This window comes from Enhydra lutris, unplaced genomic scaffold (genome assembly GCF_002288905.1).
Source record: "Enhydra lutris kenyoni isolate GAN:26980312 unplaced genomic scaffold, ASM228890v2 scaffoldscaffold80, whole genome shotgun sequence".
NCBI classification, from domain to species: Eukaryota; Metazoa; Chordata; class Mammalia; order Carnivora; family Mustelidae; genus Enhydra; species Enhydra lutris.
This window is the reverse complement of record NW_019154164.1, coordinates 3812947-4043255: the sequence shown is the minus strand read 5'-3', so window position 1 is coordinate 4043255 and position 230309 is coordinate 3812947. Positions and strand designations below refer to the sequence as shown.

The window sequence follows — 230309 nt, the reverse complement described above, 5'->3', positions numbered from 1 at the left end:
CCGCATCGGGCTCCCAGCTCCTTGGGGAGTCTGCTTCTCCCTCTGACCTTCTCCTCTCTCATGCTCTCTCTCACTCATTCTCTCTCAAATAAATAAATAAAATCTTTTAAAAAAATGTGCTAGCTGCTGAGTACATAGCACATATTGGTGATAATAAAGCTATCAGTCTGACTACTCATGATCAGGAGTGAATTACCTGTGTGGCCAGAGAGAAGGCAATCTAAAATCAGCCCTGTTGTCTTCACTGCGAGGCTTCTTAGTCTTACTTTCCGCACACTTAAAGCACTACACAAATGTTCGTTATTTCTTTTACTATAGAGCTAAGGAAATTCTGGTTAGTTTATATGTCTAGAGAAGGGAATTAAGCAAAAGGGAATCTCTAGCAACTAAAAAACAGCAACTAAGGGCCAAAGTGCTTCTAGCTCCTCCAACCACTGGAACCTGTGTTGTGGATTGGAATGTCTGGGTTTGATGGCGCGTGCTCATTTGGAATTAAAGTCAGACATAAACTTCCTGAGCGCCAGAGAAGCAAGCATACTTTGCTAACACTCAGTCAATATTGTTTTGAATGTATTTCAGGAAGAGCTGGGAGCCTTCCCTTCTTTTTCCGTAAACCACTATGGAACAGCAAGGTTTATTGATGGTTTGTTGACACTCCTCCTACTTTGAGGGCAAACCTATGCCTGAGAGGAGGGGGCAGTTGGGACAACTGCAACTAAAATAATTATAGAACAGTAACAGGGTTTCTTTTTAATCATAAAAAAAAATATTGCCTGTCAAAGGATAGACAGCTCTTAAGAATCATTGGTTGTCAGGAATTTAACATAGGAAAATGGGACCTAGCCATAGGAAAGCTGCAAGTCTCATTTAGATTGTAATTCAGAAGCAGACAGCTCAAACTGGTGAGTTACAACCTAGAAGACAGCCAAAGAAGAAATTGATTCCACAGCAAGCTAAAACCTGAGACTCTGGCCAGGCAAAGGGGAGGGAGACAAAGATTAAAAAATGGGGTGACCGGGGCCTACTGTTGGCCAAGACTGATACGCCCTTATCCTAATATCATCTTATCATTCCTCAGTATCCTCAAAGCATGACTGGGGAATAAGCCAAGGATGCATATGCCTTTTGCCCTAATAGGTACCAGACCTTGAACAAATTAGTTAGGTCCCTTGAAATCAAAGTCCCTTCTAAATAGACAAATCATGGAGTATGATGTTTGGCATCTGCCTAGTGAAATGCACATTGACATGCTTGATTCTACGGCCTTTTAAATCTGTGTTTTTGCCAAAGGAAAATTACTTCCCCCAGAAAAATCTGAGTTTTCTTCATAACTAAAGAGCATTTCTGACCTTTTCTAACCTGGCTGCAGCATCATTTTAGAAGACCCTTTGCATTCTGGTAAAAGGATACTCTGAGGTGTCTTACCCAAACCTCTCAGCAGAGAAAGTTTAACTTGACAAAGCCAGTCTTACCTCTGTAGCTGGGAGAAGCAAAGTGCTAACATCATCCCAACCAGCCTGATCTTTTTGGTGCTTCTTACTCCTTCCTCCATTCCTCCCTTTTCTTCCAACCCCTCTTCTTCTTCTTGATCTTCCTCCCCTTCTCCTTCTCCATCCCCTTCTCCTTCTCCTTCCATAAGGAATTGCCTCAGTGCTTAGATGACAAAATTCAGCATCACTTTTCATCCAGGAGTGGCCGATAAATGTGACAGGATGAGACAAAGATCTTTCTGTTCTCTCTACCAGCTGTACACCTTATGTGACTTGAAGAGTGAATCCTATTCCTGGTCTGCCAGTCAGGAGCTCCATGATCTTGTATGGGTTACTTCCTGCTGGACCTCCATCTCCTCAGCACTTCAAACAAGTGGAAGTTGATGAGATTATTGGTCACCAGTGGACTTCACAAGGCCCTAGAATTCTGTGAAGCTCCTTGGGTTTAAAGGGCCCAAGGGGGAGGTCATGTGGCTCTTGATTCCACCAACACAGGTCCTCTTTCATTTGTTTTCCATATCAGGCTTCCACATAAGCATGACTTAAATGAAAGGAGAAATTCATGGGAATCTTAACTCTGCGTTCTTAGGCTGTAGATAAGCTCCAGCCTTCCTTGACTGCCAGAAGAGCTGTGGTTTGAGTGGGTATTGTCTTTAGGAGTGCTTTCAGGGAAGTGATCTCCAGGAAAGAGCTCAGAGATGTTTCATCACCTCCTGAATAAATCTGTGTCCCATAAAGAAGGAAGAGCCCCCTTTTCCTACTAAGCGAAGACACTTGATCAGGATGGGAATGAAATCTACTGTAGAGGAAACCGGGCTGCCCCACTCTGACAGGACCCTTGGGTGAGAACCCTGGAAAAAGCACCATGGTGATAGAAATGCTACAGGGATCCATGATCTACACTATACTCTGGGGTGTGACAGGGGAAGAATCAATCCCATGCTATTGGGTGAAGGGCTGTTCAGCTGGTGAACTGCATATGAAGTAGCAGTTGAAACCAGTTTATGTGAGCAATCTAATGTTTGGCTCACAGATCATGCCACAGTTGGGCCATTTTGATCCTAATACGGTCATTTGGAAAAGCCCCAAAGAAATGGGGAGTTGATCCCTACCAGCTCTCATGTTCTGAAATGAAGTGTGAGCAAATTTATAGTGTTCAGTGGTACCTTAGAACCAGAAATTCAATGTGGGTTGAAGAGAAAATAGGAGGTGGGAAAGTTGGTACAGCAAAACTGTAAACAATGCTTTGAGAAATTTTATCTGGAAAGACCAGAGAAGTGGGGCAATAGCAGCAGAGTGAGGATCAGGTGCCCTGGGCCTCCCCAATTCTTTAGGCTTTGTCTTCATTTCCCTTCCCCAGTGTCCCACCAGCCACCTTCTCTGCCCATTGTCATTTGGCCCCTCTCCTTGCCCTGTGTTCGTCTCCTCCTTCTGCTTCTTGCAGCTTTTCTTCTCCATGTCCAGCTCCATTTTGCTTCACTTCTTGTCTGTGTCTATACTTACCCCCATCCCCATTTCCAGATCCCCTCTGTTTCTCAACCTCGGGTTGCTACTCAGGCTGCCCAGGGTTTCATCCTGAGCACAAATTGCTTGCTCCGTGTTTCTTGACAAGCATTATTAACCCTGAGAGATTAGAATGAGCACACCCATTGTCAGAGTCATCTGGTCTTTATTTTCTGGCCATAGTCGGTCCTTGATGCTTGAAGGGAGAGCTCTAAAGCAAGGCCGACACCTAATCAGTCAGTGTTACCCAATTACTTTTTGCAATCAACCTGTAAGGGAAAAGGTCTGTAATAGGTTCATTTTAAAGGACTTTTTAAGGATTAAACAACAACAAGCCCCACCACCATCACCACCACCACTGTATTTTGGTGACAGATGAGAACTACTATGCAAGACAAGTAGGTAACAAATTATGCCATAATGCTTATTCAGTTATCACACTGGACTGTTGGGATAAATAAGTCAACCCATGGAAGAAAATGTTAGTTATAAAATAGTCACTTCTTTTTGCACATTTGGTCCCATTCACTTTCTTCTTAGAAAGGAGAAAACATAAGGAAGGAAGGAGGGAGTGAGGGAGGAAGGAAGGAAGAGAGAAAGCAAGGAAGGAAGGAAGGAGAGAAGGAAATGGAAGAAAAGAAAGAGAAAGAAGTATCAGGGACTTTCATGAAATCCATAAACACATCAGAGGCAGCAGTATGCTCTGGCCTTTGACCTCTGAAATCCCAGGTCATGAGTAAACTAAGCCATAAGTTGTCAAGTCACTCATTGCTAAATCACTCTCGTAAAACACTCAAAGGTAGTTGGAAATTCTAAAATGAGAAAGGAACCAGGATAACAGGAGGTTATAGGCAACAACAAGAGTACGAGCTGCTTATAAACTCTCAACATGGTTAGAGACTCCAGGGAATATAGTGTGAAACCTTCTAACTGGGGACCTGCCCTTTCTCCCCATTTCCAAACAAGTGGAGAATGATTGACCTCAAGAGGGTCCATTTCCTCTGTAGAGGTAGAGGTGAAGTTGCTGACCATGCCTCATTTCTTGAAGAGCCCTTGTCTGCCTCTGCTAGGAGAATTCCTTCCTCAGAGACTAGGAACAGTGTGAGGTGGTATTTGTAGTGGCCAAAGAGCACAGACTCTGAACTCACATTCCCTGGATTCAAATATTGGCTCCCTCATTGGTAGTTGTGCGATACGGGACAAGTTATAATAATCCCACAGCCCTCAGTCCCTTCATCTGTCTATTAGGAGTCATAATCAAGTCTACCTCAGGGGATTGTTGTGTGGATTAAGTCACCTGATAGGAATCACTGAATAAATGTTACCTTTTAATACTTTAGATGGACATAGTATTTATAGAGATACTGAGACACAGATGAAAAGCCCTCTTGGTCTTATAGTTCAGTTAGATTGTTTTGTTAGATTTTTGTCAGCTAGTCTGGGAGCCTGTTCACCACGCATAACATAATTTCCATGGGAAAATGTGTTTTGGGTCCCAAATGTTGAACTTCGAAAGAAATGTTTGTACCACACCCTATCGTCTTTGTAAATTGAGTCTTTAGATCAGTGCCGGAGACTCTCATGGTTACTAACACATTGCCATGTTAAGTCCTCTGGTTTGTTTTCTAGCATCTTAATCCAAACTTTATGAAGTTTTATAATGAACTTAAGTCACAAACTGAAGCTTTTTAATTAAATGGTTAGTCCTATTGCAAAACTGCCTTAATGAAAATTTATTGGGTACATATGGATTGTTTGGGGGCCTCTTTGGAGAAATGTGGTAACTTCTAAGATGACAGCATTGATCTTTTTTAACTGAGGAGATTGCCAACAAAGTCAATTGAATTATTCCTTCAACTGGGTAGGGTAGTTTTCTCTGAAGACTTAGGTAAATTTTAGTTGCACATTGGGGTCAGTGAAAATTGCGATGTTTGTGTGTGATTGCCAAGAGATTTAGAGTTATTAAGAATTCTAGAACATCAGGGATGCCTGGGTGGCTCAGTTGGTTGAGCGCCTGACTCTTGGTTTAGGGCTCAGGTCATGATCTCAGGATTGTGAGTTCAAGCCCTGTGTCAGGCTCCATGCTCAACGGGGAGTCTGCTGGAGATTTTCCCTCTCCGTCTCCCTCTGCCCCTCCTGTTCATGTGCACATGCTCTTTCTCTTTCTCAAATAAATAGATAAATAAATATCTTTAAAAAAAAATTCCAGAACGTCAGAAACTTACAGATAACGTAGATATCACCATGAAGAAAGTCACCATTTTTGGCCCCAAGGTGGACTTTGTCACATTATTAAAAAAGGTCAGTAGGTCACAGGGCCTGCATTGCCTCACTGAGCGAATCAAGCAGATCTTGTTTAATGATGTAGCAAAAGATTAATCAAGAGCACTATCTCTGTGCAAGATCAGTCAGAGGAGACTTCAGTTCTGAACTATATGTTTCAAGTTCCAGAGACCATAATTCTCTCCCCTTTCTCTCTGGGTTTACCCGCCCCACAGATTACCATGTTGTGGCCATCTTTTTCCAGTTTTCCCTCCCTTTAATGCCATCCCCTTCCATACTCTGCTCCTGGAGCTCTTTTCCTTCTGCCACACTGAGGGGCGGGTCATCAGAAGTTACCACATGCCAGGCCTGTGCGACTCAGAAAAGGTGCCTTTGCTCATTCTCTGTGTATCTTCTTTTTTTGTTTTTTTTTGTTTTTTTTTCCTGTGTGTCTTCTTATATGTTTAATAGTTCCCTTTAGGCTCTGAGCTGTAATACTTTGTGTAGCCAAGTCTGGGACATTCCCAGCTTGGTGAAATTGATTCAAATATTTTGGCTCTCGTTTCGTTCAGCAACAAAAACATTTACTGGGCATCCGTTTGGGGCCAGCAGCCATAAAATCCAGAGATGCCCATGACACAATTCCTTCTTTCATAGTCCAGGAAGGCAGGCCTGAGAACAAGCAACAGGTGTTTACAATACAATGGGAAAATGGATGTCTGAACAGCTATGGTGGCTGAAAGGAGGGAACAAATGGCTAACTCTATCTGCAGGGTTACCCACGCTCCTGGTTTGCTTGGCTTCACTATTAAAGCCCAGAACAGTCCCCAGAAAACCAAGGTTGGTCACCCTCTGGGTCTGGGAGAGATGGAGAAGGCTTTAAAGAGGAAATGCCATGTGAACTAGAGCTTAAAGGGCAAAGAGAAGTTCACCAGGCATTTCGGAGAAATGGGGCCAGTGTCGTAGGCAGATTTAATAGGACAGTGAAATTGCCTTGCATGGTATGTGAGCTTTGGCCAACGTGTGTACCTAGGTGAGGACGAGGAAAGAAGGGCACACACTGAGGACGACAAAGGTGGCAAGGGGCCCAATCATGGAGGACCGCGCATACCACGCCCCAGGATCATTACTATGTCCTGTGGACTGCTGGTTTTCAGACAACAGCAGCAAGCCCTAGGTTCAAATGAAGCCTTGCTTGGAAGCCTAAAGAAATAGAGAAAAAAAGAAAACTGTCTAGATTGAAACAGATATGTGTGGGCACAGACTCTCAGTGTCTTTACAGTGTATCTCCCCGTCCTGCCTCTTTTCCTTCTCAGCTGCCCTCAAGGGGAATTTTGGGGAAGTCGAGTTGGAAAACCACATGTGTGGATCCCAGTTGGAGAGGGGTAGCCAACAAAGAGCTCTTCTAACAGCCAGCTCATTTTCTTTGAGTGTTTTCCCTAACTCAGATAAAACCCAAACGTGATCCCTCAAGCCTCTATCTCTTTTCCCTCAATCTTCCCTTCTGTACGACTTGACTTTGTTAGGAAAAGCCTTTCTGCTGTGACTGTTGTAGTAGCCACAACTGTGTTTGTCTCCCATTAACAAGGCAGCGGGTAGCAATTTTCTTTTTACAAAGATAGTACCCAGCTTACACACAGGCCATGTTCCAAAACTTCATTTTTCAGTTAATCATTTGGAACTCAGAGTTCATTTTCCCATAGAAGCGGCATTATGCGTGGTGAGTATGTTCCCAGGCCATTCCACAAAGGCCAGTTTAGCCCCTAATATAACTGAAAGTGTGGATTTTTTGCAATGGAAATTAGTTGGAAATAATACTGTTGCAATTAAAATGAAAACAATAGCTGGAAAAAAAATCGTCTGGGTTTTTGTTTCCCTCAAGGGGTAGAACTTGATGAAAAGCAGGTTTAATCCTAGGAAGACAAAAAACATAGATGAGGAGTTCTGTGTCAAGTTTGGCTGGCATAGCTTCTTACATTTATTTTTTCAGTAATGTTTTGGAGGGCTTTTTTTTTTTTAATAATAAAAGCTATCACGACCGTTGTAGAAAATTTGGAAAATCAAAAAATATGTTTGGGGGGCGCCTGGGTGGCTCAGTGGGTTAAGGCCTTTGCCTTCGGCTCAGGTCATGATCTCAGGGTCCTGGGATCGAGCCCCGCATGGGGCTCTCTGCTCGGTGGGGAGCCTGCTTCTTCCCCCTCTCTCTGCCTGCCTCTCTGCCTACTTGTGATCTCTCTCTGTCAAATAAATAGGTAAAATATTAAAAAAAATATGTTTGGAACCTAAAGTCACGAGTAATCCTTCCACCCAGAGAGAACCCCTGGGAAAATATCAAGCCCAGCAAACACCAGAGTCATTCTTTTGGTAGAAATTCAGAAGAGGACATGCGTTCTCTGTGAAGCACTATAGAGGTTCATGGCATTGGCTCCATATGCTGATTCCCCTTCAGATCACAGAGCTTTCTGCTCCCGTGCTCCCATGCTCCCGTGTAGCCCCAGCCCTACTCAGGCTACACAACTATGACAAAGGTCATTTGTAAATTCCTAAATGGAATGGAAAGAGGGGCATGCATTTCCTGAGGTAATGAGGCATGAGCTGAAGAAAGGTGAGGAGGACTATGCGTACTCATGAGGAATGAGATTACGTGGAGGAGAATGTATTGAGCCGCAATGCTGAAAGGAAGGTAGGGAAATGAAAGCACGTAAGCATGCAGGCTGACCCAGGGAGCGTGGAGAAGGAGAAAAGAGGGGGATGTGGGTGTGGGTGTGCGTGTGCATGTGCATGTGCATGCTTAGGACTGGGCACAGCTACAGAGCAGAAAAAAAAAGCAAGCAGAGGACAGTGAGCCTGGTGGAATTGTGGCCAGTGGAAATAAGACAGTTTCAGCAGGAGGCAACAAATGTAATATGTACGACAAGCGATTTTCTTTTAATAATAAGGAAACAAAGATGGTTTGTGAGGACAGGTGCTTAGCACGCTAATCGTCCAAGAACAGAAACACCCTGTTTGAACTTAATGTAATATATCTGCTATGATCATGCACCACTTGACTTCAGCCCAATCGATGATTTCCTAAAAGCAGTTTATAAATGCATTCTTATTTCATACTGTTCTGGTTTTGTTTTTGTTTTTGTTTTTTAAAGTCAAGACTAGATGTGCAACTGACTTATATCTTGGCTTGGAAGTCCCAATAGCCACCCTGTACATTTGCTGTACATCAGCAAAGGAATTGAAAAATCAGAAAGGAGGGGTAGAGGGAAAGAAGGTGTTGGTTTGGAGGGGGCTGTATTTACATGTGTTGGGTTTTTTTGTTGTTTTTTTTTAATGTGCTGGGGGAAAAACCAGAAAGTTTTATCGTACTCTATAGAAACCTACGACATTGGAATTTTCAGCCATCACCACATTAGAGAATCTCCCTCTATGAGATTCTGGGGCTCTCGTGTCTGGTGAGCTTACAATGCAGAGATTCTGGGTTAAGTGGGCCCCAAGTCCTGGGCTAGTGGTTCTCAATGTTGGCTGTGAACTGGAATCTCCTGGAGAGCTTAAAAATCACCAATTCCTGCCTTCCATCCTCAAAGGTTTCCACTTCATTGGTTTAGGGTGAGAACCGGGAACATGGATCTTTTAAATTTCCCCAGGTGATTCCTATGTGCAAGCAAGTCTGAGGACCTTTAGTTTGGTCCATTGCTTTAATTACCTAGGTGGATTAAACTGGTTCTCAAAGTGTGGTCCTGGAACCAGCATCTTCCACATTAACAGGGAATTTGTTTGAATACAAATCCTTTGGGCCCCTCTTCAGATTTACAGACTCAGAAATTCTATGGGTGACCTAGGAATCTGTTTTAACAAGCCTTCTAGATGATTCTGATGCATCCTAGAGGTTGACAGCCACTGGACAAAACAGTCCTTCCTAACCTTTTCTAAAGTACACCTGTGGAAATCCGTAGGCAGGAGGAGACATGTCTGTATTAGCTGATGAAAACTGGTCCAGGAAAGGACTTTGATAGAAATACTTATAATAATAATAGTAGGAGCCATTATGGGCAAAGGGGAAAAGGGTTGGGGTAGGGGGCAGAATAATTGGCTACAAAACCCAAGCAAATTCAGGAGGGAGCATGGCTTCATAACAGTTAAGGCACTGGTCATCTAGGCAGACATAACCCTGGTGGCAATACCTGTAGGGAAAACTCTTACTTATTCTTCAAAACCCTGTTCAGATGCCAACCTCCTCTGTGAAGCTTCCTCTGAGCTCTAGGGTAAATGGCTTCCTCCTTGTATTAAACACTTACTCTATCCTTCCATTAGCTCTTGTCTCACTGTATTATAGCTACTTATGTCTCGCTCCCTCACTCAATTGTGTGCTCTTTGAAAGCAGGGCATCCTCTTACTCATCTTTGGGTCTCTACCTTATTTTGGCCATCATGAGCCTTCAAAAGATGGGTTTACCTTTGTGAATTAATCAGGGACCTGGGTCCATCTCTCGCCCTTGAAGGCAAGGACCCTGGATTCCATCAGCACACAGTGAGTCCATCAGTCTCTCAGGGGCCGGCCCTACAGAACAAAAATCTCAGAGATCTATCATCAACTGGTTATTTTTACAGAGGATGCATGCTTGTCAGGTTCCAAGACTCCTAATATCAAACTTTTCTCATGTTTTCTCTTAGTATAGGTAGAACATCATGAGAAATCTACTTCTAATCTATAGGGATACATCCGCCACAGGATGAAAGTACTTGAGTCCTTGGGTCTCACAGGTTACTTTTCATCCAGGCCCTACCATCCTCTCGTTCTTTGTGCTTCTCTAATTCTGTAATGTACTCTGTTCATCCCTGGTCGGCTCACCAACATTCTTCAAACAAGGTAAACACTTAGTAAATTACAATCACTTTCGTCACCATGCCTTCTGGAGGTTATACGCAGGTCAACATGATTGGGTGTACCCATGTTCCCCAAATCTTCAGAGTCACAGATGCACAGGCAATCCCTAGGCTTAATTTCCTAGGTGGTTAATCACTCATTCATTATAAATGGCTTTGTACTGCCTTAACTCTCAAAAGAACAACCTTATAACTTTATTTCCAACATTTTCAGGGTGGGGCCCCTCAATGTCACCTCAGTTACTGCCAAGATGAATGATTTCTAAATGTTATATAGACACTTTGAAATATATGCCAGTGTCATTCTCTAAAATGGAACTTTTAAGACCCAGAGTCTAAACTGGAAGAAACTGGATTTGTACCTTCTGTGCCAACTCACAACCCTAATTTGTGTGTGCTGAATTGATTTTTCTGTTTTTTCTTTTTCCTCTTTTTTTTTTTCCTGTAGGCATTATATCTGATAGCCACTAATGGAACCCCAGAGCTCCAGAATCCCGAGAGACTGTCAGCTGTGTTCCGTGACTTTTTAAATCGTTGTCTTGAGATGGATGTGGACAGGCGAGGATCTGCCAAGGAGCTTTTGCAGGTGAAAATAAAATAGAACAATTACAAAGACAGAGTGATTATATTGAGCTTTTCCATCTCAGCGTGTGACAGTAAGAGAGCTGTGCCAAGAGATGTCTAGTTTGAGTTGGGCTGTACCCATTTGATTTTAGGCCACAGGCACATAAGTAGGGGCATGCGTCTAAGACATGATTGATTGGCATGTTGCCCTTCTTCTGAGAAGCTGGCGGTTTAATCTATAAATCTTTTTTGTTCTTCCTGGAGTCTTATTTTGCGAGGAAAAAAGAAAACTATGAAACCTCTGGTGTTGCTGTTTTGTTCTAAACTTTACTTGTGCCCCTGGATGTTGTGTGCAGGTGTTCTTGGCCGGAGGTAATTCTCTACATAACTATGCAATTATTTCCATGGCATTTGCTACTCTAATGCTTTACTGGTCAAAGCCCCTTTGCTTGTGATGCCAAATGGCAGGCACCTGCTTGCCTGGGTGAGTACCATCCAGTGGTGAGTGCCTCTGTAACCATTTGTCCTTTTCATGGCTCTCAGGGATTCGTCTAGCTGATGATCATGAGTACCAATTGTGTGTCAAATTCCTTACACACATTATCTCCTCGAATTCTGAAAAAAACTCTGTAGGGTAGGTGGGATTATCCAGTGTTACAGATGTAGAAATTGAGGCTTACACAGCCATCGAGTGGCAAAACTGGAATTTGAGCCCCGGATTGTCTAACTCACCCCCGCACAAACACACAAACTGATTTAGAGAAAAAATATATACTTACATGGATAAAATAACACATGCCCAGGATGACACATAGAACTCCAGCGCTGGGGACCGTTTTTCGGAACATGTGTCAAGCCCTGGACCCTCCAAGACTGCATATTCTCTCTGTGACTTTGAACACTTAATCCAGTTAAACACAAGGAGCAACATTTGGTTATCTAGGGTGTTAACCCCAAACTCAGTCTGTTCCAGGCAAAAAAGAGAAAGAAAATCATTCTTATTGCTTCTGAAACCCCTCCAGAGATGGAGAGCCAACCCCCAGGTCAAAAATAACCCATCCCAACCCAAATCACACCTGAGATAAACTGAGTTCCAGGAATCAAAGGGGCTACACCTTTACTTTTCTGCTGTGAGCATTTCACAGGCTGTTCCAGGGGCTTGAATTTCAAATCTGCAATGGCCCTTCATTGATCCTCTCTTTAAGCCAGCTTCAAATCTCAGATGAAAAAACCTGAACTTTAGAGTGCCTCACTCCCACCTCTTCACCGCCCCCACCACCAGAGACACACCCTGGTACACGTTCCAAGGAGAAGTGATGAGACGGGTTCTCTCAATGCAGTTACACAGTTATGTAGATCATTGAGTTGGTTCCTTTCCCAACAGCACTTTGATCTGAAACAGTCAGCTAAGTAACGGGCAAAACTATATTTTGAGTCTACATTGAATAGTTTGTTTGTCACCTCTTTCCATTTACATGTTAACAATAACCTGTGTATTGCCCAAAGTCCATAGAACACTGTTCTCTGACTCCAGCCTATCACTGCCCATTTCAGGGGCTAGAAAACAGAGGAATGCATGACATTCCTCTGCCCTCCCTAGAAGGGCTGAGAAAAGACACAGGTCTTAGAGTGTTCATGTGCCTTTCTGTATGGCCTAAGTCAAGTCTCTGTCCATCAACTGACGTTTTTTGAGCAACTTCAATGAGCAAGGCTCACTGCAATGGACAATACAAACCCTAGAGGCATGATTCCTGCTCTCCGGAAGTTCACAATGTCCTTGGGTATATGAAAAAAACAACACAAGGTTTTTTAAAGACTCATTCAAACCCAGGGGCTATTCCTACAATAAAGACCGTGGTTGATTAGTGAAATACTTCTATAGGTGATGGTGATCAGAAAGTGTCTACCAATGGGGAAGAGTTCTGCTTAGTCTTGAAGGACAGAGCAGCTTTAACTGGTTGAAGTAAACAAGGGAAGGGATTTCAGATGGAAGGATTATAGTGTGACCTAAGGCATAGGTTGAGACAAGGTTGAAGGTAACAGAAAATAAAGTGGACAGCCGAAGCAAAGAGGTACAGTCGGGAGGCTGTAAGAGATAGGGCCTTGGAGGGTCTTGAACACCAGGCTACAGAATCGGAGGGGCTGTAGCCAGTGGGGAAACCCTGAACATATCTGAGGGACAACCTGGCAACAGCTTTGTTTAGGAGGGTGAATCTGGTGGAATACAATAAGAATTAGCAGCAGGACAAAATGGCAGCAGAAAGATCAAGAAGGACTTATGGTTATAGTCGAGGGTTCAATTGATTTGGGCTGACCTAGGGAAGGCAAGAGATAACGGTAGAAAGCATTGAGAAGAAGGTACTCGATAGGTGATTACATGTAGAACCTAAGGGAGAAGAAGACAAAAGTGACTTCAGAATATCAAACCAATGGCAGCATGCAGTAAAAGCAAAAATGATGGAGGATAATACCATGGCTAATATTTCTTAGCCTCTGTGTAGCTTATAAGGAACTGTCACTTACTTACCTCATCTAACCATTGTCATAAGCAGAAGAGAGATTTAAATGTAGGTTCCAAAGCCTCTGTAGCTTACATCACACGAGTACCCTGTTTGGGAGCCGTTTTAACATACCTTTTTAAATGTTGACTTCAAGAGGACAGAAGGACATTTGGGAAGGAGATACCCAGCAGGCAAATGGAGAACTAGGACCAGACTTCAGGAAAGGGATCAGGTCACACCATATTGATTTGGGAGTCATCCCCGTAAAGCTGATGAGAGGTCAAAACCTTGAATGAAAGTGAGCTCTCAGAGGAATTAAGTTAGAAAAAGATCAGGATGAGCACTGAGCTCTGGGAGGTGGGAGAAGGAAGGGAAAGCAGGGAAGAAGCTAGAAAGAAAGGAGTCAGTGAGTGTGCATAGGAAAGAGAACCAAGCTGTAGAATGTCACAGGTTCCCAACGAGGAAAACTTTTCAAAAAAGGAAGGGGTATTCATTTGTATTACATACTACAGAGGGGCCAAAAGAGAAATGGTGGAAGCACAGCTCTGGGTTTTAGCATTTGAGAAGCCATTGGCTTCAGGGTCAAGGGCCCCCAAAGACACTTTTTCAAGCATGAGAGCTGCCCTAGTTAAATGACTCGGTTTGAGACAATCAGCAAATGAGACGGTTGCAAACATAGTGGAATTTTCACAAGACCCCCTACTCTGAGTTTCTGGCTCTGCCAATCAGCTGCCATAGGATTTCATGACCCTGAATGACAAGAACATCTGAAGGTCAAAAGCTGGCACTTTTTTAAATAAAATCATGTTTAATCAGATGCTCAAGGTACATTTATCTGAGTGAAAAAAGGGCTGCTTGAGAATGTAAGGTAATATACTTGTTGGAGGAAAGGATCCCAGTAATTCCTCTTCTTCTTTTTTTTTTCCTTTTGTAGCATCCATTTTTAAAATTAGCCAAGCCTCTCTCCAGCCTGACTCCTCTGATTATCGCTGCAAAAGAAGCAATTAAGAACAGCAGCCGCTAGGACTGCGAGCCTTACCCCACACCATCTCCCTCCTGAGTAAGACTGAACTGAAACTCTGCTGCAGGAAAAGATGGAAGAAAAGACAGTCAACTGGGGTGGGGGGGGCGGGGATCTTTAACTTTCAAATGAATAGAAACTTCTTATAAGCCTTTTTCCTACTCCCTCAGATTATGTAATTTATTTGTAAGCCTGAATTGCAGCCCGACCAGGGCAGCAATGTCGAAGTGGCCGTCAAGTGGTCCCTTCTACCGTGAAGCGAAAGAGCCAGTAGTGAATCCCTTCATTTTGTGCATTCACTTTGAAGAAAAAAAGGGTTTCTCAAAGATGCACACTCCCTCTTCATAGTGTTGTGTTCGTTTTTAAGTTAGAGAGTAGTCCCTCTTGCATTCGAACCTCCTTCAAAACTCCTTACCTAATGTGATGTTTTTCACTCGCATTGTCATTAGATGTTCAGGAAAAAAAGATGTCAAAACTTTTTTTTTTAAAAAGAAAGCAAAAAACAAAAAGCAAAAACAAAACAAAACAAAACAAAAACCACAAAAAACAAAAACAAAATGAAACAAACAAACAAAAAATACCCCAGAGCAAGTACTGTGTGAACATGTGGAAGTCCATGCCCCTAATAGAGTCGCAATTTTTTATTCTTCTTCTATAGTGATGGCTTGGTTTGTGTACCTGTTTTTCTGCATTTGTATTGGAAAAGGTTTCTTTTCAGGCATTTTTCCAAAAGCAGAGAGGAATATGTATGTTCAGGAAGGGCTTTTAAAAACTGTCCACCCAAATAATGCTCAAATGGTGAGATCCTGTCACATTTTCACGATGATGCTTAAGAGATAGTTGACGTATCATTTCTATAAACCAGCTTGTTCATCTTCGTGATGCCTGACAAAGGACACACTGAAACTTATGGCCCTCCTATTGGGTGAGTCCAGTTCCTCAACCTGGGAAACCCTGATAGGAGAAACCATTCTTAAAGCTGGGACTTTCTCTGGGAGCTAAAATGAATGCAAGAGGAGTGTGCAATACTGAGATCTTTGTTGGACAGAAGGAAACAAAAATCAAGAGACCTAATTTAATCCTCTCTTGTGCTTGTGGGACATAGGTATTATCAAATAGGCACATTAGGAAGACATAGACCCATTAGCCAACATTTGCTTATGATCAGAATCATGTGACATGTTATAACATTTTTAAAATGTCTTAAAAGACCTGGAGAACAGAGATATTTTAAGTATTCGGCCCTGTCAGGAATGAGAGGTCTGTGAAAACTACATCCCAGTCAACATTTGGCTCCAAGTACTTGATCCCATTTTCCCTCTGTCTCACTGATTTCTGTTTCAGGATATAGCATGGTCAGCCATCATCCTTTGAGCTTTTGAATTTCAAAAACATGTTCAGACAGATCAGGAAATTCTCCAGTAAAAAAATAATTAGGGTTTGTACTCATAGATCTCAAGAAGTAGCAGTCCAACCATGTATCTACTTATTAAAAATCTAATGGTTGGCACTTCCTGAATCTTCTGAGAGCAGAAAAATATCTGGAGGGTGGCTGCATAGAAAAGGATATGTTTCTCTTTAAATGTATTGTCACTTTTGCATTTTAAATGCAAAGTCCCTCTCTAAGCCTTGGAGAAGCTGACAGTTAATGCGATAGAAGGCTTCTTGATTTGTAACATATGAGAATCTGAATAAGAACATATCTACATTCAGCAAGAGAGAGAAAGAGATCAATGGCCTGGGCCTCTCTTCTTCTCTGCTAAGGTACATCTGTCCATCTAACCATCCATCCATTCCTTAAAATGCAAGCAGTTTCTTTAAAGAGTTTCTGCTAACCATACAGTACACGTGTTTATGTTTAGGAAATGGCACCACTGGTGGATTTCCTATTTTCCTTTTTTTTTTTTTTGATGATAAAAGTTGAGAGGAACTTGACCCCCCCCCCTTCAGAAAACATCCACAGTGAAAGAAAACAGATGGGAAAAAGAAAATTAAATGGCAACATTCATTTGAAGCATGCTGTGTTCTATTTTGCAAAAAGGTAGTTGGGCCTGAAATTTTTAATGCCACACTGTTCTAATGAGAGAGAGAGAGAGAGAGAGAGAGAGAGGCCTTAGTTTTTATTTCATTTAAAGTTGAATATTTTTTTAATGTTTCATTCATAGTGCCAGGGAATTCGATGAAATAATACCTGGGGTGTGAATAGAATTCAGTACACTAACTCCACCTTGCCAGTGGAGATCACCACAAAGCTAGTCAGGAGAACCTAGTTTTTGATTAGTGACCCTTATGTCAAAAAGGCCTTTTTGGTGGGGAGAGACCTGGAGCAGTGTTCCAGAAAAATGGTTGCTCTTCGATGCCTTCAGTTTTGCATATTAACAATGAGGAGCCAGAGACTTCTTCATCATACCCCCATTGTACCAAGATTCTATGGTAATATAGTGCAGTAGGATTTACCCTTACAAATTTGTATCTATGTAATTTTTAAATGAGAACAGCTTCTAAAGCCCCTCCCCCATGTTGGAGAGTTTTGTATATTTCTAATAAGTATTAGTGAGAAGCTGTTTCTCCTGCCAAAATGGTGGTGAAGGATTCATATTGGGTACACTTGAACAACTTGGACTCCAGGTGGTTAATCGTTTATTCCCTTTCTCTGGATTTTTTTTTAAGCTCATCTTGACACAGATGAGTCTCTCCAGATCTTTAAAGTTGCTAGGGTGCCCAGAGATAATGAGGGCACTTTGTGGAATGTTGATTCCAAAATGTCCTGAGATAGGGATAGGGCAGTGGGAAAGTCAGGGAAGGGTGAGAAGCACAGTAGAGATTATTTATTTAAGAAAGAAAAGAACATTCATGTTGTAGCAAGGATCCGGTGCGTTGTCATAATCCCACGAGGATTTTTTGGATGACACAATCCCCTCAAATCAGTCACCATGCTGGGTAATGACTTCGTTCTTGCTGATCTCGTCTATGTGTCATTGTAAATATTTGTGTGTCCATGTTCCGTTTTGGCTACTGGTTGGCCAAGTCATGTGAGAAGATTTAACTCAAGTATTTATTCTTTAATTGTGTTACTCAGATTTCTTCAGGCTTGTGGATTGCACCCCCAATGTTGAGTTTAACCACCTGATCCTCCACATCTATCCCTCCCCTATGAAGCACATTCCATTGCTAAAAGAAAAAGAAATATGAAATTGCTTCCTGTCTTCTGTATACTGTTTTTGATAGTTTGAGATGTTTGTCTATAAAGGTTATTTCTCAGCTTAAAGATCGTGTAAATAACTATATTCCTTTGCTCAGTGGGTTATTTCTAATGAGGCTGTCAGTTCTCAGTATCTATCAGATCACTTTTAAATAACATAAACAGGGATTACAACTTTGTCAAACTAAGTGCGCATAACAGACAAAGACTGGGAACACAGGTTGTTGAAATCAGTTGTGTTAGGGTGGTGGAATTATGCAAAAACATTTTTTTCCTTTTAAAATTTTCTTTAGTGTTGTTATCATATTGCTTTATAATAAATAAACGGCAGAAAGAGGGCTATAGAGACATAGAGAAGACGCCAGAAGCAGATGTCTTCTGGCCAGAGCCCAGAGCATGCAGGGCACAGATATTTGCTAGTTACAATTAATTCCATAGCCCTCATATTTGCCTGGGTGCTGAGGTTGGCACACGCTCAGGTATGGCACATGCTTTCTTAGGGGACTCTTATCTCTAAGTGGAACCTAGGGAGATGTTGCTTTTCGAATTCCCGACACATCCTTCTGCTTTAAAAGTGGCCGCCTTTCACTTGGGCGTGGCAAGGAGGTTTCTGTTTGGGTTACTGTAGATTGGGTGGGATGACATTTTATTCACCCCCTTGAAAACATCTGGTTCGGTCATCCCCTCTCTGGCTCATGTTAGCAGATTTTCAGGTTGAATTTTAGAAGCAGAGAAGGATGAATCCCCTAGCTCCCACAATGTCCTTGTCTTGTATCATTCAGGTAGGGTTCTCCTATTAGTGACTAGTGGGCAAGTCCCTTTGATTTCAATAGAAGTTATGACTTGCAATTAAAAGCTGACTGTGAAAACATGAAGACAAATATTTAGAGCCACCTTTGTCTGTTGGGCTTCAGTTCCTGTTAGCTTTGGCCGGAGATGGCCTCCATGTGCTTTTCATGTCACCTGATTTATAGGTTGTGAGCAGTGACTACTGTCGTTTTTAAAGAGCAAGAGGGAGACCATCTATCCCAAGAGAGGAATTTTTCTCTAACTCATCAAAGTAATTGTAGGTGATGAGTTTTATAATGAGATAGTGGTCTCAGATGTTACTCAGTTTCCCCAAGAGCTGACTTTATACCTGGAGAACCCACTTTTCATTGACCATCCTCAACATAAAAATACTTCCGGGAGTTCTGATCCCTGCCTTCCCCAGTCAAATCTTCATGGTCCTTTTCTGAGCTACTTGCAGTTGATATTCAGGTATACACAGGCATGGCCAGTGATGCAAGCTTCTCCCAGTCTCTGAGTAAGAGCAAGAGGACTGAAACTCAGCATTTGTAAATGGACGATCTAATAGGCCTGGGATTTCAAGTGAACTTAACACGCAATTCTGAACATATATTTGCATGTGGCTTGGGAAGGAAAGACATGGTACCTTGGAAGAAATGGAAATATTTTTCCTAAGAAAGAATTTTTCATAAGAGATTTGGTTCCAATATAATCTTTTCTGTTGCTTAGTTTTAATTGTCTCACTCCTTTTCTGACCCTTTACTGACCAAATGAATATTACCCAACTCCTCATACATTGGGATGTCTGCTTGATATTTAACAATATCTCACTGAATCTGCAAATGCGGGAATGTAGCTAGCATCTCCATGTGCATACTTCCATGTGCAAGCCTACATTACAAATAGCATTTCCTGCCATGTAATACAGTCAGACTTGCAGAACAAACTAATAGAAACTGGTTAGTGCTCTCAGAGTTTCCTTGGAAGCCGCCATCAGGTGACTGCAACCAGCAGTGTTCACGCAGTTTAGTACCTAAGAGGAAATCAACAATTATAAAGAAGCTGGCAGACAAAGTGGAAGGAGTATGAGACTAGGAACAAGGAGACCTGGATTCTAATATAGGGTCTGTTGCTCACTTTTCACAGCTATTCCTTCATCTGTAAAATAAGGGTGTTGGGCCAGATGACATTTGAGGTATTTCCAAAAGTTCTATCCCTTTCTGGTACCGAAGCTTGCCTTGAAAATCCAGCCTGCTATAGTGATGGATGGCAAATATCGCATGCTTGAGCCTGGGTTTCTTGTGTTGCCGCTAAATAATAGAAATATGTAAGATGATGGGGGGGGAATAGCCCTCAAGTAAATGAACATAACACTAGGGAATGTTGATAAAACTTGTGGCAGCCTTCCCAATCCTCACAGTTGTTTTGTTTTGTTGTTGTTTTAACGTCCTTTTTCTGTGGTGTGTTCCCAGTTTCTATTTTCCATATGCTCTGTGTGTAGTCTGGTTTTCATTAAGCTGTGGCCAGTATTTGCTACTAGAACAGAAATACACTGTCACACTTGCTAGAACGAAACTATGTTTGGGCCTCTCCTTTCCTATGAAGCGATGCTGGGCTTTGTAGACTTTACTTTGTAAATGGCACAAGATGGCAGAATCCATGCATTTAAACGGCTGGGATTATTGAGAGTGGACATAAGCACTTGCAGATTGCCGAGAAAGAAATGAAAATAGAAGTGCATGTTATTAGCATTGAGAAGTGTTGACGAATCCACTTGTTGGGAACCAAAGATAGCGTTTCTGATGACAATTCCCATGGTGATCGGCCAGTTGTAGGACTACACTGCTGGAGAGAGGGTACACTGGAAGTCAGTTAGTCCCAATGCCATGCCTGCTAGCAGAGTGCCAACTAGCCCTGAGTGCGAAATTCAAGTTCAGTGTGTGTACTTGTGTGTGGTGTGCTTTATGGACCCGCATATACTATATTCATTAGTGATGATAAGACCTTTCACAGAATCCTATAACCATTAGTGTGGGTTGAGTTTTAAATCTCGGGGCATCAGCTGGGAGGAGTCTGATCACAGGGAGCTGATGTCTACTGGGATTATACTCATGATATCCAGACAAAACAAGTTGAGGAGGATCTATATTTTCATTTTTTATCAGAGTTGTATCTCATTTGGTTGTGTATTACTTTTGTTCAAATGTGTTCCCTGTAAACCCATGTGTAGTGAAATTCTTCTGTAACTTTGGATTAAAGGTATTTATGGTCTTTTTGTTTGTTTGATTTTTTTCGGTAAGTTATTTCTTTTGTAGACCTGCTGATGGTGTGGTCCCATTCTTCTGACCTCAGCTTCTCACTTTTTTTAAGGACTTTTGTTTCCAATATCGTTATTTTAAATTGTGGTTGAAGCAATAGAAAATTGAAATATGGATTGTGCATGACTGTGTCTTGAGTGTAAAAATATTGCAGTTTGAAACTTGGACCTAAAGTATTGCAAATAAAAATGACAAACATCAACAAACTGGTGCTTCTCTGTTCTGTCACCATCCTGCCCACACCCTTGGCACTGGCCGCTTTACCAAGCTCATGGGAAATGCCCAGCCTTCATAAGCCATGCAGGAAACATCCTGTGGATTCTGCCACTAAGTAACTCAGGGGGGGTTCCATCGGGTGTCCCATGGAATAGCTCAGAACATGGTTTTTACTTGGAATCGCACTTGTAAGTTCCTGTGTTCTCCCAAGTGGCTCACCTTGGAGTGAATGTTTTAACTAGAGGAGTCTCGTCTTACTTCCAAAGGATATACATTTCCACAAAGTTAAAAGTAACAGACTCTGCTACCATTAGCGGGGAGAGATGGATAAAATGTGCACAGGATCTCTCTATGTTAGTTCTTACAACTGCATGTGGCTCTTCGATGATCTTGATAAAATTTCCAATAAGAAAAGCAATGGACTACATGATACCTCCATCATCACATTTCAGAGGTCATGGCAAGGAGGTAGGATGTGGGAGGGATATTGTACCCTAACCCACTTCCACCACCAGCTATCAATCGCTTGGTATCAAGAAGTTGCTCCCCAACTTAATTCCAATTTGGGTAGTAAGACTGCCCACTCTCTCTTCCAGGCACTTCTGAGGCCTCACTGGGGATGCAGGGAACTCAACTGTCATTGCTTATGAGTTCTTCCCCATAAGGTGTCAGTTGGCTCATCAGCCTATGGTGTCACGTGAGAATAAAATTCTTGACAAGAAACGACTTTCAACTTTACAGCAGACAAAACTGAATTGCTGTACTTTAAAATACAGGAGGGGGTGCCATGTTCTTACCATGCTATAGTACAGAAAAAGGCAGTTGACATTGTGTCCTGAAACCCTGCAACAGGGCACAAATTTTTGAGCAGACATTAGCAATGTCAGTTAAAATCCCATTCATATTTAAGTGGTTGTATGACATAATTCAAAAAACTTTTTAATCACTTAAAATGATACAGTTACTCCCCTAGCATTCAAGTAGAGAGCAGGGATTACTGAACTGTTCCCCTTCAGGAAGATTTTTATCCCCAGTTTTATTGGTCCATTACCACCTTCAGCAATGATTCTTTTCTGATATTGGGTGTGTTGTGTTTGGTAATTTTTTTACCTAAAGCAGAAGTGCATATGTCATAATCTGCTTTCAGGATATTTCTTTCATAGGACCTGACTGGAAAAGATGATCTTGTCCAATCTTGTTCGTTTGTAATTTGGAGTCTTCTAACCCTCTTGGATAAATACTATCTGGATCCTGTGTGTGACCATCAGTCTTACCAACACTAACCCATCAAACATCAAAACAATATAAATACAGCATAGTGTGCAGACCCATATTGCCAAATCCTGAACAGTAAAAGGTTTGGTCTCCCAAATTAGAAGACAGTCTCAAGAGGTTCATGCAAGAAGCTATGTTTATGAATTTTTCAATTCTGTGGATGATGCCTCTCCCGTGGCAGAGTTACGTGGATTCCACTTAGACTCATGTGTTTACCAATGACATAGGCATGTGGATGGGTACCAGAGTTAGCCTCTGGTTCTGTAATCTAGAACATTCCCCTTTTATTAGTGTTCATAGGAGTAGCAAAGGCATCGATTCCAGGGTCAATGAAACACTTTTTTTTTAGCTCCATGGTACATTCCTGTGATCTTTCCTAACTCATTATCTGTATAAGTTTGAGGGTTATTAACACCTACCTTAGGCCTTCCATTAAATGGTATCTCAACGATAGCTTTTTATAAGTTATTAAAGAAACCCTAGCTTTGATGTCATCTGCACTAATATCTACACTATGTGAGGCACAATGTCGGTTGTACTAGACCTTTCAGGAATCACTATTCCTCTGATGGTAAAGGCAAGGCTCGGCACATGGTCATAGGCTTAATGATTTGTTGAGATGGCATGGACCCATTTCAGTTTTCCTCACTTTCTCAGATCCTCAGGTTTACCACCAACTTTTCCTTCACCATTTGGGCATCACAATTGAAGGAGCCTTCTGCCCTGCCCCCACCACCACCTTGTAATGAGTAACTTCCAATCCTGTTGCTCCTCGTCAACCATGGTTCCTGGTTGGTACCTTGTCAACCTCATGGTACTTGGTTACAGCTGGGGCAGCTGTAGGATCCAGACCAAGTACAGGTTCGGCTTTTTAGCCTCTAAGTGTCTATCGAGTAAAAGTATGAGCCCTACCCAAAAGGGTATTTATTTCTCTCTGCCAACATATGGACACAGGTCCAGGGACTTTCCCTTAATTACCTATTGGCTGGAGTATACATGGCGGCCCTCTCTGATAGGTTTACCCCATTTGTCTCCCTGTCCATAGACAGGGCAGTCATTTTGGGCTCACCAGCACTGCCCCTATTCCTCAACATCACTCAGCGCCCCTTCATGCAGCTCCCGTCATCACTCCCTAACATTGCGTTGGTGCTGGTTCCATTCAAGTTTGCTGCAAAATGACTTGGGGTACTAAGTTGTGCTTTTAATAGTTCCCATTTCAATCTAGCTACATATTATATCAGCTTCCTAAAGCTTCAGACCTCCTACTTCCTCCCCCCATAGAAGTCGTCTCTGGGCAGCAGGTTTTCCCACCAAAAATAAAATAATGAGAGTAAAATCATCATTCCTAGTAGAATCGTAACCCTGTACCCAAAAAGTTCGATCCTGGCTCCCACCACCTCTTTTGCTCTTGCCTCAGCAAGAAATCAGTCACGTGCTGTCAATTCACAGGAATCTCTTAAATGATGGATCCCCCTTAGGCTCATAGGAGATTAAGAGTTTAGGTTTCAGAGCTAGAACTACATTTCACTTCTCTCTAAGCATTAAGTTCAATTATGAAAAGAGGACAAAAATAGGGGCACTTGGGTGGCTCAGTCAGTTCAACGACTGACTCTTGATTTTGACTCAGGTCATGATCTCAGGGTCGTGTGATTAAGCCCTGCTTTGGAGCCTCACTCAGTGGGGCATCTGCTTGGGATTCTAGCTGCACCCTGCCCCCCACCTCAGATAAATAAATAAATGTTTTTTTAAAGAAGACAAAAATACATCACAAAGTGGTGAAGAATAAAAAAGTTAACTTATCAAAATGTTTATTTGCTCATAGAGCAGGTGCTCAATAAATGGTAGCTCTTAATATTAGCCTTCAAAACAAATTCTGGCCAACCAGAAAACCTTCAATAAGAGCCACTACTCTGTGTGAATTTTCGTTGGCCATTCAAATGCAGAGAAATGTTTCTTCCATAACACCGTAGCCTTTGTGGGAGACCTGGTCCTGTGGAGGATAGGACTGAGCAGGTTCTAGTTGAAGTGTGCACAGTGACTATGCATCCCAATTTTTCTCCCATCTATATCCAAAAGCAAGACTTCTTTTCTCACTAACACCAGTGGCTTGTATCTGGGTATAGCAACCAGTCATGCTCTCTGTATTGCTGAAGTCTTGTGCTGTGCAAAGCAAGCCCATGCCTGACATTTGTATTTCAAGCCCTCATCCATCTTTGGCTGAAATAACCAGTTTTTGTTTTTGCTTTTGTTTTTATAATTACCAAGTCCCTTCTTATATTGCCAAGGAGTTTGTGTAATATTCTTAAAACCTTAGGACAGTACTCTTGGGGAAAACCCAGCTATTTAAACTTATTTTAGCAGGAGACATTATAGCACCCATCTAAGACATGGTTGACCCGTAATTGAATTGTGCAAATAAAATCAGGCAATTTTATTGTGTCTAAATTATACTTCAATGAAGCTGATTAAAAAGAAACTCTTCGGGGTGCCTGGGTGGCTCAGTCTGTTAAGCGTCTGTCTCTTGATTTTGTTTCAAGTCATGATCTCAGGGTCATGAGGTCATGAGGTCGAGCCCCAAGTCCAGCTCTGCACTGGGCGTGGAGCCTGCTTAAGATTCTCTCTCTCTCTCTCTCTCTCTCTTTCCCCCTCTACCCCTCCCCCTACTATCTCTCTCTTTTTCTAAAAAAAAAAAAGAAACTACATGACTGTGAGTGAGCATGTGTGTGTGTATGTATGTATACAAAATCAGATCACTTCCCACTACCTTCATTGCTACCAATCAGATTCAAGTCATCTTCATCTCTTTCTTGGATTGTTCCAATAGCCTCTCAACTGGTCTTCTTGTTTTACCCTCTTACATGCCTAACTAGAGTCTTGACATGAGATTCAACATAAATCAACACTTTCTAATGGCTCCACATTCCTCTTAGAGACAAGATCCTCCTAATTACTTTAACGGCGTGGATCACCCTCTTACCTTCTTATCCCATCCTATTCTCTCCTTCATTCATTCAGCTCCACACACAGTGGTTTCTTACTATTCCACAAACATTTCGAGCATGCATTTGCCTCAGAGTCTCTGTGATGGCTGCTCTCAAACTGGAAAACTCTTCCTTCAGATATCCATGTGTCTCATATCTCATTTCCTTCAAGTATTTTCTCAAATATTTCTTTTTCAATGACGCCTACCCTGATTACCCCATTTCAACCACACTTCCCTGACCAGAACTCCTGATATGCTTTCTCTGGTCCTTTCTTCCTTAATATCAATCAACTTCTGTCACACTTTATCATTTGTTTGTTTATTTTGTCCATTGTCTAACTCTTCCCAGTTGAATGTAAGCTCCACCAGGGCAAGTATCCTTTTTTTGATTCCTTGAAACATCCCCAGGCACAGAGTAGGCACTGAAGAAGCCTCAGTTGGCTCAGCGAATGTTGGCTTTTCCTTTCTTCTTTTTTTTAAGATTTTATTTATTTATTTGAGAGAGAATGAGAACATATACACATGTGTCTGTGAGTCAGAGGAGGAGCTGAGGGGGAGGGAAAGGGACAAGCAGACTCTGTCTGTGTGCAGAGCCCAACATGGGGCTTGATCATGGTACCCTGAGATCATGACCTGTGTCAAAGCAAAGAGCTGGAGGCTCAACCGACTTGAGCCACCCATGTGGCTGGCTGTTCCTCTCTTCTTGGAACTCTATCTTTTCTTGGTTCTGTAACTGCTCTCTATTCATCATTCTCTCACCTGTTTGCCACATTTCCAGTTCCTTTTCCAGAATCCTACTTCTAGCCATTTTTACATGTAAGTGTCCCCCAGGATTCCTTCATGGCCTTTTTTTTTTTTTAAGATTTTATTTATGTATTTGACAGAGAGAAAGATCACAAGTAGGCAGAGCATCAGGCAGAGAGGGAGGGGGAAGCAGGTTCCCCACCAAGCAGAGCCCAATGTGGGGCTCGATCCCAGGACCCAAAGGCAGAGGCTTAACCCACTGAGCCACCCAGGTGCCCCTTTCATGGTCTTTTTAAATTCACACCCATAGGGCACCTGGCTGGCTCAGTGGGTTAAAGCCTCTGCCTTCGGCTCAGGTCATGAACCCAGGTCCTGGGATCAAGCCCTACATCGGGATCGGGCTCTCTGTTCAGCAGGGAGCCTGCTTCCCGCCCCCCATCCCCTGCCTCTCTGCCTACTTGTGATCTCTCTCTGTCAAATAAATAAACAAATAAAGTCTTTTAAAAAAAATTCACACCCATGTCTCCAGCTCTCACCTATATCATAACTCTCAAATAATTATCTCCAATCCATATGTCTCCTCTTAACTTCACACTCTAATAATAAATCCATCTGCCTACTTGAAATCTGTACTGATTTGTCCCAAAAGCATTCAATACTCAATGTGCCTCAAACTGAATGCATTATCTCATATTCATCATGTCAGATCCTCTCCTTACCTTCTCTTTCTCATCACCACCCATGTCAGAAACCTAGGCATCATCCTTAAATTTCTCCTCTTCTTATTTATCCCTGCTATTTTTCTCAGTTATGAAGTTCTCTTGATTTTTTCTGTTAAGTATCTCCTAAACTCTCCCTTACTTTTTACCCTCACAACCTCTGGGGGTTATTGCAACAATCCAGGAAAATAAGTAATGAAGGCCTTAGGAACTGGTCAGTTAGCTTCCACTCTTGGCATTCTTCTGATTCACGTTGTGGCTAAAAGGTTTTTTTCCTAACAAGTAAATCTGACTAGGTCATAACCCATTTTAAATCCTTTCCATGGACTCTCTGGCATCATCAGGATGGACCTCTTGCTCTTCAGGGTAACCCCTTCATGTGGATCCTCATGCAAAGTTCAAGAGCTTGTCAGGGCACCTGGGTGGCTCATTGGTTAAACGTCCTTCTTCAGCTTGGGTCATGATCCCACAGTCCTGGGATTGAGCCCTGCATTGGGCTTCCTGCTCAGTGGGGAGTCTGCTTTTCCCTTTCCATCTGCCCATATCCCCGCACTCATTCCCTCTCTCTTTCTCTCAAATATATAAACAAAATCGTTTTTTAAAAAAAGTTCAAGAGCTTGTCTAATACTTCCTGAACAGAAACCATGACCTTGGATCAAAAATCCCTGGAGAGATATGAGAACCACATATGAAATTCACATCAAGACATCAAAATTATTGATCCCTAAGCCACTAGGAAGTAAAAAAAAAAAAATGGCTAAGAGCATTGGTATAGTTTGTGACTGTAAGTAATCTCTTCCTTGATATAATCCCATGGGAAGTGTATATAAGCCCAAAAATGTCATTAGTTCTGTGTCTGAGAACTCAGAAATTGATTAGGAAGAAGAGAAGACATTTTTACAGTGGACATCATTCAGGGGAATCATACAGTTTCCCATTCCACAGTGTTTGGATTTATCCTTCTTGTTGCTGCAGGTTAACCTTCCTCCCGAAAAGTAAGCTGACTCTACTCTTATTTTGATGCTCTGAGAAAGCATGAGCCTTCTGGATGGGTTTGATGTGTTCAGAATTTTTGGAAATAGCTCTGTAGTGGTCTACATAGACTACATAAACACAGAAATATTCCACTAGGGAGTAAAATGTTTTTACACAATTTAAAATCTTCTTACACAATTATCACTGAGAGCTTCATCCTAAATGATTTACCAGGTGAGAAGGTCTGTGCTGAAATCCCAAAGTAGGAAGGTTGCTGGGTTATAAGTTCAGTCCTGAATAAAAAGTAATGCCCTTCTCTGGGCAGAGCTCCTGCAGAGAGATGGAGTGTGCCAGGGACCAGGTCAACTTGGATAAAGATCCTGGCACAGACTATGAACTTTTCTTGTGACTCTCAACATCTCTAAAGAGCATCTGGCAACAACTCAATATTCCAAGAGAGTCCAGAGAAAGAAGAGACCCTGTTCCAGCTCTGGGCAGCAGGGTTAGAAAAGTATTTGGACAGATGCTTTCTTACTGTCAGTGGTCTGGGGTCATGAGAGCAGTGAGCATATCAAAGGCTCTGGAGTTAGGACAACTTTGATTCCAATCCCACCTCTGACACCTAACTGTCCTGTGAGTTTGATCCAATTCTGTGAAACCCCCAGGATTCCACTTCTTTATCTAGTAAACTGAAATACTTATACCCCTGTAAAATGTTTTTGTGATGATTGATTGAGACCATGTTGTGAAGAAATGCAGGGTGTAAGACTTGGCGAACAGTATCTTCCTAATCAAAGATAGTTTTATTCTACTCTTGTCCAGCTTGAGACTGCATGAAAAATGAGTCTGCAAAACCAAGAATCCTTAGGATCGGAGCTACCCTTTTTTGATATGGCCCAGTTCTAATTTCCCTCTCTAATAGACCAACTAGAAGCAATACAATAAGGAGATATGGGGTTCTCATTGAGAGAGGGGACCTTCAAAGGGGGCAGTGTACCATTTTGTAAATAAATAATATTAGTGTTACTTTTATCTAAAAATTAATATATGTCCCATGTTCATTCTGATAAATTAAGTGCTATTTAATAATACGATGGCAATATTCCCTAAACTGATGTATAAATGCAATGCAGTCCTTAGCAAAATCCCAGAAGGCTTCTTTACAGAAATTGCAGGCTTATTCTAAAATGTATATGGAAGTGTAAGTGGGCCAGAATAGCCAATACAATTTTGAAAGGGAAGAATGAAATTGGAAGTCTCAGATCTGAATAGACATTTTTTTCCAAAAAAAAGATGTACAAAGTCCCATAAGCACATAGAAAGATGTTCAGCATTATTGTCCATCTGAGAAATGCAAATCAAAACTATAAGGGGTGGCTCAGTCAGTTAGGTGTCTGACTTGGTTTTGGCTCAAGTCATGATCTCAGGGTCATGAGATCAATCCCCCTGCATTCAGCATAGAGTCTGCTTGAGAATCCCTCTCCCTCTCCTTCTGCTCCTCCCCCCACCCCACCTCTCTCTTTCTCTCTCTTTCTCTTTCTCTCTCTCCAATGAATAAATGAAATCTTAAAAAGTAAAAAAAAGAATAGTGGGGCACCTGTGTGGCTCATTTGGTTAGGTGTCTGCCTTCAGCTCAGGTCATGACCCCGGGATCCTGGGATCAAGTCCTGCATCAGACTCCCTGCTCCATGAGGAACCTGTTTCTTCTTCTGCCTCTTTCTCTCTATGCTTGTCTATCTGGTGCTCGCTTTGGCAACACATATTCTGTTTGTCTATCTGTCATGAATTTAAAAAAAAAAGAAAAGAAAAGAAAAGAAAAATAAATCAGATTGTGGTTACCAGAGGCAATGGGTGGAGGAGAGGGGATCGGATGAAGGTGGTCAAAAGGTACAGATTTCCAGTTATAAGAGAACTAAGGGATGGAATGTACAACACAGAGACTATAGTTAATTTCTGCTATATAATATATAGGAAAATTGTTTAAAGAGTAGTTCCTAGGAGTTCTCATCACAAAGAGTAATATTTTTTTCTTTTTACTGTATCTATATGTGACTATGGTTGTTAACTAAACCTATTGTGCTAATAATTTCACAGTAGGTATAAATCAATCACACTGTATACCTTAAACATTATGAAATCATCAAGCTATATACCTTAAACATATACAGTGAAGTATGTCAATTATTTCTGGATAAACTGGAAAAAAAGAAGAGAGATAACAAGTATTAGCAAGGAAGTAGAGACACTGGAACCCTTATATATTGCTGGTATGAATTCAAAATGGTGCAGCTGCTCTGGAAAATAATCTGTCAGTTACTCAGTTAAGCATAGAGTTACCATGTGATCCAGTGATTCCACTCCTACTTATATATACCCAAGAAGATTAAAAACATATATCTGCACAAAAACTTGTACATGAATGTTCACAACAGCATTATTCATAATAGGCAAAAAGTGGAAACAACTCAAGTTTCCATCAACTGGTGAGTGAATAAATAACACATGGTATAGGCATACAATGGAATATCATCTGGTAATAAAAATAAATGAAGTATTGATTCATGCTACAATATGGATGAAACTTAAAAATATTGTGCTGAATGAAAGAAGGCAGACCAAAAAATGCCACACGTATGATCCCATTTATATGAAATGTCTAGAATAGGCAAATCCATAGACAGAAAGTAGATTAGTGGTTTCCTAGAGTGGAAGGGAAGAGGGTTGGGAGGAAGTCGGAAGTGACTGCTGAAGTGTACAGGGTTTCTTTTTGGAATGGATAAACATGTTCTAAAATTACTTGCAGTGATGGTTGCTCAACTCTGTAAATACACTAAAAGCCATTGAATTGCACATTTCAAATTGATGAATCATATGATAAGGGAATTCACTTAAAACCATTATAATACAAAAAGTAATACATGTTCATTAAAATGGGAGAAAATCAGAAAAGTAAAAAGAAGAAAAAGAAACTCAATTCACATTAAAAAAATCTTTCCATTTTCCAATTGTTCTCAGGACAATCCTGACTCCTTAGAGTTTTCTTAGGGTTGATTGAGTCAAAGGTGCTTACCCTGAAGTATAAGATCTTGTATGATTCATTCCATTTACTTCTCCAGCACCATCTTTCATCATTCACAAGTTGATTCCATATGTGTCAACTGTAACAAACTGTTTTTCTCCAAACATTCCATGTTCTCTTGCAAGTCACATACACACATCATTCTCCTGCCTGTGACTGTTGGTACCTCTTTTCTTCATTGGGTTAATTGTTTTCACCCATTAGGATTAGCTTAGACATCACTTCCACCATCTTTTCCTGGCCCCAGAAGATAAGGTGTACCAAATCATTTACACTATGTACATTTCCAAGATGAAAAATTTAAATTAAAAACATATGTACCAACTGAAAAAGGAAATAAATACTAAAGAAACTTTCAAGATCTCTGGGACAATATCAGAAGGTCCAAAATTCATGACATTAAAGGCACAGAAGGAGCAGAAAAGAGATTGGTGCAGAAAGTAACTTTTGAATGAATAATCACCTCAAATTCCCCAAAATTTGATCAAAGACATTAATTTATAGATTTAAGAACTCTGTGAACTCCAAACTGTATAAACTTAAAGAAAATCACATAGACAGATAATAAACTGCCCAACACAAATAGAGAAAAATCTTGAGAGCAGCTAGAAAAAAAAATGACATAATACATATGGTAATAATAATTTGAAATACTACAGATTTCTCATCAGAAACCATGAAAGGCAGAAGACGAAGGAACCACTTTAAATTGCCAAGAGAGTGGGGCACCTAGCTGGCTCAGTCTACCGACATGTGACTCTTAATCTTGGGACCATGAGTTCAAGTCCCCTTGGGGAGTAGAGTTTACTTTAAAAAAATAAATTGCTGAAGGAACAGCCAAACCAGGATTCTATATCCATTGAAAGTACCTTTCAGGAATAAAGGCAAAATAAAGACATGCTCAGATGAAGGAAAACAAGGAGAATTTGCAAACAACTCTTTAAGAAATACCACAGGAAGTTCTTCAGGCTAAACATAAAATCTTACCAGGGAGAATCTTGGAACTTTGGGAATAAAGAGAAACAGAAATGACAAATATAAAAGACTATTTTCCTCCTCTTAGTTTAAAAAAAAAATATGTACGACCATTGAAACAAAATATTATAATATTGTCTGGAGGAGTTTCTAATGTATTTAGATATAATACCTACAAAAGTTTAAAGGATCAGTCTTGGGGTGAAGTGGTTGTAAGGACTTTACTTTTTAAAAATGTATTTATAGTGGCACACTGGGTGGCTCAGTTGGTTACGTGTCTGACTCCTGATTTTGGCTCAGGTCATGATCTCAGGATTTGGGATTGAGCCCTGCATCAGGCTTCACACTCAGCCGGGAGTCTGCTTGAGCTTCTCTCTATCCCTCTCCCTCTGCCCTTCCCCCTGCGCACACACACACTCTCTCTCTTTCTCTGTCTCCAATAAATCTTTAAAGAATTTATTTACAGCAAAAGTCAGTTGTGTTTTGAAAAATGCACACAGTTGTGGAACCAATATAATGGTCACAACACAGAGTAGTTCGAAAATAATGAATGTGGTCATTACCCCACAAAGTTGACTCAGGCCACATCGTAATATTTTTCTTTCTCCCCTCCCCACTTCCCTAGGCAATCAGTGGTAAGTTTCATGTTATTGGAGAGGCTTTTGCATTTTCAAGATTTCCTATGAATGGAATCAGGCAGGTTGTATCCTCTTTTCTGGCTTCTTTCACTCAGCATAATGATTTTGAGATACACTCGTGTTGTTGTGGTCAAATATGTAGTGGTGTGTATTGGTGCATTGGATTCCCTTTGGGAAATCCAAGTGTACTGACAAATTATACATGTGTGAATGTAAGTACCAACATGCATGAGTAAGTGAAAGAGGTAAAGATTCAAGAGACACATTTTGTATGTACGCCTGGTACAGCACTGTGGATATACAGCCGGTATTATAAATGTAGGGAAGATATTTCCACTTTCTGAGGGATGGCATATTTTCCTGGAAAAGGTTGAGGTCTAGGAGTCAATAGATATGATTGCCTAACTAATAATCATGATATGATTATTAACTGAACCATCTTGAGTAGGGTATTTAGCCTCTCAGTGACTAAAATTCCTTGTTTTTGAGAAAAGGGGGATAATGACAGCACATTATAAGGTTGTTATGGGCTTTAAAATGAGGTGAATAGTGTAAAGCACTGGGCATGGAAATTGACACATGGCAAACAATCAAAAACAGTGTCCGTTCCTTTTTCTTTCTACCATTGGATTTGCAGGAGGAAAAAAAATTCTCACTCTGCTGGAAAAAAAAAAAAAAAGATAATAGCTTCTTTGAGCTTAATTGTAATATCATAGTGCCATCTGTTGACCATATAGAACTATTACATTACTTGTACTGTAGAGTTCATTTCTGACAAAGCCCTACCACGTCTGGACACCTATAGTTAAAATGTCCTCTCCAGTGTGGTCAGAGCTAGTGTTGTAGGGACGGGGATTGAGGGCTTTATTAAAGGAAGGACTGTTCTGCTGAGCTTGGAGACCCCTCCCTTGCCTAGATAGCCTTGCCTGTCAAGAGGCAAGGATCAAGGAAAACGGAGAGGAGCTTCCCCATACCTTACCCTAAGATGGGCAGATGACATATTGAGTATGGAAACAAGTACATGAAGTCTTCTCATCCATTTGGATGATGGAGAAAGGAGATGGTATTTTCTTCTGCTGGGAGGTCTGCACTTGAAAGATCTGGCCACTGTAGCTTTGGCCTGGAGTCCAATCCCATAGGGGTTTCAAAATCATGTAACCCCAAATACCACGTAAATATCCTTAAATGTGGAATGGAAGCGCTCCCCCTCTGTTCTCCCAACCTCCCACCCCCCGATAAGCATCAGGTCGCACAGATTCCCCTATCCCCACTCCAACTCTAGTGGCTCCAAAATGAGTCTCAAGAGATGGTCACTCCTGCCATCTTTCCTGGGCCAACAAATCAAGTCAAGACCGGTCAGTTTATTGATTGTGAACTTTATTGTGGTTTGGATTATGTAAGGCAGTGTGGTGGGAAGGCACTGGAGAAGTTACACAGACTGGAAAACATGGTAAGAAATGAGTGAGTTAAAAAAAAAAAAAAGAAACCTACAAAATATATTTTTAAATGAGTGCGTGCTGGACTAGACTAAGTACTACAACTATGTTTTTTCTTCATCATTGCAGAAGCGTTGAAATATTGTCAGAAGTTGGGGTTGGGAGAGGTTAGGGAAGGCTTCATGGAGGAGGTGATGTCTATGCTGGACCTTGAAAGAAGGGTAGAATGTTGATAGATGAGACGGAGGGAAGAACATTTCAGAAGGACTGACTCTAGAGAAAATTCCTTAGAAATACTGAAAAAAACCAGAGGGCAAAAAAAAAATGCCCCCAGGGGGCAAACCTTCCCAACTGGGAGGCCTAGGGTTGGGACCCAAAATCTCAAGCCCCCAGGTGGGGTCTTCAGTCCCAATGATATTAGGAGGCACAGGACAATGGGCTTGTTTGTAAACCTAGCAGCAGCAGGAGGTTTCACATTGCAGTCAGGGGCCCCAGATTGGCTGTACAATATGCCTGGGTGGGTTTTCTCATCCTTTCGGGGGTGTGTGGTACTTATTCGTCCTTCCTCTTGCCCGCTGACTGCCTGAACGGTAGTTCGTGCGCGCCCACGTGCGCGTGTGTGAGTGTAGGTGTGTGTGGATGGGTGGGGGACCGAGGCTTTGTCTCCCACTGCAGCTTCTTCCACGTTTCCCTCTTTGGGGCACACAGCTGGCTTCCATCGAGCTGGAGCTCAGGCCCTTCCTACTCACTGTCTCAACCTCACTGAATTCCAGCTCGTCATTAAGCACCTAGGAAGCTTCCTCAACATGAAGGTAAAACCTACTGTGGGGGGTGACTTGGGTGAGGGCAGGACAACACTTTCCGGGGGTGGTGATGTTTGGTGGTATTTGATGGTGGAGGCAGCGGAGGTGGCAATGAGTGCTGGTGGTGATAAGGGCTGGGGACTCAGAAGCAGGCTCTGGCCGCTGACTAAAATGCTGCTGGCAAGTCTGTAGTGTTCAGTCAGGAGCTGGGATATCAGGCTAGACCAGCTTGGCCTTGATCACCCCTCCTCCCTCCTCAACATGCCCTACAGGGGAGAGAACGTTGGGTGCCTGAAAGCAGCAAAGCCTTCTGTAGGGTATCCAGGCCGTTGTTGTCCTGCTCAAATCGCACCCCCGGAAGCCCCAGAGATCTTTTTGTTGGCAAACATCTGTATGATCTCCACATAGGACTGTCACCTCCCCCTGTCCAGCTGCTGGAGGTATATAGGTTATGTAGCTACTGATGCTACCTGGATCGGGAGGTATGGGGAATTTATCAGAGGAAAGGGAAAGTTAGTTACTGTGAGTTTCTTTCTTTGAAAGGAGTATGGATTAGGTAAGACCTGGCTCCTGACAGAAAAGGGAAGGCTGGAAAGCTCTGTCAGGATTCCCTAGAGCTGAAGATTTAGAGCTCAGTGAGATCATCGCTGGAAATGACCTTGAAGCTGATGTGGCCCTGCTTGACTTTGGCAGTCGGGCCACCCTTCTTACGCAGGTACAGAGACTTCAGATCACGGCAGTCGCTGGGGTCAGCATCCAGAGTAACTTGCCCCAGGAACTGATCACAGAATTTCCGGCTGTTCCACACCTGGAGAGACAAGTCAAGAAAGTGAATATGAGCCACCCTCTGCAAGACCAGACTTGGTCCAATGGCATCTAGAACCCAGTGCTGAACTTGGAAAGCTCAGCTTTAAAACTGAGAAACTCTTTCCTGATAATGGGCTCTGGCTGACAGAAAGCTACCTCAAAAAGGAGTGGTGACAAGCCAGCCAGGAGGGCTCAAGGTCAGCCTCAAGCTATGTGAAGGCTTTGTAAAGGCAGCTGGGCAGAGGCTCTAAGTCAGAAAAACAGCCAAAGGATAGTGGTCCATCCCGACCTCACAGGATAAGGGTCATCTGACCTGGCATATGCTTCCCCTCATGGGATTTTATAGTATATGTCACAACATGTGTACCTGTGAGTGTGTGAGCTTCTGCCCACAATGAAAGGGACAGAGAAGAGGATATTTACAATGGAAATTAATGAGGAAGTCAGTGTCTGTGCTTGGTGGTAGGTGTGTTGGAGTAAAAACAAACAGCCAAAGACCAGGATGACCCTTGCTCTGTATCCTGGATAGTTGAGTATCCTAAATACTTGGGATAATCTAGCACCTGGAATGGAATGGGAGCCATCCAGGAGGCAGGGCGTGTATGTGGGGGGGGGGGGTTGTTCCCTGTTCACAGTCTTACCTGCACTATAATAGGAATGTCAGTGGTCCTTCTGTAGAAGATCGCCTGGGTGTCAAAAATGGCATGAACAGTATTCTTCTGGACAGGAGAACGGACTTCCTCCTTGCCACACTTGATGACCAAATACGGATTTACGGCTGGAACAAAGCAACAGTCGCATTTAACAGAGTGATTACAGTACCCTTTCTAGACAGTCGAGAAACTAGTTCACAGGGACTTTTCAGCCTAACACCTGGGTACCAGGTGATCTCGAACCCTGGTTCCCAATTCCCTTTTCTTCCCCATCCTTTATAAAAATGAATAGTATGTAGGCCTTGCCCAAGGAAGTTCACATCCCATTCTCTGTCCAGGTCAACAGCCATCCTGACTTTCTGAGGCTGAAAATACCCCTGGAGAGAACCGTTCATGACCACCTTTTCTAAACATATGTGCAATAAATGAAACTGAAGTTTGCTTTCCCAGACACCTCTGTGGTTCTTACATTCATTGGCATACTTCTTCTCCAGGCCCTCTGCACTATGAACAGTGATCTGGGTCACCACCTTTGGATAGCCACGAGCCAGGTTCCAGCAGGACATCTTGGGCATGTCCAGAGTCAGTTCCCTGGAACATCGAAGAGAAGACACATTACTGATGATGAATGCCCTCTGATGAGATCGGCCTGTTAAGGCAGCCATTGTTGCTGAAAAGCATGAAATGCTGAGTGACCCAGCTCATTCCTCAGACATGGCTTATATTTCATGAGTCTGTTTTCTTTTCCCTTGGCATTAAGGACCAGCAGATAAAGATCAGAGTAGACAAGGTTGGGGTGAAAAGGTAGCTTTGGTGACCCAGCACTCAGAATGTAATAGAGGAGCAGTGAGGAGTGTCAGCTGCTTAAGAGAAGAATACAGTCAGCCAGAAAATGGAAGAGAAGATGTACATGGGAAAGCTTAGGCTATAGGCCTATTCCCCTGAAATGGCAGCCCAGAGCTCTGAAGCTCAGACCTCTCCTGGGGAATTTTTCATGGTTACAAAAATAACCATTTTGAGAAATAGTTCTACCACTGTCATGTCAGTGAAGTCTGACTCAGACAGATTGTCCTTTTGCATGTCTGCATAGGAGGAACAGGGTCGAAGGAGGTTGGTGGGGGGTCAGAACTGGAGGCAAAGCAGAGACTAGGAGTTTGCTGGGCTGGACACAGGAGCTGAACCTGAGCTGGACAGGCACTTCGGAGAAGATTCTCAGGAGAAACTCGCTGGTGCGGCCATGTTGGAACATGGTTGGGACAAGCACGTAGTTGCCTTTCTTCAGGTACTTGCTCAGAAACACGGTGCGGGTGTCAATGTAGGTGGAAGTTCCAGCACGCTCTTGGATGTAGAGATGGTGGAGACGGAACTTGCGGTTCATCTCTACCTGGAAATGAGACAGGACAAAATTCTCCATCCCACTCAAATCACAGTGTTTGTGTTAGGAGATCCTAGGTCCTCTGTTTTCTTTTTCCTTGGACCTATCTTCATTCCCCTCCCCACTGTGACTCTGTCATTATTCTCTCTATTCCACATGCCCAATCTTACCTTGAAGAGCTCAAAGCCAATGATGTAATTGTCAGGTCTTCCCATGCGGCGGTAAGTACGCAGGTCCTTCTGCTGCAGTGACATAATGACCTTGTGCCCATCCTCGGGTACGGTGAAGATGTACTAAGGGAAAGAGGCCACCAAGGACTTTAGTTAGCACTTCCGTTTCAGCTGAGCCAGCTCAGATTTCAGGGAAGATAACTACATTGAGGAGCAGAGACTCCGATTATTTTCTGGGCTTTGCCACGGATCAGACACTGAGGCCTTGGCTAACTCATGGGCTTGCTAAGTGCAGATCTTATATCATTACTCCCTATGGCATTTGGCACGGATTGAGAGACAACTTCATGACTGGGTCTTTGATGCCAAAGGGGTTATTCTTCTTGATAAGATACTGGGTTTATTTTAAATTTTCCCTTGCTTCAAAAAGCTGCCCACCAAAAAATTCCAGAATCCATAAAGGCAAGAGGCACTTTTGTTTGGCTTAGCCTGATACTATAGCATCCCTCTCAGCTAGCCTCCTACAGCCAGCCCAGATATGTGACTTGGGGTGGGGCTGGATCCACTTCCTTGGAGAACTGATTGATTCTTTGCCACCCTCTGCAGGAAAGCTGCAGACCTGTGCCTGAGACTTGGAAACGTCATCTCAGGGCATCATCCTGCCATTGGGCAGTAAAACTAAAAGGTATCTGATTGTTCCCTCAGCCATTCTCTCTCTCTCTCTCTCTCTCTCTCTCTCTCTCTCTCTCTGTTTCTCTCTCTGCTTTTTTCTCTCCCTCCAGCAAGAAACAGAAAACAAGTTCAGAACCATAGATTTGCAAGACCCATAAAGATCAATCTTGTGCAGACAGTTAAGATTGAAGCCAAAAGCCCGTTTCTCTAGCTCGATGTGCTGATATTTGAAACATTTCCAGGGTTGTACATGGGGATGATGTCGGGTAGGGAGCAGGGCGGTAATGGGAGCTTTCATTTCTTTAAGGACAATTAAGATGGAAAGAATGGGCAGGGGGGAGTATGAGTTAAAAAAATCAGCCTACTCATCTAAGTGTCCTTCCAAATGCCTCGCCAGTGAGGCCCATGGATAGAAAAGACATACCCACATAAGGTCAGTCAGAATTCTGGCCTCCCGTGTGGGTATCTCATCAACACATCTGGGGGCAAAACCATCAAGATTATTATAGTTTCAGGCTTTTGGATGTTTGGATTTTGTGCTTTGGGGCGTGCCAGGGCTTGACTCCAGTGGATCATGTGGAAGAGCATTGTAATGGAGGATGGATGGGATGGGGTTACTGATGGGGTAGTGCTTCGGATCCTGGGCAGAATGACCTGGCTCTGGGTGAGAAAAGGAAGGCATAATGATGGCATTCAGAGAAAAGTCAAGAAATGAAAAAGTATTGAGAGAGTGTCTGGAAGCAGATCCCTTCTGTCTGATGAGAGACAATCACAAAGAGACACCCCAAGCAATATGGTGCCAGGGGAGAGGCAGTCAGAGGAGATGGCTCCAATTTAATATTATTGCCCACATACGTCGCTGCAGTAGACACAGTCTGCAGTGACTTACAGCATCTGAGCCAATCCCTAGACACCTCGGTTGATGAATATTACACAACAGCTGCAAACTGAAAAACCGATGTCAAGGAAATACTGCAAGGTGAGATCTGAGTTCCTATGGCCTTGAGAAGTTGGAGGTAAAGCAAAAAGACCAAATTAATTCAAACCTGGGGATTCTGCAGGAAGGTATCACGATTGTTATAGCAGCCTCCTGACCGGTTCATCAGGGGATCATCATCCACAGTCCAGCATCCCACCACTGATTCCAGCTCCTTGCGGCCAAAAAGAGGGTTGTTCACATTGCGGCAGACATTCAGTTCGTGAAAGTTGCGGCAAAAGTCCTCCAGGCTCATCCTGAACAGAAGGAGGGCCCGAAAGAAATGAACATGGTGCTGAAAACCTACCGTGGTAGTTCCATGTAGGGAGCCCCAATGCCCTCAGCACAGAATCCAGCCACTCACCAGAACTCTCCATCGTCAGACATAACAAGCCCCAGGTTCTTGCGGTCTGCCACAGTCAGCTGCTGCCACTCTTCAGAACTAAAAGCAATCAGATGAAGAGATAAGCAGTTAGGTTTACCATTGACTTCCTACAGGAAGCACACCAAAGGACCGAAAGTGGTGGGGATTGGGCCTGCTTTATTTCGCCTCTGGCTGGGTGATAGACCCCACAGATGCCACTAAGCAATGACAGCCTGCTAGCAATCTGGAGGGATGCACTGAGAGAACTACAGGGCTGTCCAAGTGAAACGTCACTCACATCTCGCTCCAGGGACCACTCCATTCCTGACGCCCCAAGGGGTTCCTCAGGCGAACCATATAGAGCTTCTCAGTACTGAAGACTTCCAGCAGTCTCTCTCCAAGACGGATCTTACGAATATCAGTCATGGTGTATGTATGGCCCTTCAGGAGACCCCAGTCAGTTTCAACTTCTTGCTCCTCCTGATTAGGAGACTGAGAATAAAGGAAAATACATAAAGCCACAAGAATTGAGAGACCCAAGGCCTGGCTCCAACTCTTCCTTGATTGGTTTATCCCAGTATGGTCGAAGCCAGTTCTCCCTGAGCCGATAGAAATTTTATCCAGACACCTGACTGGACACAAAGCAAGTGAAAGAAAGGAAATAAAGAATTTAATATAATAACCCACTTAAATAGTTCAGATTGAAACTACCCACAATAGTATACTGGTAAGAGCAGCTTAAAAATTTGGTGGGCCTGGTTTATTGTGTGAACAAACAGCTATAACTTCCACCACCAGGGGCAGAGTCAGGAGGAATAATTTAGCAGAGGTTACTTACACCAGCTCAAAAACTCTACTGGCCCCCAGTTTGATAGTTGGTACAGAAGGATAAAAAGTTAAAGCTCTGGGGCACCTGGGTGGCTCAGTCAGTTGAGTGTCTCTGGCCTCAGCTCAAGTCATGATCCCAGGGTCCTGGGAAAGAGTCCTGCATCAGGCTCCCTGTTCAGTGGGGAGTCTGCTTCTCCCTCTGCCCCTCCTCCACCCCTGGCTCATGCTCTCTCTCTCTTTGTCTGAAATAAATTCTTAAAAAATAAAGAAAGTTAAAGCTCTGTGGCAAAATAAAGTAAGTTAAAGCTCTGTGGCCTCTGATCAAGGACTCAATGTATATTACTAATTTTCTGGACACCATAATGCCTTCTCCTGAATTTCTGGGGGAAGAGTGACATTCCCTACTAATTTTGTAGTGTGAGCAAAGAATGATTGTTTTGGGGAGACAGCAAACCTCAATGGTGCAACAGATCAGTCCTCCTTTGGTAAATGTTTTGTACAACTCCCCAAACAGCTTGTACTTCTCTTCAACCAGCTCAGTGTATCTTCCCTTCTGCATGTCAACAGTCTCAGCCAGTGTGCCAGTGAAGTCCACGATGATATCAGTGGTGGTCAAACCATCAAGGGCTTCATAGCAACCAAGCAACCTGGGTGCAAATATGCAAGGTTATCTCAGTAAACTGATTTTTCCAGGTCGAGAACATCTTATTCCCAAGAACTAGAACAGTTCTCGCCCAGCCAGCATTTACCAGCTGGCTTTTCTCGAGGTATGAAATGAAAGATATTCTGAGATTATAGTCAGAGATTTCTGAGCTTAGGTTATGTTGAGCAAGGACAGTCCATGAAGAAGCTTCCTTGTCTAGGTAAATATTAGGGAAAGAGAAAAAGTGAGGGCATCACGCTATGTGATCCACTGATTAGCAGCAGGAAGGGGCACCTAGGAGTAGGGAGGGGTTTTAATGGAGTCCAGAAGAGCTCATTTCTTTATCTTCCAGGATTTTTGAGGACCAGGCCTAGGCCCAAAGCAATGCCTTAGATCTGACTGGTATCCTATCCCATTTAAACTCAAGGGCTCGGCTGGGTGAGAATAATTTTCCAAGGACAAATACGGCCTTCCCTCCCTCGTCTACCCTGACCACTGACTGGTCAACCCTGCTCCTTACTTTGCATAAGCTTTTTCCAGTAGAGCATTCCAAAACTCATTCATGGAGGTGGAGAAGGAGAAAACCAGATCTCCATTGATGGTGGGCAGCAAGTCATCGATCACCACCTCAGTCCATTCTCCAAAATGCCAGAAACGGAAGCGAAATATCCCAGCATATTTATCGAGTTTTCGAGGGTCCCATTCCTGTTCCTTATGGTTGGGAATTGTCTGGAAATATAAGAACAGTCGTACAAGTGTTATTCGCCAGACTACACCCAAATACTGAGTTGCAGTTGACTTTCAGCAAAGATATACGGCAGTAGGAAGCACACCAAATAACTTGGTTTGGGTCTAGGTTGGGAAGTCTTAATTTGGGTATTTTTTGCCCAAATTTTGCTTCCCTAGGTCACTTTTGTTGAGGATAATATTACCATGCAGGCCCCGAATACACATAGGGTGACTGAGGGGAAGCCAGTTAGGGATTCAGTTATTTCCCACAGATAATTTACAAACTTGATCATGAGAAACTGTCTATCTAAACATTCACAGTTGTGTGTTTAACCACCTAAATAAGGCATTTTAAAAGACAAAATCACTGAAAATACAAGACCCCTGTACTTTCGGGTTTCAAAGGTCTGTCCTAGAGATTTCATGTAGATTCTATATGGATTTGATTCACACCTTGAACAAAATTATGTTGAAGAAATCCTCTTTTTATATTCAGTTACAAATTACTCTTCGAAAATTCTTTTTCTGAAGAAAAGTCAAATCAAGTCAACATTTCAATGCTTTCAACTTGACCTAAATGCTGAAGGAATTTTTTTACTTGAGAATTTATTAGAACCTTCTCAAAGAACTATTTCCATCTTTCTTGTCTTTTCTGTTATTCCTATCTGTGACTTCCTGGCCCCTGCTGGCTCTATCGTCCAATCGGTGCAAAGAACACCAGTACGCAGAGCTACTACATCAAAGAGCTACAAGTGACAAAAGGTCAACTAATGTGTGACAAAGCCAACAGAGTAAAATGTTTATGGTAAGAATCTAGGTGAGTATAGAGGTTCTCCCTGTAAAATTCTTTCAACTTTCTGTATTGGTTAAAAAAAAAAATCCTCATAATTCAAGAATTGAACAATCTAAAAACCTTACAACCTGATTTTTCCCAAATTACTAAGGAAGACAAGAAGGTGGAAATTGAGTGAGGTCTCACAAGAGAGGGGGATACCTTTGTCCAGTGAGACTCCTGAACAGCCAAACAGGAAAACGCAGAGACCATCGGCTTGTGCCCCAGTCTCCCTTGGATCAGCTGGTGGTTGCTGATGTTGCCCACGATCAGACGGGGGTCGTCACAGATGTCCTATGGATACAACAATTGGTTCTAAGGGGTGGAAAATGTTTCCCAAGACTCAGCGTGAGCTGAGGTAGGCAGGACAAAGATAGTGACTAGGACTTCCATAAATGGGATAAAGGGAAAGTCGGGGTGGGGGGGTTTGTGAGGACAAATACAAAGCAGTCAATCATCCGGAGCAGAGATAGGGTTATGAGGCGAAGTGGCAGGAGAAATGAGAGGCAAGGATGCAATGAGACAGGTCGAGATAGGCTGGTGGGGGCGCTTAGAACTAGCATTGTGGTTCAGAAGAGTTTTCCCTAAAGCAGTGAGCTTTTGAAGGGAACTAGAGATTAGCACATTGCATTCCAGTCCTATTGGTCACGAGGAGATTTTCTGAAGCACCTGTGCCTGGAAGGTTAATTGCATTTCAAAAGACAAGGCTGGATAGTGGTGAATGCTTCTCCCTCCCTGGGAAAATGAGTTAGGAGACCTTATACAGAAAGCCCTTTCCCCAACAAAAAGCAAAGGCAAGAGCAGTCTCCATGGCAACTAGATTTTTCTACATCTTTGGATGAATATAGATGGTGGCAGCACTAATAGCAGGTGGTAATTGACCACTCACAGGAGCACTTCAACACACTCTTTTCCCACAGAGGTTGCTCTGAGGGAAGCCAGACAGAGGTGAGGGGCACTATTTATGTTTCCCCAATATGTCAACAGCTGTGCTATTCCCACGGCGAGTAGGAAAATGAGACCCAAATAAAACAATAACAACACGATGTTTGAGGGCACACTAAAGTTATTTTCAAAGTATAATCAGTGTCTAGAGGAAGGATCCCCAAAGTCTCCCTGGTAGTAGATAGAAAAGATTGAATAGCCGTAGTGACACTTGAGTTGAAGCTATAGGGATGACTAGCGTGAGGCTAGCGTGAGGCGGTTCGACAAGAGAGAGGTATGGAGGCACAATGGGTAGAGAGGCATAGACAAAAACATCGCTGCCTCCATAATATCCTGTAATTGAAGACATGATTGTGTGACTCAGAGAATCAGCACTTGCAGAGTTCAAAAGCAGGAAATACCAACGAAGTCTTGAGTAGCTGGAGAAAGCTTCATGGAGGAAGCCGTTGGCCAGTACCTTGAGATTCTGCTTACCCAGCAGAAATAAATCTTAGTCTCAAGTGGGAAGAAAATCTAGACATATATCTTTTTAAAATTTATTAAATAGAGACAGCTATATTTTTCTGGTTCTCAAACCTCTTTTTTTTTTTAATGGACATAATTCTCCTTGATGAAGGGTCTGGTCTACAGAATGAAACATTCCATGTATTCTTTAAAAGCCAAAATCACTCTGGAAAGGAATAAACATCCTAGGCAGGGACAAATCCAAAATAAAGATTAATTGGGCATCCCTCTGCCAAAAAGAGAGGGTTAGGAGGGTTTTCAGTTTGGGATTTTCTGGTTATTTATTTATTTATTTATTTATTTATTTATTTATTTATTTATTTTAAGATGCATACCTAGTGTCTCGACATTACTTTTTTGTCTTAGAAGACTTCTATCTTTTTTTTTAAGGTTTTTTTATTTATTTGACAGATAGAGATCACAAGTAGGTAGAGAGACAGGCAGAGAGAGAGGAGGAAGCAGGCTCCCCGCTGAGCAGAGAGCCTGATGCGGGGCTCGATCCCAGGACCCTGGGATCATGACCTGAGCCGAAGGCAGAGGCTTTAACCCACTGAGCCACCCAGGCGCCCCAAGACTTCTATCTTAATATCTTTTTATGGTTTGGGACTTGCCTGTTTTTTCACTTATTGAGTATAGAGTAGGTATGTTGGGTGAATTAGGCCCTGATATTCTTTTTCTCCCAATTGTTTCTTTGCCCTTTCTAAGATGAAACTAAACACAGCTTTTTCTTGTGGGCCAGGTGTTACCATTTTATTTGGAGCAAGACAAGAAGTTATATAATGATTTCTTGGGTTTAGATTATGCAAATAATAGTTGCCTGGCATGGAAAAACAATAAAGTGAACACTGACGTATGGAAAAGTGTGCTTTTAGATTATTAAGGCAAATTATTTGCTGGTTTCACATAAAGTTGTTAGTGGTTTGGGTTACATTACAGTGTCTTGGATTGCCACGAAGCTCTCATTTCACAACAGGGATCCAGGCTCAGCCAACACTTTTGTCATGCCAGCTTTTATTCAAGACTTAAAGGGTCACATAAATGAACAAATACCTGTAAACAGAACTCAAATTGAGAAACTGGGTAATTATTCTCCTGTAGATCCAAGCTGAATGTGGTCATTGTGTGTGTGTGTGTGTGTGTGTGTGTGTGTGTAATCATGAAAGAATATAAATTTGGGCCCCCCCAAAATCTTTTATTTTCTATTTCCTCTTATAAACTGGCCCATGGCCCAGTTTTCCTTTACCACTCTTCATGCATGATGGATGGCCACTTAATAATGGATTTTAAACATGATAAATTAACAGCCATAGATTGTCAAAGCTAAAAAAATCTTGGGGATTATTTACTCAACCTGTTTATTTTGCAAAGGAGAAAAAGGCTCAGGAAAAGGCAGCAACTTGGCCCTTCCAGGCAGGCAGCTAGTTAGTAGGAGAACTAGGACTGAAGTTTTAGATTCTTCAATAAGACATATAGTTAGGGAATATGCTTCATGACTCTCTGCTGAACATTCGCCTAATAGCTCTTCATTGTTCTGGAAAGACTTGCTTAAGTTATATTTCAGCTTTTGGTTCCAGGCTAAATATCACCAATCGGCTTTAAATTCTTCAATTTAATTCACTCAGTGGGAATCAATCTCTGGTGTATGTCAGCATCGTGACATGAAAATGGGAGAAAATCTTTATTACGCTACAACCTCTACCTCTTTCAGGAAGTCAGAGATTAGAAAGAAGCTAAAGAGGGAGAAAAGGTAAAGGGTAATAAGCCAGTGCAAACCTAACGGACAAATGGACTTTTTTGGTGACACATTTGAAAATAATGAAATGGCTGTTTATTGATTTTTTTCCCTAGTTTCGGACAATGGGGTGTCTTCATGTCGGGAGTAAGGAAGTAAGATGGGAGAAATTTTTCTGTAACTCTGAGCCGAGATGGAGAGTGAAGGGGCTATTGTGGCCTGAGCTCTGCTGGACTGGTAAGGAATGGAGTTGGGAAGAGGTCACAGCTCACATATTCACATATTTGGGTGGCTTGAGAGGGAGGGAAGATGCTGGGCCCCTAATGGCTCCCAGCTGTGTTGGCACAGTTGCTGTATTCCTTGAACTGGATCGTTTGTCAAGGCAAAATAATTTCTTAGGGGGAAACACACACAACTAGAAAGTTGGACACCAAGAGTAAAGCCAGGAATGGTCCCCACATACCCCCATCCCTGAGTCAAAGCCCTCTATAAGCAAAACAGCTTCTCTAGGAAATATGTTCTCTTAGCTGAGCACTGAGAGTCCTTGCCATTGTCCTCACCTCATCTCCCTTCGCAGAGACCTCTGGAAGACTGGGGAGGGAGACATAGGATTATCAGGCTTGTAGCATTTCCAAGAGAGCTCCAGGCTTGCCATGCTGAGGGGCTAGGGGTCCAGACACCCAAGTCACGACATAATTATCTTATTTGAGCCTTTAGGCTTTGGCTTAGAAGACTCCAAGTATAAATCTCAAACTGCTTTAATTGGGAAGAATGTACACATCCATGAAATGAAATACTGTTCAGCCATCGGAGGGACAAACTGATTACATGCTGTCACATGAATGAGCCTTGAAAATGTTATGCTAAGCAAAAGAAGCTACTTTTCTGTTCCAAGTAAAGTCTCTAGAGCCAGGCAAATCTAGATAGAAACCCAAAGCAGATTAGTGAGTGCCTGTGATGGGGTGGGGGGTGTTACTCACTGCAAAAGGGTACAAAGGGTCTCATGGGGATGATGTGACTATTCTACTGTGAAGTTTTTGCAACTTGGTGAATTTACTAAAAATCATTGCCTCATACTCTTCCAGCAGGTAAATTTTACAGTCTCTAAATTGTGCTGTGGGAAAGCTGGTAAATGGCACAATTGAAAATAAGCAGGACCGATGGAGATAAATGGGATGGACCCATCCAACTCTCTTCGACTGCGTCACCGGTGGAAACATGAGGACAAGTCAGGTTGGGGGGACATGATCTCTGGGAAGGATAAGAACTTTATGACCAGCCTAGGCCAAAACGACTGCATGGAGGTGCCCCATTCAGCAGGGGGCTGGAAACATCTATTAGCACAGAGAAAAGTGTTTCCCCTTTACTCTTTCCTCCCAGGCAATCTGTCACTGAGGGCTGTGTATTCTGCTTCTGATGTTGCCCCTTATTGAACTTTCCCTTCCATTCCTACCACCTTTGGCTTTCATCCAGACCCTCATCACCCTCCTCCCACCTGGGGTAGTGAAATGGCCCCTGGGGAGGGTATTCCTCATGAAAGAACCTGGGCAAAGGAAATGGCAAGTAGGGACAGAGCTCAAAACTCGACCAGAGCTGACAGAAGATCTTGTGCAGGTTGCCCTCCCTTCCCCACAGTTGCGGCACAAATCCCCATGAGGGTTTGAACCTCTTTAGTCAGGGATTAGATGTGTCTGACTCTAAGACACTACTGTGGCTGGGTATGAGTCAGTCAGGAAAAAAAGCCAGAGTGGAGTAGGAGGGGAAAGTGGCTGGAGAAGAGATTTTTAATGGGAATTTGGCAGCCAGATTTCAGCCCTAAAGATTCTACCTGAAGCCTTACAATCACACTGTAAGTCAGTATAAATCGGCATAGTTTAGAATTTACTATGACTGCATACGATGAAGCTCCAGAAGGACAGGAAAGTTCAGGAACACATGTCTCAAGCCATAAACCAGTGTACCCAGGAAGCTGAGCCAAAAGCTGGGGCCAGCGGACCCCTGGAGGAGTTAAGGAGAAAAATTTTTCTCTGGAGGGTATGGCAGATAAGCCAGCCCTGAGTAACTGCAAAACATTCCCATAATCCCTGCCTATCTAAAGTGGCTCCTTAGGACACAGCAAGGGAGGGGCAGTTGGGAAGAAGGGGACACTTAATCCTGCCCGAGGATACTGGGGGCTTAACTGAAGTCATTTCGTTCAACTAGCAGTGGGGTTTACAGGCATGAAGGCTTATAAAGGCGGAAGCTTTCAAACATGGGAAAGGAAAGAAACAGAGACTATCGGGTTAATCATGCTTCTTCCATTTTAGAGACTTCAGAAAACAGCCCTGTTTGAGGATGAGGCTGTGTGGCATGCCAAGGGCCAAGATGTCTGTGAACTTTCCTACAAACCAGGCTCTCAACCTTGCCAACGAAACGGGTGAGGCCAGCGACCCATCTGGTCTTCCTGAGCCAATTCAGAGAGGCCCAGGGCTGTCTCTCTGCTTTCCTGATGGGAGGCCAGAGAACTTTGACGTGGTTCTTGACCACAGGCTTGGCCTCCACTCTGGCTGGAAAGGAATCCAGAGCCTTTTGAGGAGACTCAGATGGTGGTCCAGAACCTTGTTTTTCCCTCCTTCCCACAAGAGGCCCCTTCCCCAACCACTCCAATCTGCTGATCTCCCCCTTCTTCAAAACCCTTCAGGATTTACTGTCTGTATGCCTGAAGATAACATTCCTTATATCAGGCATTCATTTATTATTTAACTCTTTGATAGCTCAATAGCCACCTCTCCCACTAGAATGGGAGCACCTCGCCCCAGACTGTGTCTGTTAATTGCACAGAGGGTGCACAGAGTAGATGCTCCATAAATGTTTTTCAAGACGCTCCCTTTGGGCTTAAGACTAAGCTCACAGTATGTTCTCAGAAGGGAGAATATGGGTAATTTAACAGATGTACAGCATCGACCCAGGGAGGAGGAATGTCGGAACCGACTGGGGGGAAACTACAAATCTTAGCAAAGGAGGGGACCCAAATAGCTCTGTGTCCCGTTCCACGCAGCGTGGCAGCATGGACTTTGGGGTCAAACCTGGATTCAAATCCCAGGGTGTCAGCAGTTGGACCCTGGGCAAATTCTTACCTTGTCTCTGAGACCCAGTATCATCATCAATAAAATGGACATAGTAATATTTACCTCTAGTTTTCAAACCAGAAAAAAGAATCACATTGGAGAAACGTATACAATACCTACCTTGCCAAGCCATGGTGAATGAAGAGGAAATGAAAAAAAAAATGTACAGAAAAGTCTAAACAGAGTCTCTAGGCCCGTGGTAGGCATGACATAAATGCTGATTCTTTTTCCTACCCACCCCAATTCACCCTCTCTTTCTGATACCTCTCACCCTGGAAGGGGTATTGCTTGCTTCAGAGGCAAGATGGATTCTTGCCCTGCTTATCAAGTTTTTCCCTTCCCTGCTAATCCATCTAGGATTCAGTCCACAGAATTTGGAAGAAGGCGGCAAAGGACAAAGGACTGAGCCAAGAGAGAGGAGGAAGCATGTGTCTCAAGACCCAGCTAGTACAGAAAGCATTGTCAGCTTGGTTCACATCTGGGAAATGGCTTCGTGTTGGCTTGCAACTTTGCCACCTGTTGGGTCTCCTCCTATCTCCCCCAGGACCTCATTCTCATCAATCATTCCTTCCCTCTCCTGTGTCCTCAACCTCTTCTTCTTTACTGTTTACTCTTTGGCCTAGAAATACATTCAAGTCTGTCCTATTTTAAAAAGATATCCTCTCCACCCCCCACAAAAAAACCTTCCTCAATTTCCTGCCTCCTTTTCAGCTATTTCTGCCCTATCGATGTCCTTTCTTTCAGATCCAGGCATCAGAAAAGAGTAGTGCCCCTCATGATCATCAGCCATTTATAAGAGTGGCACTGAGACTACATATCTTTATTTGCTCCGTGCATTTCTGCAAAAACAAAACAAAACAAAACAAAACTTACCCCTCTGCATACCGATTTAGTGGCTAGTGAATTCTGCTCACGTTTCCCGGATTTTTATTGCCGGTCAGTGATCTGTAGGGATGTCAACAACTGCAGGCGCAGAAAGTCAGGAGGACTGTCATATTCCTTCCGATGGAGAGGACTTCTCCCAGTCTCATACTCTCAATGGCTATCATACTTTGCAGGCAAACACTGAGACCTGTCCTTCCAGTCATATAGGAGACGCAAGAGCCTTAAAGGGACCAATGTATCTTGGCACCACCTGCTGGCAACCTACAGCAACTGCAATGGCTCTCGTGAGAAGTCCATTTCGGAGCGTAAGCTCTGGAAATTCCAACTAAAAAGTTGCAACCAAAAAGCCTGTACATTTCCTAACAGCCCTCTATGGCCTTTGGGAAGCCACTTCGGGAAGGAGCTCAGGTGTAATATCCTTCCTCCAGTTATACGCTTTAGAGAGGGCGAGGTTGCCTGCCATTTATTCTACAGATTCCACCATTCTGTCATTGTATACACTGAGCTCCCTCTCACGCAGGGCTGGTGAAGTGGTCCTGAGACTTGCTTTAGAGACATAATATACAGCTGTTTCACAGAGAACCATAGTAACTATGGATAGGTGGTAAAAAGAGCTACACTCCTACTTAGATCCCACTTGGCTGATGGTGGGGGGATCCAGGAGACGGTACCCAAAGAGTAACTGAGAAGTCTCCCCTCCTCCCCCCATGCAAACTCCATCTTGTCCTTGTAAGAGTTCATTTCATTTATGCTGGTCCTATCAAGAGTTTTGTTGTTCTTCTTTTAAATTTGCTGTCTGGCCAAATATGACTGAAATTCAAGATACCTCAAGCTAGAGTCAGAAGCACCGATCCGTAACACTTGCCATATTAAAGCTGTCTCCTAAATCACTTTGCATGTGGTAGGCTGTGTGAGAGAAACAGTGCACCAGACAGAGTTATGATGAAAGAGATCGAGAAGGGGACAGAAAGTAAAAAGCAAAGCAACCAACAAATAAAAGACAGAGTTACCTGGGGACGTTTCCACACCACCTTCCCAGGAAGCAGCCGGTTGTAGAAAAGTGAATCATTCTCAGGCAGAAAGGTCGGGTCACAGAACAGTCTGCCATCTTTGATGCATTCCTGCTTCAGTTCCTGGTACTTCTGGTTTTTGAAGACCTTCAGAGGAGGACCCATACTGCCGAACTATGTCTAGAATGAGAAAAATTGTGGTCATTGGAGGAAGAATTCTTTTGAAGATTACCTGAAATTAGACAAAGAGTAGTCACCCCAGTGACTTATTCCTGGAGCTAGGAATGTGGAGCTTGGCTTTAGAAGAAGAAAAGTGAAGATTTTCAGGGAAAATAGGGTCCAGGCTCAGCATGGAGCTTTGCCTAATGTGCCTAAAACATTTGGGGGCCTCAGTTTCTTCCTCTGCCAAATAGGGCAATATAGGCCTGAACAATATTATTGAAAAATTATAAAATAAATGTTAAGATTGCTCATTAAATGTGAGTCATTAGCATTTAAAGGACTATCTTCCATTTTACGTAGAGAAGCTTTCAAACAAAGGATAATTTTAAATTCAAAGATAAAAGAAAAAAGTCATTTTATTACATTCAGAATAAGTTGGTGCCCTGAGGGCCACACACTTTGTGCTTCTGGGGAGAAGCAGCCCCTTTCACTTCTATGGAGCCCCTTTACACAATTCCTTCCCTTTTATCATTTAAAGAGCTTTGCATTTTTTTATTACTGGCCAAGAAGGCTAATGCAGGCAACAGAGCTCAGCAGATGGCCTCCAAGATAGAAAGATTGTTTGTGTCTCTTTCTTCTTCAAAGCCTAACATGCAATCATCTGCCCGCTTTAAAAGCAAGACTCTGAAATTCAATTACACTAATTTGATGGACTATAGATTCTTATCCCATGGCAATACATTGTTGCTTTCTTTGCTTTAAAAAAAATCTCACATGGCTAAATAGAGAATTAATATAGTGGCTCTTCAAGCAATGGTCTATCTGAGTGCCCCACACTAAAATGTCCCTAACAACTGGTTTTTATGGGGATAATTTGAAAGACAACTTTGATTTTAAGTAGCTTTGGGGTGATAATAAGGTTCTCAATCCCCTTGCTTGATTCACAAAGATAGATTTGTAATGATTTTAATGATTCTCGATGCTCAATGGTTAGTAAGAGGAGGGCTGTGAAATTTACATGGTGCCAATTATTTTAAAAATACATTTTATGGATAAATGTCTATATTTCGTGATTGCATGAGGGTCAGAACAGGCAAATCTAAGGTCCAAGTATCTGCTGAAAAGTGGGCGAAGTTTGAAAAAAAAAACTAATCAGCACTTTAAAGAGTGTCTGTTTAGGTAACACAGCTCAAATCCAATTAATAAAGAGGGAGCCACTATTTTATGAAAAGTGAAATAATAATCAGACCTCTCTACTATCTTATTTCATGTCCTTTCAGTATTACATTGAGATGCCTTACTGGTAAGGAAGACTTCCTATTTGAAAACCATAAAAAAAATTGAATTTGACGTTAGTTGCAAACTACAATATATAAAAACAAACTTATCCCTGCCCTGAATTCAAAGAATAAGAAGCTGAAAAGAACCATAGTTTTTTTTTAAACTAATATATAGCCTTATTTATTGACCATTGTTTTTCAAATTGAAGGTTACATACAGGACATTGCAAAATACCAAAATGCCTTTAGTCATCAGATTCAGTTCTGTTCACATATTTTAAATATTAAAGTGTATCTCATTGTATTTGGAGGCATGAGTGGTATCAGTAATAATTTTCTGTTAAGCAGCATCAGAGCCAACTGAATGTACACTAAGTTTCCTTTTTGGAGCCTGTTACAATTGGACCCTAATTTTCATGCGTGCTCTAACATATAGCAAACACTACTGTGCCTCTGGCTTTCCCTGGAAGGTTTGATGGACTGCCAGAAGCTGGGGATTGTAAATGGGGGATAGTCTGGGGCAATTAGGATATTTAGTTTGCCAGAACCTCCTAGTCCTTGAACGTTTTGGATAAATGGGTATTTCCTGTTCTTGCGAAGGCCCTCTGCCCCCATGCCTCCCTTGCTACTCGGTCAACGGATGAGTCCCTGTTACATGAGGAAGGCTTGTCCACAGACAGAAGCCACATCAACTGAAAAGAAAATCAGGTTTGATTTGAAAAACCAGTATGATCCCAGTAGACCCTTTCAGAGACACAATATCCAGCTGATGTGTATAGGGCAAGGTTTCGGGTGTGGGCACTTGCATTTGGGGGGTGCACAGAAATATGGAATAGCAGGTTATCAGCCTGAAATTTGACAGGCTTTCATTTGAATAAAATCGTAGCCTCAAGTCCCGTTGGACCTGCAGAGTAGAGCTGTGCCCCATTTCTGGCTTGGTTCCTCTGTGCCTCTATTTTCTCATCAGGGTAGTGGGGTTATCTCTCTTGCCTTCCTTACCCTGTGGCTGTACCTAATGAGATGGTTAGAGTAAAAGTGCTTTGAACAAGTGAAAAGGGCTCTGGAAAGGCAAGATACACATCATCAGTGCTCTCATGGCCTGGCACGGAGCTGGGCGCACAACCTGCTGTCCAGGAAATATTTGTTGAATGGACAAAATGGTCTTACACAGACAATTAATGTTTGCATGTATCGTCTGAAACACGCATTTTAGTTCATGTTCTCTTCCCGGCAGCCATGTTTAGGAGGCATTATCCGGGCCCTTTATTTTGTATCTGCAGAAATGGCAACTCGCAGAAGGGACAGTTAGAAATGTAAAACTGACTCCAGCCCGGGTCTGTGTAATGTCAGATTCAGCGTGCAGCATTCCCTCACACCACACTGCTTCTTTTGGTCACCAAAGGGACTTTTTTTTTTTTTTTTTTTAAGCTCAAATGAGGGAAACCCTCCAAAGCAAACATGATACCTAACTTGGAGTCATTCTGCCTAGAATTTATTGCCATGGTGGATATTGAAAAGGTTCTTTATGTCCACCGTCTGATGATCATGGGAGAATCAGAACCCTTCACCTCGGAGGGTTCATTAGATAAGTCTGGAGGGAAAAAAAAAAAAAAAACTTCTAGAAACCCAGAAATTTGTAAGTTGGGTTTGTTGGTTTGTCACAAACAATTTGCCCCACCAGAGCCCAGGAGAGTGGGTAAGGGAGCACTCCTTCTTGGTTGTCTTACTGCACCCAACTGCGAAGACAGGAGGGCCTTCAAGTTAAAGATGGCATATTCAGAAAGTCAGTAAACAGAAACAAAGCTAGGGCTTAGGGTAGCAACCAAAGACAGCCTCTGGCTAACAAATGGACCCCGTGTCCTGAGGGTCGTACATATCATGGGTGATTGGGTGAAGCCGAGTGTGGGCTTTTGCATTGAGACGACGGTGGCAAACAGTACGATTTCAATGAGGATGTCCTGCCTAGAGATAGAGCATGAAGAAGGCTGTGTGGATGCAGGATGGAAAGTGGGAAATTGCCAGGGGAAGTTGGGGGAGCTTGCCACGTAGAATAATACAAGGGCTGCAGTTGGAGGATGGAGTTTTTGCTACATACTGGACTGGAAATCGTGGGGGGTAGGGTACTGGGCAAACTCCTAAGAAGAAAATCACTCGTTCATCACCTGTGGGTCAGCCTTAACACAGAAACCAGATTTTGCTCTAAAATGGGAAATCTGCCTCAGTTTCTTAAAGAGAATTGTTCTCTGATAGAGGAAATCTGGTCTGCAGGCTACAAGCTGCTTTTGCCCAGGGAGAGTGGGAGAGGAAGGGCAGGCATTTAGGGGGAGAGAGTGGGAGAACATGGCTCCCGAGGTGGTGTCCTTGGCTGGCTTCCCTCCCTCCCCGCGCCACCCCCAGTTTCCCCCTCTGTGCTGTACTCAAAGCAAGATAGGAGGTAACAGCTATTAGGAGTTTTCAGAGCAAACCGAATGCAGGAGACCTAACTCTGTCCAGGCATGAAGTAGGCACCACTTTAGCCTCACAGGCAGGGGTGCTGTGGAGAGGCAGAAGCAATAAAAACTCAGCATCCACGTTCCACAGAGTGCTGGCTTCAGCACCACAGACACTAAAATGGGATGATACTGAGAAGATTAGTGTGGCCCCCACGCAAGGATGACAGGCATGCTCCCCAGAGAATAGTGCTTCCCATGGCTTTACAGGCAGTCATAGCCCACATCCCTGCACACGCCTCTACCAGGGAACATATGGCTGACCAGATTCCAATGGTTGGCCAGATATCCTGGGGTTGGAATGGGACCATAAACGTCCTCAGATCCAGCCTTATCTGGGACACATCTACTCCATCCAGAGAGAAGACTGTTCAAAGAAATTGGAAGAAAAATAAAAGTGCACAATTCCCTTTAATTCCATTATTGAAGAAATTTATCAAAGAATACAAAACAATTTGGAATCGTAAAAAGAGCACAAGTGGTCAGCGGATCCAGGATCAAGTCCCAAATACCACCATTTAGTGTAGATAACAGTTCTGTCCCTCAGATTCACCGTCAGCACAATGGAAATACTGTGGCTGTTTCGTATACCTGAGGGTATCACGCTGGTGGGGGTGGGGGGATCTAATAAAATTAAGCATGCACACATACTTTTAACTGTTAAACATAAGACCAATGTCCAGCATTGGTATTAGAAAACATGCATTTTTAGCACATTAAATCTCATCTCTGTCCTTAGGGGAAAATGAGACGTAATCACCTGCCTTAACTAAGATACTCACTGACCTTTAAAAGACCGATATAAAATGGCCCCTCTGCCATTCGATACCTTCTCTCTCTTCCACCACTTCTTCTTGACTGGCTTGCCCCACTACATGTTTTCCCCCCTCTCAGATGAATAAGCCCATCCTATAACTCGCATTTTACAGCCTTGCGAGAATCCGCTTCCAATTTTCATAGAATGTTAACCTGGAAGGACCCTTAGAAATCATGACACCCAGCTCCTGGCTTTCACAGGAAGGTGAAAGCCCGGGTCCAAGGTGACATACACAGTTAATGATAGAGCTGGCCTGAAAACTCAGACCTCCTACTTGTGAGAATTCTCATTGTCTTCTTCTCACAAGAATGCATGCAAGAGTTTTGCGCTTGAATTGCAAGCTGTCAGAAGGTGAGATGATTTCAAATCAAGGCTAATCAAAGAAACACTGTCTGGGGGTCACAAAGGGATTTTTTTTCTGCTTTTAATTCAGGAACTGAAAACACCCAAGTATGTGGTAAGGTTTTTTTTTTTTAACCTATTCCTCACAAGGCAAGTGTTTAGACTTAACCCTGTCCTGCTAGGGATTCCGTAAGGATAAATAAAGACCAGTATTCAAATTCCAAGTATCACACGTGTACACGCGCACATGCAGACAAACTGGTAGGGGAGTTAATTAGCAGCCCCCACCCCCTCAACTGAAGAATCTTTTTTTAATTCCCCCACACTATACAATGTCCTTAATTTCACAACCGAGATTAACAAATGAGACGTTAGCCATATTTCAGTAAAACATGAATACAAACCACAATGCTTTATCCTGAAGCCAGAGGAGACCGTTGGGATGCTAGAATTTGTTTCATTTTCTGAGAAGATTCTCCCCGAACCGCAGGCTCCAAATCCTCAGAACCAATTTTCAATTGCAATACGTGGATTCTTTCATTGCCCTCCACCCTCCACCCCACTCTGGCCAAGTAGCCCAGTTAAGCCCCTGTTCCGTGAGTGGCAGCGGAGTGGGGAGGAAGGGGATAGAGCCCCCACTGCAAATCAAAGTTTAAGCTAGAGGGAAAATCAGAGAAGAAGGTCAACCTGTCACCAGGGCAGGAGGGACCCCCCTGACCGAGCAGACGGGACAGCCTTCGCTGCCACTCTGTCTTGTGCAAGAGCGCACAGCCCGTGCACCCCAATTCCAAGGTTTTTAAAGACCTTTTGTACACAGTGTAGATCCATGATCATGCCTGCATTTCAATAATTTGCCCACAGCTGTGGGTCAGCAGATGCCAGAAGGAAGCCCTGTCAGCCTTGAGAGGGTTTCTCCCTCCACACCTCCCTTCCAGGTTCGTTCTTCCTTATCAGGTACTTTGTATCACAAGAAGACAAAAACAACAACAAAACGGAACAACCCCACACACAACTGACCAGATATCACCAGAAAAATCTCATCGCCAGACAACCACAATCCCCCCGATCAGAGAGTGTCCCATCCATTTTGAAGTTTTCAAACTATTCCTCACGCCTATTGGATTCCGACAACTCATAAAAATTACAGCTGCAGAGTTTGATCAACTATAAAGTTCAAGTTGCTTCACCTCCTCTAGCCTCCAAGTTATCCAGCAAAGAAAAGTGTGCAAATGTCCTCTCTGCTCACCTGAGTTATCCCAGGAGCTTTGCTGCTGCTGTTGCCGCCGCTCTTGGCCAGGTAACCCCTACAAAGTCTGTCCAGTCAGTGCAGCTGAACAAAGATTCTGGCTTTCTTAACCTGAAAACTATTTGGGCTGTACCAAGCTCTGCTCACAGGGGGAGGTGCCTCACAGAAACTTCAGGAGCCTTTGCCCCGCCTCGCAGTCAGAAACTGATCCTGAGTCATGAGGAAAATCTGGAAAGCTCACCCTGCCAGATGTGCAGACGGGATGCCCACTCCAGATCCACCCACCAGCAAATTGGAAAACTCAGGAAGCCACGTTTGAAAGCTCTCTCTGTTCCAAGGAGAAAGAGGACTTTCAGGGAGGGGTCTGATAGATTCTGACTTTTCTGTCCTGGGGTGAAGAGTGCAGATGACTTGAGAGGGGACATGGAGAGAATAATCGGGAAGTGTCGACAAAGTTCTTAGGGGCCAGGCTGCAGACATGACCCTTGTATACGGATCTCTGAGGGTGGAGAGGGCTCCTGCAAGTGAGTGGGAGAGAAAGCGGAGCTGATGGGACACAGGGAAGAAAAAGATTGCTTTGTGAAGCCACAGGTTACTTTTGGCCGGAGGCAGAGAGAAGGGAGTGTGAAGAGGGAAGGGAGTGGAGTTTGATTCCAAGGCAGTTAGTTTAGGAAGCCTAATTTCAAGCAAGGGGGCCCCGGTGATTCTGCCTGGCCCTGTGAGGCAAAAAAGCAGAGCAAATAAGTGTCCGCTCTGAAGGGCCAAACCAAGAGGCTTCAGGGGGCTACTTCAGGGCAATGCCTGTAAAAGCCTCTGCTGTGTCCAGTCAAGGCCCTGTTCCCTGAGACATTCACTGGGACCCAGTCCCTGGGACGCCATTCCCCAGTTATTTTGTTTGTTTTAATGTTCACAACCTGTGAAGACTCATCATCTCTTTCCTTCCTCAGCTCGCCTAACCGCCTAACCGATGGGGTGTCAACTTTTAACCTTAAATTATCACTCTCTGCCCTTATCCCTGTACCAACTCTCCCCCTGGCTAGTTGAAGGGAGGGAGGGAGACAGAGGAAGAGGGAGAGAGGGAGTGGGGAGAAGGGAAAGAGAGAGAGAGAAAACAAGTGAGCAAGGACTCCAAGAGGGAAAGAAAGTGTACTCTCTCTACTCACTGGAAACAGATCAGAGCAATTCTGTGAATCTGGTCTCTGAGACCTTCCTCTTGGCATTTCCCCATAATTCCCTCTGCGCCTGCTCCTCCTTTATGCCAAGATGGAAACTGAGCCAGAGGTAGGGGGCAATACAAAACACTGAAGTCCTAACCCAATTTGGTTCCTGAGTGACAGAATTCTCAAGCAAGTATGCCCCCACGTTGTGGGATTTGAGCTTTGAAACCAAGCAGGGGGTGGGGGTTGGCAGTGTTTTGTTTGGGGTCATCTTCTTCAGCTGTCTTTTCCACCTCCATAATTTTTAAGTAGGGAATCATAGCATCTGAGAAGCTCTGTAAAGCACCTTGTTCCACATTTGAGCACACCCTAATCATTTAAAACGTATTCCCTCGGTTGAGCAAAACTCAGCTTCACACAAACCTTTTTGAATTCCTCTCTCACATGACCGACTCCTACCATATTTGTCATGTCACCCCAAGCCTTCTGTCTTCCAGGCTAAATAGCCTTAGTTCACTTAAAGCATGCTTAATGGGACACAGTTTCCAGATCTTTGCCAATCTGGTTGTCTTCTAAGCAGATCCTGTAGCTCAATTAAGTCTGACTTCTGTTCCTTGAATGCACTCCTATTATTCGCCTGATTCTGTGCTTACACAACTGACTTTTATTTTAACCTAGATGCTGGGGTTTACATGCCTTTCCAAGAACCATCGCCTTGTTTACTTTTTATTTCAGTGTATCCCTTGGAATTTTTTTAGATCTTGAGTCTTTCAAGTAAAACATATTCTCTTTATCACTGTTCCTCAAACTTTTTTTTCATAATCACATCTCTAAAGAACCTTTCAAGACATTATCTTCTTAATATTTTCTCATGGGATTTTCATAGCACAGATATGCTGTACATGTGTTTATGTACTTACTTTATGCGTATCTGTGCTCTATATATAAAAAATTTTTTCACTCCCCAAGAAGGAATTTTTGTCCTCTTGTGGGCGCTATCACCCCCACTGCGAGTACACACTCTATAGCACTAAGATTCTTTTATCAGCATATTTGATCAACCACTAATACAATTACTGAATGAGGTCGGGTCCAGGACAGAACACTGCACCTTGGCTTCCTCCCCTTCTTAACAAGCACTTTTAGTAAGATTGTCCAGACTTAAAACAGCCCACATTGCTTCTCCTCCCACCCAACTCCTATTTTCCCATATTCTCCATGAGGATATCATAAGACTTCCTCAAATGTCTCACTGAAATTCAAATACATTACGCTACAGTATGCCCTTCGTCTACCCTTTTAGATACCCATTCAAAAAAGGAAATGGGTTTAGTGAAGCATGACTTGCTTTTAGTGAGTTCATGCTTACCCCTGGTGATTTCCGCTCCCTTTCTAAAGTCTTAAAAAGTCACCTGCTTAATAGTGCATTCTATACTTGCACCAAAGACCAATGCCATGCTCACTGATCTGCAGTTTCCAGGATCTACATCTTGAGCCCTGAAGCACTGCTCCCCTCTTCACTGAAAATCGGAAACTTTGCCTGCCCCTTTGCATCTCTCACCTCTTCCCTTTGCCATAATTTCTCAAAGGTTAGTAAGACTGGCTCTGTGATCACATCTGCACATTCTCTCAGTAGCCTCGGATGTAATTTGTCTGGGCCTGGAAACTTGAACTCATTGAAGGCAGCTAAGTACTCCCTTATTATCTCCTCATCTATCTCGGCTGTAATTCTCTTTCCAGTTCAAAGATCACGCTCCTGGATGGAGAGGTTAAGTAACTTGCCCACAGTTGCACACCTAGTAAATTGGCTGAGCTGGAATTTAAATCCTGCTCTGTCTGATTCTAAAGTCTGGCTCTTAACCAGCATGCTACATAGCTTTCAAGGACCAAATGAGTGGTGTGGCCCATGGGTGTTATATGTGTTCCAAAGTGGGAGAGAGCTCTTCTAGCAATCTTGTCCTCAGCACAAGCTTAGGAAAAGAGGTGAAATTTGAGCAGGATCTTGAAGAATGAGTAGGATTTGAATAGGAAGAAGGGAGTGATGGGCGCATTTGTGGTAGGATGAGAAGAGGAAATTGAGGAGAGCATCCCAGACAGGGGAAATAATAAAGAATAGTTACCTAGGGTCTTGCATCATAGTGCACTTTGTTGATTGTTATAAACAGTAAGAGACCACAAAAGGTCAAGAGATAGCCAAGATGTTCCTTCTTTCCATGAGAAAATAGCCATTCCTTCAAGTTCTGTGCTTACTAGTTGTGTACCCTTGGGCAAGGCCCAGTCCCCCTGAGCTTTGCTTTCCTGCTCCAGAAAATAGGAATAATGGTAGGCCTACTTCAGAGGGTTGTCGTGAAGATTCCATCAGCTAGTTAACATGTGTAAAGTACTTAGAATACCTCCTGGTGTATAGTTAGGACTTAAGGAATACTTAATGCTGTTATTATTATTATTATTATTATTATTATTATTTTCATTATCATTATTACTGAGATTCATTTTTCATTCAACAGTTACTGAGCTCCTACTGTGTGCTGGATAGGATGTTAGGTCCTGGGGACATAATGGTGAACATAAGAAACATGATCTCAGCCCTCAGTGAGTTAGAAGTCCACCATCTGTAGACATCGTGAAAGTTTTCTGTTTGTGCTATTTTGGGGGGGGGTTCCTATTCTGGGTAAAGTGTACACTTTACTTCTTCAGAAGTTTTGACCTCCTTCAAAAGTTTGTGGGGACAGTGATAAGGAGCCTTTGATCCATGAGCCCAGGATTTGTGGAACAAGTTGCTGGCTACTCTCTCCAAAATGCTATAGATTCTGAATAATTCCATCTCAGCTTTCACACAAGTCTTGGGTTCTGCCTTTTTGCATCCTCCGACCACATTCCCAGCCCAATAATTTCTCTCGTCTTGGGCATTTTCCAACCCTAGATTGTAAAATTGGGTTCCATTGAGGGGAAAAGTCAGTGGCACCCTGTGTGTGTGTACGTAGTAGTGGAGGGTAGGGGGTGAGGAGGTGGGTGCTGCCCATTAGTGTGGCATAGGGCAGCAGTACAGGGCACCATTTGGTTTTGGCCAGCTAACTGCAGCCCTTGCCTATTCTGACATTACAATCCCCCAAGGCCAGTGAGAATGTGAACAGAAGCCACGGAAGTGGATGGACCAACAGCTTCCAAACCAAATAGCCTTGGGCCAGTGTGGGGTGGAGTTCAACCAAGACTTTGGGGGGGGGGTAAATTGGACATCTTCCCTGTTGGCCTGGTTAACACAAAAATATGTTTCACTGGGCTGTCGGCAGAACTTCCTTTAATTAAGGGAAGCAACTCATTTGCCTTCTCAACTAAAAGGCTCTAGTTTCTCAATATTAGTCAAAGGAAACCTCTGCCCCTAAATAAATGATTACAGTGGTTCCTAATCTCTGACTATATCAAATCTATACTCGTCTGCTTGGTCCCCGAGGCCCTTCCTCCACCGAGGGACATCATTTTAGCCATTTACCGTGATTAGTTTCACCATTACTCCTCGGCGCTGGTTGACCTCTGTGCTCCATTTCCTAGGGCTGGACAAAATTTTCAGGAACACAACCACCACTGGTTGGTGCTGGGATAGGAAAGATGGGGCGGGGGAAGTTTGGCTTGGGATGATGCTTTGGATATAGACACCATCCAAGACTTAAGCCCCCAGAGAACTGAGCATTAGGTACCAAAGTGAGAGTAGACAAGGTTTCGGACAGAAGGCAAGGCAAGGGGTCAGGAACTGAGGTGATCCAGAACTCACAAACCGGGGAGCATTGTACAAGGTAAATGGAGCCAAATAATGCAAGGCAAAGGCTGAAAGCCAAGCCAGAGATCAGCTATGCACCCTAAAGGGGTGTTGGATGCCTGGAATGATTCAATTCTACACCCAGGTTTTTACTCAAAATGTCTCCCAAATCGAGAGACTGTCTTTTTCAGCCCCTCCATCCATCCAAGTCTTGCTTATCCTTTGATTTTCCAGCCCTTACTTTCTCTGCAACACCTCCTTCCTCCCTCTTGGATTGGTCTGCAACCACCAAACAATCTTCTCATTTGGACTGAGCGTCCTATCACACGGGATTCTAGTTGATCACTAGCCAGTTGTTCCATGTGTACACTTAAGTTTTCTCAAATTGCAAACTCCTTGAGGGCAGTCACTCTGGCTTTTGCACACTTGCTGGTGTGAAACACAGTGCGGGAAACACTTGTCAGTGGATTCCAGAGACGTTCCAAATGGAAGTCAGTCACAACTTACCAAGAGACCCTTAGCTGGATCTATCCCACACTCACACAAAGTGCTTAGAGAATCAAGCAGAACTGTCTTCTGGGATTTCAAAACTTGAGACACAGGGGAGGTCTGAAGGAAATGATAGTATCTCTTTGTCAGAGCTACACATCCATAAACAGCCCTTTAAGTGCTGGGAAGGCTTATAGAATTAGAACAAAAAGGGCAGAGACAGTCTTGAACTGTCACTGAGCCTGAGAGTGAAGTAAAAGATTGAGAGGGGGTTGGAAACAAACAACTATGAAGCATTTCCAACATGGGGGAAAGGAATCTTTTTCAATCCCAGGAAAATGTCATTCATCTGTCCTCCGCTAATTTAGGATTTTTGAAAAAAAAAAAATTGAACTAAGGGAGGCTGTAGCTTGTTATAGGCAGATCTTGAAAGAAAAGAGCTGCTAAACTAATTAAGCCCTCCTCGATGTTGGAAGAGGGAGTGGGGGATGGGACGAAGTCTTGTTTGACTTAGTTAAAAAGAGTTTTCCCAGTTCCCTCCGAGAGCTCTTTAGAAGTCTCATTAAGCTAATTATAAGTCCCAGCTGTATAGTCATTCTTGTCCTGTTTTTCCCCTGTTGTAAATAAAAGTTTTTAAGTATTAAAACTGCATTTAGAAAAACAACCATTTTGACTTTTCACTATTATAGAACCATTCCCCCTCCTCAGCTGGTGCCAAAGAAGAAGGAACTGAGAGCTTTCATGGGCTATCTCATTTAATCTTCACAAAAGCAAAAGATTGTTCTTCCGGGATAGTGGAGGTAAGGGAGATGCTGGGTGGAGCGTGGGGTGATGGTGGGGGGCTGTTAAGTATCCAGCCTCAGGCCACACAGGAAGGAAATAACGGATCCCTGTTTTGTTGTTTGGTTTTGTTTGGTTTTGCAACAACAGTTCTTCCAACCGTAAAGTCCTCCAGCTTTCTCTTGGATGGTGTTGCCTCTCAAATGGAAAAGAACCATTGACTGATAGGGGCTGTGAAGACTTTTCTTGATACGTCTTGCCTTATTAACTCATTTAAATGACCACGGATTCATGGGAAGAACACAAGGGCCAAAACAGGTGATTTTGTGATAGGAAGACATGCAACCAGCCCAGATGCCATAAGTTCAGAAATAGAGAGCAGACTGGTGTGGGTCACAGGTGGGAAAGAGGTGTCACAGGAGGGAGGTGGGTGTGAAAGACTTCTACCACAAAGTCTCCTCGAGGTGACAATACTGTTCATAATCTTGACCTTGATGGTGGCTGCATGAACCTACACACCGATGAGCATGAGTAAAACAGGAAGTCTGAATAAGATGGGTGGGTTGGATCCACATCAATATCCTAGTTGGGCTATACTAGAGTTTTGCAAATTGTTCCTTTTGGGGAAGACCGGGCAGTGATCAGCAGGATCTCTCTGTACTACTTCTTACAACTACAGGAGAATCAACAATGATCTCAAATATTTCAATATAAAAAAGAAGTATGTGTAGCGGGAATGTTGGTAGGCCCATCAAATATATTCTCTCTTATCACACAGGAACTGCTTTGGAAATGAAGTTGCAGTGATCCCGGGAGAACAGAGAAGTGCAGCTAAGACTTGGAGGTGGTGGGACTCTCAGCTCAGGGAGAAAGTTTACACAGGTCGCTGAGCCTGACCAAGTGCAAAAGAGTGGGAGTGTGGTGTGAAATTCGAAGGAACAGATTTCACGCTTGGAGGCCTTTCATTCAAGGCCATAACTTTGCAGGTTCCTCTGCTCTTTTCTGGGAGACTGAACCCTGCTCCCAGAGACCTGCCAACGAAGGACCTCAGCTAGAAACGGCCACATAATTTGTGAAAATGAGGGGCCTCTTGTTCAAAACCTACAAGGAATTTTGAGGAAGTGACTGCAAAACATGAAACCAGGCACTGGGCCTCCATTAGCAGGGGTAGGGGGTGGGGTGTCCATGTCCTGGCCCCAGGAAACATTGCTGCTAAATCTTCGCACTTTCAACATCTAGAAAATTCAGACAACACCCCCTTCTGCCACCTCACTGCTGGCCTGGACTGACGGAGATGACTGAGGCTCAAGTGGCCTTTGGGGACTAATTCATTATAAAGTCACGGAACTGCGCACTTGGAAAATCCCCACTGATTTGGTTGGTTGCATTGCTGTGGCTTAGACTAGATAGAGCAAGGGAGTCCAGAAGCAGAAGGTGGGTTGGAAAGCCCTATGTGCCAGCCGCCCCAGGGAGGCCAGCCAGTGAGAAGCAGATCAGGCTGGTGGCTGTCCCCATGTGTGCGGTGAAGGGAATGCTCAACTATGGCCTGGAGGCCTGGGTGCAAACACCAGGTCTGCTATTCTTGGAGCAATGAATGAACCTCTAGGTGTGTCTGTTTCCTCATCTATAAAATGGACCTCGTAGCAGTAGTACTTATCTCACTGAATTGTGAGGACCAGATGAAATTGTGGCTGTGAACACACTCTGAAAGCTCTTTTGAGTTCCAGAAGTGTAAGACATGATCATGACACACACAGCCCAAAGATTCTCCTAACTGGTGGTGACTGACTTGATCTAATGCCCCGAATAAGAAATAAGGGTAAAATTCATGTCCCAGGGACACCTGGGTGGCTCAGTCGGTTAAGCATCTGCCTTTGGTTCAGATCATGATCCCAGGGTCCCAGGATAGAATCCCGTGTCAGGCTTCTCACTCATCAGGGAGCCTGCTTCTCCCTCTGCCTGCCGCTCCTCTGCTTTTATTTGCACTCTCTCTCTCTTTCTCTCTCTCTGACAAATAAATAAACAAAATCTTTGAAACTCATGCCTCAGACCTCCGATTCTGGCCAAGATAGAGAAGTCCCATTCTTCCCTCCCAGACCCTCCCTCCTACAACTAATAAACCCTAGACTTGACACAATAAACAGTCATATAAAGACTGAAAGGCGGGAAGAAGGCAGATAAGCTAAGCACCTTGGCATCTGAGGAACCACATTGCCTGTGTTCTCTGGGTTCTCTTAGTATCTCTTAGATACTTATTATCTCTTAGTATCTCTTAGATACTTAGTATCTCTTAGTATCTCTTAGATACTTAGTATTCTCTTAGAAACCAGCAACCCAGAATATCCAACAGGAACAGACAAAAAAAAAAAAGTTTCAAGGAAGTCCGTTCCCCCTAGCCAAAGAACTAAGAAAATGGTCACCTAACAATAGAACACATTTGGGGGGGGCAGGCAGTACCCACCCTACTGCCATGAAACATCAACGGAACCACACTGTACAACACCACTCCCCTGGGGCTTCTGAGGGGCTGAGTGGGGAGCTGATCTTCCATGCTCTGCCTGGCAGAGACAGTGAGTGCTCCAATGGCCTCATCAGAGCAGGGCAGTGGTGTGCTGAGTCGCCACCCTCAGACTGCCTCAAGGACACTGAACAAGGCAATGCAAGGCGAGGCTCCTCAGCTTCAACAAGCAATTACGTGTTCTCGTGAAACCAGAAAAAAAAAAGGAAAATCTTAGCAAGGACACAGAAAATGTAAAGAAGAACCATTAGGAAGTTACAGAACTGAGGGAGTCATTGAAAAAAAAATACTCCGTGGATGGGCTCAACAGTAGAGTGGAGATAGGATAGACTCAGTGAATCGGGAAGACAGATCATTAGAAATTACCCAACCTGAGTAACAGAGACAAGATAGCCTGAAAAAAGTAAGCTGACAGGGCCTCAGGGCCCTGTGAAACAATTACAGGAGAGTTAATTAAAAAATTGTCCTTGGAAACAAAACAACAGGAGAGTTAATATGCATATCGTTGGAGTTCCAGAAGGAAGCAGTAAGAGCATGGGACTGAAAAAAATATTTGAAGAAAGAATGGCTGAGAATCTTTCCAAATTTGTCAAAAGACATAAAGCTACCATTCGTGGACTCGACATTTATGAGCACCTAATATTTGCCAGGCATTCAGCTACCTGCTGGGGAGACGACAGTGGACAAGCGAGAGTCCCTGCCCTCAGAGAGGTACCTTCTCTGATAGACAGAGACAGACACACACCAAATGTGTTGGGAAAGAGAGTAATTAAATAGACCAGTATCTATTTAGATACATACTTGTCCCAGAAAAGGATCTTACATCAGCCGTGCATTCATTCATTCAATATTTATTAAGCGCTCAAGCACTCATGATGTCTGAGAACCTGCTGGGCCTTAGACATACAGACAATAGTCATTCTTATAGGACAGGATTTCTCATCCGTGGCACTAGTGGCATTTGGGGCTGGATAATTCCTTGTTGTGGAGGCCTGGTCTGGACATTGTACCATGTTTAGCAACATCCCTGGCTTCTCCTGACTGGATGCCAGGAGCATCCTCCAAGTCACAACAACCAAAAATATCCGCAGACATGGCCAAATACTTTCTAGGAGGCAAAAGCACCCAGGTTGAGAAACACTGTTGTAACATAAACGGACGAGTGGACAGAGTTGATATCACATGTGTTCACTGAGAAGATGGGGAAAGCGCCCTCGGCTCCCGTTATAGCATATTATTAAGACTCTTTTCAAAAACCAGGCCCTTGGGGCACCTGGGTGGCTCAGTGGGTTAAGCCTCTGCCTTAGGCTCAGGTCATGATCTCAGGGTCCTGGGATCAAGACCCGCATAGGGCTCTCTGCTCAGTGGGGAGCCTGCTTCCTCCTCTCTCTCTGCCTGCCTCCCTGCCTACTTGTGATCTCTGTCTGTCAAATAAATAAATAAATAAAATCTTAAAAAAAAAAACAGGCCCTTCAGATTTATTTATTTATTTATTTATTTATTTTATTTATTTGACAGAGAGGGGACTTCAGAGGGGACTTCTCTCTCCACTTCCAACTGTATTTCCTACTGCAGATCCAAACTCTCACTATACAGCATTCAGATCATTCCCAAAACAAGACACGTCTTTGTCTTTTCCCCAGACCCTTCCACGGGCTCTTTTCTTTACCTTGCCCACTTTCCCCTACCCAACTACTTCAAAGGGCATAGCATTCCTCTCAAATCTTTCTTCACGGTGCTTCCTTGCTTTGAGAAGAGGGACTGTGTCAAGTTGATCTCCGTAGCACCAGCATCTAGCATAATGTTTCCTCCTGGAAGGAATGCAACAATACAAAAGAAGAGAGAAGGTAAGGGGCACCTGGGTGGCTCAGTCGTTGGGCATCTGCCTTTGGCTCAGGTCATGATCTCAGGTTCCTGGGATTGAGCCTCACATTGAGCTCCCTGCTCCACAGGAAGTCTGCTTCTCCCTCTGGACCACCCCCACAACTCCTGCCTCATGATTGAGCATGCACATTCTGTCTCTCTGAAATAAATAAATAAAATTTTGGAGGGAAAAAAAAGAAGAAAAGAAGAGAGAAGGAATGACTGGCTCTAGCTCTCGGATTGCCTTCATTCTGCCTGGGGAGGGGTGCAAGCCAAACAGAAATGAAACAGACATTTCCTACAACTGGATTGTTAAGTGCGGGCCACGTTAATGAAAGTGCATGGAGGGAGGATTCATGGGATGAGGAGTTTGCATTGGGCCTTGAAGAATAAGCCTGGCTTGAAAATGACAGGGAGAGAGGAGTGGCTAAGAGGAGTGGAGGGAGGTGGAAAAAAGATAGGGGAGCAAAGTACACTCATTAGGCAGTGACAAAACCAAAGCCCAAAGAGTGTAGACCTGAGACCTGCCTCATGGTGAACAGGAGGTCTGCTCCCACTCTGTCTGAGGTCGGGCTGAATCTTGGCTCCTTTGAGAAGGTAGCAAAGGGGTAAATACCTAGTAGTACAATTGTTGGGCATGCCTCCCAGTGTTCATAGCAGCAATTTCCACAAGAGCTGAACTGTGAATGGAGCCGAGATGCCCTTTAACAGATGAATGGATAAAGAAGATGCCGTTCCTGTATACAGTGGAATATTACTCTGCCATCAGAAAGGATGAATACCCACCATTTGCACTGACACAGATGGAACTGGAGGGGATTATGCTGAGTGAAATTAGTCAAGCAGAGAGAGACAAATATCATATGGTTTCTCTCATATGTGGAACATAAGGAATAATGCAGAGGACCACAGGTGAAGAGAGGAAAAACTGAAGAGGGAGAAATCAGAGAAGAAGATGAACAATGAGAAACTCTGTACTCTGGTAAACAGAGCATCACAGAAGGGAGTGGGGGATGGGGTAACTGGGTGATGGGTATTGAGGGCAAGTGTGGTGATGAGCACTGGGTGTTATGCATAACTAATGAATCACTGAACACTACATCAAGAACTAATGATGTACTGTATGTTGGCTAACTGAGCATAATAGTAAATAAATAGATACTAAATAAATAAATAAGGGTAGTAAAGGGAAAGGAGTACAAGTGATGGACTACTAGAGAGAGTAAGTATTAACGGGTTTAGAGAATGAATGCTGGCACACTACACCCCAAATGAGCTGATATTCCAAACGCTGGAGGCAAATTTTCCCTCAACACCTCCGATTCAGCTACCCTTGATGGAGCACCTAGTATGTGCAATGTATTTCCTATATATTGTCATGTTTTGTTTTCATAACAGTAAGATGGGCCTTTGTGCAGCAGAACTGAGATCCAAATCCAAACTTTCTGACAGCATAGGCCTGGCCATGTCAATTGTGTCTTATGTGCCATGTCTGACTGGGCCCAAGTTTTGGGACCAGAAGCATTCTTAGTGAGCTTCTTCCTTTCTTCCCTTCTTTCCTCTATAGATGTCTGCTCCTGAGATATTCTACTCAGAAGAGCACAGACAGCCCCAAGAATGGGGCATCCACAAACACTTCCAAGATTGGTGAGATAATTTCACCCAGATACAAGGACTCCTCCGGAGGGCTGCCAGGGAACTGGCTGCAACCAGCTGGTGCTCACCCCTCAGGAGCCAAGTGAAGTTTAGTTGTGTGGTGTCAGGCAAAGGTCTATGCCAGGGAGGTTTTCTTGGTGCCTTGGTGCTGCTCAGTGGCTGTGCCCAAGGGGCCATGAAAGAGGTCAAGTTGTAGGTTTCAAGGATGGGTGATGTTACCACTTCCTCTGACTAAAAGATTCTTGGCAGAGTCATTCCTATTTAACTAGAATGCAACTTGGAGAATTAAACCCTCTGAAGCAGGGAACCACGAGGAGAAGATAGGTCGCCAAGAAACAAGAGCGTTTGAGAAGACAAGTACTTATAGTGAGGATTATCAGTTTTTGAAGGCAACTAAGGAGCTTGTTACTTCCTGTGGTCCTGGACTTAAATTGCTCTTCTATATGCTGACTTTTAATATGATTGAACACCTCAATTCTTGGGACAAGGTGGTGAGGGTGGCAGGAGTGAAAGGGGGCACCAAGGGCTTCCCAGTGGAACAGTCCAGGAGAAAATGTATTCTGGGGACTCTCTTCTCATGAGGGTCTACAATGAGTTTCTTGCTTTCCTTGTGGTGACTGGTAGTTCTTGTCCCTCAGTAGGAAATACCCTTAAAAGGCCTCTGTAGTCTTTGCCTTACAGAATGAGTGTGGAGGAGGAGAAGTTGGGGTATCTCTCTCTCTCTTCCTCTCTGTCTCTCTCCCTCTCTCGCTCCCCCACTCCCTCCCCTTTCCAAAAGCTGAGAGTTATTGCTGTCTACCAATTGGTACTTCACCCTGCTTGGCCTTCAACCAATATCATGCTCCCTCTGTTCCTTTGCAAACAGACCCCGTGGTCTCACCTCCACCAGGAAGTCAGCACTCTTCCTTTCCCTCAAACTCCTATGGATACTCTCTCTTCTCCTCCACCTCAGAGGTGCTTTGCTTAGGAGTTGTATTTTTGCTTCTCTGTCAAAGCTTGTCTGAGAAGAATATTCACCCTCAACAGAGATAAACTCTCCCTCCTTAAGCCCTTATTGCCCCTTGGATCATATCTAAGGCCCCAGAGCAGAAGGGAGTAGAGCTATGCCAGATGCTTCACATGCATTATTTCTTTGAATTTTTCCATTAGCCCGGTGATGTAAGTACTGCTAATTGCCCCATTTTACAGATGAGGATACAGGTTCAAAAAAGTTGAATGATTTCTTTCTACTTATATAGTTACGAAGTAGCAGGACCAGGCTTTGAGCCCAGGTCCTCCACTGATCATAATTTTATGTTAATTGCCTATTTTATTGTTGATATCCTCCATTAGATGTTGCACTTTGCATTTCCATTTCTGTTTTGTAGAATTTCGAGTTGTCAAGAACGTCTTTGTGCCATCAGTGAGACTGGCTAGGCCTGGAAGAATAATGGCACTCGGAGAGAAAGTCGGCATTTGGGGTAGGGAGGGGGAAGCGATCCACAGAGATTAAGAACTGGAGTCAGTCCAGTGGAAATGTGTGTGCTGGGAATGTGCTTTAGGGAAGAACAGGGAAGAGGACTGGTGGGGCTAGGTTTCAGAGTTCATGTTAGCAAACAGTGAGAGAGCAAACCGTGTAGAGCCTAAATCTGGAGGAGTTAGGACTTTACGTTGAGTTCCGAAAGCTGTAGACACAGGAGTCTGCCTGGCCAAATATAGTGGTAGAGACAGTCATGGATTAGTTGACTGGGGCAGCTGGAAAGGCTGCCCCTGGGGATGGGTAATATCATTGAAAGTTCTTTCATATCAAGCTCCTCTGGAATGGAGATGGTGAGCCAGGGCCCCCCCGACGGCAAAACTGTGCACCTTGAGTCTCTTCACCTGACGCTTCTATCCTCTCTTCTCCTTGACTTCAACAGCTCCGTCCTGCCTGAAGCATGCACCTTGCATTACTAGCAAAGTCTGAACCAGGAGGCATCTTTTCCTCTCCCTAACATTCCCTTTTCCTTTCCCCATCCAAACCACATGGCTTTTTCTCAGGGCTCTATCATGTCACTAGTATAAATCTGATAGGCAAATCTTAATAATGTTTAAATTGGAATGGGAGCCTACAATGGCTTTGTTAGAAGCAGGGGCTATCAGGGGACTTCAGGCTTAGAGAACAGGGTAACAGGGGCAGAGTGAAGATGGGGGTAGAGGTGGGAATTTGAGAAGGGGGCATTTTCAGAGACCTTTGCCTGAGAATAGTCCTGGTTATTTCTTAAATATTTGAAAAGAGGCTTCTTCCCCACTCACCCCCCTCCGCCATTCCCTCACTACCCCCTTCATGTTCTGCCCACCTTATTCCTGCATTCCAGGATCCTGCCAGGAATAACTGTATTAATTAAACAGCCCTGAGATGCAGAGAAAATGCCCAATTTGGTTTGGGGATAGAAACTTTTCCTGAGTTGTCAAGGACTCCATAGAACTGAGGCTGCTCCTCTTAGAGCTCATGTTCACAGCTCCCTTGGACACTAAATTTAACAGATGGGACACTTCAATCCAGGGCACAGTTGTCAAAAACCACAGTTTAAATCAGTCACAGACAACTGCTTCATTCCCCACACTTGCCTGGGTGTAACAACTGCAGGAATGCCTCTGCTTAAATTACACCCAGTGACACCACAGGGAGAGACATGTCTCGGCTGCATTCATTCTCTGTCTTTTCTGAGCTTTTTTTTATAGCGGGAGTCATTGCCCTTTCCAAATGGGGTGCCAGGGTTCTGAACCATTTTCCTTTATCAGATGAGTGTGTGTGGATTTATATAGGTGATCAACAGCAAGGTGGGAGGGTAGGGAGGTAGGAGGGAGCGGGGAAGATGTACTGAGCCTTGCAGGAGGGAGTGTGGTAGCCAAGGATTAGCCAGAGGCATGGCAGCACTGGGCAACGGCTTAAAAAAATAAATGGTGTGAAGAGGCTTCTACCTGTGTGTTGTAATAACTGGTCTATGCATCATCACATGGTGTCCAGGCCCAGGGGACCAACTCTCGCCTTATGGAATCCACCCACCCATTCATTCATTCATTCATTCACTCAGGTATTTGTTGGGTGGCCACGCTGTGCCATTCACTGCTCCAGGCAGTGGGGTCACAGAAGTAAATGTGACACAGTGCCTGCCCTTAAGGAGTTCATGGTCTCATTTCCATTCTCAGTTGTTCAACTATTCATCCAGCCTAGAACTTGTTGTCATTCATTCCCCTAGCACCTGTTAATTGCCAGGCACTGCATTTCACTGTTCGGCAGAGACACAGAGATACAGAGAAAAATAGGACAAGATCCGTGACCTTAAGGACATTCCAAATAGTAGCGTAGACAGACACATAGATACGTCCATTTGTAATCAGTATGGTAAGAGACATTTGGCTTAGATGAGCCTCTAAGACACCCTATGACCAAAGATCTTTGATCTGGAGGGAGCTTGACTGGAATTGGGAAGCAGAGGGCCTGGCAGGGAGGCAGATTCTTGTGTCTGGGACTTATCCCATCACAATGCCAGGCACCTAGGTAGGGGCTTGGCAAATATTTGTTATTTCTGTTTGGGGAACAATCTCATCATTCCACTTACATGGCAAAAAAAAAAAAAAAAAAAAAAAAAAAAACCAAAAACAAAGAAAAACTTAAGCTAGTGAAATATGAGTGAAATAAAGCAGGGAGGCTTCCTGATGAACAGATTCTGTCCTATTTGTGGTTCATATGCTTCATAGCTTCTTAAGCTGATAGTCCTCTTGTCAGTACCTCCACTAACTAGTACTGGCAGTTCTCAATCCAGAGGACTTTAAAGGTAGTGACTGGTGCTATACATTCAGCCAAGACAAAGCCACAAAGAGCTAAGTACAATATCATGTTTCTTTGCTTTTGATTGAAATTGTATTAGCTCGATGTGGTTATCTCATGTGGATCAGAAGCTCCGAAGGAGTAAAAAATTGGGAAAATGAATTATTCCATAATAAAATAGCTTTGCTAGATAAAAATCTTTCCAAACATGGGGCCCACGGGGGAAAAAGTAATAAAAGGAATCCTTGGTGGTGAAAAGGTTGGAAATCACTGGCCTCCACGTCTGGATGCCAAAGTTTGGCTGCAGAATCAAAGCCTATGACCACAGAATCCTGGGATTATTGGCATCTGACACCCCTGATGTGGTTCCTGTTGGAAAAGCAAACATGCTCCCTGCCCGGCTTTCTAAAGTGTTATACATTAACTGGCTTACAAAGCGCCATTCACGGGTGGACAGGGTTTTTTTGGATGGCGGTTTGCTGTGTTGTTGTACCTGTAGTGAAAGAACACTTCAGAGGAAGCATAGGCTTGCTTGAAATCTACAAAGTTATGCTATTGCTGGACAGGCGCACAGCTCCTTGTAACTTACAGGGCTGGAACAAGCTGTCCTCACCTTTCTCCTTCTCGTCAATAGCCTTCATCCCAGACCTCTGAAAACACATGTTCCATGAACAGGCTGGAAATAGCTAAGGACAGCCATTGGGTATAAGCAAAGGAGGAGGGATCCTGCAGGCTGGGGAGGGATGGAGGAGGAAGTTTGAAAGTGGCCTGGTCTGAGAATCAGTTCCACTCTTCCAACTGTCTGAAAAAGTTTTCTGGAGGTGGTTGAGGGGAGAGCTCTGAAAAACTTAGAAGAGAGGGGAGCTGAGGTTTCTAGACAGAGAAGCAAGTCCCAGAGGGATTGATCTCCTAGCTTGCATTTAAAATCTTTTTAAAATTATAATTGTGATCACATACACATCAGATTTATCATCTTCGCCATTTTTAAGCCTACAGTTTGACAATGCTCAGTATATTCACACTGTTGTGAAACAGGTCACCAGCAATTTTTCATCATGCCTAACTGAAACTCTGCACCCATAAACAACAACTCCCCCAGCCCCTGGTAACCGCCGTGTGCTACTTTCTGCTTCTGTGAATTCGACAACTTTAGATATGTCATATAAATGGAATCATGCCGTATTTGCCTTTTTATGGCTGGCTTCTTTCATTTAGCATAATGTCCTCCTGGCATATCCATTTTTATAGCATGCACCAGGATTTTCTTCTTTTTTAAGGCTGAATAATATTCCATTTTCCCTAGGTCCCATATTTTGTTTATCCATTTGTCTGTCAGTGGGCACTTGGGTTGTTCCACCTTCTTGGCTCTTGTAAATACTGCTGCTGTGGACATGGGTGTGCAAATATCTTGTGGAGACTCTGCTTTCAATTCTTTGGGGTACATACCCATAAATGGTATTGCTGGGTCATGTGGTCATTCTATTTTTAATTTTTTGAGGAACTGCCAGTCCTTGTTCCGTAGGAGCAACACCATTTTCCATGCCCTCCAGCAACACACAAGGGTCTAATTTCCTCACATCCTTGTCACCGTTTGTTACTAGCTGGGGTGTTTTGAGAGTAGCCATCCTAACAGGTGTGAAGTGATAACTCATTGCATTTTGCACTTGCATTTCCCTGATGAGTGAAGTCAAACACCTTTTCATGGCTCATTGGCTATTAATATATCTTCTTGGAGAAGTGTGTATTCAAGTCCTTTCCCCATTTTTTGCTGGATCATTCTTTTTTTTTTTTAAAAGATTTTATTTATTTGACAGAGATCACAAGTAGGCAGAGAGGCAGGCAGAGAGAGAGGAAGGGAAGCAGGCTCCCTGCTGAGCAGAGAACCCGATGCGGGGCTTGATCCCAGGACCCTGGGATCATGACCTGAGCCAAAGGCAGAGGCTTTAACCCACTGAGCCACCCAGGCGCCCCATTGCTGGATCATTCTGTTGTGGCCATCCTCAAGGTGTAGGAGTTCTTTATGTATTCCGGATATTAACCCTTTATCACATACACCACTTGCGAATATTTTCTCCCATGCTCTAGGTTGTGTCCTTCAGTGCTCCAGCTCACATTTTGAAAGACAAGAAAAATGGGCTGAAATGGAGAAAGAACCCAGCAAGAATGATGCTAATAGGTTGGGGGCCACATTACGTGGTTCCTCCAAGTCCCTTGAGCTCCGTGTTCTTGAGTTCCCACCCTCCTGGCAAAGCTCTTAAGCATCCAAGCTTTGTGTCCACTGCACGGTCTTTACCCTATTTGCTCCAGGATGCTTCTACAGAGAACATGCTCTACACTAAGCACCATCCATCTCTAACACCCCACAACTTTCTTGCTGCTTTCTTCATGCCTGTGAGGTCTGCCTTTTCAGCCCACAGCATCTCCAGCCTTGGGTGTTGTGATATGGCAGCCTCAAATCCACTTGCAACCTCTTTGCTGTCCTGAGCAGAGATACATTTAAACCCTACTTCTGGAGTAGCTACAGTGGCAGGACTGAGCATACAGTCCACTGGAAGCAATTTGGTCTAATGGAAAGACAGAGCATCACTTCCCAGCTGTGTGATTTTTGACAAGTCACTTAACCTCTCTGAGCCAGCTTCCTATCTGTAAACATGAGGAGAACACCCCCCGACCCTACTGGGTTTTGGTGAACCTTGTTTGGACTAAAGCATGCATGGTGCCAGGACTGACACACCATGGGAGAGGCTGGCGATGGGTGGTGGTTCCTAACTCTGGGCCCAGACTTTTCAGCCAGAAGGAGGCATGCCCAGCAGGGGCCCATTCCACTCAGAGGCCACACAGCACTGAGGGGCTTCAAAAACAAAAGTCCTTCCCTGGCCCCTGATCTCTGTAGACCTGTGCCCAAAGAAGAAGCCCAGGACCTCCCCAAATGTGCCTCCCTCAGGGACTCCTTTCAGAGACCCTTAGCTCCTCCTGGCCCAGAGATCTTCCCATTCTCCTACTCACCTCCTTCTGTTCAGAACTAAAACCTTTCTCCCTAAATCCTTCCCACAGATGTAATCCTTCACCAAGCCTGTAGACCTCTTGAGAGAGCCAATTTTTCCCTCCTTCTAGTCTATATTGCCACCTTCCCCCGTCCAAGCTGCCATCAGTTCTTGCATGGATTGGGATAACCCTGCCTGCCACCCCCAGCCCCACACTCTCCTCGTCTCTTGCTCTTGTGTCCCTCTTGTCCAGCCACAACATTATCTGGTCATCTCACTCTCCTGCTTAAAACTCTTTAATGACTCCCTGGTGCTCTTCAGGAGGAAAGCTCAAACTCCTTAATGTGGCTTACAGGCCCCACGCAGTCTGGCCTCTGCCTGCCCCTCAGGTGTCATCTCTCACCACCTCTCCTCCATCACACTCCACACTTGCGCCATATCAGCCTTCTTTTTGTTGCTCCACAAAACAGTGCTTCCTCTCGGGGGCCTTAACATATGCTCTTCCTCTGACCTGGAATATTCCTCCCCCCTCACTTTAAGCCTCAGTGAAGATGTTACTTCCTCCGGGAAGATTCTCCTCAACGACCCCTACCCCACCTTCCCAGGCTGAATTAGGTGACCACATTCTTCCTCTGCCATTTTGTTCCTCCTCAGGTCACAGCGCTTTGTGCCCTGTTAGAATTACCACCTTCCTCAGTTATAGCCTTGGAGCTCTGGGAGGTTGGGGACCCTACTTCCCCACCAGAGCCCAGGAGGGTGGCTGGAAGACACCACTTGGCGTGGCTGTCAAAAGACCCAACCCCACTTCGCCTTCCCAACATGGTCTTCCTCCACTCTCAACCCTGGCCTCTGCGCCTCAAGGGTCCGTCCACCTCCCTGGAGGACTTTCTGATTCTGGACACAGTAGACAGGGCTCACACCTCATTGCCTTTGTTCAGACTGGCCTTTCTGGCTGCCATGCCCCCATCATCCCCTCCTCCCCTCATCACCTAACAAACTCCAACTTGTTTAAGCTCCAGCTCAGGTTACATCTCCTCAGTGAAGCCTGTGCCTGAAGGGGACCATTAAAATGAAGATTTATTCCAGGCAGGGTAATTCTTAGCTCATTTTTCATCATTAATGCTTTATTATACTAACTCTAATATCTAGCAGCCTTCATCACTCCAGCCCAGCATTCAAACTGCCCCTCCTCTGGGCTCTCCCAACTCCTTGCCGGACCTCCGTTATGGCCCTTTCCCGAGGCTCTAGATGATGAGTTTTTGCTTGGTTGGGTGGTTCGGTGTAGTTTAGTTAAGTTTAGTACTTTTTCTGAAGGACGGTGGAGGACATTATGTGACCTTAAACCCTTGGGCTCCTCGGGAGGGGAACTTGGCTCATTTCTTCAATTATAATGAGACGTAAATTCTCTCCCCTCCCCCACCCTTTGTCTTCCCCCACACTCTGTCAGTGTGCCCACTCATTACTGAGACAAGCCAGGGCTGCTCCCCTTTCAGGAAACATCATTTTTCCAATTAGCCTTTGATTGGAAACATTACTACTGCAGCTGGGCTGCTTTTAGTGGCTGCTGGTGATAGGCAGCCTGGTCATAGGGAAAAAGCACTGGCCCAGGAGTCTGGAGCCGTCAGTGCTAGTCGACCTTGGTTCAGTGTCTGCATGTGCACAACTTTCTTTCTTGCCCCGGGCCTCGGTTTCTTCCTCTTCTGAATGATGAACACAAGGTTTTGCTACTGAAAACATGGTCTGTGGGCTAGGAGCATGGGGCATTAGCAGGTGGCTTCCTGGAAATGCAGAATCAGAGTCCCACCCCAAACCTTGTAAATCAGAAGCTGCATTTTAACAAGATCTTCAGGTGATTCCATCCACTGTAAAGTCTGGGGGAGCGCTGTGAACTTCCCAGATGAAAGAATCACTGAAGCTCTTGTTAAACGTACAATTTGCCTGGCCGCTGTCCTGGAGAGGCTAATGAAGTGGGAATGGGATGGGGTCCCAGAACTCGTATTTGTAGCAAGTAGCTCAATTGACTCAAATCCCTAGGGAAGTTTGGGAAACATCGGAAAAGTGGTTTCTGAGGGCCCTTCCACCTTTGACATTCTACAATTCTGTGCTTATCTTGTTCATTACTGGCGAGAGTAAATAGTGGTACATAATACAGACCTCCAAGACTTTTCCCTCTCTAAATTGGGTAAAGTATTTTCAGAATCATACAGGGTCATGCAGGTGGGGGGGGGAAGGAAGAGGAATTACAACAACTTAAGCCAAGTCTTCTTGATTGGAGAAAATCAGCAGTCTCCGGGGTTCAAAGAAAAATTACCTGCTTATTCAAGACTGTCTCCTTGATGCAATCAAGCTTGATATAATCAGAGGATCTGAAAGACCCTTTTGGAGTATGGAAAAGCAAAGATTAGAGATGGAAGGGCAGTGTCTCTTCTAACACTGGCAAGAGAATGGAGGCTAGGAGGGCCAGACAAGTTGACAAGGAAGCCTAGGAAAAGCCTCTCCCAGAAAGGAATCAGAATTTCCAAACCCTCAGTGCGGATATGTGTCCTGACAAGGGATGTTTTCCAATTTGCAAGTGTATTTATATAAATTTTTAAAGAAAGTTCTAAAAAATAAAATCACATGTAGTTACATGTTTAACAAATCACCTTTATTTGAAAAAGGAAAAAAAAATTACATAAGATCAGGACTGCCCTGGAAAGTTCAGGAGAGAAAAGTTGCCAGTTTCCCTCCATGTTTGGGTTTGTTTTTCTTATAAATATGCCTTAAGTTCCGTTGGTGGTAGGTTTTGGCTACCTCTGAGATTTAGACAGGTGGAGAGAATGTGGAAGGGCAGTCAGAGGGTATTTTTCTGGGCAGAGAGAGAAGGGGTAGACTCTGTCAGCTAGAGTGAAGTGTGAATGAGCATTGCATAGCCAGGGCCCAAGTCAGGGGAGGAGGTGGGTAAGAGGGAGGCTACTAAGCTGTCTGGAGCGCAGGACCATGCCTAGGAACAGGGGAAGCTGGGAGAGAATTACTCAAGTCAAGTTGGGGCTTTCCTGCTCTCACATCTCCTCAATGTATCCAGCCAGCCCACCACCTCCTGACACTCCTGCATCGATAGCACATTGGCTCCATACTTCCCCCCTACCATCCCTGATCTGGCCTTAATTCTGGGTCTCCTCCTATCTCCATCCAGAGTCTTGCAATAGCTGCAAAGACTCATTCTCAGCATGTCTTTACCTATGTAAGATTTTTCTCAAGCTTGAAAAGGTCGTCTTTCATCCCAAAACTGAACATATAGAGATCTGACCAGAATTACTAGCCTCTAGAGTCTTTGTTCTTCTGGGCATGATGCAAACTCTAATTCAAATGGCCCAGGAGATCATAATATGCTATTTAGGTCCTCACTGAGTCCTGGGGAAAAAGGAAGTGGAATTCACAAGAGTGGGGGTTCTCAGATGAGAAAGGGCCTCAGAATCCACTGGAGGGCTTGTTAAAACAGGAATCACTGGGCCCCAGCTCTCAGTTTCTGAACCAGTGTATGTGGGGTGGGACCCACACATTTGCATTTCTGAGACGTTCCTAGGTGGTGCTGATGCTCTGCTTTGCAATGTGAGCACCTTGGAGGCAGAAAAGCCTGTTTCATTTCTGCATCTGCAGAGCTGAAAGAAGGAAATCATAAAAAGAGAAAAAAGAGAGGGAGGTGGGGAGGACTAAGGGAAGAAGGAAGAGGGAGGAAGGGAGGGTGGGGAGGGTGGAGGGCTAACAGGAGAGAATGTTTAGGCTCCAAGAAAGAACTTGCTTCAAATGCAACACATCCTTTTCCTTACAACTCAGCCCCCACTGGTTTCTTTGTTTGCCCATTCTTTTAGTCTAAACCAATGGCTGCCATACTGCCAAATTTCACAGATGATCAAAATTAGAAAAGAAATGAAATAAAGAGAGGTAGACTGGATTTGAGCTCCTCCCAGTTTTACTCACTTTTTACTTCACCTTGTGAGGACATTAAAAAGCAGCATGCCCCTGTCTTCTAGTCCTCTACATGGAGTAATTTATTTCTACGAAAAAAAAAAAAAAACAACCTCACACTATATTTTCCTCAGTTCTCTCTTTTCATCACAATCTGGTAAAACAAACAAACAAACAAACAAAACAACCTTATTACAGACTGTCATTGGTTGTTATACCAACACTTGGGAACCACTGGTCAACCACCCAAACTGTAATTCCAGACTATGCCCTTGTATTTGCCTCCCAGAACCCTATATACTGGACCTATAACCTTGCTGCCTCAGGTAATTTTCAGTTCTCAGAAAAGGTCTAGCTTTTTTTGCCATTCCTCATGCTCTTCCCTCTGCTGGGAACACTCCCTGCCTACCTCGAAAACTCTTGAGTCTGCTCTCAAATGCAGCCAGTTCTGTGAAGTTTTCCTGACCTTCACCATCCCAGGACATTAATTATCCCATCATTGGTGTTCCTGTAGTACTTGCTCCTTGGCACCGGACTCATTTATTTACAGGTCTGCCTTCCCTGGACTGAAACTCTGAAACCCAAGACCCAGCAATTGGCAGAGTACCTGGAACATAGCACTCCAGAGATGTCTTAATGAAAACCACATGGACGAGTTGGACTTGATCTGATGGGCAATAGACAACTGTCATAAATGCCCAATCAGAGAAATGACAACATCCAAACGATCTTTTAGAAAGAATCTGCTTGTAGTGGAGACCAGGGGAGACTAAGTTGGGAGAAAGCAACACCTTAAAGATCAGTGAGAAAGAGGGTCTGTCCATAGTGATCAGGAAGGTTAACCTGGCCAATCTGATTGTTGTTATATATATATATATATATATATAGAGAGAGAGAGAGAGAGGGAATATGTGTGTGTGTATATATGTATATATAAATTTTGGATTAGGAACACTAAGAATTCCCATCTCTGTTTACTTTCCTTTTTTTTTTTTTTGTCTCAACCAGAGTAATGGCATGGGGCTAGTTGATAAAATGCTGTACAGAAGAAAGGAAAATTCCTAACCATCTTAGTGCTTTGCTTCTTTAAACACAGCTCAGGTGGGAGCTTCAGGCTTGGCTCTCACCATAAGACTGTTCATGCTGTTTTCTGAGAACTCATCCTCCTCTTTCTATAAACTTTCCTTCCTCCCTTTCAATCAACCTCTTCACAAGCCCAGCGCCTTGATATTCTCGCTATTAATAAAGTCTTATCTGAGAACAATATTTAGTCATTTATGTTTGAGGGTGAGTAAGATTTTTAGGTGTCCCTTCTCCCGGGAGCAGCGGCACCATCAACGGATTGGGAATTTGCAGGTAGAGACTGCAGGTAGAAGTATTTGCCAGAACCCACGTGGAGTCTTTTCTCTGCGAACACAGGACTAGAAGCAATCTCCTATTCTGATGATCAAGACTGACCTTGGTCAAAGCATCTTATACGTAAAAAGAGGCCGTTTGATTCCCGCTCACTCTGGGAGATTGGGATCTTATATGGTGTAAATGTGCTGTGCTCTTAATTATGGCATTTCCATCATATATCGATAATCAGCTTCCCCATCTATATAATTAAGGGATCGGACTGATGAACATCAAAGTTTTCTTCCAGCTCAGACATTTTGGGGTTATATGATCATCGGTTCAATGTTTAAAAAAAAAAGAAAGAAAGAAAGAAAGAAGAAAGAAAAGACACTGTCAGCCAAAAATATTGAAATCGAATTTTATTTTTGGAAAATGGCATTACACACATCTTGCAAATGTACACAGAAATGAGAATGAGATGAAGAACAGAGCTCGAGAGCCAAAATGATTGCAAGAGCAGCTCTCCAGCCTCCTGGTATCGAATGCCGTGAAGCTGCAGCATTCACAGTTCACAACACGTTACACACATGGGGAACTTCTCTAGACTTTGAAGTCCTCTAACCAAAGAAAGCCCTCATGAAATCATGGAGGGAGGGAGAGGGATATTAACAGGCACAGGAGATGAAAAAGGTCTGCTCCAGCTGGTTTTACATGAGCCTCATCAAACCTACCAGTCCAAGTGGGAACAGCAAACCAAAAAGGACAGAGTGCTTTCCTGGAACAGTACTTTAGAAACACAGTCTGAAAGCAAAGCTAGGCATTGCCTGGGCAACCAGGGGCAATGCTTCTCTGTGCATGTCCTCATCTTTTACGGCTACAACTCTTCTATGGGGGCAGCTAAAAAGTCCCTAAGTTACCTGTTGTCTTTCTCTGTTTTTTCTCTTTCTTTCTTAATAAGTATGGCTCAGTCAAGCAGAGCCTTGTGAGGTTTCCAAATACCTCAAAACTGCTGCAGGGGTAAAGGAACATCATTGTCCAATGTCTTTCAATTGCACACGATTCCGAGAACTCTTCAACTCCACTATGTAAGCAGTCAAACACATTCTCGAGCTGCCACCGATTTTTTTTCATGCAAAGGGAAGTTGAGTGCTTGATCATTACGTAATTCCTTGAGAAATGGTCACTAGCTGCTGAAGAGAATGTTGAGAAATGTCTTTCCCCCCTTTTTGGCCTGTTTGTTCCTCGCTGACTTGACTTGGCAAAAGACATCGGCTCCCAAATCAGTTCTTTACAACCATGAGACACCTGGGAGCAGGGGAAGGGAGCGGGCAGGGAAGAAGGACCACAGGGAAGAATATATTCTTTTCAGAGGTTAAAATGAGTTATTTAAGAAACGGGATGTATAATACCATGCATTTACTCTCCAAAGCTAGTCACTAGCAAGCTAACGCCTCTAATACTACAACCACCAATTACAGCTGTTTTTGCTACACTTACTGAGTTCTAACTACAGCAATAGGGCAGAAAGGGTGGGCTGTTTCCATTTTAAACTTTCTCCCTTTGAAAATGGCCATAAAAGTGTTTTCTGTACAAGTTTAATGGCACAAAAAGGTGACCCAAACCTTTTTTTTTTTAAAGAACTTACCACACATGAGAAATGCAAACTTCAATCAAAACATGCATTAGTTGTATACAAGTCATAAGGGATCATTGGCTTCAAGCTGCAATATATTGCAGGACCATACATGGGAGACGTTTTGGTATAACTTCTTACTTGCTCAAATCCCTTTAAGAGAAGTTATAAAGAAAAGCCATCAGAAAGGGCATTCCATATGGCATTGCCAAGCCATGACGTCCCCAAGGGCTGTGTACCCTGTGGAATAAATTAGCACCTACAAGCTGACGTCTTGAGGCCCACTGATTACTCTATGTGGACTGCCTGCACAGGGATGCGAACAGCTGGAGTTAAGAATAAACGTTTAGGTGAATTTAGTAATAGAAGGACAAATACATATTAATTAAGTGAATGTTTTGTTCTATGGTAGGGGTTTGTTAATTACCCTTTCCATTAAATCAACCACAACTGCCTATCAGTTTAGCTAAAACAGTTCAACAGTTGGCAAACCCCAAACATAAGGTTGTTACAGACAGCTTAATGTATCATGGGGTAGAACTTGAACCCAGTTGCTCCACCCCACACCCAACGCCCCCAGCCGGCCAAACCAAATGACAGCAGAGATGACCTGTGGTCTCTCATGATATTATATTGCAGCTTTTAAAACTATGAGCAAAGCAAATGAAATCAGTTAATAGTATTTAGCTGATGAGAATCCATGGGTGGACTTTTCTGTTCAGCTGATTATTTCTCTGAGCACACTTCACTGTTCCACAAAATGGCAGACTAAAAAAGAACCACAGAGTGCTCTGTACAGTGCTTGGAAGGCAAAGACCCAAAGATACATGAGCTGTAAGGAAACTGCTTATAAAGATCTGCTTTGGGGAATGGCAACTGAAAATGGAGAACAAAGAGCCAGGATCAGATTGATTTCAACCACCATACTTCTGACTGGACTGGGGTACGATCAGCGCTGGTCAAGTCCAGAAATAACTTCACATCACCAAGGCAAAACTTCAGGGCTAAGAAGAGGCATGTGCCCAATACCTAGACATGGAGGAAGGAAGGAATAAAATGGGAGACAACAAACAAGAGAGGGAATTGCAGAGGACAAGAGATGGGCATTTGTACTCTGGAAGAAGAGAGTGATAAGAGAGTATAAAAATGAGAGCAATTCTAATGAACTAGAGAGAGAAAGATAAGACAAAGAAATACACAGGGGAGGTAGACATTGGCAAAAAGACATTGCTTCCTCAAGTTATTATTAACCCAGAAATGAGAGGTTTCCAGGCCCCCACGTGTGCCTTAGTTCACAAGATGTTTGCTCTGACTTCCATTGTGCCACCTAATCTCTCCCAACTAGCCTGTCCCTTCTAATCAGGAGCAAGAAGATGCCTTAATTCCCAAGGTGAATTCTATATCCCCCCGCAATCCCAGGCATCTAAGGTAAGACGAGATGCATCTGATTCCAGAAGATGTCAAAGTGTAGGCAGTTAGAAGCAGGTTCCAGAGTCTTGTCCTGTGATAGCCAGCGTCACACCACCTGGGCCAAAGTGGGAGGTCTGCATGGATCTTTAATGAGAAACAAGCTGGAAACAACAGCAACACCAAGAGGTTGAATGTCAAGGCCACACTACATCTTTGGGGATGGAGATAAGCTCTGGGGACCAGGGTGGGAGAGACAGAGGAAAAAGTCTCTTTTTCCTGAAGAGATAGAAGAATAAAATTGGAAATTCACTTTTAAGAAATGAATGGCCTGTGTTGTCTTGGTCCATAATCACAGCCTTTAGGGCAATCCACTGAATATTAACAGCACTACACTGGGTCTGGGCCACCAAGAGCCAAAGAGTCTGTTGGAGATATCTCTAGCCCGCCAGAAGGTGGGCATGGGGAATCAATGCAGTATTCTTGCTCCACGTGGCCACACAGATAAGGAAGAGGAAACCCCATATGGAATCACAGAATGTTCCATTGGACAATACTACATAAGAGGTTTCCTTCCTAGGGCAATGGCAGAAGTGTGACAGCTCTCTTGCTACACAGGAGGTCTCAGATCACTTCTGGCATATCAATGTCTGGGACTTCATTCTCTCTGGATTTCAGGTCCCAAAATATAGGACCCTTAATGTCCCCTCATCTCATATGAGCTTCAAAATACTGACAGTTTACTGATGAAATCAGCCTAGGCCTAAGAGCCAAATCCCTGGATGCCATAAGAACAATGCATGATTGTGGCCTGGCCTTGGAGATTCAAGTGGCCCTTTGTGGCCAAGTAGAGGTTCCAAAGACCTGCTTCAAAAAATCCCTTCTAATAGTCTCCATAGTGACTTGGGTAGCAAAAGAGGTCATTCAAACCCCACTGTCCTGGGGCAGCTATCCAGAGATGTATCTTGGCATAGATGTTTTGGAGGTAGGCTGATCTCTGAAAACCCTCTCATCAGTGTGCTAGAGCTCCTCTGGGGTACATAGGCATGCTTATTCCCTTGTCCCAGGGAGATGTGTTTTTTTAAAAAAGAAAAGCTACTTAGAACCATATCTGAGGGGGATTGAGGGCATGTCCTGCCATTATTAAAGGGACTAAAGAAGTAGATGTCATTTTGTCCAAGGCAAGCACTGCATTGCTGCTCTAAGACTTGGGCTGGTTGATTCAAAGAAGGATCAAGGGGGCTCAGACCTCTTCTATTTTCCTTCTTCTTAGAACTATACATCCACTTTAAGGTTTCTTGGTTCCTTCCAATTGGGGAGGAGAAGCAGGAAGAAGAGAGAACTTCCTGAGAAGTAGGGTAAGCCCAGAAGGAAGTCTCTTGGACCTGAACTAATGAATAACCCTTCAATCCCAGAAGAAGACTTACTGGGAGCCAAACCATGGGTTCAGACCTTGTTGCCCTGGTTTCTGCCACGGAAGGCCACAGGAGCAAGCAGCACACACAAGAAGGTGAGTATGGCATGTAGAGCACATAGCTTGCTATTTTAGTGCAAACACAAGGAGCCAATGTTTACCACCAGCTGAGGTGCATTTTAGTTATGAAGCCCCTTGCTTATACCTGGAAATTGTCCCCATTGGGGCAGGATGGCTATGGGAACATTGTGGGTGAGAACCACCACAGCAAGACCAGGTTATTCTCTCTAGCTAGCCTCTCTCCCATATTTTAAAAGAAATCATTGCCAGTGAATGGCAGCCACAGTCATTCAAAAAATACTGAAAAGCCATCTCAGAAATTTATGGGGAACAAAGCTATGGTTCTAGTTCTTCCTTCCTTTCCCTGCTCTAGGAACAAGAATCATTTCCCTCAGCCTCTGAAGACCCAGCCAATAGGAGATGTGATGAGGTGAGCTGACAGGGGAAAATCAGCCTTCCCCCATTTCAGCTGGACAGGGCAGGAGCTCAGAGAGCCAAGGGCTCCTCAAGGTGGGACAGTGATCCTCTGTGTTGGGTGGACAAGGTCAGGGACCTCATTGTTCCTGTGGGTCCTCAATGCCTCCTTCCCTTTGGGGACATCTGCAGTCCATGTGGATGGGAACCATATGAACACAAGGAGAAAGGAGCTATATGAGATTGCTGGGTGGATTCCCCACTGAGCTCAGGGCAGCAGCATATGGCTCCAAGATGCAACATGACCCTGGGAAAGAATTCTCAGGAGTCTCATGGAAGGCAATACAGTTCAGTGGGAAAAGGCTCTGGAACAAGAGCCAATAGATGTGGGTTCTAATCCCAGCCCTGCCCCTAGCCAGCTATGTGACCTTGGGGAAATTACCTCTGCATCTCATTCCTGGCCTGAAAAGGAGGAATTTGGAGTAGATCATGTGATCCTAAGGTTCCTTCCAGCTAGAAAGCTCTATGATTCAATCTAGGCTAATACTAAAGTCCTTAAGGACACAAAGCAGTCATGCTAATTGCTATCCTTTTCAAAACAGTGAAGAGAAAAGGAAATTTTCTCTCAATTTACCCCTAGTTAACACTACTTAAGAAGTTGTTCAGCCCAGCCCCATATATACATTTTCCCGTTCTTTGTCCCTATTTCTATTTCTGTAAGGGAGAAAAATCAGGAGGTAGGAACAAGCAACAGATGGATTGTGTGTGTGTGTGTACACGTGTGCGTGGGCATGCACGTGCGTAAAAGAGGAAGGGAGGATGGGGGAGTGGTGGCAGATGCTTGCTGAATGACTTGATATTTGCTGAGTGTGCAGAAGGTAATACAATGGGACTTTAGTGGTAAAACCAGATTGGGCAAAATCTAGCATGAATGACAGGGGTGAAGGTGCACAGTTATGATTTTTTCTTCTGCTTTGAAAATGGGCTAATTTAAAATGCAATCGTTAAAGGCTTAGATTTTGGAACAAGACCAAGCCCCCTGAAGTGGCAGTACAGAAATGTTCTCTTATAACTGATTAAAAGAAAGATGGAAAATCTACTTTTATGATTGAAGACTGTTGGATCAAAGGTCACTCTCAGGAGAATGTGTCCATTTAGTACACCAGCGAGGAAATGCTCAGGAAGGTAGCACAGGGCCCAGGATAGGAGAGAATCTAAACTCCTCCTCTGGTCTTGCTCCTCACCAGCCTGTCCGTTAGCGGCCTCAGCCTCTGTCTCATCTTAAATGGAAGGAACTGGGCTAAATGAGATCTGGAGAGAGTGGAATCTTTGGGGGTCTGGCCTGAAGATTAAAAATAGACCTGCTACTCTCTCTACACTGCCCCTTTCCCCCTCCCCACCATCCCAAGTACCAGTTTTTCCCAATTAACTACAAATTGTTCTGGGAGGCACTAAGGAAAAACCTTGAGCTTCCAGAAGAAAGTAGGGAGTAAAGAAAATGGGCTCTGTCATGGTTTCCAACAGGCCTACACATAAAGGAGAGAGGCAAAGAAAGATTCTCATGATTTGGGGTTCTTTGGTGACCCATTGAACCAGGAATCAGTATTATTATCATCAGGACTTTTCTTGAGCCAAAGATATTTCTTGTAGCTAAGGTCCTCTAAAGCTTGTCTAGGGGTATCTGAGCTACCCCTTCCACCACCAAGTTCCCTTCCACATCAGCAATGCCACCAAGTTGCCACGGATCCGGGGTATCCTGCAGTATCTCCCAGTTCTGAAGCCACTGAGGGTACACACACACATACGCACACACCTCCCAAGCTCATTCCAGTTCAAGAGGAGGAACAACTGCAACTCCCTCAGAATCCAAACCACAGCTTGGCTTTGAGGGCTGCCCCTCACACACTATCCGAACAATTACAAAGAAATAAGGGGAAAAAATCTTCATATCTGCTAAAAGCAAACACAGAACTGGCATGCATGGCTTTCCCTTAAATTTAGTCATCTTTGCCGTTATGGGCTATGGTTACAGACAAAAAGCAGTGTTATGAACCGGTACCTCAAAGACTGAGAGCTATTTCGAACGATCAGTCCTTAGTAAAGAGAAATCCTTTCTAGCGTGAAAGACAAGTGAAAGGTCTCTGTGTCTTCAGTATGAAATATCAGGATCGCAGATAAAAAAGACTTGCTGAAAATATGCTGTAACATTTCCCTTAAAATATAATTAGAATGTCTGGTCCACGTTGAAATTATTAATGTAAGCATAACTGTTATAAAGTTATCAAAAGACTGATTCTATTGAATTGGCCTCTGCTACTCATTTTTGTTTCCTCCCGGAGGTTTCTGTTTGGCAGTGACAGCATGATTTCTAAACTATGTTATTCTTCTGCATTTTTTTTTTTTTGGTAAATTTTCTGCATGTGTTTTTTAGACAAAAGAAAAATCACCAGTTTATAAAAAAGGAGCCTGAAGAGTTTGCTCCCAAAGTACAGACACGAAGTTTTATAAAAAGGATATTGGTTTTCTTGCTATAAAAAGCGACCAAAAGGTGTCAGACCTGAAAACAAATTCTCACAGTGTTTTCAGTGTTGGCTGTTTACAAGGCATTCAATAGAACAGAGACAGATGGATACCATACAGTTTGTGTAATAACTCGCTATGTTAGACAGCCTCCTAGAGGAATCGGGCATACGAAGTCCCTCACCGCCAACCCTTAATTGCTTATTGATTCCAAATTGCCCCACTGGAGAGCTCAGGCAAGAAATTTGCTGTGCTTTAGAAATGCTACCAAAACGCCGACAATGTTTCTCAATTCTGCCTAGTCTCGTTTTCACTTGCCCTGCACCGGGGTCCTAAGCATCTGCTGTCAGAATTACAAATTGCTGGTGTTTCTCCCCATTGACAGCCAGAACTGGTGCTAGACAAACTGGGGGCTCAGTTGGGAGTGAATTGCAAGGCTGGGGAGCTGCCTTGCCGCCCTCCCAGGATCTTCCAGCATTCTTGAGATCAGGAGACAAGGGGCACTTGTGTTTGTCACTCTTGGATTTGCCAATGAGTTTCTTTCCCACATATGCATTTTAAGGGCTATGTATGTAAACAACCCTCTACAGAAGGAAGACTGTCGTGTATGAGCAAAGTGAGACGGGGGAGAAATAACGCAGGCGCCTAAATTTTCAATAGAAAGGTCATGGACTAGCACATTTTGCATCCCCGGAAAGTTACCCCGAAGGATGGTTAATTGATCTATCTCTTATAATTGGTAACTGTGGATCAGTGGCCCAGAGGAGAAATCACAGGAACATAAACCCAACATATTACAGTGTGTTTTTAAAAGTAACAACAATGACAAATAAAAATTTGAAAGCACCAATAGCCCTGTTGGACCCTTGAGCAGAAGTACCCTATTGTAACGGTGAGCTTGGATTTGTACTCTGGACTCCGAACATTCTCTTCTTCACATGGAATCACCAAGTGAGTCCGAGTCATCCAAGGACAGAGGCAGGTACAGATCCTGTAAGAAGATAAGAGGTAAAGTTAACTCCTTTTCTTGACATACTGGGCTCTGAAATGGGCAACACCAGATGACTGGGTTGTTTTAATTAGTATTTTATCTAATTTTTATTTTAAACTAATGACAGATTCAGAGGAAGCTGATGTATCAGGAGGAATACTTGTGCTGATGTACCCTTCACTCAACTTCCCCCAGTGGTAACATCTTGCCATTTTCCATGCACTTGTGTTGCACGAATGTGTGCATAGTTCTATGCAATTTTACCACGTGTGTATTTGTGTGCCCATCGCCACAGCTGAGATACAGACCTGTACCCTCATCAATGGGCTCCCTCACGCTGCCCCATTTAGAGCTATAGAGCCCCGTCTCCCACATCTAAACCCCCCATGGCAACCAATGATCTGTTTCCCATCTCTACAGTTTTGTCATTCCCAGACTATTATATAAATGGAACCATACCGTATGTAACCTTTCAGGACTGGCCTTTCCCATTTAGCATAACTCTCTAGGGATTCATGCAAGTTGTTGCACATGTCAGCAGGTTCACTCCTTTATATTGTTGACAGTATTCCATGGTGCCATTATGCCACAGTTTGGTTAACTATTCACCCATCGAAGGGCATTGCGGGCTATTACAACTTAAGCTTGCTCTAAAAATTCTTATACAGGTTTTTGTATTAACATAAGTTTACGTTTCTCTGGGATAAATGCTCCAGAGTACCACTGCTGAGTCATAGGGCCATTGCACATTAAGTTTGTAAAGACTGCAGTATTGTTTTCCAGAGTGGGGTACTCTTTACATTCTCATCAGACAAGTATTAGGGATCCAGTTATCTACATCCTCGCCAGTATTTGGTGTTTTCTCTCCTTTTTATTTATCTAATCTTGGGGGTTTTAAGTGGTATCTCATTATGGTTTTAATTTGAATTTTCCTGGTCGTTACTGGTATTGAACAACTTTTCATGTTGTCTGTTTATTTGCTTATTTCTCTGTTTTTAGAGACAGAGTATGAGCAGGGGGTGGGACAGGGAGAAGGAGAGAATCTCAAGCAGACTCCACGCTGAGGAGGGAGGCTGACAAGGGGGCTCGATCTCACCATCCTGAGACCCGACCTGAGCTAAAATCAAGAGTCAGACACTTAACCAACTGGGTCACTCAGGCACCCCTCTTCAGGTCTTTTGTTCATTTTCTAATTTGTTTTTTTTTCTTTTTTTCTTTCTTACTGTTGAGTTTTAAGATGTTTTTATCTTCTATGTATGTCTTTGGCTAACTCTGTGGCTTGCAACTATTTTCTCCCATTCTGTAGCTTGTCTTTCCATACCTTTTGCGTGGTCTTTGACAAAGCAAAAGTTTTTAATTTTGATGAGGTCCAGTTTATTATTCTTTTTATTTTATAGATGATACTTTTGTTGTCAAACCTGAGAACTCTCTGCTTAGCCAAAGATCACAAGATCTTCTCCTAGGTTTCCTTTTTACCTCTTTTACACTTATATCTATTGTCCATTTTTTAAGTTAACTTCTTTTTTTCTTTTTAAAGTTAATTTCTGCATAAGACATGAGGTTTAAGTTAGGGGTCATTTTTTTGTTCTATGGATATTCAATGTTCCAGCTCCACTTATTGAAAAGGCTATCTTTCCTCTTTTGATTGAATCTGCACCCTTGTCAAAAATCAGTTGTGAATATATGTGTCAGTTCATCTCAGGCTCCCAGAGAACTGCCAGGTCCTGAACAAATGCTTAACCCAGAAAATGTACCCCATCTGCCTACTTGCACCAGGAATTACAGTCCATGGCTCCAATACTGCCCAAGACTTGTCTACATCTTGAGGAGATGGAAAGAGGACATGGCATTGGTTTTTCCCCACTGTCCTCAGAGCTGTATTTGGAGATACTTGTGATTCCTCTTGGACATACTTCACCCATAATCTAAATCAACAATTTTCAAATCCCTGTCTCTGTCTCTCTCTTAATCTCTCTCTCTCTTCTCCTTCTAGTCCTCTATTTAAATGAGATTTTGTTTGGGAGCCCAATACATAAAATAAATACAAGTGTAGCTGTTGTAGTTGAATCAGACATTGGGGGGGGGCAGAATCTCACCCATCTCCAAATGAAGCAGTTTGAAAATCACTGTTATCATTCACATTATCAGCAAGATACTAAAGGGAACCAAAAAATTTAGGGTCAACTCTGGATATTTAAGAGATCCTTCTTGGTATAATCTTTCTTAGGTAGAGAATTGTCCAAATAATTGGAGCATACAGCTTCTCCATGAGTCAGAGGAAAAAAATGAAGGTGAGGAAAAAGAACAAGAATAGGGAAGAGAGGGACTTATTTATCTAATAATGCTAAGAATGGTTTTTGCTATGGGGCACCTGGTGGCTTAGTTGGTAGAGGATGTGACTCTTCATTTTGGGGTTGTGAGTTTGAGCCCCATGTTGGGTATAGAGATTACTTGAAATTAAGATGTTTAAAAAAAGGTTTATTTTTGCTTTTTTTTTTTTTTTTTTTTTTTTTTTTGCTTAGAAGGAAGGGGTAAGAAAATTTTTAGGCAGCTTCAATGGAAAGAGGAACAAAGTATATTCAGAAACCTGAGCTTTTGGTCCTGGAATTAGTACTACTGTGACATTGAACAAGTCTTTGAACCTTGGTGTCTTCATCAAGAAAATTCAGTATTGGAAAGGCGATATGTAAAGTCTCTTCCACCTCTTTGACTGTTATTTAGGACCCTCAAGGGACTACAATCATTAAAAAAACAAAAGAAAGGCAAGTATAGCAAATAGACTCATTTCTCACCAGCCCGGCTTCCCTTCATGGTAAATCAGGGGCTCACAGACTTTTTTGTAAAAGGCTAGATAATAAATATTTTGTGCTTTCTTTGCTGGTCACATATGGTCTCTGTCATGAAGTCTTGTTTGTTTGCACTTTGTTTTACAACTCTTTAAAGATATTAAAAAACATTTCTTTTTTCATATTGGGGGGCCATCCCCAAACAACGAGGTCATAAGCAGTATTTGGCACCCTTGTCCTAAACTACCAAACACAATCTCTTATAAAACTGATAAACAGGAAGTGCAAGGCTGAGGAAACAATAGAAGTTCAATAAAAACTTGTAAAATTGAACTCAGGCAAAGTGGTATACAATCTGGTCACATCTCTGAAGGGATTTTGCCTCTCTTATACTTGAATAAAGTGAAAATTGAATGTAGTCAAAAGTATCTTCAAGCTCTAGACTTCCAGAATGGCAAAGAAAGACTCTGAAAATCTGCTCCAACAGTGACACTGGAAAAATTGTTAAAACCAACATTTTCAGAACTCTGGAAATTAACCAAAAGCTTTCAGCAATCCAAAGAGTGTTTATTCAAGAAAAATGGCTGAATATAAGAATACCAAAATTTGTAGTGCTTTAGCTTATTCTCTTTCCCTTCTCCCTCTCCCCAACTCGAAGGTAGCCTTGAAAGCCAACAGCCTCCCAATTCCAATATCTGGAAAACAGCAAACTAGTAGTGAGATGGTGCAGAATGAATTAAGAGCTCCCCCCCACAAAAATAAAGCCCCATTCGCAGAGAATTTTCACTATTTGGCCTGTTTCGTAGCTCCTTGGAAACTCCCATTCATAGACTCTTTATTTGACCTAATGCAGAGCACACTCACTGTGAGCCGCCTTTTCAGGTGTTTAAAATCACAGCTGCCTAAAGAAGAGGAAACTGTTGGGGCAAATGAAGCTGCTCCAAACATTAAAAGGAAAAGCTAGAGAATTAGTGTCCATAGGAGACTTTGAAAAGTTCCAACATATTCACATGCTCCCAGGAATCTCTGTGACATGGCACATTTTCAAGACTGGGTGTATTCTGAGAAAAGACCTAAGAAGGTCCTAATCTCTCATCTTTGGTTGGCCTTGAGGCCCTGCACAAGCAGCAAATGAAGGCTAAGGCAAAATTATAAACTTCCTGAAAGAGCATTGAAACATGCCCACACACACACCCACACACACCCACCCACCCACCCCCCCCCCCCCCCCCCCCCCCCCCCCCCACACACACACAGCATCTAAGCCAAGGCAGGGAGCCTTATTGGATCAAGGCATTTAAGGAAATTTAGTAAAATTATCTTTCAAGAATGAAGGAGAAAACAAGACATTCTCAGATAAACAAAGATAGGGCATTCATTGCTAGCAGACATATCCAAGAAATACTAAAGAGAAGCTTTCAGGAGGGAAATGAAAGGACAATGGACAGTAATTCAAATCCGCATAAGAAAGAAAGAACACTTGGTAAAGGTAAATACAGAGGTAAATACAAAAGACACAAGTTTATTTTTGTAACTCTTTTCTTCTATTATCCAGTTGAAAAGACAACTGCGTGGAATGGTAATTATATATGGTTGCTGATGGACTTATTATGCATAAAGAGGTAATTTGTATGTTAATAGGAGCCCAAAAGGAGGGGAAGAGAGGAGGGTCAAGTCCATACTATAGTAAATATTTTTATATTCAATTGAAATTAAGTTGATATTATTCCAAAATAGATTGCACTAAGATGTCAATTGTACTCTCCAGGGCAGCCACAAACATAACTCAAAATTCATTTAAAAAAAAAAGGAGATTAAAATGGTACATTAGAAAAAACATCTAACACAAAAAAGAGCAAAAATTGAAGAATAAGGGAACCAAAAAACATAAGACATGTGGAAAATAACAAAATGGCAGATGTAATTTCTACCTTACCAGTAATTACATTAAACATAAATAGATTAAGCAACCAAATTAAAAGGTAGAGGTTAGCAGAATGAATTTTAAAAACAAAAAACAAACAAACAAACAAAAAAACCCCCATGATCCAGCTCTCTGCTGCCTGAAAGAGACATAATTTAAAGACACACATAGGTTGAAAGCAAAAGGATGAAAAAAGACTTATTATGCAGATAGTAATCAAAAGAGAGCTGGAGAGGCTATACTAATAACAGGGGGAGAAAAAGCTGAACAACTCAAGAGAGCAGGCCAAATAAAGTCCCAAGCTGCCCCATTCCTTTGGGAAGGTACCAGTGGAAGGTGCTGGGGGAGGTCAAAATTCTCAGAAGGACAATAAGGGCAGAAATGCATAGGACAAAGACACAACAAGAAGCAATGTAGTATGGGAGACCTATATCCCAGGCCTATCCTGGCTATTTAACTTCCCCTTACGGGGTCTTTGCTTCTATATCTGTAAGTTGGGGAAGACGTAGACTAGAAGATCTTTCAGTTTCCTTCTGGTTCTAAAATTCTCTAGGTCAGATCATTGCATTTTGCTTTTTATTAGTTAGACCAAAGCAAGAGAAATGAGCTAGACACTACCAAGTTCATGAACTCCTTGGGAATTTTAAGGGTCTTTTCATTATGGAAGCCACTTTGAGTCCCACCACACTGAACCCTGGGTTTCAGCATTCACCCTTGCTCTTGATTATTCATGTAACAGAACCTTCATTGTGGTTGGTTGGCTGGTGGAAATAATTATGGGAGAAGATTATTTCAGACTTATATTTCAGAGGAAGGCCTAGTGGTAGAATCAGAAGGAAACTGCTCTTGTAGTTGCTATGACTTGGGATGGATAAAGTGAGAGTCAGGCTGTGGAGGGAATCCATAGGATTAAGCTTGGGAATGAACTTCTGTAAGTCTGTCCTCCATCCACTTATTTCATATTCAAAAGATATTTTCTTGTGTGGGTAGAACAATGTTCAGGAAAAGGAATTATCTCAACTCTGTGTTTTTGTTGATCGATATGTAGAAATACAGAAACACACATATTGCTTAACAATACAAATAATTTGCACCTGAAATTCATTTGCTGAGTCCCCTGGAGCCCTACAGAACAAAATGTTTGTAACAAATACAGCTGTGCTGGCGATACTATTGCGTTAGAGAAAACAAAATCTTGGTTTCTGGTCCAAGGAGCTTATAGTCCAAAGGAAGTCAGAGAGGAGTTTTGAGAAACCTGGCTTCTGGTTTGGGTTTGCTTTTTCCCAAATGTGCCCTGCACTTTTCTGATGGTGCGGCTTTGTTCTTGTTTTATTATTATTATTTTTTTAATGATGGCGTGCCCATTCTCTTCACCAGCCATCAAAAGCCTACCCAGGCTTCAATGCCCCACTTAAATGTCACCTAGTCTGCAATACTTTCCCCATCTCCCACCGTCCCCCAGGCAGAGGACTTTCCCACCCTTTTGTCCGTTCTTTTTTTTTTTAAACATTTTATTTATTTATTTGAGAGAGAGAGAGACAGTGAGAGAGAGCATGAGCGAGGAGAAGGTCAGAGGGAGAAGCAGACTCCCCGTGGAACTGGGAGCCTGATGCGGGACTCGATCCTGGGATCCAGGATCATGACCTGAGCTGAAGGCAGTCGCTTAACCAACTGAGCCACCCAGGCGCCCCCCTTTTGTCCGTTCTTGATTACACTACCAAAATCCACTTAGAATGGTGTCTGTGATTTAAGGATCAGGACCCTGCTTTATTCATCAAACTATCTCTCCAAGCACTTACAGGACAACAGAAAAAAGGTCTAGAAACATAGAGGAAAATGTGTATTTAAATAATGTTAGTTATATTTTCAAATAATATGTCCAATATATTTCCCTCCGATCTCTGGATAACTTTGCAAGCCAAATGCCTCCATATTAAAGGCATGAGTGTAAACACTGATCTAGAAAACATTTTTAAATAAACAAAAGGGTTTCCCTATTTCTAGGCTTTTCAAACATCTTTAATGTGCTACCTTCTCCAAATTGTTGAACCATACTAGGGTTGTCTTTGCCCTCGGCACCCCCTTTTCCTCATTTCTAAAATGGAAATGCCACCTGCCTTATCTCTGTCACAGTGTTATCACAAGGGTAAATAGGAACATGTGCAAAAGGATAAAGCAGTATGGAAATGCACAATGTTGTTCTCATTAACTATCCAAGGACTTACTTTGTGTCCATATTGTAGCACTTGAGTATGCGGACTTTGGCTAACCCCCTCACAGCTGCATTAAAGAAGATTCTCCATGAGCTGCTTAAGAGGGGAAGCCAAGAGGCTGATTACAGCTTAGGGCCCTGCCACAGCCATCAAAAGTTACCAAAGGGATGCTGGGACTTCAAGTTTGTTTCCAATTGCGCAGGAGGAAAGTCATGGCCTCGGCCACCTGCTTCCTGTCTCCACCATGACTCACACCTTTCAGGTCCACTTGGATTGGAGTTCAAATGAGAACTGCTTAGGCCCACTGCCCAAGGACCTTGATGGTGCTAACTAAAGCTCAGGTAACTATGTAAAAGGAGGAACAAGAAGCTGAGTCCTGAGGCCCAGGAGGACTAAGCTAAGGTCATGAAATTTTTAGCTTACTCAGAAAAAACAGTTCACCCTGCATCATTAGTAGGGTTAAGTATGAGGCTGTTGCCTCTGGATTGGATACACTAAGAGAGACACGACATTACTTCTATGACAATTCCACTCCAAAGGTATCATATGGACTTAATCACAAGGAAACATCAGACACATCTAAATCAAAGGACCTTCTACCAAAGAACTGGGCTGTACTTTCCATTTCTATAATGCACCATCAAAAAGAAAGACTGAAGAACTTTTCTAGATTAAAGAAGACCAAAAAGATATAAAAACAACAGATGATGTGTGGTTCTGGATTGGATACTGGACCAGAAAAAGGATGTTACTGGGGCAATTGATAAAGTTTGAGTATGGGCTTTAGAGCATGTAATAGTGTCTTACCAGTGCAAATTTCCTGATTTTGATCATCGTGCTATTGTCAGGACTGAAAATATCCTTATTGTTAGGAAATACATGCAAGCATTTAGAGGTAAAAGAGTATGATGTCTTCAACTTAGTCTCAAATGGTTAAAAAAATGGTGAAGTGTGTGTGTGTGTGTGGTGTGGAGAGAGAGAACACAAAAAAATAAAGTACATGGGGCAAAAATCTAAACAACTGGTCAATCTGTGCAAAGAGTATACAGGACTTCTTTATATTTTTCCTGCAAATCTTACATAAATTTAAAATGATAGCAGAGGAAGAAGTTAAAAAGTTAGTAAAAAGTGTACCAAAATCCAAATAATTTTTAAAAGTTTGCTTTTAAATCATATAGGAAATCATATAATGCTTATTTGCTTTAAATCATAGGAAATCATATAATGTTTATTTGCTTCACTGTCATAAAAAAGAGTCATTTAAAAAATAAAAGTATACACTGAAAATCCCACAGTGAGGCTCTGACAGTGCCGCCACCTATAGCTTGTTCTTCAGTGGTTAAATTGGTTTGTAGAACTGAGTCAAAAGAAAATGGAACACCCACACAAAGTTTGCAAACCCAACCAGGAGAAACAGTTAACAATGCCAGCACTCACCTCAACAGGCTTATGGACAATGGGTCCTCAGCCTAAAGGAACTGAACATGTCAACTGTGAAGCTGAACGACTCAAGAGAGCAGGCCAAATAAAGGCCCAACTGCCCCATTCTTTTAGGAAGGTGCCAATGAAAGGTGCTGGGGAAGATCAGTCTTCTCAGAAGGACAGCAAGGACACAAATGCATAGGGCAAAGACACAGCAGCTTCTGCTAGAGAGTTGAACAGCCGAACTAGGCTACTCCCCATCTTGGAGTGTCCATCTTAACAAGCTTTGCCCAGAAAAATAACTGAGTAGTTTTCATCCATGCTACAACCTCTAGGTAACACTAGCCATACAAACAGTGCAGCAGATCATCCTTTGGGGAAATCAAATAGTTGAGCTGGACAATTAGAAGGTTCTGGTCAGGGTCAGTGCCAGAAACTGAAACATTACAGGAATGGAACAGGAAGTAGGGACAGTGGAACAGGTAATGGTCGGATTAACCAAGAAATAAAATCCTAATGTAGAGAAATGAAAATGGACGTTGGGCCATCATGTCCTATTACATGTTTAACAACTGACTTTCTGGGGGAAAAAACAACAGCCTTGGTGTGTAGTGTGTGCTGATTTCTGTGATGCAAATATTCCCATCACGGCTGAGTTCTAGGTACCAACATGGCGTCCCTGAACAAGGAGCAGGGAAGGGATGTGCACAATCAGCTCTCATGAGCTAACATGAACTGGCTCGGGCATACTGGTGGCGGTAACCTGGGCGCCAGTCCTATGTCTACCACCACCTAGCAATGTCACCCTAGTCACTTAACACTCCTGGAGCTTCATTTCCTCACCTGCAAAAGGTCAACCTCACAAGATGATCGAGAGAATCAAATGAGAGTAATTTATCTCTATCTAAAATCTCTTTCAACTCTGAACATCAGTGGTTCCATGATGGAACTGGCCACACTCATGGCCTTTTGCCTTTTTCCATCTCATATTGAGTCTTATGGGCAGGGAGAAGACAAAAAATTCTAGAGGAAGCTGCTCCAGAGTGTGGCTGTCGGAGCAGAAACCACGTTCACGTGGCCTCAGGGATGAGGTTCAAGGCTGTGACCACTCCCACTCCAGATTTTCTATACAGAAGAGATTCCTGGGTGGGAATCTGCTTGAAAAGTGGGGCTAATGAGTTTACAAACTTCCCTTATTTTAGCAGGATATTGATTTGGGATGACTTGGAGGTGTCAACTGTGCCGAGGCAGGGCCAACACGGTGTATATGTGCCCTCTCCTCGGCACTTATCCAGAGTCTGCCTGGGAATGAAGCATACAGAGGGAAACTTGGGTCTGTTCATATCTTGATGTCCAGCAAATCTAAAGGGAGTCACTCAGTGCTAACTTTCTTTAACTGCTGTCTTTGTCCCTTTTACCGACTGGTGCCTGGTGACATAAATTGCCCTCAATCTCCTCTTTGCTGTGCCTCTGAATTGGAGTGAAAAGCACTTAGCTCATCCTTCGAGACATCATTTGGGGACTCCATGAACTCAGAATGGGTATTTGGGACCTTTGTTACCTCTTCCTTTTGGGTAAGTGTAACTGGAAATAGGTAAATGTGAGGGGTGGGCAGTCAGAGGAATAAATGAAAGTGACTGGAACTTTGGGCCCTGCTGTGATTCCCAGGGCTTTGAGCTCAAGGACCAGAGGAAGGGAAATTTTGGACTTGATGCATTGCTAAAGTAGCTGGCTGAGCAGACCCTCACCCAGCCACTCAAAGAAGTTGGAGTGCAAAGGGGTTTAGTAAGGTATAAGAGACATAATACCTTGTGCTTCCGGAGGCTGCCAGGACTGGTGGGCGTGGAGATGGGTGACTGTTTAGACTTGGGGGTAGAGAGCTGGCTGCTGGAGGTCCCGTTTGCTAGCCCGAGGCAAGAGAAAAGGAAGGGATAAGAATCAACAGCATACAAAGGAACCAGTTTTCCTTCCCCTCCAAAGACACTAAGAACATTCAGGCAAGGTACACAGACAACCAAGTGATTTGATGAGCGGAACAAAGGTGAGAAGAAACACATTCCTCAGAAAGGCCAGAACTACAATCCTCAGTTAATTAGATCCTGCAGCAGTGCAGGGCTGTAATCCTCCCACCTCTCCCCTGAGTGCTTCCAATTACAGGGCTCTGGTAATTTTCAAATCTTTCTCATATATTCATTCCCAAATTTGACCCTAACGCCACCTCCAAGAGGTAGTCTGGGAACATATGATTTTGTTTCAATGTTACAAGGCAGAAAAAAAGTGAGGCAAAAGAGGTTCTGTGCCTTACCTTAAAGGGGAAGGGACAATGGGTGACTGAGACCAGGGATACATCCCCTCTGGTGGCAGCTGATGTGGCAGGTACAAGACAGCCCCATGGTCAGTCTCTCCCCACTCTCTCTTTCCCTGCTCGCCTCCCCCCACTTCCCCCACCCACCGGGCCACACTCTCTCTTCCCTGCCTCATCCTGGCTGAAAAGAACAGAAGGAAAGGAAAAAGAAAGGGAATTACTCAGGAAGAAGAATAGAAAATAAATTGTGTGAGACACTAAAGGCCTGTAGACCAAGATGGGCAGAGGAGGGAATAAAAAACGAGGGAGAGAAAGAGATCAGGAGTGGAGAGGGGAGACGAAGAAGAGGGGGATAAGAGGTTAGGAGAAGAAAAGAATGAGGAAGTTTGAAACCAGGAGAAAGGCACAGAGACTGAAGAAGGCAGACAGCCATGGCCAGAGTCCGGGTGCACCCCCATTTCTCTCTAGACCAACAAAAGGCTGGAAGAGAGATGGTTAAGTATGTAACATTTTGATATTCCATTGTGTTTGCAAGTTGTTTTTATATTCCTTTTGCTAATGAGCTTTTTCAAGATCTAATCATGTGAAAAAAAAATGCAGTGCATGGAAATGAAACAATTAAACAGCTTTTGAATGGATTCGTGTTTAGACATCTCATGTTAATTTTTTTTTTAAATCTAAAGACCAACATTGTTAATCAGAGATATTCTGAAACATGCTTTAAAAATAAAGGGATTTTTAAAAAATATCCCAAAGCATGTGGGGGCAGAGGGAGAGGAGGAGAGAAACAAGAAGGAAGGGCAGAAAGAGAGAGAGAATAGAAAATTCTGAAAGTTAAGCAGGAGGATGGCCTGAGAATGTCGCTTAAAGTATTGTATCATGAATATTTCCTGAGGATATATAGTTCCTCTCCTCCACATAGGATAATGTTTTCCTTAGGTTCTGGAACCTGTGTATCAACTATAGAGATGGAAGACACACCAGTGGGGAGTTTGCTAAGTCTATCCAAGTGCAAGTAAGCTAAAAACTGGGCACATAGGTATCCACTGTCTGGCTTGAACTGTGTATTAGTGAATGCCTCTCTCACCCACTTACGGAGAGGTCTTTCTCCCTCTCAGGCCTTCCTGAAAGTCATTCATTCATTTAGCCAGTGGTTACAGGGTGCTTTCTCTAAACCAGGCCAAGTATTAGACATTGGGGTTTCAGAGATGAGTAACTCACTTCCTGTAGTGACCCAAGCAAGAATATGGTGGACTAAGTACTACAGCAGACCCACGCAGGGGGATTATTAGACCCCAGGGAAGAGGCTTTGAAATCAGGGGACTGGGAGGCACACAGGAAGAGGTAATGCCTGAAAAAAAACAAAAAACCTTGAAAGATGACTCTGGAATAATGGGAGAAAAATCTGTGGAGACAGAAAGTAGATTAATGGATGCCAGGGCCTGGCCAGGGTTGAAGTGGGTAGTTGGGGAGAAATTAAAAGTGTCTGCTACTAAGTACAGAGTTTATTTTAGAGGGATAAAGGTGTTTTGGCAATTGTGGTGACCACTGCACAACTCTATGGCTAAACTAAAATCCATTGAACTGTACATTCTAAAGGAGTCAATTCTCATGTGAGTTGTATCTCAATAAAGCCATTATGAAAAGATGAATTGGAACTCCTTAGGCAGAGGGCAGAAAGGATATTCTATTTTTTTTTCCAGAAAGGGTATTCTAGCCTTTAAGATTGTACCAGTAGGGGAAAGGACATGCGAGTGTAAAAGAATACTGTACATTTATAGAGTACAAATAGCTTAAAATGGCTCAAAAACAAGGTGCCAATAGTGAGTTCCAGGACATGAGATGGGAGATGACTTGGGCTGTGGGGGCCTTTTGTGGGGCCTTCTGTTTGAGTTTCACTTGTGAAAGAAATCTGAGAGTGATACTCCCAATTTTGCATTTTAAAACTACTACTCCGGTTACTGTGATAAAGTTGGGGTCGAGTGGGATGGGCTGAGGTAAGGGTAGAAACAAAGAGACTGGTTAGAAGACAATGCACTAGTCCAGGGGCACCTGAGTGGCTCAGTCAGTTAAGTGTCTTCCTCTTGATTTTGGCATTGGGCTCCACACTGGGCATGGAGCGTGCTTGGGATTCTCTCTCTCTCTCTCTCTCTCTCTCTCTCTCTCCCTCTGCCCCTCCCCCAATCTCTTTAAATTCTTATTTAAAATAATTTTTTTTAAAAGAAGACATTGCATGAGTCCAGGTGAGAGGGGATGATGACTTAAAGCAATGGAGAGAGAGAGAAGGGACAAGGCAGAAGATATAGACCTAGAGGAGAAATAAGCTTAGAGTGTTATGTGCATGCACTGATAAGCCATGCCAAGAAGAAGGTGATCTGTGCCAACTATCATGGAGATGTTGGGTGCTAGGCTTGGCCAGGACACTAGGCTTTCTGGTGAATGAAGGAAGCGCTGTGGAAAAGGCAAGAGTGTGTGGAGCTACAGTGGGGTACAGTAGTCCATTACAGGAAAAAGAAGGAGTTGCGGGGCCACCTACAGTGCGTGAAGGCCTCCCTAGCAGGACCTGACCTGTAGTATACAAGCTAAAGAACAATCTTGGAGATCGGTCTGAGCTGACATAATGCAAGTCTTCCCAAAGAGCCCTGACCTCAACCATGGTCTCACAGATGTGGACATCCCCAGGTAAGTTCTGGCATTTTGTTCCGTGGGATCGATGCATCCTTTGGCAACAACGGATTGTAGTTCCCCAGCATTTGTCAGCCATGCTACACAGTGGTGGTGGCCATACTCTCCGTGTAAAAATGATCTTTTTCACCTACACTCTTATCTAACTGAGGGTGAGCCCACTGGTCTTGCCAAAATGGAGAAAATTGTGAACCACAAGCATGTCTGTAAGGGAGTTTCCACCCACTTGTTGGCCATAGACCTGCACAGACAGGTTCTTGTGCAACTTCCAGTACTTTTCTCAATATTTTTGGAAACTCTCTCCCTCAAACACTTTAGAGATAATACATGAATCCATATGTTATCAATACCTCTCTGTCTAGTCTCTGTGTATGTGTCTATGTTGATTCTCTGCCACTCCCCGACTAATTAATCTTAAACTACCTATAATAAAAGTCTTTATTTTGTCATCCACATTCACCAAGCATTTTGAAAATCAGTTTCTTAATACCTTAACTGCCACTCACTTCAGTGTTGGAAAATGCAAACACTTGCCCAGACTTCTTTCACCCCACCAGACGTCCTGATGGACTAAAACCCAAAGATGGACATGAAGACATGAGAGAATGTAGACACACACAAGCAGATGTAGGTCTTCACAAGCTGAAAGAGTCCCTATGTTTACAGACTAGATTAAAAATACATTCACACGTGGGAAAAGATACCTGGGAGAGTGCTATTTGATATGGACTCTAAAGCCAATTCATATAAATGTCAAGTAAGAGAAGGAGCAGGAAAAAAGTGCAAATAGGGTCTGAAAAACTGTGCACGGTCTGACACTGGCGAATCCACATGGACGGCCATGACAGTTCATTGAGACAGTGGCCAGAAATAACACCACTCCTTGACATCTGTTATTGTCCTTCATTTTTCTTTACTAAATACCCTCAGCTCTTGTCTCTGAGCTTCTAATTCTCAGCTGAAATTTGGGGATGCACCCAAGGAGACTTTGCCCCCTTTGACTTATCTTTCTCCTTTCCCTGCTCAGAACTACTGTCTTCTCTCACTGTGGTCACTTTTATTTCCTTTTTTTTCTCATTGTATAGGGCAGTTTTTTCTCTATATAACAAGGTACATCAAGGACTTCTCAGTCTTCTAGGCCATCTTATCAATCTTATCAATAAAACACAAGATAATATTTAGCACTTATACAGTGTCTGATAGGCCAGCACTCACTGTGCATGCACACACCCACCCACACACACCCCCAAAAATACAGTCTCTTTTAGTTGTATTTTCATTTCCAATGAGGAAAGAGAGGCTTGTTCCAGTTGGAGATAGTAAAGTCAGGATTTGAACACACATCTCTCTGATTCCAAATCCTATGTGTGTTTCGGTTTGCTTTTGGTTTTTGCTCCACCACTCTTGCTTTTATAAATGAATTGCTTCTGGGACTCTTTCCTATGTCTTATGACAACTTTCTGATGGAGGAAAGAAGGGGGCAGAAAAGTTGTGGTAGAGAAAAAACAGAGGAATAGGACAAGGTAGAAATAGACACCAGAGCTTACATACATCTACCAGATTTTATTCTACTTACCTAGTTTAGATTAGAAAGGAGGACATTAGGAGAAGGAAGGGAAAAATGAAGGGGGGGGGGGATCAAAGGGGGAGACAAACCATGAGAGACTATAGACTCTGGGAATCAAACTGAGGGTTTTAGAGGAGGGGGGTGGGGGGATGGGTGAGCCCGGTGATGGGTATTAAGGAGGGCACATATTGCATGGATCACTGGGTGATGGGTATTAAGGAGGGCACATATTGCATGGATCACTGGGTGTTATATGCAAACAATGAATCACGGAACACTACATCAATATTCAATGGCGTACTGTATGGTAACCGACATAACATAATAAAAAAAAAAGATTAGAAAGTATTTAGCAAGAAATTTCTTTTATTTGCCAAAATGACTGGGTATGATAGACAATGTCATGAAACACTAGCAGACAGAGCAGCCAGCATGGCCTGTAACTTCTGTCACACCACACGTCACACCATTACTCCCTTCAGCTGCTGCCCCTCAACTATGCAGCACAATGGCCAGGCTTGGCTTGGCATACAGTCTTGTCTCCCTAGCTTCTCTGAATCATTATGTCTGCCCTTGCCCCAGTGGTCATCTTCAAAACCTTGGCTCTGTCAGAATGGAGCAGGATGAACCCAAACAAAAGATGGCTGGTCAGGTAACTAGGCTGACGTACCTATTCACAGGGATTTACGTGTATGGTAGAAAATGGGTTCCCAGGAGTGAGGAATAAGACAGGTTGAGTTAGTTCCCAAAGAACAAGGAGAGAGTCTAATTTCTGGCATGGGCAGCCAAGGACAGAGTATGGTCACCAGCCAAGCAGAGTTGATCCTGAGCTCCTAGACTATGGATTCCCTTGTCTGGAGGCTGAATTGATCCCTGGAAATTGGGATGCAGCTGTGTGTAAGGTGGGTGTAAGTAGTCCAGGTGTGGCAATTATAGAACTGTCTGGGCAGCGAGTTAGACAAGTCATTATACTTTATGGATTCAAGTTTGGATGGCCGGAGTGGCACAGAAAAGAAAGGGGGGGGTGCTTGGCATCTGCTTTTTACCTAACCTTTGCCAGGAGACCAAATCGATAATGCTCATTCACTTAGCTCTGGCTTTTCCTCCCATTCTAATCCCAACACTTGACCTCAACTCAAAATCAAGCCTATTGGTTTTGGTTGGATGTAATTTTGAAACATTGCTCACTAAAAATAACTCCACTCTAAAAAAAAAAAAAAAAGCCATGACAATAATTTAAGAGCCATCTTAACAATTGCAGTTGTATTTCTACAATTGTTTTCAAACCATTTTACCATATGATTATGAGTTCACATGATTCTCCTGATAAACCCAAGAAATGATGGCCAGGAATTAGTGGTCTCCTTTTAATCACAAGAATATAGAGGTTCAGAGAGAGTAGGACTTGCTTAAAGGGGAAAAATTGCTTATCTTCAATGGATGATGGCCTCTGGGGTTTCCACATCATATGCCTCCCACTGCGACCTTGTAGTGATTGGCTCTCTGTCTTGTCTGCTCTCATTCCCTAATGCCTTGCAGAAGGAGATTTCAATACATAATTCAGCCACTTCCTCATTTTCCTCATATTGAGATGCTCTAAATGTTCTTTCATTCCAGTTCAAACATACCCTGTTTTCTCCCTACATATACAGGGAGTTTTTCTGGAAAGCCATCCAAGTAGAACCAAGGTGGTTTCAACTTACTTCGAACAAGGCCAAGAGACAGAGCCTGTGGTTTTTACACATTCATTCCAAAAATACCCTTGGTATGGGTGTCTGGACTGGTTTGGCTAATTGTTCCTTCTCAGTGGAAAAAATTGTGCCCCTATCCCCAGACCCATCCACAAGGGATGCCCAGAACTGAGGGCACAGGAATAGTTCCTCATGGATCCCAGCAGAGGGCTGGTTCCCAGGCCAAATTAAGTCATAGGTTGTGAGATACCGTCACTTCGGGAGCTGGAAGTGGAATTCTAAATCTATTTCTTATAGAGTCTTGGGCAGCATGCAGCTTTGAATCTTCTAAATCAGGAGAGAAGGATTTGCAAAACAAATATGGACACCCATTCCTGCAATATTTTGACACAGATCAATGCCCCGCAAGAAGAGGACATCTGTAAGGAGGCTGCTGGAGTGCCAGGATTGTTTTCTCTGAGTTGATAATGCTGACAACATTTGTTTCCTGTTGAAGGTAGTTTTGCTGAGAGCATGTTTCTGGCGGAGCAAGCCTGCTGTCTATGCTCACTACTGTTTTCATGGGGTAGAAACTAGAAAACACAGCACAGCTCTTAATCTGCAAAAAGAACACATGCTTTTGGAGTCAGTCAAGGTTGTAATTCATGGCTCAGCCCGGATATGTGTGATCTCAGGTGTTCCCTAACCTCTGTATGTCCCCATTGCCACATCTGTAACGTTTGAATGAAAAGACTGCTTAACTCAATCGTTGTTGTTTTGAGGATTACACGGCATACTATACATGAAATCCTTAGCTAAGTGCCTTAGCGCATAGAAAAGGCTTCATAATGACATCTTCTTTTCTTAATAGTGCCACAACTAGAAATGGAAGGACATGAATAACTATGCAACCTATAGGCACTGAGTAAGGAAACCCCCTTTTACAAGGGATGATTTATCAATCTCTACGGACGGAAGACTTTCTTTGGCTGGCAAGTCAGGCATTAGAGGACTGAAATTTTTCCAAGTGAAGCCCATTACTTTTTACTTTCTGCATTTTGTTGCATTTTAATTATCCCGAAAACATTGTCCTTGCACTCAGCCTCCTGCATTTCTCTTTTTACTCTCTCAGCCATTGCCATGGAGGTGATCCATGCATACTGTGTGCAGCCACTGAAGGCTCTGCAGCAGTGGGGATGGGGGAGGTGTCACATGATGGGAATGCATTTTAGGGTGAGAATATGGTGGCACCACACCAGATGCATCAAGGGACCGAGATTTGAAATAGAGATGCTACTTCGGAGTCTGTGGAGTAACCCTGGTGTCAGGTGATGAGGGAAAGGAAGGAATTCCTGTGTGAGTGATGTGGAGATGTTTCAAAGGTTCCACAACAGGAGCATATGGTGGATTTGAAGGAGTAAAACATAGGAAGAATCTAAGATAACGTGAAGACGTTGGACCCAGGGAACAGAATAGAATTGATTCTATTGTCAGGCAGGGAGTTGGGGGAGGAAATGTTTTTGGTTTTTAGACACATTGTATTTGGTACGTGTAAGGATTGTCTGGAAGGCATTCATGGGATTAACATCCAGAAGGAAGGTTGGGGCTAAAGATGTAGATTTAACAGCCGCCTCCCTATGCCATCATATGCTATATTTATCACCTTCCCTGCTCTTTTGTTCGTGCTTTTCACACCTGTCAGAAATAATCCATTTCCTTATCAATTGAAATAACCCTCCTACAAGCCCCAGTTTTTCCAGGAAGACTTCCCTTAGCATTTACTGTCCTCATCTCCCATTCACTGGGCACTTAAACAAATCATTACTATTAATTCCCACTCAGCACCATGGTGCAATGGTTAAACTGTGGACTGTGGAGCCAAATTGCCTGGGTTCAAACCCCAGCTCTTCCACCGATTAGCTGTATGGTCTTGGGCAGGTTACTTAGCTTTCATGTGCTCTAGCTTTTTCAGCTGCAAAATGGGGGTAATTGTGCCTACCTCGCAAGGTTGTTGTAAAGATTAAATTGGCTAATACATATCAAGTGGTGAGAACAGTTGCTTGGCTAATAAGAACTATATAAATATTTGTAAGTAAATTTTTTATCAAATTTATATATGTCCTGGTTCCTCAATTCTTAGTGACAGGGAATTTGTCTTACTCCTTTTCCCTGTAGCACCTAGCACTACTAGGTATCCCACCCAAACTCTAGAGATTCAGTCGTATTTAAACACAAGTCCCAGACTGTAGCAGGTTGATAGAACCCCTACTATAGGGAGATGGGTCGACACCACCACATACCATGCCCCACAGTGTGCTCAGAGACCCCCATTATATTGCTTGCTTCAACAATTTCCTAAGTGGTTCTCCAACAATGATGGAAATGTTGCCTTAGACGTAAGGCAGTTCTTTCACTGAAACTAGACATAAACTGTGGTTTTAGAAAGAATCAGAGTGGGCGAGAGGCAAGGGACACTTTTCTCTTCCCCCAGTTTTGCCAAGGGCACCACTTCCTCTTAGAGTGACAATAAGGGAGGTGATGGAAATCTAGGACCAGGCACTGGAAGCAGAGCTGCCTAATTCCTTATAGCTATGCTCGATGCAGCAAAAAGGGTGACACCGAGCCCACTCCACTCCCCAGCTTCCCCACATCCCTTGCCTGGAGGTAAAGGAAGGTGGAAGGAAGCAGAGAAGCAAGGACTAGCCAACAGAGACCTTTCTATTTACTACTCTGGAGTTTCCACACCTTGCCTTAAGGACAGTGTGAGGATTGCCTGCCTGGAAGTCAGGACAGCTGGACTCTAGCTCTTGGGTACCAAGTGGCTGCATGGCATTGAGAAGACTACAAGATACTGAACATCTTTCCATCTTAGTCTCCCAGTCTAATTTTCCTTTCCCAACCTCATTCATGGTGCTATTATGTGTGACGGCGGAGGTGTTGGACTCGGAAATATTTTGCAAAATGCAGAGCATCTCATCTACGTCGAAGATTATTACCTTGAACCTCTCTTAGACAGAGAAGAAATTTATTGTGCTGTCTAGTACACCAGCTACTAGTCACATGTTGCTTTTGAGCATCTGAAGCAGGACTAGCCAGAATTGAGATGTGCGCTCAGTATAAGATACAACCTGATTTTAAAGAATGGAAAATATCTCCTTAGATTTTTTTTTTTACTTCGATTGCATGTTGAAATGATAATATTTTGGATATATTGAGTTGAATAAAATATATTATCAAAACAGATTTCACCTGTTTCTTTGACCTTTTTAACTCTAGCTATTAGAAAATTGAAAATGATCTACAAGGCTCACATTATATTTCTACTGGACAGAGTTGATCCAGATGGACACATTCAGGAAGGGTAGAACAGCCAGGTCCCTCTTTATGCAACTCAAAGCAGCCTCCTGGATTCAGAAGAGAAATACTCCTGGATACAATTCTCCCATGGACACCTCCCCCCGACCCCACTGCTTCACCGCTGTTTTGTGTCCCTTGACCTCCCCTTACAAAGGCTGTATATTTTGGTAGTGAATCCATTCTTCCTTGGGGCTTTGGGAATAGGGAAGATTTGACTTTCAGGACTAGGTATGCATAGGTTGGGGGAAGGAGGGTGGGGAATATTGAATTGCTACAACAATGACTTACTGCTGAACAACAGCGAACTAATTATCACATTACAATTCTCTCAGCCTACCAGCGTTGGTAATTAGCTTCCTTGGAGGCTCCTTCAGAAAAAAAAAAAGGTGGAGGGGGGGAGAAAGAAAGAAAAAGAAAAGATTCCTTCCCAGCAACTAGCTACTTTGTCCTTTTAATTCAATTCAGTTCAATTGGGGGTAGTTGCAAAAAAGGAAAAGTTAACACGTTCATGGCTGAAATAGAAACAGCAAGAGACGCCCCAGAAAGGTCTTCCTGCAGCTCTCAGGCTGGGCTTGTCTTTTTGCCCACCAAAATGGCAACTCCTGGGTTAATCCAAATGGGGGTACTATACAAGTTTTCTTCAAACCCCCCAAAGGAGACCTCTTTAAAGGCAGACATGGCTAATGGGACTTGGATTCTAAAAGTCCATCAGCTCTGCCCAGAGAGAATGAGAGCTCCTTCTAGCAATATTGTATAGACAACAAAATCCTTCCTTAACTGACGTGTAGGGCTTAGCAACAGACAGATTCCATTTGGGGTGCCCTCAGTATTGGCAGGAGTGGGAATTGAACTCAAAGGGAATAAAGTATACAGAGTTTGATTTATTCATGGGAAGAACAGGAAAAAAAAGATAACTTAAGGACCAAGGGATCAAATTATGATGCAAATTACAGACCAGATCACATCAATTTACTAAACCTCAAGGCAAACCAAACCCAGATATTAACTGAACCATGAATTGGATCAAATGTACACACACATATATGGATGGATGTGTAATCGACTCATTGCTCTTATTCATTCACTAGTATTCTCTTCTGAAAGATTTGTTTTATTTTATAGCTTTAAATAAATATTTGCTTTCTCCCAATTCCATTGCTCTGTTCTTCTTAAAAAATATTTGAAAATCTAGCAAACTTGTTCAAACCAGAATCAAACCTATATATTTTCTAATGAACTAGAACATCAAAACATTCCTTTAGCTGAACCTGAACTGAGCCAACGTTTCGTTTGGTTTGAGTCCCTGCTGCAGTGGAACATTTTTGGCTGTTGTTTGCCTTCAAAGGAAGGTAGTTAAAATTCCCTGGAAATGGCCTATCTTCCTTAACCTTGGGTTACTCAGGTTGAATGAAAAAAAATGTGAATCCATCCCACAAGTCCCAGATCCAAGACAGACAAACCCAGGATGGAAACAGGGTGGCATTGCCATGTCCTAGAAAAGTACAGGGAATTTCAGCCCCACTCCACACCATTATTCTTCGGATTCTTCGGTTAAATGTGTATTAACCTCCCTACATCCCTTGCTGAGAGCTCAGGAATACCTTACACTTCCTGATGCAAAATTATGCATTGTCTATAGCTGATCCTTCTAGCTATTCAATTCTGATTCCGTGGAAGCTATTGCACAACTCTATAAATTGGAAATAACTGATAATACTGGAAAATGATTTTTGCCTATTAGACATGTGAATTCTGTCTTAACCAAATGGGAAACCAAGTCTTAGACAAGGTAAGAAATTTGTCCCAAGTAAAAAAAGCTGGGAAATGATGTCACTGGGCCTTCCTACACAGAGGCCTCTCTCTCCTCTTCCATATCCTCTCCCCCTCCACTTTGCAGCTTGGAATGGTCCTGAGTGACATGGAGGTGGGAAGGGGAAAATGGGTATGTCAAATCCAAACCTTACCTAAAGTACTGTTTTGCCTGAGATCAGCTTTGCCCCTGTGGAATGTTCACTAAATGGATGGCCTGGACGTGGCTCTAAACTGCCATGGAATGGACAAGGTCATGTTATACAGATCCTTTTACGCATTGGGCCTGAAACCATGCGGAAGATGTAGACACATCATCTGTGATGAGCTCAAACATTTTGGAAATTGCCATTAAGGCTGGCTAGACTAGAGTTTGGCTTCATTTCTGTTCATGAACTATCTGAAATAAAGATTTACATTCTCTCTCATGAGAATACCACTTTGGATTTTTTGCTGATAGGGAGCAAGAGCTGTTTGTGGTTCTCTACCAAGTCAAGTCTCCTTTCCCTGCCTCAAATTGGGTTACTCTTTTTATCTTGTTATGTGTGAATCTCTACTCATTCCTTCTTTTCGGCAAGGGAGTTCTGAAGGAGCAAAAGCAGATCTTGCCTGCCTTTGGGTTGGAATCTATTATAACTCCTTTTAATTTAACAATTATTCATTGAGTCCTAGTGTATTCTTTCTTGGTCTCTAGTATCTTAGAGTCAGTGAGATGCATAATTTCTAGAAGGGAAATTCTGCAGGCAGTGCTGATGATCAATAACTTGACATATGTTTAAGCTGTGTTTAATTACAGGTGGTTGTGTTCACATGTGCTGGATAACCCACCTGGATACAGTCTGCAGAGAATCTATTGACTTCAAGCTGCTGCCGTCTCAGCACTTTTTTTTTAAAGATTTTATTTATTTATTTGACAGACAGAGATCACAAGTAGGCAGAGAAGCAGGCAGAGAGAGGAGGAAGCAGGCTCCCCGCTGAGCAGAGAGCCCCATGCGGGGCTCGAACCCATGACCCTGGAATCATGACCTGAGCTGAAAGCAGAGGCTTTAACCTACTGAGCCACCCAGGCGCCCCCGCCCCCCGTCTCAGCATTTTTAACTAATAGGTTATGTGGTGGTTTAAAAATAGGTCCACAAATTGTTGGCAGTCTAAAAACAAGTCCACCTTCCCTCAAGAGGTGAAGACTGATTCTTCTTTCCTTGACTATGGGCCAGACTTAATGACTGCTTTTAATCAATAGACTAAAACAAAAGTGATAGTATGTGGCCTCGGAAACTAGATCATGAAAGGCACTACATATTCCTTGTTCACTCTCCTGAATCACTCTCTGGGAGAAGATCCTGCTCACGGCTATCTTGGAAGCAGATCCCACAGTCCCCATTGAACCTTCAGATGACTGCGGCCCCCACTGACACTTTGACCTCAACTATATGACAAATTCTGAGCCAGAGGGAACCACAGAGTTAAGCAATCCAAAATTCCTAACCCGCAGAAATGATAAAACAATAAATGTTTGTTGTCTTAAGCCATTAAGTTTGGGGGTAATTTGTTTCATAGCAAGAGATAAATAATATAGATTAGAAATCACAGAAGTGGTCAGTGATATTTCTGAAAAAAATGATTGGTTAAGCAGTTATTGCCAGAGTTTATGAATCTTGACCAAGTGTTTAAAGTCTATTCTTTTTTTGCAAAGCCCTGCCTAGAATTTGTACAAATAATTTCATTTTTAACCCAAATGTTAAAACCTAGGTCTTCATAGTGTAACCCATATAAATTTACTTAGATAGATTCATGTGTTGTTTTGTACACTTCACCAAAATATCACCAAATTCATGCACTTTTGTTCCTTTAGCAAATATTCCCTAAAAGCTAACTAAGTCTCTAGCACCACGCTGGGTGAACTAGTCACTCTTACACGTCTCTTCATTCACAAACATTATTTGAGCATCGGCTAGGACCCAGACACTGTGCTTAGCACTGAGGATACAAAATGAACATGACATCTTGCCCTTGAGGGGCCCATTATTTAGTCGGGGGAGGGGATAGTAGACAGGTAAATACAGACTTTACAACACAGTGTGGTGAATATTACACCAGATACATGAAGAACATGCTCTGATAGTGCACAGAATGGGAACTATTTCTATTTGACGTGTTGAATGATGAACAGACATTTTCAAGCAGAGAGGAGTGGTCGGCTCAAGGGACGGCATTCCAGGAGCAGGGAAATGGGATGAGCAAAGACACGGAAGTATAAAAATCTCAAGCTGCCTCTTCACAGTTTAGTTCCTTCTGCCCGAGGGAAAAAAAAATATGGCTGGTGCTGTGCATGTTCCTGGCAGCCTGAGGCCAGCAGGACAGGCTGTTTTTCTAGGCCATGAGCATTTCAAAGCGAACAGGCTGCTCAAGCTGCCTCAAACCGAAGAAGAGAGAAAGGGCATTTGTGCTCTTCGCCCCAAAGCTCCCAGACTCCCAGGCTAGAAGAATTTTCATGGTCAGTCGAGCCTTGGGGTGAGGGATGTGAGTCTTCTGGACTGTACAATTGCCTTCCCATGAAGAATTCACACTGTCTGTCCCGGACTTTACTAAGTTTCTAAACTTGAACTTCTGTGGCCTTTTACCTTTCAGATCAGTGTCACTCAAACCGTGGGTGCAAGCTTTTGCACCCGAACTTAAAAGAACACACTGCTGCTTTTCTTAAAAAAAAAAAATCATGCTAAAAAAAAGAGTCAGCTGAAGTAAATGTTTGCTTAGTGGCATAATTTGCATTTGGCACAAGCTTCTAATCTTGTCACAGACTGATAAATAGTTCATGCATTGGCAGTGATCCTTAGACCACAATTTTTTTTTGATCACTCACTATCCACTAATTAAAATCCTGTGTGACAAATCTCTGTGTTTCCTTTCAGAACCTGGCCTATGTAATTTTTTTTTCTCATTGTGAGAATGATGCAAATGATTTCTTTTCTCTTTTTGTTTTGACTTCTACAAAGTTCAAAGTCAAATTTGAAGCTCAAGCGTGTCAACTCTGTTGACACTTCAGGGTGGCAATTTTTTTTTTACATTTTTGTTTTCGATTTTGATTTTCTATTTCAAGTTTATGCTTGACTTGATTATTTCCTTGACTCTGCTTTTGTGGGATGATGTTGAAGATGATGACTATGAAAACAAACGTGACAATAAGCATTACAGCAAGCATGACAAAAAGGCCAGATTTCTGGTCTCAACCCATCTGAGTAGAATCGGGGGTCATAGCTGTGTCTCCATGACTCCAAACAAGTTTGGCTGGATAGTCTCTGAACTGAGAGAGCTGGTATCATGGAGACACAGTGGTGTTCATGAGGAACTCATTCCCCTGCATGCAAAGGGTGTGGGTCTCCATAAATGAAGTCAGCGTGCACAGTTAGGAGAAGAGCACTCACCGTCTTGGTCGTTACCTGAGTCAGCTGGAGACTTGCTCCGGCGCATAGGGCCGGGGCTCTTAGCTGAACTCTTCTGAGGCGTTGGAGATGCCTTTGGGCCTGCTGTGGCCGATGGGTTTCCCTTCATGACTCGGCATTCTGGTAGAAAAGAACAGACGGCGCAGTAAAGCCAGGGGAGAAACGAGCCTTTGGCATATTACCAACTTCTAGAAACTAGAATAACCAGCATGGGCCAAAGTATCCAGTGGTTCAGGACTACGAGGTGGTCCTCATTGTTGGTAGGAATGATGGCCCTGAGCGAGGAGGCATGGGAGAAACTTTCAGAATTCATCTGGGCCAAACCAGGTGTTTAAATCCCTGGATTATGGAAACAAGGGAAGAAGTTGAAAAGCAGGTTGGGTGGGTTATTAAATAGTCAACTCGATCATTTGTGGGCACCCGGGCCACGTCTTAGAATAGCACCTGTTGACATAATGAATTAATTTCCTTGAAGAAGGGATTGACAGCTCTGAGGCTACAGCCACACAGATGAAACATTCATGAGTAATTTAAAGGAAGAAGAGGGAGTTGCCATTTACTGTTCATTACATGCCATGTATTGTAATAGGCATATTAGGGATGTCATGTCACTTTATAACTAGGCGTTAACACCACCACCACCATGCATTTGCAGACCTCTTTTTGATTTTCAATGTGCATGACCATAAATCCCTGTGCTGGTTTAATAAATCAAAGATCCAGCAGTGACTCTGTCGCTCAGAGCTTATAGAAAGCTCTTGGGTGTGTAGGGGCATTTGCCAAATGTTTCTGCTACTTGCCTCAACTTCAGTCTGCCATGCTTGAGGCACCTTTCCTATGCAGGTCACTCAGAGTCCCTACTGTGGCAATTTGGGGACACTGATCGTACTAATGCATTAGGAGAATTATCATACTTGCTTTGTTGATGAGACTATAAAGAGTGTAAGCCTCTTGCTTAGGGCCACGAAGCAAGGAAATAGCAGAACTAGGACTAGCAACCAAGTCTCCCAAGTCCCAATCTAGTGTTCTTTACAGTGTAGTTTTTCCAGCCTTGTGCCATGATGCTCAACATGGAACCACACGGCTAGGAAGAGGGCAGTCTTTTCTTTGGACACTTCCTTGTCACTTCCTATTTGAAGATATATTGAAATATCAATTACCCACAAAGATTAGGGAATCCTTTCTGGCAAACTGAGTTTTTTGGGGGAAACTAAGTTAAGCAGAAAGCTCATTTTTGTTTGTTTTACTTCTTGTTTTGGTTGATGAACTTCAGGGATCACTGTCCAGAGATGGAGATATAAAAGGTATAGGAAATGGGAGATAGCCTGGGATTTGCTTAGCTATTTTATGGCTATTTGTCTCTTCTCAAAGTGAACACAGCCGAAATGCCACCTCTGTCAGAGTCCTTGTCACTCGAGCTGTTGGTAAAGTCCATATTAATACAATTCAGTTTGTTTTTCTCACATGTTACCCCTCATAATTGGGAAAGATGTTTTGAATGTGTCTTCCCATCAGGATCATATCCTAACCTTGTTGCTATATGAGCTAATTCACCATTAACTTCCACATGGAACTTGGACTCAAGCAAAGGGAGGTGGGCAGATGTTTACCTCCTTCCTGAGATTAACAACCTCTGGAATCTTGAGTCACAAAGCAGGGGGAATGGGGCAGCAAGCCAGAAAGCAGGAAGAGGGGAAAGATTTGACACTAAGAACACAGTGGAAAATCTTTCTAAAATGGAACCATCAATATGAGCCAAGTCACTGGAGGATGTTGACTAGAAAAAAGTTATACATATAATATCCAAGTTCTGACTCCAAATGTTCCTTCCCATAGTTTGATTGCACCTGTCAGCCCATGTGACACAATATGTGGTTCGAGAAATATGGTCACTATTGGGGCTGAGAGTGAGTTTTATTGAGTTTGGAGGCTGGGAATCTGGGACATTCAGTCAACCTTTCACTTAGTGACTCATGTAGCCCAACATACAGAAGAATGAATAATAATATTTGCCCTTAAGGGTCTGTGCATGGATGTTCTCTGGGCCATATGAACCCATGGAAATACTAAGGGATAGAAGGAGGGTGAACAATGGAGCAACGAAGTCCAGTAGTTGTGCTTACCATTTTCATCCAGAGAAAAGTCATCCTGAGCATAGCGAAACTTTTCAGGACCACAGGCAATAAACACATCGTCATCACCAAAGAAATCATGGAGACAGGTTACCTGTGGAGAGAGCAGAGACATTGGATTTATATGTGATAATCTTGTGACAATAAATTTAACATCATTTTGGCGGGGCAGCGGGGGGAGAAGCTTCACATCTGGGCCATCATCTTAAGCCCCAGGGATCTTCAGTTTTCAAACTACTAGGCTCATGGTCTCCATCATAACCCCCAGTGAATAAAGATACAGAGGAATGCTATTGTCTTTCCATGTTTCATATGTGGTAGTCTTGTTTCCACTGCATTAAGAATAACTTCAAGACTAGGGTGCCTGGGTGGCTCAGTCAGTTAAGCATCTGATTCTTGGTTTCGGCTCAGGTCATGATCTCAGGTTCGTAAGATTGAACCCCAAGTCAGGCTCCATGTTGGGCACTGGGCCTGCTTAAGATTCTCTCTCCCTCTCCCTCTGTCCTTCCCCACTCATGTGTCTCCACTGAAGAAGAAGAAGAACAACAACAAAAATTTCAAGACCATGTCCAAAGGGAATGTCTCTGCTTTTGAATAAAAGTTCACAAGTATCTGACCCTGCAAATGTTACTTTTCTCAGAGCTTCAAAGACAGAGCTCCTAGCCCAACTCTGGGGCCAAAGGTGTAAGCCAAGTCAGATGAGAAAGTTCTTCTGACCCACATAGACAGACCCTGTGGCTGACCAAGATGTGGAAGTTCCTCTCTTCATCTCCATGAGTTTTGAAAGAAGGGTACCATTTCCTTACTGATTTAGACCCAGGAAATTAGAATTTTGCTAAAAATGGATCAAGAACATGGATGTGGCCCAGAATACCATTCCTCCCTCAAGAACAAGGGGGAAAGCTGCCCTGACCACTTAAAAATTAATCAAGAGCAATGAGTCCCCATAAGTTTGAGGCTCTGCTGGTAAAGCCATGTTCCCAGGATCCTTCCTGCCCTCTAGTGCCCTATGCATTGCTGCTTCTCCACAACAGAGTGATAGTCTCCCTAACCCATTTTCTGTACAAAGAAATGAGGGTCCCTGGGAAAGTATGTTCCTCCCTGCAGTCTCTCCACTTCTCAGCTTCCTAATTACATTTGATAATTAGTCCAGCACACCAGGGAAATCCCAGGAGAAACCATAGAGTCAAAACATTCTTATCCCAATCCTTAACTTGAAAGTGTTCAAAGCTCCTAATTGTTCTAAGCTACCCATTCAAGCTGCCAGCAATGGCTTTCCAAAGGCACAGTGCTCACAAACTAATAACAGCTTTCTGGGGGCAGAGAGCAATATTTTCACATTTGAAAAAATGTTTATATTAATAACATCATCCCCCACCCAGGGTCTATCCTATCCTTGCCCACCCAGCCAAGATTATTGCAAGATTTACACAGTGAAAGATGCTTAGATTATCCCCATTATCTCAGTCTCCCAATCATCCAGGAGATGCCAAGATAAGGGAGGGAGACTTGGAGGATTGCTAGTGTTGCTCCTATTAAGCCTCTTCCCAGCCCTGGGTCCTGACCTCATCAAATAGGCCAACATCCCTCTTCAACCCACTTGTCCCTCACCCATTCATCCTGTGATCACGTAATGACAATTAAGAGCTACCACTAACTAAATGCTTATTCTGTGACAGGCAGTCTGCTAAGTACTTCCAAACATTTCATCTCATTTTACTCTCACCCCAAATTCTAGAGGTTGATATTATTGTCATCACTGTCTCACAGATGAGAAAACTGAGGCCCAGATCCAATACATCCAATACATGGATGACTCAGGTGGAAAGTAATGAAGCTAAACAAAAGCAGATCCATCCAACTCCAAAGACTGGGCTTTGGGCCATACTCAGGTGGAAAGTAATGAAGCTGAACAAAAGCAGATCCATCCAACTCCAAAGACTGTGCTTTGGGCCATGCAGTAATACAAAGTACTCATGCATAATTCAGGCACTGGGGAGACACAGATGTGTAAGACTCAGTCCATGACTTCGTGGAACTCACAGTCTGATGGAGTGAGATACTCAACAGAGTGCCATGAATGCTAGGATGTAGCATCTCAATGTAGTGTCATGAATGCTAGGATAGTAGTATCTGTAGGTGCCGTGGGAACTTCTTAGTACCATATCCAAATGACACAGTCACTGGCTGGCACTGTTAGTTCAATCAGCATCCTCCATATTGCCCTGGTGGCAAATCCAATGACAGAAGTTACATGGCTTTGCACTCTGCTGCTGACTCCAACTGATATCTTGGACCTTGGCTCAAGAAAATCTGAAGCCCCTAATTCTGATACATTGTGTGTCTCCAAACTGTTTACCGCCTGGTGCCTCCTTGACCCTAAAGATCTCTGCAAAGTCCCCGTGCTCAAGGTTGGCCCTGGATCTGACTTAAGTTTTAGTTATGGGTTTAGGGAAACCTCATCCTTGAGTATCCCTCTGGTAGTAGCCTCCAGGAAGTAGCACTTTGTTTCAAGACCTGCCTGTATTCTCATGAGTATTCCCCTCATTCTTCCCAAGTTTCCTGAATCTAACAATCAAGTTTATCCCTTTTTCTGTATCTCTCCATGGTTCCTGGTGGAGTGCTTATCACCTAGTGAGAATTTAGCAAGGGCTGTTTTTGCCTCAACCAAATGTAAAGAAAATAAGAGACAGACTTTGTAAGGACATACAAAGGCAAAAAAGTTGGAACGAAAAAGAAATTTTTTGTTGGCAGACAACAGGAGCTAACATTGAAAGGTTTTGAAAGGTAACACTAATACACAAATTTAGGAATAAGAAAGGAATAATGATTGTACATTCAGAAGTTCTTCTTTGCAGAAATATGCTAATTAGTTTGAAAATTTAGATGAAATGAATGATTTTAAAGGAAAATGTAAATAATGAGAGTGACTCAAGAAGAATTAGAAAAATTTCAACCAACAACTAGCCATGAAAAGAATTGAGCAAACACTTCAAAAGTCAACCCTGCCCCCAAAAGGCACCAGAACATTCATTTTGGAGGTGTTTGTGGAAATTCCTTCCCAAGAAGAAAATCCAAAAGCTCAAAAAGCAGTCATTGCAGTGACACGCCATGATATCCTATTGTAAGACAACAAAGCCTTCACAGATTGCTCTGGGGGTTGCTGTTACCATGACCCACCCTCCTTCAACCCCAAGCCTTTTTGCCCCCACTCAGGCTTTGGGAAAAGCCTTTGGATAACCCCTCCTTTGGGGAGATTCTAAGAAAGGCAAAGCCCCCTATGCTTCTGACAAACTCATAATGGTGTGGCTGGCTTCTAAAACATTTATTTTGCAATCCAGCTGTTCAGCATCAGGTTTCTTGTGTGATCCCTCCCTACATTTTACTGGCTCCCAAATGTAGACAAGTTCACAGTGTGCCTGTGAATACCCAGCTTTTCCAAAGGCCTTGGATACTGAGACATAACAGCTCTCCCTGCCTTTTTTTTTTTTTTTACAAAGTTGAGGAAATAGAAGGCTCTCCATCCTAAATATGAGGAACCCAAAACACAAGAGTCAAAGTGGCCCAAGGATACAGAGATGGCTCACGGCGGAGTTGAGACTAGTGCTCAGGCTGTCTTGAGTCAATTCAGGACAAAGCAATTCAATTGCCTGAGAGAGGGTGCTTTTCCTAAAGCCCTGATGTCAAAGGCTTACACAGAGCCTAAAACAGGAGAGTCCCCCTTTGTCCTAATCAGTGCTGGATACTCATTAGAACATTTTACTAGATAGAAAAGAGAAAACATCTATATGGACCGTATGATTCTACAGACAAGAAGAGTCTCTTTTTTAAATTTTATTTATTTGTTAGATAGAGAGAGAGAATGACAGACAGAGAAAGAAGCAGGTTCCTCACTGAGCAGGGAGCCAGATGAAGGACTCAATCCCAGGGCCCTAGGATCATGATCTGAGCTGAACGCAGGCGCTCAACTGACTGAGCCACCCAGGGGTCCCAAGATAAGAAGATTCCTATTCACTGCTGTAACTGGCAACAGAGTATGTGGCAGGGAAGTATGACAAGGAGAAGGAGGGGAGGACGAGAAAAAGAAGGAGGATAAGGAGAAGAATGGAGTGTAAGAAATAATTTCCAAATGAAACTCACACTCACACCTGCTTTGTAAAATTCCATGGAGGTAAGGTGACAGAAAGTCCAGCTTCACTTATGTGGCAAATGCAAAATTTTGCAACTGAGTTTTTTAAGATAACATTTCTGTCATGAGGTGGCAAAAGAAATGGTAAATCTAATAATCATTATGATACCACTTACAGCGTCCTCAGAAATCAAGGGTCTTTGTGACATCAGCTTTTGCATGAGTCACACCTGAGTTTTTAAGTCAGGGACAAGAACAAAAAAGCACGATGCCTGTCTTTGTAATTAATCAACTGCCAGCACAAAATCAATAAAATCAACCCATACTAACATGGAACCATTAATTCAAGTGTTCTTCCTTTAAAGAAAAAAAAGAAAGACTGGCAGGCATATTAGCTGTGAAAGACAAATTCACTCTGTAGCTCAATTTAAGCTTGATTAGACTCTCCACATGTCCAGATGCTGGCAGTTAGTTCTTAAAGATGTATTTATTTATTTTGAGGTTGGGGGGTGGGACAGAGGGAGAGAGGGAGAGAGAGAATCTTAAGCAGACTCTCCACTGAGCACAGAACCAAACACAGGACTCAATCTCATGATCCAGAGAGCATGACCCTGAGATTACCACCTGAGCTGATACCAAGAGTTGGACGCCTTAACTGACTGAGCTATCCAGGTGCCCCTGGAAGTTAGGTCTTCTAGAGTAGATTCTCCATTTCATGATCTAAGTATTCAGCAAGAAATGCTATCTTAGGAAGTAAGGTCTTATATATGTATGCAACTCACTTTCAACATGCCAAATATTTTCATTGGAAGTTCAAGTCCACTAAACTCATTCAGGAAGCTCTTACTATGGCAAAGGAACTCTGTGAGAGATACACATATGGACAATAAAAGTACCCTGCTTTTGGAGTCACCAGCATAATAAGCAAGTCAGAACCACACAAATAATTGGAATATGAGGTAGGCTGTTATTAGCCCTATTACAGAGACATTAAGAGCAAGGGGAGCACAGAAGACAAAGAAAACAATTTTAATCATGAGAAGTAGGAAAGAAGGTGACAGAGGAGAAGATTCCAAAGAATCTGAGTCTTGAGGGATGTGTAGAATACAGGTGAATGGAGATAGGAGTAAAGGATATTCTAGGTAACTTCATCAAGGCAGGAACTGGTCTTTTCTCAATAGCCCTAGAAAAGAAGACCTGCATCTCATCAGCTATGGTCCCAGAGATTCTAACTCTCTAAAGCACAAGTGCCTGGACCCATCTACCAGCCTTGCAAACAAAGCATACAGTTGCCTACTGGTGAGATGCAGAGTGAAGGGAAGGGCAGAGAGTGCCTATGGGAAGAGGTGTGGCCTCAATGGTGAAGAAGAGGGAATCTTGCGGCGAGGAAGACAAACCACACTGATTCTCCAGTCTTGCCAACAGTGTGCCCAGTACATGGAGAGAGTGGCTGGCAAGCTTTGCAAAATGAGTTAATGAAAGATTCAGTAAACATTACAGATGCAGCTTTTTCTAAAAATTACCACCATTCTTATTCTGGAACATTTCCTGCCTGCAGCCCTGGTGGGGCTCCAGAGCTTGGCATAGGGTTGGCTTGGTGAGCTGAGACAATGTTTCTGAGACCACCGAGGTTTTCTTATCAACGTTGTTTTCCTATAGTTATCTTGAAGTCTTACTTGTGGTTTCTCATGACAGCATTTTTGCCTTGGTAAACAGCTCCTTGGTTCTGCAGGACCTCCATTGGCACAGATACGTTTATTCAACGTCTTGAACTTCCCTAAAATCTCTGGTGACAAAATAACAATGCCACTTGCATTTGTAAAATATTTTTACCATTTTCAAATTACCTCTATATTTATAGTATCTTTTGTTCTCTTCCACACTTCCAGTTCTCCCCAACCCAACCAGGCTTCCATCTCCCTCACTCTACAAGGCTGCTCTTGTCAAGGTCAACAATGATTTCCATGTTGTCAGAGCCCACAGTCACATCTCTGGATTCATCTTACTCAACCTCCTAGCAATACCGGGCATAAGTTGAGCAAGTCCTCATCCTCAAATACTTGCCTCTCTCCGCTTCTGTGATCCCACAGCCTTCTGGGTTTTCTCCCACCTCAATCTCCTTTGCTAGATTCTCTTTTTCTTCCAGACTGCTCCATTTTTGAAAGCCCCAGTACTCAGTTCTCAGATACCCTTTCTTCTTTTTCTTCCCCTCTCTTCTTTATTTTCGTTTATTTGCTAGGTCATCATGTCCAGCCCCTAAGGCTTTACATACTATCTATATACTGATGACTCACACATTAATATCGCTAGGCCCTTCTTATCATTGAACTCAAGATTCATATTCAACTGCCTGCTTGAGAGCTCCACTTAACCAAGATAGAGGAATGGGCATCCCAAATTTAGATCTGTCCAAGACAAAACTCATTTCTCTTCCTCCTCTAAATGGTACCACAATTCCTCCAGTTGCCCAAACCAAAAACTTGAAAGTCATTTGTTACTAGTGGTTACATTTCCCCCTCCCTGTTGTCACTGGCCTAGTCCAAGATCTAGTACAATAGCCTCATAACTGGTGTCTTGGCAGCACATCCCCACAACCCCATACACATACACTCATATGGCTCTCCCTACCATGGCCATGATAGTACTTCACAATTTTATTTTGTTCTTATTTTTTAAAAGATTATTTATTGGGACACCTGGGTGGCTCAGTTGGTTAAGAGGCTGCCTTTGGCTCAGGTCATGATCCCAGCATCCTGGGATCGAGTCCCACATCGAGCTCCTTGCTCAGCAGGGAGCCTGCTTCTCCTTCTGCCTCTGCCTGCCATTCTGTCTGCCTGTGCTCCTCTCTCTCTCTCTCTCTCTGTCAAATAAATAAATTAAAAATCTTTTTAAAAGATTTTAAAAGATTTTAATTTATTTATTTGACAGAGAGAGAGAGAGAGACAGCGAGAGAGGGAACACAAGCAGGGAGAGTGGGAGAGGGAGAAGCAGGCAGGCTTCCCCGCTGAGGAGGATGCCCAATGGGGGGTTTGATCCCAGGATGCTGGGACCATGACCTGAGCCGAAGGCAGACACTTAAAGACTGAGCCACCCAGGCACCCCTGTACTTCATAATTTTAATCAGTCATATCACTTTTCTGTTTAAAATCCTTCAGCCTGTCCATTTTAGAGAGAATAAACTCTGAGCTTTTGACCTTGGCTCTACTTTTATACATTTATACCTATACTTTTATACCTATCTCTTATACCACACATGCTGGCCAGCTCCAGTCAGACTGCCTGCTTTCTGCCACTCAAACACATCAAGACCTTTCCTCCTTCTGGGCCTTCACTCTGGAAGCTCCCTGTACCTGGAGAGTGAATGTCTTCCAGGATGTTCACAGAGCTAGCTGCCTCTTGACAATCAGATCTAAAGAATCACATATATAAGGCTGTGCAACCCTCAATTTATGTGCTGCTGTTGCTTAGACTCTTAGTTCTTTTATTTCACTCCACAAATTGGTCATTATTGTGTGACTTTATACAGTTAATACTGTTCAGATTTACCTACATATTTACCAGTTTATTTGCTCACCATTCTTTGTTACGTATTAGATCTTCCCCCAGGGTCATGTCCAAATCCAGCATGTGGTAGGCCCTCCTACTCTTTCTTTCATTCCTCAACCTCACCTTTATATTTTCCACCTTCTTAGCTCTCAGTATTCCATTCTGGAAAAAAAAAATCTTCATATCTGCCAGTTCATTCTTTCTCTCTTCAGATGTGTTTAATTTGCTGATTGGCCCACTCACTGAATTCTATTTCATTTTTCCCCCAAATTTGCCTGGTCATAGCTGATAATCTCTTTTTCTTATCCCATTTTGATTACATGTTTGTTTCTTGAAACAATCCATCTGGAGTTGTTTTATGTCCTCTATCTGATTAATTCTAGTATCTGAAGTCCTTGGGAATCCAAAACTGTTGTTTGAGCTAACTCTCCCTTGTGGTGGCTTGTTTTCTTATATGTTTGATAGATACATTTTTTTTTCTTATGGTGAGCTCCTATTTGGTTGAACTAGGTCTTGAGGAATATTGAGGGGTCTAGATTTGGGTTGCTTTCCTCCAAAAAAGATGTAAATTTGCTTCTGCCAGGTGCCAAGAAGCACTAACAATATGGGGCCACCTTTTCTCAGTAGTGCTTTCCCTCGTGACATGAAAACCATAGATTTGAACTCCAGACCTGTGTTAGAACAAGCTTTGTGCTGCAAACTCTCAAGGGAAGGCTGTTCCACTCTGCAGCATTCACACCCAAAGACACAGACTCTAAATTAGTCACTCTCGTAATCCATTTCAGTAAAAGCTCCTCAGGAAGCTGATGAGACTGATCCATAAAATGAAACAATTCCTTCACACTACACTCCCTGGTTCCAGTAGTTTATTTGTTTGGTCCTTCCCCCACATTGACTACCTTCTTGGTGACCAGAGATCTTAAAAGGACTTTCTGTGGCCCCTGCACAATTTTTACTTTGCAGGGGTGGCAGTAGCTTTGAGGCTAGTGGCCCAAGCTAAGACTCACAGAAATCTGCATTTGGCCAAGCATCATGGTCTGACACACTTTTGTCTTTTACTTTTAGTTTATCTATTATATATAGTGATAGCCAAGGGATTGAATATTCTGCCTTCTCTTATTAGCTTGCACTTCCTTAGAGACGCATAGGGCAAGGAATGGGGAAAGGACACATAGCTTCCAAGCCTTCTGAGTGTGTTGCTCTCCCTGCCTCTCCATGTGTTCACCAAGGGAGAAGCTCTCCTAAAATTCTCTTTTTTTTTATGGAGGCTTCTTTACACAGGCATGATTGATTACATCATTGGCCATTGGTGATCCATTCAATATCCAGCCCCTCTTCCCTCTCCAGAGATCCGGGGGTGGGACTAAAATTTCCACTACAAATCACCTGGTTGATTCTCTCCTCAACCAGCCCATATCTTTAGGTGGTTTCCCAAAGTCTCCTCATTAACATAAGAAAAGACACCTTTGTCACTCATCCCTTAGGATATTTAGGGTATCTAATATTATATTATATTTAATATCTAAAGTAATTTTTAGGAACTCTTTGAGAGAAACAGGACAAAGAACAAATATATATATTTCTTATAAATAGCATTATCACAACATAAGACCCAGCACTTCCACTTCTAGGTATATACAAAAAAAAAAATTTAAAGCAGTGAACTGAATAGATCCTTGTATGCCATGTTCATTAGAGCATTATTTACAATAGCCCAAAGGTAGAAACAATCCAAGTGTCCAGCAATGGAGGGATGGATAAACCAAATACTTACAAAGGAATCACACAGTACTCATACAATCCAACCACAAAAGGAATGCATCTCTGATACATGTGGCCTGGACCTTGGAAACATTATGCCAAATGAAATAACCCAGACACAAAAGGACAAACACTGTTTGATTCTACTTACATGAAATATCTAGAAAAGACAAAATCATTGAGACGCAAAGTAAACTAGAAGTTCCCAGAAGCTAAGGGAAAGGGGGACTGGGTAGTTATTACTTCATACTTACATAATTTTTGTCAAGGGTGATGAAAAAGTTCTTGAACTGGTGAGTAGTGATTGTTGAACAACACTGTGAGTATAATTCATCCCACTGAATTGCACACATAAAATGGTTAAATGGTGAATCTTTGTAATCTGTATTTTACCACAATTAAAAACCCTTAGTAATGTAATACACCCAAAAATCCCTGTACACTTTCTAGTTATATGTATAAAACAATGAGCTGTCAAGCTGCTGCCCCAACTAAAGACAATTTCTTAAGCACTTTAGTTGCCCTATGAGTTTTGTCCTATCTCACTCTTTCATCCTTCAAAGCATCCACTTCTTGAAGCCACTGACCGTATCTCTGATTTCCTTTGTCTTGCTTAGCTTTAACATGTGACCCATCCCGAGGGCCTTAGGAAACAGTGTCCACTGGATGTTGTGGTGGGAGAGATGGATATTCTGTTCCCACTGTCTTGCACCACCCTCTGGGAATTCTATGCCCCTCTGCAAGCTGGTCTACCTATTTCTATGTCACGTCACAGTGAGGCTAACTCCCTCTGATCCCCTAGCACTAGACCTGACTGGGCTATTCTTTTCCTCATCTGGTGAAGAGTGACTGGTCCTTAGAGATCTTCTCATCAGTCTCTGGAAGGTAAAATAGCACGCAAAACTTTAGGAATAGATTGAGTTTCTGTCAACAGATTTTGCATAGCCAATGGTGACTCTCCTCCCACCTTCCTTCTGGAATTTCCCCCGCAAAACTGAAATCCAGATCTCAGCTGGGCTATCAGCCCTCCAGATGATTCTTTCTGCCTTTAAAACAACTTATCTCTGAATGGCCAAAGGTCATAATGACCTTTTGTTGTTTTGCATTTGTCAAGTGATCTCACCTCCATTACCTCATTTGGTTCATTAGCCCCATTTTTTTTTAAATTAACGAAGCATGAAAGCCCATCAGGGTTAAGTGACTTGCGCAAGACCGCAGGGCTGGTTAGTACAGAGTTGATACTAGGACTCAGGACTCCTTCTTTCACTCTGACACATGGGATACCTAAGTTACACAGCAAAAACCTTTATTTCCTAGGTGGGGAGACCTGGGTAGGGAAAGCCAGTAGGGCACTCTGGGTAGTATGAAAATATCTGTGCCCTGGGGGGGGGAAGAGCATAGAAGGGGAGATGGGAAGGAGCAAGACTTTCTATCCTATTTTCCAGAAGATGGTTGTGATTTAATAACCTGAGCTAGGCAGTGCCAGCTCCCCTGGAAGCCTGGCAACCCCTCAATGCTCAAGGGTGTTTTTTCCTTAGCTTTTCTTTGCCATTTTCCAAGAGTCTCTGTGTCAGCTCCCACTGGGGGCCTCGTAGGGATGAGAACAGCTGCAGAGGCACTGGAGTTGGGCTGCTGAGTCCATGCCCAGGACCGACACCTGCCCTTCCACAGGGCCCTGGGGACAAGTTGGCTCAGAGAAACAGGGACGAGACAGAACTCCATTCATCAGAGAGAACTGGGGTGGAAAAACCCTGCTTGATCCCTTGGCACCACTAAGCTCTGAGGTTGGCCCTGAGCCCCACACAAGTCCAGATTCTGTTCAGCAGGGTCAATTAAAATAAGAGTTTACTTGTAGAGCCCATTGCAGTTATCAGTTGCATTTAACAAGTTATCTGGTGTCTGCTATGCATGAAGTACAGTGGGAATATGGCTTTGGAATTCAGTGGAGAAAGGAGAAGTTTGTTTCAAAAAGGAAGTTAATATCTTGTTAGATCCTGGGTGAAATCCTGCCTTTGACTCACTGTGGAATCAGATAATTTGCTTTCTCTCTGGGTCTGAGTTTCCCCTGCAGTTAAGGTGAGGGTGCTGCTCTGGAACCTTTTGAGGTCTGTGACTTTTTTGTGTTACAAGCCCTTTGGAGAATTTGATGAAAGCTATGGATCTTCTCAGAAAAATGCATATATGTAGATAGATAGCTAATTTTTCATATCATTTCAGGGCTTAAATATTTCCCTGAAGCCCATCTATAGATCTTAAGAACCCCTGGACTAGTTGATTTCCGAGGTCTCTTCTAGCTCTGACAGTCTCTGCAACATTCCAAGTTGGACACAGTTAATGAGCAGAGACACCAGGGCCAGAATGCTGGCAGCTGTGGTGGAATCCCAGAGGCTTAACTGTACCCCCCCTTCCCAGGCTTCCTGAGACTCCAGTCCAAGGGAAGCAAAAGGATGTAAGCTCATTCTCTGCAAACTAAGTCCAAGGGAAGCAAAGGGGTGCAAACTGATTTACAGCAAACCAGGGACTGGAGTGTGCATCAGATGGTTGCCTCCCAGGATGCTGGAATTTAGCAAGGATATGAACTTTGTGGGAGAGAGTAGACATAAGAGTCATGGCCTCTAAATGTGCCTCAGTGGTTGGTTGGAGCAAGGACAAGAGCATGGACTACCCAACTAGTAAGGAACATATAGCTCAGTTGCAAATGTTCTGACCTGGTGACTTAGGAGCTGATTCTCAATATGGCTGCCCAGAATTCTAATGGCCATAAACCTACTGCACTCCTTACATAATGTCCCTCCTTTATCAGACTAGATTTTAGTACTAAAAAAAGTTCAGGGGAGAAGAAAAGAAAGAGATTGGTTGGGTGTCCCAGTCAGGGTCCCAATAAGAAATCCATGACACATTCAGAGTGGATAAACTGAGTAGTTTAACAAAGGGAATTGCTTACAAAAGTATGGGCAGGGTACAAAGAAGCCACAGGGGATACAGCAGTATCCCAGGATTAGTAACAATGGGGTCCATTATCACCCTTATTCCTGAGAGAGAGAGGGGAGGTGGAAGTTACCAGAACCCAGAGAAAGGAGAGAGCATAAAAATGATATGAAAAGAACTCCCCGATTGGAGCTATGACCTTCAGTCAAAAAATGCCCAACAACTTTTTAGGCAGGGGGCCAGGGAATAAATAGCTTAACATTATTTTTCTCCTCTCTGCCAGTGTTCCCCATGAGCTAAACACAACCGGAATTCAGAAGACAAGGGAGCCTGTTGACATGGGTCAGCCTCCTAGGGCATGGAGCAGGACAGGGCAGGGTAGAAAGTAGAGAGCAAATCTGAAGAGAAAGGCCTGGGGAGGAGGCCTGTCACTGCAGGCAAGAGAAAGGAACTGTTATTATGGCCTTGAATGTGCCATCCACCCAGTGGGTTCCTGTAACATCTGGGCAAGAATAAATGAAGAGGTGTGAACTGCAATTAAGCAATGATGAAACCATTTTGCATATGTAAAAGCTTTTACATGTTTCATGCTGCTTTCACCTCATTGTCTCATCTGAGCTGTAAAATTACCATGTAAGCAAATGGGTCGTTCCAGCCTACATATGAGGAACCTGAAGCTCAGCCAAGGCAAGGTAATTTGCAAGCTCAAATGTCAATAAAGAGGAAGACTGAATAGAACGTGGATTTGGACTCCTGATCTAGGGTCATTTGCACTATGCCCTGTGGCCTTTTCTGTGTCATGTTTCAGTCCACAAAGCTGCTCTGACAGGCCTTTATAAGACTCCTACTACTGATAGATGTGAAAATCCATCACAAGGGAAACAATGAGGAACAAAATTTCATGGACTGCTTCTTCACATTTTGAAAAAAGGGTCAGTATGATGTGGTGGTAAGAAAACAGGCTGAGTTGGAAGATAAATAAGTGGGTACAATATTCTTGCAACTATTTTCCAGAGCAGAGATTCCTAGACTCAGTTCTTCTCCATCCTCTCTCCTTTGTTTCTAGCCTCCGGGTGTCCTACCTCATCAGCTACAGACTTTAACTGAAGAGGATGTCATAGCTTGAAAGTCAGAAACAAATGGAAATGAAGAAGTAAAAGCCCAAGGCAAATAAGAAAACAGAAACTTACCATGCCTTTTGAATTCTATTGCAAAAAATAAAAACATGTTTTCAAACTTGTCCCAATTTGCATGCAAACCAAGAAGGAAAACCAGGAGCTGTCTATCCTTAAGTTTGCAATTAAGTAAGACTAGAGGAAAATTCTGAGGGTTCAGGGTTCTTAGGAACTACATAGTGCTTAATGGAAGAGCTGAGTCAGGCATCAGATGTGAAAGGACATTGGGGAAGGATGGAATTGCAGATGCCTCTGCCTGCAACCTTAAATTCCTTGTTCTAAGTATAATTAGAAGCCAGTGAATCCTAGAAAGTTCAAGACCAATGAGCTTTCACAATCCATAGATTCCAGAGCAGTTCTCAGCCCAGGGCCATTTTGCCTCCCTCTAACTCCCTCAAAGACATTGGGTAATATCTGGAGACATTTTGGGTTGCCACAACCTGGTGGTGGAGGTATTACTGACATCTAGTGGGTAGAGACCAGACATGCTGCTAAATGTCTTACCATGCACAGAACAGAGCCACACAACAAAGAACTAAAGAAAGATCTGGACCAAAACATCAATAGCACCAGGCTGGAGAAACCCTGCTCTAGGGCGTCTCTCAACTGTCAAGATGTTACCTTTGCTACAACCATAACACTCTCCGCTCCCCAACTGTAAAGATGGCCTCCTTGCTTCCACCTGTGGATGGTAGACTGGCAACTCTCCAGAGCCAGCTCAATGTCAGCAGGCTATTGGGCTAAGTCAGAATTCATCTCATTTCTCAGGATGGTTTATTGTTGTTACCATTGTCCATTGCTATTGAGTTTTTGACCTTTCACCTTACTTTAACCCCACTAAGAAGCTTATTTCCTGGTTCCTAACTGCTTGTCTGGTTAATGACTCATAGCCTTCCTAGACCTCTGGTTTTTGCAAAGTCCTTGGCTCTTCTAGTCCTGGCATCTTTCCCAGGCTCTGAGGTCCAACTTCATCCATGGTTTCAGTACTCAGTACAACACTGCTTTACTCATTCCATTCTGGGACACCAAATGGAGTTTGGGCTGGTAATTACCCTGGACCTGTTGCCTCTTAAATCTGTGTGAGAAAGTTGCCAATCCCAGGAAGGGAAAGACTCAATGAACTATCAACTAGTCTAAGAGGTACTCCTTCTGTGACTGTCAAAGAAAGCTGTAAGAGAAAGATGGAGAAGATGCTTTCTGATGCAGCACATTTCAGAAGACTTCTGTCAGATGGCTTAAGGAGAGACAGAAAGACGTACTACACAATGTTGTTTTAAATCTCATCAAGCATGTACTTCATGTTGGGGGGAAAAAAACAATAAATGCTGAGGATAAACTGAAACCCCATAGTTGAGATAATGTCTGATTTGGTCCTTTCCCAAGTGTCAGTCTCATATGCATATGAAGGAATACAAGAAAAGAATTTGAAACAACAACACAAAGTATGAGGATTATAACCATGGAGGCAAATAGGAATAACTGCTGTATTGCTAACAAACTTTTACTTCTGAATTTTGAGACTCAGGGTAATATTGGTGCAAAGGGACTGGCTCCTTGTCCTGGTTCAGTCACACATTGCTATGTGATCATGCACAAGTCACTCACACTTTATTCCTCTTTTAAATGGAACTCATATTACTATAGCTGTATTTTTTTCCAACTTGGAACAAAAAATAGTTCATATAAAAGTGTCTTGAAAAGCTTTAGTGTTCTGTGAATGCAAATTATTATAATTATTTTCCAAAAGATGAGTGACCTAAGGGGAAATGAAGGTAGGTAAGGAGGGACCAAACAAAGGTGGTAAAGTAAATCAGGTTTTGACAAAGACAAGGACAAAGAGGTAGAGATGCACAGGAGTGAGGGAGAAAGAGACAGAGACAGAGAGAGAGACAGAGAACCTCATGTGAACTATCTTCATTGTGTTTCATAGCACCCAAGGACTAAAAGAAAAAAATTCACTGTCATTCTCTGCCCCTACAAAACACTTTACTTCCACATCCTGAGCGTAGCTGTACCTATCTCCTTTTATAAAATCTCTACAGCAAAGAACTCCCTAACATGATTTGGTAATGAATTCCAGAATCGGTCTTTTAGTCACAAAGTTTTTCTGAACCAATTACTCGTTGAACAGCATTCACTGAGTAGTTATGAGAATTTAGCAACCACGGTAACCGTTGGGTAACAAGAAATAAGACACAGCTCTTGTCCTCGAGGAGCTGTCAGTCTGGTGGAAACTCCTTGGTTGAGTTCCTTCTGTCACAGTTTAATTCTTTTCTTGCCTCTGACCTACATTTAATGGTCTGAAAAGTTGACTTTGGGACCTTGTTTACACAAGCTTCTAAACTGCCTCACAGTTCCAAGTTTTGAATCACAGCAATTGTTTTTTGAGCCTGTTAAGATTGAAAACTTACACAATTAAATTAGTTTCCCTTAAGAATGGGGGAAATAATCCAAGTCCAATATATTGGCAACCAGTCCAACTGGTTGCTGGGAAAGGATGAGTTGATTGCACATTTCTGAAAACTAATTTCTAGATGCTAGAGTATTCATAGCTTAATCTGCATCCTGCCCAAGGTTGTAGGTAATGCCTAGAGATGACTATAACTGAACCCTAAGGAATAAAGCTCTAATAGCAGACATCTCCTATCCCTTAACATTTGATAAAGGATGTCTGAGAGCCTTTGATGGTCCCTTCAAAGCACTTTCTTCATGTAAACCATCTTTAACATTCCATTTCCACTTTCTTTTAGTTCACCTTCCCATTATGCAAATCACCATGCTTAATGAGCCAAATTGGTTCAATGCAGCTAAAAGTCAAATACACAAAGAAGTTAGGATGATTCCTGTGAGAAAGAGAAATTCTGTGGCAACTCTCAAGGAGGCCAGGAGACAAAATGGTTCTCTGAAGACATCCAGAAGGAACAGCTAGTGAAAGTTCTATATTCTCCCCCTCCTCACAAAAAGTCCTTTCTTTTTCCCCTCTTAAATCCATTCCACCTCCCACACAGAAAGGCAGGACTAGTGGCAAGTTTAAGCAGGAATGCAAATTGAGGGATGTGTACAGGAAGACAGAAATAGACTGTATAAAATGGCAGCCAGTGTGATTGCCTGGAAGGAGCTCAACTCAAACCTTTCCACTGAGAGCAAAGCAGCCCCTGTTTACAGTCATCCCTTGCATGGGCTGTTGGGATCAGGAATCAGACTTTCAATGGTTGACAGCAACAGGACAACCCCTTGGAGGGCTGAGGGTCCACTTCTCACTGTCCCTCTTACTCAAATATGTGGTAAGATCCACACAGAGGGGACAAGAACCCAATGAAAACCAGGCTTGTTGCAACTTCCACAAAGCAAGCTCCAGCATGGGGTTGGGGAGACAAGCTACGGTCACTTGAATCCCATTTTTTCCACATTTACAGTGGATCAAGGGTCATTTAGTACATGGTTGGAACACAGCATTTGGATGAATTTCATTTTCCAGTCACTGAAGGTTAACCTTTTCAAAAATTCACTTGTACTTTGGTTCCAAATTTCGTTCAAGCAAAGATTTGGGGGGATAAAAAACAGCTAAACATCAGCCCCTGACTGTTTGTTATTCCCCTATCAAGGTAGAAAAAAAATCATCATGTTATTGCAACATCTTTAGGATCCTGTTTTTGCACCCTCCCAGGCTAGCACAGGACTGGGCATCTAGTAGGTTCACAGAACATTTATTTCTTTTAGCATGCTAATGAATCGCCATTTTACTGTACTTGTGTGCGCGCGCGCGTGTGTGTGTGTGTGTGAGTGTGTGTCTCCAAAGCTGATCTCTCTTTTTCACATACATACAGCCTGAAGTACATCTGTGATTAACCTAATATCTTCAATTTCTTGAAATTGTTTCCTGTTTTGCTTATTATCTCTGTCATTAACAGTTACTGACCTAGGCCCTCATCCGGAACTCAAGGGCAGATGTGCATTCTTCTGGTCATTTTTGTGCTGAGGTTATGCTTTAGCCATCCAACTTCAGCTCGGAGTAGACAAACTACAGCAAGAGGAGAACATGAAGCCAAAAGAAGGGGAAGGGAAGAGAGACAGGGAGAGCCATCTGAAATGCTTGCTGGGCCATGGTTCAGAGAAAACTGCCTCCCTAGACTTGGCTGTCGTTCTAGGCCAGGCCTCTGTCAATAACACATTTATTGGCCATCCTGACTTAAGCCTCTGATTTGCCCAATTCAAATATACTTTTTCCAAGAAACAGCTCTCCTAGTCATGGCCCCTGACCATGACAAACAATGCTGTTGAAAGGTCCGAGTGAATGGGGCCGTTTTCTCCAAATGAGTCACCACCACCTGGAAAGTTCTTGGAAAATGGAAGAGGCGCCAGAAGGCTAAAGACAAGAAAATGTTGTCCTACTTTTTGAAAAGGAAAAGAAGTTTATCTCAGAAAATATAAACCAATAATTAACTTGATGCTGATACCCAGAAAAATACTGCAAAAGGACTATTAGAATATTGTTTGTCAGGAGAAATTAGGATCACTAGACACAAGTAAGGGTCAGCACAAACCATGCCCAGCTACCTTTTCTTTTGATAAAACTTCTAGATATCTGTGGGGGATATAAAAATATAGTTTCAAAAACATATTTTGTGTACTGACTATGCCCTGGGCCAGGGTTAACAAAATACTTCCTTCCTTCCTTGAGGCCATGGCAGAACTCATTGACCCCTCACAACACACTAGCGCTGAATTCCTCCCTGATGTGCAATCCTTCTCAGTAGGCAGTCACCGTAGTCCATCCATCCCAGGCTCACTGTCTAGAGATGCAGGTAATACATAAGACCCTTTAGGAATTCATAAAATACTGAAGTATGCTAGTCATTAAAATTCTAGTATATTATAAACATGGGACCCATCAATTCTGTTTCAAAGAGGAAGAAATGAGGGCATAATAACACTTCACAGAGGAGGTGACATTAGAAATGGCCTCAAAAAATGGGTCTCAATAGATGAGCATGAGTTCTCCAGGTAAAGGAGCAGAAATGCCATAAAATATAAGGCTGAAGTTTTTGAAGTTAGGTTTTGATTATGCATTTATTGCCAAATGGGAGAAATGGGAGTTTAATGTCAGTGAAATGAATTGTAGCTTTACTTGAATAGCCCTGCCAAACGAAATCAAATGATGTTAAATGACAGAATCAAGATTTTATAAAGTTTTCTGGGGCACCTGGATGGTTTAGTCGGTAGACCATGTGACTCTTGATCTGGGGTTGTGAGCTCAAGTGCCATGTTGAGTGTAGAAATTACTTGAAAATAAAATCTTTTAAAAAAGTTTTAGAAAGTTTTTTTAAAAAGTAGGACTTATGGGCCAAAAGCAAAGATTTCTAATGTTCCTTTGAGTTCCAGGAGAGATTATATTTAATGCACTTAATAAATGTAAAGTTCCACATTTAGATTTCTGAAAATTAATTATATATGATGGAGCAAGATGAGTATTAACAGCAGCCCTAGGATTTTAGTTGATCCCAAGGCTAATATGAGTCATTAAGGTGTGAGAATTAATAGTGAGGAATAGAGTGACATAGTGAAAAGATCTCTGGAATGGGAGTTAAGAGACCTGAGTTTAGTTCTATCTATTTCACTAAGTCACTGTGTGACCTCAGCAAGTCACTTTGCCTCTCTAGGCCACACTGCCCTCTGAAGAAATCAGAGTCAATTCATGGTTTTCAAACTATGCTTTTCAGATCCTTGGGATGCTCCTTGGGCTACCTTGGGGAAGAAGAAGGAAGCTGACATGAACTTTCTATGACCTCCCACCCTCCTTTCCATAAGAGGAACTCCACTCTTAAGTTTTTTAAGAATTAGGATTCTGGCTAAGATTTCATTTGCAAAAGAAATCATTACAGGGGCACCTGGGTAACTAAGTTGATCATGCATCTGCCTTCAGCTTGAGTCACGATCTTGGGGTCCTGGGATTGAGCCCCACATTGGGTTCCCTGCTCAGGGGGGAGTCTGCTTCTCCTTCTGCCTCTCTCCTTTCTCATTCTCTCCCTCAAATAAAAAAAAAAGAATTCCATTGCAAAAAAATAATATGTTAAAACCATGTAGCTCTAACATTGCAATTTTATAGGACATCGAGAGGAGTTTTATATGCAAATTAGTAAAAATTAGTTTCTCTATATGTACTCTGCAATGGTCAGACAACATCTGAACTCTCTTCCACTCTGGGCACCATGTTTTGAGAGGGACATCTACAAAACAGAGTGCATTTGGAGAGAGATGAGTCAGGATGGGAAAAGCATATATATTGAAGATGATAGAGGTGCTTATCCTGGAAAACAGAGGATGTGATAAACATATTTAAATATTTGAAGGCTTATCTTATAGAAGAATGATTTGCCTTTTTCTGTTTAGTTCTAGAACACTGAACTGGAATCTAGAACAGGTTTTGACTCAAAGGAACTTTTAAACATGCAGCATTACAAAGCAATGAGCTCACAATAAGAACAAAAAATGAGGTATAAATTTTGCAAAATAGAAGAAAAAATTATCACTATTTTCAATTAGCAATAACCGTGCCTTGGATAAACCTCATTGGCTGCAATACTGACCCTCACAGGGCTAAATCATTGCTATTCTCATAATGGATGATTGCCTATTCAGAAAATTGCAGAAAATGAACAAAAATCCATGTGCTCCAATAAGATAGTTTAGCAAGATGGCCACATACAAGATCAACATACAAAATAATAGTTTTCTTATACTCTAGGCAATAATCAAATTAATTAGCAATAATCAAATTAATATTAAAAAATTTAGAGAAAAAATATTTTATTCATAAGAGCAAGAAAAATTATGAGATATCTAGAAATAAATCTATAAAAAATGTCTTGGACCCAGTTGGTGAAAACTATATAAGTCTTTCTTGAAGAAAATAGAAAATATTTTCATTTTCAAAATGTTTTTAAAATGTCATTTCTCCTTAAACTTAGAGATACAATTCAAGGCAGTCCAAATGCCTTGAACTTTCACATATTCTCAGTAGCACTTTTATGAAAATTGACAATCTCTTTCTAAAGTTCATATGGAAGACAAAATATATAAGAATAGTGCATGATATCTTGGGGAGGGAACAGTGGAGATTTACAACATCAGACATCAAAATAAACTATCACATTTAAAACATAGTAGTATTATGCCAAGAATGGTATTATGCCAGGCAGAAATAAATCCATGGAACAGAGATCATAGATGAATTGAGAGTCAAAATGACACTTCTAATCAATGGAGAAAGAATTAATTATTTTATACATTGGGATGAGACCTTGCCTACCTCTTTCAAAAAAATATAGATACTTCCCTGTAGCTCACAACAAACACACAAAATAGAGATGAAGATAAAAGGAAAAAATAATAAGAATGTTTGAATAAATAGAGAAGAATGTTTTGATCATCTTCAGGTAAGGAAGGCCTTCTTCAACAAGATCTAAAACACAGAATCCACAAAGTAAAAGAGTAATAAATTTGATTATGCCAATGTTAAAGGCTTTTAATTTAACATTTTACCTAAAAGAAGTGGTAAATAAATCAAATAAATAAATACAAGTTATAAGACAAAGAACACAAACCATATATTCAACAAAGGATTACTTTCTAAAATATAGCAAATCAACATTTCTTAAATGTTAAAAATGTTAAATGTTAAAAAGAACAAAAAGAACAAAGAATCCACTAGGAAAATGGGCAAACTAAATAAACAGGTAATTAACTAATTAATTAAAAATGGCCAAAATTCTCATTCACTCAATCTTTATAGTCTCAGGGCAATGCAAATTAAAGCAGCAATTATATATTTTTTTTACCCATCAGACTAGTAAAAATCTAAAGGACTCATGAACATGTTGCAGAAAGTATAAGAAAACAGCACTCTTAAACACAGTGGATGGGAGTAAACATTTACAAAGCCTTTTGGGTATGAACAATTGGCAGAATATATCAAAACAGAAAATACATATAATCAAAGACTGAGTGATTATCCTTCTAAGAATCTAATGATATATATACAAAGATGCTTATTACAGTATTGTATGTAACTGCAAAAATTGGAGGCAATGTAACTATCCACCAATAAATGACTATTTCAGAAACTATAATATACCCATACTAGAGAATACCATGCAGCTATTAAAAAGGAATGCAGTAGGAATGTATATACCCACACAGAAAAAGCTCCAAATGGTGCAAAAGCAGACTGTGGACAAATGGAGATTATGTGACCTTATTTAAGAATTGATATATTTCAGGGCACCTGGGTGGCTCAGTGGGTTAAGGCCTCTGCCTTCAGCTCAGGTCATGATCCCAGGGTCCTGGGATCAAGCACACATCGGGCTCTTTGCTCAGCGGGGAGCCTGCTTCCCCCTCTCTCTCTCCGCCTGCCTCTCTGCCTACTTGTGATCTCTGTCAAATAAATAAATAAAATCTTTTAAAAAAAAAGAATAGATATATTTCTCTCTGCCTCCATCTCTACATGTAAATCAAGGTTTCTCAACCTTGGTACTGTTGACATTTGGGGTCAGATGATTGTTTTTTGTGTTTCTTTTTTAAGATTTTATTTATTCATTTTAGAGAGAGAGTGAGAATGCATGAGTATGCGAGTGGGGAGGGGCAAAGGGTGAGAGAGAAAGAATCTGAGGCAGATGCCACACCAAGTGCAGAGCCCAGTGTGGGGCTCGATCCCACAACCATGAGATTGTGACCTGAGCTGAAACCAAGAGTCTGACTCTCAACTGACTAGCCACCCAGGGGTCCCAGATGATTGTGGGGTTGTTTTGTTTTGTTTTTCATGGAGGAGCTACCTTATGCACTGTGGTAAGTTTAGCAACATTCCTGGCTTCTACCCACTAGGTGACAGTAATATCCCACCCCCAGCTATGACAACCAGAAATGTTTCCAGACATTGCCAAATGTTCCCCTGAAAGACAAAATTGCTCTGATTGAGAACCACTGATATATAAATGTATTTAGAAAGGGCTAGAAGGATACACATTGAACACTTAACAGTGGCCACCTCTGGAGGAAGAAAGAGTAAATGGAGAGGAAGAGAAAGGACTTTCACATATTCTCTTTATACTTTTGGATTGCCTGACTCACATAAAAGTGATGATAGATGAATAGGTTATGTGTATTCATTTTCAAAAGACACTAAGAAGCATGAGTGTCATGTCTCTGAGATATTCAGAGTTGAAAGGATCACTTTTCATGATCTCAGGGTTGTGAGATGGAGCCCTGCATTGTGTTCCACGGCTCAGCAGGAAACCTTCTAGAGATTCTCCCTCTCCCTCTGCCCCTTCCCTTGCTCGTGCTCTCTCTCTCTCTCTAATAGTAAATAAATCTTTTTAAAAATAGCTAGACTTCAAACTCTTTCATTTCAACATATTTTGAAGTTTGGTTTTATTAATTTCACCTAAGCTCCTAAACTGTTATCATAAATCCAATCCTCAGGCCTATTGGGAGCTATCTCCTTGTAAAATGTGAAAAATAAAGAAATCCAAATACCCAGCTAAGCAAATGACGAAGTTATGTTCCATCATAGGATCATCTGTCCCTTCTTATTTCTTCTATTACTGTTTTTAAATCATCTGTGTGTTTCATTTACAGTGAAATTTACAGCTATGATACGCAATGCTAATCCACAGTTTACCCTTATTATAGCTGACTTGTTCTTGTCTCTGAATGAATGATGGCAAACATAAGCATGAAAATGAAATTAGTGATACTCAAGTTAACTGCTCTATCTATGTCTTGAGTTTATGGGATTTGTAATGGTCTCCCTGAAAAATCTCTGTGTTTTATGAACAAGAGCTCTTAAAATTAACAACTGAGGAGCTGATGCAGAAAAAGTACTCATACACCTCACTTGCCCCTCATTTCTGCATCAAGGACCTGAGTCATAGAGGAGAGGCTGGGGATTCAGTTTAACTCTTATTTTTGCTGTGGGCGAACAGAGGTATTAAGACATTGCATGGATTCTGGGCAATAGATAAAAGGTCAAGAGAAGGGCTGTGGGAAAAGAGCAGGGTTTGAAGAGGTTAAATGGGATGGCTGATAAGAGGTGGAGAAAGAATCACTGGTTCTGCTCATAAGAATTCTATTGAATCAAGGCTTCAGTCAAAATTTGTTCACAACACTACCTCTGCTCCATTTCCAGCATCTATGCAACACCCTCCATCCTCTCCTCCCTCCATGTCAATTCTCTTTGAGAGGCAAGAGAGTGATATATTGGTTGATTCCTGCAGTAGTGAGGATTCAAGAAATGTACTAGTATGTCCTTGCTTCAAATTCAGTGGAAACACTGTCCCTGAGCTATTCAGTTGTCCAGCATATCCCAGCTCCACAGCTTGCTGGAACAGTTTTATCCCTAAGCTCCAAGGAGTAAGATGAGCCTGTGCCTGCTAATGAGCATCTGTCCAGGAGAAGACAGTGTCTCTGAGAACACAGGAAATAGTTAACTATCAAAGGCAACCTTCATTCTCAATCATTCCCAACCTCCCTTGATGAGAGCACTGTTGGCAGATTCAGAGGATGGCTGTGGCTGGGGACAGCCTTATATAAAGATCAACTGTGGACTCCCAGGGTGAGATGTCTCCCTGGGGTGACAGTAGAGAGGTAGAGAGATTCCCTACCCCTCACAAATGCCGCTCCCCACCCGCTTGCCTGAACACCTGGCTGTCTTTCATTGTAAGAATATCAGAGCCACAACCATTTGTGTTTTTAGTCAACAAATTCTATTTCACATTTACGTGGCAGACATGGTTAGGTGCTGGGGATACAGTGATGAACAAAAATAGGCCTGGTTCTTGCTCCTGTATTGCTTACAGACTGGCCCCGGAGACTGATATTGACAAAATAATCACCCAAACAAATATAAAATTGTAACTGTGGTCAAGCTACCAAAGTGCCATACCTGACCCCCCACTCACTTCAAAAAGAAGACCATCACCATGGTAGTTGATGGTCAGGAAGAGTTTAACCTACCTAAACTCAGACAAAGGTCTAGGAGTCCCTACCTGCCCTTCCCCTAACACTTCTGGAACTTGGGAGAACAGTCTGCTCCACCACAGACACAAGCCAACTGGGAAAGTCATGAGGTATAAGATGACCTTCACTTCGGGGGAAGAAGGATGGCAGGCAAGCAACATGTTGGTAGCAGGGATTTGAAGTACTTAATATCAACAGTCCCCCAGCAGGGAGCAGAGCCCCAAGGGGACAGAGCAGGAGGGTATGTGGGATAGGGCAACCAAAATAAACAGAGGGGACCAGAAAGGCCAGATTGGGTAAGGTCCAACTTGACCGTACTCAATCTGGCCAGTTCTGGTTGGGTCTCTGAGGTCCCTTCTTCTGATCTTGAAATTCACCAGGATGAAATCAATCATGTTCTTCACCACAAAGGGACATGGCTTACAGGTACCCCAGTTTTGAATAATGCCTAAGAGTCTTGAAGAAGACTTCTCTCTAGCTTTATTCCTTAGCCACTACATATCACATATTATATATTTTCCTGCCACATCTCTTTCAGTTTATTCCTGCAGGGTGGGAAACTAGTTAATGCAACTACTTACTTGCCGTGGTCACAATTACCCCACCCCATCTTTGGTTTCTTCATGTGGGCTAGACAACAGATGTTCTTAATGAAGATTAACTGAAATTTAATGGTCCTAATTGCCATTTGCACGGACAGCAGATACCACTCAATTCACACGCTGCCTTTCATGGTCCTTTATGCCTCATCACATATCAGATTTGTATTTGACCAGAGTGAATCTGATTGGCAGTACCTGCTGGTTACTCAGTGTCAAGATGCTAGCATAGCAAAGGCTCACAGTGCAGGGCAGTGGGGAACAGTGGTGAGAATGGGCCTGGGTAATATGTTTCCTAATACAGCTGCTCTCTTGGGTTCTCAGGAATGGCAAGAAAGGGTTATTTTGGCCTGGGTGGGATTCTGGCTCTATCTTAGGTAGAAAGGACAAGCAAGACGCTGGGTAGGATGATTTCTTTGTTTTTACATAACTGAATCCTGCTCTCCTTTGTTCTTAAAAACCTTTGGAAAGGTCTTGTAATACAAAAGTCAGCAAGGGGTATGGACACCACTGTTCACAGAAGAGAAAATGTGACAGGTTCAACAATTATATGGAGAGGTGCTCAGCCTCATCTGTAACAAGGGAAATGTAGATTAAAACAAAAACAAGGTATTGTTTTGTAAACATCTGATTGGCAAATGTGAAAAACAAAGTAAGTTATTGAGTGTTGATAAGGGTGTCAGAAAATTAAAAATGTGGGTTCTTTGGAGGGCAATTGGTAGTAGGTGATAACATTTAAAAAAAAAATTTTAAATTGTTTTTAAAGATTTTATTTATTTATTTGAGAGAAAGAGAGAGCACAAGAAGTGGGAATGGCAGAGGGAGAAGCAGATTCTGCACTGAGCAGAGAGCTCTACTCAGGGATCCATCTCAGGACCCTGAGGTCATGACCTGAGCCAAAGGCAGCCACTTAACCAACAGAGCCACCCAGGTGCTCTGGTGGTAAAATTTTAAATGTGTGCTTTCCATAACCCAGAAATTTTCATTCCCTTACCTACTTTTGGAAAACCCTGGCGGTATGCTCAAGGAGGCATGTACAATGCAGCATTTGCTGTTATAAGCCTGGATCAGAAGCAGCCACATATCCATTGGCAGAGAAACAAATAAACTGCAAAATACTATGAAGCTGTAAAATAATGAGATAAAATATGTTTTCTATAGCTGCACATAATCTACATGCAAATGTGCAGATAGAGCTCTGAACGTTCACATTCACAAACTAGTTACCTCTGGGAAAGGGAACTGAGGTGGGAGAAGCCGCATTGGTCAAGGAGGTCTCTAGTTGCAGTACTGTAATACTTTACCAGCAAAATATGTTCATGTCTTTAGGTGAAAAATAATTTAAATTAAAGGCAACATGATTTTATATTAGAAAATTTGCAAACCAGAGAAAGAAAAAAAAAAGATGCATGATCCTGCTACCCACTCTCCATTATAACTGTGGTGTATATCCTTCCAGTCTTTTCTCATCTGTATATTTTACATAGTTGTGATCTATAATTTGTATCTGTCTTTAATACAAGATTATTCAACATTGGTACTACTGATGTTTTGGGTTGAATAATTCTTTGCAGGGGTGGGGAGCTGTCCTGTGCATTGTAGGATGTTTATCAACATCCCTGGTCACTACCCACTAAATGACAGCAGCATTCCCACAATTATGACAATTAAAAATATCTCTGGACATTGTTAAATGTCCTCTAGCAAAATTGCTCCTGGTTGAGGACCATTGTTTGAAGACATCGTTAGCATAATGTTACAATATAAATCTTCATAACCTATCCCATGCTTCCAAATGTAAGCCAGCATGTTGTCTCCATTTTACTTTCAGATCCTGGCCTGTGTATCTCAACTCCAGCCTTGATAACCTGAGCTTGCTTTTTTATTGATCCTTTTCTAGGTTAGTTGGTTTGGAATTCCTCAACCCAGAACTATACTCTGACTCTGACTTATCACCAGTAAAGCAAATATACAGTAAGAGCCAAGCCTCTTCCCTTGACATCTGTGGACTAATGTTCACATCATGGGTCAGGGAAGAGGGATAATAATCAGGAAAGCTAATAAGGCTATAGAAAGTTATCAGTAGAGCTGTGGGTCAAAGCCACAAAGCTAAAGGCCAAGGCCAAGAAGAGGAAGCCAACTAGATCTCACCCTAGATCAGCTCGCAGAAGAATCCAAAGCATGGTTGCTTGGCTAATAATGCTTCCCTCTTCCCTGACTGCTTTACATAGACATTGTCTAGGCTCCCAGGGCATAGTCAATCCAGAGGGCAGACAAAGGCCACAGAAGGGATAGCATCTGCCTGAGGAGATCAAGAGACCAGAGACCCTACTGCTCAAATTCCAAAGGGACAAGGACAGGTTAATGATGGATATCAGGCTTACTCTTTAAGGAAACATTTACTGAGCACCACCTATGGAACTCTGCTCTAGGTGCTGAGGATGCCAAGGTGATTCTGGAATGACTTCATCTAAAATCTCTTTACCACAAAATTTGCCAGAGAAGAACATTTATCAGGAATCAAAGCCTAAATGCATTGAGAACACCCCTAATTTTGAACACGTAGACCATGTATCATGATCCACACTCACACACTGTGATCGCTTAGACCATGTGTCACGAATCTGGAGTGCACCGTGACCTTCCCTGGCTTGGAGACCCCAGATTCAGGGAGAGGACTGAGTTCATTTCCAGAGCAGCAGAGGTGGTGGTATCAGATTTCATCATGTGAACTTACAATATGGAAATCTGAATTTCCTGCTCCCTAATCTCCAAAAATGCTCATCTGGCCCCGGTTTTTGCAGCTCTAAGCTAAGTTGGAGGTACCCTCTTGTGCATCACTGTCTGGCCTCTCGCTCCCCAGTGCCCTGAGGGGTAGAGATAAGTTGAGCACTCTATTTCCCGGGGGCAGAGGGCCGGGGGTTGGGGAGGTAGCGAGGTGGACTGGATCACTTTCCCGCCTGCCCATCTGGCCTCTTCCTGACAAGATGTTCCGTGACAATTTGAGATCTGCAGACACAAGGAAAATGGAGCCAAGTAAGACAAACCCTGGTGTGAAATCTGGGGAGATGATAAAATCTCTTCTTAGCAGGAAAGGGAGCATTGCAGGATATCATTATACCTTATAAATAACCCACTGTTCTCTAAAGAATGAGATGAGTACAATCAGGGGAATTTCCACAATGCTTTCTTGAAAATTGAGTTGTTGTTTGTTTTTTTTTTTTTTAACAACCAGGTCAGTCACTGGCCAAATGATGGACTGGCTCCAATTGGCATCCAATAGAGATAATTCCCCCTCTGAAATACATATGTATTCGATATTCTACCAAATACCTATTCTCTTTGTCTTCCTGTAGAATTTCCTTTTTCCTGGGTTTCTCTGGCACTAATAGTGCCCAAGGGAGTGACAAATCACAAATGATGCACTGAGTAGTAGCATAGTCAGTGGCCTTTTGGGGCAGATTCACAATTCTGGGTCCCAGTGACAACCCCGTCTCAATTTGTATTTGCAAGCCCAGAACTTGCTGGTCATAGTTGCAGACAGAGAAAACCTAGAGCAAAACTGAAAAAAAAGAAAAAAAGACCAGTTTGGGACACCTGGGTGGCTCAGTCAGTTAAGCATCTGCCTTTGGCTCAGGTCATGAACCCAAGGTTCTGGGAGTGAGCCCCCATCAGGCTCCCTGCTCAGCGTGGAGTCTGCTTCTGCCTCTCCCCCCCCCCACCCTTGTTCATGTTCTTTCTCACTATCTCTCTGTGTCTCTCTCAAATAAATAAATGAATAAATAAAATCTTAAAAAAAAGACCAGGTTGTTTCATTAGCCTCAGCCTCCTAGCTGGTACCCCCATCCCCCAGTGGTAGGCTCTTTTTTTTCCAAGTTGGCCAAACCATCCATGTCCCACTCCTTAGACCTTCATTCACAGCAAGATATAAACATGACCAATAGCTAAACACGCCATTTTTCCACCCAGAAGGCATTTCAAGCCACAAGTTGGAGGGCAGGCAAAGATGGCATTACTATGTTTGAAATTGTACCCCTTGAATGTTCAGCAAGCATGAGCTCAGCCCTGGGAACAGGGGCTCCAGATCCTAGGCCCTGCCACTTCCGATTGTTAAATAGATTTATTGAAGTAGCCCTGCCACCCTGCCATTTAACTTCCAAATGTGCCATATGAAACTACTGAAATTACAGCGGGTTCATGGAAAGCCACAGTGGAGAGACAAGAGTTCTCCCTCTGTGGCTTTGGAGCCTTTGGCCACAAGGCTATATGAGATAATTGTGGTTTTCACATCATCTCTTCCAAAACCAAAACCATGTCTACATTTCAATGAATAAGAAAGCCATTTTTCTCCTGCCTCAGGTCTTACAGCTCTTTGTAGGAAGCAGCTTGATCTAATTTAAAGAGCTTCCAGAACCGTGGGGACAGTGCCAAACCCTAGACTTTATCAATGATGCCATGGGTATTTTATCTTAGGGGACCTGGCTCTCTTTGTTCATGGCATCCAAATATTTCCTGGCTGTTTTTCCAAGCAATGAATCTGGAATTGCTTGGAAATTCCAAGCAATGGAAATTCCAAACATGTTCAATGTTGAACAACTTGATAACAGTTGGGATCATTGGCAGTTGGATTCCAAAAGAGCAGAAATGGGTTTATGGGGAGTTGAAAATTTAAGGACAATTACCAATTCCTGCTCTGTATTTCTTGCTTTAATGTTTCCTTCCCTGTTGGTGGGACCATCTCTTTCCCCACCCATGTGGTACTGCAGGGTTTCTCTAGTTAGCTCTTAAATTAACCTTATATCTCCTAATTTAATCCATATATTTACTTTTACTTTAATTTTTATGGTTTTTCAGATTTTATTTATTATTTTATTTTAGAGAGAGAGTGCAAGTGGGGAGGAGGGGGCAGAGGGAGAAGGAGAGAATCTCAATCTGACTCCCACTGAGCATAGAGCCCAAGGTGGGACTCGATTTCATGACCTTGAGATCATGACCTAAGCTGAAACCAAGAGTCAGACACTTAACCAACTGAGCCACCCAGTGCCCTATATATTTTTATAATAGCTCTATGGAGATATAACTCACAAGCTATCTAATTCACTCATTTAAATTGTACAATTCAATGGGTTTTAATATATTCCCAGAGTTGTGCAACCATCACCACAATCCATTTCAGGACACTTTTATTACTCCAAAAAGAAACCTCATACTTATTAGCAGTCACTCCCCATTTCCCTCCTATCTCCCCAGACCTGGGCAACCAACCAATCTATCCTCTCTACACACAGTAATCCATATATTCTAGAGATTTTATTTATCTGAGAGAGAGAGAGAGAGAGAGAGACCCAACAAGAGTGTGTTCAAGAGGGAAGGGTGGAAGCGGAAGAGAGGGAGAGCATTTCAACCAGATTTTGCACTGACCGTGGAGCCTGATGCAGGGCTCAGTCCCTTAACCTTGAGATCACGACCTGAGCCAAAACCAAGAGGTGGATGCCCAACTGACTGAGCCACCCAGGTGCCCCAGTAATTATTTTTACAGTAATATATTTTAACAAGAATCTTTAGAAAATGTGCCTTATCCAAGATGATAGTCCTCGAAGGGGTGCTTTCATGTCCTGTGGTAGGCCTAGGAAAGGGAACATATGGAGCAGAGGCAGGACTGGCAGACCTCAAATCACACAGTCTATTAGCACACGTTTCCACGAGTCAGAAGTATTGGGAAGAGGTACACTGCCAAGCGTATTCACCCAATACTACCGGATGATTCCCCTCTTTGGCCCAGTTCCTTCTAGGGCCGAAGTCTTCAATCCTGACCACAAAGTTTCCTTTCTGACAAAGGAACAGCTAAAGCATCACCCCCTGCCCCAACATACAGTACCAAACTCACCCTGCTCTGTAGATTTCTTTTTTTTTAATTTAAATGCAGTTAAGTAACAGAGTGTATTACTAGTTTCAGAGGTAGAGTTCAGCAATTTCTCACTTTGAACAAAGAAGAGTGAAAACACACAACTATTCAGTGACCTTGCTGCCACCCCGCGGTGGGCAAAACACTCTGGGAAGGTGCAACCCTTTCAGTACTAGCCATTCAAATGGAAAGCTGCAGAAGTTCACTTGTTTTCTACCATCTGAAGGGGTTGATAACAGTGTTCTGCCCTAGGAGACAACTTGCTTTGCTGCCCTAGCAGTTATCTAAAGGGCTATAGATAATTTTTTTAGAAAAGATTTTATTTATTTATTTATTTGAAAGAGAGAAACAGCATGAGCTGGGTGGAAGGGCAGAGGGAGAGGGAGAAGCAGGCTTCCTGCTGAGCAAGGGGCCCAACTAGGGGATTGACCCCAGGACCCTGGGATCATGACCTGAGGTGAAGGCAGACGCTCAACTGATAGAGCCTCCCAGGTGCCCCTATAGATAACATCTTAGTTGGCTCAACAGACATGTTTTAGGCATCTGCTTTGAACTAGGCACTGTACTGGGTACCAGGCATAAGAAAATACACAAGACAGCTTCTCCAAACCCAACCTAGGTGCACCTGGCTTTTACTGAGAACTCTGCCTTGTCCCCAGAAGGAATCCCAGAGAAAAATGCACCTCTCCCCCGGCTTTGCCCAGCTCCTGAAATTCTCATCCAAGTTCATCTTTGTTTTAAGGCTTCAATGGCCCTAGATAATTGCAAGAAACACATTAATCTCTTTTCAATCATCACTGCTTGGTAGTTTTTCAGAAAACCCAAACCTTAAGCAAAGCCTGGAGAGGTTGGAACTCTAGAAAAGCAGGATCTGGCACGGGATAAAGAGGGAAGTTATAGGTCCTTGTTACTCAGTGTGTGGTCCGTGGACCAGCAGCATGGGCGTCACTGTCAGAAATGTAGGAGCTCAGACCTCACCTCAGACTTCCTGCATCAGAAGCTGTGCTTCATGAGATACCCACATGATTCATACATGCTTCAGAGACACGCTGGTCTATAGCAGGCTTTCTTGACTTTGGCACTACTGACATTTGGGGATGGAGAATTCTTTCTTCACAAGGGTTGGGTGAATTCTCCTGTGCAATGTAACATGTTTATTAGTCTCCTGGCCTCTACCTACTGGATGTCAGTAGCACCCCTCTCCACAAGTTATGACAACTTGACATATGACAAAACGTCTCCAGAAGCTGCCAAATGTTCCCTGGCATGGGGGAATCACTCTGGATTGAAAACTACCAGACTAGACCAGTCTTTACTAATTTTTAGTCATTTGAGTATTACCTTCATGATTTTTGCCATCTCCTCATATACTTGTTTTAAAAATGATCATTTTTTCTTTTTGCCTACAGAAATTAGCCTCATCCTAGGCAGTAATATTGATGAAATAATAGGATTGATGTGCCATTTTTTCCTAATACATCAAAGCAAACATAACTATTGGAACTTGAAACACTTGGGACACCTGGGTGGCACAGTCAGTTAAGTATCCCTCTCTTGGTTTCCACTCAGGTCGTGATCTCAGGGTCATGAGATAGAGCCCCACATTGGGGTGCTTGGGATTCTCTCTCCCTCTCCCCTGCTCTCTCTCTCACACACAAATAAATAAATAAACCTTTAAAACGCTTATCTAGGAAGCTCATTTAAAAAATCATGTGCCACAGGTGGAATATCTACCACATTTTAGAGAACCCTGGCCCAAAGTATAGCTCTGGAGCAGGACTGGCCCAAGCCACAGAGAGAATCTGGGTTGTCAGGAATGTTAACTGAATATGTGATGCTTGGAAATAGAATAAAGCCATTAAGGGGTGCCTGGGTGGCTCAGTTAGTTAAGCATCTGCCTTAGGCTTAGGTCATGATCCCAGGGTCCTAGGATCCAGCCCAGCACTGAGTTTCCTGCTCAGCAGGAAGTCTGCTTCTCCCTCTTCTTCTGCCCTTCTCCCTATTCATACTCTCTCCTTCTCTCTCAAATAAATAATCCTTTTAAAAAAGGAATAGAGCCATTAAAAGCAACTTTATTTTTCCTCCCAACTTCATTTCTGGCCAGGCCAAGTTAGTAGGTTTGGGTATTGGGGCAATGCAACTACCTGCATTTTGGAGACTCCAGGAGTAGCCCTTTTAATTTAATCCAGCATGTGGCTCTAATTTCTTTCCCCTCAGTCTGAACTGCTGATGACGGCACTGATTGCCAAAATGATTCCACTATAATCTGACACAAATTTCACATAACCCCTCTTTCGGCCATATGTCAGTCTAATTAAGGAGTCCCTGGTTCTCCTGCCAGAGCTGCCTTCCAAATGTAGGGAAGAAACAATCTCTTGTATGAGTTACATCAGTGATAAAAAGATGATGAATCAGCTGAATCAATAGCCTGTGACCCCTGGCACATTGATTGTAGAAGAAATAATTTCTATGTGACTTTAACTTACGGGTCATTTACAGCATGAGTTATTTCCTGCATATGAGCCATTAAAGATCTATGGCACTCCACTAGGAATGATAGAGAGAAGGAGAGAGAGAGAGAGAGAGAGAAAGAGAGAGAGAGAGATAATGAAATCCTAAGTAATGCTGGGGAAAAAATGCATGGTAAGTGCCCCTAGGAGATCCCATAAGCTGAAGCTTCTGCTCCCCTTGGAGAAACCTAAATAATGCTTGTTTGATAACACAATCCCAGACCTCTCCTGATAAACAAGAGGCAACAAGACAGAAGCTAAAATCCAGGCAAACTTGAGCTCTCTCTTCCACGATCCTCTCCGTGTATTTAGCTCTAGCTATCTGGTCAGCCACTCAGCCAAAAGATGACTGTGTGCCTCTCCAGGAGCTGCAAAGTGGAGGCCTGTGTGGGGCAGAACTGGGGGCCATGATCTGTTGGCTGGGACTGGGTGAGAGTGGGAGGTGTCTTCCATCTATAATTTAGCTGACACTGTTTATTGCAATTCTTCCTAGCGCTGCTTTCAGCTAGAGGACATGTTTGAGGCTAGGGGTGGAATGTAGGAAGTAGAGATGTATGGGTGAGAAGGAGGGATGGCCTACCGTTGTCTAACATGTCATCAGGACACTTTCTGTTTGGGACCTAGGGACATTAATTGTGAACTGGCTTTGAGAGCCCAGAATATACTATGTTGTTTTAAAGACCCTTTAGAATCACCTGAAAAGATTTTTTTTAAATGCATACCTGCTGAGGGTTTTGAAGGGGCGTGGGGTGGAAGAGTGGGGGAACCTGGTGGTGGGTATTATGGAGGGCACATATTGCATGGAGCACTGGGTGTGGGGCATAAACAATGAATTCTGTTATACTGGAAAGAAATTAAAAAAAAAAAAAAACGAATACTTGGACCCTATTCCAGACTAATTTGTTTCTGAAATGCTGAGGGGATCCCAGGCTTCAGTATTTTTAAAAAGCTCCCCAACTGATACTAATTTCTTTCCCCAACATTTTATTCTGAACATTATCAGACATGCAGTTAAGTCTGTATCACCCAAATTCTACAATTAACATTTGCTATATTGTTTATGACATATCTATCCCTCTATCCACCCACATTCTTTTTGAAACATTTCAAAATAGGTTGTAGACATCTGCACATTTCACCTTTAAACACATCTGCAGGCATATCATTAGAGTTCAATATTTGTTTAAAGATTCTTTTTTTAGATAACACATATAATGAAATGCATAAATTTTAAGTGTACCATTTGATGAGTTTTGACAAGTGCATACACCTGTATAATACAAACCCTTATCAAGATATTTAAAAATCCCCTCATGCATCTCCACCAACCTCCACCCCCTGAGAGGCAATCAGTGTTTTGTTCTGATTTTTTCCAGATGATTCTAATTTGCAGCCAGGGTGAAGAACCCCTTAAAGAGAGGTAGAGACAAATTCCAACTTGCCAGCCCTTTGTAATTGAGGCTGTAGAGCTTGTTCGTTAACAGCTCTGGAGTCAGTTACCTTAGGCCAAGTCCAGCTGAAACAATTGCTATTCATGTTATTTAGGGCTAGTTAACATCTATGAACCCAACGTTCTGAAACAATTGCTATTCATGTGATTTAGGGCAAGTTAACATCTATGAACCCCAGGTTCCTCACCTATAAAAGAGGGATCATAATAGTACCTGTCACACCAGATTGATTGGGAGACTTAAATGAGAGGACAGAAATAACTTAGTGATAAAGTTAACGTTTAGTAAGTGCTTACAATTTTCTAGGTGCTAAGCTAATCACATGAGTTATCTCATCTAATCCACACTACCATAATGATCCCTGTGACAGATAAAGAAAGTGGCTTAAAAAGGGTAAGTACCTTGCCCCAAATCACACAGCTAATAATTGGAAGAACTAGAATATAATCCCCAGGTGGCTTGAGTCTAAAGATCCATACTGCTACCACACTTCCTTTTCTGTGCCTGACACACATGGTAAGAGCTCTAAAATGTCATATATTGGGGCACCTGGGTGGCTCAGTTGGTTAAGTATCTGACTCTTAATTTCAGCTCAGGTCATGATCTCAGGGTCGTGAGATCTAGCATCAAGTCAGGCTCACAAGCTGAGCATGTAGCTTGCTTAAGATTCTCTCCCTCTGCCTCCCCCCTCACCCTCTCTCTTTCTAAAAAATAAAATAAAACTTGTTGTTCCTTTAAAAAATGCCATATATTTACTACATGCATGTTGTATTATATATGTAACATATATGATAATATATATTAGTATACCTGTTATTTGTATAACTTATTTGGTTACAAAGTCCAAATGAAGCCATGGGACCTCTGACACAAAGCTTTGAAATCACAACAGTCCAACGTTGCTAGTCTACACCTTGGCGTGAGCATATATATCTATTGCTTTCCTATCAATGCCCCTTCCACCCTGACTTTGAGAAACACCAGTAGTAAGATGAGTCACCTTGCTGACCAACACACAAAGCTCCCATTGACAGCATCCCTTTGGAAGAAAGAACCATAGGAAGTGCGTTTTCCCCATTAACACATTCAGCTCCCTGGTACTCTGTTCAGCAGCTGTGCCGCAGTCACTCAGACAAAGGACCTGCTGGAAAATCAGTTACATCATGGGCTTCAGCTCTGACAGATTTGCCAGGAACAGCATGATTAACATTGCCACAGAACCAGAGAATGGGCAAGGCTCACTCAAACTACATTATCTTACTCTTCCCCCTAATGAAAATCCCATTAAATTGGACAATTATCCACCAGCAACCCCTTCGAGGTGATTCTTTATGCACATCAGAGTTCATTTTCTTCTTAAGGTAGAATCACACAGAGCCATCTTACCCTTCAGTCTCCCCTATTGGGCCACTCATTTCAAACAGCCTTCCCTCAAAGGAGGGATGACACTAGTTGGTTGGCAAAGGAAAGAGAGTGGCAAGCTCTAGGCAGGGCAGCAGATGGGTGTCTAGTAGTAAACTCTCTAGCTGAGCCTTAAGAGGAAGTGTTGGTGACAGCTGAAAACAAAACAGTACTTCTTTTATCACCATAAGGAAACCTGCGAATGGCTGGTAAATCAATTTCAAAGCTTTGGAAGCTCAGTTCAGCAGGCAGGCAGCAAAGAGAGTAGGAACAAGCTGGGGAGGGCTGCCGAGCCTTGAAGCTCCTTTGGAATCTCAGACTGCCAGGCTTTCTAAAAATTCTGTGAAGGCTATTAGGGACTCTTCCACCAGGAAAAGGAACGAGCTGGCAATTCAGCTCAACAAGGGCCTGGGGTTATGATGGAGTCAGTAATCAAGGGGTTCTTTCCACTAGAGGAAAGTTGATAATACAGTGCAATGAAATAAGTTTCTCTGTTGGGAAGGTCAATGCTCCATTATCACAACATCCACGGAGTTAATGTCCCCAGAGTAATCACTACTATTATTTGATGCTATCAGCTACTGGACTTGTGGACAAAACAAAGCAAGGCTGGCCTTTCTATCATTATCCTTCTAGCCTCAGAGGGTCTGAGCATCCCATTTAGGTATTGAGCTGTAGGAATAGAGGGAACAAGTTAAAGTCACGAGAAATCCCTTCCTTGGTTCCTGATTCCACAGAAGAGACAAGACAATTGTGTGAATATTAACCAGCAATGACTTGCCTAGTCCTTTAGGAGATTTTTTCCCATGTGGATACTTTGACTCTCAACCTAAGGAGTCAAATATCATAAGGATTGCTCTGGTCCTCATTTAGGGTTATTGGTATATGCACAAAAAAAATGGTGCTTGCTGAGCAAGAAATGGGAAGAATTGGTTGTATTTATTCTTGTTTCTAAGAATAATTGCAGTTCCTGGGACACATCTGTCAGATATGCTAAGACATAATATTATATAGCATCAACTCCTGGCCAACAAGAGTCTGATTCACCATGCATGGCCCAAATGAATCTAGGTCCCCTAAGAAGTGGAGTAAAATCTTTTTTAAAAATGATTAATAATTTTACTTGATGTCCTTTTTGAGTGCCTACTCTGTACTAGGCACTTTATAACTATATCTAATTATCACAAGAACTTTGTGAAGTAGAGAGTGTCTGGCATATAGTAACTACTCAATAAATAGTGCCTATTAACTATCACTATATCCATGTTACAGATGATAAAACTAAGGCTCCAAGAGGCAGATTAACCTACATGAATCACAATCTATAATTACATGTGACAGTTTAAAGTGATCTGGAATTGGATACATTCTTGCCTTGATCTCTTCTAGGCAAACCCAGATTTCTTAGAGTGATAGCTATGGCTCCCTCCATCTATCCTTTTCCTACTTTGATTCCCTAAGTGATTGTAGAGTCCATAAAATTACAGACCTTCCTTAACTTACAGTGGGGTTATGTATGTCTTGATAAGACTATTATAAGCTGAAAATATTTATTGTAAGTAAAAATGCAGTTAATACATCTAACCTACTGAACATCATAATTTACCCTAGCCTACCTTAAATGTGATCAGAACTCTTAAATCAGCCTACAGTTGGGAAAAATCATCTAATACAAGCCTTATTTAATAATAAAGTATTGAATATCTCATGTAATTTACTGAATTCTGTACCAAACTGAAAAACAGAACAATTATAATCATATTGGTAGTACCCCCATGCTTCATATGGCTGACTAGGAGCATCACAAGAGAGTATTGTACCACATATTGCTAGCCTGGGAAAAGATCAAAATTTGAAACAAGAAGTACAGTTTCTACTGAACACATACCACTTACAGTTGTAAAGTCAAAAAATCAGAAGTCAAACCATTGTAATTTGAGGCCATCTGTAACTGAAATTTGAGAGTAGCCATCCTTGCAGATGAACACATAAAAGCTTGCTCCAAAAGTTATTAAAGTAGATCTCATGCCATAATGAGAACCCCAAAGGAGATCAAGAAAACCGAGGCTCAGTATGCAAGGCTGGAAGGAGTGTCAGAGTTAAGCTAATCCCTTCTAATTATCTGGGTCCTGCTATCCACCCACTTGAACATAGCCCAGAGTAAATTTAAAAAGCTTTCTGTGACTAGCCTAGGCAGCACTCTTCGGTTTTCTTACCCTTATAGTTGCTTGATGGTTAAATGATTTGTGAGTCCTACTGTAGGCCCTTGATTGACGTCTGTCATATCTTGGTGTTCTCCTCACTCATTCATAATTACAGGGTCGCATGTGGGGAATGATTCATTGCTTTTAAGTAAACACACACTTTACATACAGCCCTCTGTGTTAGAATAAAATATAATTACCCAAGCTACGAGCTCCTTTCTTTTCTAGTTCACTAGGAAAACACCAGAGGAAAGGCACTAGCCTATAAAACATAATTGCCCTGGTCACCTTAACCAGGCTGCATAATGTGGATTACCAAATTCATTAGGTTGTCTCCAGTGAGAGATGAAATAGAGGTCAGACTACTACAACAATCCAACTTCCTCTCCTTTTGTGGACATTTCCCACCAAGACTTCCAAGGTTAGGTTCAATAACCACATTCAGCACCATGGACAACACCACACGATGCCAGTTCTTGCGAGAAACCGGCTACAGGTTACATTAGCTCCCTGAGTTTCTCCTCTTGATTCTGCTTCCCTCCCTTTGTAATCAGAGATTTATGAAGACAGTGCGGTGAGGGTCTCTACTGTTCTATACGAAGAACAGGAATGGGGCAAGAGAGGGCCTTTTGGAAACAGGGTTTTAAGAAAAAAATCACCTGGAGGGCTTGAGAAAACTGATTGCAATGCCCTGTCCCCAGAGTTTCTGCTTCAGAAGTTGTGTGTGGGCCTGGTAATCTGCATCTCTAACACAATCCCAGGTGATACTGATGATGCTGATGGAGGAGGAGGCACATTTTGAAAACCATGCTCTTATACAACATGTTTGGGCTATAGAAAATTCAACAATGGCCCAAATAGGCAATGACTTGTTCAAGATCACACAGCTGGCTAATAATCCATCCATCCATCAGGTCCTACATCCCAAGCCTCCTGATTTCCAATCATGTTTTTCCATCCCAGAGCACAACACCCAGGTTTAGACACTAGACTAGCATCTAATGGATAACAATAATGAAAGCTGACAACAATAGAAATGGGTTTAGCCATTTCTTTGTGTGACTCTATACAAAACTGCCTCCAACTTGAACTTCTAGCATACCAAGCCAAGGCTGATGTTTAATCCTCCATGACAGCACCAGAATTGGTTCCATCCCTCTTTCTAGTACTCTGTTCATATCCATCCCACACAAAATTCACAGCAAATTGGTTGCAAACTAAGTAGGGTTGCCAGATTTTGCAAACACAAATTCCAGATGCCTGGTTCCATTTCAATTTCTCATCATTTAACTGCAACTCAAATTTAACTGGGTGTCCTATACTTAATCCTGTAATTCTAACCCTAGGAACTTGCTGGTCAATGTGAAGAACAGGAGTTAACTTCTTAGTTCATCATTCAGCTATGCCCTCCACCACCCAGATGCTAAAGAGGCTAACAAACACCTGACCCCTTTACCACCCTCCTCCACCTGCAGCCTGCCAGGCTTGTTGTTGTGGCTCTATTGAGCCAGAGTAGAAAGGCTGTGATTTGAAGAGCAGCAAAAAAGCAGCAGCAGCTGAGCTAGTATCCTCCAGCATTTCTCATTTCTATGAAAAGTTTGATTCTGGTTCCATGCCCTGTGATTAACCAAAACAAGAGGAAGACAAATAAAAATTCTGTACAGCTGTTTCACACTGACAGACCTGACCTACCCAGCTGAGGGTTCTTTGTGTTGGGAAATTGTTACCTAGCAACCAAGCCTTGCAGCTGCCAGACTCCAAACACTGAAAGCATGACTTATAGAAAAGAAGCCAGGAGAAGAAGGGTGGGGTGGGGACTGCATCAATCTGAGCTTTGTCTTGAGGTCTAATACTATATTCCAGTAAGAGATGATAAGCAGGAATTGAAGCCTCCTTCCTGTTTTGATTCAATTGCCAAATCAGGCTGGTTGGGCTCAGCTTCCTGTCACCTCCACCTGCTCTAGCAGTCACCCCTGGGTGTGTAAATGGTAGGGTTGAGAAGGAGTTCAAATAAAGATGCTTCCCAGAGATGTCAAATATTCTATGATGCATATGGTTTTCATTCTTTGATAATGGAGCTCATCTTTAACCTTCAATACAACATCTTCAATAATTGAGTATTTCTTTTCTCCCTCTTTCTCCCCATTCCCTCTCCCTCCTCCCTCTTCCCTCTCCTCCTCCACCTCTTCTCCTTCTTCCTCTTGTTATTCTTCTGCTACTGCTTCTGCTTCTTTTCTATGTATCTATCTATCTATAGATATCTATTTCTGTCCCTCTTTCACTTTCTCTCACTTTTTAAAAATACAGATGGAAGTACCTATCATCTGTATTTTTTTTTTATATCCCAGGTGTTAAGCACTTCCCAATGTTGCAAAAGGTGAAAGATTGCATCGGTGCATTTCAAACAGTAGCACTTATGTGAATCATCTTACAGGTTTGGGGTGGGGTCAAGGAAATCTGCATTTCTAACAATCTCCCCCATAAACATGGGGTCTATGCACAATACTGCAAAATATTGGTTGATAGTATCTCTTGTCATAAAGTGATCTTAAAAATTTTTTGTGTAATCAAATATTCTTCATACCAGACCAATTTCTCTTAACAGATAATTGTCTTCCAACTTCATATATGCAATTAGGTAGTGGCCAGTTTCTGTCTCTGGGCAGAAGAGCCTCTTCAGGGGGCATTATTAGTTTGCTCTACTATAACCACAGTTGTCTGTCTAGTAAGTATCAATTTGGTCTCTGTCTCCAAGTCCACCGACTTGAAAGGAGGTTGGAATTGATTGCACTGCTCATTTAGAGACTTCATGTTAGTTACACTTGGGTTATTCAGTCCACAGCCCTTTAAGCTATAACAAATGCACAAATTCAGATGCAAAACAAAGAGGTCACCCCCTAACTCCATCGTGGCTGCCCCATTCCATTCTCACAGCAAGTTTGTGTAGAAGTTTTTTACTGTGGTATAACAAATTGAACAGCTTAAAACAATAGCCATCATTATCTCACGGTTTCCAAAGATGTAGAGTCCCTGCATAGCTTCCCTGGGTCCTGTGCTCAGATTTACACATGGCGGCAATCAAGGTATCAACTATAAAGCTGTTCTCACCTGGGCTCTGGATTCTCTTCCAAGCTTATTCAGGTTGTCATCTGAATTCATTTCCTTATAAGACTGAGGTCCTCATTTTCTTGCTGACTGTCAGCTGGGGGCCACTCTCAGCACTTAGAAGCCACCCGCTAACAGGCACCTTCATACAACACTCTACACCCAACCTCACGAGCAGGAGAAAACTTTTTGATTTCTCATATCTCTGATCTCCGGCCCTACGTAATACTTTTTTCTCCAATTTGGTTATTCTATGTGGCCATTTGGAGACTTCATGTTTAAAATTTAAAACAAGGAAGCATCGCAAGCTGTGATATACAATTTTTTGGCTGATAGGTGTATATTATAATTCATACATTAACTATATTACTGAATTTGAATATCTTTCAAATAGAAACTTTAGGGGTGCTTGGGTGGCTCAATCAGTTAAGCATTTGACTCTTGATCTCAGCTCAGGTCATGATTTTGGGGTCATGAGATAGAGCCCTGTGTCAGGCTCCATGCTGGGTGTGGAGCCTGCTTGAGGTTCTTTCTCTCCCTCTCCCTTTGCCCCTCCCCCACCCTCTCTCTCCGTCTAAAAAACATTTAAAATTTTTCTTAAATAGAAACTTTAAAAAAAGCTTTGTGTAGCTATAATTCACATTTCATATAATTATTGAAATTATTTAAATTTCAATAATTATTTAAACATTTAAAGTGTCCAATTCATTGAGTTTTTAGTATATTCACAGAGATATGCAACTATCACCAGAGCAATTTTAGAACATTCTCATCATCCCTAAAAGAAACTCCATTCTTTTAGTAAGGTTTTATGGGAGTGTTGGGCAAGAATGCAGAAATGCCCTCAAGATACCAGCAGGCATTCATCTCCTTTAGAAATCAAGCATATTTCCCAGAGTCCAGAGTCTCTCGTGGTTTGTCTCCCTCTCTGATTTCTGCCCATTCAGTTTTCCATCTGGACTTGGGAAAAAACTGAGGTTTACAGAAGGGAGGGGGTGAGGGGATGGGGTAGTTCAGTGTTGGGTATTAAGGAGGGCACGTGTGGTGATGAACACCTGGTGTTACACACAACTAACGAATCACTAATGAACACTACATCAAAAACTAATGATGTACTATATGTTGGTTAACTGAACATAATAAAAAAAAGAAAACAAGCATATTTGATCCTTCAGTTTTGTCTGCTCAAGCAAAATATTTCATGCTCTAGCATTGATTTGTCAATAGGAAATGTCTATGTTTAAATGTAAGTCCTAGTAGCTATGGTTGTCCAAAGGTGAAACTCCCCAACATCTACTTAACTCTCAAAATTAGGCCCTGTGTCAAAAAAACAAAATTCAACAGCAAAGAGGAGGCCTCCAGTTTCAGCTTGCACAAAAAGAAGTTCTTGTTTATAATCTATTCTAAAGGGCTTTTGGCAATGCAAGAATATTATTCTGATTTCCTAATGTAGTTATCTAATACAAGCCTTTGAGTCCTGAAATGTACATGTAATCCAACTGCCTGCCAGCAGTTGATAAGTCTCCTGATAGACAGAAATTCAAAACAGAGCAGTTTAGCTATGTCTCTCTGATAGGAGCTGTATGCTTTAACTCAAGCAGATGAGTAAAAGCTGGACAGGTTTAAGATTTTGAAAGAGGGCTTCGGCTGGTTTCACATCCGTGCTTGCAGTAAACTTATTAGCCTGTAGGGAATATCTAAAAGGACTTTTACTTGATCAGTCAGCATGGAATGGGAGAGAGAGCATTGACCTATGACCTTGGGTGAGTCCCTTCACTTTACTGAATACCAGATTCTGCATCTGTCAAATGGAGATGATCATATCCATCTACGTTATCTTACAGGGTTATGGTGACAATTAAAATGGGTAAAAAAAGTGAAAGAACTTCTCAGGGCACATGTGTAGCTCAGTCAGTTAGGTGTCTGCTTTCAGCTCAGGTCATGATCCCAGAGTTCTAGGATTGAGCCACGCATCACGTTCCCTTCTCAGTAGGGAATCTATTTCTCCCTCTCCCTCTACTCCTGCCCTGCTAGGCTCTCTCTCTCACTCTCTCTCTCAAATAAATAAAATCTTTTTAAAAAAGAAGTTAAAGAAGTTCTAAAAGTATCAAGTGCATGTGTAAATTTTTTTTAAATACTATTTATTTATTTGACACAGAGAGAGAGATCATAAGTAGGCAGAGAGGCAGGCAGAGAGAGAGGGGGAAGCAGACTCCCCTCTGAGCAGAGAGCCCGATGTGGGGCTCGATCCCAGGACCCTGAGATCATGACCTGAGCTGAAGGCAGAGGCTTAACTCACTGAGCCACCCAGGTGCCCCGCATGTGTAAAATATTTTATTTAAATAAATTGAAATATTAAAAATTAAATATTAGAAAACAAATGTTTTCTTCTAAGCAAATATTTTTATTACTACTCAACTCACTTCTTTCTGCTTTTACCAGTGGAATATCTGCTAAAGTGCAAGGACTACTGAGAACTATTATGAATGCAAGATGTTAAAAAAAAGGAGGGTGCAGATTTGATTAGAACCATAACTCATATTTGAAACGTATCTCATAGTTCACAGAGCACTTTCACACACACTATCTTGTTTAAGATCTATAATAGCCTTGTCCATTAGGCAAAGCAACAGTGAATTCCTCAAGGACAAAGAATGTATCTTATTCATCTTAATGTATTTCCAACACCTAATAAAATGTCTGGCAAAACAAGTGTTTGTTGAATTGATGTATATGATTTCTATTCTCATTTTATAGATGTAAAAACTAAGGTTCAGTGACAGAGCTGAGATCTGAACTTTTTCAAATCCAGTGCACCACTCTCCTGAACCTTATTACTAGTGTTATTTATGGCAGTGGTTCTCAGAAACTGACAAACATCACACACAAAGATTGTTGGGACCCAGATTGCTTTGGATTTGGTAGATCCAGAGTGTGAACCAAGAATCTGTATTTCTACCAAGTTCCCAGGTAATACCAATATTGCTGGCCCAGGGACCGCATGTTTAGAACCACTACGTTATAGCTTGGTTTGGTCTTCTGACCAGCAGCATCAGTACCACTTGGGAGCTTGTCAGAAATGTAAAATCTTGAATAAAGTTTGAGGAACACCAGAGAACAATGAGTCTAGTTGTTTCATGACCTGGTTGTTCATCAGAATCATTAAGGGGAGCTTCGAAATAGACAGTCTCAGGCCCCTCCCCCTGGAAATTCCAGTTCCCAGGTGATTCTGATGCACAGGCAATTTTGGAAAACATTGCTCTGGACTACTGATATTCTAACATATTTGGGTTTTGTTTTATTTGTTTTTTAGAGATGGACAGGGGATGGGGGCAGAGGGAGAGAGAGAATCCCAAGCAGCCTCCACACCCAGCATAGGGCCTGATGTGGGTCTCAATCTCACAACCCCCAGATCATGACCTGGGCTGAAATCAAGACTCCGGTGCTAAACTAACTGAGCCACCCAGGTGTTCCTATCCCAACATATTTTTTATTACAATTGCCCCATCTTCTCTACACTCACCCCCACATCTTATCTTCCCAGCAATTTCCCCAAGGGGTAAATGACCCCAAGAGAGAAGCATTTTACTGAGCTAAAAAGCCTTTAGCAATGGGTAGTTTCTCAGATACATGACTCAAGCATTGCTTTTGAAAAAAATATTCTAGATCTTGGGGTAGGCCAAAAGATCAAAGGAGTGTAAGACAGGATCTACTGGGGAGATAGATCTAACACATTAAAATAATTACAAAACAGTGAATGATAAACTCTCTGGTATTCTCAGCATAATAAATATTGAAATAAGGTATGTGAATTGGAGTAGTACAGAAAGCTTCCCTACAGGGGTGGGCAGTGGGCCTACATAATAAAATGATCTGGCATTCTTGTCTCTCAGACAAAGAATAAACATATGTCAAAAATAGAGGCTAAATGGGGGTATTAGAATATGCACTTTATACCCAACCTCACAGGCTTATTTGGAAGGACCAATGACAAAGAGTGGATCTGATAAATAACGAAAGGGTAGGAATGGGGAAATATGTCTTGAATAGAAATCACCCTGGCTTTTCATCCTCTGCAAAGCGAAGCACCTTTAAGTTCAATGCAAGCCAAAGTCCCTCAAGCCAGGAGCAAGTGAAGACCCTTGTAAGCAAAAATGCCTGGTAGCACACTGAAATTTCCAAACCTCATCCGTCTGCTTCCAGGTATGACCACACTCCAAATAGATAATGTAGCTAGAAAGATGCTAGAACTATGCTAAACAACACTTCCTGCTATGGCTCCACATTTACAAAACACTTATGTTTCTTCTCGAGAAAATGTGAATTTTTAGGGCAATGTAGGCCCCCCTTTATTTACCAAGAATGCAAACCAATAATCCATATCTTAGCTTTCAGAATGGAACATTTACTTGTTTGCTAACTTGGGGAGACTTGGAAAATAAAAGAGAATGTAAGTTTCATCCATTGTCCTTCTTAGCATAATTTCATGATGAAGAGGATGTTTTGCCCGGTTGCCAATTAATACTTTTTTGTTCTGTTGGTATGATAATCTCTTACAAATTAATGATGTTCTATGTTATACAAAGCACTTTCACAGATATTTTGATACCTAAGGTCCCTTTAGCTCTAAAATTTTATGGTTGCATATTATCCTTCTAATGGTCCCATGAAGTAGGTTGAACAAAGTTCCTCAACCCACTCTGGGCCTCAGTTTATCTGTCTATAAAATTCACTATAAAATGAAAAGACTGTGATATAACATTGGTTTTCAACCTTAGCTGAACACTGACTTTCCTGGGGAGATTTTGAAAATGCTGAAAAGGATTCCAGAGTCCAGTTTCAAAGATTTTTCATGTAATTGGTATGGGGTCAGGCCTGAACACTGGGCCCTCTAAAAGTTCTCCAGGTGTTTCTAATGGGCATCCAGGACTGAAACCCAGCAGACCAAATGAGGTGTAAGGTCTCTCTCATCCCTTAAATTCTGAATCCAGCTGTCATTTGCACTTTACAGATAAGGGAACAGAGGCACAGAGAGGTTAATAACTTAATGGGAAATGCTAAGTCAGTTGTAAGATAGTAGATAGAGCCTATGTCTTTCTACTCCAAAGCTCAGACCTCTGTTTCAGGCAACTTTGAGTCTGTTTAATGTCCAAACCTGTATGGTCCTTAACCCAGACTTTGCCCATTCATTCAACATCTGTATTGGATACATAACATATTCTAGGCACTGTTCTAGGTCCTGAGGACATATCCATAAACAAGCCAATGCCTCTGCTCCCAACAGATGTTTGTATATTTCTCTACAAGATTAAAGAGTTTATTCTAGGTATGGTATATGTTTTCCTAACTAGATTATAAGCACCTCAAGATTAGATACTCTGTTTTCTGGTACTTATTTAAAGTGCCCCAAAGTGCCTTGTATAATACCAATAACAGATGTCTCTAATGATTATAGAGAACTCTCACAGTCAGTTATCCTTAACAGAAACTACAATTAAGAAACACTGATAAATTATAAAGATTGGGCATTTTATTTATTCCATATGTTATAATGAAAACTTACTGATATCTGAGATTCTTGCCAGTGGAGAGTTATTTCTAGACATCAACAGGAAGCAGTTTAAGCTAGCCTATTTGGGATCTTCCAGATTTGAGTTATGGAATCATAGAACTTTACATATAGACAGGACTAAAGTGCATACAATGTTTGCTGTGTGGAAAAGAACTCTTAATCTGCTCTATAAAAGTAGAAACCAAGACCCAGTGAGAGGCAGTGGTTTACTCTAAATTACCCAGCTATTTAGTGGCAGAGAAGGAGTCTCTAGGTCCCTTGCCCAAAGGTCTTCTCCATTATTCCTGCCTTTATTTCAGGAGTTAGCAAATATTTTCTATAAAGGGCCATGCCTTCAGACTCCAGACTGAAACATTAACCTTCCTCTCAGTTTCTTGCCTACCAGCCTGCCTGCGTAGTTCAGATTTTACAGGCCCCACAATCACCTGGGTCCATATATATACACATACATACACACATACATACATATATGTGTATGTATGTATGTGTGTGTATATATATAGATATATATATCTATATCTATATATATATCTCCTTTTGCTTCTGTTTCTCTAAAAAACACTGGCTAACACAGGCCATATGATAAATATATTAGGCTTTGTGGACCCAAATGGTCTCTGTTGCTTATTTTTCTTCCTTGTTAGACATATACATAGTTTTCTGACCCCTGATCTATTTTATTGTGAGTAATGAAAAATCAAGTTCTTCTTTGTATTCCAAAGGAAAGTTTCTTAGAGACTGCAAACTCTGATCAGCCTTAATTCTAATGATATTTCACTCTTGCTTTGTATCCCCACTAGTTCTCCCTTGGTGTGAAGATTTCCAGAGTCTGTATCTTTGCATTTATGCTGTATGTGTTACATACACAAACCCAGCTACCCTACACCATTCTGTTCTACTTCAGGCTAGGTCTTGACAAGGGCAAGGGCAATATGGAGCAAATACTGTCATCCTTGAAAGCCACATTCAGCTGGGGGGAAGGAAGCATATTGATTTAAACAGATTTTTTGCTTTACAAGAAGGGAGGGAAAAAGATTGCTCAATCTGACCTCAAGGTCTTGGCCAGGTCCCTGAGGAGTAGCCAAACCCCATACCACTCAGTGAACTAAGCCAAAGCCAGAACTGTTAAGCCAAGTGGTGGGGCGGGGGAGTCTGGGAATGTTTTAGCCTGTCCAGTGACAGCTATTTCCCCTGGAGTCAGAGCCCTAGCCCTAGACTCAGCTGGAGGAAAATCAGAAAACCAGGGTAGCTATGTAAAGTAAACCCCATGAGGGGGACCCCTCTGTATTTTTACCTTCTACATCAGTTCATCCCCAATTCCAGCCACTGCCAACTTCCAGGTGAGGCTTATTGGTAGACCTTTAGCCAACAGACTCTTTAGCAGCCAACATAACAGCAGCAGGAGCATTCAGAACCCCATTTAGCTGTTGCTAAAGAAGATTGTGGTAGAGGTGTCTATATTAACTGCCACTAAAAACAGACATGGATTAAAACAAGCCCCCACCCTGATTCCTCTGGATGAGCTGTAGTAATATATCTCATTGCTAATCAGCTTTCATACCCCTTTTTCCTCAACTGTAACTTCAGCCTGGAAATGAATGATACCATTCATCAGTCCCAGAAGTCTCTCCTCGAAGACGATGAGGAAGCGGACCCCACTTCCCAATTCTGAGTCCATCAAGCCAGGTGAAATCCTAACTACTGACAGCATTTTATCATGCTTTGTACTGAAGATGAAATATGTTGGAACCCAATTCAGGGTCCTACTTGCTACTTCTCAACTAATCTTTGGGAAGTCTAAGTAACTACTGCTCTCTTGATCTGAATCCTGAGTCACGGCATTCTTATTCACTGATTGGCTCCCATGAGCTCATGACCAGCCCAGGAAACAACCCAGTACATCCACTGCAGATTATCCATTATGCACAGTGGCACAGAGTCTGGGGCCCACCATACTTCTATGGACCTATAAAAATGATTTCATTTCTTTTAAAATCAGAAAAAAACACTTAGGTTAAGAAAGCGTTTACATGCATAACATTAATATATTCTTCTTTATACCAACACAGTAGAAAATTATTATTATTATTACTATTATTATTATTATTTTAGTGGAGGAATGGGTCCACAAAGGCAAAAGTACCTAGGGCCAACAGAAGTCATGATGCATCTGTAAGTATATCAACTATTCCTTAAGATCCAAAATCTATAGGGCAGGATGGTCCATTTGAGAACCCATACTTCTTTTAATCAGGGGAGTCCCTGGGAAAGCACAAATATCAATTCCCAGCAGTCCACAAGCCAAACACTTGGAACTCCAAGCAAGGCAAGGCTCCATCCTTTTTACAAACAGCAAGAGGAAATTCACCTATCAACTGCCATATTAAATAAACTGTGGAGTCTAAGACTGCCAGAGGGAAGCTTTTTATCAAGGCTGTAATGTCTCTGGTGAGTAAGACCAGAAATGTCCTGACATATAAATATTTATATACGACTTCATCAGATGAGACAGCCAATACTTAAAAGAAAGAGGGGCACAGGCATGCATATGCAGACACAAAGAGATTTCAATAGGTACTAGTCTCTGGCCCAAAACCTCTTGCAAAGGATATTATCATGCTGGGTGAGCCATTCAGACCCCTAGGGTCTACCAAATTGTTACCAGGTGGAGAAGCATAGACTTGGTGCAAAAGAAAGTATGAAGTGTACATCTATGGAAAACACTACTTACGGCAGTTGAGTCTAATTAGTAAACCTGTCTCTGATTCCTCCAGTGAGACAGCGCAACATGGGGTAGTGGGAGGAAGTGCTGGTTTCTATAGGACTAAATCTACTGTGAAGGATCTAAACGGGCAATGCATCTCGCCTTCCTGCACCCTTACCACTGTGGTTGGAGAAGCCCAACTTTAATGCCTGTAGTCAAAAGGATTCTCTTAACCTCTTACAACTTGGGTGAGGGTGGGGCAGCTCTTATAACATCTGCTAGAGAAATCTCCCCTTCTGATCAATTTCCCCTTTTCTCTCTAGAGTCTGTATCAGGATAGCCGCTCTCAAACACCCACACCCCTGCCGCCACCACAAATGAATAGGTGTTACCTTGGTGGTGATTGTGGGTACTCTAGCAACAAAGCTCCTCTTGCCCCAGTTTATCACCCCTGTCAAAATGTAATGGTGCCTGTTTTCTTTCCATTTAATTATTCCTCTGGGCCTTGAAGGGATTTTTTTTTTCTTTTCAAGATTTTCTAATTAAAATGCAAATAAATACCCGAGGCAGAGGGCAATGATTCCCAAAGTGCATTCTACCATATGGTCACTGTTTTTTGTTTTGTTTTGGTTTGGTTTTTTGTTTTAAAGGTTTGGTGTTCAAAAAAGTTTAGGGAACACTGGACTACACAAAATCAATTGGGTTTCTTTACAGAGGGTTTATGTGAGGTTTTTTCCTAAGAGGGGAATATACTATGCAATGTTACTAAACTTATTTGATCAAAGAACTTTTTTTTTAAAGATTTTATTTATTTATTTGACAGAGAGAGATCACAAGTAGACGGAGAGGCAGGCAGAGAGAGAGAGAGAGAGAGGGAAGCAGGCTCCCTGCTGAGCAGAGAGCCCGATGTGGGACTCGATCCCAGGACCCTGAGATCATGACCTGAGCCGAAGGCAGCAGCTTAACCCACTGAGCCACCCAGGCGCCCCTGATCAAAGAACTTTTGATTGGACTAGTATTACATGTAACACAGTTTTAGGAAATGTGTTCTAAACTGATAGGATCTAACATGATAGTGAGGATTGATTTGTGAGAGCTTTGCCAATTGAATCCATAAACTGAGATCAAGACTTTGAGAAAAATCAGACCCCAAAAAAGAACTGATTTATCTGGGTATGGAGCTCTGAGTTATACTGTAGGTTGGAGCACAATTGGACAAATGACTAGCTTTGCCTAATAAAATGCGTATATGACATAAGCTATTTCAGAAGGGCATTTTAGGGGCGCCTGGGTGGCTCAGTGGGTTAGGCCGCTGCCTTCGGCTCAGGTCATGATCTCAGGGTCCTGGGATCGAGTCCCGCATCGGGCTCTCTGCTCGGCAGGGAGCCTGCTTCCCTCTCTCTCTCTCTCTCTCTCTGCCTGCCTCTCTGTCTACTTGTGATCTCTCTCTGTCAAATAAATAAATAAAATCTTAAAAAAAAAAAGAAGGGCATTTTAGCACCCATGTCTAACACAAGAACTAGCAGAGAGTAATGCCCTAAGAAGATAGGATACTGGACAGGCTAGTTATGATAGATCTGGAGCATGGGAAGTGACCAAGAATCATCATATCCCACAGCCTGACCCAGTCATGACTATCTGCTTGGTTGCCTCTGAGGTCTTCCTGAGCCAGGCCCTGCCCTCTGATCTGTTTCTGGCAATAATCACTGGCAATCAGATAACCTGGATTTGATTGGCTTCATAGCCTAAATATTCACCTGAGACAGACCTTGTCTGCCACGTTTAAAACAGCTACACACTCTTACCGTAAATTGTTAACTTCTCTGGACCTATCTTCATCTAGCTCTCCATGGCTCTAACAGTTCCTAGGCTTCTCATCCTACCCATCCCTTTAACGTAAATATCCCCATCGTCTAGTGCAAAAGGGGAAGTTAGATTCTAAGCATGAGAAGGATTTGCTGTATACTTGCTGGCTTGAAGATGGAGAGAACTATGTGAGAAGGATGTGAGTAGCCTCTACAAGCTGGAAATGGCTCCCAGCAAACAACCAGCAGGGAATAGGGGACCTCAGACCAACAGATCCAAGGAACTTAATTCTGACAAAAAACTGAATGAGCCTGGAACTGGAGTCACCCAAGAACCTCCAGATGAAAGCTTAGCCTATCTGACATCTTGACTTCAGGTCTGTGAAACCCTAATCAGAGAACCCAACCAGGTCTGTTTTAACTCTGACCTATAGAACTGTGAAGTAATAAATGGATGCTGTTCTAAGCTACTATGTTTGTGGTAATTTATTACGTAGCAGTAGAAAATTAATACGTACCCAAATTCAATTAATCACAAAGCTTTCCAGTTACTACCTCCCAAATATTTCTTGAATCTGTTCTCTCTTTTTCTATGTCCATTACTACTGCCTGAGTTTGGATTCTTCTATTCTCCTTCCTGTACCATACCACACAGCCTCCTACTTGGCCTCCCTACTGGCCTTGTCTTCCTCAAATCCAAAGCAAAAGAGTGATTTACCCAAACTGCTAATCTGATTATGTTATTCTTTTGCTTAAAATCCTTGAGTGGCAGGACCCCTGTGTGTCTCAACTGGTTAAGTGTCTGACTTCTAGCTCTGGTCATGATCTTAGGGTCCTGGGATAGAGCCCAGGGTCTTGCTCCCACTTAGCAGAGAGTCTGCTTCTCCCTCTCCCTTTGTCCCTTCCCCCCACTCATGTTCTTTCTCTCTCTCAAATAAATAAATAAACAAAATCTATGAATGAATGAATGAATAAATAAATAAATAAATAAATAAAATCCTTCAGTGGCTCCTCGCCCTACAGGATAACATCCAAGCTCTGTATCATAGTTTACAAGGTTGTTTCTGTACCTTGCCCTTGACATCCTCTCAGCTGCATCTTCTGCCACATATACCTTGCTGTTTATCCTGCAACACAGCGTTTCTCAACCATAACACTATTGAGATTTTGGGTCAGATCATTCTTTGCTATGGAGAGCTGTTCTGTACATTGTAAGTAAGATGCTTAGCAGCATCCCTGGCCCCTACCAACTAGTTGCCAGTAGCACCCAACACCAATTCATGACAACCAAAAATGTCTCTAGACATTGCTGAATGCCCCATGGGGTGAAAACTGCCCTGGTTGAAAATCATGAGGGACCTGCTGTGGTTCCCTACACAGCTGGATTTTTTTTCGGGCACTAATTGGTATCACAATAGCTGGAAAGGGTAGGGTTTATGATATCAAGAATAAAAGTATTCTAAATCTAGGAAAAATATACTGGGATTCTGGAATCCCATTTGATATACTTTTTAAATTTTTTTTAAATTTTTTATTAATTATTTTTGTTAACATATAATGTATTATTAGCCCCAGGGGTACATGTCTGTGAATTGTCAGGCTTACACACTTCACAGCACTCATCATAGTGCATACCCTCCCCAATGTCCATCACCCAACCACCCTTTTAAAGTTAAGTAATTTTGGTGGTTTGAGGGTAGTCTGTGACTCTTGCTACTAGGACTCCCTTCTGTTTAGAAGACATCTTTGATTCTGGAGAATTATAAGGGCCAGGAAGGGACTAAGATAAATGGAAATGACTTCTTCGTATTTACTCTAGCTTTAAGAAAACTCATGAAAGGGACATTCATGTTTCCTTCTATATTGTTTAGGCAAGAACTGTGGGCCAAATATCTACACAGAAAGAAGAGTGAATTTGTTTGAAGCACCCCTTGCAGAACATGTTTTAGGAACATGGGCTTTTAGGGGACAGGAGAAACCCCAGCACCAATAATTCCATTACTAGGTATGTATTTTAAAGAAATGAAGATATATGTCCACACAAAAAGTTATACACAAATGTTCACAGCAGCATTATTAAAATAGCCCAAAGATGGAAATAACTCAAATATTCATCAACCAGTGAATGGATAAATAAAATGCAGTAAATCCATGCAATGGGATATTATTCATTCATAAAAAGGAATGAAATCCGGATACATGCTAAAACATGGCTGGGCCCTGAAAATGTACGTTGAGTGAAAGAATCCAGTCACCAAAGAAACTACATATTGCATGACTTGTTTATATTAAATGTCCAGAAAAGGAAAATCTAGAGATACAGAAAATAGATTAGAGGTTGCTTAGGGCTGGGGGGGTATATGGGGTAAGGAGTGGTAGCTAAAAGGTTCAGGATTTTTTTTAGATTATAAAAATGTTTTAAAATTAACTAGTGATGCTTGTACATATCTATGAATATATTAAAAATTATGAATTGTACATGTTGAATGGGTGAAGTATATGGTACGTAAATTATATCTCAATTAATCTATTACTGAAAAAGTAACCCAAGCAATTCAGGGCCTTTCCCTACATCCCCTGCTCCAATCCTGCTTAGTACTACTCAAAAGGAATAGGACATGGGAAAAGTAAGTCTGGTTGGGTCTGGGATGTGAAAGGCAGTAGTCTAGAGCATGGCAGGAGACACTGCCAAAGAACAATGGTTCCTTTTATCTTCTTTAACCAAGCCCTTTTGTTTTTTTCTACTTAATGAGGCTTAGTTAGCCTCATTGCTATAGCAGGGGCCTTGGAGTGAGTTAGTATTTCAGAGCATCTGTACAGGAGAAGCTTCCATGCTGTTAGTTTACATCCACAGCTCCTGGAAGTTCTAGAAAACTTCAGAGTATTTGGCTGCTAACTTTTGATGCCAGGTTACCTCCCGCCCCCCAGATAGGAGAATATGGGCTATTGCTATTTCTAGGCATCATATTAAATTCAAAATTGTTTAAAAAAACTGTCTTCTCTTTTCAATAAGTGGTGCTGGAAAAATTAGTTATACTAATTAATAAACAAATTAATAAACAAATGCCCCTAACACACACACCAAAAATGAACCTTGACCCTTACCTCACACCATACACAAAACTGAACTCAAAATGGATCACATACCTAAATATAAGAGACAAAACTGTAAAACTTCAAGAAGAAAACATGGTAGAAAATTTTGAGCACCTTGAGTTATTAGCTATGATACCAATGCATACGGCATAAAAGAAAAATTAATAAAAAATTATAAATTAGACTTCATCAAAATGAAACAAATGCTCTTGAAAAGTTAAGAGAGTCATTCAAAAGATAAAAAGACATGCTACAGACTGGGAGAAAACATTTGCAAATTGCATATATGATAAGGGATTTGTATCCAGAATATATAAAGAATTCTTATAATCCAATAATAAGGAAACAGATAACTCAACGTAAAAATGGTCAAAAGATCTAAATAGACATATTTCAAAAGAAGATGTACAAATGTCCAATAAGCATGTGAAAACATATTTGGTATCATTAGTTATTAGGGAAATACAAATGAAAACTACAATGAGATACCACTTCACACCCACTAGGGTGATGCCAATAGAGGCAGACAATAACCAGTGTTGTTGGCAAGGATGTGGAGAAAACAGAATTCTCATTCATTGCTGATAAGGATGTAAAATGGTGATGCTACTTTAGAAAACATTTTGGCACTTCCTTAAAGTTTTAAACATACAACCCAGCAATAACACTTCTAGATGTTTACCCAAGATAAATGAAGTCCACATAAAAAGGTGAACATGAATGTTCACAGCAGCATCATTCATAATAGCCAGAAGGTGGAAACAGCCCAAATGGCCATCAACTAATGAATTAATAAATAAAACAAGATATTTTCATACAACAGAATATTATTCATCCCTAACAAGTAATGGAGTACTGCTATGATACGACATGATGAAACTTGAAAACATGCTAAGGAGTAAACCACAATAAATCACTTTATTTTATGGTTCCATTTATAATAAATGTCCAGAATGCGCAAAACTGCAGAGATAGAAAGTAGATAAGAGATTGACTAGGGATGGGACAATTGGGGATTGAAGCATGATGTCCACAGGGAGTACTGTGTGTGTGTGTGTGTGTGGTGATGAGATGAAACTGTTCTAAAACTGACTGTGATAATGCACGCACAACTCTGTGAATATGCTAAAGACCACTGGATTGTACACTTAAAATGGGTAAATTGTATGGTATTGGAATTTTATCTCAGTAAGCGTATTTTCAAAGCTGCATTTGGAGACAATGCTTTTCTTCCCACTTTAAGGAAATGACAGCAGTGAGAAGGATGAAAAAAGTGAATGATAAGAGGCTAGTTACTTCAATGGCTGGTCATAGAAAAATCTTCATCCCTGGGTCAATCTCCACTTGATGATCCTCTTCAGTTTACTCAAGAAATAGCTCTGATGTTAACTTTCCCTAACAGCAGTGATCCTTTCCAGCACTGAAAACTGGCACCACTGTGGTGGAGACACCTTAATCATGGCACTGTCAAATGCCTGTCACAATTTTGGCAGGCTGGCTTTTAGCTTGTATTGTTTTATGATTCTTCCACCCTCTACTCCTCATGTCATCCACTGGAAAGAAAAAGAGGTCAAAGCAAAAATTATAAGTTTGAAAATATTCTTTGGTCATGCCATCACAGAAATTGCAAGAAAGATCTGAACATGAGAATGGCACAAATACTGTAGGGATCATCCTAGGAAACAACATACCCACCCAGGTGAGTAGTACCTCACATCGGAGATCCTGGGAGCACAGAGAATTGGAGGTCATTGAGAAGACTAGTGGCTTGATGAAAAATATCTAGATGGAAACAACACCGTGAGATAAGTACTCTGTTCTCATGAAGCTAGAAGTACTCTTAAAGGTCATGTACACATCTCAAAGCCTAAGACCTGGAGAAGAGATGTGATTGGCCCCATATCACATGGTTAGTGGAGAGCTGAGTGACTACTAGAACTCAGGTCTCTGAATCCAAATTTAGGGCTCTTTCCATAGGCTGAATGTTGGATATCAATAGACTAGTCAGTGTGGGAGACTGGAATTTTATGCCAAAGCTTTTGAAGGAAATGGCCAAGCCCCACTTCACTACTCAGAGCCAAGAGCATCTCATCAACAATAAAATTCAAAGAGGATAAATTACTGAAGAAATAACCAATTGCCAGGCTACACTTAGTCCTTTCTTTCCTGAAGGATGGCATATTTGATGTTTGGCTACCACCATCACAGGCCATCTTTTAAAGCACAGAATCTACCTCAGTGTGAGACACCTTGACGTATACACTACATATGGCAAGGTAGATTGCAAACTGTCTCCTTTCAAAGAGCCCAGCCTGGCTTCCCATATTTGCTCTTTTCTACTTCATACTCAGGCCAGTCTTCTCAAAGCCTGTCTCCAGGAATTGAATCTGTGGAAGGTTGGGGAAGGGGGGGATCTTTTGATAAGACAAACATCATCTTTCCAGCCTTCACTGGCTCAAGAGAAGGTCAATGGTAAATGACCTCCATCTTGGGGCATAATTTATGGCCACATGGCCTTTTTGATTGAGCCCAATGTTGGCTGAAAGGGTCATAACACTAGGAGCAGGGAGAGGTTGGCTTTGGGAGGGTTGGAGGCCAGGGAATATAAGTAAGACCAGATGTGGCTGGAGGGGGCAGAGATGATGGGGGTGACTACACAAGCAAAGTAAAGACATATTCACCTTGGGAAATGCACTCAACATTTTCAAGGTTAAATCCAACTTGTCTTCCTGTATTTTCTGTGATTGCCTTTGTGCTTGCAGCACCCAGTTATTTAGTTAAGCAAGACGGAGTAAATTTTTTCTGGAATACTTAACAGCCACTCAAACATCCTCTGTGCTCTCATTTTTCCTATTTCATCATCTTATGGTTCAAAACATTTCTTTTTTTTTTAATTTTATTCATTTGACAGAGAGAAAGCCAGAGGGAACACAAGCAGGGGGAGTGGGAGAGGGAGAAGCAGGCTTCCCGCAGAGCAGGGAGCCTGATGCGGGGCTCGATCCCACGACCCTGGGATCATGACCCGAGCCGAAGGCAGACGTTTAACGGCTGAGCCACCCAGGTGCCCCTCAAAACATTTCTTAAAACTCCTGTTCTAGGGGCGCCTGGGTGGCTCAGTGGGTTAAGCCGCTGCCTTCGGCTCAGGTCATGATCTCAGGGTCCTGGGATCGAGTCCCGCGTCGGGCTCTCTGCTCAGCGGGGAGCCTGCTTCCCTCTCTCTCTCTCTCTCTTCCTGCCTCTCTGTCTACTTGTGATCTCTCTCTGTCAAATAAATAAATAAAATCTTTAAAAAAAAAAAAAAACTCCTGTTCTAGCTTCCAAGGCTATGGGTAATCTTGGAATCGGCTTAAAACCCTTTCACATTATTCTGAGACCTACAATTCCCCATCGAAGTAGTTGGTACTAGAAAGACAGAGACAGAGACACAAAATAAATTCACCCAATTGAAAACTGGCCTAACAAAGCTAACACACATACTAACAGCCATATTTATCCCTTGGGCATCTGTCTTGAGGCAATGATAAATCTTTGACTGCACAGACCTTGGATGTGGACAAAACTGAGACCAGAGATGCCAATAAGTGTAGCATGAATATGGATGGGGTGCGGACCAGCTGCACCCCTGTTTAAGATGCCAAAAAGCTCAGAGTCTATTATTAAAGCTCTGCATCTCTAATGGAAGCACCATGCTCTGTGCTTCACAGAAATGAATTTAAGGTTAGACTACAGAGCTACTACAATCAAGTGAACCAGGAATTTGGGTTCTAGTTTTTATGCACCCATGATCTTTAAGCATAAACATGTGGCCTTCTTATAGAAATTAATATATGGATAATTTTGTCAACACACTGCAACAACCACTCCAGCTGCCAAAGAATCAAAGAACAACCTGACCAGAGAATTAAAAATATGCATCACAATCTAGACCTTCATATCTTCCCTGATCTCCTGGAAATCCATTACAGCCCATGGGAGTAGCAAGGGTCCTGCCAACTACTCATTTCATTAGCAACTCCTTTAGGTGAGGAATAAATTGAGACCCCTTTGTATTAATGATGGTTAGTTTCCCTGTCTACACAGACCCCAAATATCTCAGAGGCAATGGGTGAGGAAATCTGTTTTCCATACTGGCAAAACTTAAGCCCTAAAAAGATCAAGGGCTCCAAAAGCCATCCAGACAAAATAAAAACAGAGAGAAAGAGATGACAGCCCTGTCTGCAGATTCCCCATCAATCTCGTAAGCCCATCAATCAAATGGCACACACAAGGACAGAAGCAACAGTAAATCTGGAATCATCAACTGGGCTGTTTTAACTGATCATTATTTAAACAATGAGGCAGAAAACCACGTGATTTTTGTCTACTGGGGATCCGGTCAGAACAAGGCCAAAATGAAGTGATGGTCTTGATTTCATGATTAAAATGTTCCATAACAAAGGGTCTTGACCATGCATTGTCCTTTCTGCTTGGTGCAAAATTTAGGCAAATACAGACATGGACTATCCAAGCAAGTCCAAGCCATTGTAACACATGTGCCATCAGCCTGCATGGAGGAAGATCATATTCCCAAGCAGCAAGAATACCCACCAGTAATCAAAGTGACTGACAGGTATTAACATTAGAGATGTCATCACCAGAATTGGGGAATGGGCTGGGCTCCAAACTTTTGAGTTTGGCTAACTCAGTATACTCAGCACCTATTTTGTAATTAGTAGGTTTGTCCCTGTACCCCCAAATTTTGTTATTTAATGTCCTTGTTGTAACCGCACAACAATGTTTGATTTGTGGGTTACCCCATGCATACCAATCTTACCAGTGAGGTTAGGGTAGTTAGTTCCTAATCATTCAGCATCTTCTGTAAACAGCATTTCCTCATGTGCTCTGCAGAATATCTCTCTCTCTCTCTCTCTCTCTCTATATATATATATATATATATATTCCATAAAAAATGTTTGTGGTTAAATAAAATTGGGAAATTCTGGGTCTAAATTAAATGGGTTTCCTTCCTGCAGGACTTCTCAGAACATTTAATATGCCAACGAGCACTGTGAATCTCTAAGAAAGGCATATAATTTGCAGCATTTCACCACATTATTTGACCACAGAACCGTTTTATGAAAAGCTGCTGGGGAGCAGGAGATGGGGACAATTTTTAGAATATACTCTGGAAAATGTTGTCTTAAAGGTCTGCCCTCCATGATTTCCAAGTGAGTAACAAATAGGAAGGAGCTCCCCAGGGGCAATACACACTCCTTTGGAAGCCTCCTATCTTTTCTGATGGACGAAGGATAGTGTTTGGGACATTGAGAACAGAGGGCTTCTCAGAACATCTTAGAACATCTACCTGAGCCATGTGAGAAACTCTTTGTCAGTCCATTCAATCAACAATCACATATAGAGATTCCAAGGGGCGCCTGGGTGGCTCAGTGGGTTAAGCCTCTGCCTTCAGCTCAGGTCAAGATCTCAGGGTCCTGGGATCGAACCCTGCATTGGGCTCTCTGCTCAGCAGGGAGACTGCTTCCCCCCCGCCTCTGCCTGCCTCTCTGCCTACTTGTGATCTCTCTCTGTCAAATAAATAAATTTTTTAAAAATCATATATAGAGATTTCACAACATATCAGCAGCTGAGCATTTAAAAAAAAAAGTTTGAGACTGCTTTAACTTTGCACAGTGAAGACGGAGCTTACAGAGACAATAAGATATTAAAAACAGGCCTTAAAAGATAACCCCAGGGGTCCAAGTAGACAGAGGGAGACATTTTTTTTTTCAGGGAGGTGTGGGGCGCAGAGGGAAAGAAAGAGGGAGAACCTTAAGCAGGCTCCACACCCAGTGCAGAGGCCAACATAAGGCTCGATCTGAGATCATGACCTGACCCGAAATCAGTAGTTAGACTCTTATCCAACTGAGACACCCAAGCACCCCCAGAGGGAGATATTTTAAAGAGAATGAACTATATAGAGAGGCAAGGATGCCTGCCAAGACATTGTTCTGCTCCCCTGAGCACTGCTTCACAATGTTTCTATACACGCATTATGTCATACATTGACATTTTGTAATGTGCTCCCCAAAGAAATGGGAGTCAGTGCTTGAAGGAGTTGGAGAAAACGTGCTGTTCTGCGTGGCTTGCTGTAGGATGAAAATCCACCCATCACTGGACTGGAGCTCGCTCACCTGGGAGATAGGGATGTTGCTTCATTTAACATTAAGAGCAACCCCAGAACACCAAGATGTGGTATATTGCTACAAAGTATTGGAAATTCATGCTAAGAATGACGGCGGTAAAGTGGAGGGGAAAGAAATATTGTTTATTGATATACATGTAAATTGTTTAGCAATTTACATATTTTGTCTCATTTAATGATGAATTAATTGTATGCATACATATTTATATCTTGTGTTTTAATTTAGAGTGCTTTCATATCCATTATTTCTTTTGATCTTCAGGAGAATTCTGTGAGCTTGAGTGGGGCAGGTGTGACCAGCCCCTTTGTACAGAGAAGCAGAAGGCTTCGGATAGTTAAGTGATTAGCCCAAGGTCACACAGTAAGTTGCAATATTAATACTAGAAACCAAGTCTTCAGATTCCCAGTCTTATGTCCTTGATTTGTGTTTGTCATACATTACTTCAAAAGACTGAAGGTATAGAGAAGTAGACTTATGCCCAATATAAGGTGAATCTTTCTAAAACTCACAGCTTTTCAACAGTGGACTAGGCTGAAATGGTTATAGAGTATATCCTTGCCATATGCGGGAGATTAAATATCATGGCTTCTCAGGTCCCTGTCAATGCTAATATCCAGTGATCCTAAAATTCCTAGGTTCTACTTCTCCAAGATGAGGTTTCCAGTGATTAAGCTGGGGAAGCTCCTATTTATTATATACCTGGTCCTCAGGAAAGAGATATTCTTTGAGAGATGCTGAGGAGTTTGGACTTTTCCCACTGTGGGTAAATTCATTGCTTTGGTACAACACACACAAATCACATACAACCAATGCTTCCAGGTGTTGCTCAGATCACAAAATGAGGAACAGATAGAGGTCCCAAATTTAGAAATGTTCTCACATACATGAGTTTGAGTTTTACCAGAAATGTAAAATCTTGAAACACCACGGTCTACATCAGAAATTTTTGGAGGAGCCATAGTTCTGCATTTGAACACTCATCAGTCACGCTGACGCATAGAGTCTGCTTCTTTTGAATCTATCTAGTTGTTCAAGCACCAAAGATATTTTAAGGGGTAGAAAGTATGGACTGATAATAATCCACAGTTGTCTTCTCTGATGGGAGACCAGGATTCCCTTTAGAGCCACCAGAACCATCCACTGTTCCAATTCCTTTGGAACGTATTTTGTCATACAATTACGGCTCCCTATGCTCAAGAGAATGGTGCATCTGTCTGATGGAGACGCCTGGCTGCATTCTTTCCCAGATATTAATATAGGTGGCACTTTAGTAGCATAACCAATGACATGAAGAACCTGATTTGGAGAGGAACAGATGGCAGCATCTTTCTTGGGCTAATTTTAGGATCCTGAAATAGTCCCTTTCTCACACAAAACCATCAGTGGAACCAAATTAAAACAGCTATGTCACATGGAAAAGGAAGAAAGAAAAAACGTGGTCTAGTGTGAGGCAAAGACAATGAACCCAACACTTCAGTGCTCCCCCTGTATCTGAGTCCTTTCATCAACTATGAGGGGTTATTTCAACCTCTTTTCACCAGAATGGACCCTGAACACAAACAAGAGACTGCCTCAGAAAAAAGGAGCCAACAAATCTTATTTTGAGTCATATGCATCGAACGATCAAGGTTGCATTGCATAATAGCTACATTACTATTCATAAGAATGTGTAGGACCTAGATTCTAGGTCCTCTGCTTAGCAGACCAGAAAGTTGAGGTTAAGTGACCATTCAACTTGAAAAGACAGAAGCAGAATGAATTTCAAAGGCTCAGACATATGGTCCATTGCTTGCTCTGCTGAAAAGACCTTTCTTCCTAGGGAGACCTAAAATATCAGGTAGCGATAATGGAGGTGGAGGAGGAGACCCCCCGACCCAAAAATGATGCCTCAGGTACAGGGTGGGCATCCAGGTATCTGGAACAACTGAGAAGAAGAGTACTTTGAAAAAAAGTACTTACCTGTTTTCCATCCAGTGTGTAGAGTTTTTTGACAACCCCAGTCTCCAGCTTGATGGCTTCAGTGATATCAGTGAGGACTTGCTCAAAAGAGTGGGCTGTCTTCTTGTTCAGAAGCACACGTACGGCCTTCCGAGGCTTCACCCCACTGCGGATGATGGTCACCAGCTTGGGGCGCACAAAGTCCTTGTTCTCTCTGGCCTGGGCACTATTGCTGCTAGCCAGGGACTGGGGGGCTTTCATATTGGCAGAAGTCTTCACGTTGACAGACCAGTTGGGATTGACATTCTTGGTGTACTCCACCTTTTTAAAGAAGTTGTCTGAGGAACAAACATAGCTTTCCCCTAAGGGAAGAAATAAGTGGTAATTAGTTGAATAGCAGATGCTTGGACTATTCTAACCAAACTCATGCACACTGACCTTGGAGTAGGACTTTTGGATATATGGTGATAGTAACCAACTGTAGGCACAATTTCTAATTGGACTGTCTCTCTAACAACTCACCTCGTTTCAAATTCAAGGGCAAGTCATCAGCAAAACATTCTTCATTATAATGGCATACCTAAGTTGACAAATGCTATAAAGCTAAGGGTTTCAAGGACAATGAACACATTTAAATATAATCTAATAAACCAGGTTCTCAAGCTTCGTAGGATTTTACTGCAGTCGAAATGCCTATGTCAGTTTCTCAGATGTTTGTTAATATCTAGGAGGCATTACTGGAGTGTTTTTAACATGTCTCTATTTCTTAATGTTCCTGTCCTGTTTCTGAACTCATAGCCCCATTCCATGGTTATAGTATAAACCAAAGAGAACTCTCAGAATGAATACAGTTTATTCCAAGTTAAAGTGACCCAAGTGTCCTTGCATATTGGGCATAGAGTTCACATTTGCCAAGAAGCCAGATTGTCCTTTGCACAGAGTATATGGCTAAGTAGTAGAATACTGAAATGTGAAATGTGTGTGTGTGTGTGTGTGTGTGTGTGTGTGGTTGTGTCCTTTATTGCTCACCCCCAAACCCAAGTGGAAAAACTGTCTAAATAACAACATGCACACACACACACACACACACACACACACACACACACACACCGTTGCTTGTGTTTGCAAATCTAGCCATTGCTTGAGAAATACTTTCCTCTGTTTCCACCACCCAACCCTCATCTTTCCATTTTCCTAAACACTACACCCTCGATCTGTGTGTTCAAGGCCATCCTCACCAGGGCTCACCCTTGGCTGCCACAAGTAATGAGGTGGAGATGTGAGAATACATTATACAGCCAAATTTATGGATTGGAGGAATCTAGCATAATTTTCACATTTACCTTGGGCTGGAGGAAATGACTAATACAGCGGAAGAAACACAGGGGCCAGAGGCAAGGGGCAGGAGCGGGGGATTAGGCACCTGGGACTAGAAGCTAGAGAAAAGAGGAAGAGAGGTAGGCTCAGCCTGGGGGAGAGAGAGTATTGGAAAATGTTTCGTAAAACACATTAGCCTCAAGGTATACAGAAGTTCATCCAGAGGTCGAGCTGCAGAAAACTAGTGTGAGTTAATCAGGCTTAACTCATCAGTAATAACTCTAAATAAATAAGTAAGTGAACCCTGGCCAGGGCAAAGAAAGCATTAAACACAATTATAGTCTGATGGCTCTTCCTTTGGTCTCAGCAGGAGAACCATGCAGGGACATTCAGAAGCACTGGGTTGATAACTCACTCCTTTTGCAAATATTGATTGCTTTGCTGTAGCGCCAAATCCTTTAAGTTGTGTAAATTAATAAATTTCTCAGTTAGTGAGGAGAGAAGATTCAGTCAGATTCTCTAGGGCACTTTTGTGGACATTTATGTGTATGTGTGAAGGGGAAGGGTGAGGGGCTTCCAACACTGCCCTGAGTCCCAGAGGCTATTAGTCTTCTGTCTTGACAGGATCAAGGGATGGTTTGTAGGTGAACATGGGCATCCTCTCCCACTTGGTGCACATGCACACACAAACACACACACAGCCCTCCGGGATGGAGTAGTCAAAGAATTCAACCAAAAGAAACCCCAATTTCTCTGGCTCCCTTGCTGGCTAATCCAACCTAACCCAAGTGATTAGAGGCTAGGGTCTTTAGTTTGTGACTTAAAAGGGTGAAGGGGCCCTTTCAATTCCATCTATTCACAGCCAATATCCCCTACACTCTAGAAATGGCCCCTCACATTAGCATGCCACCGGATTCACAGGTACCTTCCAAGAGGCTAGTGCCTTTGAGTCAGATGTTTTCCATAACTTGTCAAGTACTTTAAGACTCTGACAACTGGTAGTGTAGAAATGTGTAAGGCTATATATTTATGATTTCACTCATCTACAGTCTCCTCTAGAGAGTCAGCTGTGTAGCCCTATTGGGACTCCAGACGTATTTTGCTCCCATCTCTTAAACCTCTTAAGCCTCTGAACTATGAGTATGATTAACCACCCCCAGATGAAAATGAACATGATGGCAGACAGCTATAGTATCATATGGCACCAAGAACTTTCCGGAGGGCCCAGCTCTCAGCCAAATCTATGTTGCAGTCCTTCCAACAGTACATTTTAGTCTCTCCATTCTCTCCTTTTGGCCCCAATATGGAGTAATGGAAAAAGAACAGCTGATGTGATGTCAGTAAGAATGGGGTCTCCAATACACAGTTGTGTGTCCTTGGGCAAGTTACCTAACCTCCCCTGGCTTCAGTTGCTAGTCTGAAAAGTGGGAATGATAATAACAGTACCTACCTCACAAAGTGGGAGCAAGGCACAAATCAGAAGGTGGCTAGCAAGTGCTGAGACCAGAACCTGGTGCACGGTAAGCACTTGATAAGACCCACCTCTCGTTATCATTAAACCCCTAATCTGAAGGAATGGAGAGAGAATAAGAAAGAAAGAGCAAGGAGGAAAGGAGGAAGAAAGGGCTGAGAGAAAGGAGATGAAAAGAGGAGGAGCGAAAGCCCAAGGAAAGAAAAGAGAAAGAAGCAAGGGCAGCCATCTTGGAACTGAGCTATGATGGTTACATAGTATGACCACTGCCCAGGCCTCAAAGATAAGGATTTCCTGCTGGTTAAGAGGAAGTGTCTGGTTGCTGAAAATGCCATACCCAGGAGCTCAATGGTTAACCCCAGCAAAACCACTTGCTGCCACTGCCGATGCACACTGAGGGCAGGATATTTTGTAAGACTTTATTTTTTTTTAGGGCCATTCTAGGTTCACAGCAAAATTAAGGGGAAGGGGCAGAGATTTCCCACATGACCCCTGTCCCCACACACGCATAGCCTGCCCTGTAATCAAGCAGCCCCTCCCAGAGGGAGGGATATTTATGGCAGTTGAGGGCAGCACCTTGGGGAATCAGACAGACCTGAATTCTGGTCCCAATCAGGCCTTTATGAGCAGTGTGACCTCAGGGATATCACTTAATCTCTGAGTCCCAGCTTTTCCATCATCAAATTGAAGGTATTACACTAAGCGACATCTCAGTCCCCTTCCCGCCCTAAAGGTCTCTAAGAAGGAATTTTCTTCTCTTTTCCAACCCCAGAAGGCAGTAGGAGGTAAAGTTATTATGGTCATTAAATGTTAAAGAAATAGGTGCCTACTACTTGTACTACTCCACTTGTACTACTCCACTTGTACTACTAGAAAGACATCAAAGGCGCTCCTTCTCTAGACCAAGGCCTCCTTGTCCTGATTTTGCAAACATCTGCAACGTCTGCAGCCAGAGCTCCATGCTTCCTGCACGCCCAACTCCCTGGCACTTGGAGCTGGATGAGGCATGTTTCAACTTTACACAGCTGGGTTCCCATCCTGCCACAGCATCCAAGGGCCATTTCCCACCCATAGAGAGCCTAGAAGGCAAGCTAGCTTCAGAGGCAAGCAAGGCGACAATTGGCTAGAACTGACAATCTGCTTCAGGATGAGGGGGTAAGGAAATGAAGTCATGGAAGCACAGCTGAAAGTGCAGGAAGGGAGCAAGCTGTGGGCTCAAGATGATCTAATGTCTACCTCCATTCACTTTCAGTAGGCCACATTTTCAAAAACATTTAATGCATTCATGTTTCCTCAGTGCAGAATCACTTCTAACTGGGCTTCCTCCTCTTTGCCAGGGCTTCCTCACTCAAGAAGGAAAATATTAAATGATACTTTATTGTATCCTCATATCTATTAATGATGCATCTCTCTCCCAGGTATCTTTAAATCCTTCTCCTTGGCAATGTGCCTGCTTTAGTAGCTAAAGGATAAATTAATGGGAGGGTGGTTTCATCTCATCTCATCTCTTTTCAAATGAGCTATGGCAAAGGAACTGGATCATAACTAGTGTCACCATTCAACTCAGATTTTCAAACAAGACTGTCCCAGTTGGAAATATTCTGTCCCATGGTCCATGTAATAATGCTCAAAACAGTACCCATAAGATTGATCTGGGTACTCACAAACAAGGAACTGGGGAAAGAATTAGGCAGGAAAGGAAGGAGAATGACTTAGAGATGGAAGACTAAGCAAGACAAAAGGGAAAGTCACTGGTGGGTTTCATTCATTGACCCACTGGGAATATGACTAATACATATATGACCACAGCCTTCATGGCTTCACTGACTCTTTGTGTACCTAAGGAGCTGTGGAAAAGCTGATGTAAATAACCTGATTTGGGCCCAAAACTTTCCCCTTGTGACTTTCAGTATCTAACAGACAGTAGACTAGAGGTATTAGACAAGGAGTATCACAGGCCAGAGTGATTATTAACCCATTGTTTTTTATTTCATTTTATTTTAGTCTAAATATTTAACAAAGTGGCCATTTGAAAACAGTATGTTCTATGCTCCATCATTCCTTTAAGATCTACAAAACAAAAAAGCAAAACAAAAACAAGGCCTTCTGTACTCCTAGGAACTCCCACCACTGTAGTTATCTGAAAGGAACCTCAAGATCACCTAATCCAGTATTTCTCAAGTTTAAGTGCTCATAAGAATCATCTGGGAACATTTATAAAAAGACAGATTTGGGGGCCCTAACCCTGGAGATTTTGATTCAGTAGATCTGGGGTGTGACCCAGGAATTGATATTTTTCCAAGTCTCTGAAAGTTTGTGAAAGGCAGCCAGGTTTGGGAACCTCTGGCCATCCCAACCCCTCACTAGCATCATCATTATTATTACTTTTTTTTACATCACTAACAACAATACCTTGTAGCTGTAGTTTTACCTTGTCTGTATGTTTTTCTATCTATTTCTCATTATATCCTCTCAACCACCCTGATAGATAACAAAGGCAGGTGTTACTAATCTCTTTCTACAGATAAGAGTATTACAACAGGGACACAAGATGTGGCCCATACATGCAATGGAATGTTATTCCTCCATAAAAGGGAAAAAAGTGCTGATACAAGGCACAACACAGATAACCCTTGAAAACATTTTTCTAAGGGAAGGAAGCCAATCACAAAAGACCACATGATGTATGATTCAGTTTATATAAAATGTATGATTCAGTTTATATAAAATGTCCATAATAGGCAAATCTATAGAGACATAAAATAGGTAGGTTGTTGCCTAGGGTTGGAGACAATGAGGGAAATGGGCAGTAACAGCTAATTGGTGAAATCTGGGTGAATAAAATGATCTAAAATTAGATTACAATGATAGTTGTACCACTTGGTAAATTTTCTAAAAATCATTGAATTGTACACTTAAATGGGTGATTTTTATGTTATACAAATTATACCTTAAAATGGTTTTCTTCAGAAATGCTGTTTTGAAAAAGAGGTTATTCACAGTGATGATAAGGACAGACCTATGGTCATGTCGTTAGCGAGCTATAAACAAGGACAACTCAACAGTCATAGATATCCTTTACTGAGTGTTACTCTATGCCAGGAATAATAGTACACTTCATGCTCATTGTCTTATTTAATCCTCAATTAGTTATTTCCACTTTACAGATGAAAAACTGAGGCTCATGGAGTCTAAATGGTTTCCCCAAGGGCACACGAGCTAGCAGGTGGCAGATCTTGGATTGACAATTTGATTCCAAGGATTTCTTTTCCTGTGATAACCTTCTGCCTCTATGACTAGAACCCACTAACTCTGATTCTTCATCAGGAATCTTTCCAAACTTTTCCAAGGTGAAGTCTCTTGGGGAGCAGTGTGTATGAATGTCTTTAATCTTTCATTCAACCTCTTCCAATGGTGAACAAGGCAAGGGACTTCTCTCCTCCACTTCCTAGAAGGGAAGTTCCAAAGGACAAAACAGGAGAGAAAAGACCTTTTCTCTCTTTATCTTGCTTATCCCAGTACCCTTTCCCATCTGACTCTGCAGCAGTGGGAAAATGGGTCACATTTCTCAACACTAGCCTAGGGATATCCCAGAATTTCCTTGACTGCATGGGCAGTACTCAGGATTGGGAGGGGGCTGAGGGCCACTACAGCTTGTGGTTGTAAATGCTATATGAATAAATCCAACTGAAACTTATTTACATTCTATATAACCCAGGATGTACTACCATGCATCCAAGGGAGGAATCCAATGTAGCAGGACTCCAAAGTGTCAGAAGAAATGGTGCAGTCTTCAAAATTACATTTATTATCTATACTGAACTGAGATTATCACAACACACACACACACACACACACACACACACACACACACACACACATCCAGGAAGAAAAAGCAGTATCAAGGACTTGTCCTTGAGCAAGGTATGTTAAAAAAATGGATTTGTGGGGGGAGATGTGTGCATGATACTTCTCTTATATCAGACACAAGAACATTCTAATTCCTACTCTGAATACAATGTCTCTGGGTTCAGAATTCTGCCCTGGCATCTGTCATGGTCTTTAAAAAATCACAGCTAGGGGAAATGAGGACACACTGGGTGATTCAAGGTGCTTTGTGACAATTATTACAGAGACACCCCTCAAATTCACCCGAGATATGGATCTCATGGTGACAATACACACACCCTATCAATACTATGTTGGACAGCTCCCTCAACCTCACTCTGAGTCCTCCCAGTTTGCCCTGACTCTCCTTCAAGACAAGGGCTAGGATAGTCAATCCTCAGATGTGCAGAAAAGCCCTAGGATTAACCTCTGCCTGGCCATCCAGCACACCGTCCACATGGTCTAAGCCTTCTCAGCATTGTTTTTCAAGGTCAGTTATGTGGCAAAACCTCAGACTTGAACCCTGAGACCCAGATCCAGTAGCTGTAGGAACACTGTCGTTTAGAAGTAACTGGCCCCAAATCACTTGACCTGACTTGAGAAACAGCAGCTATGTGTGAGAACGTGGTCTCGTGCAAGGGAAGCCCTCATGCTCCTTTGTCTGAGAGCACAAGAAACCTAGAAGCAGAGAAGTGGAGGCGGGGTACTCCCACACCAAGTCATTTAATGTGCTGATTCCCATTCCCTGTTGGCTGTTTCATAATTTGGTTTCCCAAGAGATCTGCCTGCTCTAAACTCACCTGTGTCCGGGGAATGGAAGCAGAGGGTGGGGGAGAAGGGAGGGCTAGAGAGTCGGAGAGAGATCTGGGGAGGGCCATTTGTATGATCAGTTGCTTACATGTTATAGCCATTTAAAAGCGGGCATAGGGAGGCATCCACAATATGAAGGACTTGACGAAGTAAAATATTAAGCATGTGTCCCAAGATCTATTTTCTAAATAACCACCAAAATAAAAGGTGTTGTGAGTGAGCAGGCTCTGGTAAGAGCAGAGACTTCTCTCATTTCTAAGTTCTCAGCAACCTTGTCACAACATTCAATTGTAAAACCAAAGTCTAGAGACACTTGAAAGGAATTTAGGTACAGTGAGTCAGTTCCTATTCTAATAGAAAGAGTCTTTATTAAAATACCACACATACCTCCAGCTTTCTTTGGTATTTCTCTCAATGACCTCAGCCTTAGGGACACACCCCAGAGTGGGCTTTTTAGAAGCGACAGCTGAACAGTGACCACTTACCTAAAAGTATAATCCTTTGTGAATGTGACCAGGAAGTCCTGTTTTTAGGAGGCAGGTTTCCATGTGTTGCAATGTGCAAATAGCCTCTCAGCAGTCCAAAGGATATTTGGCTATCTTTCTGTGAACCCAGCCGAGGTTCCTTCCTCCTTTTACAGCCCTAATGAGTTGTGGTCTGCCTCAATAATGTTACTTAGAATTAATTATGAGCAAGATCTAGAGTAAATGACACAATTCAGATTTCCCTTTGTACCCCGACAGAGAAGTACAATGCATTGTCACCACCATCCACGATCCAATGCCAGCAGAGACCGAAGGCCGTGAAGGCTAATGGCTAATGGCCCTGTCAATGCCTACAGACTCAGCAGTAGCAGCATCAACCTGGCGTTCTGACAAATCTATCCCCGAATTTGTTTTTTCAGCGCACTCCAAGAAATGTCAGCACGGCCAAGGATGCCACCCCCACCTCCCCCACCAAAAGCCACCACCCTTGTTTTACCTTCCTCCAGTTCATCCATGCTTCCGATCTTCCTGGATCCATCAATGGTGTAAATGTAACGCACTCCCTGAGGCAGGTTGATGTTGTCAGACAAAGATCGAGTCAGGTCAGCCAGCAAGGCGTCAAAGCTGCGAAAACGGTCAGAGGACACAGCGTACACAATCCCCTTGAAGTAGCGGTCCCCATTGCGGTAGAAACGTACCTTCTTGGCTTTCTTCTCATTGCTCAGCGCCTGCAAGGTTCTGGTTCGGTAGAAGCTACAATGGGCACTGTGAGTGGGGCTGGGCAGCCCATTCATTCGTGAGCCTCGCATGTTCCTGGATGTCTTATCTCTTTCATCAAAATGTCCAAAATCAAGTTCCATATTTCGGTGGAACCTCAGACACCTGAGTGTTGGACAAAGGGGGGTGAAAAGAGGCAAGGAAAAAGGGGAAGAGGGGGAGAATTCAAATATTAGCCAGATCCAGTTTTGCAATCTGCTGCTTGTAAAAAGAACTGGTTGAAAAAAGCCCGTGACCCATCTGCTGCTTGCCCCTGACCTGCAGGAATATTGATCTTAATAGACAAGAAGGAGGGGCTGGGGGGTGCTGCTGTGGTGGGGGGTTGGGGTGAGAGATAGAGAGGGAGGCACTCTGGGCGCTGTTCCAAACAGGGGAGAGGAAGGGATTTTGAAATTGCTTGAAATCCTGGGACTTATTGACAGTGGCTCCTATCAAATTGTAACTTCGGGCTAAATACATTAAAACTGGCATCTGTTTCCTCACACATGCCCACATGACTAACAGTTGTAAATGAATCCATAGCCTGACAAAATCCCCTTGAAGAGAATAGAAGGCGCTGGCTGACGTTCACATCTCCAGTTTAGGAAGCAATCTTTGTGCCTCAGTAAAAGGACTACGGAGGGGAAGATTTTTCTTTCATTCCAAACCCCCTTGCCTACTCTAATGTGTGCATCCCTCCCCACCCGACCCCCCAGAATAAACCAGGATTCTCCTTTAAAGGGACAGCCTCCAGGGAATAGCTGGTGTCTTTGTACTATTCATCGAACCCTTTCCCCACCAAGCTGGGGCAGCTATCCAACATTCATAAGAAATAAGCTGGGGGGAAAAAAAGGATTAGAAAAATCAGTTATTTAAGAAGTTATTAGCTCTGCTTTCTCCCTGGTACCATTTGGTCACAAAATCATTTCCTTTCTTTTTTAATTTTTTTTAACATGTGCTCTATCCCTCCCCAACAAGGCAGCCGCACCTCTTAATGCAATAATTTAATCATTGAAAGATTCCCAAATGAGTCCCTGGGAAGCATATGGGACCTTTCAAAACAAGCACACCTTTCATTGTTCTGGTTTTCTACCCTGACCGGTGGGGCATTTGCCCCTCAAGGAAGCAATTCACCTCCAAACTTGTCTATTGCCCAGGTGCATTAGCTGAGGCAAAAGATGGTCATTTGTCAGATTTGCTTTTTCCCCTTCTGCTGAGCCAGAAAGAGAGAAAGAGAGAAAGAAAAAAAAAGAAAGAGAGAGAGAGAGAGAAAGAAAGGGAGAGAAAGAAACAGAGAAAGGGAGAAAGAATCAGAGAAAAAGGGAGAGAAATCCAAACATGAAACCGAACACAACAGAAGCCTCGAGCATTAGCAAAGGTAGTGACCACAGCCTAGGAACCCAACTATTAACATGCATCTCACAGATGGGGATAAAAGGACTCACAGAGCAAGCAGGGCTCAGCTGCTACACACTGCCACATCAAGATATTTGCAAGGGACCAGGAGGACAAGAGATAAAGGAGGACTGGTGCCTAGGAGGCTTGCCAGGCTTGATCCCCCTTTTCTTCCAATGTCACCATGACCTGTGCTGAGCTCAGCATTGTCTCTGTCAGACAACCTGCAGTGGCGAGAGACCCCACCTCCTCAAGACAAGTAGCAAGCATTTCCCCGGGCATGCCAGTAACACTTGGCTTTGCTTTAGAATCACGGGTGGTATTATTCTAAATCAACATCACAGTGAAAACAAATGAACATCAAACTCACTTTTCCAAAGGAAAATCCCAGGTAGAGGCTTAGGAAAAAATCCGATAGAATAAGGCAAAATAAAATTTAAGAAAAAAAAAAAGGAGAAGGAGAGAAAGAGAGAGAGCTAGAGCGAGCCCTTTGCCTTGTGCTTTTACCGCTTGGCATCTGTTACATTCTGCCTAAAAATCACTGGAAAGCCCCACTCACCGGTTTTCTGCTGGTTGGGTGGAGATGCTGAGAGAAAGAAAACCAATCTCTCTATGCCTTTGTTGTCTGAGCTCCAAGCAAGAAATTCCTGCCAGGGTGGATAGATGCCTTCTAGGTCCTAGTGCCTTGTCCAGCTTCTCCCCTATAACTCAGGCTTAGTGAATCCCCCCAACTCCTATGATTAATTACATGCTTTTTTTTTTCAATTCACAGGCTGCATTAACAGCTAGAAAGGTTTCATTTATAACCAACAGGAAATTGCAGGGTGGCAAAAAGATTGCACAGGCAAGTGCAGAATGTTCTAATGAGCAATGTGCTAGCCCCCCCACACCCTCTTTTTTAAAGAGAATTGGCAATTTCATTTGGCCAAAACCTTGGTCTAATCTGCCTGGGGACCAGACTCAGGCAGTCAAACCAGGCTTCTTAGAAATTGTAGCTCTCTTCCTCTCACCTTCTTAAGACAAAACAATCTAACCTGAACGTTCTTGAAGACATCTTTACTTCATCCATCCAACAACTGGTTGTTTTTGAAACAAGGTCAGTGGTGTAGACTATAAGGAAGAACAAAAAAGACAAGACAAGGGAAAAGATTTCCAGAATTTCATGGGGGTTGATGTCGGCAAAAGAACCCCAAAGACCTTTTAGCTTGCTACAATAACCTGGTTAATAGGATCTGTGGCATTTACCTATGAGAGTCTGTGAGTTCAAATCCAACCCAGAGACCTTTCCATGTGAAGTGAGTCTGATGGCTACAAGATAAACATTAATGGCTCCTCAAATTTCCTGTTTGTTATGAAGTGTCTTCTTTATATCAAATATGTTAGAAAAGGGAAGGAAGCAACCACATTAAATGTATTAAATCAAATCAAACTATAAGAAAAAGAAGGGAAAGGTGAGAGAGTAAAGGAGGGGCGGGCTATCATCTTCACAACAGAGGCTATGTGTATTAACAGGCAGAGTCTTGAAACACCCATGACTCCATTGTCGCTTGGCTTCCAGAAAGCTCAGAGCTAATAGCAGGGTCCTTAATGATCTTCTATATGATTCCTAATACAATTCACCCTCCTCTTTAGATATAGCTGTTGATGACTAGGTAAGCATTTTTTTGATGCATGTGTTTTACTATAAGATGCCTCAAAACAGGATAAAAAAAATGACATTCCTTTTCGGGAAGGTGTTGGCAAAGGAAACCTAAGCTGTCCATGTCAGGGGGTAGACAGCCCCCATGTGCAACCTGCCTAGTCAAGGTTGTCCACCTTGCTGTTGCTCTTCTGGCTGCCAAATAACTAGCTCAGGGGACCGCCTGTGTCCAGTGTGTTCTCTTCCATTTGTCTCTGCCTTACACTGTGGCCATCTCCAGAAAGATAGGGGTTATTCAGGTCAAGGGCAGACACATATCAAGGAATAAGGGCAGGAAAATATGGAAATTCTGGACAATAGTTGTAGCTTCCTGGTCCAGCAAGGTCAATGTCTTAATTTTTTTTAAATTGTACATCATAAGTGTTTCATAAATATAGGGTGATTGGCATTGTATCAGAACTCAAATATTTTTTTATTTTCTGGGGAGAATAGAGGAATGGATGGGATGATAAAACTTAAACGTAAAAGGTTTAGAATAGATTTTAGAAGGGATTTCCTCATGATCTAGACTTTGCAACATTACTGTGGAAGCTGCAAGTTGTCTTTAGGAGACCGTCTGAGGTAGATGATTTTGTGTTTACATCCATCAAAGAGCAGACAGGTGAACAAGATCAAGGTTTCCCCTTGTGAGGTATGTGGATGTTAATGGGTGGTCTTTAAAAACAGACAAAAATGGTTCTTTGGTCAAAAATGTTTAAGAAGTATGGGGATAAACTAAATTTGTTTTCTTTACCATAAAATTTCTCCTTTAATATGCATAAAATATGGCATGTGTCTCCAAAAAGGAATTCAGTATAAAGGGCTTCCTGCTTTAAAAAAAGAAAGAAAGCCAGCAAGCTCAGGGGCACCTGGGTAGCTCAGTCCGTTAACCATCTGCGTTAGGCTTAGGTCAGGTCCCCAGGGTCCTGGGATCAAGCCCCATATCAGGCTCCCTGCTCAGCTCCATCTCCCTCTGACACTACCCCTGCTTGTGCGCTCGCTCTCTCTCGCTCTCTCTATCTCTTAAATAAATAAATAAAATGCTAAAAAAAAAAAAAACAACTCAGAACCTCTTTTTCCAGAGCATCTCATGGACTAATGTTTTGTGGATCAACGTTTTGCAAAAAATGAGCTAGATCATTTCACAAATATGCTTCCTCTCAAAGAGCTCTCAGCTACTCATCAGGATTTTTCTCTCACTTCCTCAAAAAAGGAGAATCAGTGCCGGAAAAGAAGAGCTCAGGCATGAGTCCAGGGATAAAGTATATCATTATATATGGAAGTTAACTTTGACATCAAGGGAGAGTCATGTTTGAGGTCTCAATGGAGTGAAGAGATTGAAGGGAAAAGATTGTGGGAAAAGTAGCAGTGAGACCTTTTTGAGTAATTCCCATGTGCTCACACTCACTCTCCCTGGAGAGCTTAAAGACTCATTGAGACAGGACAAAAATCATGGAGGGGAAAGACTTAGATCGTTCTTGATATGTTATGGTCTTGGTTAATCAAATTCCGCTTAAAGATCAGGATCAAGGGGTGCCTGGGTGGTTCAGTGGGTTAAGCCTCTGCCTTCAGTTCAGGTCATGATCCCGGGGTCCTGGGATCGAGCCCCACATCGGGCTCTCTGCTCCGCAGGGAGCCTGCTTCCTCCAGTCTCTCTCTCTGCCTGCCTCTCTGCCTACTTGTAATCTCTCTCTGTCAAATAAATAAAATCTTTAAAAAAAATTTTAAAAATTAAAAAAAAAAGATCAGGATCAAGTAGCAAGACCATTCATCTCACACACACACACACACAGAATAACTAGAGTACATTACCTATCAAAAACACAGAGAGTAGGATCTGGAGTAGGACAGTGTAAGCAATAGGAAGTGAAGCTGAAAATATATACAAACTGTTTACAGGAACCACAAAAGTATAAAGTACATAGGAATAAATCCATCAAATATGTATAAAACCTTTATTGAGAAAATCCTAAAATGATTGAAGAACATAACAGACATTGTAAATAAATGTAAAACCAGACCATGTTTATGGATGGCAAGAAGCAATGTTGTAAGGGTATCAACCCTCCCTAAAGTAATCTATATCTATATATGAAGAAATTCAAATAAAAACCCCAAGAGAAATTTTTGTGAAATTCATAAATATCTATTGTGATGAAATATCTGTTATTGTAAGGTTTAAATGAGTAAATATATGTAAAGTGCTTAGAACAAACCCTGGCACATAGTATATATGACACAGGTATTAGTTTTTATTTTCCCTAAAATATTCACAGGGCATCTCCTTCATTTCTTTCAAATCTTTGCCCAAACAACAACTTCTCAACAAGACCAACCCAGACCACCCTATTTAAAGTTACAACTTTCTCTCTTGAGGAAGCACTCCTAATTTCCTTTATCTTGCTCTATTTTTTCCATAACATTTATCATCTTCCAACATACTACATAATATACCTCTTTATTATGTTTATTATCTATCTTGCCAAATAGAATATAAGCTCCACAAGGCCAGAAATATTCTAACAGCTTAAATGAAATACAATTCACCACACTGATAGTAACATCTTTGTTTTTATTTTTTAGGATTTATTTATTTATTTGAGAGAGAGAATGTGTGTGTGTATGAGAAGAGGGAAGGGCAGAGGGAGAGGAAGAGTGTCTCAAGCAGACTCCCTGCTGAGTGCATAGTCGAATGTGGGGCTCAATCTCAGGAACCTGAGATCATGACCTGAGCTGAAATCAAGAGTCAGGTGCTTAACAGACTGAGCCACCAAGGCACCCCTCTTTATTTTTAATACTGTATTCAAAAATTCTTTTTTAAAATTATTATTATTTATTTATTTGACAGAGAGGGAGAAAGATATATCACAAAAAGGGGGTGGGGAGAAGAAGAAGCAGGCTCCCCTGCCAAGGTGGGAGCCCGACACAGGACTCAATCCCAGGACTCTGAGATCATGACCCAAATGAAAATAGTCACCTAACTTAGCCACCCAGGCACCGCTTAATACTATATGCAATGCCTAGAACAATGTCTAATACATAGTAGGTCTGGGTATTTTTTAATTGGATTCAGTAAGGGAAGCATGGAATATTCAAAAGATGGTATTGGGACAATTAACTTTCATATGAAAAAAATTAAATTAGATTCACGCTTCACACCATACATAAAAATAAACTCCAGATGTCTTAAAGATCTAAATATAAAGAACAGAACTTTACAATTATTAGACTAAAATATGGGAGATTCTCTTTAAATCCTTGTGGTTTAAAAAAATATTTTTTAAACCAAGACAAAAAGCAGAAATCTCATAGGGAAATATTTGTAAATTTGATTACATGAAAATGTAAAGCTTCTGAAGGTGAAAGAAAGCATTCAAACATTAAAAGATAAGTAACAAATTGAGAAAAGATATTTCAATCTTATATGACTAACAAGGAATAATGTCCCGAAATATATAATATAAAGTTATATCAATAAGGCAAAGGCAAAACTCCAATAGAAAAAAATAATGAGCAAAGCTTTAGTCCAGGTTGTTCACAGGAGAGGAAACCTTGATGGCCAGTAAACCTGTGAAAATATGCTCAACCTCATACATAACTAAGGAAATCCTAGTTAAAACAGAAATTACATATTTTGCAACCATTAGATTGGTAGAAATTTTTAAAATATGGCATAGCGGGTACAGACAAAAACAAAAAACAGCTGGAACTCCCATACAATGTTGGAGGAAACAAATTAGTACGATTTTGGAGAGCAGTTTTGGGCAGTAGCTAGTAAAGTTGAAAATGTGTATCAATCTACGATACAGAAATTTCATTTCTAGATGTCCATGCTAGGGGAATGCTCACACATGGGTTCAAAGAGACCACTACAAGGATATTTATAAAGGTATTACTTGAAATCTGTGAAAGAATGAAAACAATCCAAACGCCCGTCATCAGCATACTAATTTGATTAGTGGTCATTCATACGTGGAATGTTATACGCAGTGAAATAGAATAAATGAGTGTTAAGTGTAAGTGGTGGTGCACAGTCTTGTGCAGCCCTAAGTTTTCATTTCGCTGCTAATGAAATGCCCAGGAGAGCAATTGCAGAGTCATATGATACTTGTATGTTGAATTTTATGAGTGCTAAATTTTCTTCCAGAATGGCTTAAAATCTTATTTTCTCACCAGCAGTGTATGAGAGATCCAGTTCCCGTACATCCTCACCAGTGTTCAGGATTTTTATTTTAGCCATTCTAATAGATATGTCGTGATATCACTCTATGGTTTTAATTTGCATTTTCCCCAATGTGTCACAGTGCTGAGTATCTTTCACGTGCTCATTTTCCAACTGTGCATCTTGTTCAGGGAGATGACTCTGCCTTTTCCTCATTTTCTAATTGAATTGTTCGAGTTTGTTTTAAGATTTTATTTTTACGTGATTTCTAAACCCAGCACGGGACTCAAACTTAGAACCTTTGAGATCAAGAGTCTTCTGCTCCACCAACAGAACTAGCCAGGCATCCCAATTTTTGTAATGTCGAGTTTTGAGAGTTTATTATATATTTTAGATATAAGCCCTTTGTCAGATACATGGTTTGCAAATATATTCTCTCCGACTGTTTCTTGCTTTTTCATCCTCTTGACATGGTCTTCCGTAGAGCAATAGTTTTAATTTATTTTTCATTTTAAGGATTGTACTTTTAAAAAGATCTTTGTATTTGAGTATAGTTGACACACACAAGGTTACATTAGTTTCAGGTGTACGATACAGTGATCCAACACCTCTATACGTTATGCTCTGCTCACCACATGTGTAGCTACCATCTGTCACTATACAACCCTATTACAATGTCACTGACTATATTCCCTATGCTGTGCCCATTTAGTCCCATAACTGGAAGCCTCTATCTCCCATTCTCCTTTACCCATTTTGCCCAGCTCCCCATCTCCCTCCCCTCTGGGAACCATCAGTTTGTTCTCTGTGTTTATAGATCTGATTCTGCTTTTTGTTTGTTTATTCATTTTGTTTTTTAGATTCTACAAATGAGTGAAATCATACAGTATTTGTCTTTTTCAGTCTGACTTATTTCATTTAGCATAATGGCCTCTAGGTCCATCCATGTTGTTGTAAATGGCAAGATCTCATCCTTTTTTGTAGGGGTGTGTGTGTGTGTGTGTGTGTGTGTGTGTGTGTGTGTGTGTACCACATCTTCCTCATCCATTCACCTATCAATGGACACTTGGGTTGTTTCCACGTCTTGGCTACTATAAATAATGCTGCAATAAACATAAGGGTGCCTCTATTTTTTCAGATAAATGTTTTCATTTTCTTTGTGTTAATACCCAGTAGTAGAATTACTGGATTATATGTTCTATCTATTTTTAATTTGAGTTGAGGCAAAGATTTTTAAAGATTTTATTTACTTATCTGAGAGAGAGAGAGTGCGTGAGAGTGAGCGAGAGAGAACACAAGCTGGGTGAGAGGCAGAGGGAGAAGCAGACTCCCTGCTGAGCATGGAGCCTCTTTCGCTCCATCCTGTTGGGACTCCAGGATCATGACCTGAGCCGAAGGCAGATGCTTAATAAACTGAGCCACCCAGGTGTCCCTCCATACTGTTTTCCACCGTGGTTGCACTAACTTACATTCCCACAAACAGTGCATGAGTGTTCCTTTTTCTTCACATCCTCACCAAAATTTGTAATTTCCTGTTTGTTTGTTTGTTTGTTTGTTTTATTCTAGCCATTCTGACAGGTGTAAGGTGATAACTCACTGTGGTTTTGCTTTGCATTTCTTTGACAGTTAGTGACGTTGAGCATCGTTTCATGTGTCTTTTGGCCATCTGGATGGCTTCTTTGGAAAAATGTCTATTCAGGTCCTCTGTCCTTTCTTTTAATGGGATTGTTTGGGGGTTTTTTTGTTTTGTTTTGTTTTGTTTTGTTTGGTGTTGAGTTGCATAAGTTCTTTATATATTTTGGATTTTAACCCCTTACTGGATATATCATTTGCAAATATCTTCTCCCATTCATTAGATTGCCTTTTTGTCTTGTTGATGGTTTCCCTTGTGCAGAAACTTTTAATTTTGATGTAGTCTCGTTTGTTGATTTTTACTTTTGTTTCCCTTGCCTTTAGGAGACCTATCTAGAAAAACGTTACCGATGTCAGAGAAGTTACTACCTGTGTTTTCTTCTAGGATTTTTATGGTTCAGGTCTCACATTTAGGTCTTTAATCCATTTTGATTTTACTTTTGTGTGTGGTATTAGAAAATGGCCAGTTCCATTCCTTTGCATGTATCTGTCTGTTTGCCCAGCATCATTTACTGAAGAGACTGTCTTTTCCCCATCATATATTCTTGCCTCCTTTGTCATGGATTATTGACCATATAAGCATGGGTTTCTTTCTGGGCTCCCTATTCTATTCCATTAGTCTATGTGTTTTTGTGCCAGCACCATACTGTTTTGATTATGTTAGCTATGTGGTATAGTTTAAAATCCAGGACCATGATATCTCCAGCTTTATCCTTATCTCCAGCAATTTCTCAAGATTGCTTTGGCTATTTGGAGTTTTTTGTTGTTTATGGCTTCTGCTTTTGGTGTCATGTCTAAGAACTCTTCAAGAAGCCTAGGTCCTGAAATTTTCTCCTGTGTTATATTCTAAAAGTTTGATAGATGTATGCTTTACATTTAAATCTATGCTCCATTTTGTGTTCATTTTTGTTTAAGCTGTGAAGTTTAGATTGTAGTTCATATTTTTTTTAGTCTGTGGATAGGTAGTTGCTCCAACACCATTTGTTAAAAAGATTATCTTTCCTCCGTTGAGTTGCTTTTTCACCTTCATCAAAAGTCAATTGAATATATTTATGTGAGTCTATTCTGTGTTCTCTATTCTAGCCCATGGATTTGTGTGTCTATTCCCTCTCCAATACCAAACCATCCTGATTACCAAAGCTATAAAAAAGTTTTGAAATCAGGTAAACTGATTTCCCCCATTTTATTCTGCTTTTTCAGATTTGTTTTGGCTATTCTAGGTCCTCTGCCTTTCCATAGAAATTTTATAATAATCTCGTCTGTATCTATCAAATATCTCATTTTTGATAGAAATTGTGTTAAACCTATCTACCAATTAGAAGAGAATTGACATCTTTCTATTTCTATATTGAGTCTTCTAATCCGTGTACATGATATGTCTCTCCATTTATTTATATTTTCTGTGATTTCTTTCCTCAGTGTTTTATAATTTTCAGCATACACATCCTATACATGTCTTGTTAGATATATACCTAAGGTTTTTTTTAAAGGATTGTATATGATATTGTACTTAAAATTTTGCTTTCTGCATGTTCATTGTTAGTAAATAGAAATACAATTGATTTTTGTATATTGACCTGACACTTTGCAAATGTGCTGAATTCACTTACTAGCTCCATAAGTTTTTTTGTAATTATCTTGTGATTTTCTATATAGATCATGTCATCTGCAAAAAGAAGATGGCTTTATTCCTTTCCGAACAGAATACCTTTTATTTCATTATTTGCCTTATTGCTGGGGACCAAGTCTTCTATAGTTCTATTTTGAAAAGCAGTGGTGAGAATGGACATCCTTAACTTGTTCCCCATTCTTAGCTGGAAAACATTTAGCCTCTCATTATTAAGTGTGACATTAACTATAAGTTCTTCTTCTTCTCCTCCTCCTCCTTCTTCTTCTTTTTGTAGATGTTCTGTATCAAGTAGAGCAAAGTCTCCTTTATTCCTAGAGTTTTCTGAGGCTTTGAAAAAAATTATGAATGAATGTTGAATTTTGTCAAATACTTTTTTCTGCATGTGTTGATTTGATCATGTGATTTTTTTCTTCTGTAATCTGTTAATATGATTGAGTACATAGATTTTCAAAATCTGTATACTTTTGCATATTTGATATATTTCTCACTGATTTTTAGTTTGAATCAAATATGAATTGTCAATATTTCTTCAAAATTATGAAAAATTACACAGACAAGTAAAAAAAGAAGCAGAGTTAGCAATCAGGTAATCAAAATATTTGACATAAAGCATACACAGGCAGAGACAAGAAGAAAAAAAACTAGTTAGAAAATACAGTAGTACTCAACTCTGCCTTCACAATAGAATCAAATAGGAGGCTTTTACAAACTCTTCTTGACTATGATTTAATTGATCTGGTACTGTTCCCAAGCATTAATACTTTCTAAAGCTGCCCTAGTAATTCTAATGTATAGCCAAAGTTGAGAATCACAGGCAGAGCAGAAAGAACCTAATAAGGTAAACTTTGGAGTCATATCTGACTTGGAATCCAGGTAATCCTTGTATGACCTTGAAAAAATTAGTGGAGTCTATCTATAAAATAGGGATAATATAAGGGTTGTTTTAAGGAATAAATGAAACATCATATGTAAAGTTCCTTGCAGTATGCATGGTGTGTGTAAAAATACATTTATCAGACTCCCAGAATATAGAAATATCACATACAACGTATAAGAAGTATCCATAGAGGGAGGGATGACACCCTTCTTTGCCTTTCCTCCTCCCTACTTGCTGAAATGTGAATATCATTTGTGTGCAAGCAGCCATGTTGCACCTGGAAGTAGAAGGCAGGTTTTGAGAATGGCAGAATGACAAGACAGACTGGAGCCTGGTGATCATGGGGCAACCATATCAGCCCTGAGAAACTTCTTTACAAACTTTGTTTATGTAATAGAGAAAAAAGCTTCTATCTTTTTGAGCCACTGATGTTTACTGTTTCTTCCCTTTTTCTATTCTGCCTGATACAACAATAAAAAATGATTCAACACATAGTCATGTTTGAAATCACTCTTGATGGGCCAAAAACTGAGAGGGATGTGTGAAAGATGGGGAGTAGGTGGGTTCTGATAAAAGGAGGAAGCCATAGCCTAGGACACACATGGGAGAGAATGTTAGAATATTCTTATAGATGAAGAAATCACCACAGGAGCTCTCCATGCCAAAAGATAAAAACTAGGGTGAAAGAGTTGTCTTAAAAGCAACTACTCAGTATCCCAGGAAGAAAAGCCAAAAGACTTGAATTTTGCCCATCACTTTTGCCACCACATGCAGTAACAGAGGGATCTCTCTTCAAGTGAAACCAATGAGTATGGAAGCTTAGTATAGTATGCTGGGTGATGGACAATGGCCAAACAGCATTTATGAAAAATAGAGAGGCACACAGATTTATCAAGGTGCCCTTTTCATGGCATGTTCTCCAGCTCATCCACTCTGATTGGAAACAGAAGCTCTATCTATTCTGTTCATTCTTTGAAATAGGTTGCCCAAACAGAGGGAACAGGTAGTCTAAAAAGAAATCTCAACTATAGAGAGAAGCATATAATAAGAGAGTCATCAAACACTTAAAGAAAAAACACTTAAAGAAAATAACATGAAATATAGACAATAAACTCAACAAATAAAAAGACTTTCATCAGACAAGTGGTCTTGAGAGAAAAATCATTCAGAACGTAAGCATAAAATGATCATAATTTTAGAATGGTAAAAAAAGGTATCACATCTATAAAAGAACAAGTATTTTTGAAACAATAATGGGTAAATATTAAAAAATAAGAAATTTTAAAAATAAATATCATGGAGGGGTGTCTGGGTGGCTCAGTGGGTTAAAGCCTCTGCCTTCAGCTCAGGTCATGATCCCAGTGTCCTGGGATCAAGCCCCACATCAGGCTCTCTGCTCAGTGGGGAGCCTGCTTCTTCCTCTCTGCCTGCCTCTCTGCCTACTTGTGATCTCTTTCTGTCAAATAAATAAATAAATAAATCTTAAATAAATAAATAGATATCATGGATAAAATTAAAATGTAAATGAAGGACTGAATAAAGATTTGTAAGGGATACAAGTAGAGATCAAATCAAAGAACTGGAAAATTGCACTCGTGCATTCTCCTAAAGCATAGGATAAAGGATAGGATGGTAGAAAGTAGTAAAGAAAAGGTGAGATGCACGAAGGACAGAACAATCAAGAAATTTCCACATTTGTGTAATAGGAGTTCCACTGAATAAAAATTAAGAGGATAGATGGGAATCAGTATCTGAAGAATAAACAACAAAACAAACAAACAAAAAACCAAAAACACTTCCTAGAATTGAAGCCATGAATACTCAGATTGAAAGGACCCTTTAAGTGACAAGGAGGAGGACTTATAAAAACAAGAATGGTCATTAAAAAACAAAACATTAAACCTAGACACATCACAGTGTAATTTTGGAGCATCAAGGATAACAGGAAAATACTAGAAACTTTGAAAGATGAGGATCACCTACAATGGGACATAGAAGTCTGACATCAGACTTGCCATTAGCAACATCAGACACGAAAGCAATAGAGCATTTATCTTCAAATTGTTGAGTGAAAATAGTGTTGAACCTTGGATTTAATATCATGTCAAACTATTATATAATTGGGAGAGTTCTCTCCCATTTTGGACACAGGTGAATCCAGAACACTTACCGACCACAGAAACTCTTAGAAACAATTATTAGAGAATATACTTCGGCAAAAAGAAACTTAATTTGTGGAAAGTAATGGTGTTAAGGAAACAATGCAAAATCATTTGTGTACATTATAGAATTACAAAATTATTGTAAAAAATATGAGATGCAACTTATGTCCAACATGGGAGAAAGTATGGCAAGTGTAAGATCAGTAAAAGGTATTGCGCACAAATTTTGCTCAAACCAAGCAAAACATTTTGTTCTCATTCTACATCAACAAAGAGAATGTGAATGCTTAGGTCATTTTTCCAGAAGTTTAGAAGGGCATGAGGGATGTCTGTGGTCACCGGCCTAATTTAAATCCCAGGAAACAAATTCTAGAAAGCGATCCATTCCTGCTCTAAAATATCCTTCTGTGGAACAAAATGAAAGAAAGCAGAAAACTGACCTATACGATCGATCACTTCTCACAAGATTTCATTTACAAAATAGTTCCTGAGCCTCTGCTCTGTGCCAGGCTGTGTAGGCACTGAAGGGAGCAACACTGAAAAGACAAAGAGGGGGGCATCTGGGTGGCTCAGTCAGTTAAACGGTTGCCTTTGGCTCAGGTCAGGATCCTGGGGTTCTGGAATCAAGTCCCAAATCAGGCTCCCTGCTCAGCAGGGAGTCTGCTTTTTTTTCTCCCTCTGACCTTTCCCCTGCTTGTGTGTTCTCTCTCTCTCTCTCTCTCTCAAATAAATAAATAAAATCTTTGGGGGAAAAAAAGAGAAAAGACAAAAAGGAAATGGAAAATCCTTCTCTTTGAAGATCTGGCATTCCTGATGGAATCCTTCAGAAAAGAAGAGGGCTTTCAGATGAAGCTAGTAAATGAAAGACGTAGGTGAGGGACAGACCCACATTGGCATTTTAGAAAGCTCAATGCGGTAGTACAGGAGGACATTGTACCCCAAAAATCTGAAAGCAGAGAAACCAAGAAGCTAAGGCAGTCATTACAGACATTTAGTGAAAGTGGCTTTGTGGAAGCTGGGAGGGACAAGCATGGGAAATCGGAGTAAGGTTTCTGTAATCAAACTCTAGAGATTCTATCTTTTGTTGCATATTTAAAATATAGTTCTCTCTTAAGAAGCCGTGTGACATAGTGGAAAGAGTATAGACTTTAGCTGCATGACTCCAAGCAAGTTATTGAATCTCAGTGAGCTTCAGTTTACTCAGCTACAAAATGTAAATACGAATAAGGCCAACCCTGTAGGAATTTTGCCAGAATTAAATGAAATAACAGATACAAAGTTCGGAGCCCATAGGTGGTGATATTAAATACTAGCTATGATTTATAAAGCTGCAGTTAAAAATTACCCTACAGATATGTTATTGAATTTCTGTGTGTATGTCACCTAGTACAGTTGCTATGGCTACATAACTAATTACCTGAAAACCTAGAAGCATAAAGCAACCACTTATTATGGCCATGGATTCTGTGGGTTGGGAATTTGGACAAGGCCCAGCAGAGATGCTCCATAATACCTGGGGCCTTCCCTGGAATCCCAGAGGCTAGGAGCCAGAGCCAAACTCAAGACTAGTTCACTCACTCACACATTTCTGGTAGTTGATGCTGCCTGTCACCTGAGGGCCTCAGGTCCCCTCCATATTGAGCCTATGTGGTCTCCCTACATGGGCTAGTTGGGCATTGCAGCTGTGTCAGTGATGTATCTTTATGACGTATCTTTATGATGATCTTTTGTATCTTTATGATGTACCATATCTTTATGATGAACTAGCTTCAGAAATAACATAACCTCACTTCTATTGCATGGAATTGATTGGAGAGATCATAAGCTCCTATCCAGACTTGAGGGAAAGAAGCATAAAGCCCACCCCATCAGTGGGAGGAGTATTGAGATCATAGTTTAAGAACACATGAGGTGAGAGACTCTGTTGCAGTTTTCTAGGAAACTATAATCTTCCATATAATCTAAATTTGGAAATTCAAAGAGCAAATGTCAGATGTGATCTCAAGGCTTCTTCTGCCCGTAGAAAGGTAAAATTGCTACACTTAGGATTGGCTAGCACCTTTCAAAATTCTTTAGCTCTCAAAAAAGATTTTGTTTTCTTCTTCCCAAGTATTTGGATAGGAGCTCAACTTACTTTCATTAGAAATAAGCAGCAGAATGTCTTCTTTGGAGATAATGATCTCTCTGTAATCTATTTTGTGTCAGAAATTTTGAATGTATTATTGTACTAACCATCACCACAATCTTATGGACTATTATTGTGTCCATTTTACAATTTAGACTCCTAAAGGCCAAGGTAGTAGTCATCAAGATTCAGGTCCAGCTCGGATTCCAAAGTGTCACTTTTCCCCATTATAATCATAACCTCTATTTATGTAGACTGGAAGGATCATCAGTCAGAGATGCTGGAGAGGGAAGTCCTACACCAAGTGGGAGTTTGGATCAGGACATCTAAGATTCTATGTTTCTCTTCTAAATGTATACATACACTCTTTGCCAATACAAAATAATTTCTATTCTACAGGATCTTATATGATATAATATCACTGACTGTTAGTCCTGCATTGCAAATTTACAAATTCAAACAGAGACATGTTATATAGTGAGCAAGCTCATGAATTTTGGAGTCAGACAGACCTTGGTTTGATTCCTGGCTTTATCATTAACTACCTACGTATTTGGATAAATACACAGGATGAATTTAGCTGCCAGTGAAAGAATAATTGATGAAAAGTGGTTTAAACAACAAATCTGGGGACAATTACAGTGTTCTCAATTCAGTGGCTCATCAGGAAACTGGTATTTTCCATTTATTCCCTCTGCCTTCCCTAGTTTGTCACCAGTGTCCACTTGTATGAGCCATGAGGTTACAGATGTTCTAGGCATCGTGTGAAGAAGCATCTACTTTAAGCAACAGGAAAGACCATTCTTCCCATGAATGTCTTTTTATCCTCAGTGAAAATCTCTCCTAGAAACCCCTCAGCAGACCTCTGTTCAAGAACCATTGGCTAGGATTAATTCCATTTCCATGCAGAAACCAATTATTGGCAAGGGGAATGAGATCCCTGGTTGACTAAAATTAATCATGATTCACCTCCTCAAGATTGGAAAGAGTTCTTCTCCCCCCAAAAAATCATGATGACCCTAAGGAAAAAAATCAAGGTTCTATTAGTGAGGAAGTGTGGAAAGGACCAATAAGGTTTGCTTTAGTACTTAACAGTTCTGAGCCTTCCAGCGGGGTCATAGTACCTTTTTCCTCAAAGAAATGTTGTGATTTTTTAAAAGAATTCATTTATCTATTTGGGGGGGGGAAGAGAGAGATCATGAGCAGGGGGCACAGGTAGATGCCTGGGAGAGAGAGAAGCAGACTCCCCACTGAGCAAGAAGCCCCAATGTAGAACTCAATCCCAGGACCCTGGGATCAGGACCTGAGCAGAAGGCAGATGCGTAACTGACTGAGCCACCCAGGTGCCCCAGAACTGCTGTGATAGTAAACGAGATAACTCTTGTTAAGTGCTCAATAAATGTCAGCTATTAATGTGGTGGTTGGTGTTATTTGGCTTTTAATTTGGTATCTCATCAAGAGCTGGTCCTTTCCATATTCTCCTGTCCCTCACAGCTTGACGTCAATGCCTCATTTATGGCCAGAAGATGGATACAGCAACTCTAGGCATCATATGCAGATAATGTCTATGATCCTCAGTTTCTCAATCTGTAAAATAGACATATTTCTATTTACCTCAAAGATTTGGTGCGAGGATTAAATGACACCATTCACACAAGAGCTCAATGAAGTCAGCTACTACTATTGCCATTACTGACATCAATACCCTGTGGACAGTGTCTGGCATAACATGAACTATAAATCAAGAATGAAACAGGGGCGCCTGGATGGCTCAGTGGGTTAATGCCTCTTCCTTCAGCTCAGGTCATGATCCCAGAGTCCTGGGATCGAGCCCCGCATCGGGCTCTCTGCTCAGTGGGAAACCTGCTTCCTCCTCTCTCTCTGCTGCCTCTCTGCCTACTTGTGATCTCTGTCTGTCAAATAAATAAATAAAATCTTAAAAAAAAAAAAAGAAACAAATGGTAGCTGTTGTTGTAAACAAAAATTTGCATGTCCGGTCTGTCAAAGAAAGGGTTGGATGATTCGTGAATCTTGGTTAAACGAAACCTTTTCTTAAAAAAGATTTATTTATTTATTTTAGAACAAAAGCACACACAAGCAGAGGGAGGAGCAGAAGGAGAGGGTGAGAATCTCAGGCATGAGATTCTCTGACTCTCCACTGAGCGTGGAGTATAATGCAAGGCTCCATGTTACCAGCCCGAGAGCCCAAAATCAAGAGTTGGCCACTTAATTGACTGAGCCACCCAGGCGCCCCTAAGCAAAACCTTATAAGCAACATTGGAAGCAGAAATGACAAAGGAAAAAATATACACCTTGGATTTCATCAAAATTAAAAACATTTGAGCTTCAAATGACAGCATCATTTGAAGAGCAAGTAAAAAAACAACCTGCAGAATAAGAGAAAATATTGGCAAATCATACAGCTGACAAGGGACTGGTATTATAGGATATATAATGACTCTTGCACCTTAAAAGTAAATCAACAAATAACCCAGTTAAAAGTGAGCCAAGGAATTAATAGACGTTTCTCCAAATAAGATAGAGTAATGGCCAATAAGCACATGAAAAGATGGTCAGCATCATTGGTTATTAGGGAAATGCAAATCAAAACCAAAATGAGATACTGCTTCAAGCCCACTAAGATGGAAGAATCATAAAGACAGATAATGACAAGTATTGGCCAGAATGTGGAGAAATTGGAACCCTCATGCACTGGTAATGTAAATGGTGCAGCCAACATGGAAAACAGTCCAGCAGTTCCTCAAATAATTAAACACAGAATTACTAGATAATCCAGCAATTCCACTGCTGGATTATACCAGGTAAAATCCTGGTATATACCTGGAATACATTCCAAATATACGCTCAAGAAAAGTGAAAACATACATACACAGAGACGTTTGTACACAAATGTGCATAGCAGCATTACTCATAACAGCCAAATGGTGGAGAAAACCTAAATCCTTATCAACAGGTGAATGGACGAATCACATGTGTTATATCCATACGATGGAATATTATATGGCCATAAAAAGAAATCAAGTACTGAGACATGTTTCAACATGGATAAACCATGAAAATATTATGCTAAAGTCAAGGAGGACACAAAAGGCCATAGGTTTTATGTGTCCATTTACATTAAAAATCCAGAATAGGCAAATCCATAGAGACAGAAAACAAGTTAATGGTTGCTGGGAGTTAGGGGTAAGGGGAATAAGGAGGGACTCCTAATGGATATGGGGTTTCTTTGTGGGGTGGTTAAAATGTTCCAAAATGGATTGGGATGACGATTGCACAGCTCTGTGGATATACTAAAATCTGTCGAATTTTACACTTAAATGGGTGAATTTCATAACACATAAATTTATCTCAATAAAGTTGTTTTTTTTTTTTTTAAAAAGAAGAATGTGTCAAGCCTTGTTAGAAATACAAAGATGAGGGGTGCCTGGGTGGCTCAGTCAGGTGGACAGTCGCCTCTTGGTTTCAGCTTAGGTCATGATCTCAGGGTTGTGGGATCAAGCCCCATGTCAGGCTCTGCGCTCAGCGGGAAGTCTGCTTCTCCCTCTCCCTCTGCAACTCCCACCCCCCCACACTCATGTGCACACACTCTCTCTCTCCCTCTCTCAAATAAGTAAATAAATCTTTTTTAAAAAGAAGAAGAAATATGGGGGTGCCTGGGTGACTCAGTCAGTTGAAAGCGTTTGCCTTCAGCTCAGGTCATGATCCCGGGGTCCTGGGATGGAACCCTGCACCAGGCTTCCTGCTCAGGAGGGAGCCTGCTGCTCCCTCTCCCTCTGTCCCTCCGCCTGCTCATTTTCTCTCTCTCTCTCTCTCTCTCTCTCTCCCTCTGTCAAATAAATTTTTTAAAAATCTTTGAAAAAATAAATAATTTTTAAAAAGAAAAAATAAGTAATTTTTAAAAAGAAATATAAAGAAGAATAAAACAGTACTTTCCTTATGTCACTATTTGTCAGGAAGGTTAAGAACCATACAAAACTAGCATTCCTGGTTCCATTTATATCCCCACCTTCATTTTTCTTCCATTCCACTTTTAACTTATATCTAATTGTAATTGATTTCTTCTTACAAAATCAGTTCAAATTCTTGCTGGAACAAGTTGGGGCATTAAGTGAACAAATGACTTCAAAGATGTGATGATACAGGGTCGAAAGTGGTCAGTGCCCTAAAGGAGACACTCCTCAAGTGCTCTGAGAGGAAGTAAAAAGAATTTCTGGAAGGGGGAAAAAACAAAAGTCCCCCCCTCGCCCGCCCCCACCCACTCCCACAGCATCTCGGGGCTCCTGCTCTCCAAATTGACCATGGGATAAAGATGTCCGAGTCCACAGAAATGGATCCTAGAGGCTCATGAGCAGAGCCAGCCAGGAGATGCCTGTTCCAATGTGATGAACTCCAAGAACTTGAGCTGCGTTGAGCTGTTGCCCACAGGGCAACTAACCCAGTGGTGAGAGGAGGAAAGTGATCTGAGCCTCCTGGGCTGGAGAGCGCTGGCAACCTGCACCTGACCGTAAGGAGCATGTGGAGACACGAAATTCTTGGCCCATTAAGCAGCCCTATTGAAGAAGAGCCAGGAACGGGGAGGTGAGTTTTCAGCACGGCAGCTTCAGGCTGAGCTCAGCTGTTGGTGCAGCAGGCACTGGGCTTTCTGCTCAGAAACTGTCAGAAGCATTATAATTAAACCTCCCCGCCTCCCCGTGACCAGGGCTGACAGCTGTGAGAGCAGAGCTGTGAGGAGAGGCACATATAGTCTTGAATCAATTCGGATCCAGGAAGGGGGTGGGAATATTCCACCTCCACAATTTCCACAACAAAGGGCACTTCTATTCCTGGGAAACCCAGGACTCGGAGGCGCCTAAGGCATCTTCCGCAGAAGGATTTCTCTGCATTTGGAAAAAGATATGGCAGCTGTTTATACGTTACGTTACGTACATATCAGTCTTTACAATCCAGCAATTGAACGACTGGGTGTGTAGCCACGAGAAGTGCAAATGGGTATCCGGTAAAAGACTTGTACATGATGATTCGCAGCCGCTATATTCATAATAGCCCACACTGAACAGCCCAGGTGTTCATCCGTAGAGGACTGGATTAATAAACTGTGGTCCTATTCAGACAATGGAATACTACCCAGGAATAAACAGGGAGGAAGTCCTGATACAGGCAAGATGGACGAATCTCCAAACCACGTTAAATAAAGAAGGGCTACATGAAAGAATACATTCTGTTGATTCCATTTACATCATGCAAAAATCAGTGGTGGAAAAAAAAAACAGAGCACTGATTACTTTGTGTCGGGGGAGAAGGAGTAGGGAATAACTGGAAGGGGCACAAGGGAAGTTTCTGGGGTGAGGATTATACCGTATCACTTCATAGGAGTTTAATTTCCACAGGTGAAGGCGTTTGTCAAACCTTGCTGCAGGCTCACCAAGAAGAAAAACCGATTGGAAGATAAAGAGAAATAAGAGTGATGTTGGAAGGAAGGAGAGACATGGGATATTATCAGAGTTGATTTTTTTTAAATGTCAGTCTGAAGCTACTGATTAAAAGAAAAGCCAGCAAAAATCTCGAGCATTTTACTAAAAAGGGTATGCAGATGGCAAATAAGAACGTGAAAAAACGTTCTGCATCATTTTCCATTAGGGAAATGCAAATTAAAGCCACAAGGAGATATCACTGCACACTTATTAGAATGGCTAAAATAAAAAATGATGACAAGCCCAAAGGCTGGGGAAGATTGCAAGCAACTGGAAATCTCATATATTACTAGTGGAAAACTAATGCAAAACTAAGCAGTCACTCTTGAAAAGAGTTCGGTGGCTTCTTAAAAAGTTAAGCATGTCCTTACTATGTGACTGAAGAACCCACTTACAGATACTTACCCTAGAGAAATGAAAACTTCTGTCCACACAAAAACCTGTGTACGCGACAAGAATGGCTTGTCTCTGTTTTCTGTTGTCTGAGGCCTTAGCTGGTGAGTCTCGAATGTCTGCGCATGACTCAGATGCCTGAGGACTGGAAGTATCTAGTGGTTTCTTTACCCATCTATATGGCATGTGAGCTGGGATACATCAAACACTGCTTAGGGGAGAATATAGTTAGAGCACCTACAAATGGCCACTCCAGTGGAGTGTCCAGAGAGTGAGCGTTCCAAGAGAACCAGGTGGCAGCTGTGTGACCTTCTCTGACCTCATTTCAGAAGTCACACGGTGTCACTCCCACCACCTTCTACTGATGAATACAAGTCGCTAAGGCCATCTCAGATTCAAGATGAGAAGACTTAGGCCCTACCTCTTGAAGGGGGTGTGGCAAGTTCTCACTGCAGCAATTGGAGATATGGTTGCCTCCATCTTTGGAAAAGGTGACCTGCCACAGGGAACAAACAAATTAATCTATGTATAACTCTAAATAGCCATCGATTATAAAATCCAACAAAAATTACATTTTGCAATGCTAAAACTAAGAGATAAAATATTAAATAACAGTACCAGAAAAAAAATCCTGTTCATGAATGTTTATGGCAGTGCTCTTCAAAAATGCCAAAACCTGGAAAGAACACAAATGTCCTCCAATGAGTGATGGATAAATTAAATGGTACGCCTATACAATGGAAGACTGCCCATCACTATAAAAGAATGAACTATGGATACATACGACAACTTTGATAAACCTCAGTGGTATGTTAAAACATAAATGTCAATGTTGTAGAACTAGGGATAATTGCTGCACTTCATGAATATACCAAAAATATACAAAAGCCACTAAATTGCACACTTTAAGAAGATCAATTTTATGGTATGAGACCTGTATTTCAGTTTAAGAATGAGAAAAAGACCCCACAATTTTCAAAAAAAAATAAAATCATGGTTCTCATACAGATATAAAAATGAACATATGTTAAAGATTTATTTTACCCATGTCCATACTATCCAAAGCAACCTGCAGACTCAACGCAATTCCTATCAAAATACCAATGGCGTCTTTCACAGAACTAGAACAAATAATTTGAAAATTTGTTTGGAACCACAGAAGACTCTGAAGAGCCAAAGCTATCTTGAGAAAGAAGAACAAAGGTGGAAGTGCCAGGCTCCCAGATTTCAAACTATACTACGTAGCTAGGGTAATCAAAACAGTATGGTATTGGCACAAAAACAGACACATAGATCAATGGGACAGAACAGAGAGCCCAGAAATAAACCTATGATTATATGGTCAATTAATCTACAGCAAAGGAGGCAAGAATATCAAATGGGGAAAAGACAGTTTCTTCCATACATGGTGCTGGGAAAACTGGACAGCTATATGAGAAAGAATAAAACTGGATCACTTCCTTACACCATATACGCAAATAAACCCAAAACGGATTAAAGACTTAAGGGTAAGACCTGAAACCGTAAAACTCCTCAGAGAAAACATAGGCAGTAAGCTCTTTGACATTGGTCTTAGCTGTATTTTTTGGATCAGTTTCCTCCAGGCAAAGGAAGCAAAAATAAACAAATGGGACTACATCAGACTGAAAATGTTTTGCACTGCAAAGGAGACCATCAACAAAACGAAAAGGCAACCTACTGAGTGGGAAGCGAGGTGTGCAAATGATATGTCTGATAAGGGATTAACATCCAAAATCTGTAAAGAACCCATACAACTCCATATAACAAAAATAAACAATCTGATTAAAAAATGGCAGAGGACCTGAATAGGTGTTTTTCCAAAGACATCCAGATGGCCAACAGACACATGAAAAGATGCTCAACATCACTAACCATCAGGGAAATGCAAAGCAAAATCACAATGAGCTATCACCTCCCATCTGTCAGAATGGCTTTTATCAAAAAGACAAGAAATAAAGAGTATTGGTGAGGATGTGGAGAAAAAGGAGCTCCTCGTGTGCTGTTGGTACATTTGACAATCAATTGGTGCAGTTACTCTGGAAATCGATATGGAGTTTCCACAAAACAAATCGAACATAGAATTACTATATGATCCAGCAATCCACTTCTAGGTATTTATCTGAAGAAAAGGAAAATGCTACTTTGAAAAGATGTATGAACTTCCATGGTCATCAGAGCATTAATGGACACTAGCCAAGATATGGAAGCAACCTAAATGTCCATCAATAGATGAATGGATAAAGAAGATGCAACATATATCTAGAGTGGACTATTATCCAGCCATAATAAAGAATGAATTAGGAGAGCACCTGGGTGGCTTAGTCAGTTAAGCATCTGCCTTTGGCTCAGGTCATGATCCCAGGGTCCTGGGATCAAGTTCTACCTTGGGGAAGATGCAGGGCGGGCGGGGGTGAGGGTCTGTGCTCAGTGGGGAGTCTGCTTCTCCCTCTGTTCCTGTGTGCACGAGCACTCTCAAAAATAAAGTCTTTAAAAAATATATTTTAGGGGCACCTGGGTGGCTCAGTGGGTTAAAGCCTCTTCCATCGGCTCAGGTCATGATCCCGGGGTCCTGGGATCGAGCCCCGCATCGGACTCTCTGCTCAGCGGGGAGACTGCTTCCTCCTCTCTCTCTGCCTGCCTCTCTGCCTGCTTGTGATTTCTGTCTGTCAAATAAATTTAAAAAAATATATATATATATATTTTTAAAAAGAATGAATTCAGACCATTTACAACAACATGGATGAACCTAGAGTGTATTACACTGAGTCAGATAAGTCAGAGAAAGACAAACATCATACGCAATCTGAAAAACAAAACAAAACTGAAACAAATTCAATAATACAGAGAACAAACTGGTGGTTGCCAAAGGCAGACGGATGCACCAAATAGGTAAAGGGGATTAAGATTAAATAAATAAAACATGAGGATACAACGTACAACATAGGGAATGTGGTCAGTAATATTGAAACCACCTTATGTAGTGATAGATGGTAACGAGACTTATTGTATTGACCATTTTGTGATGTATATGAATATCCAATCACTATGTCGTACAACTGAAACTGATTAACAACATTGTCAATTCTTCTTTGGATTAAAAACGAAGATTTAGGGGCACCTGGGTGGCTTGTTTGGTTAAGTGTCTGCCTTTGGCTCAGGTCATGATCTCAGGGTCCTGGCATGGAGCCCTGAGTCTGGCTCCCTAATCAGTGGGGAGTCTGCTTCTCCCTCTGCTCCTCCCTCCCCCCTCCTCCCCATCATGCTTGTGAGTACGCACGCACGCTCTCGCTCTCTCTCAAATAAATAAATAAAATATTTTTTAAAAATTTTTTAAAAATTTATTTTACTCAAAAGAGGAACACAGGCAGATATTAAAACCGGTATAAAGGAAAAGTGAAAAAAGCACAAATTTGTATGGAAGAATTCAATTGCAAATACAGGCAAAATTCGTTTTCCCACAGAAAGGAGGGAAGCCAATCAAAACTCAACTAGATAAGACAGAGTTAGCATGTCTAACAATTACCTACAATTTACAAAACAATTTTGCTCTTTGCAAAATTGCTCAAAGACCATGAATAGGCCTGAATCAGATAGCATGGAACAGTGTGCTATAGATAATGCATAGTTTTCCATTAAGATTCACATTTTTTCTACAAATATGTTAAAATTCATAGAACTGTACACTTCCCAAGTCAATTTTACTTTGTGATCATTTTTAATTTTTTTAAAAATTAGAATTGTTCCAGCTCATGCGCTCTCTCTCTCTCTCTCAAATAATTACATATTTTTTTAAAAAAAATTAGAATTGTTCCATGGTGACTTTGTAATAATAGGTGACCAGAATGAAAATGGAGGACCCAAAGAGCCTGTTGCAGTTGAATACACGGAACACCAGGGAAGTTAGTATTAGGGTGGAGCCTGCGGACAATGAGAAAAACTGATATGCATTTCTGACAGTGAAGACACACATTGAAAGCCATTTTTGAAAGCAGCCCTGCCTAATCTAGCAGAGCAGCTTAGGAGTTGAGAGGAGGGGCACCTAAGTGGCTCAGTGGGTGAAGCATCTGCCTTTGGCTCAGGTCATGATCCCAGGGTCCTGGGATCAAGCCCCCAAGTCAGATTTCATGCTCAGTGGGGACTCTGCCTCTCCCTCTCCCTCTGTCCCTACCCTCCTCTTGTGTGTGCTCACACACTCTCTCTTTCAAAATAAATAAACAAAATCTTAAAAAAAAAAAGGAGTTGAGAGGAAATCCAACTAGGGACATGGGTGGCCTTTGGGAACCAACCCCTAAGCTATGGTCCGGTTTACCAAGTCACCATATGGGAGACAGTCCCCACCCTAATTCTGACAATGGAAATACCATAGGTTATTTCCTCAAATGAAACACATTTATTAACACAAAAAAGCAAGGACAGCAGCTTAATTGGTAATAGCAAAAAAAAAAAAAAGAAAGAAATAGGGCAAGTAGAAGAATGGGTAAGTGGTGGTATGCTCAAACAATGAAATACTATTCAGCAATAAAAATAGGTGAACTGATGATACGTACCAACATGGTAGACTCTCAGATGCTTTATTCTAGGTGAAAGAAGCCGTCCATGAAGAGTACATTCTGTATGATTCCAGAACACTAGTTACCTGTAAAGTATGTTGTAGGTGAATATGGACCGTGAAAGGACATGAGGGAAACTTCTGATGATCACATTCTGTATCTTGAGAGGGGCTTGGATTACTCACTTATATGTATATGTCAAAACCCAGCCAATGTACCTCTTAAGATGCGTACACCTTGCCGTATGTAAATTTCACAACAAAAGGAAAAAGAACGTTAGTCAATTATGGAACTCTAGGTAATGACATGCATACTGAAATGCTTAGGGGAAGTGTAACAAAGCCTGCAACTTAGTTTAATGAATGTATAGATAAGACAGCTAGATGGAAAGGTGTATTATAAAGGGAGTTCAGTAAAATGTAGAATAGGTGGTGAGTATACAGGTGTTCACTGAAACATTCTTTCCACTTCTCTGTATCTTTGAAAGCTTCATAATAAATTGTTAAAAAAAATTTTTTTAACCAGAATCTTCCCCTCAGAGAGAGAGTGGGAAAGAGAGAGAAAGAAGAAAAGAAAGAAGATCCTTCATGAATCCAAGCCAGCAGCTTTCATTTAAAACTGAATTGTACCACATGCTTTCAGCACTAGGTAAGAGCAAGGTGAAATAAGAAATTAATCAAGGGTAAACCTTGGTGCTTTTCAAATGAGTTTCAGGGCTTTGATTTATTGTGTGTGTGGGGGAGCACTTATTCCTCAGAAGACAAGAATCAGCATTTCTAGAAAAGAAAAAGGGAGCCAGGTGCCTATTTCCTGATTCATTTGTAGAGCTGCGTGGGCAAGTGCAAAGAAAAAAAGAACAGAAAAACAAGCACAATATCCCAGGAGTCCTTCTCGCATTTCCTGGGTTATGTACTGGGTATTTTATCAGGGATGTAGCAAAGGCCCTCCTGCTCCCTTTCTTAACCCTTCAAATCCTATTCTTGTCCTTTTCCCTAGATCGAAATCCAAAATCCACTTACAGATCCTAGCCTTGAGGTTAAGGCTTTGATACCAGCTAGGTATAGGAAAGCTACAGCAAAAATGCAAGATTTAAATGCAGATAGGGACGTTGTGGGGTAGGAAGGGATGGGAGCCTTGCAGGGATGGAGTAGAGAAGAGGGAGGATGGAAAGACCATTTTGATGATTCCCCACACTTCTGCAAAACAGCACAAATAGATGCACAAATACTGAAGTTCCTATTAGACAATCACAAAAATCATTTAAAGCCCAAAGGGTGTGGGGGGAGCCAGCAATGATCTGATCACCCAGAGATAGTATATTTCCATTCATAACCTTTTTTCTTCATGTGCATTCTGATTTTCTAAATTGTATTTTTATTTTGAGATAATTGGAGATTCACATGTTATTGTTTCAATAGGAAACAATGCTGAAAGGTTCCATATAATCATTACCCAGATTTTCCCCCATGGTATCATGCTGCAAAACTAACATACAGTTATCACCACTGGGACATTGATATTGATACAATCAAGATACAGAACAGTTAGGTCAGCGTAAGATTCTGCAGCAAGAATTCCTCCCGTTGCTCATTTATAGCCTCATCGATTTCCTTTATACCTCTACCCACTTAACCTCTGACAATCATTAATCTGCTCTCTGTTTCTATATTTTTTAGTTTAATTATTATGCATCTTGGCATAGATTACTTTCAGTTTATCCTGCTTGGGGTTCACTTCTTGAATCAGTAGGTCAACATTTTTTGCTAAAATTAAGAAGTTCTCAGCCATTATTTTTTAAAGTACTTTTCCAGCCATGCTTTTTTTCTGGTACTCCAACAACACAAATGTAAGATCATTTGTTATAGCCCCACATGTCCCTCAGGCACTTTTTTCAGGTCACCTTCTCTCCCTTATTCAGACAGTAATTGCTATTGTGTTACTTCCCAATTCACTGAGTCTTTCTTCTATCTGAACCTTTAGGCTGTTGATATCCATTTGCTTTTTCCTTGTATCTTCTATTTACTTGTGGAGATTTCTGTTTCATTGTTGAGGCATTCCTGTTCATAATTTGTTTTGGAGAATTCCATAATGACCTCTTTAAAATCTTTGTCAAATAATCCTGACATCTCTGTAATCTCAGTATTGAAATCTATTGACTGTCTTTTTCCCAACATTTTCCTGGTTCTTGGAAGGATGAAGGCTTTTTTTCAAAACCTGTGCATTTTCACATTATGTCCTGAGTCTCGGGATCTTATTTAAACCTTCTATTCTAGTGGACTTTTTCTGACACCATTCCAGCAAGGGAAGGAGAGAGTGCCACCTCAGGAGTGGAGTTAGAAGTACAAGTTCTCCACTTGGCCTCTGTTATACCCTATTAAGGAGGAGCTCCTCTTTTTTGCTGTGTGGGGATGGGACTTCTAGCTCTCCACACAGCTCCAATTGACATAATGTGAGGTATGGATTCATCACTCTTGACCTGGCTACCTTTGACATTACCCCAGTACAGAAAGTGAGGGACACTTTGCTACTGCTGCATGAGCATAGAAGTCCAGCCCCCCAACCCCAGATGGTCTCCCCGACATTATAGTGGAAGGAGAGCTAATTACTGCCTGGTGCAGCTGAAAGTCTCAGCGCTCAACACTGACATTTTCTGGAGGGCGTGTTCTACACAGACTCACAAGGGTGAAAGTCTATATTCCCCACTAAACCTTTGCTGGTGTGGGTGGAGGTGAGGTCGTGGATTTTTCTGGTGTTTAACTGGAGTAGAACAATTATTTTATGAATATTTTCTAACATGTTAATCTGTCCCTTTCTTGGTTCTTCGCCTAGAGAGAGCAGGCTTGTGTTGAGTTTTTCTGGTTTTTTCCATAGCCATTGATGTTCCCAGGTTGCTGGCTTCCTTCAGCTTCAACTTTGGGAAATAAAAGATAAAAAGAAAACTCAGGGAACTCACCAGTATGTCATTCTCTGGGTCCTGAGGTCCCAGACCAGTCTGCCTTCTTTGTTTTACCTTTTAGAATTTTTGCCCGTTTGTTTTATATGTAACGTTCCAGGCCTTTTACCAGGACTTAGTGGGAAGAAGAGGGAAAAGTACAGCTCTTCTATCCTCCTGGACCTGATTTATGTTCCATTGCCCCAGTCTCTCAGTCCTCCAGTGTGGCAGCCAATGTTATTTCTGTTAACCTTAAAGGTTAAACTGCTAGTTATTTTACCAGCAAAAGATGGGTTTCTTCAGGAATAGAAGAGAATTGCAGTCTGGGACAAGAAGCTGCAGCAAATCTGCAGGAAAGTCCTGAGAACAAAGGAGAGGTATATGTTTTTCTTAAGGAGTAAAGGGGTAAGTTGGGAAGGCTGTTATGAACTAAAAGTCCCCTGGAGTAAACTGGGAGTCTGAAGTATGGTAGATTTTCATTGGCTGAGCTGTTGCCCAGGGCAGAGGATGGGGAAAGTGTTTCTTCATCCTTCTGGAGAAGTAGAGTAATATATCTACATGCAAGGTCAAGTCCATGTAAGGTCAAAGACATCTCTTCTTGTTGGATCTGCAGTTGACTAAGAGTGGTAGAGCATGAGAGCTTCCCCTGCCAAAACCTCATGACTCCATTTTAGTGAGGTTTCTCATGACTAATTTTCACATTTCACACAAGAACCACAGGGTTGAAGAAATAAGAGATCATAAATCAAGAGTATCTTTGATTGTGGACAAAGGAGGGAAAGGAACATAGCTTGACTGATCTGCAGCTGTGGGTTTGGAGACAGAACCCATCCAAGAGTAGTCACTCTCATTACCACTGCCCCCAAATTGATCAAACTTTGTGGGGATGGGACACAGAACGAATTTTTTTTTTAGAAGGGACAGGGAAGAATAAGATGGATATGAAGATGGGAAAAGAACAGTGACATTTAAGAGGCAAAGCCAAACGTAGCCCCCTGTAATAAGAATGGCTGCTACATGCACCACTCTTCCCAAATCTCTACTTGTGCACCTACCCAGAAGCTCTGGGGAGCCTGTCCTGTTGGCTTTTTATAGAAATTTCATTCCATTGGCATGGTAGATTAAACCATTGGCCACTGGTGATGGATTCAACCCTCAGCCTTTCTCTCTTCCACAGAGGTCAGAGGGGTGGAACTAAAAGTTCCAACTCACTAATCACAAGCTGGATTCTTCTGGCAAATGGGGGTGGGGGTGGGGGGGGTGTCCAAAAGCAGCCTCATTAACATAACAAAAGACACATTTTTCATTTTCCTTGCTTGGGACATTCCGAGGGTTTTAGGGGCTCTGTGCCAGAAACAGGAACAAAAATCAAATATAGTTTTCTCATTATAAATCACATGAGCACGACAATATAGTGGAGAAGTCAAAGCTGATACATGAAATAATGCGTGCCTGTTATAAGGATGCCATTACACAGTAGCGTGGCTTGGTACAAGCACTAGAGACTGTCCGGGTAGGAAAGGAGCATTGAGTGAACAAACACAAGGGAGATTAGGGTGGGGCCAGATAAAGATAATAGAAAGCTTGGGAAATCAGAGCAAAGTATTTGTCCTCCATGGCTGGTGTGGTAGGGCTGATGATGGTTGATTTACCTGGCACAATGACTGGCACGGGGTAAGTGACCCACAAGAGCTAAGGGGTACAAGCTGCCACTCTTGGGAAGAGAAGTGGGTGGGGGAATTGAAATTGCTGCCTCCTACTCCGAGTAAAGCTTTGGTGCTGATCAAGAAGAAAATGGAGTTCTGGAGTCCACAGAGCCACATAATTAGACCACCCAGCTAGGGTGGAGTATAGGAAATATAAATAGAACTGGCCTAAGGCAAACAAACCCTTGCTTTCTTTTGGCTCTCTGGGAGCCCTTTTTCTGCATAATTTGCTCTTTTTATTCTTTCAGATCCCAGAAGGCTCACGCAGTAAGACACCCTTCCCCAGCTTTTGGTAATTTGAGCAGGATCAAGGTGCACCCCAGGAGAAAGGAGACAGAAAGTGGAAGGCTTAGCCCATTGAGGTCTTAAAAAAAAAAAAGACAGGGAACAGTGAAAAAGAAGGGGAAGGAAAGAATACTTTTTCCTATGTCCTCAATGACTTCCTCTTTTTAGGCCAAGCTGTCAGATCCAGTGAAGAAAGGTAGGGTGTGGGTCATGGAGAGAAGGGCCAGAGAGAATCCTTGGCATCCTGTTGAGCTCACCCTCTCATACGGGCCCCATGCTGGATGGGAAAAAGGAGCCCTTGCAAGCACACATGGTCCTTTCCAGGATTGAATAGAGTGTTTTCTCAGTGGCATTTTATCCCCTGGTGCAGTTGAGGTTTTTGAAAATGGCCACAAATTCACCAAAACTCCTCCTATCCAGATGTGGAGTCTACATTCCCTCTCCTTGAATCAAGGTGGACTTGTGACTGCTTCAACCAATGCAATATGTCAGAAGGGACACTATATTAATTTTAATATCAGTCTATAAAAAGCCATGCCACTTCCACCTGGTCCTTCTCTCTGAGGGAAGCTAGCTGCCCCATAAGTTCAAAAGTCCTGAGACTACCATGCTGGAGAGGCCACATGTGGGTACTCCAGGCAATAGGTTCTGCTGATCCAGTCTTCCAGCCATTCCCACAAAGGCACTGGACACAGAAGTGAAGCCATCTTGGATCCTCCCAACTATCCCATCTATCACCTACATATCTCAAGTGACCTCAGTTGATACCTCCAGGAGTAAAAGAATCACTCCGCCAAGCTCTGCCTGAATTCCTGAACCACAGAACCCATGAGCATAATAAAATTGCTGCTGTGTCCCTAAGCTAAGGGCAGTTTATTATTGAGCAATTGTTACTGGTGCAAGTACTTAGTTAGGGTCTCCAGATGGTTAGTTGAGGTTTGAGAGACCCAAGATACCCCACTCAAATCTCTTTCTGTGGAACATACCCCTGGCTTTGTGGTGATGCTGCTCTTCCACCTCATTTTAGTCCATTTTCAAAAATAAGGCCATGGCCAAACACTATATAGTGATATGGCTCACCTGACCTGGTCCAAGAGATGGAAAAGTAGAAAGAGAAAAATATAAACATTGGGGAAAAAATTAATGCTTCTTAAGTGATTTTGTAAGAAAGAAGTGCCAGGTGGAGAAGGATAGCTTCGGAAACTGTCGCAGTGTCTCCTTATCCTGAGAATTTCCCTCTGTCTGCTCCAGCTTCCAGGGAGATGGCTCCAGATTTTGGTTCCTTCCCACCATCAGCACAGCTGCCTTCTCTTGTCACTTCATGTGGATTCACTATGAAAAATTGGGAATGTTAATAAGCATGACATCCCATCTCAGAATCCTTGGAAGGGCCAAGGAGGTGAGAACAAACTAAAAGGAGGCCATAGAAATGGCCAAGGGAACCAATGTCTTACCATCTGGATTTTCAGTCATAACCTTTGATAACCTGATGGATGTTGAGGTGTCCACAAGGAAGCGTCCACTATTAACTGGAATTCTAGAATCTGGGGGCATAAAGACACTCAGAGGTCTTCTAGTCTATTTTGCTCATTGCACCCACGAGAAAACTGAAGCTCAGAAAGGGAAGCAATTCGGATCTATTTATTAAGCCTGTAAGTGGAAGAAAGCAGGAAGAGAAACCTGGTTTTCCAAGTTCTGACCCAGAGTTATTCTCACCAGTTATTCTCATCAATGCCTCACAAATATTAACGTGCACGCAAATCACTTAGGGGTCTTTTCTAACGTGAGATATGCCAGGGAGGCCTGGGATAGATTCTTAACCTGTAACAAGTTCTCAAGTGATGTCAATGCTGCTGGTCCTTGGACCCCACCTTGGGCATAATTCTTAGGAGAGGCCAACAAATCCTCCTCTTCTTGAAATGTGGGGGTCATGGCCAGTGTTGTGTCATTCATGTCTTTTGCTCCACGAGTAGACTTTCCTTTGCCATCTCCTTATGATTCCCCTTCTTTTTTGACCTTCTGGCTGTATGCCTTGGTATCAGCACCAGGATAGAATTTTCTGGTGAAAAGAAATTCTTTTCTCATTCTTAGGAGAAAATGAATGCAACAAGCACCAAGAGAAAAGAAGAGAGGCGGCAGCATGGCTAAGTCAATTTTGCTTCTCCATAGTGGCTTTTTGCAGAAGATTTGTTGAAGGTGGAGGTAGAAACTGGCTTCAAAACAAGTTTGGGGGTTATTTCTGGATTTCCTGTCCCCTGTATTCATGGAAAATCCAGAGTAGAAGTATGAATATATAATAGTGTGCCCAGTTTTCTTGTGTGGTTTGTGGAAATTGGTCACATTGCTTTATAGCCACACCACATATATTTAAAGGTTAAAGCTATGCAGTGGGGTTTCAGTCCAAATGATTCAGAAAATTGCTTCAATCCTTTACTTTGTCAGTCGAGTTCTGGCTGGTACTTAGAGAAGAAGTGGATGAAGAACAGGGAACTTATGCCTTCTGTTTATGCTAACCAGGAGCTTTGGCTGAAGCAAGATTATTTTCCTTCCCAATTTTAGAAACTATAAGCTCACACTGAAGATGGTTCTCTGCCTTTTCAGTTCTGTGATCCTCGTGACCTTAGATCATTCACCTTTCTCTCTGGAACTCAGTTTCTTCATTTCTAAAATGAGGAGCAGGACTACTTCTAAAGTTCTTAGATTCTAAGTACTATCTCCAGGCCTAGGCAGTGGTCACTAATAAAAACAATGACTAAAGCCGTGAAAATATCTGCCTCAACCTTGTCCTCCAGGTGCTCTCACTCCCTAATGTAGAAAAAGAGACATGCCTATGAGAAAGATTTTCAGCCACGAGGATTGAAGCAACATCCTTTCTGGTTATCCTTTACTTACCCAGAAAAGTAAATAGGCTGGAAACCTTCTCTCAACCACCAAGAGTTCTGGTATCCTGAGGCTTCTTTTTTTGATAAGCTCTTCCGCTTGTGTCTTTTATGCTTACAGGGGACCAGAAGCAAGCATGGGGGAAAGAGGTAGGACCAGGGAAAGCTGGAGTCTGTACGCTATGGGCCACAGAGTGGGATGACAATCCTGTCCTGTTAGGGGTCAGGAATGACCCCAAGTAATATATGAGTTAGGAGTGATGGGTAGGAAACATTGAACCTCTTTCAAAGGTTTAGATTCAAATTCCTCCGTCTCCATTTTCGAAAGAGAACCAAGGAGAGGAAATAGCTTAGACCTTCTGGTATCCCCTTGGTGAACCAGCACTGCACCTTCCTTGTTTGTACAGGCACTTAGTGTTTTAAGAACTGACTTGAATGCTTCTGATCTAAGAAGAAATTAAAAAGAAAAATATGTAATAAAATGTGGATTAGCTCTAATCTAGCTGCATCATTTGTCTTTAGGAGACAGATACTGGAGTTAGATACTGCCTAATTTATTTTGGGTTTTTTCCCCCTCTTCCTCTTCCTCCTCCTCCTCCTCCTTTTGTTATCTGGCTTGCATGAGAAAACAGAAAGACCTTCTAAGGAGTCACATTATTTCAGTAGGGTCTAATTTTATACTGAGCAGGGTTTCTCTTTTTTTATTTTTTTAAGGTCTAGCTGAACTTTATTTGTTTTATTTACTTTTTAAAGTAAGCTCTAGGGATGCCTGGGTGGGTCAGTTGGTTAAGTGTCTGCCTTCAGCTCAGGTCATGATCCCAGGTTTCTTGGATCAAGTCCCACATTAGGCTCCTTGCTTAGTAGGGAGCCTGCTTTTCCCTCTGCCTGCCTCTCACCCTGCTTGTGCTCTCTCACTGCCAAATAAATAAAATCTTCTAAAGAAATAAAGTAAGCTCTATACTCAACACGGGGCTTTGAACTCATGACCCCAAGATCACAAGGGTCATGCTCTACCAACTGAGCCAGCCAGGCACCTCAGAGATCAGAGTTTCTTTCTTTTTTTTTTAAAGAGAGAGAGGGAAGGCAGGGCAGGAGCAGCAAGAGAGGGAGAGAGAGAATCTTAATCAGGCTCCACCCACAACATGGAGCCCGACACGGGGCTTGATATCACGACCCTAAGATCATGACCTGAGCCGAAATCAAGAGTCAGATGCTTAACTGACTGAGCCACCCAGGTGCCCCTAGAGTAAGGTTTCTTAACCTCAGAATTCCTGACATTTGGAGCTAGGTAATTAATTCTTTGTTGTGGGGGCTGTCCTGTATTACATGCATTGTATATGTATATGTATGTATATGCATTTGTATGTGTATGTGTATATGTATCTGTGTTGTATATATATATATATATATATATATATATATATATATGCATTGTATAACATGCATTGTAGCATGTTTAGCAGCATCTCTGGCCTCCACCCGTAAGATTCCAGCAGCACCTTCCTCCCAGTTGTAACAACCAAAAATACTTCCAGACATGGCTGCATGTTCCCGGGGGATAAACCACCCCCCACCTTGTTCCAATCCATTTGGTCCCCATATAAAGAGCCCACCTTTTAATTAGAGGTTATCAGAAAAGATTGCAGTGCACACCTTGGAGCCCGCTGACGGTCTTCTTCCTCTGCTGGATGGGCTTGTCCTCATCCATTAAGAGACCTCTTTGTAGGTCCAGGATAGGAGGACACGAATCTTTCCTCTCAGCTTGACACTTTCATTTGCCACATGGACTTTTCTCCTGTGAGTCCTCTGCAATAATGACAAAGGAATCACAACAGAGGGAGCCAAGGTCTGGTCTGTTTAATAAAGCCATTGCATTGGTTTTGACCTTTAGATTCTGAGAGGCATTGGTGGCTCCTGTGGTTTAAAGATAAGAGATCAGGGAGGAAGGAAAGAAGGGAGGGAAAGGAGGGAGGGGAGGGTGGACTGAAAGAAACAAAGACAAGCAGAGAGAGAGAAAAAAAATCAGACAGAGGGTATCTGGTCCCTCCTTCACATCTAAGGAAGTAGAAACCTAAGCCAGCTCAGGCAGGATCAGCCATATGATGCTTTCAAATGTCCATATATGGAAATTTCACACTGCAGCCTGTCAATTCTGCCAATTCTAGTCAGGAATTTTCTATTCCGTTTGAAACTTCTGTTTTCTGGAGTTATAAAAAAAAAAGGCACTTCTTCTCGATAAATGTCTTATTCCAGGCCACGGTAAGAAGGGAACAGAGCTGAAGATAGGGGTTTTTGAGCATGGCAGAACAAGCTGATAGCCCAGATACCTGGGTTTCCAGCCCAGGTCTTCTGACCGGCAGTGTGATCTTGGGCAAGTCATCCTTCTACAGCCTTATTTCTTTCACCTGGAAAATTAGAGAAGGCCAAACTGTAAAATTTCTAACTTTTCTTCTTTTCAGACAATACACCAAATATTCGGTTTTGAAACTCTGCTGAAGAGCACCTTGGAAATTTGATTTCCAAGCAACTAATAACGCCATCTTGTGGCCAACTTCAGGTTTTCTTTTTGTTCTAAAGATGACTTTCTCCTTGAGATAAGGCACCAATGATGATCTGCATTCACTAAGTACATTTCTACCTACCTATCTATCCGTCCATCCATCCATCCATCCATCCATCCATCCATCCATTTTTTCTTCTTTATTAAAGTATAACACTATTCATAAGGGTGATGAATTTTCACAAACTGGGCCCACCTAGCACCCAGATCATGAAAGAGAACATTATCAGATCCCAGAAGCCCCCTTTCCAGTCACTTCCCTCCCACAGACAATGGATTTCACAAATGTAATGTCCAAGCAAAAGGAGCCATGTGCAATTACTACCTGCTTTTCCTCCAGTGGTTACTGTTATCCCAATTACCACTGGCATAGACTAGTTTTGCTTGATTTTGTACTTTGCACAAAGCAAATTATGCACTATGTACTCTTTGGCAGCTGGCTTCCTTTGCTCAAAAGTATGCTTGTGAAATTGATCCATGTTGTCACATGTAGCTGTGACTCATTCTCGTTGCTGTGAAACACTCCTCAAGAGCCATTTAAAAATCATTCTGTAATTAAGATCAATTTTGTGGTTTTCAGGAGGAAAACAATGTCACGGGCAAGGTAGAACAGTTTTGGGGAAAGTTACTTATAACCCTCCACCCCAAGGCAACCATTGTTAATATTTTTTAGTATTTCATTTCATCCATCAGTGTTGTTTCATGGGTTCAACATACTTGAGTATAGAATTGTATATGCAGATTTTGTTCCCCTAATACTATAATGTAAGCACTTCATTATGTCATTGAAAGTCTTCGTGGATGTCATTTTTAATAATAGCATTCCTTTACTGTTAGAGATTTGGGGTATTCAGAGTTTTGTTTGTTCTTTTGTTCGTTTTTCATACTAACAAACACAATGAACATCCTTGGCCATAAGATGTTTTCTGTTTCCTGAAGGGGTTTCTTCATGATTGAATATCAGAAGGAGCATAATGGGATGGAAGCCTTTGGAAACAGCAGACAGCTACAGTTTGTGCCTGGAATGGGGAGAAAAGACTGCAGGCAAGGAACTTGCACATACTGGGCCCCTTGTAGTACACATACCAGACACTGTGCTACGTGCTTGGCCAAAATTTTCTCACTTCATTATCACAAAACTCTGGAGGTACAGACAAAACTGCATTTTGGGGAGAGAAAAAATCAAGGCTCAGAGAGGTTAGGTAACTTGTCCAAAGGCACACAGGAAGTGGAGTGGTAGAGACAAGATTTGGACCCTTGTCTGTCTGGCCACAACACTTGAGAACTTTCAGCTCTACCACACTGCCCCCCAGAGTGCAATTTCAACGGTGCAACGGACATGCACCCTCTTCTGGGATTATCTTTCTCAGGCCTATCACAGTGTCTAATTAATTGCATGTTATCTGGGCAAGGGCAAATTATACTTTTCTCAGCCTTTACACTGAACCAAGATTATCAGGGCTGCTTTGGTCTTCTAGTAGGTCCAAGGGATGGAGATCAGACCCCCGGTGAGTATGAACAATGTTGCTCACCTATGTTCAAAATTTTTAAATGTCCTTTCCCATGAGCTGAGAGTTGTCTTTTAAAATTTTGTTTCCTTTATATTAATGCCTTTGAGTACGCTCTCTTTCCTGCCTCTTCCTCCTCCTCCTCCTCCTCCTACTACTACTACTACAACTGTTACTACCAACACCATCACCACCACCAATGGAATCTTAGTTGATCTCCCAGGTTACTTGGAACCAATTCAGGAGGCCAAGGGTAGAATCTTGAGAGAATGAGAGAGAAGAAAAAGCCCTATGCTTGGGGCCACAAGCTGTCAAGGCCTCAGCTTCAGGCCCAATATATGTTAGATAAGTGTTAGCCAAGTGCCAGCCTTCAGCACCAGCTTAGTGCCAAGGCCTGAGAAAGATGTCCATATGTTCTTCTTTGGTCTCAATTGCCCAATGAGTAGGGCTTTTCTCTGAGGAATGTGCTCCCCTCTCTTCCAACCTGACACCAAACTAAAACTTCCTGCAACATCTTTACCCTGATGCTAAAGTCTACATCAAGTTTGGGAGACCAATGGACACAAGGCCAATGGGCAACAAAATCCTATTTGTTTCAAAAATGGTTGCAGTAACAACTGGATACCCACATGCAGAAATAAATAAGCATTAATGCTTATCTCATACCATACACAAAAATTAACAATGATCATGGACTGAAACTATAAAAGTCTTAGAAGAAAACACAGGGATAAATTTTCATTGCCTTGAATTAGGCAAAAATCCTGCAAATATGAAAAAACTGTAAGTGAAAAAGAGTAGAAAAATTGAACTTCATAAATATTTAAAACTTTTGTATGCCAAAGAATTAGATAACCTAGATCAAATGGGTGAATTCCTAGAAATCCACAAATTACCAAAACTGACTAAAGGGTAAATGGGAAATCTGAACAGATCTATAACAGGAAGATTGAATTAGTAATTTTAAAAAATTCTATCAACAAAGAAAAGTCTAGGACCAGATGCCTTCACTGGTGAATTCTACCAAACATTTAAAGAAAAATAAACACCAATCCTTCTCAAACTCTTTCCAAAAATAGAAGAGGAAGCAACATACTCTAACTCATTCTACAAGGACAGTTTTACCCCAATACAAAAGCCATACAAAGGCATCACAGGAAAACAAAACTACAGACAAATGTCCTGTAGGAATGTAGATTCAAACATTCCCAACAAAATACTAGCAGACTGAATCTATCAGCATATTAAAAGGACCAGAGCAAGTAGGATTCATCCCAGCAAAGCAAGGGTTGTTTAGCATAAGAAAGTTAATCAATGTAATATATGACATTAACAGAAAGGATGATTAAAAACACATGATTACTTTAATTAAGGCAGAAGAAGCAACTGATAGAATCCAACTACTCTGTCTTGATAAAAATTTTCAACAAAATAAGAATAGAAGGGAACTTTCTTAGCATGCTAAGGGGCATTTATAAAAGCTTGCAGCTAATAGTGTAATCATGAAGGACTGAAACTATTCCCCTAAGATCAGGAACAAGATGACTGCTTTCACTACTGCTCTTCAAAATGTTGAAGTTCATGTCCAGTCAATTAGTCAAGAAAAGAAATTAAATGTACCAAGTGTTCCTGAGTTGTTCACTTTAAAATGGTTAATTTTATGTTATGTGACTTTCATATCAATATAAAAAATTTAAAACTTCTGTGCTTCAGAAGATACCAACAAAAAAGTAAAAAGACAACCCATGATTTTGGAGAAAATATTTGCAAATCATATATCTGATCAAAGACTTGTATCATGAGTAATTAACTTTTACAACTCAACAATTAAAAGACAAATAACCCAATTAAAAACTCAAGGAGCAAAGGATTTGAAAAGAAATTTCCCCAAAGAAGATCTAGAAATGGCTAACAAGAAAAAATGCTCGTGTGGTGCATAAATAATGAATCGTGGAATGCTGAAAAAAAATAAAATTAAAATGTTAAAAAAAAAGAAAAAGTGCTCAACATCACTAGTTTATTATGGAAATGAAAATCAAAGCTACAATGAGATACTGCTTTACACCACTAAGATGGCTATAATTAATTAAAAAAATGGAAAAAATAGCAAGTGTTGGCAAGAATATGGAGGAATTTGAACACTTATACATTGCTGGTAGAAATATAAAATGGTACACCATCTTTGGAAAACAGTATGGCAGTTCCTCAAAAAATTAAACATAGAATTACCATATGATCCAACAATTTCACTCCTGGATATATGCCCAAGAGAAATGAAAATGTATGTTCACAAAAAATATGTGTACAAGAATGTTCATAGCAACATTACTCATAATAGCCAAAAAATCAAAACAACCCAAAAGTCTATCAACTGGTAAATGAGTAATAAAATGTGGTACATCCATAAATGGATATTATTCATCTTTTAAAAGATAGTTCAAGTTCAGAAAACCTTATTCAATTCTTGCCTAGTCTGACTCCAGGGATCACTGAACACTCCCTTCTTCATGTTCTCACAGTACCTCACACATGTGTCTATTATACATTTCCTCGTGAGAAATGAACTTATCTACCACCACACTGTTACCTACATCAACATCACCATTCCAGGAAATTCTTGCCTGAAAAGATTAAAGTTGCAAATAAACCTTATTGTACATTCCAGGAACTTACTGAGAGAACCACATACTCCTCAATAGAAAACAACCTAGTGTTTATACCCAAAGACTCTTTGGACCCCTTCCTCAAAATCCTCACCTGCAAGGTCTACCAATCTTAAACTGTTTTATCATGATTCTTATCCAATCATAATCAAGACCTTCTCCACTGAAAGATCTACCGTAAACAAGACTTCAAAATCTCATAAATATCCTGACTTCACCTTCACAGCTTATAGATGGTACTGAGTCTATGAGCTAGTTCTCCCCTTCACTGTGGAGAACATACACTCAGGTTTGTCTCATCAGCAGAGTGCTTTGGGATATTCTGGAGGAACCAGAATTCCACATTTGTTTACAGATATGCCTCTTTCTACTAGATCTTTAATTCTATAATACATGGACTATGTCTCTTAATTCTCTGTATCTAGCATACTGCCTGGGATATGTCAGCATTTAACAATGAATTTTATTCCAGTGAATGGAGAAAGGAAGGGTAAGCAAAAGGCTTTTGGGCAAAAGGTAAGCAAAAGGGTAAGCAAAAAATAAGAGGCTGCTAAAATACTTAGGAAGCTATTGAAACAACACAGGCTAAAAAAGATTGAGTTTTACATGAGGGCAGTCCAAACGGAGAAGAGAGTGAGACACATTAAGAAGACAGACCATGAGACCACATGACATATTTTATGGGTGGATAAAGGAGAGGTCATAATTAAAACCGACTTTGAGTTTCTGTCTTGAGTGACTGGGTAGATGTCACCCACCAATAACTCTTTTATTCTTTTTTTAATTTTTTAAAAAATTTATTTATTTTTAGAGAGAGAGAGAGAGAGATGGGGGAGGGGCAGGGAGAGAGGGAGAGAGAGAATCTCAAGCAGACTCCCACTGAGTGCAGAACCGGACCCTGGTGGGGGAGGGGGACTCAACCTCACAACCTTGAAATCAAG

The 230309-nt window shown here is 42.0% G+C and overlaps 3 protein-coding genes across 3 annotated transcripts in view; 1 reads left to right on the top strand and 2 right to left on the bottom strand.

Annotated features, from left to right (window-relative positions):
• LOC111160957 (p21 (RAC1) activated kinase 3) overlaps positions 1-14676 on the top strand; it is a 111206-nt gene extending 96530 nt beyond the window's left edge. Inside the window, exons 16-17 of the mRNA XM_022524359.1 lie at positions 10581-10718; positions 14132-14676. Coding sequence (XP_022380067.1) covers positions 10581-10718; positions 14132-14221 — 228 coding nt within the window. The 3' untranslated portion in view covers positions 14222-14676. The remainder of the gene's footprint in view (positions 1-10580; positions 10719-14131) is intronic.
• Positions 14677-33599: 18923 nt separating this feature from the next.
• Positions 33600-50767, bottom strand: LOC111160976 (calpain 6). Its single transcript, XM_022524393.1, has 12 exons — positions 50603-50767; positions 42582-42713; positions 41379-41587; positions 40670-40862; positions 39686-39879; positions 39388-39465; positions 39094-39280; positions 37376-37498; positions 37012-37214; positions 36300-36421; positions 35819-35955; positions 33600-35178 (listed from the first exon to the last, which is right to left on the bottom strand). Exons 1-12 carry the CDS (start codon positions 50765-50767, stop codon positions 34996-34998), a joined length of 1926 nt encoding a protein of 641 aa, XP_022380101.1. The 3' UTR covers positions 33600-34995.
• Positions 50768-89600: 38833 nt separating this feature from the next.
• On the bottom strand, positions 89601-210413 carry LOC111160967 (doublecortin). The gene is made up of 7 exons (XM_022524373.1): positions 210277-210413; positions 188459-188844; positions 180013-180353; positions 116959-117061; positions 114818-114955; positions 99811-99905; positions 89601-89657 (listed from the first exon to the last, which is right to left on the bottom strand). The coding sequence occupies exons 2-7, from the start codon at positions 188820-188822 to the stop codon at positions 89601-89603; spliced, it is 1098 nt and encodes a 365-aa protein (XP_022380081.1). The 5' UTR covers positions 188823-188844; positions 210277-210413.
• Between the last annotated feature and the right edge of the window lie 19896 nt (positions 210414-230309).

Bases quoted from the DNA above. Each gene is read 5' to 3' on its own strand.
- LOC111160976 (XM_022524393.1), bottom strand. From the start codon at position 50,767: ATGGGTCCTCCTCTGAAGGTCTTCAAAAACCAGAAGTACCAGGAACTG. The intron at 41,588-42,581 runs GTATCCCCCTCT...TTATATTTCCAG, and splicing joins AGGAGTCTCACTGGACAAAG to ACAATTCCCAACCATAAGGA. The intron at 39,281-39,387 runs GTGAGTGGCTGG...CCTTCTGTTCAG, and splicing joins TCTGACGATGGAGAGTTCTG to GATGAGCCTGGAGGACTTTT.
- LOC111160967 (XM_022524373.1), bottom strand. From the start codon at position 188,822: ATGGAACTTGATTTTGGACATTTTGATGAAAGAGATAAGACATCCAGG. The intron at 180,354-188,458 runs GTAAAACAAGGG...TTCTTCCCTTAG, and splicing joins CATGGATGAACTGGAGGAAG to GGGAAAGCTATGTTTGTTCC. The intron at 89,658-99,810 runs GTATTATGTCTC...ATCTTCTTACAG, and splicing joins GCAGCCTCCGGAAGCACAAG to GATCTGTACCTGCCTCTGTC.